At 57.7% G+C, this 281,531-nt stretch overlaps 3 protein-coding genes across 10 annotated transcripts; 2 read left to right on the top strand and 1 right to left on the bottom strand.

The window, feature by feature from the left end:
- Positions 1-39,799: 39,799 nt before the first annotated feature.
- Positions 39,800-83,842, top strand: Aldh1l1 (aldehyde dehydrogenase 1 family member L1). Its single transcript, XM_042679826.1, has 23 exons — positions 39,800-39,876; positions 47,750-47,900; positions 49,902-50,136; positions 50,566-50,731; positions 52,994-53,095; positions 53,701-53,790; positions 54,532-54,669; positions 57,042-57,167; positions 59,968-60,059; positions 60,999-61,146; positions 61,988-62,107; positions 63,934-64,061; positions 65,560-65,710; positions 68,379-68,449; positions 70,072-70,177; positions 71,656-71,743; positions 75,959-76,052; positions 77,994-78,093; positions 79,202-79,300; positions 79,757-79,922; positions 80,493-80,598; positions 81,940-82,139; positions 83,607-83,842. Exons 2-23 carry the CDS (start codon positions 47,774-47,776, stop codon positions 83,660-83,662), a joined length of 2,709 nt encoding a protein of 902 aa, XP_042535760.1. The 5' UTR covers positions 39,800-39,876; positions 47,750-47,773; the 3' UTR covers positions 83,663-83,842.
- A 6,890-nt stretch (positions 83,843-90,732) lies between these two features.
- Positions 90,733-125,106, top strand: Slc41a3 (solute carrier family 41 member 3). Of its 2 annotated transcripts, XM_042679657.1 has the most exons (11): positions 90,733-90,809; positions 94,336-94,624; positions 107,055-107,162; positions 111,320-111,391; positions 112,873-113,017; positions 114,520-114,666; positions 115,548-115,692; positions 118,378-118,457; positions 119,925-120,059; positions 122,351-122,499; positions 124,312-125,106. In XM_042679657.1, exons 2-11 carry the CDS (start codon positions 94,364-94,366, stop codon positions 124,519-124,521), a joined length of 1,452 nt encoding a protein of 483 aa, XP_042535591.1. In that variant the 5' UTR covers positions 90,733-90,809; positions 94,336-94,363; the 3' UTR covers positions 124,522-125,106. The 2 variants fall into 2 exon arrangements, with proteins under 2 accessions (XP_042535591.1, XP_042535592.1); XM_042679658.1 differs by lacking the exons at positions 90,733-90,809; positions 94,336-94,624 and adding an exon at positions 100,323-100,525 and having other exon boundaries at positions 124,312-125,104.
- Positions 125,107-127,740: 2,634 nt separating this feature from the next.
- On the bottom strand, positions 127,741-225,751 carry Iqsec1 (IQ motif and Sec7 domain ArfGEF 1). 7 transcript variants are annotated; one of them, XM_042679656.1, is made up of 14 exons: positions 225,729-225,751; positions 159,117-159,408; positions 155,569-156,815; positions 149,086-149,247; positions 145,270-145,392; positions 144,435-144,601; positions 140,459-140,598; positions 140,070-140,099; positions 139,043-139,168; positions 137,897-137,996; positions 136,091-136,252; positions 135,275-135,451; positions 130,934-130,983; positions 129,029-129,980 (listed from the first exon to the last, which is right to left on the bottom strand). In XM_042679656.1, exons 3-14 carry the CDS (start codon positions 156,807-156,809, stop codon positions 129,480-129,482), a joined length of 2,979 nt encoding a protein of 992 aa, XP_042535590.1. In that variant the 5' UTR covers positions 156,810-156,815; positions 159,117-159,408; positions 225,729-225,751; the 3' UTR covers positions 129,029-129,479. The 7 variants fall into 7 exon arrangements, with proteins under 7 accessions (XP_042535585.1, XP_042535590.1, XP_042535584.1 ...); XM_042679650.1 differs by lacking the exon at positions 225,729-225,751 and adding an exon at positions 208,142-208,342; XM_042679655.1 differs by lacking the exon at positions 225,729-225,751 and adding an exon at positions 203,416-203,486.
- Between the last annotated feature and the right edge of the window lie 55,780 nt (positions 225,752-281,531).

The raw sequence follows: 281,531 nt of genomic DNA, 5'->3' as shown, positions 1-281,531 counted from the left end.
CATAAGCATTGTCCCTGCAAGGTCTGAGCGGTGGAGACTATGTTAGGAGTTGTTGAAATTTGTTCTCAGCCCTAGTATTGAACTGTATATATTCCAACAGAAAACACTTGACCCCTAGAAGAAGGGAAAGGAAAGAGGAAGAAGTGGAAGGAATGGAGGAGGGGGAAAGGAGGAAGGAAAAAGGGAGGGAAAGGAGGGATGGAAGGAATGAAAGGGAGAAGGAAAAGGGGAGGGAAGAAAGGAGGGAGGGAGGGAAGGAGGGGTAGAGGAGAAGGCCAGGTTGCTGAGAACAGAAAGGTTGTTGGTACTGGGCTTTCAACTTAGGGCCTCACACTCGCTCAGCTAGGCTGGTACTCTACCATTTGAGCCATGCTTCCATCTAAAAGCAGAAAGGTTGGGTGACAGGGCAAGAGGTCTCTGCTTATGATGAGACTTTTCTCCCTATTGATGTCCTGACCCTTGCTTGCAACACCGTCTGGGCTGAGCTTCACATCACTTCTAGAGTTAACCTGACAAGGTTTCAACCCTCTTGGTAAAACATATGATGGCAAAGTCCTTCTGGGTTATACAGAAGTTGGGATCCACGTCCCCATGGAAGGATGAGTGTGTGAGTGTGAGTGAGTGTGTGTGTGTGTGTGTGTGTGTGTATGTGTGTGTGTGTGTGTGTGTGTGTGTGTTAGAGAAGCAGGAACTGACCCTTCTGGGCAGGAGAGCTTTTGGGGGAGCAGTAGTGCTGGCTGAAGAAACAAGCCAGTGGTGTGGTTGGGGCTGAGGTGAGCTTCTGTGGCCAGGTAGAGGCTGCAAGTCTGGGAAGGTTATAGGAAAGGGCCTAGCAGAGTTTTTGGATAGACAAAGCTCATGTGGGACTTGAGTCAGTCAAAGGCCCAGAAGAGCAAAGGGTCACTGGAAAGGTCATCAGAAGAGAGTAAGGAAGGGACAGTGGCCTGCAGTGGACAGCAGAGACAGGACCTATAGGGGTGAGGCCTCAGGTGAACAGCTGTGAGCTGACACTCTGCATTGGAATGAACATAGGAGGGGAAGACACTCTGAAATTGGGCATAAAGGCCTGGGTAAGGACAGGACAGCCTCCGGCTTCTCTGCCCCTGCTCTGTAACACCATGGCTTCTTCCCTAGTGGTTCAGTGTGGCCTTGTGCTGCTCCTGAGAGGGTGTGCAGGAATGAAGACCGACATCTGCTGAGCGCCAGTTGTGTGCCACCCACTGTTTGTGTGTTTTGCATCGTGGACTCACGCAATGCTCACGCTGAAGGTATCACAGAGGAGGAAGCTGGGCCCTGTCGTCTACCTTGTGCACCTGGGAAGCCAAGCTGGGAGGACATGGAAGTCTGGCACCCAGCATACCCTAGCCAGGTCCCCACACAAGCCTGGAGGTGTAGATAGGAGGATTGTTGTCTGAAGCCTGCGTAGGCCAGGGTGAGTTCAAACCCCAGAAGAGCCAGAAGGAAGGAAGGAAGGGAGAGAGGCTGGTTTTCATGGTCGATTGGCCTTGTGGCTTTGGGTGAGGAGGCAGGTCCTGGTGGGAGCACAGTGGAGCAAAACTGTTCACCTCATTGCTGGGAGGCGGGAGAAGAGGGGCCGGGCCCCACAGCTCCTGCCAAGGGCTCCTCCTGTTCAGCCTTACCTCTTAGAGGCTGGGTCTCCTTCCAGCAGCACCACGGTGGGGACTAAGCCTTTAAGGCAGGTCTTGGGGAACATTCCAGATCCTGATTGTTAATGCTGGTCTGTTCTGGTTTTCCTTTGGTTCCCATAGTCGCTACATGCATATCCGCTGCCTACATAAAGTCAGCAAGTATGCGTTCCTGGGCTCATGGGAAGTCAGGTAGATCACAGTCAGAACTGTTGGTAAGGGTCCATTTTCAATACAGAGCTAAGTTTGTATTTATCAAAGCCATGTTTTTTTTGGTAGGGGGGAGGGTAATGGAGTTTGAACTCAGGTTACACAAAGAAGTATTAAGATTTTTCCGGCCAGATCCATTCACCTCCACCTTTTTCCTTATTGTTTCAACCTTTGGTTTCATGTTTAATAAGTTCTCCCTTCCACCAAGATTATATAAATATTCACGGAAATATTCTTCTTAATGTTTTTATAGTTTCATGTTACGTTGGAATCCTTAATCCATCTAGAACAAGAATCTTAACTTTTATTTCATTTCCAGGGGCTGGCCATTTGCCCAAACTTAAGTGAAGAAAGCCTTTGCTCCCTGCAGGCTTGAAAGGTCTTCTTTTCATGTCTGAGATGTTTATATGATGGCAGGCATGCTGACCCATTGCATTCTCATGCAGATTTCAGTGTTTAAAAGATTTCAGCTTTAGTATCTCTACGATGAATTCTCTTTATCCACTTGGTTCCCTTTCAGACACTTTGTACTGACAAATGGACATTGTTACCATCTTGTCTTAATGTCTCAGGCCAGGTTTTATCTCTCCCCTCACTAAATAATTTACGTTTTTCAGCTAAGAGTTGGTGTTTCTCACTTTAGGTCTGTGTTTCCTTATCCATTTTATTCCCAGGAATTTCTAATTTCTTGTTGAATCGTGAATAGGATCTTTTTTCTTCAATATATTTTGTTACAGCTATTTTGGGGCATTTGGCAAGCCACGGGGTTTGTGTATTTATTTTGTAACTGGCCACCTTACTGAATTCTCTTTTCCGTTGGAAGAGCTTCTTTCCCCTGGGGCTGTCTTTGGATGTTATACTCTGTACCCTTTTGTGGCAGTAGCATCAGGGTGAGGGTGCCGAGCTCTCCGCGTGGCTCATGTTGCAGCTCACTTCACCCAACAGCAGCGTTCAGGGATCCATCTCCAAGCAAAATATTTTTTTCATGAAGGAGCTTGTTTTACGTCAGTTGGTATTTTGGTCAGGAATTACAGAATGTACTTCGCAACAAGTTAAAAAACACTCTACCTTTTAAAACCAGGCCTTTTCCAACAAGATCAACAACAACGTGTTACTTTTCTCACACCTTGGACATGTAGGAAAATGTGTGCTCAGAGAGCTGGCTCATTGCCCGCCTGGGGAAGGTGCCAGGCTGGATGAATGCTACAGGCAGGAGCCTGGCTTGTCCTTGTTTGCTGAACTTGGAATAGCTGCTAAGAGTCCCTCTAGAGCCTGTGGGCACCGCAAGTCTGTGGAGCACAAGCCATAGCAGCTTGTAGCCTGTGCCCAGGGACAGCTTATCCGGGTTTGGAGAGCTGCATGGATTTGTCTACTGCCCGCGTGTGTTTTGTTTGCATTCACTCACTACGACAGAAAGAGAAGCAGCATCTTAACATTATCGCCTTGAGCACCCCTTGAGAGGATCTTGGATTCCAGGGCACTCTGGGCATCTCCTCTGAATTCTGAGGACTGGGTTGTCCTGAGCGTACATGAGGACAGCTTAGCTGGGTGCTGGGAGGGTGGGTCCGGCTGAGTAGGGATAGGAGGAGGATGACCCTGGGGTTTGTGAGGATTAAAACATTGTTGTAGGAAGGTGTCTGTCCTTCTCTCACACCCCACCTGCAGAGCCACCCCAGAGAGAGAACCCAGGACCATGGTTCCCATCAAGACAGAGAAAGGAAGGAGCTTGCCAAGGTCGTGCTGTTGGTGAATGGCTGTACCAGCTGAGCAGACAGTGACCTGCCTCAATGACTTCTGGTGACATCTTCATCCTTAGCTCAGGAGGGGCCCTTACATGGTGTTTTGGCCCCGTGTTTGACTGACCATGCAAGGTCATTAGGACCCAGTCTGTTCTAGCATCTTCTTCTACCAGTCTGAAAACCTTTGAGGACTTACTCTTTTCTTTAGGCTTATCCTGGAGGTGGTTATTAACTGATGATTAAACAAATATAAAATGCCGGCTAGTGCAAAGTACCACTGTGGGCAGATAAAGATACATGCCTTCTGGCTGTGGAGAGGGTCTTGGAAATTCAGTTATCTGCCTGCTGGGTGACTCAAGTCCAATCAAGTGCCCACCACCTAGCGAGCCTTCTCTTTGCTATTTTCTCTGCTGAGATTGCCCTACTAGTTAGTCTCTGTGATACCCCCTTCTGGCTCTTCTTGGCTGTCCTCAGAGAAAAACAAAAGCCAGCCCTCTCTCTCAGGCCCCACCACGGCTGGGCCCAGTGGGATGTGGACTTAAGTATCTTCTCCCTGCGGTCCCCGCCTGACTCTGGGCTATGGCTGTTCTGGCATCATCTCACACCACTTGCCTCAGAGATCATCCCCGTCAGCAGACCACCTGGCCCAGCCGCCCCCTCCACAGGGCCTTCCTCCAAGCCCCATTTCATGTGGGGCCTTGCTCTTCACTGCCGCATGTCAGAACCTCCACCAGCTAGACTCAGCCTGCCCCACCTCCCATCTCCACAGCATGTGCTAAGTGGATTTAGTTGTCTAACACCAAGGGCTAGGGGCACCCCTCTACCCCCTACCCCCCCCGCCCCCGCACAGACCCTGTCCTGGGGGAAGGCCCAGCACAGTGGAGAGAGGAGATCCTAAGCCAGAGGGGGGGTCATACAAGCAGTGCCGGGAGAAAAGGCCTGGCCCAGGGAGGCTTTGGAGGAGGGTGGACTGGGACTCAGGGAGATGTAGGTGTCATAAGATCCAGAGCCCAAGGTAGACGGGCAGCCAGTGGCTCCCGGGGTGCGGGGCTGGAGAACCCAGCACAGCTGCTGTATCTTCCCCAGCCTGGCCCTTCATTTGCAGATGGAGTAATGGTCTGGCCCAACAGTGGCCCTGAGGGCAAGGACTTTGTCGACTTATGTTACCCAGGGTTGGTCCTGGCTGCCTTGCTCCTCTGGGCTGGTGCACTGTGGCTCTTTACCAGCCACATCCACATTGCTGTTGGGAAGACAGCCTACATCAGCCTTCCTGAGTCCCCAGCTCAGAGCTGCACACCCAGTCCTCGGCAGAGGGCAGATCCAGCCGGCTGCAGGCACCTCTCTGACAGACTCAAGAAGGCACCCCCCCCTCCCCCGGGCTGATCACTAAACAGCTCACGTGCTCCTTGCATTTCAGCTACAGGGCCTGTGCCAGGGCAAGCAGGAGAGCACAGCCCGGAGCTGCAAGAAGCCCTTCTTTCTTCTTCCCTTTTAATCACTAACTCTCTAGTCGTCCCCCCCCCACCTCTTTGCCAGGAATGTTATGAATGGAATGTACAAATTCCAGCCTGTGAACTCAAGGCCAGGAATGCAGGCCCTGATGACCTCCCAGAGCCAGAGCCTGCCCTGCCTGTCTGTGGTGGGGACACAGCTTGATGTCTGTCATGGAGATTTTGCAGGCAGGCATCGCCAGCAGGGAGGAGAGTGAGACCAAGAGTATTTACAGTGTTGACACACACCTGGACCACACTCACACCTGTGTCCAGGGGATTTGTACACATAGGCGCACACACGGCCTTTATGGACATGCGCGGAGACACTGCGGATGGGATGTGCACTGATGCATGCGCACACCATGCTCTTGCAAACACTCGTGTGTGGGTGATGGCACTCACATGCCAGGTAATGTAGTAGTGCACCCACACCTGCAGAGAGCACAGTCACACACAGTGCGTGCAAACAAGAGGTCCCTTCCTACACATCTCCAGTGCACAGATGACGCCCTAGAGGCCTGAAGTCTTGAACACAGAAAGCCACCCTAGCACTAGGCCGGCCCCTGGGAGGGGCCCCACACCCCTTTCCCCACTCAGCCCCGGGGATGGTAGAAACCTGGGAAGAGCTGCGCAGATTGGTGTCGAGGGGTGCGGCTGAGAATTAGTTCCTTAGCTTGTGTTTGTGTACCTGTGTTTGTTTTAAGGACTGGAAGCTGTTGCCTGGAGAAGTGGAGTGCCAGTAGAGCTCCTGGGTCTGACCCAGCAGGACTGGCCCTCTCTACTGCAGATCCTGGCTAAGGATGGCTGCTGGCCAGGCCTGATGTCCGTGCCAGCTCCAGCACCTCCACAGCACGTTCCCTCTGGACACTGTGTTCTCTCATGGGACACAGGGTAAACAGGAGCCTTCTAGATGCGTGAGGGCCAAGACATCCTGCCAAGCCTTTCATTCATTCACTCAGTCATTCATCCATACATTCATTCATTTATCCATTCAGGAATGGTTCCATGAATGCCTCCCACAGGCCAAGCACTGCAGTGGTGGCAAGCAGTCCCTGTGCTCCATCCTGTAGGTGTTCAGTTCACACATGTTTTGTTTGGCCTTGCTATGATTTAAAAACTTGATTCCATAGACACATCCAGGTATATGTCTTATTTTTCCTGTTGTGCTAAGGGGGTTGAACCCAGGGCCTTGCACATGCTAACCGTACATTCTACTATGTCTTTTTTTTAAAAATTGGACAAAATCTTGGCTTTAGGCCTTCCCACCAAGCAGATTCTGCTGTGAGCCCAACCTCTCCCTTCTGACTGACCCTCTGAATCGCTGTCCTGCCCTCTCTATGGTCCTCCTGGTGAGTCTTCTAGTGACTTCTTTGGCACTTTGTGTTAGGTCCCAGGACTCTACAGCAAGCAGCCCACCACACCAGAAAGCTTTTCCATCTGTGTCCCACTCTGCACTGAGCAGAGGAGCTTGAGAGTTCAGGGAAGGACTGGCAAGTCCCGGTGTATTAATTCTCTTGACTTAGGACTCTGGGTGTATGTGTGTGCTTTAATCAAGGGGCACAGAGTATGCCCATTTGGGAAGAAAAGCCAGTTGAAATGGAGATGTGCATAAACCTCATGTTTCTTATAAATGATGCAGCTTGAAATTTTCCTGGCCCAGAACTGATGAGACTCAAAGAAGAAACTTCCTAATCTATTCCTCACACCCTACTGGAGAGATATCCACTGTCAACTTCCTGTGGACTTGTCTGTGAGGTATGAAGTAAGTTCCTTTCCCAGAGAACCAAAACAGGACTGCTTCCCTTAAACACCATCCCTGAGGATATGTACAGACTCCTGAATAGCATTGCAGTGTCCCTTTGGTCTCCCCTTATTGGACATCCAGTTGCAGGCTTAGGCCCTGTGCCAAAGTGAGCCCTAGACACTCTTCACCTCCTCTCGTTCAGGCCATTTCCATCTTGGGTCTGCTAGGTTAGGTTTAGGATAGCATTCTTTCTTGCCGTGTACTTCCATGTTTGTCACTCTCGAGTTCTTTTAAGAAGTGCGAAGCAAATGAGTGTCATTGGGTTGAGTGTACCAAAATGCTGGTTCTGAGACAGTGGAACCCAGCCAGGCTGAGTCTGCACTCTTTCAGAGGTGGGAATTCCTAGGGTTTAGGTTGGCAGAAGAGCTCCAGTGCATCACCTTACGCATCGTGGTGCAGGTCTGGTGGGGCCTGCGTGAGTAGAGACCAATATCCACCTCACCACCATGTCTCCTCCTTTTCCATCTGCTTCCTCCCCTCTGCTTCCTCAAGGCAGCTAGTTCTCAGAGTACATGCCTCATGGCTCACCTTACGAATATAATCAGATCTTAGGGTTCATGGAGTCACCCAACCATGGATTAAATTTTTTTAAGGAAAAAAACCCAAATGCTTATAAGTTTAAGAAATGGTCATTATTCTCTATAAGAAACACAGTATATAGCATTCCTATTTTATGGAGCATTATAAGCTGTCTGGAGCTTATTTAAAATTCATAAGATGAGGGCTGGGAAGTTGGCTCAGTGGTAGAGCGCTTGCCTTGCATGCCTGAGGCGCTGGGTTCGATTCCTCAGCACCACATAAGCAAAAAGAAAAAAGCCGGAAGTGGCACTGTGGCTCAAGTGGTAGAGTGCTAGCCTTGAGCTGAAGAGCCGAGGGACAGCGCCCAGGCCCAGAGTTCAGACCCCACAACCGGACCCCCCCCAAAAAAAAAAAAACCTAAAAAAATAAATAAATAAAATTCATAAGATGGCTGGGCACCGGTGGCTCACAGCTGAGATCTGAGGATTGCCGTTCAAAGCCTGCCCAGGCAGGAAAGTAATCTCCAATTAACCACCAGAAAACCAGAAGTGGCGCTGTGGCTCAAGATGTAGAGCGCTAGCCTTGAGCTGAAGAGCTGAGGGACAATATGCAAGCCCAGTTCAAGTCCCCCGACTGACCCCCCCCCCAAAAAAAAATCATAAGATATATGTAGGATTTTGCTATGCTGTGTAAGATATGCTATGTTGTGTAAAGGGCTTGAGCACCTCTGGATTCCGGTGTTTCCTGTGAATACTGAAGGGTAACTGTGTAATGTGTCATTACTTCTATTTTAGAGATGAAGGAATATAATACCAAAAGGTTTGCCAGGATCAAGTGCAGCAGTGGATTTACTGAAAGTGATGGGGTTAACCAGAGTGAGCAAGAGCCAACTCTTGCCAGGCTGGCCTTGGTTCTTTTCACTGCCTTGTGGCAGGGTTTCAGTCCCAGGGAGAACCCCAGGCTCCCTGTGGCCCCTGCTTGGAGCCAAGAGGATGCATTTGAAGGTGTTTCCTCATTCCAGGAGAGCCCCAGAGCCTCCAGCCATGTGCCTTAAACACCACAGATGGAACTCACTATGAGGTTCTGCTGCCCAGGGAGCTCTTGCCTTCTCTCCTACTACCTGGGAGTCTGGGACCTCATGTGTCCCTGAGAAGAAAGACCTTTCTATGAGTCCAGCATGCCCCATGTCTCTAGCTCACGTGGTGGCCTGTCACCACAACTTCTGCTCTCCTCCTTCCAGAGAGTCCCCAGAATTAGGGACAACTAACTTAAAGTGGATTCTAGTGCTCCTTGATTCTAGAGCAGACTTAGAATGCCCATCCGACATACGCAGAGATGGAGAATGAGGTCATCAGAATGCCTCTTGGGACAACCTTGTATATGTTTGGAAAAAATAACACCTTTGGAGCTAGGGGCTCTCCAGGGCTCACCAAGGTCTTGGAAGTTGGTTGAGGAGGACCTGTCAGTGGAAAAGTTTTCTTACCTTGGTACTAAATGGTAGATTCTAGTGTGTACTTGTGAACACAGGAGTCAGAGTAGACTTGGGTTGCCCTGATGGAGATGTAAAATTTCTGGACTTGAGCAGAAGACATTGTAATGGACTGCTTCCAGTCAGTACTCCAGGCAGTTGGGAAAAATTCCAGAAGCACCCGGGAATTAGGAACACAGAAATGCTTACAGCAGATATGAAATCGAAGCCTGTGGGTTCAATATAACCCAGTTTCCTTTCTCTAGAAATCTTCATTAAACCTCCCATCATGTATAGATGTTGAACTCCACTGGGTCATTCCATGCAGTGGGTAGAGAGGTCTGAGGGGATTGACTTTTCTGTTTTGGTTGGAGTTTGATAAAGCCTGCCATTGTTTCAGGTCGACCCCAGTGTAGTATTGCATGTCACCTTGGCCTTGCTCGCTTTGAAGCATTCAGTCACATATTTGCTTTGTGACATCCGTTAATTTCCCTCCCCTTTCTGAGTCTTAGTTTTCCATCTGTGGAGAGCACATTCGTGTCCTATGGTTATCCTGTAGTTTGGATCTAAAGTATCTTCTAAAGGCCCGTGTGTTGAGGCTTGTCCCCCCAGCCCGTGGCACTCCTAGAGAGGCAGAACCTTTGGGAGGTGGGGACTAATAGGAGGAAGTGAGGGTATGTCCTACAACAGAGTATTGGGACCCAGCCACGATGAGGTGGACATCTTGCTCTATCATGCACTCCCACCATGATGGGCCACCTTGCCACAGGCCCTGAGACACCCTCCGACAGACACTGAGCCAAAGCAAACCTTCCATCCTTGTAATGTTTATCTCGGGGATTTCGTCATAGTGATAGAAAGCTGAATAACAACAGGCCATTATAACAAATTATCGGGCACTCAGTAGCTTAAAACAACATTAATGCACTTCCTTATAGATCTAGAGGTACACAGTGGGTCCTTGGGCTGCAGTCAAGTTGTTAGTAGGCTGGCTGTCTTTCTCCTGGCCTTTACCAGTGTCACACAGCTCCTTCCTCCATCTTCAATGCCAGCAGTGGCCAGTCAAGTTTACTCCCTATCGTTTCTACTGCCTAGCCTGTGTCCCTTTTTCATATGTAAGGCAAAATGGGTCCACCCAGATAGTACAGAATAATACCCCACTGTACCGTCAGCGGATGGACACGCCTTATATTAACGTGTCACAGAACCCATTCACAAGATCGGGCTCAGAGCATGGCAGGGGCCACTGTTCTGACCCCCAGAGGGAACAGAAGCGAATTAACAGTCAAATGTTTCTCTTGCAAGAGAGAGTGGAGCCATAGCTCAGAGAAGGAAGATTTGCTAGGTGGCACCACCTGGAGAGAAAACACAGACAGCATCCACAGCAGAGGAATGATGATGTGGTCCGCAGATGGCATTGGTCAAGTCCCACCTTGATACTAGGGAAGCCTGGGGGACACAGACTAGGGAGAAGATGTGGAGCTCCTAAACTGACTGGGATTTTGGGAAATAGGGGCTGGGAATGTGGCTTAGCGGTAGAGTGCTTACCTAGCATGCATGAAGTCCTGGGTTCAATTTCTCGGTGCCACATAAATGGAGAAAGTGGGAAGTGGCTCAAATGGTAGAGTGTTAGCCTTAAGCAAAAGCAGCTTAGGGACAGTGCCCAGGTCTTGAGTTCAAGCCCCAGGACTGGCAAAGAAAAAAGTAGGAAACAGATTGCAACAAATTGCACTTAAAATTATCTGTGCCTTTATGCCCTAAAATTCACCTCACTGCGTACAGATACTTAGATTTAAAAGAAAATCTCAGCTGGGCACTGGTGGCTTATGCCTATAATCCTAGCTACTCAGGAGGCTGAGATCTGAGAATCATGGTTTGAAGCCAGCCCGGGCAGTATAGTCAAGGAGACTCTTACCTCCAGTTAACTACTCAGAAAAAGCCAGAAGTGATGCTATGGCTTAAGTGGTAGAGTGTTAGCCTTGAGCACACAGTCTCAGGGGCAGTGCCTAGACCCTGAGTTCAAGACAGAGAGAGAGAGGGAGAGGGGAAAACCCCTTAGCTTCTAAACTTTAGTTTTGGCAGCATTGGGGTTTGAACCAGGGCGCTGCACTTGCCAGGCAAATGCTTTTTCCCTTGTGTCAGTCCCTTACATCTTTTTGTCTTCAATTATTTAACTGATAATATCTCAAAGTTTTACCCAGGTCAGATTGGGACCATGATCCTCTTTCTTAAACTTCCTGCATAGCTGGAATTACATACCACCACAGATAGCTTGTTTGTTGAGATCAGTGTTACTTTTTGCTCAGGGTGGCCTTGAACTGTGATCCTCCTGATCTTTGCCTCCCAAGCAGCTAGGATTACAGGTATGTGACACCATGCTTGGCCTACTAAAATTTGATCGTGTTTTCACTGATTTAACCTTACTTTATCCTGCTTCACTTTTTATTTGTGTGTGTGTGTGGGGGGGTCTGGTCGTGGGGCCTGAACTCTGGGCCTGGGCGCTGTCCCTCAGCTCTTCAGCTCAAGGCTAGCACTCTACTACTTGAGCCACAGTGCCACTTCTGGCTTTTTTTCTTTTTGCTGATGTGGTGCTGAGGAATCGGCTTCAGGCATGCAAGGCAAGTGCTCTACCACTGAGCCACCTTCCCAGCCCAATGCTTCACTTCTTGAGTAGGCCTACATGGACTTCGGCTCCATCCCCACCCCCCTCAGTAGCCCAAGGTTGATCTACTCTCACAACTTCTCTAATTGGAGTGTTCAAGTTGGGGAGCCAGAGGGCTCACCCTCCCTAGAGAAACTGAAAGGGTGGTCCTTACACCTTGCCATCAGAGCCTGTGCTTAGGACCCCTTACTCTGAGAAGGAGTGGATCAACTCTTTGCAAAGACCGGTGCCAGATGGGTGCATGAGGAGAATGGGGTCTCTACCCGTTTGCTCTGCTCTGGTGTGCTGAATGTGCACTGGCCAGCCTCTGAGATGGTGCAACCTTGCTTTCCATTGTGTAACAGATGAAAGGGTCCCGGGATGCACACGCAGGGCTTTGCATCACCCCACTTTGAGCTGGACCAGAATCAATTGCACACATTGCAGAACAGTTCGGGGCTTGGAGAGAAAGTGGAAAGTGAGACAGAAAATCTGGTTTTGCCACACAGTGCAGGCTCTGACAGGCCATGGAGCAGAGTGAGGAGGAGATGGAAGAGAAAGCGAACAGCTGGAGGAGCAGGAAGAGGGGGACGGGGAACAAGATGTGCTCTATCCTTGCTAGCAATAGCAATAGCCCTAGGTTAGCAGACCCACACACTGGGGACGGAAACCTGGCACCTGTGCCCTAGTATGTCTCCTTCCAGACCTCTGCTCTCCTCTGGAGGCTCTGGTGTGTATAAATAGGTATGGCTCCAGCAGCAGGTCTTTAAATCCATAGCAGAGCTGAATTAATGATCTCATCCAACGTTGGCTTTATGGGGCCTGTTGCTCTCACTAGGGGGCTCTCTAAGGCCTCTTCCGTGGCACCTTTGACCAGCTGCCATGGCCTCTTGTCCTGATCTTAGAACCTGGGCTGTGGGGTACTGCCAGTGCCACCGCTCCCCTCCTCCCCTGTCTCCTCCCCCCCCCTCCAACCCCCCAGGTTTCCAGAACACCAGGATTTGGGTCCTTTGCAGCTCTGTGCTGCCGCCCGCTGGTCAGATCTATGGATACTTAGCTGGGGACACGGGTGCTTTAGGTGGTGGTTTCCTTTTCACATCTTTGATCTTCCTGTTAGAGCAGTAATATGAACACACAAATGGACTCTCGCTTTCCCTGGTAACCAACAGAAAAGTTTAAAGGTACAGTTTAGTATTTTGTCATCAGATTGGTAAAAATGAAAGAGCCAGTGAATGAGCAGAGATTTTGTTGGAGTTGAACTTAGGGCCTGGACTCTGTCCCTTAGCTTTTCCACTCAGGCCTGGTGCCACAGCTTTTTTTTTTTTTTTTGGTCGGTTGTGGGGCTTGAACTCTGGGGCTGGGCACTGTCCCTGCGCTCTTCAGCTCAAGGCGAGCACTCTACCATCTGATCCACAGCGCCACTTCTGGTTTTCTGGTGGTAAGAGTCTCATGGACTTTCCAGCCTGGGCTGGCTTTGAACTGTGATCCTCAGATCTCAGCCTCCTGAATAGCTAGATCTACAGGTATGAGCCACTGGCACACAGAAAATAAAGGCAGCACTTTTATACTGAGGATGTAAGTATAAAATGGCATACTAACTTTAAAATGAGCATGTGCGTGCCCTGCCCCAGAGTGTTCCCACTGTGGGTCTACCTGGCAGAGTGGCCTGCTCGTGGGGCATTGCATGGGGTCCTGAGTGGCCACCCAGGTGCTCATGGTGGAGGAGTGGAAAGTGAGTAGAGAGAGAGGCTCTGGCTTAAGGTGCAGATGAGGACAGGTGAGTCACACCTGTGTCCGCACCCTCTCTGCTTGGTGACTTTGTGCCTCTGAACATCACATGCAGGAGTTTATTTCTCTGTGCTTAAAGTCAGGCTAGCCTGTGACACATAGGATGTGCCCACATATCCTGTGCAAGTCCCAGAGCCTGGCCTTGAGGGGCTTCTGTCTCTCCTGTGTGAGCCTTGCATCTGTCAAGCTTCATTGGTGGATGGCATTTGGGCTGTTTCACTATTGTGAATGGTGCTGCATTTGTTTTAGTTCTCATGCACATATAACTGGAAGTGATGTTGCTAGTCACAAGTATAGAGTGTAACTTTTTTGGTTGTACTAATCCTGGGGCTTGAACTCGGCCTAAGTGCTGTCACTGAGCTCCTTTGCTCAAGGCTACCACTCTTTTTTTTTTTTTGGATCCGGTCATGGGGCCTGAACTCTGGGCCTGGGCGCTGTCCCTCAGCTCTTCAGCTCAAGGCTAGCGCTCTACCTCTTGAGCCACAGCGCCACTTCCGGCTTTTTTCTTTTTGCTTATGTGGTGCTGAGGAATCGAACCCAGGGCCTCAGGCATGCAAGGCAAGCGCTCTACCACTGAGCCACCTTCCCAGCCCAAGACTACCACTCTTAACAGTCTACTTTAGAAAGTGTGTGTGTGTGTGTGTGTGTGTGTGTGTGTGTGTCTGCATGTGTGAACATGTGTATTTAGGAACAAGTTAAATGAATCCATTTAAGAAAGATCAGCAGAATTACAGAGTATAACATTTTTAAAAAAAAAAATTGGGAGCTTTAGGCTTAAATAGGGGAAGTATTGGAGGCGAAGGGGTAAAGGTACGCATAGCCATTAATAATCCTAGTCAGGGATGAGGTCTGGAGCTCAGATGTATGGTTGGGTTGTTCCTTATTTCTGGAGTGTTACAAGAAGAAAGTCATCTTTGCCTGGCAGGGGCAGCTTTGATTTCCGTCACAGGATGTTTGTTATCCATCAGTCCTATCCTTCCCAGATCTGGCTGACAGGTGCCAGAGAAAATGACTCAGAGCAAAGGACATAGATGCAAAATGGGAACAGAGATGCCACACTCTTAACCTACTTTCAGTTACATTTGCACATTTGCAGGAAGGACAAGCGAAGAGTAGGTACTTTTCAACAAAAGTAGCTTCTGGGTACCATTCTAAGAAGAGTCACAACCTAGTAATGTAGCTCACGAGAAGGGACTGGATGGCTTTTGAAGAGAAAGCTAGAAAAAGCACGCTTAGGATATTTGGGACAACTTAAATAAAGATATGAATATTGGAGGTATGGATTATTGTTAATGCTATTAGTTGTGATAATGGCTTGTAGGTTTTTGTTGTTGTTGTTGTTGTCGGTTGTGGGGCTTGAACTCTGGGCTTGGGTGCTGTCCTTGCGCTCTTCAGTTCAAGGTGAGCGCTCTACTGCTTGAGGCACAGCACCACTTCTGGTTTTCTAGTGTTTTTTTTTTTTTTTATTGGAGATAAGAGTCTCACGGAGTTTCTTGCCTGGGCTGGCTTTGAACCGTGATCCTCAGATCTCAGCCTCCTGTGTAGCTAGCATTACAGGAGTGAGCCACCAGTGCCCAGCTGGCTTTGTGGTTTGTAGTACACAATCTTTAGGTTTGGCTTTATTCTCAGGAGATGCAGATGGACAGATGTATGTGAGAGTGAGTCACTGCCTTCATTGATCACAGATAGAGCCTAGGTAAGTCAAGAAGCTAGATCAATAGAGACATAAGATAACCTTTTAATAGCTGTCACATTGCAGATGAGTTATCCAATATGCATGTGTTCCAAATAGCCTTGACTTTGTTGTGATTAAAAGTTGAGATAAATCTTTAAGTGTGAGTACTTTATGCATCTTGTTAGGCACCTTGATTCTTTTCCTACCAGTATTTTTCCCAGTGGGTACATACTTCAGCCTCTTTATTCTTTGTAGAAATGTCAGCAGAGGGCTTGAATTTCAAAAGTTTCCAATTATTTCTGTGCATCCAACTATTTTGCCCCAAGGTATATGAGAAGAGACTGCGAGACTCAGGTTCTTCAAAATGGTCTTTTACATAGTTGCATTTAAAAGGACAAAAGAAATAAAGCTAGGAAGGGGAAGAGAAGTCTGAGCAACCAGTTTGAGCATCTTCTGTAGCTGGCCCCTTCACAAATCAAGGTGACTTCTGGGAGGAGGTGATCCTTGCAGCTGCACAGCTGGGCCCTCGCCAAGCCATGACTCCTGCAATTACAAGGACTCCCTGAGCCTGTCTGACCGAGCCTGTGCCACACCCTTCCTCCTTACCTACCTGTCTCCTAGCTGCCACCTCCAAAACGGGTCCACTTCCATGTGAAAAAGGATATGTATCTATTTTTTGTAATTCTGCATGATGAGTCATTGCAATCATATCTTACATAATTATTTTCACTTTCTTGATTTTGTTTTGCTGGAGACATCATGGGGTTCAGGCTGCCCTTGAACTCATGTTCTTCCTGCCTAAGCCCACTAGTGTGCTTTCTTTTCTTTTCTTTTTTGTCAGTCATGGGGCTTGAACTCTGGGCCTGGGCGCTGTCCCTCAGCTCTTCAGCTCAAGGTGAGCGCCCTACCACTTGAGCCACAGAGCTACTTCTGGTTTTCTGAGTGGTTTATTGGAGATAAGAGTCTCATGGGCTTTCCTGCCTGGGCTGGCTTTGAACTGAGATCCTCAGATCTCAAGCCTCCTGAATAGCTAGGATTATAGGCGTGAGCCACTGGCGCCCAGCTTAGTGTGCTTTCTTAACTAAAAGCAAACAAACAAAACTTGGTGCCCAAGGTCCCCCTGCTCTGTCTCCTCTCATCCCGTATCATGCATGGTGTACCCCTTCAGGGATCTGTGATAACCCATCACCAAATGTTCGCAGGTATTTTTGTACACACTCAAGTAATAATAAATCAAGCTTAAAGACTTTTCATGTATATGTATATACATGTGTATATATGTATGTTATATACATATATACATGTATATATGTGTATATATACATATGCACATGCATGTACTGTAGCAGCAAGGGAAACTTTACCTCTGCTCTTTGAAGTTTATTGAAAGAAATTGACAAAGAGAGATTGGAGAAAAGACACACCAATTTATTATACGCACAAAAGCAATCACAAAATGCAATCTCCCCTACCTCCAGCCCAACATGTTTTTATATACCCCTTTTCTATAAGGGAGGAGGATAAGAGGGTGTGTGGACAGTTTTAAGGGGTCATAAAAGAGTAGGTGAGTGAATGGTGTAGGAGACAGATACTAGTTTGCAAGATGGTTCTCCTTGGAGTTTCCACAGGCCCAAGGTCAGGCATTATCCTGTGAGGGAAGTCCATCCAGCTGTGGTTCCATTCCCTAGACTTCTCTCTGAGGTAGTAGTGAGACTTTAGGGTAGATGTGGAAGGCATTGTCTTCCTTTACACTGTCAGGATAAGGGGATTCCAGAGAAGACCTTCCTAGCTAGTGGTGGAATGAAGCCAAAGGCCCTTCAACATAGCTGGCTTCTCTTCTGCATGAGCAAGGCAATGTTGCCACAGGCATGCAGAGGAGGCCCTGGGGTGGGAGGAACCCCCTTCTCTGCATTCTTCCACTGGAGTCATGCATGGGATGGGGTACATGGTGAATCTTCCCTCCTGGCATCTTTAGGAACTGGGGCTCTCAGCAAAAAGGTCCACTTCCTTGAGGCAGCTCATTCTGAGTTGCGGACAGACTGCCCTTGGCTGCAGCACTAGGATTCCTGAGCCCCCCAGCAGCAAGCCCAGCAAGGGCTGGTCTCAGGGCTCCCCCTCATCAGAGCCCAGCCCACATTTCCGGGCTCCGAGTCTCCATTTACAGCAGGACAAAACTCCTTGTCCTGCCCTTTCCTGGGAAGGCCGCCTAGCCAGGACAGCAGCCAGGATGTGAATGCCCCCACCATGCAAATTAGGCCCGACCACACAGCCTGGTCTTGCCAGCCTGGAAACCTCAGTCACCCCTGTGTATAAGGAGGTACAGGTGTCAGAGGCAAAGATTTAATGTCTGATAAGGAAAGGCATAGTGCTGTCTCTTTCTCTTTATAATTAACTTACAAGGGTGAGGGGAGGGAATACATTTATGTGCCCCAAAGGAGAAGATAATTTTCTAAAAAAGTTTGCTTTGAAATGCTTTACATTCTTTCTGCCCTGTTCTTCTGCATCCCCTAGAGGAGCTTGTACTTGTTTTATGCAAGTTTCTCCCAAGGTTTTATTTTTTTTCCATTTTGTTTTGTTTTGGTTTTGTTTGGTTGAATTGAGGGCCTGAGTGCTGTCTCTGAGTTTTTTGTTTGTTTTTGTTTTTGTTATTATTTTCTGTTTATGTGGTATTGAGGAATCGAATCCGGGGCTTTGTGCATGCTAGGTAAGCACTCTATCACTGAGCCACATTCCCAGCCCCATCTCTGAGTTTTTTGCTCAAAGCTAGTGCTCTACCACTTTGAGCCACAGCTCTACTTCCCATTTTTATGTGGTTAGTTGGAGATAAGAGTCTCAGGGACTTTCCTGACTGGCTTTGAACCAGGATCCTCAGATCTCAGCCTCCTGAGTAGCTAGGATTAAAGACCTGAGCTGCCACCAATACCTGGCTTGTGAGATTTTTGTTAAATTTTTACAAATTTAGAACAGTACAAATCTATCTGTACAATACCTATTTCAAGGTTACAACAATCGATGCAAATAGTGTATATATTCTCCTCTTTTCCCTTTTCACAAGGAATACAATACCTTGCCTCTTTAAATATAGCAACATGTCCTGGAGATTTTTTTTCCCCTTGCTGGATGTGGGAAGTCTTTGGATGTGTGGTAACCCATGGTGTATGCTTGCCTCTTCAACTAAGACTTTTGGCTTGGGCATGTGCCGTTTTGTACTCCTACTGTAGGGGAGATCTCCCTAGTTTTTGTCATGCAAGCCTTATACCCCATGACTCTTCTGGCATATCATGGCTGCCTGGAGACTTGCTTGGACTGTAGGGTGTATGGCCTAATTTCCTGGATCCTCCACCCTCTAGGTCTGACCCTGAAGGAGACTCTGATCAGATATTAAAGGCCACACCAGATGTCCCTCATGGGCAGTCCTTTAGATGGGGGCCAGTGTGGAATTTTGGCTCACAGTAATTCCTCCAGGCACGTCCTCTACTGGAGTGCTGAGCCCCAACAGTGAGGTCGACAGGTTATGAAGAGAACCCCTGGCCCTGCAACATGACCGTTCAAGGGCCCAAGGATCATGGTCTATGTGGGAGCTGGGCCAAAGGCCAGAGGTCAGGCCAGGTATGGAGAGAGAAACAGGCTGAAGGGGCTCAGGAGGTGGCCACACAGCACCCTGGCCAGCCTCCAGCCCCCGTGGGCCCTGATGTGTGAGGCTTCTGTCTCACCTGAGTGAGAGATTGGCTTCCTGGGTCAATGGACGGGCTCTCCTGCAAATCTGGTGCAAAGCCCATTCTCTTAACTGCATCAGGCTGTCAGGTCCTCAATCAGGAAAGAAGTTACCCATGAGACTATTCATTGTATTAACATTCAGAGCACATTTATATGCCCTGTAGTAGGCTGTGCTGTTCGTTATTTCCGCGTAGATCATGGGAAACAAAGCTAACCTACCCTGTCCGTCAGTCTGCTCTTAAGCAGTGGAATGTGAGTGGCTGAGGAAGCTTTCAGGCTGTCATTAAGTCTTTATTGCTCCTCATTCCTTCCCTCTGGCTGTGAGACTGACATTTTAGGGACCAGTGCTTCAGCCTTGCTTCTAAATGGAGGTGAACAGAGACCAGCCAAGCAGAGAGGCATAAAGTGATAAGTTAGCATTTGTTCCAAGTCCCTTGCATTCAGGGTCCTTTATAACTGTGGTACAGCAGTTTAAACTGACACAAGTATATCCCCCATGCCAGGCACCGTGTAATATTCATAGAAGTACAGCAGTGACCAGGCTGTGCATCATTGTCTCTGAGAACCAAAGAATAAATACTCCCCTGACTGTGAAGAGGGGGAAGAGCAGGGATAGAAACATAGATGGCAAGTTCTGGCTTCAACATGCTGATCTAGAGAAATTGTCAAGTGTGTGGTGTGGTTGGCTGTAGGAGTCTACCGCTCAGAACAAGGTTTAGTGTGCGAAGCTGGAAGAGCCCTGGGAGGAGGCAAGTGGCTTACCGTAACCCTCTTGGATATCCACGGCAGTATTGGAGGGGTAGGTGGAGAGGGCTGAGTCCAGCTGCAGTGTACCAATGGGACTCAGGATGGTTCTTTGTGTAACCCAGGCTAGCTTCAAACTTTTGATCCTCCTGGTCTGCTTCCCCCGTGCTAGGATGGTAAGTGTGTGCCACCATGCTTGGCCTAGGCTATTTGATTAGCTAAAGAAGGACTCCTGATACTAGAAGGACTTGGAGACACCAGGTGGGGGCCGCTGGAGGGTATATGCCGGTCCTCCTGAGCACTGTCATGTGACACTAGTTTTCCTTCATTTTTTTGTGATGATTGCGAATGTTTTAAGAGATTTAAACAATAACAATACTTGACTTCAAGTTTTAGTAATTGTACCTGTAGTACAAATAGATCACAAAATTAGAGAAACAAGTATGAGAAATACTTTTTTTTTTTTTGTCGGTCATGGGGCTTGAACTCTGGGCCTGGGCGCTGTCCCTCAGCTCTTCAGCTCAAGACTAGTGCTCTACCACTTGGGCCACAGTGCCACTTCCAGCTTTTTCTGCTTATGTGGTGCTGAAGAATCAAACCCAGGACCTCATGCATGCAAGGCAAGCGCTCTACCACTGAGCCACTTTCCCAGCCCCAAGAAATACTTCTTAAAAGTAAATCCTCAGCTGGACACTGGTTGCTCATGCTTATAATCCTAGCTAGTCAGGAGGCTGAGATCTGAGGATCATGGTTCAAAGCCAGCTGAGGCAGGAAAGTCTGTGAGACTCTTACGAAGTAAAGCTGTGGCTCTGTGGCTCGAGGAAGAGTGCAGGCCTTGAGCACAAAAGCTCAGGGACAGCGCCCAGCACTGGGTTCCATCCTCAAGATCACACACACACACACACACACACACACACACACACACACACACACACACACACACACACACACACACACACACACGATGGATGGACGATGTGGGACTGCACTGTGAAGTCAAGCAGCCTAGCTAGGGGATTCTGCTCAGAGATGTTGCTCTGAGGCATCCAAAGTCAGGGCTGGGGTGGCTGAAGCCAGCAGGAAAGGGTTGTGGATGAGCCAGCACAAACACAGGTCTAGAACTTGGGCTCTTCAACAGGGCCTGGGTGGTTCCCACTCACCCCACCTCACCTGCAGGGGGCGCCCTCTGCCCCGAGGCAGCATGTCCCTTCCCCACCCCCCTTAGCCAGCTACTTGTTTTCTAATGGAGCAATGAGTACTTTGACCACTTTTGTAAATGTCTCTGGCCTTGCTGATTTTAATAACAAAGGTCTATCTGAGGGCACGCACAAATCAAGCTTCCAAGTGGGAAAATTTATTTGGGGCTGGGAAGGTGGCTCAGTGGTAGAGTACTTGCTTTGCATGCATGAGGCCCTGGGCTCGATTCCTCAGTACCATATAAACCGAAAAAAAGCCGGAAGTGTTGCTGTGGCTCAAGTGGTAGAGTGGTAGCCAGGAGCTGAAGAGCTGAGGGACAGTGCCCAGGCCCCACAACCAACAAAATAATAATAATAATAATTCCATAAATTTTATTTATTTATTTATTAATTTTTGGTTGTGGGGCCTGAACTGTGGGCCAGGGCACTGTCCCTTAGCTTTTCAGATCAAGGATAGCTCTTTACCACTTGAGCCACAGCGCCACTTCTGGCTTTTTCTGCTTATGTGGTGCTGAGGAATCGAACCCAGGGCCTCATGCATGCAAGGCAAGTGCTCTACCACTGAGCCACCTTCCCAGCCCCCAAAAATTTATTTGATGGGAATTTCTGCAGCTTGGAAAAGAACAGAATCAGAATGGGGAAAGTTTTAGAAATTAAACTGTGGCCTCATGTAATTGTAACCCCTCTGTATGGTATTTTCACAATTAAAAAAAAAATTAAACTGTGGCTACCACATTCAAATTGATTTTTTTGGTCCAAATGCTGAATGACAAGATTATTTCAGGGACGAGACCTGGTCAGGGCTTTCTGAGTGGTGAATAGGCTTTCTTTCAGAAGTCTGAGTGAGTTTGGTTCCAAGTCTCTGGATAAAGTGGGTATACAATAAAGAGAGCCATGTGAATATTTTTGTGTCCTACTACATATGGAAGCCGTGTTAATAAATTATCATTTGTTAAGTATGCACTAGCATTTTGTCTAATTTTCCTCATTTTTCTTTCTTATTTTTAGTTGATATAGTAATTGTATAAATTTGGGGTGCTGTGTGATAGTTCAGCACACTTTATACTCTCTTTGTATGTGCCTGGTGCTTCTTCTAATCACAACAGGTGGAAGCGTACCTTTGCCCTTGCTCACCCTTGCATCTGGCCTTGTGATGGCTTGGCCTAGGGAACATCGTGGAAGTACCGTGTTAGCTGTGACTTTTGCGGCTGGTAAGAAGCCTGCAGTGCTCTCTGGATCTCTTGAGGAACAAGCTCACTTTTGGAGCACCCATTCTTGGAATCTCACCATCTTACCATGGGACCCAAGTAGCATGAAGGTGCCACATGTGAGTGCTTACACTCAGTCTACTGAGGGTCCAGGGGACAGTTGGATCCAGCTGCCTGCTCTGTAGCCAAACAGTCCGAGGTATTTGGCCAGCTGAAGTTCAATAGCAGGAATGACTGACTATAATCACCTAAGAAGCTTAAAGACGACAGCTAAGCCTAGTACATCCATAGGGCTTTAGAAACAAACTGTTCTTGAAGCTGCTACCTGTTTGTTTTTAGAGGTTTGAACCCAAGTCTCCATTCTTGCCCCTTGAGCCATGTCCCCCACCCTCAGGGTGGTTTTGAAAGCAGTCACACATAATGTAGAGTTTCTGCTTAGAGAGGACACCTCACTTCCTCTGTCCAGATTCAGTACGGAGTCATCAAATTCACCAGCCAAGAACTGATGCCTACAGAGCACAGAAGTCCAGTTTCCCTTAAAGAGAAGTAGCAAGAGATCCAGAATAATAGTAAGAGAACAAAGTAATTGGCTATAATATGAGAAAGTGCATGTGTACATACTAGCAATAACCCTTTAAAAACAAATGAACAAAGGTATCTTGTACAACCACAATAGCAAAAACAAAGTATCTGGAAGCAGTACTGACTGCTTGGATACATGGAGTTCCCGGTATAATCCCCAGGGAGGCTGTGAGAGGTTTTGTAATGAGCTCACTGGCAGACATCGGCTTCTGGGGTGTTTCCAGCAAGGCTGCAAGAGAGCATACTGCTTCCAAATGGCTGGGCATGCTCTTCGCTCTGTGGAAGGCTCCCTGTGTGTGTGTGCTGACGCTGTGATCACAGAGAAGCAGAGTGAGTGATCTGATGGGACTGTAATCAAGACATTCTCTCCAGTATGTGCCAAAGCAAAAAAAAAAAAAAAAAAAGCTTCAAGTAAGGGAGTTGTCTCAGCTCTCATTTGAGCAGAGGGTAGAGGGCAGCCCTGCCAAGCCTTTTGTGCGTGGGGGGTCCAGCCCGATTAGGTAGATGACCTCTGAGGAAAAGCCGGCAGTCCTCAGGGCAGCATGTCCTCACACAGGAATGGCATGTCTTTGAACACATTCTTTAGTTGACTGTTACATTCGTGGACATTGGCTAAAGCAGTGATTTCTTCACCTTTGGGGCTGAGACTTCATTTCAGCTACAAATTTAGAAGACTCCCTTGTATACAGTACACACACAGCATTGCACATGACTTTGAAAGGTCTGACCCAGTGTCTCTTTGCAGGCCCCAAGATGAAGAGGGTCCTGTATCTAACGGGGGGGGGGGGGGCACGGGAGGATGGTGACACAACAGTATATGGAGGAGACTCACGCGTGCCCTCTTGGTGATGGACAGTTGATGGGGGACAGGGTGAAGAGAGAGCAGTCCCCCAGGCATCTGAGAGTAGGCAGGGAGATGCAGAGGTGAATGAACCCCTCCTCTCTGGAGGGAGAGAAAGAAGAGCAGATAGGTCTGTGCAGTCCTGGCACACCAGCCTCCTGCACATGCCTGTCACCATGTAACACCGCAGGTGGGCTGAGAGCTCCATGCCAGCCCTGCAGGTGTTCATTGCTCATCCAGGTGCACCCAGAGCGTCCAGGAGCTAGGTCCTGCACTCTGTTGTTTATGTAGAGAGTAAAATTACTTTAAGAAACGGGACTCTAGCCGGGTGCCGGTGGCTCACACCTGTCATCCTAGCTACTCAGGAGGCTGAGATCTGAGGATCATGGTTCAAAGCCAGCCCAGGCAGGAAAGTCCGTGAGACTTATCTCCAATAAACCACCGGAAAACCAGAAGTGGCGCTGTGGCTCAAGCAATAGAGCGCTCCCCTTGAGCTGAAGAGCTGAGGGACAGCGCCCAGGCCCAGAGTTCAAGCCCCAGGACAGACAAAAAAGAAAGAAAGAAAAGAAAAAGAAACGGGACTCTTTCAGACACTTCTAGGTGATGGAAGAACTGTATCCGGTGGAAGGCCAAGAGGACAAAGAGGAAGGACTTTAAAGCAGGGTCCAATAAGGCTGTCCTGTGGAGTCCCTGCACGCTTGAGACCTGGCGAGGCGAGGGAGGCAGCTGAGAAGAGACCACAAGCGCAGGAGAGGAGCCCGCAGTGGCTGAGGCCCTGGGGGGCTCTGGGGTGGAGGTCTCTCTCCGTGCAGAAGGTCACTGCCTTCCAAAGTGCAGTGAAGGAATGCAGGAACTGGGCACACGTGCTTCCTGCCCTCTGGGCTTGATTCCCATTCGCTCCGTGCACCCATCCGTTACTTTGCCTCCTTGCTCCTCCTGCGGCTTTCCAGGCGCACCAGCCTCCGAGCCTATGTTCAGTACGTTCTTCTGTGGGTGCGCGCTTCCCCCATGTGCCCTTCTCTATGTGCGTGCTTCCCTGGTGTGACCTTCCCCAGCTGTGCACTTCTCGTGTGCATGTTTGCCCACATGTGCCCTTCTGGGGTGTGGCCTTCCACATGCGTGTGCTTCCCCGTGGGTGCCTTCCTCGGTGTGTATTTCCCATGTGTGCTCTTCTACATGTGTGCCTTTCTCTCACGTGTGCCCTTCCGCTGTGTGTGTTTTCCCAGATGTGCCCTTCTCCCAGATGTGCCTTTCCCCAGGCTTGCCCTTACCCAGGCCCCTTCTTCCTCAGCATGCACTTGGCTTCCTCTCTTTCTTTAGGATTCTCTTAGCTATTGTGAAGCTTCCCTTACCACCTTGTTTAAAACAGCTTCCCACCGGGCGCTGGTGGCTCACACTTGTAATCCTAGCTACTCAAGAGGCTGAAATCTGAGGTTTGCAGTTCAAAGCCAGCCTGAGCAGCAAAGTCTGTGAGACTCTTATCTCCAATAAATCATCAGAAAACCGGAAGAAGCGCTGTGGCTCAAGTGGTAGAGTGGTAGCCTTGAGCTGAAGAACTGAGGGGCAGTGCCCAGGCCCAGAGTTCAAGTCCCATAACCAACAACAACAACAAAATAGCAACAAAAACCCCAGCCTCCCCCTCTCCCCCTGTCCTCCCCTCTGTTTTCCTTCATCTCACACACTTATAATTCCCATGTTCCTGTTGTTTCACTGTCCAGGTCCAGCCGTGTAATTGCACTATAAGGTATATTTCTTTAAATCTGTGTTATTTGCCACATCCCCAAACTTAGGACAGTGCCCAGCACATTATAGGTGCTAAGTGCTTTTTGTCCAAGGAATAGAAGGATCTAGATGAAGCCATCTCATCTCCCTGACATTGAGTTCTGGAGCACAGAGGCCCTGCCTCTTTCACAGTGGGTGTTTGGTTTTAATGCTGGTTGCACTCAGTGACCCATCTGCCATAGTGTGAAAACAATAGTATCAGGAAAGACTCCTCAGTACAAGCACTAGTGGAGAGCTCTGGGCACTCATTGCAAAGCTCCTTACCCTGGGAGAAGCTTCATCAGAGTTTATGCAGTCTGACTTCTGGTGAGATTTCCCCAGTCCACAGCATCGATTCCATGGGGAAGTGGTGAATACTGGAAATCAGGGCAGCCTTCAACCCCTGGCCCAGGAAATAACCCTAGAAATGGACAACCTTCTGTGAGCCTCAGCAGAACTAGGATTCAGGGCAGCTTACTGGAGGACACAGGAAGGCCAGGAACATGCGGTCCGTGTTCTTGATTGCAGAGGACTGCATGTGCAGTAGGGATTGCTTAACATGGGTCATCAGGGCCCCAGCCTGGATTGGGACCCAGACCTGCCGCCCCTGTCTCCTCCCTCTCCTTCCTCAGCTGGGTCCCAGCGGGGCCTGCCAGGGGTCATTGTCCTCCCTTGCGTGGCTGGATCCTGCCCACTGGCCTTTAGGGTCTGGGAGGGTGGTCCCACCTGAATGTAGGTGGTGGCAGTGAATCAGGTTCCAGGATGATGGCTGCTACAATGGACTAGAGGGATACCAGGAGCATGCATCCATCACCTCTTATCTGCTACTCTAGAATGATTTCTGAGCTCTTCCTGCTTCACAGAGTACCAGTGTTGTAGAGGCAAAGATGAGCCAACAGGCAGCCATTGCTGGACCCCATGGCAGTAAGGAAGAAGCATGAATTGAGCAGCTCGTAAATACAGGTCACTGGACACACAAACAGCTCCTGTGTGTTCTCTAATTCCTTCTGTTCTCCCATGAGCTTTCCATGCTCTGAGTAGGAATAGAACTCAGCAAAGCTGCCAGGGTCTTAGATTTTTTGCTTAGAACCTTTTTCCAGGTTTTGACTGTCTGGAGAGGAGACGTGTTACAGTAACATCAACGCTGTGCTTAACACAGAATGTGCAGCAGGAATTGCTTTATTTATAGTGATAGGTGATTTTATTTAGTAGAGATTGCTTTATTTATAGTGATTGGTGATTTTATTTAGTAGAGATTGCTTTATTTATAGTGATTGGTGATTTTATTTAGTAGAGATTGCTTTATTTATAGTGATTGGTGATTTTATTTAGTAGGGGTTGTTTTATTTATAGTGCTTGGTGATTTTATTTAGTAGGGGTTGCTTTATTTCCCACTTTCATAAAATCTGCCCCAGGTCTTGGCTCTTCAGGATCTGGGAGTGAATGACTTGGATGCCTACAGGCCTACATCGGCTTGTGACTTCACCATCCCTCCTGCTGGGAGAGAGGGCCAGAGAGAGAATTCTTAGCATTGCAAGGTCTCAAAGGCTTCAACCTGGAAGTGACATTTCTACTCCTAGCTTCTGGCTATGAGGGATCCAGGGAGAAGTGGTTCCCAGTGGGGATGTAGGGAAGCACAGCGGACATCATGGTCACCACTGCTTCCTGCAAAGTATAAATGATCTAAACATGACAGGGGGCACAAGGAAAAAGAGGAAGCTCACACCCATTGGAGACACTCTAGTGGCTAGAACAATGAGTTCTCAGAATACTTGAGTTATTGGCCCCAGGGGGCTCAGGGAAGAGTCAGGCAGAGGTAAAGTTGGCCTTCTGGCCTCTGCTGTCCATGGCTGGCATGCCATGTAGGCCTTCTAGTTAAGTGCCAGCTCTGTGTGTGGTCAGCCTCCTGCCCCCTCCCCCCAACACACACACACACACACACACACACACACACACACACACACACACACACACACACGTTGGCCAGTGCATTTCAGCATCTTACAAGAAGCTGCAGAAAGTGTGAGGTTGAACCTTGTGTCATTCTAACTTCCTCTCATTTCAGCATCTTACAAGAAGCTGCAGAAAGTGTGAGGTTGAACCTTGTGTCATTCTAACCTCCTCTCAGGGCTGTGGGCCCAGGACCGTCAGACCCTGACTCAGTTAAATCATTATCTGTTATAATTCGGCTCTTCTACATTTGGCAGCCATGTAAATGTCTTCACAGTGACCCATCAGACTTCCGCCAGGTGGGGCGCAAGATGCCTTTTAAGGTGCTTCCTCCAGTGGGAGCGTCTGTCTGTCCCCTGACTGCTCTGCCTGGTTGCTTCAGTCCCCTCAGTGGCTGCTTCTTGTTCAGGCTTGGCCTGTCACCCTGAGACCAACTTTGGCCTGTTTCCTGTGTGGTTCCCCATTTTCTTCACCCAGATCTTGGTTTGTGATGTCATTTTTCTAAGTCATACATTGTGGTGTCCTTTGGGGGAAATTTTCAGTCCTTGTTTGGGTCACCAGTACTCCTCACGCTCACAAGTGTTTATTTTTACTTGGCGAGAAGATACTTGGTGGAGAGTCCTGTTCCCTCATAACTTCGAGTGCAGCGCCCACCCCGGGTATTCCAGAACTCATTCGTGACTTAACATTCCTGTTTCTTCATAGACAACCAGATTGGTTTTCCACATCTTTCATGCTCATGTGAATGTGTGAGTTCTGCTCATTGCAGAAAGCACAGATGAGTCCTTCCCGGCTGGACAACGTGGTGCTCCAGGCTTAGATGGAGCAGGCTGAGCCGCTTTCTTCTGTGGCCTGGGGGAGAAGGTGCAGCATCATGACTACCTGGAGCGACTCATTTCAGTCCTTACTCTCTTACCTGAGTGTCACACAGGACTAGAAGGCCAGCTGGAACATTTGTTTATTAACCTTACAGTGGTATTCAAATATTACCCCCAAAATAGTTAAATATTATCCCAGAATATTGGGATTCTTGGGTTGATTCCTTAAACCTTTTCAGTTCAACTTGTGTGTTTTCTTTCATTTCTTCAGTTTGACTTAGGTTCTGAAGTATATTTGCTATAGTTTGGACGAGTGCCCCACAAAGTCCCACAGTGATGAGTGAGATGCTCTGTCCAAGAGACATAGGTGCTTCTGGGAAATTGTTTCATGGGAAAAATGAGTTGGGTCCCAGTACTGAGTTTTTAGGACATCTGTGGTACGTTTTAGAGGTGTGAAGAGGCGCTGCAGCATAGTAACACACCTCAAATTTTATGAAACAAAACAGTAACATTCAGGGAGGTCCTGAGGGGTGAGTCACTCTATATCTATCTGTGTTGTTTTGCATTTTATGATGAACATACATTAATTCTGTAATTGATCTTTAGCTTTTTATAGTTTTATACACATGTAGTAGTTTCCCAGCTTGGTAATGGATATCTAAACCAATAAATGTAATAAGAGAAGAGGTGTGTTTTGGCTTTAGAGGTTTTGGTCTATAGCAGGTTGGTCCTGATGTTTTTGGCCTGTAGTGGCATCGTGAACCATAGCAGGAGTGTATGAGGGACCTGCTAACATCTCAACAGCAACCAACAGAGACATGGAGGGATGAAGGTGTCACAGTCCCTTTAAGGGTACACCCCAGTGACCTTCTGATTTCCCATTAGACCTGCTTCTTGAAGGTTCCACCACCTCCTGATAATGGAAGTTGGGGACCAAGCCATTAACACATGGGCCTTGGGAAACAGGTCAGGCCCAAGTATAGCACAGGACTTCCGTGTTTACTTTAATGCATTCGTTGATTACTTGATCTGTGCAGTCACTACCCCGGCAGGCTGGCAGTTGTTTTCTTTTTTTTTGGGGGGTCAGGTCATGGGGCCTGAACTCTGGGCCTGGGCGCTGTCCCTCAGCTCTTCAGCTCAAGGCTAGCGCTCTACCACTTGAGCCACAGCGCCACTTACGGCTTTTTTCTTATGTGGTGCTGAGGAATAGAACCCAGGGCCTCAGGCATGCAAGGCAAGCGCTCTACCACTGAGCCACCTTCCCAGCCCCCTGGCAGTTGTTTTCATTAGTGCTGGCACGGCTGTTCTGTCAGCACTGTTGACCTTTATTACCATGGGTCAGCTGTATCTGATCTTGAATGTCCAATAAACAAAGCCATGCAGCATGTGCTATTTTAGTGGTACTGGTTGTTGCCCAGGAATAGAAAAACATCAACTGCAGGAAACAGCACAAAATGGGTGTCCTTTTCATTGACAGTTCAAGGCCTCAAATGGGCCATTGCTTTATGGCCACCTCCTGAACCCTCAAGTCTGTCACCACCTGGGGCTGCTCCACATTCCAGTCTGCTAGTTACCCGCTGACCACTCAGCCTCAGAGAGAACCGTTACTTCCACAGTGTCCTCCACCACCAGGGAGACTCTGAGGCTGCCACAGCCTGTGGATTTACACAGAAGCCTCTTGGGCAAATTGTCAGCTTTGAATAACTCCTCTGATCTGTTTCCTTTTCCTCCAAGCCTGCTCTGTACGTCATCTGAGGCTGCTCACATTTGTCCCATTGCAGACTCGGACTACCGCCTCCAATGATCCTCCAGTATTTACCTGCACCCTTCCTCCTCCGTTCTCCTCTTCCAGACTACCCAGTGCTACTCAAGAGCCTGCCCTCTGCTCCATCCTACCTTGGCTGATGATGCTACATTGTGCTTAGGAAAGGGAAGTCTTGTGGGAAACATCATGGAAATATCCATCCATTGTGTCCACCCTTCCATGTGTGCGTGCATTCCTCCAGCCATCTGTATGCCATCCACCTACCTGATCCTTCTCCCTTCCTCCTTTTTTCTGCCCATCCAGTTTCTCCCTCTCTGCCTTCTTTCTCCTTTACTGCCTTCTGGTTATGATGTCATTGAAGACCACTCTCTCAATCTATTTTTGGGTGCCTTTCTATACACCTTTTGGTGCCTTTCAGGAGCTACAAAGACTACTAACTCTCCCTTTCCCACTCCCCTCCTCTCTCCTTTCCTTTTCCCCTTGCCCTCCCTCCCTCCTTTCCTCTCTCCCTCCTTCCTTCTCTTCCTTCTTCCTTTATTTCTTCCTTTGTTTCACATCAGCTCTTCCTTCTTAAGCCCTTAAATCTCTTTCATTAAACCTGCCATGGTGCCGTCTTGCCTTCCCTTCTGCTCCCCAGCCAAACAAACACCTCAGACTTCACACACAAGCCCTCCACATGGCTCTGCCAGTCACCCAGACACATCACTCTGGCTGAGGGAATGCGTCTCCAAGGACGCACTCGCCCCGTGCTGACCTCTGCACAGGCCACACTTAGCCTGCGGGTTGGTCATGTCTCCCGTGGCTCATACCTCCGTCCTTGCCCCTCCCTCCCTCTGCTCGTTATTTCAGGTGACAGCCCCCAGCAGACCCCATTTCTTGGGCCTGTTATCTAGCAAGGAGCTACTTGTTCATTCAAACATGGAGAATCCCTGGTTGGTGGTAGGAAGAGAGTGAGCAGACAGGAGAAGCTGGGTGTCCCCCAAGCCCCGCCTCCATCCTTGTTCCCCTGGAAGGCCCTAGGGTTGTTGTCTCCTGCTAGGTGATCCCCTTAACTCAGAGGTCTGCCAGGCAGAGGCCAAGCATGAAGCCAACAGCACTGACTGCAGGGTTTTGCTTGCTTTGTTTATTTGTGCCTCTGGGCTAGACCTAGGGCCTTGCACTTGTTTGGAAGCACCTACTGCCGAGCCATCCCTGGGTGTGCTTGTGCTCTGCCTGTACCTCTCCCTCACCATTGAGCCCTCTGGCATGCTGGCTCCCGGCCATTGCTGTGCTCAGTGGCCTCACTGTCTCTTGTTTGCTCTTTGTAACTGCTGTCTCATGTGAAATTCCCTGTTGCACAACACCGGGTGGGCTCCCTCCTGACTAGATGGCACCAGGTCATACACTAGGCCTTGTCCGCTCATGGCCCAGGAGTCAGACCCAGAAGGCCTCTTTCCACGGCCTCTGCCTCTGATGTCCAGCTTGGTTTCTAACAGTTAGAAAGTCCTGGAAGAATATCAGAAGAGAGAGGGAGGGAGGGAGGAAAGGAGGAAGGGAAGAAGCTGTGTTAGTCAGTTTTCTACCACTACAATGAAATCCCCGAGATAGTTAACTGATAAAGAGGAACGGCTTATTTGGGGTCACGGTTTTGGAGATTTCAATTGCATTGTTCTGGATGTGCAGGGAGGCAGCAGTCACATTGTGCAGCAAATTGCCCAGTGGGTAATGGATGAGTATCTCCTTTGAGGATACTACCCAATAACCTAAGGACCTCCTAGTAAGCGCCCTCTTTCAAAGGTGCCACTGTGTCCCCAAGCCTGTAACATTGATGGACTGGACATTCTAGATCCAAACTATCTCAGGACAAGGAGAAGCTGGATTTATCCTGGCTCCTCTTGTGGTTACTGTGCCATGGCAATGTGGTCACTACCCGTGCTTCTCCTTTGGGTCCTGCTAGATGACCTTGTCCCCTCCCCCACGGCCTCAGTGTCGTGGCTCTTGTCCATGGCTCTGGGCTGTGGCGCCATCCTGTGGCCTTTGGCCAGGTCACATTCTGCTCTTGTCTCCTGCTAAGTGATTGCCCCAGATGCAGTCTTGGCTACTTGCAGAGCCAAGAGGAGCTCTAAGTGCCAGGCCCAGGCCACCGTGAGCTGGGACACTTCTGAACAAGGCCCAAAGCTCCTGCACACTTTTTAATGTTAGATTGTACTTCCGGATGAAATTAAAGGGATGACTGTTAGAAATAGACTTTTCTTTTAGCATTTTTGCTGGTCTTGAGACTTGAACTCCAAGCCTGGGCACTGTCCCTGAGTTCTTTTGCCCAATGCTAGCACTCTACCACTTTGACCCACAGTGCCACTCCCAGTTTTCTGGTGGTTAATTGGAGATAAGCATCTCACCGACGTTCTTGTCTAGTCTGGCTTTGAACCATGATCCTTAGATCTCAGTTTCTTGAGTAGCTTGGATTACAGGTGTGAACCACCAGCGCCTGTCTGGAAATTGACTTTTAAAAATTGCTTTTCAATTGTGGTAAAACACAAATTACATAAAATTTCCTATATTGGCCATTTTAAGCATCTAGTCCCATGAAGTAAGTTAAGTACAGCCACAATGTTGACCAACCATCACCACCATTCATCTCCAGAACATTTGTTTGTTTGTTTTTTTAATGAAACTCTGTCCCCAGTAAACATCAACTCCCAGCTGGGTGCTGGTGGTTCACACCTTCGATCCTAGCTACTCAGGAGGCTAAGATCTGAGGATCTTGGTTTGAAACCAGCCTGGGCTTCAAAAGTCTGTGAGAAAGTCTGTGAAAGGAAAGTCTGTGAGACTCATCTCCAGTTAATCATAAGAAAACCCAAAAGTGGCACTGTTGCTCAAGTGGTAGAGTGCTAGCCTTGATCAGAAGAGCTCAAGGACAGCACCAAAGCCCCAAGTTCAAGCCCCATGACTGATAAAACAAGAAGCAGAACAGAAAGGAACCATCAGTTCCCTCCCCGCCCGGCGCCTCCCATCCTCTGCGTTGCTGTGGCTCTGACAGCCCCAAGTGGGACTGCATGGTGCTTGTCTTTTCACAACTGGCTGGCTCATTTAATAGATTTCAGATGGTTTCTCCACTACAATTGATGTAAGATTCACCTGTGGTGTAGCATGACTCAAGTCCGCCCCCAAACATACACCTTTTTTTTTTTTTTTTTTTAGTATTGGGGTTTGAACTCTGGAGTTTGCTATTGCTAGGTAGGCACTCTATCTTTGAGCCACATTTCTAACTTTGTTTTAGCTGATATTTATTATTTATTAGATTATATTACTTTTATAATAAAGTGCGGGGTGTTTCATTATAACATTTCCACATTATTACAATGTGTTCCGGTCCGTCTCTCCCTTCCCTGCTTCCCTCCGTCCCAACAGGTATGATCACTCTGTTTTCATTGTTGCAAATCTTTTTTTTTTTTTAACTGTGTTCATCTCCCTTATCCTCCTTGCTTTTAGTACTTATTTTTGAGACAGGGTCTGAATTTCTAGGTGTGTGTATTTTGTGCTTGTCTTGTGATCCACCTATTTTAGGCTTCCTGTAGTGGCCTGGATGACAGGAACTCATCACCATGTACATTGAGATGGAGTCCCTTGTACTTTTCTGCCTCATGATCTTCCCACCCTCAGCTTCCCAAATAAGCCAGGATTACAGGCGTGAGCCACTGGTACCCAGTTAGATTCTCCTTCTGTTGTAAGGTTGAATGATTTTCCATAAAATTATCTTCAGGGCTGGGAAGGTGGCTCAGTGGTAGAGCGCTTGCCTTGCATGCATGAGGCCCTGGGCTCGATTCCTCAGCACCACATAAGCAGAAAAAGCTGGAAGTGGCGCTGTGGCTCAAGTGGTAGAGTGTTACCCTTGAGCTGAAGAGCTGAGGGACAGCGCCCAGGACCAGAGCTCAGGCCCCACAACCGACAAAAAAAAAAAATTATCTTCAGAAGTCTTTGCAAAAACAAAAATTTGAGAACCTAATGTTAGTTACTGAAATGTTTTTGAAATTATCTTGGCCTACAAAATAATATCTGGTTACCATCAGACTACTGGGTGAACCCTGAGGTCCTGTTCATGTTGAGGCTATCTATGCAGGACCCCTGGCCTCTCCCAACTCCTCTCACACTGCTGCCTGGTAAGTAACCTTTTCCTCATTCCTCACCAAACAACTATGCAACTACACATCCTCTCTTACTTTTCTCCAACTGGGATGTCCTTCTCATTTCTCCTGAGGAAGTACCTCCAGCCTTGCCAGGCCCTATCTCCACGGGGAGGCCCCCTTTCTTAGCATCTCTCCTCAAAGGGTCACAGAACTTTCTGCCTTTGGCTTCACCCCACTATTGTCACATACTTGGTGCTGGGGACACTGTGTGCTTCTCTGGCACTCTGGCTGCACAGAAAAATTGACTTACCATGGGGCAACAGGGTCTACCTGAGACCAGAAAGGCCCTGGGCTGGGAGTGCTGTGGACTGTGACCAAAGCTCAACTTTCCAGAAAGTTTTATTTTATTTCTAGGTCTTCAAATGGGTTCCGGTTCTCAGCCCAGAGATGAAGGAAGGCTGACTCCTATTACCACCTCCTATGTAAAACCCCATTTAGGCCCTTTGAAAGGGGAACATGCTGGGGGCCATCCTGAATTGTAGGTCCTCCCTGGGAAGAAGTTCCAAGGAGAGGGGTGTCTGTAACTCTCAAGGTGGGGCAGGAGTGTCCGAATGGGGGTCTCAGGCTCTGAGACAAAGGACCCACTGGGCCCAAGTTTAAGTAGAAAGTTTGGAGCCTAGCATAGAGGTGCCCACTTCTAATCCTACACCAGGGAGGCAGGAGGAGTTCAAGGCCAACCTGGACTTTCTAGTGAGACTGTCTCAAAATAAAGAAAAAAATGTGAGTGCCAGGCCATAGTCCTATCTAGGTTAATGTTTTGTAGGGTACTCAGAGCGCTCAGTTACCAAACCCTAGAAGAATGGGCTGAATCATGCTTACATAATGTTTACCTACCCAGCCGCTCACTGTCCACGCAGCCCTGAGCACACTCACCCCTGCAGGCCTTCACCTAGGCTGCGTGAGCACTTGCTACCTTTCTAGGGGGTCCAGCCACCAGGGGTCTTGCAGAAAGTTCTAGGGAGCATACCTGCTACAATGCCTCTCTATTCTGGAGAGAGGTTATAAGTTCAGAACAAAACTGGATCCCTCCACCACTGCAGAGGGAGGGAGGGAGGGAGAGGAACAGGGATGGAGGTGGGGGGAAGGGAGAGAGTTTGGCACAGATGGTTACCTTATGGGTGGCTCTGCGGCACCACAGCCAATGCTAAGGCATGTAGGGTTTGGCCACAAGGCATAGCTAGATCCTCTGGCATGGCGTGGTGAAGTGAGCTGGCAAAGGAAGGCCTTGGTGAATCATTCAGAAAGTGTCGTATAGTCCCGAGACACTGGAGTCTCTTCCACTCTCTGGCCTTGAGCCTCGGTTTCTCTAGATGGTCCATGAAGGGGTTCACGATTTCTACGCTCACTTGCAATGACACTACGTCCAATCCACACTCAGGAAAGGAGTGACAGACAGATGCCCCCCCTCAGAAGAAGGAAGGGAATGGCAGATGCCCATCCCCGCCCCCCAGAGGGAGGAATAGCAAAGTTTTGAAACTGCCACGTTCTATCTATAGGTCACAAGTTATTTCCATCTCTCCCCTTCCATAAGAGCCCTCACACTGTCCTTCCTAGTACCCCACTAGAGAACCATCGCAAGTCAGCACCTCCGGCCAGTCAGATCTGGCATGTGAGACTCCTTGCCTCTGTCCTTCTGTGTAGCTCCTGTGGTCCGGGGTCAGTTTGAAGAGTTAGGTGCAGTGGGAGAGGCAGAGCACAGCCACTCCAGACCCTCCTGTTCTGAGAGGCCTGGGCAGGGCAGGCAACCATCACCAGTCAGTGGCAGTTCCTAACCCCTGCTTGCTGGGGACTCAGCCTGACCCTGGCCTGAGTGGTTCTCCATGATCTTGGCCCCTTCCTCTGAATTCACCTGTCTTCCCAGGTGTCCTTTCTCTCCCATGAAATGTTGCCGCACATGTGCAGTTTCTCAGCCCACTTCCTGCCAGTAGAATTTGGGGAGTCCAGAGCTCTTTTCCTTTTGGGTATCTCTGACCCTTAGACCAAGCTGATACTTCTTGCCTTTAAAAACGGTGTCTTCTATGAAGCCCACTGAGATTCACTCCTTTAGACAGCTGACAAGCCCACATTCCCCTGTAGAAAGCCCTTCTTCCCTTCGGGTGCTGTTGAGTCTGCTATTGAAGGCCACGCTAAGCGGTCTGTGTGTTGCTGGGGACAAACCTGGGGCCTCCTGCATGCTGGGCAAGCGCTCTACCACTGAGCCCTCACTCCTCCAGCCAGCTTGATGCCTCTTAAAAGTCCTGCTGTTTGCCTGGGAGAAGATCTTTCTAGCAGATATCAGACAAAGGCCTAATATCTAATATATACAAGGTGCTCAAGAAACCCCTCCCACAACGGATAAACCAATCACTAAATGGGCAAGGGAGCCGAGGAGAGACTTCGCAGAAGAAGAGGTAAGAATGGCAAAGAAACACATGAGGAAATGCTCATCATCCCTGGCCATAAAGGAAATGCAAATCAAAACAACTCTGAGATTCCACCTCACCCCAGTTAGATTGGCCAACATTGCGAATTCAAACAACAAATGTTGTGGGGATGTGGGGAGAGAGGAACCCCACTGCCCTGTTGGTGGGAATGTAAACTGATACAGCTACTCTGGACAGCATTCCGGAGGTTCCTCAAAGAACTCAACAGAGATCTTCCTTACCACCCAGGCATCTACCCTGAGCATCATGAGCCAGGATACGATAGAGACACCTGCACATCCCTGTTCACTGCTGCACTGCTCACAACAGGCAAGATCTGGGAACAGCCCAGATGCCCCACAGCAGATGAGTGGATCCAAGAAAGTGAGGTACCTACACAATGGAATTTTACAGAGCCATTAAAAGAATAAAATGATGTCATTTTCAGGGAAATGGATGGAACTAGAACAAATCATGTCCATGCTAAGTGAAGTAAGCTAAGCTCAGAGAGACAAATGGTGCATTTCTCTGTTAAGCGGAAATTAGATCTAAACATGACCAATTATACAAGATTCCAAATAGATCAAAAGGAGGTTACTCTTAGGGGAGAAACACAAAGGCGCAAGCACATCTATATGCCTCTCCAATTTATATAAAATAATACACATATCAATATGAACTCCAAGATATGGAAACAAGACCTTTTTTTTTTTAAGTTTTTGATGATTCTGTGGTGTGTGTGTGTGTGTGTGTGTGTGTGTGTGTGATCCCTCAGGGCTTGAACTCAGTGCCTGGTTGCTGTCTCTGAGCTTCTTTTGCTCAAGGCTAGCCCTCTACCACTTGAGCCACAGCACCACTTCTGGCTTTTTCTGTGTATGTGGTACTGAGGAATCGACCCCTAGGCAAGCATGAGCGAACGCTAGGCAAGCACTCTAAGCCACATTCCCAGCCTGTCTTTTCCTTATATATGTATTCGCATGTATGCCTCAGGGAGGGTTGAGGGGAGGGTAAAGAACTCAAGGGAGAAAAGGGTGAAAAGGTACAGCAGTGGAGCTCACTGGACACGGATGCAAGTAAACTATACAAGCGATGGGTGGAGATGGGAGGGAGGGACTGGGAGAGAATGAGGGAGGGAACACTGCAGGAAAGGAAATGTGTTCATGACCTGACTCATGTCATTGTAATCCCTCTCCACATCACCTCTATAATAACAACAAAGACAGTTATAATAATATAAACAAGTCCTGCTGTTTAGCTGAGTGCCTTTGGGTCCTTGTGAAAACCTACAGGATTTCACACTCATACCTTTGGCTTTGTCTGTAGACCCTCTTTTCCTGGCAGGGTCTGTCTCCATTTGATCCTTATGTGGAAGCTTACAGTTCCAGTGTCATTTGGCATCTGGTGAGGCTGGGAATGTTCAAAAGGAGCGAGTTCTTATTTGTCTTTCACAGTTTCTTTTGGCTTATGTCTCTGCTCTCACATTTTAGCATAAGCAGCAAAGAGCAGCCAGGAGGCCCCATCACCAGCTGCCTGGAAGTCTCCTTAAGAAGATCACCAGTTCCTTCGGTAAGTTTTCTGCTTAAGCCTCCTTCTGTTCTGTACATCTAAAAGGAATAGCTCACGGATGCCATGTGCTCCCTCTCCTGGGAAACATGGCCCCTCTAATAAGCCTTATAATAATCAAAAAATAAAAATAAAAGGAGGGGCTCCTGTCTGGCGTGCTGTCGTGGTTTGCTGGGATGTCCAGCTCTACACTGTGGTGCCTCAGTCCAGATGTCTGTCCTTCCTCCTCTCAATTTCCGTGTCCAGCACACCACCCCCTTTCTTCTCAGGCTCCTGACCTCATCACACACCTTCTACATGCAGGGCACTACCTCAGTGTTGGGGAATTCCCTGGAAACGAAGGTACATCTTTGCTCTCCCGACCCAGGAGAGGAGCTTGTACATCAAATGATTCTGAAGCAGTGATGAAAACTGCATCCAGGGGGGTCTCTGCAATCACAGAGCAGAGGCATCTCTGCTGAGAGGCTAGGGAAGGTTTCCCCGTAGAGGTAGAGTGTACCGGGAGTTCCCTGTTGGAAGAGTGAGGTAAACGGCACATAGAAGTCAAGGTCTGTGTAGACAACCTGGAGATAGTACTAGGAGAACCAGGACATTATCCAAAAACAGGCAGGGGACTTAACAAGGGCAGGTCCCTCCCACCCTGCCTCTCAGCCCATACACAAAATAAGTGCATTAAACCATTCAGCAAACATTTGTTCAGAAAACACGATGTGTCATCACTGTGTACTAGAGACAGAACAATGATCACATCCTAGATCCCTGCCCTCAAAGAGCTGATAGTCTAGCGGGAGAGACAGGTAGATAAAAGGCACAATGTGTGGGTGCAGAAGTGACACAGGTGGTGTGACAAGCCACCTCCTTAGGCTGTGGGAGCTGCATGGGCCTGGGTGCGACGCCGCAGCACACATCTGAGATTTGGTTGCTGCTTGGAAGCTGCCCGCCAAGGGACGGGCATCTTGCTGGGTCAGTGTCTGAGGTAAAGGCTGTGTGGAGCAAGCTTGGTGGTGGAGGAGAGAGGCAGGGGCCTGGCCCTTGGGGCTTGTGTAGAGAGGCCTCAGAAGACAGGCCAGGAAAGGTGAGTCTGGGAAGGACATTCCAGTAAAAGGAGCCACTGGGGCCACACTTCCTGCAGGCCTTACCAGTCCAGCTATTCTTTCCCCTCACCTCTACCCAGGGAGGGATGGAACATTGCTGACCAAGTTCCCAGGGCCAGCTGCACCTGGACAAGGTGGGCAGGAGGGTGGAGAAGAAAAGTCCAGAAGAGAACAGGCTGGGGAGAGGCAGGGAAGCCCTGGACAGGCCCAGACGCCAGGACTGCTGGGACATGAGGTCAGGGTGGCAAGGCCACTTTCTTCCAGGTAGCCGCGGGCGCAGGCGGGGTGTGCTGGGCATGGCGGCCCTTCCATCTCGTTGGGGTTGTTGCTCGTTTGTGGTTTTGCTTTTCCTGGTACTGGAACTAAACTCGGGCCATAGCACTTGCCTACCATTGGAGTCACACACACACCCCTTTTACATTAGTTATTTTTTGGGCACGTTCTCTCTGGTTTTTTGCTGTGGCCAACCTGCGTCCTCCCACCGGTGCCTTCTGTGCATCCCTGTTGAGGGACACACAGGCCCTGCCGGGAGCAGCCCGGGCCCGGGGTGCCTTGTACCTCTGTGAGTGGAGAAGCCCTGTCCAGACAGGTGCTGCTGCGTGTTTGGGGTGTCCATGCCCTGAGTCCACTGCGGGCTTGGGGTGTCCACGCCCCGAGTCCACTGCGGGCTTGGGGTGTCCACGCCCCGAGTCCACTGCGGGCTTGGGGTGTCCACGCCCCGAGTCCACTGCGGGCTTGGGGTGTCCACGCCCCGAGTCCACTGCGGGCTTGGGGTGTCCATGCCCTGGGTCCATGGCAAGGCTTGGGGGTGTCCACACCCTGAGTCCATGGCGAGGCCTCTCCCCACGTTCAGTCAGCTCAGAGGCCCCAGGGGGCGGCGGGGGTCTCACGGCTGGACGCGGCCCCGCCCCCTCGTCCCCCCCAGCCCCGGCTCTCCTCGCGCCCCGCCCCGCCCCCCCCCCCCGCCCCTCCTCCGGCCCCTCCGGCCTTGGGGGCGGGGCCGGCCGCCCTGGCTACGACCTCTGTCCCGTCCCGGGTCCGCTGGGATCGGATCTCAGAAGCCGCGCTCCCCGCTCCCCGTGCCCGGTGAGTCCTCCGCGGGCCGCCCAGCCCGGCTGGGGCCTCCCCCGAGGCTGCAGGGACTGCGGGGGGCCTCCCGGAGCAGCCCGGCCCGGCCAGCCGGAGCCCAGACCCCTCGCCTCATTCTCAGCAGTGGGAACGGGGCCGTGATTGGCCAGCCCCGGGGGCCCGGCACGAGGCCTCGCGTGATTGGAGGACCCCCCCCTCCTGCGCCAGCCCTGGGGTGCACTCACACCCGCCCCAGGGTTGGGGAGGTCGGACCCCAAACCACCCGGGGAGCCGGGACCTCTGCGGTAGGACAGAGTTTACCAGGCCGTCCTGCTGAGGGGAGGACTGCAGGCCTTCTGTCTCTTGCAGGCTGAATCCTGGTTTCCTGTCTGTAAAGTCAAGGTAATAGGTCCCCCGGACCTACCTCCCCAGCCTGCTGCAGACAGCCCTCAGTCCTTATTCCCAAGGCCCTAATTGTTACTTCTGCATCCACTTTTTGGGACCGTGTGGGAGACAGCACTGTGCAGACCTTTTCAGATAAGAATGGAGGCCAGAGGATGGTGAACTGGAGGCCATAGGTCACCACACCTTGCCCTGCACCGGGATGGTGGACTCTGAGCAGACCATGGGCCCAGGAGGCACAAAGTGCCCTCCCTCCAGGTGCCAGGCAAAGGAGCCCAACTCAGGTGAGAGCTAGGCCTCCCAGGGCCTCTGGAGCTGGAGCCATACCTGTCGGCTCCACGTAGAGCCTCACAGCAAGGCCCTGCCCACTGCCAGGGTTTCATCCCTGCCCAGTGGTCCGGGACCTCAGCTGAGCCGGTGGCCCCAGCTGCTATTTTTGCATCAGAGAAGGTTGTATTATATTTCATCACTATAGACCCATTCACATTATTCCTCCTTGTATGAGAAACTTCTTCCTTTCAAAGATATGTGCCATTTCAACTAGATTATCAAATTTGTGGACATAGAGTTGCTTACAGTAGTACCTTATCTATTAGTAGGGTTCATATGAGTGGATCTTGTTTTTGTCATTAGTAATTGTATCTTTATTTTTCTTCTTAGTTAACCTGGCTAGGGACTTAGCAGTTTTATTCATCTTTTCAGATCACCAGCTCCTGTTTTGTTGTTGTTAATTTCTCTTGTGATTTCTTGTTTTCATTAAATTCTACTCACAATTTTATTATTTACTTTGGATTTAATTTGCCTTTTTCTTTTTTTGGGGGGGGGTCTGGTCGTGGGGCCTGAACTCTTGGCCTGGGAGCTGTCCCTCAGCTCTTCAGCTCAAGGCTAGCACTCTAGCGCTTGAACCACAGCGCCACTTCCGGCTTTTTTCTTTTTGTTTATGTGGTGCTGAGGAATTGAACCCAGGGCCTCAGGCATGCAAGGCAAGCGCTCTACCACTGAGCCACCTTCCCAGCCCCTATTTGCCCTTTTTCTTGTTTCCTAAAGTGGGAGCTTAAATTGTTAGTCTTAGATCTTTCCTCGTTAATAGTGTCTGCATTCAGTGCTGCTTTCTGTGTATCCTCCTTTAGTAAGTTACATTTTCTGCCTACAAGCTGTTTAGAAGTATGGTGTTTAATCACCATGTACTGTGTTTTCTAAATACCTTTCTATTGTGGATTCTAGTGGTTCTATCATGGCCTGAGTGATGGATGTTGTGGAATTGTTGTATGATGTTGTTTTAAATGTGTTAGTGTAGGATGAAAGTGTAGTACATCTTGGTGACTGTGTGGTGTGAGCTCAAGCAGAATATGTACTCTCCATTGTTGAGGTAGTGTGTGAATGTCAGACACAGTTCAGTTGGGGTAGTTGCGTTCAACTTACTGTCAATCTGTGCTGATTTCCAACCTGCTAGGACCATCACTTACTGGGGATTGGGGCCAGGATAGGAGGGGGTGGGTTTGTTCCAAAGCCACCAACTGTGATAGTGAATTCATCTATTTCCCTTTACTTGAAGGCCTGGGCACTTCATGGTTTTAGATGATACATTGTTAGATACCTAGACACTAGGGTTGTTACATCTTTGAAGAATTAACTCTTGGCTATCCTGTAATGGCCAGTGTATCTAATAATTTTCCTTTCTCTGAAGTCTGCTTTGTCTGAAGTTTGTAGTGCTATTCCTTATTTCTTTTTATTAGTGTTAATAGTCTATATCTCTTACCATCCTTTTAATCTACTTTTAAAGTGGGTTTCTTATAGACAATATATAACTAGATCTTGATTTTTTTTATTACTCTGATAGTCTCTGTTTTAGTTGGTCTATGTAGACCATTAATGTTTAAAGTGATAGCTGCATTAGTACTACTCTGTTTAATTAGTATTTTCTTTCCATCATACTTGTTCACTCTTCAAATGCCTTCCCTGGTTTTAGTTGAGCATTTTGTTTGATTCCATTTTCTCTTCTCTTTTATATATCAATTACACTTTTTTGGTGATGCTTTATTTTTAGTGACTGTCCTAGATATAAATTTACAATATGTATTTATAACGCATCCAACTCTGATTTCAAATACTGCTACATTACTCTACATACCGTACAGATACCTTATGCTAATGATTTTCTGATTCCTCCTTCCTGTTCCTCATTCATTACACCTGTGCACAAACCAAAATCAATCTCCAAATACATTGCTGCTATTAATGTTCTGAGAAAACAGTTATTAATCTTCAGATTGACTTTAATTTTCTCTCTGATTCCTTTCTAATATTCTTTTTAATGTAGATCTGAGTTTCTGATATGTTTCCTTTTGTCTGAATAATTCCTTTGAGTATCACATGTGTCAGGATTACTCATGACATTTAGTTGGTTTTTGTTTGAGGAGTCTTTTATTTCTCCTTTCTGCAGAATAGTCTCTATGTGAAGATGGGATTTAGTTCTAGGTTGATGGCCTGTGTGTGTGTGTGTGTGTGTGTGTGTGTGTGTGTGTGTGTGTGTGTGTGCGCGCCCAATCCTAGAGTACTGTCCCTGAGCCGCTTTTGCTTGAAGCTGGTGCATTACCAGTTGGGCCACAGCCACAGCTCTACTTTAGGCTTTTTTAAAAAACAGTTTAATGGAGATAAGAGTTTCACAGACTTTCTTGCTGGGGTTGGTTTTGAACCATGATCTTCAGATCTCAGCCTCCTGAGTAGCTAGGGTTATACGATGTGCCACCAGCATCCTGCTTGATGGGCTCTTTGTTTCAGTTCTTTAAATATCTCATTTTGGAAGTGGTGCTATGGCTCAAGTGGTAGAGTGCTCGCCTTCAGCTGAAGAGCTGAGGGACAGCACCCAGGCCCAGAGTTCAAGCCCCACGACGAACCAAAAAAAAAAAAGTCTCATTTTGTTCTCTTGCTTGCATGTCTTTAGAAGATAAGACAAACATAATTTCTATCCACGTGCTTCTAAAGGGAAGGCATACCTTCCCTGTCCCCCTCAGCTCCTTTCAAGATTTTCTGTAGTTTGAGTATTAGTTAGGTCACCACACATAGACTCTTAATTTTTCTGTTTTTGCCAAGCCCCCTACTTGGTTTTCTCTGAGATACCCTATCTGGTTTTCCATCTGTTCAGCTTTAGAACTTTCTCGTGGTAATCACTTCTTCTATTGCTTTCTCTCTCCCTCTAGTATTTCTACTACAAATTTGCTACATCTGTAGTAATTATCCCAAAGTTCCATATTGTTTGTCTTTTTCCCTCTTCGCATCAGTCTGGGAAGGTCCTATGGCTATGCATCCCAGCTCACTGGCTATTTCTTCCAGTGTGTTTAGTCGTAGATATACCGATCACGGCATTCTTCATATTTTTGTAGGATTTTGCTGTTCCTGGCATTTGTTTTGCATTTTGGGGCGGTGCTGTCCCCTCCCTCTGCAGACCTGGGCACTGCTGTGGAAATGGTGTCCTGCCCCGAGAGCCCTTCTGGTCTTCATCACAGTCCCTTCTGGTTCCTCGTCCTGGCAGCACCCACAGTGTGTCCCCACTCCAGGTCACATGCTGCTTTGCCCCACTACGCTGTGGTGGTGGGTGGTAGATGTGGGTAGTGTGATGCTATGTCTTGTATTTTTTGTTTGTTTTGTAGAAAACCAGACATAATGTATCAGGTAGAAGATTCTGAAGTAGATAGGCCTTCAGTGCCAGGTTCTGTCTTTACCGGTAGAGGGTTAGGCTGTATTTCTGTTTGATTTAATAGTTATAGTTTTATCCACTTGTTTTTGTCTCCTTCATGTGTTTGGTTTCTCCTAGGCACTTCTTAAATAGGGTCTGACTTTCAGGCCTTTTTTTCTCTATTTCCTGTTATACAGGTGCCCTACTCATGTGACTGGGGGGAGGGAAAGAAGTGTTCTGTAGTCCTCTAAAATGAGTCGGCGCCCTTGCCTGTGACCCTGTGACCTTCACAAGTACTCCTCAGTTCCTCCTCCCCACTTGAAGTAATGCAAAAGGCTAGAAGAGGCTGAAGTTGTTTTTCCTTCTTACCAGGCTAGTAAGTCCTTTAAGAATAGAATTGCTGAGTATGTTTACCCCCCCTACCTCCCCACCCCCCCATGGTTCTGGTAATTGAGCTCGGGGTTTGGCACCACTTGGCTTTTTCTGAGTAGTTTATTGGAGATAAGAGTCTCATGGGCTTTCCTGCTTTGAACCATGATCCTCAGATCTCAGCCTCCAGAGTAGCTAGGATGACAGGAGTGAGCGACCAGTGCCCAGCTCTGAGTATGCTTTTAAATGGCTGCCTTCTCTCCTCCTACCAGCAGCACAAGGAGATTTCTCTCCTCTTACTGTTAGAGCCTGTTAGGGATCTTGAAAACAATGTCCACAATGTCTTACTCCCCTAACTATGGCCCTCAACCTTTTTCACATTGAACCTCTAATAACTCATTAACTATACTGTAAGCATTTTTACCCTAGTTCTTAGCTCTGGGTCACTTGCTGGTCTGGTAAGGTTTGGTTGTCTGTGTCCACCTGTTGCTATCTCTGGCTTGTCCTGTGATCTCAATTATCTGATGCATCTAAAGAGAATTGCTGGCTTTATTTGTTTAGCTTTTGCTTTGTGTTGACTAAAACAATAACTTCTGACTTTCTTCTGGCCTGGAAACCAGAAGTTCTATTTTTATTTTTTTTTTGGAAGGTTATCCAGTTTTTAGTGTACTCAATAATCCACCCTTTCCTGCCATTTGAAAGGCTACATTATCATATGAAATGGTCCTTTATTTCACTTTCTTTCCTCCTTTTTATTATGTATGAACATGCACACATTCCTACACTCTGCTTGGGGATTGTTGTAGAAACCTTCACAGACATTAAAATCTCAGTGTCAGTCTCTTACATAAAGGCCTTGCATGTCCTCGAATCTGCGCCCCTCCTTCTGTGTGCCTCATGCCCTCTGGATGACTTGCAGTACTAATGCAGTGTATGCACTGTATGCATGAGACTGTACCACGTTATTGGGGAGCAACAAGAAACCAAGTTTGTATGGATGAGTACAGACGTAATTAAAAAAAAAATTTGGTCTGCAAATGCTTGAATCCACAGATATGCACCAGCAAATACAGAGGGTCAACTGCCTGTGTGATTAGGAATTCTCCAGCCTTTCTTAGGTCCATACATACAAAAGTTCTGAACGAAGGCTTAGCTAATGAAATCGAGCCCTGTGGTAAAGAAGAACTTGTGACTAAATAAGCTGTGTTCATTCTAAGACGGCAAGTATACATAAGCTATCCTTGGAACACAACTAAATTAGCGGTATCTTCCATGGGTGCCAAAAAAAATGCTTGACAAAATTTGGGGGCGGGGAGGGAAAGAATAGCCTTAGAATGGAGTTCTGTGAGAACTGATGACTCGCGTGTATGAGGCCTAGGGTCTCACTGCTCAAACAAACAAACACGTAAGATTCCAAGACAGGGACCCAGAGGTTTTTCTTTTTTTTTTGTTTTTAATGTACCTCATGATTTCTTTCTTTTTTTGGGGGGGGGTCCGGTCGTGGGGTCTGAACTCTGGGCCTGGGCGCTGTCCCTCAGCTCTTCAGCTTAAGGCTAACGCTCTACCACTTGAGCCACAGCGCCACTTCCAGCTTTTTTCTTTTTGCTTATGTGGTGCTGAGAAATTGAACCCAGGGCCTCAGGCATGCAAGGCAAGCGCTTTACCACTGAGCCACCTTCCCAACCCGTGTACCTCATGATTTCTTGTTTCTTTTGTATTTGTCCCTCTATGATTTACCTCCTGTTTTCTCTGTATTTGATTTTGGTACCCTGGTATTGTATATATGTTTATCTGAATTAGGGAAAGGAAAGGGAACAACAAAATGGCGAGACAAAGGACAAAGGGGGAGCCAATGCAGCAGTGATACTCACCAGACACTATGTTGGAAATGATCTGTACAACTTGATGGGTGGGAGGTTGGGAAACTGAAAGTAACATGAGAGACACGGTAACAAGTTTGATGAGAAATGTACTCTCTACCTTACTTATGTAGCTGTAACCCCTCTGTACATCACCTTGACAATAAAATTTAAAAAGAAAAAAAAGCTTGACAAAGCTCATCAATAAGTTCTTAGCAGAAAGAATAGGCCACAGTTTTACTGGTTTAGGTAGATAAGCATGTATTTTAGAACTATTTGTTGACCCACCTTTGGCTGGAATGAAGCCTCCGTGGATGCGTAGGTGGGTGGAGTACACACAACCCATCTTGTGCCGGTTTATGGCCCCGATGGCCACACAGGCTGGCCACCTGTAAGCTGGAAGGCTAATTACAGTGCTTTCTCTCAGAGACCCTGTGACCTTACCCCATCTGAGGTTCACTTTGATTGCCCCTTACTCATGGCTAACTGCTACCTGTTATTCCCCTCTTCAGGGCTTAAGATGCTAAAATATTTTAGAGAATGGGAAGTAGAAATGTCTTTAGCCTCTTCCTACTGGTATGGGGTTTAGGCTCAGCAGCAGTGTCTTAGCCTGGTTCTTTGTAGATGGACCAGCAGCCATCTCCAGTCCCAGCTGACCAGAGGACCTTGGTGACAGGCACAGTCAGTGGTAGGTGCTCTTGAGGAGTAGTTTAGTAGAGTTAGCCATTAAGGTACTATTACTTGTGCTGGGCGCTGGTGGCTCACACCTGTCATCCTAGCTACTCAGGAGGCTGAGATCTGAGGATCATGGTTCAAAGCCAGCCTGGGCAGAAAAGTCTATGAGACTCATCTCCAATTAACCACCAGAAAACCGGAAGTGGAGCTGGAGCTGTGGCTCAAAGTGGTAGAGCGCTAGCCTTGAGCACCAAGGTCCTGGTTTTGGTTTTGGTTTTCTAGGTATGAGCAAATAAATGAACAAATCTAAGGGAAACTTGCATTGTCTAATTAGGCTTGATGTCACTCTCTCTTTCTCTCTCTCTCTTACACACACACACACACACACACACCTTCCTCACTCATCCCAACAGCATCCTTGCCCCTCACCCCTGCTTGGAACCCACCCACTCACCACTGGCCAAGGTGAGCACCCTTTTGAGCCCAGGCTCCCTTTTCCCCTTGGTTGGCGCCCTGGCTCAGGGCAATGAACTTAATTTGTAGACAAGTATCTATCTGAAGAATGTGGCTTCTTTTTCACAGGACTGGTAAGTTGGAGAAATATGTTCTAGTACCGTTCAGAGGACTTGTACCTCAGGTTCGTGCCAATCTGGAGAAATTCAGGGTTACACTTCCTGCCTGCCTCCTCCGCTGTGGTGATGGTATACTGCTGCCCGTGACTCTGGGTTACGTGTGCACACTTTCTGTGGCCCCTTGCACAGGGACAGTTACCCTGTAGGGTCTGATGCCTGTAGAGCACTAGAGGTGGCCAAGAGCAGGCAGGCCAGGTGCTGTGAGCTGCACCACTTGAACGGGCCCAGCCTTCCCCAGGGAAACAAGCATATCTAACCTGCAGCTTTTTCTCCCCCAGTTCTCTTTGGCTCCTTCCACTGCCATGAAGATCGCAGTGATTGGGCAGAGCCTGTTTGGCCAGGAGGTCTACTGCCACCTGAGGAAGGAGGGCCACGAGGTGGTGGGCGTGTTCACCATCCCAGACAAAGATGGGAAGGCAGACCCCCTGGGTGAGTGAATAGCCCAGGCCAGGCCAGGATGCAGGGCCTGACTGTCTGGGCAGGTGGGCAGCAGTGGGAAGTGGCCTTGCGATGGGGCTCTGGCTGGAAGGCAGCCATCTATCTACCTTTATCCTGAGTCTGCCCCAGTGCCAGCTGCTGCTGGATCTTTTCTACAATAAAGTGGCAATCCCCTCCCCTTCTGACTTCGGGGTGAAGTCTGTGTCCTCACAAAAGTATTCAGGCTCTGGAACGGTCTCGGGGTCAGAATTCTCAAAGGTAGATATACCCTATACTATTATTCCCAGTGTCTGTTGAAACCCAGAGTGCTGAGCCCTGCAGTGCAGTAGAAGGGGTCGGCACTGGGAGGCTTTAGTTCTAATGAGCTCCTAGGTGGGGCTGGTGCCCTGTGCTAGGAGGAACAGTGTTAGTTTTGAGTGGGAGCCTGCGTGGAGGAACAGACCCTCCAGGCACACTTGCTACTCTTTAACTTGTGGGGCAGGACTTGAGGAGGGACCTTTGATGTAGGGAGTGGGGCTTATAGGTGTGACCATGTACAGAGCCGGGGCTTACAATGAAAAGCGAGACTCCCACGACTCCTCTACTCTACTCCAGCACCACCAGTGCCATTCAGGGCCCTGGTCCTGCACTTGACCAGTGTGACCCCTCATAGGCCCTGCTCACCATATTCCGAGCCCTGCGGGCTGACCCCAGAGAACCACCAGCTGTCCCTCCCAGACCCAGACCCAGCTTGGTGAGACTTGTACTTGACTGTGGCTCTAATGTCCTGCAGAAGTATTTCATTGGCTACGGTGGTACCACTCTTTAAAGTACCCTCCCTCCCAGCCATCGGACATCACAGCACAGTTCCATAGAAAGGGCTCAGGCCAGTCAGGGCAGATGGCATGTCAGATGCTGACTGAGCATTGAAATCCAAGAAGCATTCATTAGGTAGTGAAGAGGGCCCAGTGGTGTCAAGGTAGTAGCTGCTGCACTGGAGGTATGACTGCAGATGCGGCCACGTTTGAGAATAGGTAGTGGACTGCAGACTGAGGCCCAGGCTGGGAACGGGAGGCGGGAATGCAGAGAGCTCCAGGGCTGGGAATGGGAGGCGGAGTGCAGGCCTGTGAGAGGTGTGACGCTGTCCCCAACAGGATGAGTCCTGCAGCCTGGGACTGGGCCTCAGGCACAGCAGGGGAGGTGCATTGAGACGAGCTGCAGAGGTGGGGAGAGACGTCCGTTGCAGCTCTGGAAAGGAATGGCACCCAGGGTGAAGCATCATAGTTGGGGTGATGGTCAGAGGACTGGACCCATTGAAAGGACCAAGCCCCTTCTTCTCTTTCCCCATCCTCCCTTCATGCTCCCTCTGGTCAGGGAAGGGCTGACAAAGCAGGAGTGGAATTCACACAGCTGCAGGCCTCTACCACAGAGAGCTGGGGCTGGGCAGACAGCCGTTTAGTGCTGGCCATGGCAAGGCCTCAGGACAGGGTAGGTGAAGAGGGGTCCAGGTGGGACCTGAAAGAGCGGGGGCACCTAGAGGTCTTTGTGCCCAGCCTAAGACATGTCCAGGTGAGGAGACCCTGAAGACTCACCTGTGGCCAGTTCCAGCCCCGCTGCGCTGCCTGCCTGGTCCTGGCTGGGCGGTAAGAGAGGGGAGGGAAAGGCGTAGAGAGAGGGTTCAGGAGCTACTTAGCTGGGCAGTGGATGTGGCAGTATGTGAATGGCTGGTAAAAAAAGGGGGGGGCTGGTTTTTTATTTTTGTCGGTTGTGGGGCTTGAGCTCTGGGCCTGGGTGCTGTCCCTCAGCTCTTCAGCTCAAGGCGAGTGCTCTACCGCTTGAGCCACATTGCCACTTCTGATTTTCTAGTGGTTTTTGGAGATAAGAGTCTCACGGACTTTCTTGCCCAGGCTGGCTTTGAGCTGCAAGCCTCAGATCTGTCTCTGAGTGGCTAGGATTACAGGTGTGAGCCACTGGCACCTGGCAAGGGCTGGTTTCTTAACTGCTCTCCCCCAGGTCTGGAGGCTGAGAAGGATGGAGTGCCGGTGTTCAAGTTCCCCCGCTGGCGGGCACGAGGACAGGCTCTTCCTGATGTAGTGGCCAAGTACCAGGCTTTGGGTGCTGAGCTCAACGTCCTGCCCTTCTGCAGCCAGTTCATCCCCATGGAGGTGATCAACGCCCCCCGTCATGGCTCCATCATCTACCACCCATCTCTACTGCCCAGGCACAGAGGGGCTTCTGCCATCAACTGGTGAGTTGGGACAAACACTGGGGATCTACCCTCAAATACTTCCTGCCCCTGCATCTGCCAAGTTACGATCCCCGCTTATCCCAGAGCACCTCTTGGGGGCTATAAAGGGCTACCCAGGATCCCAGGTCTTGGTGTTTACCACTTCATGTATGAGCCTCAGTTTCCTAATCTACAAAATAGACATACCATACTTATTGGTGACCTTACGGGGATTAAGTTACATAAAGCACCTAGAGCTTTTAGCACAAAATCTGGCACATTGTTGGTTACTAATAAACGTTCTTCTTTCCCCTTCCCGTGGACGCAGCTGTCGCTCCTCTTTGGGGACGGAGGGGACTGTTAGAGAGTGAAGAAGTCACAGAGTGGCACCAGAGCATCTTTCTTGGTGCCCCTTCCTTTGGACTCAGGACTTCACTCTTGTGCTTCTAGGACCCTCATTCATGGAGATAAGAAAGGGGGCTTTACCATCTTCTGGGCCGATGATGGTTTGGACACGGGGGATCTTCTACTCCAGAAGGAGTGTGAGGTGCTCCCGGATGACACCGTGAGCACCTTGTACAACCGCTTCCTCTTCCCCGAAGGCGTCAAAGGGATGGTAAGGCTGAGACCTGGCCATAGCTGCTTCTTCTTCTGTTGCACAGTACCACAGGCCTCCATCCCAGGCCTTCTCTCAGCTCTGCCTGCCTTCCCTAGAGAAGGCACTTGTCTTGATCTGGCCAGGAACCTGTTCCCAAATTCCAGGATTCTGGAAAGAAAGGAGCTATCACTTTAGGGTGTCAAAGAGATGGGATTAGGTCTAGATTAGAGAGTCTTGTTCACAACTGATAGAACCCAACTCAAAGCATTTTAGCCAGTGGGAGAGGCACATTCAGTGACACTAAAGGCAAGATGAGGTTAAACGTGAATGAGTCCAAAACTTAAGGTGCACTGCCAGAAGTCTGTTTCCCTATTTCTTTAGTCTTTGATTCTGCTTTTTTCTATTTGATTAGTTTCATCTTCAGATTGAGTGCCTGGAATAAGAGGATAATGACTAGTAGCTTAAACCTTTTAAACCTGTTAAAACAGTTTTTTTTAATGTTTTTTATTTATTGTCCTTTATTTTAAATTTCAAAGTATTATAATATGTTATTATCTTTAAGTAGTTGTACAGAGGAGTTGCCATTCAATAAAGCAGTTGCGAATACAATGCACTTTGATCAGTGTCACCCCTTTCAACATTCTCACCTGAAACTTGTAATTTAAAACTTCTAGTTCTTCATTTCTGTGGGAAGACAAACCCTCTTTCTCCTAGAATCTAGTGAAATATCAAGGAAAGCTGATTGATCAATTTTGGATCATGTGATTATCCTCACTCAACCTCTGCCAAGGGCAATGAAGTCCTTTGATTGGCTCTCTTGTGGCATGCTTGCCTATTATGGCCAAATTGGGGAACAATGGCCAGCACAGTTGGAGTGAGGGGTTTGAGTCTCTATGGGAGAATCTGCCCCAAAAGGCAGAGGGCAGAGCTTCAGAAAAACGGAAAATAGATGTTGGGATAGTTTACACTTGATGAATGGACAGGCCCCAAGGACCTGACTGCAGTGGCTGGGCAGGTCTAGGACTTGAGTGTGTGTCAGGCTACTGTCGCTCTAGCGGGAAAGATAGACTGGGGAGGACCAAAAAACAGGGTGATATGCCCACCAGGAGTTGGATAGGTTTCCAGGAGAGATTTGCACAGGTGCTGACTGCAGCACAGATGTCAACAGTCGCCTGCCCTTGGCCCTGTTGCCATTGACTGTCTTTATTTTTCAATTGTGTTTAACTAGATCCCTCTTTGTATTTCCCCATGGGATTATTTGCTCACAAAAGTAATGAGAAAAATCAGCTGGGCACCAGTGGCAAATGCCTGTAATCCTAGCTACTCAGGAGGCTGAGATCTGAGGATCACAGTTAAGCCAGCCCAGGCAGGAAACGCCATGAACCTCTTATCTCCAATAAACCACCAGTAAACCGGAAGTGGTGCTGTGGCTCACGTGGTAGAGCTCTAGCCTTGAGCTGAAGAGCTGAGGGATAGCACCCAGGCCCAGAGTTCAAGTCCTACAACCGACCAAAAAGAAAGAAAAAAAGTAATGAGCAAAATCACCTTGCTGGAGCTTCACACAAAACACAGATAAAGCAAACAACTCAAATATCCATTCAACATAATGGCCACTGGTCATACCCATGTGTCTATTTAAAGTAATTACAATTCACAGTAATTTAAAAATTCAGGTGTGGAATTGTGACTCAGAGATAAACACTTTCCTAGTATGCAGGAAGTCCTAGGTTCCAGCCCTGGCACCACCACTACCACTACATTCAACACATCAGTTTCATTAGCTGTGTTTGAAGTCCTTGGTAATTCCACATGGTTCCTGGCCACTCTGTTGGACCATGCAAACACAGAACGCATCTGTGACTGCGGAGCATCCCATCAGTAAGCAGTTCCTGGTGTCAACCACTTGGGCATACTCTCATTTCAGCCTTTCCCAACCACCTTCCTCTTTCCTTCTACAAAGAAACTGCATCGTGCCCGACCTTCAAACTTAATGCCTCTAAATCCACCTCAGGGTCAGGGTCCATCCTCCTTACAAGGTGGAGAGGATTTAGAATGAAATGTGTGGCTCTGCTCCCTGTGCAGGCCTTTATAGCCTGTCTAATCTAGAGATCTCAGGAACAGAGAGATCCATGTGGAGCTAGCGAGGTTGTGCCCACTGCTCAGAGTGAAGTTAGTCAGGTTCCTTCCATGTGCTTGTGGATATGACCCATGTCTTGGCAGGGCTGGGCATGAGGGCGGGCCCTGCAGCTGGGTGTACTGACTGGCGGGTTTCCTGTCCAGGTGCAGGCTGTGAGGCTGATTGCCGAGGGCAAAGCCCCCCGATTCCCTCAGCCTGAGGAAGGAGCTACCTATGAAGGAATTCAGAAGAAGGAAACAGCCAAGGTGAGTGCACAGCCCTGCCCACCTGAGCATGTCTGTATGTGGCTGAGGGTGCAGGCAGTGTTTGGGGCCCAGGCCAGTACTACAGGAGCAGGACCAGAACAGGGTCCTTCCTGGTCCCTGGTTCTTCCCAAGGCAGGCAGTGCCCCCAGGGAGGGAGGAGAGCTGGGGCAGGGGTAAGTATCGGTCCAGTGTCTCCAAGATAAAGTAGGAGAGATAGTAGTTTCTTAGAGCTGTAGTGAGTAGGGGAGATTTGGGGGCCAGAAGGCTGTTTCTTCTTGGGGGTTGTCATATGCTGTATGTGGATCTCCATAGCCAAGGAAACATGGTTGTGAGGTCCTGTAAGGTGGACCTGAGAACTTTATTGTGGGACTTTGTGGGGCACTGGGCAGCTCAACAAGAATAGGTTGAGCTCTTACCAAATGCTGTCTGCAGACTACCCAGCTTGTGAGAGACTAAAGGTCAGGGAGAACCAGGGCGCCAACCAGGGAGTCAGGCCAGGGTCCAAGAGGAAGCCCAGCAGGGGTGGGCCCACTGTCCAGGGGCAGTGGGGGTGTGGGGGGAGGGGCTGGGGAGAGTGGTGAGGACATGCATCCTGCTCTCCACAGATCGACTGGGCGCAGCCAGCAGAGGCCATTCACAACTGGATCCGAGGGAATGACAAGGTGCCGGGTGCCTGGACGGAGGCCTGTGGACAGGTGTGTTCACACATGGCTGGCCTTCAGCTTGATGTGCCGGTGTGGCCTGCCATCCGTAAACTTGTTAGATGTGTTTGAAATGTTTAGTGAATAGCCACTTCATGACTCAAATGCCCCCTCACCCCTTGGCCCCTCCTCAGGATACAGGGATTCTGGCTATCATCCAGTGACTGAAGGGCAGGCGTCTGGCAACACAAGCACCCACCACAATTCTGGGATCTAGATATACTGATTTGAGTCTCACCCTAAGTTCTCAGATGTCCTAGGCCCAGTTCTAACCCTTACATAGGCCTAGGCAGGGAAGGGGCATAATACCCAGGACCAGGCTGGGCAGGGGTGGGCCAGGTGTTGAAAATCAGGAGCTCTGGGGTCAGAGGGCCTATAAGGCATCAAAGGGTGGAGGATCATGTGGGGGTCTAGGCCCATACCTTGAGGACAGTCCATCCTCTGCATAGCCTCAGACTGCCCAAAGCCCTGGCCCCTACTGACTGCCCAGCCTGTGTCCAGAAGTGTCCACAGGCGCTGCACTGAAGCACTCCTTTTTGTATGGACAAGCGCATCTCCTCTCAGTGACTAGGACATACGGCTGAATTAGCGCCCCAAGTCTGTCTCGTCCTCTAGGCCTCACTTGTGCCCCCAGAGGCAGGGTCTCAGGGGCCACTTAGCCTCGTATAACTCTCCTGGGACCTGCACAGCTGTGGCGGTACAGGGCCACCATCTCCCGTTTCCTCCTCTCCACAGAAGCTGACATTTTTCAACTCAACATTGAACACGGCAGGCCTGGTGCCTGAGGGAGAAGCCTTGCCCATCCCGGGAGCCCATCGGCCAGGCGTGGTCACTAAAGCAGGACTCATTCTGTTTGGGAATGATGACAGAATGGTAATGGGATCACTATAGTCACTCGATTGTAGCGTGGGTTCAGGGTCACCCCTCTTCAGGAACGGGGACTTTCGGGCCCCACAGGGAGGCCCCGGGCTTCTCTGGGAAAAAAATGGGAACCAGTAGGGGTAACCTGGTGCCAGCCTCTGACCACGGGGTCAGCCCTGAGCACAGGCCATTCAGAGTGGGGCCTGTGCTCTTTGACCAGTGCCCCACTCAGGAAAGAGCACCTGTGTGGGTCCTCTTGGGGAGCTCTGACTTCGGGCCTTATTTCAGTCTTCCAGAATGTGATTGCTAAGCCCCAGGGCCTCAGTGTGCTTCTCCTTGAACAGGGAGCTCTAGTGACGTGCACAGGGTGGGTCTTTTGAGCCAACTGAGCACACGCTGTGTTCCGATCAGTATTAGCAGACTTTATCATCAATACAGCTACTAATTCTATAAAGCACCAAGCAATGTTTTAGAACAATTTATGTGTGTTTAGTCTTCCAAAAACTCCAGGAGACATGTATTAACATTGTAATAATTTTACAGAGAAGAAAAAGGAAGTGCAGAGATTTGAGTAACTTGCTCCAGGTCAGAGCTAGTTGGGGGCAACGCTGAGATTCAGACCCTGAAATATTGGCTATGGGTCCCCCTGTGTGGCTGTGATAGCCAGTCTTGGTACTGTGGACCCCTCACAGGAAACACTGGGGGTGGACAGATGGAGGACAGGCAGAGATTCCCTCGCTTTAGAGTTGGACAAACCCAGATGTGATCTTGACCATGTTGGCATTGTACAGGCCCAACAAGGGTGTGGAGGACAAAGCTCGGGACGATGCTGGATCCCTCCTAGTTTTCACTGGGCCATACTCTCCCCTCAGAGAGTCGGCGGCTGCCACTGGTATCTGTCACGTGGAGTGGTTGGGTGTGTTAAGTCTTCATGGTCGGTAAATGTAGTCTACAGAGAGTTCTGTGTAAAGTCAGGCTTCCTGGGAACAGGAAGGTGGGAATTCTCACACCAGTGATTTATTGAGGGAACATTCCTAGAGCATAGACAGGGCATCAAGGGCAGCAGGCCAGGCAGAGGGGAAGGCTACGCAAAGCTGTGCCCGGGGATATCTGGGCTCTTTGGACTGAGATGTTTTGCTGGTTATACACCCTAGCAGCCTGCCCTTGGTCTCCTTGACCCTGGAGCCGTGGGCTGGGACAGTTAGATATGTCCTCAGCCTTCAGCTCAGTGCTTATTGTCAGTAGCAGGTGAGGAGGAGGGTGTAGGACGGACTAGTCCTGTCCAGCCCTGGTGGCAGCTAAGGCCATGGGGCTGAGAGATGGGAGCTACAGCTACCACGAGGCCCACAAGATGGCTGAACAAAGAAACAGCCTTGGTGGAGAGCCTTGGGCGTAGCTCAGTCTTGCTGGGTCTGGCTGGCCTTCCACCCAATAGAAATATCTTCAGTGGCAGGTGTGTGGGGCTGGGCAGAGAACCTGGCTCTGTTCTGAGTGCTTGACATGCGCGTGCTATTTCTGCAGAGCCACTCGTATCGAATGTTGCACGAGTCTGCCAAGAGTTCATCTGATATGCTTTCCTGATCTCTTGGTTTTTCTCCCATCTCCTAACAAAGGCTTAAACAACTGTTTAAGAACAAACAGGCACCAAAGAAAGCATGTGATGTATTACTAAGCTCAGTAAGTCTGAGACAGATACAAGAGTATTCCAGTATTCCATTACGGCCCATATTGGACAACCAGGATCAATCACCTTAACTCTAGGGCTGGACATGGGGCCTATCTGGGGCCAGCCTGAAGTGTGGTCCCCCAGGGTGCAGTGTAGGGCTTGCTGGATTCCTCTTATCCTCTCTACTGTCCATCTCTGTGTCCAGGCAGGTATCTCTTACCTAGATATTTCTGTAGGGTTTCTGGGAGATTGTGGGATCGGATGTATTTTCGATTGACATTCCGAGTAGTTCTGGAATTATTTTTTCCTGATGAGCAGGCATCCTTTTTATTAGAGTATAGAAATAATGAAGTCATTACACAAGGAGAGGAAACAAGAACATGAAGTGTAACTCAGTGGTAGAGCTCTTGCCTCGCGTGCTCAAAGCCCTGAGTTCCACGCCTAGCAATGCATAAACAACAACACTGGAAAGCAAGTGTGGTGGGAAAGTGAGGATTGAGGAAAGGTACAGGCTGTGTTCTGTGTCTATGGATAGTGGCCTCCCACCTCTGAACGCCCCTCGTGCTTATGCGGGGCTCCTCGTAGTTGATGTGGCACTCTGCTTCCTCCTAGCTATAAGGGTTGGAGACAGAGCACGGGTGCCCAGCCCGCACTCGTGCCAGCATGCTCACCCTGCCTCAGTCTGGCCGCAGGAACAGCGCAGTCCTTCCTCTTGCAGCTGCTGGTGAAGAATATCCAGCTGGAAGACGGTGGGATGATCCCAGCCTCGCACTTCTTCAAGGGAGCAGCCAGCAGTGCCCTTGAACTGACGGAGGCAGAGCTGCTCACGGCAGAGGCTGTGCGGGTAAGAAGTCTCCAGAGGGGCTGTCCAGTGGGATAGGGTGTATACCGAGTGTGTTTGGTGAGTCACATTCCCTTGGGTTTGGCATATGTATTAGCTCCGGTCTTAAAACTTTCTGGTAACCCTGGGCCACTCCTTTCTTTGCAACTGGAGCCCTGGATCTGACTCACCGGACTCATTGTCAACAGTAAACAAACCAGATGGCCATGGGATAGTTGAAAGAATCAGGGCCTACCTAGCCATGGCCTGTGATGGGAGCAGGTGCTCTGGCATTTACCCAAGAGACTGTCCACAGCCGGGAGGCCAGGCTGACCAGTACAAGCTTTGTACTGAGAGCTTTGCCTCCATCCACACCTGAGGACCTCAGTCTTCCAGCCTGAAGTTCAGTCAGTGGTCACTCACAGGGTTGGCTCTGACCCATTTTGGATTGGAATGTTGAATGGGTTTTCAGCCACTCATCCACTCAATCATGTAGAACAGGTCCTCCTTTGCTTACAATGGGCTACATCCTGATGAACCCATTCTATTTTTTTTTTTTTTTGCCAGTCACCGGGCCTGAACTCTGGGTCTGGGCGCTGTCCCTCAGCTCTTCAGCTCAAGGCTAGAGCTCTACCACTGGAGCCACAGCGCCACTTCCGGCTTTTTCTGTTTATGTGGTGCTGAGGAATCGAACCCAGGGCCTCATGCTTGCAAGGCATGCACTCTACCACTGAGCTACCTTCCCAGCCCCTGATGAACCCATTCTATGTGGGCATTGCATGAGCTGCTGCAAGCCCGCCCCACTAAGTGCCTCATTCAGCAGCTCAGTGTCTATGAGCTCCTTGGGATCTCAGGGCTGGCTGGGAGCTCCGGCTCATTGCTGCTGCCCAGCATTGAGAAAGATATATACTGCATATCCCAGGTGATCGAAATGTACAGCTCCATGTATGGTCTCTACCAGATGAATAGCACTTCACATTGTTGAACATTGTAAGCCAAAGCCCTGTATGTTGGGGTCCACCTTACTCGCTTTAGAAATACTTATGAGGGCTGGGAAGGTGGCTCAGTGGTAGAGTGCTTGTCTAGGATGCATAAAGCCCTGGGTTCAATTCTTCAGTACCACATAAACAGGAAAAGCTGGAAGTGGCACTGTGGTTCAAGTGGTAGAGTACCAGCCTTGAGCTGAAGAGCTCAGGGACAGCGCCTAGGCCCAGAGTTCAAGCCCCATAACTGGCAAAAAAAAACAAAAGAAAAAGAAAAAATACTTGTGAAGGTCCTGTCAAGCACATTGAGAATGGCAGCAGGACACTTACTTTCTCTTGGGGAAGAGACCTCACGCCAGCCATGCAGAGGATAACTTCATTTCACGAAGTGCTAGGCAGGGCTGAGAAGGTGGCTCAGTGGTAGAGCGCTTGCCTTGCATGCCTGAGGCCCTGGGTTCGATTCCTCAGCACCACATAAGCAAAAAGAAAAAAGCCAGAAGTGGCGCTGTGGCTCAAGTGGTAGAGCGCTAGCCTTGAGCTGAAGAGCTGAGGGACAGCGCCCAGGCCCAGAGTTCAGGCCCCATGACTAGACCCCCCCCCCAAAAAAAGAAAAGAAGTGCTAGGAGTAAGGCCGGTGGGAAGGAGGACCCTCAAGGCCAGGGCTCAACATTAGAAGGAGGGTCGGGGGAGGCCTCCCCAGGCAGGACCTGGCTTCAGGGTGCATGTGGTGGCCCTCTGCCCTGCTCTCAGGTATCACTTGCATCTGCTGAGGCCCGTTGGGCACTGTCCAGCACCATGCCATAGGCCAACAAACGGCTGGTACTCCCGCCTTGAAAGCCTGCAGAGAGAAGCCCCTGACCGCAGAGTGCCCATTGAAGGTTGAGGAAGAGGTAACAGAGTAGTTGTCCTTGAAGGAGGCCCAGGATTCACAAGGAGCTCAAAGCTTAGGGACATTGCTGACAGAAAACCTGGGCTGAGGCCCAGAAGGCTGGGCAGCATAGGGACGGACATCTTGGAGGGCTGGGGTGTAGCATGGTGCTCATAGTCCTCCCAGAGCTGCAGCAGGTTTGTGACACTCTTTCCTGAAAGAAGGAGGAGAGCCAGGGAGAGGCCGGGGTCAGGGAGGTGTGCTGGGCAGTCTCCCATCGCTGTGACAAAAGGCCTGCATGATCACCTGCAGGTTAGAAGTCTTTGCTTTGCCTCACGCTGGCTTCAGTCTCTGGTTCCATGAGGCAGGAGCACAGCAAAGAACAAAGCTGCTCCCCACCGTGAGAAGAGGGGAGGGGCCAAGGTCCAGCTGCCCATCTCCCCCAAGGGCACGCCCCCAGAGACCTCACTTCCCATGAGACCCACCTTCCAAAGGTTCCACCACCTTCCAGTGGCACTAGGGAGAGGAAACTGGCCTTCAGGGCATGGGCATTTGGTTAGCATTCCAGCTTGTAGGGGTCTCGAGGACTGGGCCTGGACTAACACCTGGTCCTCTCAGCTGGCTGCACCTCCCTCTGGCTGGTAACTGACATTTAGCCAGAATGTGAGCCCCTGCCTAGCCTGTTCTGTCTGTCTGGCTGGGGGTCTGCCCAGAAAACAGTTGTCCTACCTTGAACCACTGGATGGCCTCTTGGGCAAGCGGCTGAGTCCTGGTCACTGAGCTTTCTCTGGCCTGCCTCCTCACTGGTCTGCGAGCTAGCTGAACACTGCTTCCTTCCACAGGTGGCAGAACAGAGCGCTGTCCAGACAGTCTCAGTGCGGACCAGGACCAGGGCCCTGTCCGGGGCTGCAGTCCCACAGCGGTGCCCGCCGGTGCCCCTGGTGCCGTGCTCTCACAGAGCTTTGTTTTGCAGAGTGCTTGGAAGAGGATCCTCTCCAACGTGCCAGAAATCGAAGACACCACAGATTTCTTTAAGTCGGGGGCTGCATCTGTGGACATTGTGAGGTACCGTAGAGGCAGAGGGTTCCCGTCCAGGGTATCTGTGTTGGGGCCACAAATCACAGCCCAAGTAGGCAGTAGGAAGCAACTAGTGTTTGATATTCCTGGTCCTGCAGGCCAGGGCCCCTGAGACTCAATGGGCAGACCTCAGCAGCTGCAAGTGTTAGTACCGACAGGCAGGAATAACCATTCCCGGTTGGCCTCTGTCTGCCTCCAACAGCTGCCCAGTACTCCAAGCCAGTGAAAATCCACCCTGATGCTCCGGTTGGTGGCTTGAGGCTGATAGTGAGGACTGGCACCTAACCTAAGCCTAGGGGTGGAGGGGGTCCTCCGTGGTCATATGAGTCCCAGGCTGAGGAAGGGTGGAGAGTGGGGGGGATAGCTGGACCCCCAACAAAAGGGTCAATGAGTGCAACTCCAGTAACCCCAGGTATGCCCAAGCTGATGAGTCTAACTCCTGGGGGCCTCCAGCTGGGGCAGCAGGATCATAAAGCCTGAGTGCAGTGTATGCATAGCAGGCACTGTGAGCTTTGCTCTGACTGTGAGAGCTTCTGCTTAATGAAGACAAAGGCATCAGCAACACCTGCCTCTTTCAAGTCATGCCCCGACTCCTGTAATCACCTGCCCTTCCCCTTCCTAGGATCTGTCCAGTCTCAACATGGTCAAGTTCTTATTTGTGTAAAGGGAAGGGCTCATCCAGATGCATTACTATACCCCTCCTTGGCCCAGAAGAGTCATTTAATTCAAACTGGCTTAAGCCAAATACAAAAGATAAACGTCCATAGTTAGCTGTTTTTAGTGTAGCTGATGACTCCAAAGGCTCACTGTGTCACTAACAATTGCTTAATTTTCAGGCAGCATTTGCCTTTATGGTGACGAGGTGGGTGCCACTTGGTGTGGCCGGGCCCTTTCCTTTCTTTCTCTCATCCCATGTTCTCCCCGCAGGCTGGTGGAGGAAGTGAAGGAGCTGTGTGACGGCCTGGAGTTGGAAAATGAAGATGTTTACATGGCCACTACCTTTGGGGCCTTCATCCAGCTCCTGGTCAGGAAGCTGCGGGGGGAGGATGAGGAGAGCGAGTGCGTCATCGACTATGTGAGTCCAGGGCCTCTGGATGTGTGTGGCCTCAGGCCCTGCTCTGTGGCCCTGTGGTGACCCTGGCGTGCCTGGCTGTTAGGAATCCAGGACTTCCAAGAGCCAATCCTTCGGTTTCTCCAGCTCTCCTCTGGGCAGTGTCGGGGTGGGAGGGGGCGGGGCAGGATAGTAGGCAAAGTCTGCAGGGGCTAATGCTGTCCAGCGCTCATTGCATAGGTAAATTCTATACCTCAAGACCCGAGACCAAGCTAGTCACAGGGGCTTGGTGTATTTCCTAGTGAGATAAACAGGCAACCCCGTGTACCTGGCTTATACAGAAGGAAGTGTGATAAATAACTGCAAATCTATTTATATAAAGAAACTGGAGCTTTGGTAAACTACTGATTGACAGAGGAAGGAGTTTTGGAGTAGTTTGCATGGTGGCTTGCACAGTGGCCAGAGTGGACCCCCAAGTTGCCCTAAGGCAGTGGACAAATGACCAATGAGTGTATTTCAGGTGGGACTGGCATCCAGAGACTCCACAGAGTGGCTGCAGGCAACTTGTCCAGTACTTGGAAGGCCTCAGCACCCAGCACTTCCTGTGGGCTCACTGTGAGGGGCTGCACAGCCATCCTGAGGCTACAGTGAGCCAGGATTCCAGCCAGCCATTCCGCATTAGTCTGTGCTCCTTATCTGTCCATGTTACTTAGCTGCCACCACTGCCTTCAGGATAGCTCCTGAAGTCCCAGCCCTGTGGTGTGCATAGCCGTGTGGTGCGTGCCCCCTCACATCCCTGTGTGGATGCTTGTCATCCAGGCCCACACATGACGGAGCCTGCTCAGCTGAGCCTTCCCCTTCGCAGGTAGAGTGTGCTGTGAACAAGCTGACTCTCCAAATGCCCCACCAGCTCTTCATCGGGGGCATGTTTGTGGATGCCGAGGGCAACAAGACCTATGATACCATCAACCCGACTGACGGAAGTGTGAGTGTCCGCCCCTCTCCCCCATCTGGCCTAAGGGGGCACTGCCCAGGGCTGTGCTGGGACATGCGTCTTTCAAGACATGACAGAGTCCCCGGAAAGATCTCAGCCCAGGCCTCAGGAATGGGGTTGAGTGGGGAGGAGTGGAGAGAGGACAGAGGGCTCCAAAGGGGCTTGAGCCTGCTTCTGAGATGGATAACAGGATTCACTGCCCAAGGACAGGGCTGTCACCTCCCCTCTACTACAGCAGTTAGTGGACATGAGCACCACCTTCGCTGATACATGCACACTCACACGGGCGCATTCTTCCCTCAGTGGATTTGCCACGCGTGCTTGGCAGTCAGCACTCATGCTGTGGCGCAGCACCAGATGCATGCACAGTGCACGTGGCACAGCCCTGCTCCTGTGCCTGCACGCAGCCTCTCTTCTCCCTGGTGTCACTGGATCCCTGGCAGAACAATGCACACGCTCACATTGGTCATTGGAGAGTGTTTAAAGAATGATTTCCAAAGGGACAGGCACGGTGCGGGGTACAGGGACAGAACAGATGGTGTGATACTCCTGGGACTCTAACATCAGGTATGGTTCAGACATGGGCTGTCTGGCGGGCACTCGGGCCTTGAGTGGGGAGGGCAAAGCTGACCATGGTGGCTGATGCTCTACTCTTGCCATGCAGCCCCCTGGCTGCTCTCAGCCGCATCTAGCCAGAGCTACAGCTTCTCTGTAGTGCAGGTAAGAATGGCCAGGGAGGAGCAGGGGATACGTGTGAGCATGGATCCTGACACTAGCTCAAGATCAGCAGCCTCTAATGTCTAGTCTGCTTCTCTTCAGAAATCTTTCTGAGCTGGGTGCCATTGACTAACACCTACTTAAGAGGCTGAAGTCTGAGGATTGCTGTTCAAATTCAGCCTGGGCAGGAAAGTCCACGAGACTCTAATCTCCAATTAACCACCAAGAAGCTGGAAGTAGAACTGTGATTACCAGCCTTGTGCACACTAGCTCAGGGATAGTGCCCAGGCTCCTCTGATAATCCTAGCTACTTGGGAGGCTGAGGTTTGAGAATTGCAGTTCAGAGCCATCCTAGGCAGACAAATCTGAGAGACTGTCCAATACATAGCAAAAAGCCAGAACTTGAGGCATGGCTAAAGTGGTAGAATATCTGCTATGAGCAAAAAGGCTGAGCTGAGAATGTGAAACTCTGAGTTTGAGCCCCATTGCTTGCAAAAAACAAACAAAAACAAAACAAAACAAAAAAAACTTTCCGGAGCCGGGTGCCGGTGGCTCATGCCTGTAATCCTAGCTACTCAGGAGGCTGAGATCTGAGGATCTCGGTTCAAAGCCAGCCTGGGTAGGAAAGTCCATGAGACTTTGATCTCCAATAAACTACTCAGAGAACCGGAAGTGGTGCAGTGGCTCAAGTGGTAGAGCACTAGCCTTGAGCTGAAGAGCTGAGGGACTGTGTTCAGGCCCAAAAGTCAAGCCCCATGACTGACAAAAACCAACAACAAAATAAAAACACAAAAAAACTTTCCGGCTGGACTTAATAAATTAATGGTCTCTTGGCTCTTGGTGTGAATGGCTGGCCCATAGCCTCAAAGCTGATGCATGGATCTCTTGCCCATTTGGGCTCTGTGGGACTGTGAAGAAGTGGCCAACTCCACGGCTTCACCTTTCCTTCCTTCATGAACTCTCCCTTGCCTCTGCCCCTGTTGGCCCAGCTTTCCCTACACCCTGCCCATGTGGCCAGGGATCCTCCCTAAGTGGGGCCTTGCAAGGAGTAGTGAGCCATGTCCCCAGGGAGAGCTGTCATGTCCTTGCTCCTGCCACAGGTCATCTGCCAGGTGTCCCTGGCTCAGGTCAGCGATGTTGACAAGGCAGTGGCTGCAGCGAAGGAGGCCTTTGAGAATGGACTGTGGGGGAAGATCAACGCCAGGGACCGGGGCCGGCTCCTATACAGGTGAGAGCCAGGACCCTCCTGCACCTGAGGTAAGGTGGGCCTCTTTTCTTGAGGGTCATGCAACCGAAGCTGCATTTTCCAGAGAAGGGAGGATGCCGGCAGAGAAGCCAAGTAGTCCAAGAATGCAGCCAAGGGTCTGGGTTTGTCCCCCAGCGTTGTGAGAGGAGACCAGGCCGGGCCAGCCCCGCTCTGCCGCTGTCCGCTGCAGGCTGGAGAGCCCCTCCTGCTTTTGCAGCCTGAATGGCTTTTGTGCCTATTCCTGGGGCCAGAAATTCCAGGGCAGCCTAGCAGCAGGGAACCGGAGAGAGGGGCCCACATGGCTCACACATCAACAGACTGTGGGGTTGGGGCAGTTGAAGGCGAAGGACGTGCTCAGCCTGCTGAAGTTTCCAGCCTCCTTGGAGAAGGCATGGCTGCTAGAGAGACTTGAGGCTTGTGGCTTGTGACAGACACCTCCCAGAATTAGAGATCTTGTCCTGTGAGCCTGCGCATCTCTCCCGACATGCTCTTCTGCCATCTGGTGGCTTGTGTCCTCATTACACCTACAAACCACAACAATAGTGCTCCCAACCTCTTCAGTGGAAACCCCAACTTGGGGTATATAACTTCTCATGGGCCTGGGAGCTCCCTAGTAGACCAGGTCCTGGCTCTGCAAACTCCGAGCACCCCAGAACAGGTGCCCTGGACTGGCTGTCCCACAGCTCCCAAAGGTCCCGAGGCAGGAAGCCTGACAAACCAGAGCACCTGGCAAGGTCTGCATGAGGAGGAGGGAGGAGGAGACATGCAGCAGGACCTCGGGATGGGCCAGCCAGGCATGGAGCGGGTGGCTGTTAGAAGTGCTGGCAGCTCTGCTCAGGGGCAGACCTGGGTGGGGACTGGCCATGCCACTCTGGAGGCATACTTGCCTCGGACATGACTGAGGCTGTTCCAGACCCCTCCCACCTCCTTAGTAGCTGGGTCCCCTCTGAAGGATACCATCCTGAGTTTCAGCTGCCACAGCAGCATGTCTGCCAAGGCCATGGGGTGACAGCACTGGAAAGCTCAGGCTCATGATGGCAGAAGGCACACTTGGCGTCTTCCCCCCCCCCCCGCCCCCCATCCTCCTCCTCACCCTTGCTATGGTGCTGGGCTGCCCCTCCACCTCTGTGATGCCGGCTCAGAAGCAAGCCCCCTCCCTACCCCAGACTGCCCTGTCAGTCCATCTGTGCTGACGTTGTTCAAGGACAGGAAGGGTGCTTCCTGCAGCCAGTGGAACCAGTGAGCACTCGGAGTGTAAATCTCTGAGCAGTGGACTATCCACAGGTTTTTCAGGAAAGAAGACCAGAAGGGTTTCATTCTGATGACAGCTGGCAAGCTAAGCCTTCTTGTCCCCTCTTATGGGTGTGAGCCTGAGGTGGTACATCTGAGTGTGGCAGAGCGGGGAGTGGAGGGCAGGGGCTGAGAGGCGAGACTGTTGCAGGCCTGAGCCAATCTCCTGCTCCTCCTCACCCTTGGTCAGGTTGGCAGATCTCATGGAGCAGCACCAGGAAGAGTTGGCCACCATCGAGGCCCTGGATGCAGGTGCTGTCTACACACTGGCCCTGAAGACCCACGTGGGCATGTCCATCCAAACCTTCCGCTACTTTGCCGGCTGGTGCGACAAGATCCAGGTGGGTGTGGGCTGCCACATGAATGTAAACACACGTACGGAGAGTTCCAAGCATGGCACAGGCCTGTGTGCAGAAAACCAAACCACAGAAGCTGAGAGCGTAAGGGCCATGCCCTGCACCTCCCACCACCTGGGGTTTTACGGTTGGGAATTCCAGGCAGGCTTCACAAAGTTCTTTTTGTGTGTGTGTGTGTCCAGTCGTGGGGCCTGAACTCTGGGCCTAGGCGCTGTCCCTCAGCTCTTCAGCTCAAGGCTAGCGCTCTACCACTTGAGCCACAGCGCCACTTCCGGCTTTTTTCTTCTTATATGGTGCTGAGGAATCGAACCCAGGGCCTCAGGCATGCAAGGCAAGCGTTCTACCACTGAGCCAACTTCCCAGCCCGCTTCACAAAGTTCTATGCCAGAGTCTCTCAGGTGTATCAGATAACTAGCTATTAAAAATGTACTTGTGCCATTAGTCAGGTGCCAGTAGCTCACGCCTGTAATCCCAGCTACCTAGGAGGCTGAGATCAGAGGATTGTAGTTCAAGGCCAGCCCGGGCAGAAAAGTCCCCCAGAGACTTATCTCCAATTAACCACTCAAAAACCAGAAGTGGTTCCCTGGCTCAAGTGGTAGAGTGCTAGCCTTGAGCACACAGAGGCTCAGTGACAGCACCCAGGCCCTGAGTTCAAGCCCTACAACTGGCCAAAAAATAAAATCATACTTGTCCTGGACACCAGTGGCTCTGTAATCCTAGCTACTCAGGAGGCTGAGATATGAGAATCATAGTTCAAAGCCAGCCAGGAAAAGTCTTTGAGACTCAAGAAAGTCCTTGAGACTCTGATCTCCAATTAACCAGCAAAAGCTGAAAGCGGAGCAGTGGCTCAAGTGGTAGAGTGCCAGCCTTGAGCACAGAAGTTCAAGGAGCACACTCAGACCCTGAGTTCCAGTCACAAGACCACATAAAGAAGAAAGAAGAAAAAGAATATACTTGCTTTGGGCATGATGGCTTATGCCTGTAACCACCTACTGAGGAGGCAGAGGTTGAAGAATTAGTTTGTGGAGGTTTGGAGCCAATCCAAGCAAGAAAGGCAATGAGACTTTTATCTCTAACCAGCAAAAAGCCAATTAAACGTGGTAGATTGCTAGCCTTAAAGCAAAAAAGCTAAGTGACAGATCCCAGGCCCTGAGTGTAAGCACTAGTATGGGGGGGGGGGGGGGAGGTTAACAAGTAACACATGCCTGTGTTCCCAGTTACTGAGGAGCAGCGCCAGGAGGATTGCTGGCCAAGCCTGACCCCAAGCAAAAGCAGAAAGCCCTATCTGAATAACAAAAAGCAAAAAGGGCCGGGGATATGCCTGTAAGGGACCCTGAGTATAAACCCTCATACCATTTTAAAAAACCTGAGACAACTTATAATATAGAAAAAAGATGTGCTTTGGTTCACAGATTTGGAGGCTCCAGTGTAAGATCTGTTGGTTCCACTGTAGCTCATCACACTGGAATGCAGGACAGAGCAAAGCTTATTCTAGCAGCTGAGAAGCAAAGAGAAAGGAGGGATGAGGTCCCACTGCCCCCTTTAAGTATGAACCCCCAGTAACAACACCTCCTACCAGGCCTACCTATTAAGGGTCTTACCACCTCTTGTAGCTCTACCTGGAGACTAAGCCTGGAACACATGGGCCTTTGTAGGACCTTCAAGATTCAAATCGTAGCAAGGAATTAAGCTGAAGGCTGGACTGGGCCTCACCTTGAGGCTCTGAGAGAATTTGTTTTCAGTCCATTCAGGTGTTGGCTGTGTCAGATCTCTGTGGTTTTGGGTTCGGGCCTTGATAGCTGCAGGGCCTGGGCTGCAATCTCTCTAGGGTTGTAGGTCTCCATGCTACTGTCTGTGGCCCTTACCCAGCGCCCTCATCTCCTGGTGGTAGTAGTCACTATGAGCTTTGAAGCTCAGTCCTGTTCTTCCTCCACAAACTGTCTAAAGCATTCTGCTCCTGTAGCTATTCTAGGCCCATATATATCTTGTCCCCATCCGAAGGACCCAGGGGGCACATCATTGAAGGAGAGAGAGCTCACCATATTTCCAGGTCCCAGAGATCAAGCATGGGACCTTGGAAGGTGTCTGGGCAGGCCCATGACCGCACTGTGGCTCTCCTTTCCATCAGGAGCTGAGTGGCTCAGGTTAGGAGGATCATGAGGGTGGTTGTCTGGTGCCTGCTCCCCATGCTGATGCTGACTACTTTCCAATGGAGCCACCTCCTTCTGACCTCCTAGGGCGCCTGGACCCACTCAGCACTGTTTCCAGGGGCAGTCTGGCCTCCCAACCACGTTGGCGCTCTCTGGGGCAAGATATCAAAGCCAGAGGCCTTGTCCTAAAAGGACCAGCCTTCAGGCCACGTTGCCTGCCAGGCCCAGAGTGGAGCCAGCACATAGCTCCTCTTGGCTTTCCACCTTCCCTCTCTGAATTGTCAGATGGCCCTGTCATGCTCAAGCTGGCAGTTTTGGCCTCCTACCTGGTTGCACTCTGTGTGTGTGTGTTTGTGTGTGTGTGTGCGCGTGTGCATGTATGTGTGGCGGGGGTGTGTGTGTCCATGTTCAAACAAAGCCTTACTTCTGAGCCCCCAGTAGGAGCTGGCTGCCTAGAGCAGGCAGAGTAAGAGCTCTCCAGCGATGCTCACTGCTTCTTCTAGGGCTCCACCATCCCCATTAACCAGGCCAGACCCAACCGCAACCTGACCTTGACCAGGAAGGAGCCTATCGGGTGAGTCACTGCCAGCATGAGGCATAGCCATGTTGGCACTTTGCAGGTGATATGCCAGGTGACCCCCACACCAGCCTGCAGCTATCACATCCCCATGATACATATTTATGGGACAGCTATCCTGTTGCTTCTCAGGTACCTGGCCTGTGCCAACATGGTTGTAATGACTTCATACATACCTCGTTTCATGAAGCCTGCAGTAACACTGTGTCAGTCGGGGTCACAGACACACCAGGAGCCCACACATCTCGCAATCAGTCAAGTTGACAACCACAATTTGCCATCACAACTGTGAAGGGACAGCAGCAGAGTACAAATGCAGTCTAGTCAGCCATAAATCTGGCCATCAGGCACTTCATCTCACCACCAGAGGGCGCAGGGCGGCAGTACAGAGAAGGCCGCACACCCCACCCGCAGAAGGGGCTGTGGGTCCCCTTGGCTGTGAGCTCTCTGAAGCCACTGACTGCTGAAGCAAAGCCGCACAGGTGGGAGGTCACAGAGCCGGGCTTCAGCAGGGCCGCTTCCTTCTGAGCGCTGCCAGGGCGATTCTGGCGCAGGCTTCTCCTGGCCTGTGGCATGCATTAGTTTTCTATCACCGTGACCAAATACCACAGATAATTTCATAGTAGAAGCTGTTTCTTTTGGCTCGTAGTTTCAGAGGCCCGGTTGCTGTGGGCCTGTGTTGGTGCAGCACACCCTGCGGGGTCCACATGGACTGCCATGGCAGCTGGACACCTAGAGAAACCGGGCCCAGGTTCTAGTACCCGCATCAAGGAGTGCCCTTCCCCCATGAGGCTCCACCTCCCAGTGGCACCAGGCTAGCAACCAGGCCTTCCGCACATGGGCTTTGGAGGCCACGCCAGAGCCTTGTGGCCCCTGGTAGTTGGCTGGTGGCCTTCTTGGGCTTTGGAAGCCTCCTCTGATGCCTGTCTTCATGTCCCCTGGGCCTTGCTCCCGTGAGTGCCCCGTCACATGACTTTCCTTCTCTAACAACAGTATCCATGTTGGGTCAGGGGCCCACCCTATCCCAGTGTGTCTCCAGCCTGGCTTGTTCAGTCGTTAACAGCTGCAAAGCGGTCAACATAGGGGTTTGAGAGAAGGGACACAATTCACCCATAGCTGGGGGGCTCTCCTAACATGTCCCCCAATCCCTCCCACTGTCCCCACTGACAACACCTCACTTCCCTGAGGACATGTGCTATCCCCATACTCTGCTTCCTGCTGCCCACCTTGTCCCTGGGGCCTGCTCTCAGGTGATGTGCAGGCTCCCCACCAGCCCTGTGCCTTGCAGGCCCAGGCACATGCTTTCCGTACCAGCCTCCGCCGGGCCCTTGTTCCTCCATGGGACTGACCCCTTCCTGGAAGACCCTCTGCCAGGCCTCCGTGGCCCACGCTGTGGCCCTGAGCCTCTCATGTCCTCCTGGGCCATGTTCTCCCCTGTGTCTGCTACCATGCACACCTTACCACTGCCTGTGTGCTGGGCAGACCCATCCATTGTGTAGTGTCTAGGATAGAAAAGGCAGGCATGAACAGGTGAGGCCCTGGGAGGGTAGGTGGGAATCGGCAGGTCCACTCTGGGTACCAGGGCCCAGAAGGACCAGGCCCCGCCGCTTTGCTGACAGGGTCTGTGGCATTGTCATCCCGTGGAACTACCCCCTCATGATGCTGTCCTGGAAGACAGCGGCCTGCCTGGCAGCAGGGAACACGGTGGTGATCAAGCCAGCCCAGGTGAGCAGGGCCTGGAGAGCACTGGGACTAGAAGGCGGAAGCAGGGGTAGCGGTGGGACCTGGCCTCCGTGGCTACGGGCACGTGTGGGTTTGAGCTGGCCAAGCTCTCTGTCCTGCAGCAGGCGGTGGGAAGTGGCTGGCTGTGCTGGCACACGCAGGGGCTGCTGGGCAGAGGCGGGCTTCCTGCATACATACCAGCACTGGGCAGTCTTCTGCTCAGCTCCCTGTGGTCCACCTTGTCCCTTGGGGCCTGCTGGGTGTGTGGTGAGGGAGGGGGGTTGTGTGTGGGGTGAGGTGCAGAACAGCAGAAACTTGCTCCATGTCCCTTGACTGGTGCCACACTCCAGCAGTGGTCTGTTAATAAAACAGCCTTGTCCCTTGTTTGGCTTCAGAGATTGTAAGTCCGGGAGGGAAGGGCTCTGCTTCACAGAGAGCAGGAGAGGCGGGGCTCCAGGGACCAGGAGCGTGCTTGCAGGGGTGGTGACACCCAGGCTGCGTCTTCATGTGTACACGGATGGTCACTGCCCCTTGGCTGCCTGCCCCCAGAGCACTGGACAGATCTGGAGGCCACCCACGCTTCAGTTTCTTTTGATGCCCAAGGAATTAACTAGATCACAAAAAGCAATGATGATAGCCGACATTTGTAGTATTCACCCTGAGTCAAACAGTCCCTGGCATTTCTAACACGTAGAACCCACTGTCCAGTAATCTATACACATTGGCTAGTTTGGGCTTTGCAACAACCCGCCCTGCAGCATGGGGCTGCGGCCTCTGGGGGGGGTCCTCCCTCCCTCAGCCTCACAGCTCCCCCCACACTCAGCCAGCAGTGGCCTTGTGGGGTGGGAATAACCTAACCTTGACTGGGAAAGATGCCTAAGCCAGACATTTACAGACGCTAGAACGGGAAGATTGCCTGAGACCCCGAAGGGCTGGGAGAATGGCCTCGCTTCTGATGTCCAGAAGCGGAGCAGTAATCTTTTGGGGAGCTGAGTCATCTGGCATTCCCATGGGCAGCGGCCACTCAGGCTGCACCTCCTCCAGGCAGCCTATGTCAGCGTAATGCTGGCAGCTTCCAGAGCAAGGGAGATGCTACTGAGGAGCTCGGAGAGGCGCTGCCTGGCATGGGAGCCAAGCTCTGCACGTGGGTCTGTTAGCTAGCCTTGGCTCTGTTCCTTGGAGCTCAGCATAAGCAAACCAAAAAGAAAAGAGTGCAGGAAGGAGGCCAGGCCTGGCCAAGGGGGTGCTGCACCCATGGCAGAAGGTAGAGTCAGAGGTTCTCAGGCCCTTGTTCCCACCGGGGACTGTGAAGAAGCTGGCTGGGCTGGCAGTGCCCCCAAACCATGGTGGGCCAGGCATACAGCCTCCCTGGGGTCTTCTGGTGCCTGACCCACTGCTGTGTGGGTTGCTGGGAAAGGAAGGCAGGGGGAAGGCAGCATCCTGTGTCTAACCTCTTCTTGCTCACTTCTCCTCCCTGCCAGATGACCCCACTCACAGCCTTGAAGTTTGCAGAACTGACATTGAAGGCTGGCATTCCTAAGGGCGTGATCAACATCCTTCCTGGATCTGGTAAGGGTTGTGGGGTAAGGCAGGTCTGGGACTTTGGGCAGTGGGAGACATACTTGGCCAGAGCAGGGCCTTCTGGGTAAGAGCAGCCTAGTAAGAGCCAGAGCGGATGGCCAGCCTGGGGTAGGGAGAAATTTGCACCTGGATATATCTCAGCTTTCAGATACCTTCCAAATATTCTGGAATACATTCAGGCCATTGAAAGTAAGAGAGTTTATCTGGAAATTCTAGGCGTAAGGCATCGGAAGGTGGTAGAGTATTTACTGCCATTTAGTTTCTTCTGTGGTGGTGTCTAGTTTATAGGCATAGCCATCTTTGGTAGATTTTAAATCTGTCGACACAGTAAATTTTTATTTGTGACTAACTTGAAGTTTAGTCAGCTCATTTTGTGCTGAATTTCAGAAAGTCATACAAGGGAGTTACAAAATTTACTGTGTCCATCTAAGTGGCCAGTGTTTCTTAGTTGTGGTCACCCTTTCTATCATTCCCCCATCCTAGCTGCTCTTCCCTTCAGCTCACTGCCCACTTCCTTGATCATATATGGACATTAAGAATTCAGGTTGTATATATCCCTCTTCCCTTTATTTTCTGTGCTTTCAGTAAAGAAAGCACAGATTCATTCTCCTCCTTTTTGTGCTATTACCACGTTTCATATGTATATAACATTTCTGTGTTTTAAAACATTGTACATAGCTACAGATGTTACTTTGCTATGTAGATCCATTGAACAAGTTAGGGGGGAAAAAGAGCAAATATCTACCAAAGACTTACACGAGCCTGTGATGTCATTCTGCTGCCTTCCTCTGGCCTGTGAGTTGGAGTTTCTGCCTTTCCCTCGTTTGAAGCGGAGAATCCCTCACGTGGGGAACGGGAGAGTGGACCGTGCCTGAGGACAAGCCCTCGGGGCTCTGGCTGAAATTTACTAGATTCTCTTGAGCACCTGTTTCTTCACTGGCTGTATGCCTGGAGGGAATTTTCTAGACTTGCCAGTTTTTAAATCATTGTAATGAGTGTGGGTGCTTCCCTGGGAAGCTGTTCACAGGGCTCCTCGGGCTAGCCTCCCAGAGGTACACCTGGTCCTACCCTGGAATATGTCATCTATGTTTTTATTTTTCCTAAGATATGATTGTAGTTTTGAGCATCTCTTTGACTTGGTACATGCCAAGTACATTTTTGAATTTCCCAAGAGTTTTTTTCAAAGCAGCACCTTGTGTTGTTTATGTATTCATTTGCTAAATTATCAGAAGTAGCCTGGTGCTGATGGGTCATGCCTACAGTCCTGTCCATGTGGAAGGCTGAGAATGGGAGGATTCAAGGCCAGCCTGGTCAGAAAAGTTCACAAGACCACATCTGAGCCCATAGCTAGACACAGTGTGTCCCCAAGCTATGTGGGAAACTGAGATTGGAGGATGGTAGTTCCAGGTGACCTGGACAGAAAAAAATCATGAGACTCTGTTTTTCTTGAGGGAAGATGGACTTGGTGGCAATCTATGAATCTAGTGACAACAGAAAGCCTAAAAGTAGACAGATTGGGCCTTAGGCATGCACACGGGCAGGAAGCAGAACTTGTCCTAAAAGAGCCAATGAAAACATGGCAGCACGGCTCGGAGGGATCCCATCAGCCTAGCAAGTAGGCTGCTGCGTTCCACCCCTCCATACCCCCAAAACCAAACCAAACCAACCAACCAACAAAAATCCAAAGAGCCAAAACTAGTGTCATAAACCACAGAAATGTGTTGCTTCAGTCTGGAGATGAGAAGTCCAAACATAAGGCAGTGGCAGGACCATGTTCCCTTTGGTGGTTCTAGGAAAGAGTGCTTCCTGCCTGTGGACGCGAGGGCTATGTGTGGTGTCCTCGGTGCCTCGCATGTCTGTGTCTCTGGTCCTCTTTCAGATCTAAATTCTCCCTCATATGAGGCCCCCAATGACTTTGGACTAGGGCCTGCTCCACAGGCCTCATCTCAGCTAATTGTATCCAAGTTCATTCTTTCCTCAGATAAGGCCACGTCTGGTACTTGGGGTTAGAATGAATGCATGGATTTGAGTGGGAATATACCAACCCATAGTATACTATTTTTTTTAATCGTTCTTTCTTGGAAGAGGTGGTGTGGCTCAAGTGGTAGGGTACTATCCTTGAGTGAAAAAGCCAGGCAAGAACACGAGACTCAGAGTTTAATCCCCAGTACTGGCACACGCAGAAAAATAAAAATCTTCCTAGAATGAGAGATTTCTCATCTCTCAATATGATACCTTTAATACGTATTTCTTAGACAGCTTTAAACAATGCTATGGTTGTTGAATATACTTTATTATTTAAAGCAGTTTAGATCAACAGAAAACTTGAGCAGAAAGTTGAGTCCCCAGGACCTCCCATTCTACGCCAGCGTGGTGCAGTTGTTACGTGGGTACCCACCCGCACCACCTGAACAGGCAGCGACCCCAGCTGGCACTAGGGTCATCCCTGACTGGTGTTACACATGCTGCAGCTTGCACAGACACGTAGCAACATGCATCCTCCGTTATAGTCCATACAGTCTACTCTCACTGCCCTCCTCCCTCCTCCACTGCAGCTTACACTGTCTAGTCTTACCGCTCTAGGGCAGCCCCCACCCCCATCCTTGTGCTTCTAAGTTAGCCTTCCTTCCTCACGGTTGCTTTGCTGCCTCCAGATGTCAGGCTGCATGGTGCCTTTCAAACTTGCTTCTTGCATTTATCAGTGTGCATTTATGCTTTCTCCATGGTTTTTTTTTTTTTTTTTTTGTCGATCGTGGGGCTTGAACTCTGGGCCTGGGCGTTGTCCCTCAGCTCTTCAGCTCAAGGCTAGCGCTCTACCACTTGAGCTACAGCGCCACTTCCGGTTTTCTGGTGGTTTATTGGAGATAGGAGTCTCACGGTCTCTCCTGCCCGGGCTGGCTTTGAACCGCGATCCTCAGATCTCAGCCTCCTGAGTAGCTAGGATTATAGGCGTGAGCCACCAGCGCCCGGCTCTCCATGGTTTTTGTGCCCACCTAGCTCAACTCTTCTTAGTGCTGAATATTTTGTACCCCTTCACCCAGTGAAGGATGTCTGATTTTTTTTTTTTTATGAATACAGCTATTGTAAGCAACTTCCTGGTTTCTGTATGGATGTCAAGTGCTATGTTGTATATAGGAATATTTACTTTTAAAAGAAATGGCCAGGTTGTCTCCCAGAGTGTCTGAACCCACCAAGTGGAGATCTTCACAGGTGCTCCTGAGCGCTGGCTTTGCCAGCCTGCAGTCAGGGACACAGTGGAGGCCACCAGGCAGGGGAGGAGGGCAGGACCATCAGGATGACTTCTCCACTTGAGCAGATGGGCTGCAAGCAGGGTTCCCGGCATTGGAAGCTTAGCCAGGGAGCAGGGCTGGGGGAGGTTGAGAGCTGTTTCAAATATATTGAATTTGACCTCCAGGCACACATGTCAAGTAGGCAGGATGATACATGGATCTGGGCTGCAGAGGAGCTTGGCTGGAGACACAGGTTGGGCCATGACCTACCTGCAGCCTGGCTGAGATCAGCTGAGGCGGCTCCGGGCAGCCAGGGGCACTGGGTACTTTAAGGTTGAGCAAGGAAGGCCATGGAAAAAGAGCCAAGAGAGAAACAAGAGGCTGACAAGGAGAGCAGGAGTCAGAGGCCAAGTCAGGAAAGAGCCTTTAAGCAGGCAGAGGGTGTAGGAGCTGAGGCGGCCACAGCGGGGAAGGCCACCCGAGGTCTTACGGGAGTAGAGAATCGGTCAGATCCCAGACGCATGCCATGGTGTGGGTGAGGCCCCGGGTCAGAGCTTCCCTACCACTGTGCAGGGCTGGTCCTTCCCGAGGCCTCTCCCCTGCCTGGTAGAGGCTATCTCCTCCCTGCTCCGCCTGCTCCCTGCCCCTCTGTGTATGTCTGTCCATGTCCCCGTCTCCTCTTGCATGTGGACACTACTCACTTGGGTAGGGCCCACTTAATTTAATCTGATTATTCCTTTAAGGACAGTGCCTCCAAATTCAGTCAGGTTCTGGGGGGTCAGGACCAATATTTAAGTGTTAGGGGACACAGTTCAGCCTGTAACAGGAGGCAAGGCTGGTGTGTCCAGGCCCTAGGGGCAGTAACCCTGCAGGGAGCGTGGCACAGTTCTGGCCTTGGGGGGGGGGGAGCGGCTAGGCTGTGCCTTCCCCAACACCACAGGGCTGCCCTGATCTCCCTGCTAAAACCCCCCAGGCTCGCTCACTGGCCAGAGACTCTCAGATCACCCCGATGTGAGGAAAATTGGGTTCACAGGCTCCACCGAGGTGGGAAAGCACATCATGAAAAGGTAGGTGGCTGGGGTGAGGGAGAGGACTCCTAGCTGTGGTGTTGGCAGGTGGGCGGTGCTGGCCTGTCAGCTCAGTCCTGTTCTTGGGCCTCAGTGGGCACCTCCAGTGTCTGTGGGCAGTGGTGCCCACTGACTTCGCTTGCCTGTGCAGGATTGGGAAGCTTGGGGGCACCATGTTGCCTGGCATGGCTTCCCAGCCCCTCCACCCCACTGCGTAAAAATGGAGCTGATACAAATTACAATGTGCTCTGTCAAAAACTCAGTACACGTGAGCCTGGCACAGTGGTGCACACTTGTTACTCCAGCACCTTGGAAGCTGAGGCAGGAGGACCCTGAGTTCCCCTGAGTTCGAGGTCAGCCTGGGCTACATAGTGAGACCATCTCAAAACAAACAACCCTCCACACAAGAGTACTCAGCTGGGGCTGGGGGTTTAGCCCAGCGGAAGGGCGCCCGCCTGGCGCGCCCAAGGCCCTGGGTTCGGTCCTCAGCCCTGGGGGGAAAAAAAAGAGTACTTAGCTATCATTTGCATCTTGATTACAATTTGAAATGATATTTTTGATTAGATGCATAAAAAGTTGAAGTCTTATTACACTTGCCCTCCCTCATCTCCATGGGTTCTGTATCTGCAGATTTAAGCAATTGCATATGAAATATTTGGGAGAAGTTTGTTGGGCTCAGTGTGCGGCCCCAGTGGTAAAGTGCTTGCCTAGAGTGTTCAGGCTCTAGGGCAATCTCCCGTATGAAAAACAAACTGTCCTGAAAGTGGACAGGCTTCCCCCCCCCCCCCCATGATTCTTCCTTCAATAGAGTGCAGCAACTATGTGTGCTTGCACTGTATTGGGGCAGGCACCCTGGGGGTGGTGTGAGGTACAGGAGCACACTCTGCTATGTGCAAGTACTAAGCGGGCTGTATCCACAGGAGCGCGGGAAGCCATCCCCAGATAGACCGAGGGACCACAGTCTAGGGTTCCACTCACCTGGTTCTTTGCAGTTTTCTTTTTCATGCAGCTACCGCAAACATCTCCCTCATTTACATGGCCAGTATTTGAGGCTTTTACTCTGAACATGACCCTAGAGAGCCTTCACTCATGTCTTAGCCTTAGTCCTCCGCCTCAAATGGACTTTGTTCTGTTCCTGGCCTGTCACTAACCCATGGCAGGACATAGGCCCAGCCCAGCCTCCCTCCCCAGCTCGATGAGGTCAGGCTCTGGCCTGTGTCTCCCACCTGTGTGGGCAGGTAAAGGGGCTCCCCACAGGCTGCTGGAGCACTGGCCAGTGCTGCCTGCCCTTCCCCATCCCCACCTTACCTTTGCGGAGGCTGGATCTCAGGCTGGGGTTTGGCCTCTTGGTTCTGGGTGATGGTGCAAGCAGAGCTCAGCCAGGTACTCTGGCTTGTGGCACTCCTCCCATTGTGGCTGTTAACTGAGCGAATTTGAGAACAGTATCACTGCACCTCGTGTCTTGTCCATGAGCACAATGATCTGTGATCCCCAGCTCCTCTGATTGTACTGTCACTACAACACAGAGACGCTGAAGTGTCTGCCCACCGCAGCCACGCCAGCTGTCGGGGTGGTTTTGTATGTGCTTGTTTGACATTGAGCACCAGGTGCACCCCAGGCATAGTGTTAGGCACTGTGGATGTCCTATGGTAGGGCTATGTCCTGGCAGTGGAGCTAAGAGCAGCAGACAGGAGTACAGGGCTGGTGGCTTTTTATGGGCTGGCAGGCAGCTGTGAGCAGGGAACGCACCGCAGGGGCCTGTGGGGAGCCGTGGAGGGTGTGGCTTCTGAATAGAAGGCAGCCACTGTGGATGCACGAGGGGCACGGGCCAGCTCTTACCCTTTGGAGAACAGTGTGCTTCGGACCTGCCCCTGGGCCCCCAGGAGGGAGTCCGCTGTGCGTGGGGCTCTCCAACCTTGGCCCTAACTCTGGTGCTTTCAGCTGCGCCCTGAGCAATGTGAAGAAGGTCTCCCTGGAGCTGGGCGGGAAGTCACCCCTCATCATCTTTGCGGATTGTGACCTAGGCAAGGCTGTGCAGATGGTAAGGGCTGAGCAAGGGGTAGGGTGGGCACGGGGAGGCGCGGGGGACAGGAGTCTAAGCGTTACCAAAGCAGCACAATGGGAGATGGCACAGGTCTTCTAAAACGTGTTCTGAAGAAGTCTCGTGGCTGTCAGGACCGCTGGATCAGCTGCCTGAGTTGGGAACGCGAGCCAGGCCCCATCTGTCCTGAAGCAGCGCACAGTGTTTTCCTTCAGGAAGCAAGCCAGCTCTGGAGCCTGCTGGCAGCTGCCAGCACCTCCAGCTCTGCTGGAGGCCCTGCATAGTGCCCACCCACCTGGCAGGGCCTGCATGCCCGGACCTAAGGAATGCTTCCCTCCTGGGGGTTGCCGGTGCCCTCTGGAGGACTTGGAGCAGTGCTGTGAGTGGCCCATGCCACCACAGTGGGGACAGTTCTTCCCATGACTATCACCGCTGATGCCTGGCTCCCGCTCCACTCCTGGGGAGCAGACAAGTAGGGCAACTGCCCACCAGGTCCCTGAATAGTCCCCAAACTCCTACCCAAGCCCCACTCAGCCCTAGAGGAGGAAGTGATATCCCGGCCTCCTGACATGGGGCAACTGTGACCGACACAGGACTTGGTTCACAGTCTCCTTGTAGATATCCATCCCAGGACCCCAGCCCTGGTCAGTGGCAAGGCCATTGCCGGGCTCTAGGCTGTGACATCCTGGGAGAGGCTGGTTTCCAGGGGAGCCGGGCCGGACTCGGCCCTCCTGCCTCAGGCCCACAGAGGGCTCCCAGGTTTCTACGGGGCCCTGTTCTGAATGCCGGCGTGGAGTTGCCACCAGCTGTGGCCCTCTGTGTCCTGACCCAGCCCCTGCTCTGTGCTCACACTGCCTGGGTGCCTCAGGGCCCAGCAGAGCCACACTGGCTCCTCACTCTCCACTCTGCGCTGGTGGTGCGCAGCGGGGACGCGGACGCCATTCCTCCTCCCTCTCATATCCTGCTTTGGAGGATTGTGGGGGACGCTGGGTCCACAGCAGGTGGCCTCACTACCCCGCCTCCCACCAGGAGGGGCAGTGGCCCTGGCAGAGAGCCAGGGCAAGACCTAGCCGGACTGGTAACCCGCACCCTTGCCCACTCTCTGAAGGGGATGAGCTCCGTGTTCTTCAACAAAGGGGAGAACTGCATTGCGGCTGGGCGGCTCTTCGTGGAGGACTCCATCCATGACGAGTTTGTGCGGAAGGTGGTGAGTTCTGCCCCCGTCCGCAGCCCGCAGGCAGGGATGGCCCCTCCACGTGTGTTCACCATCATCTAGCCTGTCACGGCACCTGACTGAACCTCCCCAGCCATCCCACATTCGGGAGTCACCGAGAGTCAGTTCCATGAGAGCAGATGCAGGGTCAGCGTGGGCCACCGTGCTGTGCCAGTGCCCCTGCTGGTCACACACCTTCCTCTCCCTCCCCCTTACCTTCCTCCCGCCACACCTCCACTCCCTTCCCTGCCCACCACTGGAGGCTGGGTGCCCTGCCCATTCAGGATGCTTGAGGCCTCCTGTGGGGAGGGAGGGTTGGAACCAGAATGGGGTAGACTTTCTCCAGGACCATTGGTGAGCACAAAAACTGCAATCACAAGATGGGGCAAGGTTGACCTTTGTTGGGAACAGCGGTGTGCAAAGCAGAGGTGACCGGAGGACCTTGTGCAGGTGGAGGAGGTTGGAAAGATGAAGATCGGCAATCCCCTGGACAGGGACACCAACCACGGGCCACAGAACCACCAGGCCCACCTGAGGAAGCTGGTGGAATACTGCCAGCGTGGCGTGGAGGAAGGGGCCACGCTGGTCTGCGGAGGGAAACAAGTCCCTCGCCCAGGTCAGTCAGAGTACACCAGCCTACTTGGGTAAACAGAGGCAGCCAGTTCCAGCTGGAGGTAACTGACGGCCAAATTAGGTGAAGACCCAGCTCGCAGACTCCATCTGGAACCTTGTACGGTGGGCCTTGCTATCTGGACACCTGCCAGGTCAGGTGTGGACTGACAAGTAGAGGAGGCCAGGAGGGCTGCGTTCCCCAGCTCTGTGTCTGCCTGTGATGCACTGGATGTTGGCAGTTTCTCGCCCACGGCTGCAGTGGGGACAGGCCCAGGGGCTGCACACCAGGGCGCCCACCTGTTCTCAGATCGGTGTCCCTAGATCAGGTCTGTGTGGTGTGCTTTGTCTGGATGCAGAGATGCTCTCTCATCTCAGCTCCATCACTACCAGCTCTGTGGACTGTGGCCTTGGGCCCTGTGCAGCACTTTGTGGAAATGGCTGTGAGGATCCTGGAACCCTCCCAGGGAAGAGAGCTGTCCACACAGTGCCAGCCAGCGCTACCAGGCCTGGAGGGAAGGAGGGATCTAGAGGGACCGCATCGCCTGTGTCCCACAGGCCTCTGTCTCACCTGCAGGCTTCTTCTTTGAGCCAACTGTGTTCACGGATGTGGGGGACCACATGTTCATTGCCAAGGAGGAGTCCTTTGGGCCCATCATGATCATCTCTCGGTTCGCTGACGGGTAGGCATCTGGCCAGGCCCCAGGCCCGCTCTTCCCTGTGTGGCGGGGCCCTTTGCGTGAGCCTCAGAAGGTGGTCCGTGGCAGCCCGGGGACTCAGGAGGAAGCCTGACACCCCCTTGGGGGTCCTGCAGGGCACCTCTGTCCTAGCCACCAGGGATCTGACTCCTGGGAGGAGCCGTGGCCAGGAAAGCTTCCAGGGCCACTGTGTGAAAGGCAGCTTCCTCCTGCCCTGCCCCTCCCCAGGCTGTCTCTCCTACTGCCTTGTATAGCATGCCAGGTTCTGTTCTGAGGATATGGTGTCACGTGCTAAGCCACATAGCCTGGGTGGCCACCGTGCCGGCTCTCTCTCAGGAGCCCCCCTGTGCTGGGCTGCGTGATGACCCCAGCTTGGCTTCTGCTGGGGCCTCCAGGGTGCCTCCAGGGGCCTCCAGTGCTACCTGGGCTCATGGCCTTCTTCCAGGCTCCACAGGGAAGCATGGGGCCCTACACTGGCACCTGGGCTTTCCACACACCCGCTGGAGGGTACAGGGCTCCTCAGGACTCCCAACACATTCTGCCTGCCGTAGTCTCTGTCCAGCAACCCCCAAGGCTGGCAGGTGAAAGGGGAGAGCTAGGTTCCACTCGCTGCAGAGCGGGAACGGCTCTTTGAGTGCATTCATCTTCCGAGCTGCCTTGTCCTGGCTCTCGCTTTTCCCGCTCTCCTCTGGACTGTGCAGTACCTTTATGCAAATTGTAAAGCAGTACTTCAGCCGCTGACCCCAAAATACCAACTGTCCAAAGCCAGTGACCTTCTCAGCATGTGCTTATTTTATTAGCACAGAGACTTTCCTGCCATATACCAAGCAGATTTTGTAATAGGCCAGAGCTGGGTCTGGTGGAGGCATGCCCAAGTGTCATATGATCTTCCAGCCCTGCTGGCCTCCTTTCCCTGTCCAAACACCAAGGGCTTCCGATGTTCTTGAGGGTCCTGGTTCACTGTGAATCTGCCTCTTCTCATCTTCCACAGCTCATTTCTTCTTGAGATGGGGTTCTCTGTTGCCTAGCATGGCCCCAACCTTCTGAGCTCAAGGATCCTCCCACTTCCTTAAGTGCTAGATTACAAGTGTGCCCACTGCCTGTGTGTTCTTCCTCACCTTCGCTCTTTGGTCTCCCATGCCCTGTCTCCTGCACACTGGCTTTGATTCCTGGACATTTTTCTCCTTTTCTAGGTCAGTGCTTGTGACAGGGAGCACGGGCCGGCTGGGCCCCCTGGATGGAGCGCAGACTGCACTTTCCTGGCCCAGTGTCCAGGGCCAGGGCCCCTCCCGGCCTCCCTCAGGCAGGTCTTGGTTTTCCCCACAGGGACATGGACACTGTGCTGTCACGGGCCAACGCCACAGAGTTCGGCCTGGCCTCTGGCGTTTTCACCCGGGACATCAACAAGGCCCTCTATGTCAGCGACAGGCTCCAGGCAGGCACTGTGTTTGTCAACACCTACAACAAGACCGATGTGGCTGCTCCCTTTGGAGGATTCAAGCAGTCTGGATTTGGCAAAGACCTAGGTAGCCTTCATGTTGCTTTCCTTTATTCATTCAACGAACAGCTGTTGAACTGCCTAATCTGGGTCTATTCCCAGGACTGATTGCTGCATGGAGCAGGGTGGCTGCTGGGAGATCTGTGCTTCCCAGGAGGGGGTGGAGATTCTTAAATCAATGAACAAAGACCCTACAAACAGCAGGAGCGCAGGGAGAAAGCATGTGAGCGAGGCGACTCTCCAGGGACAGAGGGTCCCCTTTGAGGGGTGGCACTGCCCTGAGAGCACAAGGGAGGCAGACTTGGTCATGTTCAAAGCAGAGGGAGCAGCCATGGTCTTGGAGCTGCAGAAAGGCAGAGGTGGCCGGTGGGGTGGAGGCACAGAGAGGTGGGGAGGACTGAGAGGCTGGCAGGGCCAGATCTCCTGGCCTCGGGCATTAGATCTGTAGATGACCCCCGGCAGGTGCTCGGCCTGCAGGGTGTGGGGTGCCTGGCTTGCTCTCCTTGTTCTGCCATGTCTCCCTTCTCAGACCTCATCCCAATCTGCTGCCTTGGAGGCCAACAGTTGGGGGCAGGCCTGACAGGCAATCTCAGCAAGGTCTAGCAAAGCAACGTGCTGTCCCAGAGGTCTGGCCAGCTCGGGGACTGCAGGGAGGTTGATCACCTTCCCTGTCCTTCAGATCCCACGGGCACCCACAGGGGCTTATGGAGGGCTACAACACTGCACGGTCCTGACACTACATATCCTCTGTGCAGTTACCTGCATCCAAGAGGTGGTGCGCACATGTGTGTGCATACACGCACCCACACGTGTATGCACACACAGCCAGGTATTCCTCCTCCCACCGTCCTTGCTGCTACCTCTCCCAGGAGCCTTCCTAGTGTCCACCATGGAATCCATGAGGCGCTCTGTTACTGGAAATATCCATGGCTTCCAGTGTCCAGGATAGGATCTCAGCTCCCTCTCCATGATGGTCGCTGTACCCCACAGAGGTGATGGGAGCCACGCATCATCCATTTGCTCACCATGGACACACACAGGGAGGCAGCAGCACTTGGGCCGAGGCTGGTGTGGGGCTGTCAGGCCACCAGGGACCACACACATCTGCTGTGGGGCGGAGGCTGCAGCCACAAATCCCCGCCAAGCGCCAGGCCTCGGGACCTGCCTGCTCCCCATCAGCCCCAGCTTGTCTGTCAGCCAGGACAGGAGAGCGAAAAGAGAAAGTCTGCAAGGCAGCCAGGCCCCACTGTCCCACCCGGTCTCCCTCATGACCACGGGAAGCTGGGGAAGGTTCTAGAATAACTGTCTCTGATTGGCCCTGTATTCTCATGCCTGCACTGGAGCCCTAGCCTACCGCTCACTGCAGGATCACTCTCTGGTCTCAAGTGGGGCTGGGCTGGGCAGGCGGTGCCCAGGATCCCGTCAGGTACCACATGTGTGCACCAGAACCCAAGGCACAGCTCGCACCTGTCCCACAGCCTGTGCTGTCTTGCAGGTGAGGCCGCCCTGAATGAGTATCTCCGCATCAAGACGGTGACTATTGAATACTAGTGCCAGGACTCCGTGAGAGGAAAGGCCGCAGCCACGCACCCTCTCCACGCCTGCTACCTTCACACCCCAACCCAGTGTGCACCGCCACTGCGTGGGCACGGGAGGCTTCTGCCAGCACTGTGTTGGGACAGACGGGCCGAATGAGGAGTGGTCCCAGAGCAAATAAAGACTTGGAGCAGAGCCAGCCTGCACATGTCTCTGCTGTCTGGGGCGTCCCTGCATACTCTGAGGTCATGTGGTACCCCCAAGTCCTGGTGACATTGCTTGGCCTTAGGTGAGTCAGAGAAATGCCTGTGATTTGCTGAGGCCTCCCAAAGGCTGGACCTGGGGGGGAATTCTGGGTGCCGAGGCTTGAGAACAGTCAGGCCCTGGGAAACACAGGAGATGGGATTGGCAAGCACACACTCAGTCCCCCAGCAAGGACCCAAACCCTCTCCACCTGTGGCTGGACTCTGACTGGCCTGCCAGGCCTGGGCTGGAGTCCCTGTCCTTACCCTGTCTTGTCCCTCCAGTGCTCCTTACGCTCCTTGGCCCACTGCCAGTGTTTCTTCCTGTGCCCTCACCCCATAGGAGCCGGGTGCCCTCTCCTTGACCCCTACCCTGTAAGTCCCACATAATATGCTAGCAGATCACTGTTGCCTCAGTTTCCCCCACACACACTCATGCTCTCCTTGGCATCCCAGCCCCCTCCAGCACCTGGCTTTGCCCTTCTTGGCCCAGAGGTGTCCCCCAAAGGCCCTCTGTCCTTCCTCTGCTGCCCTGGCCAGGCCAGAAGCGTCCTGGGCTGGCCTGGGCTCAGGTGGGGGTCCCACCCTCCAGGTGTAGCTCACTGTCCTCCCCTGTCCTGTGACACCCTCCCTCTCCGTCACTAGCTGCAGTTGTGTGCCCCACAATGACACTTGGTCAGGATGGGGAGCTCTTCCAATCTGTCTTCTTGATTCCTGTTACCCCCAGAGGGGACCCACGTGCTTTTGCTTCTGTGTGCTCTTTGGGGCTCCTCTGTGACCTCAGCGTGGTCTCTATGGAAGACTGGCGGTGGGCGTGGCCGCTGGGCTTTGAGGGAGCCTGACCATAGCCTTGCCCAGCACAGGGCACCGACACTGCCACTGGCCTTGCCCCTGATTCCAGCCCTTGCATCTCAAACGTCCACAGGGCTGAGTCCAAGTGAGTGCCCAGGAGGGCTTCCTGACCACGGCCCCTCCGGGGCCAGCCTTGTGTCCCTTCATGCAGACAGCAGCAAGTGCTTCTCAGACAGACCCGCCACCAGGTGTCCACGGCAGCCACATGTGGGCCCTCTGGATTAAATGTGTGTCCCTCACTCCCTGTCCCCCTTCAAGAATTCTCCACAAAGTAAGGGACATAGTAGATCACTAGTCACACCCTGAATTACTTTCCTCTGTACCCTTCTTAAGTCATGGAACCTCCTGTCTCCTGGGCACATGGCTGTTCCATGGGCAGACCAACTTCCTTCTGGTGACAGTCACGGGCTGAGTCCCTGTGAGCCAGTTGTAAGGGACTGTGACCAGTGCCGCTTCACGCACATGCTCTGCCCCAGGGTCAAGCTGTTGGCCTGCTTTCCTTGTGAGCTGGCTGGAAGCAGACCTGGTGGGCACACCCACATGCAGAAGTGGGCAGCCTGCTGGTGGGGGAGCCTGGGTCCCCAGCACCACAGACGCATATCTCATCAGAGGGGACCTATCCTCACTAGCATATCAAGTGGCCTGTCTTTCTGTGGTTTCAAATACATTTAGGTTCCACCATGTTAATAGAAAACTTTAAGGGTGGGGGATTAGAAATAGAATACGCAGCTAGTGTGGTGGCTCAAGCCTGTATTCCTAGCTACCTAGAAGAGGCAGGGATCAGGAGACAGAGGTTAGAGGTCAGCATAAGCGTAAAGTCACAAGACTCCATCTCAGCCCACGGCTGAATACATCAGTGATTGCCTGTCATTCCAGCGACAATGGGAAGCATAAACAAGCTCATGGTCCAGGTCTGTCTGGGCATAAAGTTAAGTAACCAACTCAAAAAAGGATTAGAGGAATGGCCCAAGTAGGAGAAGGCCAGCTTAGCAAGTGTGAGGCAAGTGTTCAAATCCTAGATCGATTGATCTATCTGTCTGTCTGTCTAAGTTATTTTTTAAGCAAAGCAAAGTACATGCAAGCTGGGTGCAGTGGTGCTTGTATAGTCCTAGCTCCTCTGGAGACTGGGGCAGGAGGATTGCTGGAGTCCAGGAGGTAAAAGCCAGCCTAGACAAGACCTCCATCTATTAGGGAACACACACACACACAAGATAAAATTGGGTTTTAGAGCAGCATCAGAACCTAGGCTGTGGCCTGGGAGTGATGCTCAGTGGCAAGCCACTAACCTAGTAGGTGCGAGGCCATGGATTCAATCCATAACACTGGAAAATAAAAAACTTCAAAAAATGTCAAAATATACCTAGCATTGGGCTGGATGTAGCTCAGTGGCAAAGGCTTGCCTAGCAAGTGCAATGTCCTGGGTTCGATCCCCAGTACCAAAAAAAAGGCAAAAACAAAAATATATACCTAGCACATACTAGAGGGACAAAGCGTGAACAAATGTAGCAGTGGTACTCACTGGACACTATATTGAAAATGAACTATACAGCTTGTGGATGGGGATGGGAGGGAAAAATGGGGAGAGTGAGGGAAGGGGTGACATTGTCCCAAAAGAAATATACTCTTAGTGGGGTGCCAGTGGCTCATGCCTGTAATCCTAGCTAGTCAGGAGGCTGAGATCTGAGGATCATGCAAAGCCAGACTGGGCAGGAAAGTCCATGAGACTCTTATCTCCAATTAACCACCAGAAAACCAAAAGTGGCACTGTGGTTCAAGTGGTAGAGTCATAAGCCTTGAGCTGAAGAGCTCAGGGACAGTACCCAGGCTCAGAGTTCAAGTCCCATGACTGACCAAAAAAAAAAAAGAAAGAAAAGAAAAGAAATGTACTTTTTACCTAACTTATGAAACAGTAACCCCTTGGTACATCACCCTTATAAAAACAATAAACAATTAAAACATACACACATACACACACACACCCCCCTAACACAAATTGTGCCATTTTAAGTGTCCTGATCAGTGTCATTGAACACTGCGACATTTTTCCCACTACTCCCATGGTCTACTCCAGGACTGGTCATCCTGTGGACCTTGCATTGTCTGGGGCACAGGGCAAGTTGTGGGCAAATGAGATTAATTCAGAGCTCACTTTCACAGTGGGCTCAGACAACAATAAAAAAAAACATTTTTCAGCTTCAAATCTGTGCCTATATAGCCCACAATTATTCAGATGTTTTCAAAGGGCTGGGGGAAGGCACTTGACAAGCATGTGAGCCCCCTGGGTTTGATTCCCAGCACCACCGGCCCACCGTTTGTGTGTGTGTGTGTGTGTGTGTGTGTGTGTGTGTGTTTTGGGTTTTTTTGTTTTTTGTTTTTTTTTTAGTAAATCCTGAAATCACCTAATACAAGGAATGAAAGCATCAACATGCTGGGTGTGAGCATTTAAAATACACACAAAATTTTAGCTTCCTACTGGCTTTTGTCTTTTTCATCAACTGCCAGCCTTCAAATACAAATGGAACCTGGGCCTCTGGGCCTTTCCATGGCTCTGGAAGAAAGAAGCACATCCCATGGGGGAACTAGCTGCACTGAGGCTTGGCCCTGAAGTGGCTGACTTCAAGTCCTTCCCTGCCAGCTCCTCCCAATGTAGTCAGCTAAACCTATCTTTAGCCTCATGCCCGTAGGTCAGCCCCAGAGGGGTTGGGAGGGGGCTGCCTTTGAGGAGTCTTGCCAGACAGGCCTGCTGGGTAGCATGGAGGGGGAGCTGTCCCTCCTACAGCCCAGGTGGGGTCATATCAAATCCTGGAGGGAGCCGGCTGCTCCTGACTTGCCTACTGACAGAACTACAACATGGCTGAGGCCACTACACAGGCCACGTCGAAAGGCTGTGAGTCCTGTGGGAGCTTTAAGAGGGTTGTAGCCTGTTGCTGGTGTTCGCCTTTAGGTGGTGTGAGGGTAGACTTGTGGGTTTCTAACAGAGGCAGGAGCATCTCCAGGCTTGGCAATCAGCCACTGCTGGCCCCACTGCCTGGTAGATGGAGCCTCAGGTTCGTGTGTGTGTGTGTGTGTGTGTGTGTGTGTGTGTTGGTACTGGGGATCGAACTCAGGACCTGGGCAGCACTTAACTTTTGTTCTTTAACAATGTTCTGCTGCTTGAGCCATAGCTCCACTTCTGGCTTTGATTCACTGAAGATAAGAGTGCCACAGACTTTCCTGCCCTTGCAGACTTTTAACCATAATGCTCAGCTATCAGCCTCCTGAGCAGCTATAGTTATAGGAGTGAGCCACTGGTAGCCAGCTTCAGGCCCCCTCTCAGAACATCTGGAGAATGCCCGTTCTGCAGCTGTCTAGGTCTGTCAGGGTCACTAGGTCTGGTCACTGGTATCACGATGTGAGTGTTGTAAAGCCCAAGCAAATTGCAAGTCACTATTACAAGCGAGGCGTGAAATTTTTGCTCATGCTTATGGTTTTGGAAGTTGCTGTGAGGTTCCTAATGGTAGCCTTGCCTTCCTTCAGAATGCAGAGGGCAGGGTGGGTAGCCTGTGATTGGGGTGGGGGTGGGGCTGTGAAATGCAGTAGGCCTGGCCCTGATCTGGACTCAGGCAGTGTCCTCCTGCTATGGCTGGTCTCACTTATTCAGAGACCCTGGGCAGGTCCATGGATCTGCAAGACAAACAGTAAAGATGGGTCACTTCCTGCATGTCAGGGTGAAGGCCAGGGGTAGCTTTTGGTCTTGTGTGCTGGACTAGACCGATGAGCTATGGGTGAGCCCTAAGTCTACTGCAGCTACTGAGTAGGAAACACTTGAAGCATGTCCAAAGCATCTTTGGACTCATGAGAGACCAAATAACATTCCTTGGAATTCCTCTGTTCTGTCTGTAAATTTGATATTATACGTATGGAAAAGAAGATCATCCATGAGTACTCATACAGGATTTTTTTTGTTTGGTTTTGGTTTTGCAGTTTGGAGATGGAACCCAAGACCTGTATAAGATAGCAGGTGCTCAGCCACTGAGTCATGCCCTAGCCATCAAACGGGAGAGCTAGCCAGGAGAGCCAGAGCAGCCCCTCCTCAAGTGAGCGTTCATCACATCCCCTCACTTCCCAGCTCTCTGTTAAGCAGAGGCAGCCCGATGCCACAAAAAGCGATGTCTTAGACTTAGGCCAGACTTTGAAGCCTCGCTCTGCCACTTAAGCATGGTGGCAGTGGGCACGTGTATCTGCTCCCTCAGCCCCTCCCCACAAAGGGACCCGCCCTGCTAGGTTCCTCCCTGCAGACAGGACTAGCCATGCTTCCCAGTCAGTGCAGCAGCTCTCTTATACACTCACCCTTTCATTTATTCCCGTCATCAGCAAGTGTCCTAAAGCGTCCTGTTGTCACTCCTAACTGCCCAGCAGCAGGCCTCAGACTGACTCCTGCTGGCTCTGCTTGCAGTGATTCTCTGGAGGGCTTCTCTGAAAGAGCTGGCACTCATATCCCCTTTCCTAGACACTGGAGGAAGCTCACATTCAAACACTCTGCTCTCTGCTCCTTCAGGGACATCTATGAGGCTCCCAGAGGCTCCAGGGATGGCTCTGGTGCTAGCCTTGAGTGAAAAGCTGAGAGTTCCCTGGTCCTGAGTTCATGCCTTGGTTAAAAAATAAGGCTACAGCCGGGTGCCAGTGGCTCACACCTGTAATCCTAGCTACTCAGGAGGCTGAGATTTGAGTATTGCAGTTCAAAGCCAGCCCAGGCAGGAAAGTGCATGAGACTCATCTCCAATAAACCACTAGAAAACTGGAAGTGGTGCTGTGGCTCACGTGGTAGAGCGCTTCCCTTGAGCTGAAGAACTCAAGGACAGCGCCCAGGCCCAGATTTCAAGCCCTATAACTGGCAAAAGAAAAAAAAAAAAGGCTATGAATGCAGAAAAACAGAATTTACTTATGTGAGTATGCGTGTGTGCATGTGTGTGTGTGTGTGTGTGTGTGTGTGTGTGTGTGGACCTGGAGAGTATCTCTTCTCTGTGTTTAACCTGCAGACTAGTCTGTCTTTTCTTTTCTTTCTTTCCATTATGGGGCTTGACCTCAGGGCCTGGGTGCTGTCACTGAGATCTTTTGTTCAAGGCTAATGCTCCACTACCTTGCTCCATACCACTTTGGTTTTCTGGTGGTTAATTGGAATTAAGAGTCTCATGGACTTTCCTGCCTGGTATGGCTTTAAACTTCGATCCTCAGATCTCAGCCTCCTGAGTAGCTAGGATGACAGGTGTGAGCCACCAGTGCCCTGCTAGTCTTGTCTTGTGTGGACATGATGACAAGATCTAGGTCTTGTCTTGTGAAATGGCTGGGCTCCACCGCCTGGATTTTACCATTCCTGCTTGGTCTCCCCGGGCTATGCAGAGCCCTGAAGGTAGGCCCCCTCCCTCTAACAGGTTCCTTCCTCTCTTGATTCCTATTTGGGACCCCTCAACTGTGCAAAGGCGTTGCTCGGTCAATCAGGGAAAACGAATTAGCCCGAGATCGGTCAGGTATAATAGTGGCCATGTTTTTAAAAAACAGACCTGATCAGTTAAACATGCCCAAGTTTGTAAGGTGAAATATGTCTGCGAGGATGCTTCAGAATCACTGCAGAAAAAAACTGATTGAAGGATGTGTGTAAGGCAAAGGACAGCATTTTTTAATGTTAAAAAAAAATTACTCAAAATGCTGGGTCCCAGAAGGAACGGGAGTGGGACGGGCGAGGGTGGGAGGCGTGGGAAGGCCTCTCCCCACGGACACGGAGCCATGCCCGCGCCAGTCTGGGCCGCAGTGAGGGCCGCAGTCCCGCCCTGGCCCCGCCCCCTGCCTGGCCCGCCCAGTGCCGGCCTGGCCCCGCCTCATGGCCGCAGTCCCGCTCTTGACCCCGCCCCCTGTCGCGCACCCGCCCAATCCCGCCATGGCCCCGCCCCCCAGGGCCGCAGTCCCGCCCTAGTCCCGCCCAGGCTCCCGGCCCGGCAGAGGGGCGGCAACCGCTGCTTCCCGAGCCCGCCCTTCCCACTTCCTCCGGGCGCCGCGCCCTCGGAGGCCGCTTTTCCACCGCTCCAAGCTCGGTAAGCGCAGCTCCGAGCCCGGAGGAGCGGGAGGGGCCCGTGGAGATCCGGGCCGAGCGCGCCCGCAGGGCCCTGGGGGCGTCCGGGAGGATGGGAGGGGGCGGCACCCCTGGGGGCCGCGGGGCGCGAGGGAGGCGGGGCGGGGCGGGGCGGGGCGGGGCGGGGCGGGCAGCCTGGCTGCTCACCTGAGGCGCGCCTGCGTCCGGACGCGGCTCCCTCAGTCCCCGCCCGGCCCCTCGTCCCGACGCGGCTCCCTCAGTCCCCGCCCGGCCCCTCGTCCAGGCCCTCGGCTCCCTCAGTCCCCGCCCGGCCCCTCGTCCAGGCCCTCGGCTCCCTCAGTCCCCGCCCGGCCCCGGCCCCGGCCCCTCGTCCAGGCTCTCGGCTCCCTCAGTCCCCGCCCGAGTGCTCGGGCCTGGCCCCGGCCCGGCCCTCCGTCAAGCGTTGGCTTCCCCAGTACCCCAGGAAGCTTTTACCGCTCTATCCTGGGCCCCTGCAGACCCCCTAGGCCCGCCCCCACCCCCCGGGGTCCCCGCAGACATCCCTCCAGGCCCGGACAGTCGGTTTCCATTCAGACTCCAGCCCGACCTCCCCTGGAGCAGCCTGGAGAGTCTCACTGGGAGTGGACAAGCCGGGTTCCCGGTGGATAAGTACCCGGACCTCCACAGTGTGTCCTGTGTCCTCGTACAGACATACTAGGAGGAACTTCGGATTTGTGACCTAGACACAGGTCGACAGCTAATAAGAGAGCAGTTAAAGCACTATACCCGAAGAAACTCAGCATCACCATTCTCATCCTTTGAGACCATTGTTTACTAAAGTAAGGGTTATTGACCCATGATACCCTGATTTGTTGAGATGGCTCCCAGGTGACACCCAGGTGAGGAATATAGACAGGGTGATCACGCTGAACCAAACATGGTCAGCAGTCTTTGTGGGGTGGAGCTGGACGGTGAGAATTTCACCAGGCTGTTCAGTAACTTAAAACACATGAATTATTTACTCATGGGATCTTCTTTTAGTATTTGTGGATCACAGATGGTGGCAGGTATCTACAATCTTGGAAAGTGAAGTTGGGTAAAGAGGTCTCCCATGTCCCCATTTAATTTCCCCAGCTCTGTGGCAGTAGTACCCTCATTTGACAGATGAAACAGTGAGGAGACAACTTACTCTTTCTAGACAAGGGGAAAGCTGGGATTCTGAGGGGTCTTTTTTAGTGTTGAGCTGACGATTGAACCTTGGGCCTTGATAAAGCTAAGTAGGTGCTGCTCTACCTCAGAGCTACATCCCCAGCCATAAGATCTGGGATTCTACTCTAAAGCTTGGTCTCCAGTACATTTCTACTGCAGTGGCAGTCACTTGTGAAATTTAGATGAAGCCCAGAGACCCTGTGGTCTCATTGTCCATGGCAGCCAGCAGCAGGCAGCTGAACAGAGACCACAGGCCTGGGCCCACCCAGTTCATGGCCAGGAATGTCTGCCTAGCAGGAGTTTGTATGAGGTACAGAGCCAGGCCCCAGAGGGGAAAGTGTTACTACTGGGGGGTCCACAGGCCATACCTGGAGATGGGACACTTCTGGGTGGCAGTGGCTGTTTGCTACTCATTCTGATGGGGACAGCCACCCCCTGGTGGCAGCAGGGAGGGTCGTTGGCTTTACATCAACCTATGTGGCTCTCATCAGTCAGTGGCCTGCTGGAGTAGGGAGGGACTTAGTCTCTGCCTTCCAATGCCAGGAAAGAGGGGGAGGGTGTGTCTCTCAGCCTCCACACTGTTGACATGGGGGGAGGGCAGGTGCAGCACCCTCCCTTGTGTGACAAACATTACCTCATGTCGTTGGGGGTTAGCTGAACCTGGATGGGATCCCTATCTAGAGTTGGTGCCCATGGTCAGCTCACTCTACTGGGCTAAAGGACAAGAGGGCTTCCTAGATCCACAGCCTACTCCCCATGAGAGCCCACTCTTTACAAGTGCTTCCTGCATCCTGGCCTTTGGGGCTGGTTTTTGTTCATTATCTGTATGCATTTTTTTTTTTTTGTCCTGGGGCCTGAACTCAGGCCTTGGCACTGTCCCTGAGCTTCTTTTGCTCAAGTCTAGCACTCTGCCACTTGAGCCACAGCACCACTTCCAGTTTTCTGGTGGTTAATTGGAGATAAGAGTCTCATGGACTTTCCTGCCTGGGCTGGCTTTGAACTGTGAGCCTTGGATCTCAGACTCCTGACTAGCTAGGATTGCAGACGTGAGCCACTGGTACCTGGCTCCAGTGGAATCTTGATGGTACAAGTCTTTGAGAGAAACCAGTGCATTCCTAGCCTCCAGGCTATGATTTACTCTGTTTGTGTGGGCTGTTCATTTTAAGGCTATAAGCAAGGGGGGGGGGAGCAGAGATTAATTATTTTCACCAACACCACAGGTGTCACAACACCAACATGAATGTTATACCAACACCTGACACCAACACCATGAACATTACACCAACACATGACACCAGCACCATGAATGTTACATCAGCACCACAAATATTATACTAACATGTTACACCAACACCATGAACATCACACCAATACCATGAATGTTACACTAGCACCAAGGACATACACCAACACATCACACCAACACCACAAATGTTACACTGGCACCATATTATTCCAGTACTACAAACATACCAGCATGTTACACCAACACCATGAATGTTATACCAGCACCATGGACATTACACCAATATGTTATACCAATCTCATAAATGTCACACATGTTACACCAACATGTCACACCATGAACATCATACCACAAACATAACACCAGCACCACAAATGTTACACCAACACCATAAACATTACAGTGTTTCCATTCTTATTGAGGGAGACTCAGTTTAGAAATGGCTACTCTCCAGTCTTAACAAGCCTGGGACTAATTTTCAGAGTTGGGGCTGGGAAGGTGGCTCAGTGGTAGAGTGCTTGCCTTGCATGCATGAGGCCTTGGGTTTGATTCCACATAAGCAGAAAAAGCTGGAAGTGGCGCTGTGGCTCAAGGTGTACAGTGCTAGCCTTGAGCTGAAGAGCTGAGGGGCAGCGCCCAGGCCCAGAGTTCAGGCCCCATGACCGACAAAAACAAAACAACAACAAAAAACAAACAGGTATTTTGCCACTTTTCTTATTTGCTGAACTTATTATGCTTTTGCTGTGCTGGGGAGAACCCAGGCCTGAGCGAGCTCCACACATACTCTGTGTGAACTGCACCCTGGTGCAGGTTTTCTGGTCACTCCGAGGACAGAGGTGCTTTCGGAGGTCATCTCTGCACAGGTGTGGATTGCAGTCCATACGCATTGGCACCCGCTGTGTGTGTGCCTTGTCCTCACACCTGTGCTGTGAATAATAAACCGTGGGTGCAGGTAGGCTGGCCCCATGGTGGGGGGGCTGCAGGAGGATTGCTGGCCAGCCTCTGATGGGACCCAGACCCAGGGCCCTGGGAAGTTGATAGCCCCTGGAGTCAAGTGTTCTACCCTTCTACTCTATTGCTTTGTGTCTCCCAGATTAAGGCTGTGGGTCCACTGTGGGCAGATGGAAGGGACGGAGACCCGACATCGGAGGCTGGAAGGTTGTGCCAGGCCAGAGGAGCCAGGACTGCCATCCTCTGTCAGCACAGGAAGACTTGCTGAGGAATCAGAAGATGTGCAAGTGGTGGCCCCTGTGGCTCCTCAACCACTGGAGGTTGAGCCCAGCCAGGAGACTGCCTTGGCCGTTGGCATGCAGGTGATAGTGCCCTTCCTGTTTGCAGGCCTGGGGCTGTCATGGGCTGGCATGCTCCTGAACTACTTCCAGGTAAGGGGTACTGGGTAACAAGGTGCTGGGCAGCACTAGGAAGCCGCCTCACTACTGCCTTTCCTGGATATTGGGCAAAATTCTTCTAGTCACTGGTGATAGAGATGAACTTAATCTGACTTTCTTTTTTTTTTAAATTATTGTTATTATAATGGTGATATATGAGGGGTGACTTTTTTATTATTGATGTCACAATGGTGTGAGCCCATTGTGTGGTATATAAAATTTTGTCTCCTTCTGATGACTGTTACGTTCAGCAACTCTGTGTCTACTTGGTTGCCCTCACATGGCCCCACTGGCATCTGCTCAACCAGCAGTGCTACTCACCCGGGCATCAGCAACGGGAACAGGGCCAGAGGGACCAAGGCTGAGCTGCAGCTGCAAGTGCATTCCAGTCATGTGAGAGCAATGGTATCAGCATGGCTGTCCACACCAAAACTCCAAATACAATGATGTTCAAAGGTGGTGGAGCTTTTAAAAGGCATTTGGGGCCATGAGAGATTCCCCCTCCTGAAGAAAGCAATGTAGTTCCCCTAAGAGTCGGTTTAGTTGTCCTGAGACCATTATCTCCAATGAACAAAAACAGGAAGTGCTACTGTGGCTTAAAGTGATAGAGCACTAGCCTTGAGCTGAAAAGGCTCAGGAACAGTACCCCTCCACCCCCACCCCAGTTCTGAGTTAAAACTCCACAACCAACCAAAAAAAAAAAAATCAGGTTTGGTAGCACTGGGTCTGTGTTTTCTATTGCTGTGTCACAAATTGCCATAAACATGGCGTGGCACCCACTCACAGTGCTGTGAGCAGAGGGTAGGGGAGGTAACTCTGCTCAGGGAGTTAAAGACTGGAAGCCAGGTGCTGGCCAGACTGAGCTCTGTTCTCAAAGCTCTGGCGATCTGCGTCTAGGCCCATACCTGGCAGTCACAGTCCTATTAACTACAGGATCATGGCCCCAGACCCTGCTAGCTGTCAATCAGGGGCTGCTCTTACCTTGTTGAGGCCATTCCCCCATCCCACTTTTTTCTGTAATTTTAACATTTTGAACTGATTTACAAAAAGCATAAAAATTGGATGTGAGGCTGTTCCTATTGTTAGCCTGTGTCCTTCTGGTTTCATAGCCAGCAGGGAGAAATCTCCCTGGTTAGGAGCGGCTGTTTCCTTTGCAGACTCACCTGATTCGGGGAGGCCCACCCCAGCTCACTTTTTTCTTTTCTTTCTTTCTTTTTTTTTTTTTTTTGGTCTGTCGTAGGGTCTGAACCCTGGGCCTGGGCACTGTCCCTCAGCTCTTCAGCTCAAGGCTAGCATTTTCCACTTGAGCCACAGTGTCACTTCCGGCTTTTTCTGCTTATGTGGTGCCGAGGAATCGAACCCAGGGCCTCATGCATGCAAGGCAAGCGCTCTACCAATGAGCCACCTTTCCAGCCCCTCAACTTTTTCTTAAAGCCCAGCAGAACTACTCACTGGAATGCATGGAGCAGGTAGAAATGCCCCAAAGTCTCCAGAAAACGAGAAACATGGGGAGCAGTGCTGGAGCATGCAGAGCCCTGGGGTGGGGGTGGGGTTTGAGGCAGATATTATATACACATGCTTAGGAGGGCAGGGACTGCGGCCTTACAAAGATACGGAGCAGCCTGGCAAGGCTGGAGGACTGGCTGGAGGGTTAGTGTTGGTGCTCCCTCACCCCCTCAGTGGGAGAAGGATCTACCCTAGGGTTATGGAGGTGAACTTGACTCCTGGCACTGGGCAGATGTCAGAAGTTTATCAGTGCCCTGTGCGCTCAGCCTGGGGACGGTGGCCACATAACGCTCAGGGGGCTCATGGAGGCCACATTCTGTTAAGATGCAGAGGAGTTGCTCAGGAGGATTGGCGTGTGGGAGCACCTGGCATGACCTGTTTCTCAGTCCAGCAGGGCCTGCAGCCTGCCGCTCAGGGACAAGCAGGCATGGTGCAGGGGCCCTCACACAGGAAGGTTGTTTGGCTATGACCTTGTCCCCAACCTGAAGCCCTTTCGGTTTTCCCAGATGTTGAGCCGGCTCCTTAACTCTCTTACATCACAAAGCCCGCGAATTTATTTTTTCCTTTATCCTTACCCCTGGCTGGGTTTCTTTTTCTTGTCATGTCTATAGTTCCTTTTATTTGTTCCTTCTCTCATTCAGGCAGCTTACACTGTGAGTGTGTGCCATGAGCCAGAGTGCCTTGTGTACAGTGGGCCTGCTCCTGGTCGCTCATGTCATGAGGAGAGGCAGACAGCAGGTGCCTGAGCCAGTGCTGGCAGAAACCAAACAGTATGAGTGGCAAAGGGGGCGGCATGAGCAGCCATGGAGAGGAGGGCTGGGGCCTTTCTGGAGGTGAAGGCTTTGGAAAGATGCTCACCAACCATAGGGGCAGTGGGCCAGGCCTTCATTTGCACCTAGGGGTAAGCAGACCAGAAGGTAAAGGAGACCACCCCTCCCACTTAATTAAGTCTAATCAGGCTGACCTCCAAGAGCATTCAGAATGGCCACCTGATTCAGGGTGACTCAGAAGTGGGGATCTGGAAACTGCTCCTGGGAAATGCAGTTCTCCTCTGCAATGGACATACCAAATACACATCCAAGAACACAATCCCTGCACACCAGAGGATGGAGTTTATCAGGGGTCCTGGTGCCTAGGTGAGCCATAGGGTTCTGAGTCTTTGCTCTGTAGTGTAAGACCAGGCAGTTCTCTCTGTGGGCCTTGCAAATGCTCAGCAGGTGCTCCATCATGGATCTGATGTGCCACCACTCTGACTGGGGACTGTGGGGTGGATGGAAGCCCAGGAGGGGCCATGCATGTGCAGGGTTACCCAGGAGGCCACCTGATACCTGACCCAGATTTTGCCTGCTGCCTGCCTCCTTCCAGCTCAGGCTCTCTGATATTTTCCACTGAGCTGCTGAACTATTTTTAAAACCACATTCCTGGGTTCTGCAGTTTGACCCAGTAAGCTGTGCACGTGCTGTTCTGAACTGTCAGGGGAAATGATGTTTCTCGTATGGTTACAATTTATCTGATGATTCAGAAAGCAAATAATTACAACAGTCAGAACACAAAAGAAGCTACTTTAAAAAAAGATTACTTATAATCCTACCAACTAAAGGTAACCAGTTTTTTGGTATTTGGGTTTATATATTCTTCTGAACTTATGCAGTGTATGTCTTTATCACTCAATTTCATTAATTTATTTAGTGTGCTAGTACCAGCACTTGAACTTGGGGCCTGTCCCTTAGCTATTTCACTCAAAACTGATCCTCTACCACTTGAGCCACAGCTCTATTTCTGGCTTCTTGGTGTTTTATTGACATTAGAGTCTTATGGACTTTCCTGCTTGGGCTGGCTTCACACCATGTTTCTCAGATCTCAGCCTCCTGAGTAGCTGAGATTACAGATGTGAGCCACTGGCTCAGTCAATTTTAAAAGCAAGTATGAAGAGCATTTTGCAATGAACAGACACCTTGTTCTGGGGATTACATGTTCGTTGCTTATTTCCATGTGTCTGGCATGGTGGGAGGGCTCCAGGCACCTGCTTCATGTATGATGTTAGATTATATGGTGGCCATATCCTGAAGGGTAGTTGTCTTGTAGCAGTGCCATGGCAGAGGAAGCCAGGGCTTCCTTGTGCCTTGGTGATGACATCTCAGCATTGGTGTCTCATCGCCATGGAGATGTTGGCCTGCAGGTCATGTCTTAATCCAGCCTGTGTCCACACTCAAGTCCTCTTCTTGGCATTTTTCTCAGAAACACAGTTTCTCTGTTTTCTGCAGCTTTGAATTTGTGTTTTAACAAACTGGTACAAACTATGGCTTCCAGGTGGGGGCAGGGGAGGAGGGTGGAGGGTGACCAGGGCAGAGGCAGGGTGGGGAGGCCTTGCAGGAGGCAGGTCATAGCCTGATTGCTGCTGACTTGCTGTGTTGGGCAGACACTCTTGGAGCCTTCATCTTATCATTTGCAGAAATCCAGCGCTGCTCCTGTGAGCCCCTGTGAGACTGTTTCAAGAGTCTAGGGAAAGTCCTGTCCCCTGCCCAGGCAGGGTTCTGGTAGGGATAGTGGGCCGGGAGAGGCAAGGGCAGACAAGCGATGGCTGAGTGGTGCAGGGCTGAGGCTTGGTCTGGGTGGTCAGGCTTGGGCTGGTGTTTCTGGCTGGAGGCTTGTGAAGTGTTTGGGAGAAGCATGGGCACCCAGGTTCTTGACCCTCACCATGGATGCGAGAAGGTCTGAGGGAGGGGAGTGGGCTGGGCGGGGTTTGGGAATTGTTAGGCGCAAGGAGTATGAGATTAGAAAAATCAAGGGTGGAGATGTGGTTCCCACTTATCTGCTGCTGTGCGGCAGAGCACCCCAAACCTTGGCAGCTTGTTGACTGCGTCGCTCAGTTTGATCACCAGTGTACAGTCTGGGTGAGGCTCTGTGTCGGTGTCTGTCTGCCCCATGCAGGGCGCAGGTGGCGGTTGGCTGGGACCTCAGCTGTGGCCCATGGCCATGTTACCCACATGTGGGCTCCTCACATGACTTCTGGTTGTCACCTGCATGTGGGCTTTTCATGTGACTTCTGGCCTTTCTCTCGGCCTGGAGCTGGCTTTCAAGGGTGAGTCTCCCCTGAGATAGAAGGGGCAGCTGCAATTCCCCACATCCAGTCCAGTAGTGCCCAGAGTAGCAGTGGCTTTTCCACTGAGCCCTGTTGGCTGTGGGTGGATACAATATGAAGGCTTGGATGGAGACACCAACTCCCAAAGGCCAAAGGCATTTAGGGTGTGCTGTGTCTGGCTCCTGGGATATCTGCAGGATGGGAAGCTAGGAGGAGAAATGGAGGCACTGGTGGGAGGAGCACTGGAGCCGGCGGGGAGATAAGAGTGGAGAGATTTGACAGGGGACTGACATGGGGGCTGGTGAGGGCTCAGCTGAGGGCACTCAGTGGAGGAGATTGAGTCAAGATGCCCAATAAGACAGTGGGCACCGAAACACAAGGAGGCCCTGACCCTGTAGTGCCCCCACAAAGCCTGGCCCTGGGCTTTGGAGTCTATAGGGGATGTCCAGTGTAGACACCCCTGAAGTCCAGTGTGGCCTCCCACTGCCCTCCCCCCTCATTTCTGGTTCAGGGTTGGTAATGGGGTAGGGTGTGACCCACTTAGCTAGAAAAAGGCCCTGGCATGAATCAAGGTGACCATGGCTGTGATTTCCTTTGAGGGACCTGTGGCTCCCTGAGCTTGAGGGGAACCTCCTGTAGGTAGCCTGGGAAGGTGGTTCCACTGAGCCCTCTCCAGGCCTTTCTCCGCCAAGGCAGTGCCAGTCAGGGTGCATGTGTAGAGGGAGGCAGCCAAGCTCCACGTGAAAGCTTGCCAGGGCCGGCTCATGTGGGCTCAGCCCCACCAGGCGTGGGCCAGGCTGCTGGATGCTGTCAAGGTCGTGTGGAGGGGCAGTAGAGGGAGGGCCCGGCTGACACCAAGCCAGTCTCTGAGGAGAACCTACCCGAGGGGCGTGGACAGCAGAGCCTGCGGATTCAGAGTGAGACTCTTGAGTCACTTTGGCCTTTGTTCCTCACTGATTTGCTCTGGCCCTCGGCCGAGGGGTCGTTGGGATCCTTTACAGGTGCAGGACACCTGGAAGCTTCCTGGGATCCCTCCATCGGCGTGTCATTGTGGGCAAGGACCAGAGAGGACAGGACCTTCTTGCCCCTGGGATGCAGCTGCTGGCCTGACCATGGTGGTCACTCAGCTGAACCTGGAGTTCCGCTTTCAGGGCAAGAAGCTGCGGGGATTCAGCTGTGAGCTTACCCGGTCCCCCTTTGGCATCCTCCCAGAGACCTTCTCTGCCACAGCGTGCCAGGTTACCGTGCCCATCCTGCTGTCGGGCCTGGGTGTGATGACCGCCGGTCTGGTCATGAACACAGTCCAAGTGCGTAACAGGGCCCAAGAGGGTGGCGGGTGGTCATCAACATGGTCTGAGTGCGTGCTGGAGCCTGAAGGGGGTACCAGGTGGTCATCAACTTGTCTAAGTAGGTATTGAGGCCCAAGAGGTGGTGGCTGGTGGTTATCAACTTGTCTAAGTAATATGAAGGCCTGAGAGGGGGCAGCAGGTGGTCAAGGTGATCATCAACTTGTCTAAGTGGTACTGAGGCCCAAGAAGGGGCAGCAGGTGGTTATCAACTTAATGGATACTGAGGTCTGAGAGGGGGCGGCTGGTGGTTATCAACTTGTCTAAGTGGGTACTGAGGCCTGAGAGGGGGTGGCAGGTGGCAGGAGAGCTGGGTCAGGGCTTCCGGTACCACTGCGGGGGTCATACCAAGAACATAAGCATCCCCTACCATAGGGAAGCAGCTCTGAGATAGAATCTGGGTGTCAATGGGGATGGTAGAAGGATCCACCTGGCATCTCCATGTCTGAGCCATGAGCAGGCTGTGATGAGCCTGCTTGAGGCAGTCTACGCAGCTGCCAGCCCAGGAGAGTGCCAGCTTGCTGGTCAAAGTCTGCCATTCTGTAGAGCAGGTCTTTTTTTTTTTTTTTTCTGCTCCTTGGGCTTGAACTCAGGGCCTAGGTGCTGTCCCTGACCTTTTTTACTCAAGGCTAGTGCTCTACCACTTGAGCCACAGCACCATTTTCGGCTTTTTCTGAATAGTTTATTGGAGATAAAAGTCTCACGGACTTTGCTGCCCAGGCTGGTTTCAAACTATGATCCTCAGATATCAGCCTTCTGAGTAGTTAGGATTTCAGGTGTGAGCCACCAGCACCTGGCTTAGAGCAGGTCTTTAGTCACTGTCTGCCTTGGCTTCCTTTTCTGTAGATCATGGATAGTGCAAGCCCTCACACCTCAGGACTGGGAGAAGCAGGTGACTGCAGGCATTCTGGTCCTATGGGACCTGGGGCAGGTCTGTTCCTCTTGAGTCCTGTGGTTCTTTGGGGGAGGACAAGGCCCAGAGCCCAGCTTGGGGCCCCAGTGGGCAGGAATGTGGCCTCCCCAGCTGGTGAGGTGTTGGCCAAGAGCCAGTCTTTGTCCAGAGCTTGGTGTTGCTCCTCCTTGAATGGAGCGTTTAGGCCGTGGAGGAGTGCATGTGATGGCGCGGGCATCAGCTGTCAGCACTGACTATTCTCTAGTACATACAAATGGGAACATATGTGAGTGTGCCCTACAATACTGCTTTTGCTCATTTAAAAAATTTTTTTTGTTGTTGGTTCTGGGGCTTGAACTCAAGGCCTGTGTACTCTCCCTGAGCTCTTTTTGATGAAGGCTAGTGCTCTACCACTTTGATCCACAACCCCACTTCCAGTTTTCTGGTGGTTAATTGGAGATAAGAGTCTCACAGACTTCCCTACCCTGGTTGGCTTTGAACTGTGGCCCTCAGATCTCAGCTTTTTGAGTAGCTACAGGCGTGAGCCACCAGTGTCCGGCTCTTGCTCCCTTTTAAATTTCTGTATGTGGTTCTGGGTTCAATCTGAGGATCATAGTTTGAAACCAGCCTGGGCAGCAAAGTCCGTGAGACTTTTATCTCCAATAAACTATTCAGAAAAAGCCGAAAATGGTGCTGTGGCTCAAGTGGTAGAGCACTAGCCTTGAGTAAAAAAGGTCAGGGACAGCACCTAGGCCCTGAGTTCAAGCCCCAGGAGCAGAAAAAAAAAAAAAGACCTGCTCTACTGAATGGCAGACCTTGACCAGCAAGCTGGCACTCTCCTGGGCTGGCAGCTGCATAGACTGCCTCAAGCAGGCTCATCACAGCCTGCTCATGGCTCAGACATGGAGATGCCAGGTGGATCCTTCTACCATCCTGGGGATTGAACCCAGAACCTCATGTATGCTAGCACACAATGTACCACTGCCTTTTAATCTGTAAAATTAAATACCCATTTATTATTGGGGCACTTCATGACCCTATACGCACACGGCCTCCCTACATGGACTTGGCCTCTCCTTTGTGCATGCAACCTCTCCTTGGTTGGCCTCTCCTGGGTATCTATCCTGCAGCTGGGAAGGTGGTTGCTGAAGGATTGGCCCCCACTCTATTATCCTAGACACATTCAGATGACAGGCAAAACCCCAGGTGTGTGTGTGGAGGTGCTTGGCATGCAGGCAGGGCGATCCACCTAAACGTCCCCTTGTGGGCCCAGCTGTAAAGCTCCCGTCTCCCTAGACCCAGTGGCTTTTTCATTAACCCCTGCTCCTTGCTCAGACACCATATAAGCCTGACCCTAAGTCCACCTCCTTGTACAACCTCTGATCCCATGGGAATGTTGCTGCCCCTTGCTGCTATATCTCAATAAACAGTTCTAACTGCCCTAATATACCTGACCTTGAAATGCCAGCTCAGGATGCCTCCCAGGTAGCTCAGCTTGCACCCCTAGGCAATGCCAGGATCCTTCCACAGTCTTGGTGCTGGGCCAGCTTGTTGAATAGAACACACCCTTCTCTCCCTGAACCTCAGCCCTGTGTCTCCCCAAAAGCTTGCCAGCCCCTTCCTGAGACTACCTGTCCATCTGGGGAGAAGCTGCCCAGTCTTCCCTTGGTGAACTTTTCCATTCCTAACCTACAACCCCTCCTTCTTCTCAGTGCCTCAGCCCCTGGAGCCCAGAAGGCACCTGTCAGTCAGCAGGGGGCTGGGCAGGGCTTGGGCAGCTTCTGCCCCTCCCCTGGAGAGGAAGGGCTCAGAGTCAGTGTGGGGCATGAGACAAATTGAAGGAGATCTTAAGGGGCGTGGGAGACTGTTGTAAGAGGATTGGGACAGCAGAAGTAGATGTCCTTCAAGTATTGACTGAGAAGCCAGTGGCAGAATGTAAAAGTTTTGACATCCTGAATGTTTGGTTGGGGACAAGATGGGGGAAATCCTGGAAAGCAGGAGAGGGGTAGGGCCTGGCCAGAGGGCCTGGTGCTGGAGAGGAGTCTGGAGATCTCAAGGTGTCATGTGGTATCCGGTGTGTGGTTGGTTATGTGGTGAGGCAGGATGCTGGAGGCTGTGAATCCCCACAGGAGCCTAGGGCAGCCATCAGTGGATTTGGTCCTGGCTGTGAATGATTCAAAATCCTACCAAATAGCCCTGAGAACAAGGACATTGTCATCTGAAAGGAGCCTGGGAAGAGGGTGGCAGTGGAGAGGGGCTGGGTGTAGGGAGAGACAACCATGGGGAGGAGGTGGCTCCGAGCCCTGGCAATGCCTTAGAGGAACAGGGCTGCCTTGGGCTGGACCATAGCTTGGTCTATAGGAAACAGCATAGAGGCACAGCATTTGTCCCAAGGCTGTTGTGTGGGCAAATGCTGTCTTCTCCCCTTTTTCCCATATCACCTCCTGCTCCATGTCCTAACTGCCTCCTCTTACATCAAACCTATACACACTATCAACTCAACCCCCTCTTTAAAGACCCCATCTGAGCTGGCCCCAAGACTCATGCCTGTCATTCCCAGCTACTTGGGAGGCCAAGAATGAGAGAATCCTGGTTCCAGCCTGGCCCTGGCAGAAAAGTCTTTGAGTCTATAAATGCAGTTACATCTTGAGGTACTGGGAGTTAGAGCTTCAATGTAAGCATGGGGGCACCATTCATCTGTGTCTAGAATAGCCCCCCTCCTGGTAGTGTGATGCCTGCGTGTCTTTTTATTATCTCATGGCCAGAGTCATGTTGCAGCCACCACCAGCCAGGAGAGGGGACCACTCAGATCAAGGGAGACCAGAGCAGCCTTGACAGGCATGGCCCTGTGGGGCAGACATACTGCGGGGTTAAGCCACTGTACTGAGGTAGGTAACTGAGGCAATGGAAAGGCTGTGGATAAGGGAATGGGAGGTGAAGAAGGAGCCCACAGTGGAGGCCCAGACAGAGTGGTGAGAGACCCGCACAGAACCCAGAGGGCCAGGACCCGAGGCATTTTCCCTTCATTTAGAGGGGAAAGGAGATTAGAAGGGCATTTGGGCTTACTGCCCGGGGGTGGGGGGGTGGGGGGAGGTGGACTATGGGCCTCAAACAGACCAGAATTGAGCTGGAGGGCAAGGACAGAGCCTGGAGCAAGTTCCTGTCCCTGGGAGAGGGGGAGGCATAAAATGCAGAAAAGGAGTTTGTTCCCACATTGACTGGTGCCTAATTGGCCTTGAGCATGAGGCCAGTCAGGGCCCAGGAGGGGGACACTGCAGGGAAGAGGAGGTACAGGCCGAGCCAGCTGACTGCAGGTCAGCAGAGTGCACGTACAATGGTGTCACAGCCTGTTCCGAGCAGGCTGTGCGCTGGGCTGATAGGGCAGCTCAGGCGGGACCAGGCAGATGCTGAGGGAAGACAGGGAGGTGGGAGCTGGGCTGATAAGGGTGGGCCCCTGACTCTGACATCGCTTTCTTTTGAAGTTCCTAGAGGGAGAAGCTAGGATCAGACTTGTTAGAACTGGGTCTGTGCTCTGAATTTAACCGACCTGTGGGTGAGGGAGGCCACAAGCACTGGGCAAACTCTTCTTGCTAAACTCTTTTTGGAGTTTTTAAAATCATTTTTAATTTTAATTTTTATTGTTATTATGAAAGTGGTATACAGAGGGGTTACAGTTACATAAATCAGGTAATAAGTACATTTCTTTTTTTGCCAGTCGTGGGGCTTTAACTCTGGGCCTGTGGGCTGTCTCTGAGCTCCTCAGCTCAAGAGCAGTGCTCTGCCACTTGAGTCACAGCACCACTTCTGGTTTTCTGGCAGTTTATTGGAGATAAGAGTCTCACACACTTACCTGCCTGGGCTGGCTTTGAACCATGATCCTCAGATCTCAGTCTCCTGAGTAGCTAGGATTACAGGCATGAGTCACTGGCGCCCAGCATGAATACATTTCTTTTTGGACAATGTCACCCTTCCCTCACTCTCTCCCAGTTTTTCCCTCCTGTCCCCACTTATACAGTTCACTTTTAATTTTGGGTCTAGTGAGTGGCACTGCTGCATTTGTTCACTCTTTGTCTCTTCATTTCTGTGCACCCCTTACCCTCCCTTTTTTATTTCTAAGGGCTAATGCCTTTATTGGAAAATATTCAAACAACTCAGTGGATTAAGCCAAAAGTTAAAATATAATTTCCAGAGCTGGGAAGGTGGCTCAGTGGTAGAGCGCTTGCCTTGCATGCTCGAGGCCCTGGGTTCAATTCCTCAGCACCACATAAGCAAAAGGAAAAAAGCCGGAAGTGGCGCTGTGGCTCAAGTGGTAGAGCGCTAGCCTTGAGCTGAAGAGCTGAGGGACAGCGCCCAGGCCCAGAGTTCAAGGCCCCACGACCGGACCCAAAAAAACCAACCAAACAAACAAACAAACATAATTTCCAAGAGGGAATACAATTGATAAGTATGGAGAAAATGTTTAAAATCAAGAGTAATGCTAGTTAAGACCATACTTTTACACAATCAGCCAAACAAAGGAATATTACCTTCCTGCAGGCCTTTGGCTTAACCCTTTCTTTTTTTTTATTTTTATTTTTTATTGTGAAAATACCGTACAGAGGAGTTACAATTACATGGGCAAGATAACAAGTACATTTCTTATCAAGCATTGTTGCCTCCTCTTTGTTTCCCCTTCCCATCTCTTCCCATACTCGCCCCCGCCCCCCGTCTTCCCCCACCCAATCCTCCCCCCCACCACCAAAGTTGTAAAGTTCGTTTTTCGACATAACGACTTGTACATCTCATTGTTGCAATGGGTCCACCTGTATCCCAAGTTAAACAATTTGTTTTTGCCCTTCCCCTCCACAAATTATACCAACATCAAATACAGTGAAAGTAGGGGTTATACCATGGGGGAGGGACATACAAAGCAACATAGAAATCGTCTTATAAATATGTTAGAAACAATTGCATGAAAAACAAAAAACATTTAACCCTTTCTTTATCTCTCTCCTCCATGCCTCAAGTCAGCCTGGCTGTTAGAGGTGGTTCCTCTGCACCCGCTAGGGGCCTCATGGATTTGCGTACTTCTGAACAGCTCCATCCTGTGGATGGAGGTGAAACTAATGCCCAGGTCTCCTGTCCTCTCCCTGGCAAAATCTGCCTATAGGCCCCAAATTCAGATCTGATGGGGTACTCAAAACTGATTGTGAATAACAGTTTAATTGCATGTTAAACAAATTGTTTTTACCCCCACAAACAAGATTTTCTCTACCACTTTTTTAAAAACATACATCCCATCCAGTGTGTATGATTTGTCTGTTTCTTTTTGTTTGTTGTTATATTTGATAGAATTTCTTCTCTGTTGTGGAAACTCCAGGGACAGGTGAGACAATAAAGGCACTGCCACTGTAGCCCCGGCTGACCCGGGCCTCACAGTTTATGACAAAAACCTCAACTTTGATGATTCCCTTCCCACCTCCACATTGTACAGACAGACTCCATTTGCAGACTTGGCTAGCTAGACCACCAGCCTCAGCCAGGCCCAGCCCCTGATTTTCCCTGCTCCCATGGGCCAGAGACAGAAAGGGGCTCTGCCAATTATGCCTTCTCTTCCAGCACTGGCCAGTGTTCACAGAAGTTAAAGACCTTTTGACGTTGGTGCCGCCACTGGTGGGCCTGAAGGGGAACCTGGAAATGACCCTGGCCTCACGACTCTCCACTGCGGTAAGTAAATGGATGCCCCAGGCCACCCACGGTCTGGGGACGCAGTTCCCTGTGGCCTCTCCTCAGTGATGCACACTCTCCAGTGGGTATGCAGCTTTGTTTTGTTATGATGCTTTCCTGGTCACCTGAATCCTACTTACCACAGCCAAACGAGACTTCAGGTGAGGAGCCAGCTCAGTGCTCCTGGCCTCCCATTCCCCTTTAGTCAGACAGTTGGTTCTGCATGTCGGCATGCTGCTACTCCCCCCACAACCTCCTAGACCCTGCTGTTCCTTCACACTTGCACAACCAAGGCCCAGCAGCCAGTGTGGGCCCAGGTAAGATCCTGTAGTGGGGACAGGAAGGGTCTTAATCACCCAGAGTAGCAGGGTTTCCCAGAATGCTCTGTTCTCCGGACTGGTTTTTCCTGGTGCCCAAGAACCAGAGATTCCTGGCTGTGCCCTCTTCCCATCTCTTCCACAGGGCTGAGTCCCCTCCTGTTAACAGATAGTGGTTCTTTCTTTCTGATGCCCACTTCATACCCTGCTTGGACAGAAGACTGGCAGCTGTATTCAGGGACCCGAGAGAACAGCTAATACACAGAGGGCTGGGAAGGGGACCTGCTGGAGAGAGAGAGGGATGGGCTGTGGGCAGCTGAATGGCAGGCCTCAAAGACAGCCAGAATGTGACTCCTGAGACATTCTGTATCCCCTTATTGGTTATGTGATCCACAAATGCTTTCTCCCATCCTGTAAGTTAACTTTCACTCTGTTGAACAGTTGCATTTTCAGATCATTCAGTTTATTTTTACTTTTTTTTTGCATTACATTTTTAGGTTGCTTTGAGAAGTTCTAACATCTATCTGTTCAGTTTGCTGTATCTTCTGTAACTTCTATCCAGCATTGCAAATTTTCTGTGTGTACATCTCTTGCTTCCTACAGTTACCTCCTAAATGTGACTTATCTTTTTTATGCCATTAATATGGAATTTCCTTAATTCCCTTTGAATTGCCCATTGTTAATGGACAGTCATCATGCCAATCAACAGAAACACAATTGATTTTGTATTTTGCAACTGAATTCATTAATTCAAATGGGATGTGTGTGATATGTAAAGTTTTCATCTTATAAGATGCAGGTAATTCTATTTTCTCCTGTTCAATGTGAATAGTCTTCCTTCTTTTCAAGCCAGGGCTTCTGGTGCCTTGTTGAATAGGAGTGTTGAGAACAGATGTATGTGTCCCACGCTGACCTTCCAGTCTGTCTTACTGTGTCTTCCTAGGTGGAGATAGCTGCCGTCTGTTCCTAGTTGTGGGTGTCATCTTGAAAGGGATGGAGTTTTTTTTTTTTTTTTTGTCGGTCGTGGGGCTTGAACTCTGGGCCTGGGCGCTGTCCCTCAGCTCTTCAGCTCAAGGCGAGCACTCTACCACTTGAGCTTCAGCGCCACTTCTGGTTTTCTGGTGGTTTATTGGAGATAGGAGTCTCACGGTCTCTCCTGCCCAGGCTGGCTTTGAACCGCGATCCTCAGATCTCAGCCTCCTGAGTAGCTAGGATTATAGGCGTGCACCACCAGCGCCCAGCTGAAAGGGATGGAGTTTTGTCACATGCTTTTCATGCATTAGTGGAGATGGTCACTTGGTTTAGATTATTCTAAGAAGACATGTTATTTCTTGTGTGTTGCCCTTGTACCCCAAGAATAAGTTCTGAGAGGTCGAGGGGTGTAGTGTTTTCCATATACTGTTATGTCAGTCTGTTAGTATTTTGTAGAAGACTTGTTTTTCATAATGTTCATTAGTGATACTGGGTCTATGATTTTGTTTTCTTATAGTATCTTCTTGGAATGACTTGGAGCTGTTCCTTGCTCTTCAGTTTTTCAGAGGAGTTAGAGAAGATTGGTGTTAATTCCTTTGTAAAATCTAGTACAGTTCACCAGTTATGCCATCTTAATCCTAAATTTTCTCTATTGGGAAGCTTTTGATTATTGATTCAGTTTCTTGACAGTTACTGATAGGTCTGCATTTCCTATTTCTTTGTGATTCAGTCCTGGATATGGGTTTCAAGGCATTTTTTCTTTTCCTTTTCCTTTTTTTTTTTTTTTTTTTTTTTTGCCAGTCCTGGAGCTTGAGCTCAGGACCTGGGCACTGTCCTTGAGCCTCTCTGTGCTCAAGGCTAGCACTCTACCACTTGAGCCACAGTACCACTTCTCTTTATGTGGTACTGAGGAATCAAACTCAGGGCTTGATGCATGCTAGGCAAGCACTCAACGGCTAAGCCACATTCCCAGATCCTCAAGGTGTATATTCTGAGTTAGGTTATTTAGTGCTTTCACATATAGTTTTGACATATATCTTCTATCTGTAGATTTGGTAGCAATGTCCACATTTTGAATTTCTAATTACGGTTTTTGTGAGTCTGTGTGTGTGCGTGTGTGTATGTGTGTGTGTGTGTGTGTGTGTGTGTGTGTTAGTTTAGCTAAAGGTTTTGAATTGCTTTGATCTTTTTGAAGAACCAACTCTTGGCTTCATTGATTTTTCTCTAGTATCTCCTCTATACATCTTTATTACTTACTTTTCTTAGCCTTGTGTTAATTTGGTGTTAATTTGTTCTTTTCTCTGCTTTCTGAAGGTATAACTTTTACTTGGTTGATTTCAGGTTCTACTTCTTTCCTATTCTTTTTTTTTCTTTTTGCTGGTCCTGGGCCTTGAACTGTGGGCCCAGGCACTGTCCCTAAGCTCCTTTTGTTCAAGGCTAGCATTACTACTTGAGCTACAGCACCACTTCTGATTTATTCTGTGATAAGAGTCTTACTTTCCTGCCTGGGCTGACTTCAAACCATGATCCTCAGATCTCAGCCTCCTGAGTAGTTAGGGTTATAGGCGTGAGCTACTAATGTATATATAAATATATATGTATATGTATATATATACATATATATGTATATATATACACATATATGTATATATATGATGTATATATATGATGTATATATATGATATATATATATATATATATATATATATATATATATATATATAATTGCATTGCATCCAGGTGCTGGTGGCTCACACCTGTAATCTTAGCTACTCAGGAGGCTGAGGTCTGAGCATTGCAGTTCAAAGCCAGCCCAGGCAGGAAAGTTCATGAGACTCTTTTTTTTTTTTTTTTTTCATGAGACTCTTATCTCCAATTAACCAGAAAACCAGAAGTGGCACTGTGGCTCAAGTGGTAGAGTGCTAGCCTTGAGTTGAAGAGCTGAATAGCAGTGCCCAGGCCGTGTTCAAGACCCACAACTGACTATATATATCTTAATCCTGAATCCTGCTTTTCCTGAGTCTTGTAAGTTTTTAATAGATTGTGTTTCATTTGCCTGAGATATTTTCTAATTTCCCTGGGATTTCTTCATTGGTTCTTCAAGGATACAGTTGTCTAATTTCTATATGTTTGAAGACTTTCTCTTTTGACCTTTTGCTATTGGTTTCTAATTTCATTCTCTTGTAATTGGGAATGATATGTTTTACCATAAGTATATTAACACCTCTTTGTGGCCTAGCCTCGCTCTTCTGTGGAGGACACATATGTTCTTCTTTTCTTCTGTTTATGTCCACCAGGTCCCCACATTCCTCAAGCCTCTTCTGTCTTCTTGTGTCCGCTACTGATTGTGGGCGCTCAAGTCCCCAGCTGTAATTGTAAACTTGTTTGTTCTGCCCTCAGTTCGCTCAGTGTCTGCCCCATGTGGTTACATCAACTGATGTACATTCAGTAGGTGTGTATATAATTGTTGCATCTTGTTGATTTGACCCTGGTATTTTTAGAGAATGTCCTTTGTCTCATAATAGCTTTTCAGTCTTTATTTGGTGCTCATAAGCCACCATTGCCCTCTCTCTACAACTGTGTGTGGATGTCTCCTGTATCTGTCCACTCTCACTCTATGTGTGTCATTAAACAGGATGTGAGCATCTCACAGACAGCCTGGAGGGATGTCCCATGATGCCTACCTAGATCTCCAGGGCCTGTGTCCTCTCCTCCATCCCCACCCACAGAGGAAGCTTTGTGCTGGCCACTGACAAGCAGGGTGATTTGTCCTGATGTTGGTGGAATGGTATTTCTTTATCTCTCTTATGTGACTGCCCATTGCTTTGGGTCCAGCCAGACATACTATGTCCCTTTTCTGTACCCTAGGCCAACACCGGGCAAATTGATGACCCCCAGGAAAAACGCAGAGTTATCAGCAGCAACCTCGCCCTTGTGCAGGTCAGTCTCTGTTTTCCTGTTTTGTCAGACTGACACTTCTCCTTCTTGGACCTGGAGCAGGCAAAGTCTGGGTGGGAGAAGGCAACACAAACCTTGTCCTGCACTCCAAACTGAGCTTTGAGGACAGGGGTCCACTGGCCATCTGTCTACCAGACTGCATTCCTACAGCAGCTCAGAGGCTTGCCCTCCTCCGGACACCACCACAGCCTCCTGCATCCTGGGATCCACATTCCCATCCCCAGCCCCTTATGGCTTCACCCCAAGTCAGGTCCTTGAAGGACTCTCCTTATGAGTAGCCTTGCTGTTAGTACCTTCAAGGTAAAGACACAGCTCACCTAGTCCTCTAGCTGATAGACTTGGACTTTGCCTTTTGTAAGGGGCCTTAATTTTTCTGAGGGTCTAGGGTCCTTCCTTCCTGGACCTAGGACCTGTCTCTGCTGCTGTGTGTCCCTTCTCAGTCTTTGGGGCATCTGTATAGAATGCTGCCTGCCTGCAGTATCCTCTAAAGGGCCATGCAGTAGAAAGTGGGTCCCTGTTGGGACTACTGGAAATGGTAAGGCCCTTAGAAACTAACCTGGCACGTGGCACACACCTGTAATCCTAACACTGGGGAGGCTGGATTGCAAGATTGAGGTTGCATAATATGACCCCGTCTCAAAAATCAAATGAAAAAAATACAAGCAGAGCTTAATTGGGGCCTTAGGTCGCTGGTCCTGTCCTTGATGGGTGCTGTGGGGCTCAGTCACTTCTTCCTCTGGCCACAGGGGTGTGGGCTCGCTCTGACATGCACAAGCCCAAAAGCAATGAGGCCAACCTACCATGGACCAACACCTCCAAAATCCTGAGTGCTTGTCTAAGTTGCTTAGCTCAAGCACGTGGTTCTAGTTTAGAACTTTGCCTCACACACTGCCATCCCCTGGTCACATTGGCTGGGACACATCCTCCCCATTTTCCAATCAAGAAATTGAATCTCCCCAGCTGCTCCCCTCCCTCACCCTCACCCCAGGCACTCAGGGCTCCTCCTCCTCCAGCTGCTCCCAGCACATCTGTCGCTATCCTCTGTCCCTTTGCTGCCTGCCCAGGGCTCACTCTGGGGCCCCCAGGGGCTGAGCCCCAGCCCTGCCAGGAGCAGCCGCTTCTGCATGCTCCTCTCTGCTGTCTGTGTGCACGGAAGTGGGCCTGTGGCTAGTGCGGCTCTGCCTCTGCACCAGGCCTGAAGCCGTGGCTGACAGTGTGGGCAGTGATGCTGCGGGCATAGATTTTACTTAAGTGTACTCCAGTTCTTGCCCAGGTGTGTGTTTCCATGTAACTGAGTAACTGAGCCTTAGCACTGTTGATGAAGCTGTGGGCAGACTGTAGGGTGAAGGACAGAGGCAGTGGTGAGGGACGAGTGCATCCCTCTAGGTAAGCGAGGAGGTGGGAGAAAGGCAGTGGCAGGTGGGGGGCTAAAGGGTCTCATGTGTCTGATTGGTGCCCTGCAGGTGCAAGCCACCGTCGTGGGGCTCCTGGCTGCCATGGCTGCCCTGCTGCTGGGCACCGTGTCTCGGGAGGAGCTGGACTTGGCCAAGGTGGCCTTGCTGTGCGCCAGCAGTGCCATCACCGCCTTCCTTGCCGCCTTTGCCTTAGGTGAGCCTGTGTGTTCCAGTACCTGGAGGCGTCCTCAGTATGTGGGTAGACTGCTGGGACCCCAGCACTGCCCTGGGCTGTGGCCGCGGCAGACCCCTCCCCGCTGTCTGTGTAAGAGCCTCAGCCTTTGCACACCTTCTCACACACTTCAAAAGAAGATGCCGGTCTGGCCACAGATGGGGCACAAATTGGCTCCTGACAGTGGCTTTGGACCATATTGAGGGAGTGATTATAATTGTCCTAATGTGTTTCTTTGTGTATTTTTGTTCCCGTCTAGAAGAACTTGAGCTCAGGGCTTAAACATCACCCTTGAGCTTTTTCACTCAAGGCTGGTGTTCTATCACTTGAGCCACAGCTCTCTGCTTCTGATTTTTTGATGGTTAGTTGGAGAAGAGAGTCTCACAGACTTTCCTGCCCAGGCTGGCTTCAAACTGTAATCTTCAGATCTCAGGCTCCTGAGTAGGTAGGATTACAGGCCTGAGCCACCACCACTGAATGACTTGTTTATGTATGTATGCATTCATGCAATGCATGCCAGTCCTGGGGCTTGAAGTCTGGGCCTGGGCGTTGTCCCAGAGCTTCTTTTGCTCAAAGCTGACATTCTACCACTTGAGCTATAGTGCCACTTTCAGCTTTTTTTGAGTAGTTGATTGGAGTTAAGAGTCTGTCCCATAGACTTTCCTGCCCAGGCTGACTTCAAACTATGATCTTCAGATCTCAGCCTCCTGAGTTGCTGGAATTATAGGCACCATCCACCACTACCTGGTGACTCGTTTATTTTTTATGCGTGGTGTTGGGGAGTGAAGCCAGGCCCTTGCTATAATTATTTCTAGAGTCACAGTATTCCTAGTGATGTGTTAAGCCTCCAATAACCATGATGCAGAGTATTTTCTTAAAGAACCAAGTGAGTTTCTGCATCCAGTCCGAGCAGTGGATGGGATGGATGGAGTCTGTACCATCAGGGGTTCTTGGACAGGCAGGGGCCTTAGGGTCCTGGCATCCATAGGGGTTCCTGTCAGATCTCTGAGCCACACTCTGTCACCTGCCTGTCACTTCCCGACCTGGGAAGACATGAATTGATAATCACTGTCCACTGAAAGCACGCAGGCCCCTGAGATAAGGGACCTCAGAGGGCCAAGCTGAGCTCCCAGCACCAGGGTGGCATCTAGACTCCAGCCACCTCTGTCTCTTCCTCCCATCCGTGGGGCCCACCCCCTCATCTGTGACTGTGAGCTCCACATCCTCATGGTTCCAGGTCACCTGACCTGATCTGGGATATTTTTGGGCCATTCTGACATCATGTGCACAGATCACAAAGCCAAATCTGACTCCAGATGCCTCAGGCCTCCAGGGTGGCTGAGAAACTGTGAGTGGGACAGTCCACTATGCCTCTGGGGAGGTAGACAGAGCCAGTTGATAAGCAGCTCTTCCATGCCAAGGCCCCTGGGGGCTCCAGCCCTCCTGGGGCCACTGCCCCTGAGCCTCGTCCCTTTTCTTTGCAGGACTGCTCATGGTCTGCATAGTGATCGGTGCTCGAAAACTGGGGGTCAACCCAGACAACATTGCCACACCCATTGCGGCCAGCCTGGGAGACCTCATCACACTGTCCATTCTGGCCTTGGTTAGCAGCTTCCTGTACCAACACAGAGGTAGGAGGGGCACCCATCATGGGCATTTCAATTGGGTGGCACCGTGTACCAGTCCAGTCCTGCAGTGCCAAAGCTTGGGGTCACTGTGCAGAAACCAGGTTAGAAAGAAAAGCACAACTCCAGCTGTGGACATGGATGCCAGTCTCTGCTTGTGGGACAGAGGTGGGCAGGGAGGCTGTTGAGGACCTGAGGCTGCTCCGGCCATTTGGTTGTGTCTTGAAGGGATGAGGCCAGCAGGAGCAGAGGCCACTGGCCTAGACAAAGGGAATAGCCTCAAAGCTCTGATTCCCCCACCGTGCCCCATGGGAATCCAGACCCAGCCAGGTACCTGGGCTATTCCTGACCCAGCTGTAGACCAGCTCCCTGGTAATTCATCATCTGAGAGAGACTCAAGGTTTGTATAAGTGACAGGGACGATTCATAAGAATCAGAACCAATAACCTAACTTTGAACTTCCACCAAACTGAATCAAAATGAGCAGATTTGCATAGGACTTAACTATTTGTATTTGATTGTAAAAGGAATAAGAATTCTCAGACCCTCTCTCTGTCCTCCACTGGCCCCAGCTTATTCCAGCATATGACCTAGGATTCAGTCTGTCCACCACTGTCTGGTCTGTCTCTCCCATGAGTCTATGAAGGTTTCTGGTACACTCAGGAGTCAGGGGTCTTGACCTGATAAGTCCTTACAGCTGAGGGGAGAGTTGGCTGCCCACTCGATCCCTGAGCATAGGGTTTACGTACACATCACTGTGCTAGAACAAATACGAGATGGGGGTCTCCGGCCCTGTGAGCAATAGCTTCTCACCTATAGTGTGCAGGCACTGAGGCCAGGCTGCATGCCATCCATGCCCCATGAGCTGTGTGTGCTTTCTGTTCTAGATACCTGGTACCTGACACCACTGGCCTGCGCGGGTCTTATGGCTCTGATCCCGCTCTGGGTGGTCATTGCCAAGCAGAACCCGCCAATCATGAAGATCCTGAAGTTTGGGTGGTTCCCCATTGTGCTGGCCATGGTCATCAGCAGGTGAGTGCCCCAAGTGCTGCCTGGCCTGCTGGAGTCCGTGGGCCGCGAGTGAGGTGACACCAGTGCCCCGGGAGGCTGCAGTGGTGTGCGGTCATGGTGATGTGTGGCAATAGCTCCTGGACTCCTTTATCTCTGCTTTCATTGTCTCTTTCACCAAAAATCTAAGGCCTCATTCTCTGTCTGAGCTGTACCCTGCTTACAGAGCACCAGGGGGCCAAGGCAGAGCCGTGGGCAGGGCAGGGGAGGGTGGATCTGATGGGCACCCTGGAGCCTAGAAATTCTCCCCAACATGGTGCTGTGGCTTTTACAAAGGCCAGTGCTGGACCAGGACTCAAGCAGGCTGCTGTTGCTCCCTACAGCCTCGGGACCTCCATGTAGGCCACAGTCCCTCTCCCTGGCCTTGAGGTCCTGCTGACTCTGTGGCCGCTGTCTGCAGCGTGGCTGCTGCAGCACTTCAGAGGCCTGTCTCTGGTGGGGTTGTCTCTGCCCACCAGGCTGTCTTCCTCCACCCCTTCCTGCTGGACACCGGACGGGGCCTCTCTAGTCCACTGTAACATGTTCTACCCTAAACCTCAGGCAAAAGAGGTTGAGTGAAGTCCAAAAATTGTTGCTTCTAGAAGGTTCCAGGAACCTTACATCATTGGATCTACTTTCTCCAAATCTCTTAAGTTATCCAAGAGGTGGGCAAGCCTTTGCTGAACTCCAGGAGGAGCATGAATGATGTGGCAACATTATCATCTTGGCCACAGTGAGGGTACTGTGTCCGCCCAGCAGCAACAGAGCTGAGACTCGTCCTTGTGTAAAAGGTTGCTGTTAGCACCAAGACTCAGGATGGAGATGGAGACAGAAACCAGGGGTGCAAAGGCCCTGGGATCTACTGGAACTGCAGGAGACATTGTGGATAGGAGGGGCAATTTGCTGAATCTGGGGGTGGGTGGCAGACAGGTGGTGGCAGGGCTAGGGGCAGCAAGTTGGGGGGTTCTGCTCTGTGGTGCAGGGCTGCTGGGGGTCTGCTCTGTGGTGCAGGGCTGGGGGGGTCTGCTGTGTGGTGCAGGGCTGCTGGGGGTCCGCTCTGTGGTGCAGGGCTGCTGGGGGTCCGCTCTGTGGTACAGGGCTGGGGGGTGGCGGTGGGTGGTGCAGGGCTGCTGGGGGTCCGCTCTGTGGTACAGGGCTGGGGGGTGGCAGTGGGTGGTGCAGGGCTGCTGGGGGTCCGCTCTGTGGTACAGGGCTGGGGGTGGCAGTGGGTGGTGCAGGGCTGCTGGGGGTCCGCTCTGTGGTGCAGGGCTGCTGGGGGTCCGCTCTGTGGTACAGGGCTGGGGGGTGGCGGTGGGTGGTGCAGGGCTGCTGGGGGTCCGCTCTGTGGTACAGGGCTGGGGGGTGGCGGTGGGTGGTGCAGGGCTGCTGGGGGTCCGCTCTGTGGTACAGGGCTGGGGGGTGGCGGTGGGTGGTGCAGGGCTGCTGGGGGTCCGCTCTGTGGTGCAGGGCTGGGGGGTGGCGGTGGGTGGTGCAGGGCTGCTGGGGGTCCGCTCTGTGGTGCAGGGCTGCTGGGGGTCCGCTCTGTGGTGCAGGGCTGCTGGGGGTCCGCTCTGTGGTACAGGGCTGGGGGGTGGCGGTGGGTGGTGCAGGGCTGCTGGGGGTCTGCTCTGTGGTGCAGGGCTGGGGGGGGTCTGCTGTGTGGTGCAGGGCTGCTGGGGGTCCGCTCTGTGGTGCAGGGCTGCTGGGGGTCCGCTCTGTGGTGCAGGGCTGGGGGGTGGCGGTGGGTGGTGCAGGGCTGCTGGGGGTCCGCTCTGTGGTACAGGGCTGGGGGGGTGGCGGTGGGTGGTGCAGGGCTGCTGGGGGTCCGCTCTGTGGTACAGGGCTGGGGGGGTGGCGGTGGGTGGTGCAGGGCTGCTGGGGGTCCGCTCTGTGGTACAGGGCTGGGGGGGTGGCGGTGGGTGGTGCAGGGCTGCTGGGGGTCTGCTCTGTGGTGCAGGGCTGGGGGGGGGTCCGCTCTGTGGTGCAGGGCTGCTGGGGGTCCGCTCTGTGGTGCAGGGCTGCTGGGGGTCCGCTCTGTGGTACAGGGCTGGGGGGTGGCGGTGGGTGGTGCAGGGCTGCTGGGGGTCCGCTCTGTGGTGCAGGGCTGGGGGGGGTCCGCTCTGTGGTGCAGGGCTGGGGGGTGGCGGTGGGTGGTGCAGGGCTGCTGGGGGTCCGCTCTGTGGTGCAGGGCTGCTGGGGGTCTGCTCTGTGGTACAGGGCTGGGGGGGTGGCGGTGGGTGGTGCAGGGCTGCTGGGGGTCTGCTCTGTGGTACAGGGCTGGGGGGTGGCGGTGGGTGGTGCAGGGCTGCTGGGGGTCCGCTCTGTGGTACAGGGCTGGGGGGTGGCGGTGGGTGGTGCAGGGCTGCTGGGGGTCCGCTCTGTGGTACAGGGCTGGGGGGTGGCGGTGGGTGGTGCAGGGCTGCTGGGGGTCCGCTCTGTGGTGCAGGGCTGCTGGGGGTCCGCTCTGTGGTGCAGGGCTGCTGGGGGTCCGCTCTGTGGTGCAGGGCTGCTGGGGGTCCGCTCTGTGGTGCAGGGCTGCTGGGGGTCCGCTCTGTGGTGCAGGGCTGCTGGGGGTCCGCTCTGTGGTGCAGGGCTGGGGGGTGGCGGTGGGTGGTGCAGGGCTGCTGAGGGCCTGCTCTGACAGCTTGGTGCCACCTGTTGTCTCCACAGTGTTGGAGGGCTCATCCTGAGCATGACCGCATCGAAGCAGCAGTACAAAGGCATGGCCATATTTACGCCTGTCATGTGTGGTGAGTGTTTCAAGGCTCCCTATGGCCCGTGGATGGGAGATCCCCATGGATGGTTGGGCCTGAACACCAGTCCCAGGTTGGACCCAGGCTCTTGAAGGCCGCTGAGCAGCCAAGTTGTGAACAGGTGGCGGCCTGGGCTGTGGGGTAGGTTTTCCTAAGATGAAAGGAGACCTGGGAACAAAGCTAGCTCCGCCCTCACAGGAACTGCCAGGACCTGAGCTTTGCCCACAGCTGAGCACAGAGTCCACTCTGGCTTCCCATGTGCACTCTGATGTGGCCCTCAGAGATGGGTGCCAGGCCCTGCTGGTTTGTTTTCTGTGAGAGTCATTGGTGACAGTAATACTCAGACATTTACACCTAAAAATCTGAGTTCTGTCTTCTTAAAAACTAAGACTGAAAGCTGGGCGCCTGGCTCACACCTGTAATCCTAGCTACTCAGGAGGCTGAGATCTGAGGATCGAGGTTCAAAGCCAGCCAGGGTAGAAAAGTCCATGAGACTTTTTTTTTTTTTTTTTAGTGGGGGGTGGGATCCGGTCGCGGGGCCTGAGCGCTGTCTCTCAGCTCTTCAGCTCAAGGCTAGCACTCTACCACTTGAGCCGCAGCTCTACTTCCAGCTTTTTTCTTTTTGCTTATGGGGTGCTGAGGAATCGAACCCAGGGCCTCAGACATGTAAGGCAAGCGCTCTACCACTGAGCCACCTTCCCAGCCTCAAGTCCATGAGACTTATCTCCAATAAACCACCAGAAAACTGAAGTGATGCTGTAGTTCAAGTGGTAGAGCTCTCACCTTGAGCTGAGCTGAGGGACAGTGCTCGGGACCAGAGTTCAAGCCCCACGACCCACAAAAACAAAACAAAACAACAAACAAAGACTGAGATAGCAGTGGGTTTCCCTAGCAGCCACGGCTGGGGCTGGCCTGGTCACTTCTCCTGGGGCTGGACTGGTCATTGTCCCCCTGTTTATGCCTCCTGTCCAACTGGAATAACAGGTCTGCACCATCAGATCCCTGACCTATTGGTTGAGATAGAGTTTTGTGAACTTTTTGCCCAGGCTGGTTTGAACCACAATCCTCCCAATCTTTGATCCCCAGGTAACTAGGATTTGCTGGAGCTAGTCACTGTGCCCAGGCTTCAAGCCTTTGTTAAACCATCCACTCTCCATTCCTCTTCCCTCAGACTCACTCCTTCCCTAGGTCTGATCACCACCAGCCACCAGCACATACTTTCTGAGAACCTGCTTTGCCTGTCCCACTTCCCTCCCTTAAAGGACCAGCTGGCCAGACAGGACCTCATTCTAGGTCTGCGCCACACTACCTGGGAGTCATGCAAGATTGAGGGAGAGAGAAGTAAAGCACACCACATCCTGAATCAGTCAAAGAAGACTTCCTGGAGGAAGTGACCTTGAAAGAGGAGATAGAACCCCGGAGCCTGGGATAGAGGAGGGAAACTCTATTGTTTTTTCCTTGCAGGAGTTGGTGGCAACCTGGTGGCCATCCAGACCAGCCGGGTCTCCACCTTTCTACACATTTGGAGCACCCCTGGTGTTCTCCCTCTCCAGATGAAAAAGTTCTGTCCGAACCCCTGCTCTACTTTCTGTACCTCAGGTGGGTCTCATGTCTTCTGGAGGCCACAGGGCCATTTCTGTTAGCAGATGAGAATCTGATGTTTGAGACCAATGCTGACCTCAGCATGGGGCACCTTCAGGGTCCCAGCCCCTCCTCTGAACAGCTGACTAACAGCCTTGCCTTCCTTCCTTCCTTCCTTCCTTCCTTCCTTCCTTCCTCCCTCCCTCCCTTCCTTCTTTCTGTCCATCCATTATCCATCCACTTATCCATCATTCATCGTTTATCCATCCACTCATTCGTGCATTTATTTCATTCATGGACACAAATACATACTGAATGTCTGTCAGGCACTAGGCGGTCAGGTTGTGGGTTACAGTGGGAAACATAAGCCCACCTCTTCCCTCACAGGTAGATGTGCAGGAGAGAGAACCACAAAAGAAACAAGCCCATGATTATAAACTGACGTTTTCTAGGGCAGCAGCAAAGGTGCAGTGAGAGAGAATGGGAGGAGCCGGGCACTGGTGGCTCACACCTGTCATGCTGGCTACTCATGAGGCTGAGACCTGAGGCTCTTGGTTCAAAGCCAGACCGGGCAGGCAAGTCCATGAGACTCTTATCTCCAATTAAGCATCAGAGAACCAGAAGTAGCCCTGTGGCTCAAGTGGTAGAGCACTAGCCTTGAGCTTAAAGAGCTGAGGGACAGCGCCCAGGCCCAGAGTTCAAGCCCCATGACAAGCATGAGAGATGTGGCCATAGGGTTGGAAGTGCTTCTCTGATGAGCAGAGGGGCACTGGGCAAAGGGCCCTGCCTGGGTGAAGTTCTCAGAACCACTGCAGTCATCGGAGGGGCTTTAACAAAGATGTCTTTTGTCGTGTTTTCTCCCCTTGGGTCATCTCCTCTTGGTTTAAAAAACTGCTGTTAATCATCACTTAGGGTAGGTGTGCTGGCACATTCCTGAGGGTGTTTTCACTGGTGCACTACTATGGGTTTACTGTTGTTTTTGACCCCTGAAAACTGGGCCACTCCCACCCCCTGCCAGGCCGTGTTCCCTGTGCAAACTCAGAGGTCCCGTCTTGCTATCTCACAACTTTGTAGAAGCTGGATGATAATGTGGATTTTTTAGGGTGTGTTTTGGGTTTGTTAGGCTCCTTGGATCTGTAGATTTATCTTTTCCAGATATGATTTCAAGTTTACTGATTTATTTATTTTGTGCTAGTCCTGGGCTGGCTGTTGTTCCTGAAGTGTTGTTGTTTTTTTCTCTCTCTCTCAAGGCTAGCATTCTACTACTTGAACCATTGCTCCACTTCCAGCCTTTTGGTGGTTAATTGGAGATAAGAGTCTGGACTGTCCTGCCCAGACCGGCTTTGGACCGTGATTCTCAGATCTCAGCCTCCTGAGTAGCTAGGATTGCAGGTGTGAGCCACTGGTGCCTGACCCCTTTATTTTTGTTTTGTCCTCTCCATCCTGCCATTCAGTCAGCTGATTGAGTTATTGGGAAGTTCTGGATATTGTAATTCTCCCTTGGTTCTGCTTGGAATCTTCTGGTTCTTTTGTTACCTGCTGCTTGGTTTTAAGTTCATTTCCAGTGTTTCTGTGGTAACTGCTCATGCTTCAGGGAACAAGCTCATCATGGTCCTTAAAGTTGTTTTAGGACAGTCTGACATGCATCCTCTCCGTTCGGATCTGCAGTTATTTTTCTAAAGTGGGGCTCCTCTTGCTGTTGGTGTGGGAAGTTGTTTTAGGCTGGATCTGGAACTGTGGTGTTGTGTAACAAGGTTCCAGGTCTTATTAAATCTCTCTCTGGCCCTACACCACAAGAGGAGGAGCACCCAGTTCTCTCAGCCAGGTGGGTGGACGTGCAAAGGGACCCTTGTTCCCAAGGGCGTCCCTCATGGAGTGCAGCTCCTCACGACAGCACCCTGGTGGGGGTGGGGCACTGCCAGGCTGCCCCCATGGTCTCAGTGGTCCCCAGTGCCACGGTGTAGGGGAGCCCTCTGTGCCCCACAGAGGCAGCACTGACCCCAGCGAGGGGAGGTGTCACGGCCGCCTTGCACCTGTGCTATCTCTGATTGGCTCGGCTCCTTTCTTAGATTTCTGGATAAAGCAGACCTGCACTGAGGCTGTCACCCGTCTTTGTATTATGGGTTGCAGACAGTCTGAGATACCCAAGGCAAAACAACCTAAGCCACCCAGGGAGCTCACCACAGTGCTGCTTGTTGGGTTTCAAAGCCTCACCCCAATTGTCTTTCTCTCCACCTCAGGCCTGCCCCCTGCAAGGTGGAGCCTGCTGCCAGGCAGGCCACATGTACTCTTGGTTCTGTTTCCTCCAGAAACCAATTCCATGTCCGCCCGAGTCCTGCTCTTCCTGGTGGTCCCTGGTCATCTGATTTTCTTCTACATCATCTACCTGGTAGAAGGCCATTCATTGATAAACAGCAAGACCTTTGTGGCGCTGTACCTGCTGGCAGGCCTGGTCCAGGTGAGGCCCTTTGTGGTGCTGTACCTGCTGGCGGGCCTGGGCCAGGTGGGGATGGCTGGGCTGGAGAAGTGGCTTCCCAGCGGGCAGGCTCACTCCCTGTCCCAGTGGAGCTTCTGAGCAGGGTGGAGTGGAGTAGAGGTTCCTGGACATGTAGTACACAGTCCCCATCTTCCAAGAGTCAATGCAGTTTATTCAACTTGTTCAAGCCTGAAAGCAAGGTCCAGACATAGAGACCACTGCACCCCTCAAACTAGGAGCTGTACACTGCACCTCCACACTGCACCTCACACTGCACCCCTCACACGGCACCCCTCACACTGCACCTCCACACTGCACCTCCACACTGCACCCCTCACACTGCGCCTCACACTGCACCCCTCACACTGCACCTCACACTACACCTCACACTGCACCCCACACTGCGCCCCTCACACTGCACCTCTCACTGCGCCTCACACTGCGCCTCACACTGCACCACACACTGCAGCCCTCACACTGCAGCCCTCACACTGCAGCCCTCACACTGCGCCTCACACTGCGCCTCACACTGCGCCCCTCACACGGCACCTCACACTGCGCCTCACACTGTGCCTCACACTGCACCTCACACTGCACCTCACACCGCACCCCTCACACTGCACCTCACACTGCACCTCACACTGCACCCCTCACACGGCACCTCACACTGCGCCTCACACTGCGCCTCACACCGCACCTCACACCGCGCCTCACACCGTGCCTCACACTGCGCCTCACACTGCACCCCTCACACTGCACCTCACACTGCACCCCTCACACTGCACCTCACACTGCACCCCTCACACTGCACCTCACACTGCACCCCTCACACTGCACCTCACACTGCGCCTCACACTTCACCACACACACTGCATCCCTCACACTGTCTCACACTGCACCCCTCACACGGCACCTCACACTGCACCTCACACTGCATCCCTCACACCGCCTCACACTGCACCTCACACTGCACCCCTCACACTGCGCCTCACACTGCACCTCACACTGCACACCTCACACTGCACCCCTCACACTGCACCTCACACTGCACCTCACACTGCACACTGCACCCCTCACACTGCGCCTCACACTGCACACCTCACACTGCACCCCTCACACTGCACCTCACACTGCACCCCTCACTGTACCCCTCACACTGCACCCCTCACTGTACCCCTCACACTGCACCACACTGCACCCCTCACACTGCACCCCTCACACTACACCTCACACTGCACCTCACACTGCGGCCCTCACACTGCACCCTTCACACTACACCTCACACTGCACTCCTCACTGTACCCCTCTCACTGGGAACTGTGCACTGCACATGAACTCTACACACTCATATTCACATTGCACACTGGGAGCTGCACACTGCATGTGATCACCTCATACATCACCCACCTATCTTTCACACTGCATACTTTATATCCACACTGCATGCGATCACTGTACACCACACACTGTACATGTCACTACTCACTGCATACATCACACTACTCAGTGCACTCTGTGCTGCACACTTAGCAGCCTGAGATCATCTCTAGGGTGAAGGAGGTTGAGGCAGAGCCTGCCTGGGCGCAGTTCAGCAGGCCTGAGCAGTGAGTCAGTTCTGGGTCATGACTGTTCTGTGTTGCTCATGGCTGATAGAGCAGGGGTCTGCCTCACTTAGTTCTGGCCCTAGGCTGGGCTTGACATCTATCTTGGCTCCTTCCCATGAACACCAGCTGGTGTTTCTTGGCTGTTTGCAGACTCTAACTTGGTTTTGATGTGTGCTTGCTGTTCTGACAGGTGACTATCCTGCTGTACCTGGCAGAGGTGATGGTTCGGCTGGCCTGGCACCAGGCCCTGGACCCTGACAACCACTGCATCCCCTACCTCACGGGACTGGGGGACCTGCTGGGCACTGGCCTTCTGGCTCTCTGCTTCTTTCTGGACTGGCTACTGAGAAGCGAAGTAGAGCTGAGTGGCCTCTCAGAACTGGCCTCTGGGCCACCCTGATGAGGCTGGTCACCTCCATGTGCGCAGTGGCCATTTCCCTTACACCAATGGGGCCAGCGGCCTGGTCTCCCCTGCGGGATGGGCCTGGCCCTGCAGTGGCCTCTGGTCAGCCGTGAAGGAGGCTCGCTCGCTCGCTTGCACGGTGGCACTGCAGCTCTAGCTGAGCTGAGGTAGAACCCTGGGCCAGGAGCCTGGCCCACAAGGCTGGTGTGAGGGCCACGTGTGTGCAGCGCAGGCAGGTCTGGCTGGAGGCGCAGCCTGTGCTCTGGGGTGTTTATTCTGGCATGCACCACGCTGGGGTAGGACAAGAGGAGGGAGCACCCTGGCGCTGCCCTGCACCCCACTGACCCCACAGCAGTGTCCCTGTGAGCGCGGCTCCTCCCGCGGCTCCCAGCATTCCGCTTGGCCTCTGCTTGCTTTTGTTTTCCTTTTTCTTTCTTCTTTGTTGTTTTTTAAAAAAGTAAAACCTCTGCTTAGAGTTCCATTTCCAGAGAAGTATAAAATAAAATATAGGTGATATTGTATGTGACTCCTCAGATCCTTTAAAGGTAGTTAATGTGACCTCCAGACTTGGAGTCTCTGAGAAAAGTCTTTGGCAGCGTGTGTGGAGGTGTACTCCATTATTCCAGTTCTCAGGAGGCTGAGGCTGGAGAATTGTGGGTTTGAGGCCAGCTAAGACAACACAGCAAATAAATAAGAAAGAGAAGAATAAATAGCGTCTGGCTCTCCTTTAGAGTAGTGTCCTCTCAGGTCCCCAGCCTAGGTGCACTCAAGCCCCCAGGGGTCTTGTTAGGGCCCATGGGTGGCTCTCAGAGGGGAATCTCTACCTGACACACAGTATTGACATGTTTATGAAGTACAGCATGCTGTTTGAATGCATGTCATGCTCCTTCTTTGCTTCCTGTTTCTTATTAACACAGCTAACAACGTTAGCTGAGTAACTTCCTCTGAGAGGATGGCACCGTGTGGCAGTGTCCTTGGGGGGGGTCCAAGTGTGCTGGAGCCCCTGGGCAGGCCTAGGGTACCACTCCACCTGGACAACAGTTGGTATTGGGGTTGCCACCAGCAAATGCAGCCACTCTGCCTGGGCCTGTCCAAAGCAGCCACAACTCTAGCCTTTGCCCATTGGCACTTTCTGCCAGCGTCTTGCTTGGGCCAAACCTCCTCCACACAGAGCCAGTACAGTTGGGAGTGGCAAATGTCCAGTACAACTGTGCTGGACCCCAGGCTGGCTCCTGGATGCACTGGCTCTGCACTCTCCCTGCCTACAAGCTGTGCTGGGGAGTCAGCAGCCGCTGGCACACAGGACCACACGCTCTGTTGTGCTCAGACCTGCAGCAGACGAGCAATGGGGCTTCTCCCCGACAGTGAGAAGCACTAGGCCACGCGAGCCGTTTCCAGGGGCCTCTCCACAGCCTTAATCACAGTACTGCCCTGGTGTTTGGATGTGGAGCTTCACCTGTGGTTAGTGAGGGGTGGAGACCTGAGCAGTCTGGCTCACACTCAGTGGCCCATGAAGTGAAGGTGTGGCTGAGATCCAGGAGAGAATTTTCATCAGGAAATGGCACCGAAGCTGGCCCAAGGCTGAATGGGACGTAACCAGATTCACTTTTCTGGGCCGAGGGAGAGGGAGTGACTCAGATGGTCCTGGTTATCAGTCAGGCCAGAGTGGACACAGCCCCTCCGGAGAACTACCTTCCCTTCCTCCTTGACCAGCCGCCGCCCAGAGGCGAGGAGCCTGGAGGCTCTGGGGTCTTCTCCCTGGGAAGTCCCACCCCTTTCATATGCCGTCAGCCCACTCTGGCTGGAAATGTGACTCCCCGGTGGGAGCGTCGCCACCCATGACCACCTGGGAGCAGCCCTGACCTCCTTCCGCCTTTGGAGGCTCTCACGCTGGGTACGGCCTGGCGGCAGCACAGTAGACCATGGTCTACTGCGTAACTTGGGACTTTTGCCTGGGTAGAGTGGGCTGAGCTGCTCATGGTGGAAGGTAAGCCTTGGAGGGAGAGTGGCCACAGCTAAGTGTCCTGGACAATGTGGCTGTGGACAGCTGAGGTCCAGGGCTGCAGAGAGCAGCTATCTCCTACCACATAGTCCTTCAGGGCACCAGTGCAGGCCTGGGAGCCCAGCAATGTCTGGGCTTTCCCTCTTTCCATGTGAACCAGAGGGGCTGCAGCGGATGTGGCATGAGCTCAGGTGAGCTGCTCCTGTGGCGGGGGGAGCAGGAAGCAGGCTGTGGGCTTGAACTTGGTGTTCCAGAGCCTCCAGATGGGAGGGGCGTGGGAGCCTGCGGGGCTGAGCAGTCTCCTGAGACGTGTGAGCACCCCCTCGCAGAGGCCCCTACTGTCCTTCTGCCATCCCTTTCCTCGTCTACTCTTCATTCCCTCTGCCCTTCATTCCTCCCTCCTTCCCCCCCCCCCCTGCCAGTCCCCCCTTCCCGCCCTCCTGCACCTTCACTCAGCCCCACGTGCCCAGCCGTCTTCATCTCCACCACTGTGGTGGAATGCGTTCAGTTGTCCTGGGGCCTTCAGGCGGAAGGGTGATGGTGCTTCACATACTGACGAGGGACGCCTTCCTGCCACCTTGTGCTGGAAAGGGTCTCGAGCTACGGCTGGAGCACTGAGGCAACTCATGTGGAAACTTGAAAAATACAAATCTATGATTTCCCTATTGTTCCAGGAAAGACCTATGATGTTGGCAGCTGCCTTCCCGAGGGCGCCGGCCATCACCGGCTCTCCCTCTGGGTGGCCAGGGTGGCTCATGGCTCATGCATGGGGCACGGGGTAGGCGGCAGACGCTCGGCCCTCAGCCCTCTCCCTGCACAGGCTGGGTGACAGCAGCCATGCTTGCCAAGCTCCACAACTTCAATCAGCAGCAGCCCTGCTGGACACTTCTCCGCTTGCCGAGGGAGGGCCTACTGTCCCAGCCTCCCCACCCTGCGGGGCTTCTCGGAGCCTGTTCCTGGCCCCTGCCACCACCTGCGATGCAGCCCAGCTTAGTGCAGGGCAGCGCTGGGGGCGGAGCTCCGGGTGGCTGCAGGGCTGGCGGGATCCTGACCTGGGACGCACGGGTCCCGCCTGGCCCTGGCATGAGTGCATTGGGAGCGATGCTGCCATTTCAGAAAGAGCAACCCTGAAACCGACAGCTGTGCTTCCTGGAACTACCGCTGATTACAGGTTGACCCGACCCTTGTACAGAGAGGGTGAAGAGAAGCCGACATACTTAATATGTTACCACTTTACTTCAACTATTTGTCAACAGTAACACTGGTATTTTTGCAAATGTACAATACAGAGCACAGGCTCGTGGCTGGTGCTGACGGCATGCACAAGGCCTCCCGTCTGCGAGGGACACACCAGGCGGACTGCGTGCACCCACGCCGCCGCCCGCTCTCAGCGGGTGCCAGAGAGGACTGGAGCGAGGGTGGGTGGGACAACGCCTCCAGCCGCTGGGCTTGCGCTCTGTGCTAACAAAGTGCTGAGCTTGCAGATCTGCTGGTTCGTGACCTCGATGGCATGAGAGGAAGGAGGGAAGCTGGCGACCCCAGCCGGGGGACAAGGCCAGAGCGGGCTTCGGGGTCAGGCGGCGGCGGCGGCGGCGGCCTTTCTGAAGGAGCGGCCCCCGCCTGGGCAGGGCTGTGGGTAGTCCTCGGGTCCCAGGCTTAGGAGCACGGCACGGGAGGCTGCAGTGGCTGGAAAGGCTGAAACTGCAAAGTACGGCCATGGGTGACTGGAGCGGACGCGGGCAGCGGGCAGCCCCGGGGAGCGCATGGCGTCACACACAGAAGCGACAAGACACGCAGGGGCATGGGGCCCGGCAGCTCGGGGGCCGTGAGGGGTGGCGGAGGCTCCGCCTGGCCAGGGTCGCCAGGGTGGCCGCGGTGATGACGGGGTCGCGAGCACACGGCTGCCACTCAGCGCACAACACGGGGGACACACAGCCCTGGGCTGGCCAGCGTGCACACCACCCTGCAGGGGCAGAGCCCCCGCGGGACACTCGGCTCCTGCCTGTGTGGCTGGGGACGGGATGACAGGGTTATGGGGTCGAGGATGAGAGCCCTCAGAGGGCTGGGGCTTGGTTCTCCATGTGCATAGAAGAGGAATGTGGAACATGGAATTCACAGTTGTGTCTAAGGATCTGTGGGACCAATGTCCCAAGTGGCGATGGCAGAGGTGACCGACCCAGCTGTTCACCTGCAGTTACAACACCGGTCACCTAGCATCACACTGTTAATAAGGATTCACACGAAGCGGTGTGGCGTCTTTAGACCTGCAGGGGGCGCTACGTTCCTTGGCACGGTAATGGTTGGTCGTGCGGGGTTCAGCTGGCCCTGGAGGGGCGCTGCTTCTATGGAGATATGGACGACCTGAACTTGTTCTAGCAGGGGAGTGTGGTCTCCTTTCTCACCCTCGTCTACGTCTGTCTTCCTGGGAGAGGTGGAGGTCTATGTGGCTAACGGGACTGAATGCACGTCTCTCACACACAAACACTACCTATACAGTATAGATATTTATATATTTATATATTTATATATTTATATTATATAAAGTTTACTTACGTATTTTCATCAACCATATCAGGTCTACTTAATTTTTTTGCCCATTGTCAAGAACAGAGCAATAATGCAGCAAGTTTTGGGGTAAGTTCTGTGTTGTCTGCTTTTTTAGATCTCATGTCTTCTCTCTCTAAGTTGGGGGTCAGATGTGTGTCGGGAGCGGGCAGAGCGCTGGGGGGCAGGCCTGTGTCTACTGGGGCTGCGTCGAGACCCCTCCTGCGGGGTGAAGGGACGCGCCCGCGGCCGGCGCCAAGGCTAGGTCCAGTGAGGAGCTCCGCTCCACAGAAGGCGAGCGGGGGGCTCGAGGCCCCTCAGGCCGAGGGGAATGTGGAGCAGCGGTGTGGCGCCCTGGCCGGTCTGCGGCCCTCGGCTGGGAAGGCTCGGGCGGCGGCACCCAGGCCGCCTACACGATTGTGCTGATGCCGCTGGGTTTGGCCTTGCTGCTGGTGGGGGGGGGCGGGGCGGGGGGCTGCCCATGGTGGTGCGCGGGGTGCCCCCCGTGGCCGGCGTGGGTGGGGGGCAGCGGGGGGTGGCCGTGGGCGTGGGCCCCGTAGTGGCCGCCGTGGGGCCCGTGGTGATGCTGGTGGGCGTGCTGCAGGTGGGAGGGCGGGTGGTAGTGGTGGTGGTGGTGGTAGGGGGGTGGATTCTGCATGTGGCAGTACTGGGCGTGGTGCCCGTGTGCCGGGGCCTGAGGCAGGCCCTCTGTGGGCCCGGGGAGGTGGCCGGCTGAGTGTGCGGGGTGGGGGGGTGGCGGGGGGCCCTGCGGAGGGGGCTTCCCTCTCCTACTCCCGAACAGGGAGCCCAGGAGGGAGGACGAGTTGGGCATGGCCTGGGGGGGGCGAGATGGACACTCTCGTGTTGATGTTGCTCTCCGGCGCATGTGAGGACTGCTAATGATGGACCCCTAAAAAGGAAATTCATAGAAATCAAAATTAAAAGATCTCAGAGCGCATGTCAGAACCGTCTTTTTCCATGTTGAAGTCTCCCACTGTGCTAAGCCCTCCGTCCACTGCCTGGCCGGAGGGGGCAGGCGCGGGGCCGGCCTCCTGACTGTGGAGGAGCCAGGCTCTGGGGCCTGTGGTCTCGGGACACAGTGGGGTGGGGTGTCTGTGCGCTAGGAGGGCGATGCGTGATAGGTGTAAAGCTGAACCCTAAGCTCTCAGGCCCTTCTCAACTGGTTCAGAGCTTTGGCCCTGCCCCGGCGGGGGTCCACAGGAGGAGGCGACAGGACCCTGTGGCCTTGGAGCCCGTCCTGGGCCAGGCCCAGCTCCCTACTGCGAACCAGGCAAGAGGGGGAATCGGAGGAAGATCTGCCGGCCGAGGCGGCGGCGTGGACGGCGCTGGAGAGATGGAGGATGAATGAAATCTCATGAAACCCGCCCTGACTTCCTCTGGCACGCTCCTCCCGCACCCTAGCTGGGCAATTCCATGGTGTCCTGACCGCAGACACAGCCAGCGAACTCGGGAGGAAGCCATGGGACGGCAGAGCGCGGGGAAGCCGAGGGAGCAGCACGTCCGGCAGTGAGGGTGAGCGAGGGGCAGGCCCGGAACGGGGGGGGGGGGGGGGGGGGGGGGGCGGAAAGCCAGGGCGGTTAACCATGCTCGGGGCCGGGGGCTAGGCTCGGTGGAAATGAACGCACAATCCAGAGCAGCCCCGCCGCTGGGCAGGGGTGAAGCGGTGAGAGGCACGGATGCTTCTAGAGGAGAAGCCGCATGCATGGGCAGCAGGCAGGGCGGGAGGGCCGAGGCTGTGTCTCTGGGGAAGGGGAAGGAAGAGCAACACAATAGAAAACAAAAAGGCCACAGATATAACCAGGGACGGCACAGGACAGCCAGCGACGAGGGCCTCCTACTTACTTCCACATTGCTCTCTAGCGATCCCGCACTGCTCCGACGCCCTCGCTTCCCTGCCCAGAACATGCAATACCAGAGGTTAGACACGCACGCCGCCGCCGCTGCCTCCGGCCTGCCTGCCGCCCTAGCCGCCTGCCCGCCGGTGCCAGGCGGGGGCGGGGCTGGGGGAGCTGGCAGCGGGGCCGTAGGGAGCAGGCTCTGGGTGGAGGGGAAAAAAATGTCTCAACCCAGCCCCGACCTCCTCCTCCTCCTCACGGTGCTCTGCAGAGGGGCCTGGGGGCTGAGGTCTGCGCACGGGCCCCGCCACCCCACTCCTGTCTGCTCTCCCCCGACGCGGGGCAGGGTGCGGCAGGCTGGGCTGGGGCAGTTTTTGCAGGAGCACAAACACCCACCACTGCTCCCAGGCCTTGCGCCACAGGAGCTCACACACACACACACGTGTGCACATACACACACGCGTGCACACACACACACATATATATATGTACGTGTCATGTCCACGCTCATGCTCATATATATATCCCCACTGCCTTTGGGAAACAGCAGGTAGTGGGCAGGAGAGGGGACTGGTGGCCCGTCTCCTGTCTCTGGGCTGAGTTTTAGTTTGTGCAGTGCCCTGGTTGGGAGCAGATCATCCTCCCAGAATGCTTTGCAGCATTCCATAAGCCCAGCCAGCTGGCTCTATCGCAGGAAGGCTCAAGACCCGAGGCCCACTCTGGCCTGCAGTCCCTGGCGAGGGCTTCTCCTCGGCTTTCTGCAGAGCTTCAGGCCCCAGGGCTGCTTCAGCCTGCAGCGTGGTTCCCTTCTGGATCCCACATGAGCGTCCGTCCATAAAGCACGCACACCCGGACAGCAGGGTGTAGCGTGACGCATAGCCAACTTGTTTGTGTCCTTTCTAGGCTGGACAGCCCAGACGGAAAAGAGGCTGCTGTGTGTTCACTGGCCCGGGGCTGCACCTTCAAGACAGGCCAGGCGGTTGGAAATAGCGTCTGGTTCCTTGAGTCTTGCTAGAGCACACAGAGGACATTGAGTCCCTTCACCTGGTTGTCTGGCCCAAGCCCAGTTCCGGGTGGGAGTTGGTAATGGAAGGCCCCAGCACCGGGGCAGTGCAGGAGTGTCTACTGAAGCTGTGGACACCCAGGGAGGCCGGCCCTTGCTTGGGCGGGAGGGCCCCTTCCCTCGGCGCTGTGCGGGGCCCGGCTTGTCCGGTTCTGTTGCACCTCCCCGAGAGCAAGGGCTTGATCTCAGCGCAGGCCTCCTGTCTGCAGGAGCCATGTCCCCAGCTGTTTTCACTACTGTCGTTGTTGTTGTTTTGTATGTATGAGAGCGCATGCGTGCATGCTAGTAATGGGGCTTGATCTCAGGGCCTTAAGCTCTTGCTTAGCTTTTTCACTCAAGACTGGCACTCTACCACTTGAGTCATGGCTCCATTTCTAGCATTTTGCTGGTTAATAGGAGATAACAGTCTCTCCGATTTGTCTGCCTGGGCTAGCTCTGAATATCAATTCTCAGAGCTCCATTTCCTGAGTAGCTAGGATTGTCAGAGCCACCGGTGCCCGGCTCTAGCGGCTACTGAATGGACTCTCACATTCCTGCTTGGGTGGCCTGGACAGCAATCCTCCCATATGGCTAGGTGACACGCCACCATGTCCGCTTTTACCGAGGGGGGTGATTTTGTGAATGGCGGGCTAGCCTGGAGCCACAGCCCTCCGGATCCACCTTCCAGATGTGTGCCGCCACACCCGGCCTTGCGCAGTCTCAGTACCTTTACCTCACGGTGCTCCCCAGCTCCTTCCCAGCAGTTGGGGCTCTGGTGTGCTCCACGCGCCGGCGGCTGCTCAGGCTCGACTGGCTCCCAGCGTATACCACGGATGCTCCAGTTTCCCCTGCTCCGGTGAGTGCTCAAGATGGCACTGAGGGCTGGTGCCACTGGGACATGCCCAGAGTCTGCGGTGTCAGCAACACTGGCCTGGGGGCCTTCCAGGCTAAGGGGGACCCCGGCCACCATCCAGGCCGGGGCATGTAGCGGGCCTGATGCCCGTGTCCCTAACTGTGGCTGCCACGGTGTGGCCTGCAGCTGAGAGCCGCTCCCACTCACAGGCCGGGCCGGGGCCTGCAGCTTGCTCCCGTCCACTCCTCAGCCAGGTGCACTGCTCTGGTGCTTTCCACGTGTCCTGGGTGGCGTGCTCACAGGCCTCCCTGGGTCTGTCCTGGCCCGCGGGGTCAGCACACAGCCGTGGCACACGCTGTCTCTGCTCGGTGTGGACAGGGCTCAGGCTACTCACGATGACTCCCGCGTCCTCCGGTGCTGCCCGCTGTCCGGAGCCGTGGTGGCGCTCATCTAGAGCAGCTCAGCTGCGGAGGCCCCGGCTCGCCCGCCCTGTGCCTCCACCGCAGGCTCTCCTCCCCCCCTTGCCCGCAGCAGGCAGATGACGCCAGGCAGCTCTAAGCTTTTCCCATCTCCTTAGTGCAGCTGGGGAAACTGAGGCTCACGGTGTACCGTGGCCAGGTCCAACAGCTAAGAATGGCAGGCAGAGCGGCACGCAGTTCCTGTGGTCTGCGCATGGGCGGCAGGGGACCCTGGGGTTCCGGGGGAGTGTGCTCTCCCTGGGGACAAGGTGCCATCCGCTCAGGCCTCGGCAGTGCCCATCTCGGAGAGGAGCTGGGGCTGGGCCAGGCCTGACCGCCCGGGCGTGGTGTATCTGCAGAAGGGGCGGCTCCCGGGCCCTCAGACTGCGGCCACTGCCAGCGTCCCAGGTGTCTGCAGCCGGCTGTCTCCTGGGCAGGTGACACGGACCTCAGGCGGCTGTTCACAGGTCTGCAGTGGCAACAGGCCAGCCCCGGGCTGTCCCTTCTGAGAGCCACCTCAGGCTTGGCGTGTGACCGCCTTCAGCGGGGCAGGCCCAGGTGCCCGTGCACACTTTCCTCCTCTCCTGCCGCCCTGCTGGCATCTTCTGGGTAGGCTGCTGGCCTTCTCTGGTGGCCTGGGATCAGACATCACGCCCCTTCGCTCGTAGCTTTCGGAGGGCTCTGCTGCTTGTTTCTTATTGCAGGCCCAGAGAGCACTGCCCCGTGGAACTCTATGGGACCTCAGAGCCGGGTCCGGTGGGCACCTGCCCAAGGGCCTCAGGCACAGGCACTGCTACCGGAGGGACCTGTGGGTAGGGTGTGCTGGGGAGACGGGGCCTGCCACACTGCACAAACTCAAACAGTCCCTGGCCCACAGCCTGCAGAGGCCCTGGCAGCTGGTGACGTGTGGCTGGGCTGAACAGCCACTGGGAAACCAGTGGTTCTCAACCAGGGCCAAGGTGCTCACAGGAGTACCCAACATTGTTAGATGCGGGGACCAGACAGGCATCGTGGCCTGGGGGCGGGGGGCGGGGGGCAGAGGCCAGCACAGCTCCTGTGGAAAGGAATTGTGTGGCCCCGTGTCCAGGTTGAGAAGCTCTGGCTTGAACCTTCATGCTGGTGATGGATTTTACATTTTACTATGGAAAAAGATGACAAAAGCAAAGAAAAAAAAAAAACTACACAAGGAAACAAAAAGGAGTCTGAGGAATGAGCAAGCCACATGAGGCGGTGTTGCATGGGGCGGGATGGGGTGCGGCGAGGGGCAGGCTTTGCCGGGCCGGTCTCGGCCATGGGGTCCTCTAGACAAACCAGGGCCACACCAGCTGCAGGCGCACGCTTGCTGCTCCGGGAACCGCGCCACAGCGATGCCTCGTCCCCAACGCTGCCCTGACAGTGCTGCTGCTCCCAGAGGCTGCAGAGAGGCTCTAGAAGCTCCCTCGCTTCACATACCCTCGCTCCCGGGCACCCGGGAGGCCCAAGGGCTGCTGCTTGCTGGCATTAAGTGGCTGGCAGCAACTTAAGACACACGGACAAGGGGACAGCACCACAGCCACAGTGCCACTGGCTACCCGGCACCCTAGAACCAGCCACACTCACGGGGGCCACAGCCTGAGCACTGGATAGAGGCCTGGGGTTCCCAGGAAAGAGGTCCTGTAGGGAAGCAAGACCAGGACAGGGGGTCCCCAGGGCCAGGACAGCAGGACGGGGGTCCCCAGGCAACTCTGAGGGCTTCAGCAATTTCATTCATCAGCAAAAAAACACCAGGACGCAGCGGCACAGAGAACATGGATGGGCCGACCAGGCTTAGAGTGGTGTGCACAGGTCAGTAAAGCGGTAAATAAACCCTTGGAAGAGAAAGGAACGTGGGCCTTCCCGGCTGCGTCACGCCGCCCGTACCCCGAGACCAGGCCTCTGCCTACCTTCCTGGGTTGCCCTGTCTGTGGGGGAAAGCTGGAGCTGGCGCGCCTGCGTGCGTGGGCCGGCGGCTCTTACCTGCGTCCGAGAGGTCGCGCAGGGAGCTGCTGAGGGCGCTGCGCTTGAGGCCCTCGCCGCTGGCGTAGCTGTCGTCCAGGCAGGCCCGGCTCAGCGTCCCGGCGCCCGGCTCCTTCTTCAGACTGGAGCACTGGGACATGCTGGGCCGGACGACGCCCTTCTGCTTTTCCAGCTCCGCTGCAACGGGGGAGGGGGAGGAGGTGAGGCCACAGGCTGGGGCAGCTCCGCCCGCTGCCGGGAGAGGGGCTTGGCGAGGGGCACATCGGACGCCCTGCTGCCTTTAGTCCACCACAAAGATGGCAGCACCTTCTCCTTGCTGGTAGACGGGCAGAGCCGGCCAAGCCGCTCCGACGGGGGAGGCTCTGCAGCCACTGTCCAGAGGGGCAGAGGGTGACCCCGGTGTGGCTGCAGTGAGGTAGGAGCCGAAGGGCCGTCCCGCCTGTGACCTGCTGACACCGGACCTGGCAGGAGCTCTGGGTAACATCATGAGAGGAGGCGCTCAGCCCGGGGCCAGGGTTTCCTAGGATGGTGGCGTGCTCCCAGAGAGGGAAGGATTGGGACCACAGGCCTAGAGGCTCGGGGCTGTCGCAGGACGGGGATGCGGAGAGCAGAGACAGACGCGAGACCCCAATTCTCTGTGCTCAGGCGGTCCCAGCATTGCTGCCTCCAGCCACAGTCACTGCCCAGGCCTCTATCCGGGGCTCCTCCCCTCCACACTCCGCCAGGACCCCCTCTATCCGGGGCTCCTCCCCTCCACACTCCGCCAGGACCCCCTCTATCCGGGGCTCCTCCCCTCCACACTCCGCCAGGACTCACCCTCTATCCGGTGTTTCTCCATCTCCTGCACTTCCGCCACCGACTCCCGGAGGTCATCAGTGAACTTCTTCCGGTCCTGAGGATTGGGTGCGTTGAAGTTTATCAACACCTTGACGTCTGCTCCGGGGACAGCGGACGTGAGGCGGATGCCGTGAGGGTAGTCTGCAGGTGGAGGAGCCGGAGGGCCTGGGTTCAGTGGGCTCTGCCGGAGCCCACCACGCCCAAAAATGAGCAAGATGTGTGCGCTGCCAGAGGCTGGGGGGGGGGGGGGTAGAATGGCCTCCTCCCACCCCACCATGGCCACACCGTGTCAGGACTGCACAGGGCCTGGCTGGCTCCCGGCCCTGAGGTGGTGGAAATGCCCCTGGCCATGCCAGATGCCAGCCCCACAGTGGGGCAGGTGGCTCTGGGATGGGGGTGGCAGCCTGTCCCCTTGGGCTGTCCTCCTGACGGGCTGTGTGGTGAGCCTCGGACCCAACCCCAGCGATGTGCAGCTCCAGCCCCTGCTGCCACGGGCGTGTTTTAGAGGCTCTGGGCTCTGGGCTCCAGTCTCCCCAGCGTGGCTCCTGGTTTAAGGTTCTCAGCGCTAACACCGTGCCCAGACCAGGCAGAGGGCGGAGCAGGCCTCGGGAATGGAGTGAGGACAGGCCACTGAGGAACAGAGGCCACAATATCTACATTTTGACATGAAGATGTAAATATCGACTCCACAAATCTCTGCGAATGTTCAGGGCACGAGCAGCACGCTCAGACTATGACTGAGCCCACGGCGCAGGCCCCCAGGCCCGAGGATGTAGGGCCGCAGGGCTCACGGCCCGCCCTGGCCAGGCTGCTCTAGGCGTGCCGGGAGGCGGGCAGCAAGGCCACCTTTGCACTGCGGGGAGGGGCAGAGCCCACGGAGGGCAGGAGGAGGCACAGGGATCCTCAGAGGTGAGCTTGCTGCGGTCCCGCCTCTGAATCCGCGGATGGAAGGCTGACAGATGGAAACCCAAGATGGAGAAGCACCCACCGCCTGAGACACAGACACCCTGTCAGCACCTTCGCCTCAGTCTCTACCAATCAGGAAGCTGCCTGGCCCCTACCCCAGGACAACGGGCTCCCAGCTCAGGAACCTCGGGTGGGACAAAAGCAGTTGGGAGAGCTGGGCGCTGGTGGCTCATGCTACTTAGAAAGCGGAGCTCTAAGGACTGTGGTTTGAAACCAGCCGGGCAGGAAGGTCTGTGAGCCTCTTAGCTCCAAAAGGCCAGAAGCAGAGCTGAGGCAGAGCAGCAGCCTTGAGCTCAGGGCTGCACCTGGCTCGGGGCTCAGTCTATAGCACTGACAAGGGACGGAAGTGAGGGAAAGTGGGAGGGGCTGGGGAAGGGCCGCTGACAGGAAGGCAGCTGTAGGAGGGAGCTGGCTTCCTGCAGTCCCAAGTCCCCTCAGCGGATACAACTCTCTGGGGGCTTGAGAACCAGCCTCCACCACATTCACGGTGCTATGAAGAGACGGACTGCACATTCATGTAGAGGGGTCCCCACCCCCCAACGTGGGGAGCAGTGATACACCCCAAGAAGAGGCTGGGGATCAGAAACAAGCCTTGCAGCAGGGATGGCCCTGAGCTGGAAGTCAGACCCCAGCAGCTGGGGCACAGCACACGGCGCCCAGAGCCTTCGCTGCCAGGCCTGCGGTACTTCCCGCCCTTCTCGGACATTTCTGCCTCCTGTCTGGGGCAGGGCATTCCCCAGGCTGTGCTGTGGGTCCTCTTGGCCCCCAGCCCTCACACACAGGTGGCCGGCAGGCACTGCTGCAGGCCAGGGCACTCACACTGGTTCTCGAAGAGCAGGACCTGCATACCACACAGAGAGAAGGATTGCCGGAAGCTGTACGTCACTGAGTTTTTCTTCTTCTGGAAGATCTTGGTGACCTTGGGGAACAGAGACACGGCTGAGGGCCGTGGAAGGGATGCCCTTCCACACCGCGCCGTGGTGTAAGTTCCTGCGATGCCAGCCTGGGTGGCACCACTGTCCCTGTGACACAGCCGAGATGGCTGCAGGGCAGTGCGCTTTGGAGCCCAGGGCCTGGCAGGAGGGCTGGGCGGCTCAGAGCGCAGTGGGAGGAGCCACTCCTGAGGCCGAAGGCTGGCTCACAGACAGAACTTCCAGCCTGGCTGTGCAGACTGGGTACAAGGCCAGGAGCCTCACTGCCCAGAGCTGCCACACACAAACGAGAGCCACACGTTGCCCAGATCTGCCACGTACAAGTAAGAGCCGCAGGTAAGGGTCCTGAGATTTAGCTCACAGGAGGAAGCTGAGGTCAGGGATTCATGGAAGATTCGAAGATGTCTATCTGGACCCCAGCCTTAGCAGTGGGGATGGAGGCCTTTAAGAGCGCCCAAGCCCGCCGCGGACATGAACCTAAAGGCGGGATGTGCTCTCAGCCATGGGGCGGACGGTGCCAGCCACCTTGGGCTGGCAACCCTGCGCCTTCTTCCTGTAAGAAGTTCTCCATTTCCTTCTGGAAACCTGGCTTCGGTTGCTTTGTTCCGTAGGTCCTGGTAGACAGGACCCTGCCCAGCTCCAAAGCCGAGCCAATCGGAAAGGCCCGTGCCTGTGTGATTGTGGGCACCTGCAGGCTGGGACCCATTCTGAGACATTCTGGAAGGAGGAGGGCATGCCACTGCTTCCCTGGCCACGCCTCCCTCTGCGATGGGAAGGTGCCTGGCAAGGAGCCCACCCAGGGTCAGCCCACCCAGCCCACACCCGGCCCCGGCTGAGTGCAGGCAAGGAGGAGCCTGGCTGCGGGTCGGCCCCTCTGTGCTCATCGGAGCCGGGGAGCATTCTCCCAGCCCTGCGTGTGCAGCAGCCTGTACGGGCCTCAGGTTCTCCTGGGAACCCCGCACCAGCCCCGGTGTGTGCATCCATGGCAGACAGCAGCACAGGACGCTGCGTCCCAAGCTGAGCCATCACCTACCACCAAGAGGTCGTTGAAGAGGAAGATTTCTCGCTGGTGCAGCCCAAGTTTCTGGGGTTTATTGGGGTCTGGAACCTCGAAGAGCCGGCAGTAGCAGACCAGCCGCCGATGGGGCAGGGACAGCACCTGGGAGAAGAAATGGGCCATGGGCGCCGGCCCTCACGGAGGGTGGAGAGGGCCCCGCACCTCACTGAGCCCGCACGCCGCTGCCGCTGGGCCTCCCAGCGGGTGGCAGCCGCAGCATGGTGCACAGGAGCGTGTCCTGAAGCTGTGCAGGGCCGAAGGAGACTTGGCTGGCACAGCCGTCCCCATGCGCCCCACAGGAGCCTCTGTGAAGGCCCATTGCCCAACTGTGCCACAGCCAAGCTGCCCGAAGCCAGGCCCAAGCCTGTGGAGCATGCTGCACATGCAGGACGCAGGCATGGAGCTACAGGGTGCATGCACTTGCGGGCAGGAAGCACGACCGGCCAAGCACCCTGACTGCGGCTGCCGAGCGCAGCGCCTCGGCGCCTGATGAGGAGAAGTGTGGCCCAGTCCAGCACACGTGGGGAACGAAGGGAGAGTGGGCAGGGGCGTGGTGGGCTGTGGGCAGCAAGGGTGAGTGGTGGAGGGAGGCTCCCCAGAGAGCGGGGAGGACCGTGCGTGCGCACACATCCGAGACTGGCAGGGGCTGTGGCGAACCCTGGTGGTGGTGGCAGGGAGCAGGGTGGTGGCGGTGAGGGGCAGGGCAGGGGCAGGTGGGCAGAGCAGAGCGAGCAGGGTGTGGAGGAGCGGGCAGAGGCCATGGGGAGGATTTTCTCCCAGGTCCGGCTCTGACCTGGCCTCACAGCCCTCCCCCCCTTCCCCCTCCCCCCGTCCACCCCAATGTAGCTACAGCCTCGGGACCCGCAGAGGTATGAGGGTGTGTTGGTGCGTCTGATCACCCTGAATGAACCTGCCCACCAACAAGGCAGAGGGACGCAGGGCATGCGGGGTCCTCAGGGTGGGCAATGGGCGAGTGGTGTGGCAAAGCAGAGAAAATACTCACACAGCCAAGTCCATGATGAAGAGACCCAATCTGCGGGGAGACAAAGAACCCACAAAGGTGTTACTACTCTAAGGCTGCATCCGGGCTCCAAGAAACCCAGGCAAAGGGCAGGGGCCCGTTCCCTCTTCTGGGGCGCCCAGAGCCCCGCCCACCAAGGGAGGCCTGGGTCACCAAGAAAGGCACCAGTGTCGAGCGGCCATTCCCTGAGAGCCCCATGCTCTAACACACGGCCCGGGGCAGACAGCCGCAGTTCCCCAACACCACGGGGCCAAGGCCATCCCCCAGCTCCCCTGGGGGAATCAGAGCTGTGAGCCGTGGCTGGCAGGGCGCTGCGGGGCCGCCCCGTCGGGCGGCCGGACGCGGCCGGGGACGCTGGGCCCAGCACGTACCGGCTTCTTGCCCACAATGAGCTTCTCCACCTTCTGCACCTGCGACACATGGTCCTCGTTGGTCTTCAGCTCCCGCTTCCGGATCCGCTCGTAGATCCCGATCAGCATCTCCCGGGGAATGTCCTCACCGTCATCCACGCCTGGCGGGGACAGTGGCAGGGATGAGTGGCCGGAGCGGCAGGCTCCGTCCAGCCCCAGGGCCCGGGCCCACTCTGGGTGCGCCGGTGCTTCCAGTCAATTCAACCCAGAACATGGCCCAGCCAGAGGGGACTGACACCCCGTCTGCAGCCCCGCCGTGCTCCAGCCAGACTGTGACGGGGCGAGCAGGCTCCCACCCACAGGGAGAAACGGAGGCTGGGTCTGGGGCTATGCCCTGAGGCCCAAGTTCAGGCTGGCAGCTGAGAACCGAGTCCCTCTGAGCTTGCTGCCCTTTGCCAGCAGGCCGTGATGCTGCAGGCTGACCACGGCACCGAGGCCACCTCCTGCCACAGTGGAAGGTGCTGAGCCTGCCCAGCAGGGAAGTCCCACTCACCTGCAGCCAGCCTGGCCCTCAGCCCCTCACAGGCCTGCGGGGGGGTGGGGGGAGTGGAGGGGGCCTCTCCAGGCCACGGGTGGGGGGCTGAGGCGCTGCTGCTTCCCAGGCCTGTCAGAAGGGCCTGATGCCCTCTGGCTAAAGGACCTTTGTGGTATACCAGCTGCTGAAAATGAGACACACGCCAGGCTGGTGATGCACAAATGGCTGCCGACCAGGTGACTGGGCCACACCCCATGCCGGGACCTTAGACTTCCTACTGCGCATGTGTCCCGGGTGCGGAGGGCTGTGGAGGAGCCGGGTGAGTAAGCCGGCTCGGGTAAGTAGGCCGCAGACAGATGGAGAAGGACAAGTGTGGTAGCAGCGCAGCGGACGGACCGGCAGGGGTGGAGGCTCCGCGGCGGAACCCTGACTTTTCTGTATTATTACATAGACTTATTTGCTTCTTTAGTTTTAGCTATATTTTTAAGTACAGGCTTCGAGCAGTCTAGGGAAGCGCTCTACCACTGGGCCATGTTCTCTGCTCCCATGCTTTAGACTGGCTGCAGGCTTACAGAAAACTCACAAGCAGGTTTTTCTCCACCCACAGGTGGGCTCCCCTGGGCGTGTCTGGCACGGGTGAGCGGTGATCCCAGCACCGACACGTCACCAGCGCCCCAGGCCCAGGTGGCTCTCATGGTCCGAGCCCAGGCCCAGGTGGCTCTTGTGGTCCAGGCCCAGGCCCAGGTGGCTCTCGTGGTCCGGGCCCAGGCGCAGGCAGCTCTTGTGGTCCGGGCCCAGGCCCAGGCGGCTCCCGTGGTCCGGGCCCAGGCCCAGGTGGCTCTTGTGGTCCGGGCCCAGGCGGCTCTCGTGGTCCAGGCCCAGGTGGCTCATGTGCCAGGCCCAGGTGGCTCATGTGGTCCGGGCCCAGGCCCAGGCGGCTCTCGTGGTCCAGGCCCAGGCCCAGTTGGCTCTCGTGGTCCGGGCCCAGGCCCAGGCGGCTCTCATGGTCCAGGCCCAGGCCCAGGTGGCTCATGTGCCAGGCCCAGGTGGCTCATGTGGTCCGGGCCCAGGCCCAGGTGGCTCTCGTGGTCCGGGCCCAGGCGCAGGCAGCTCTTGTGGTCCGGGCCCAGGCCCAGGCGGCTCCCGTGGTCCGGGCCCAGGCCCAGGTGGCTCTCGTGGTCCGGGCCCAGGCGCAGGCGGCTCTCGTGGTCCAGGCCCAGGCCCAGGTGGCTCATGTGCCAGGCCCAGGTGGCTCATGTGGTCTGGGCCCAGGCGCAGGTGGCTCACGTGGTGCCGGGCCCAGGCCCAGGCGGCTCACATGCCGGGCACCACATCATGCCACCAAGAAGAAGTCTCTTGCCTTCCCTTGAGCCCGGGCACAGTCCCCCCCATCCCCAGGTTCTGGCTTTCCTGGAGTGTGGTGGCTGGAGTTGGACAGTGTGCAGCCTTTTGAGACTGGTGAGGTGTCTGCTTAGACTCTTGGCCAAGCGTCTTTTACGGGTCATGGTTCCGCTTTTAGTGGTGAAAAATGACCCTCTGGGTGTCCTTACAACTGTGGAAGGACATCTTGGCTTCTTCTATGATTTGACAACTGTGGTAAAGTCGCTATAAACACTAGGCATCGGTTTTTGCATGGCCTGATTTCCAGTTCATGTGGGAAACACCAAGAAGTAACTAGCTGTGGGCGATGTGAAGGTAACACCACTTAAAAACTGCAGAGGGCGCCAGGCGCCGGTGGCTCATGGCTGTCATCCTAGCTACTCAGGAGGCTGAGATCTGAGGATCGCGGTTCAAAGCCAGCCCGGGCAGGAAACTCCTCTTATCTCCAATAGACCACTAGAAAACCGGAAGTGGCGCTGTGGCTCAAGTGGTAGAGCACTAGTCTTGTGCTGAAGAGCTGAGGGACAGCGCCCAGGCCCAGAGTTTAAGCCCCACAACCAACAAAAAACAAAAACCCAAAAATCTGCAGAGGGCTGGGAAGGTGGCCCAGTGTTAGAGTGCTTGCCTAGCATGCATGAAGCCCTGGGTTCGATTCCTCAGCACCACAAACACAGAAAAGGCCGGAAGTGGCACTGTAGCTCAAGTGGTAGAGTGCTAGCCTTGAATTAAAAAACTCAGGGACAGTGCCCAGGCCCTGAGTTCAAGCCCCAGGACCGGTACACGCACACACGCACGCACGTACGCACGCACACAAAGTGGTGACTGGTGGAAAGCCTGGGCTTGGGACAGAACCAGTGACTTCCCCATTGGACTGGGTGCTCAGGCCTGCCCTGCTGGCCAGGCTGGGGTGACAGATGCAAACCCCAACATCTCTGCCATGTGAGCGGCAGACTTCAAACACACAACCCAGCGGCCATCATGCCCTCAGCCCTCATTGGGGCTGGCCATTCTCTGCCTCCACCGATGTGGGGCAGTGTGAGACTCGGTGGCCACCAGAGTCAGTCCAGCCCCAGGAGCGAGGCTGAGGGCGGGAGCAGGCCAGGGCAGCCACGAGGCCGTCCTGGCCTTGGGCCTACGCACTGCTCCTGGCACCAGCACGGTCAAAGGTCTCCTGACCACCTGCATACTCTCCTGGCCAGAAGACTTCCTAGGGATGATACCGCTGACCTTTCTGGGGCCTGTGACGCCCCTCGGGGCTGTGTGTAGTAGCAGCACGTCCTCTGATAGGACCGTGGACCAAGCGAGGGCCTTGTCAAATCCTCCGGGAAACACTGGTCTGGTGGACTTGCTGTAACAGAGGCTCTGTCAGCAATGGGTGGGTAAGGCCACCCCCAAACCCTGGGGGAGCGAGGGGGCAAGGCTACCCCCAAACATTGTGAAACGGAGGGGGGCACCCTCAAACGCCACGGGAACTGGAGGGAAACTGAGGTCCTGCGCAGAGGCACTCTCCTGCCCAGAAAGGGGGGGAAGGGGGGGAAGGGACGGAGTTCAGACAGAGGAGCAGAGCGACTAGCCGACAGCTTCACCGCCAAGGAGCGGCCCAAGCCAGGCGGCCCGAGATGAAGGCACGGCGGTTGTCTCTCCAGCTCCACCCTCAGCTCTGTGGCTCCCCAGGAGCAGGGCAGGGCCCCCCTTCTCCCTTCCAGAGCACACAGAGCTGCGCAGCTGGCCTCTCTCTAGCACAGCTGCCTCCCACAGGTGAGCAGTGCAAGCGCAGGGCACCGTGTCCCGGACACGGGATTCATAATTCACTAGTGGGTTTCTGTGCAGGGAAGGCACTCGCATGCATTAAGAAACCCCCAAAGGCCAGCCCACGTCACTGACAAGCTCCTGCAGTGCGGGCACCGACACCGCTGTGCCCCGCCCCACACACGGTGAGCAGCGATCTTCCTGACACACTGCCCGCTCCCTGAAGCCGCCTGGCCGAGCCAGCGGGAGCCCAGCCCTCCCGAGCCTGGCCGGGCCAGCGGGAGCCCAGCCCTCCCGAGCCTGGCCGGGCCAGCGCCAGTGCCTGGTCCTCACCTCGCAGGTTCTTGACAAAGTCCTCCAGCTTCATTTTCCGCTCGGGCTTGACGTTGGGGCTGTACATGTCGGTGTTGAGCAGGATGATGGCGAAGGCCAGAATGAAGATGGTGTCTGGGTTCCGGAACTGCCTCACCACCCCGGGGTTGCAGATGCAGTAGCGCTGGCTGAAGGGAGACAGCTGGCCAGGGCCCTTGGGTGTCACCCTGTCCCCGGCCCAGGAGGGGGCTCACCCACGGACTGCGAGCAGACTTGAGGGGAGCACCCCGAAGCTCTGCCCGTCCCCCCATGCGGAGGCACGGAGCCAGGCATGGAGCTGTGCCCCAGCCCACGGGGGACGCACTGCTGCTTCATCACAATAGCGGACCTCCTCCCTGCCCAACCCCCCCCCTACCTCCGGGACCTCCGGGAAGCACCCTGGGGGGCCGACCCCCTCCCCACCCCCTGCCCTTCCTCCGGGGCCTCCTGTACCCCAGGGTCCTCCGGGAAGCACCCTGGGCCGTGAGCAGACCCCATCCTAGGCTTCCCGTGCCCTCACTCCCGGCCGCCCGGTGCCGACTCGGTCTGGAAGGGACACTGCACAGTCACAGCGCAGCTGGACCCTGCCCACACCGCCGTGCCAGCTGCCCGGCTCAGCCGGTCCCCAGACCCTAGGCCACTTCTTCCTTCCGCGCTCCCGTAGGGCCGTGCTATTGCCCTCCCCTCCTCACGGTGAGGAGTGAGGCCCGAGAGCCTTCTGGACCGCGAGCACGCTGACATGAAGGGAGCCAAGGGTCTGCATCCACGCGCGGGCCAAGCCGACCACGCGGAACCTGCCGGGGCTCACGGGGCTGACCTGAACGCCTCGATGAGCCGCTCCACCTTCTGGGCCTCCCCTTGGACGCGGATGTGTGCCTGGAACCTTCTGAGGGCCTCGTCCAGCTCCATGGCAGAGAAGTCCATCTCGTCCACCACGCAGCTGGAACAGAGGCAGGTGGCCAGCGTGAGAACCCTGCGCCCTTCCTCCAGCAGCGCGGGGCCCGGGCCCTCCCGTCAGCGAGCAACACCTCAGAATCTTCCAAAAAGCTCTCATGCTTCCAAGGAGCCCTTGCACCCCAAGCCCACGGGAGACGTCAGCGCCACGCGTGTGATTTTCTGCACTGTGGTGGCGCCGCCCCTGGCTGCCAGGTGGGCGCCGGGCAGCACCGCAGGGTGCAAGCTCTGCCCTCACCTGGACGGGACCAGCTGACACTCCAGGGACACTTGAATTAACCACACCGGCCGGTGGAGTGGAACTGGAGCTTCTGACTGCCCCTACCCCAGAGGCGGCTCGCAGTGCCTCCCGAGCGAGCCGAGAGCCGAGAGGTGCGTGCGGCAGGCCGGTCTCGAGCGGCAGGCCTGTCTCGAGCGGCAGGCCTGTCTCAGGCGCTGGTGCCTGTTCTCCTCGGATCACAGCCACGGCCACCATCGGCACAGTGGGGTACGAGAGCTTTGCTGGGGCTGGAGCTGGGGCCCCAGGGCCACAGCCTGGGGCTGCTGTTGGGCAGCTCTCCAGGAGGGCAGGAGCAGGTGGACAGCTTGCTGGGCTGGTGAGCACACTGGGGAATGGGCTGGGGGCCTTGCTGCTTCCTTGGGCCATTGCTATTTTCTGAGGGAGAACAATGCGCGGATTTCCTGTGGCCAGGAACCGCGCACGGAGGGGCCGGGCAGGATGGCTGCAGAGCCGGGCCTGGGCTGCGCTGCCACCGTGTCGCCAAGAGCGAGTCTGGCTCTCCCTACACATGTGAATTCAGAGAGGAGAGAAAGGCGGCCACGGCCACCCTAGGGCGGGCCGGGAAGGGGCACAAAGTAGGAGCATGGGACGAGCCCCACTGGGTGTCTGATCAGAGACACACCAGCGCTGCTGAGGCCTGCCGCGCACTCAGCCCCCCAACTCCCATGAGTCTGGGTTCATGTGCAGCACGTGCTGCGGCTGCATGAGCACATGCATGCTGGGGGCCCTGGCTCGACCGTGGTGTCCAGCCTGTGGAACAAAGAGGGACGGCACTGGCCACCGGCTCCCGGACACTAGGGATGCTTGCGGAGCCCAGACCACTCACCAGATGCCCTCCCCAGCTGGTCCCCTTCTCTACGAGGGCAAGGGGTGGCCCATGGAAGAAGAGACCACACTGGATGCTTGTGCGTGACTTCTAGCCCTGGTCTGTTGGACCCTAGTCTTTCTCTATTGGGTTCCAATATTCCTCAGACCAAGGGCTGGGGTTCCTGCTCCCCAGAGGGCGTGCACGCTGCCTCCTGCTACTACTGACAGTCCAGGGCCCTTCTGCTCGGCACTGTGCGCAGGAGAGGGGAGAGCTGCAAGGCAGACACCTGATGGAACTTGTCAAACGGGAAGCGAGGCTTCCGGAAGGAGCCACGTGCTCACTTCTCTACAAGGTTTCCATGTCACATCCGTGCTCAGGGCTCCGGGGGTGCAGACCAGGAGCACAAGGCAGGGGCGAAGCTGGAGCTGGCTGTCCACCGGGGACAGGCCCCTTTGGCCCGTGCTAGGGGGTGGCGGCCAGGCCTCCAGCTGGGGGCCACTGCCCCGTCCTGACCCAACGGCCACACGGCTGGCCTCAGGGTGGGGGTCGAACTAACCATGCATGGAGGGGGTGGGAATCGATGAGAGACAGCTGGTCCGGGGTGGGTGTGGATGTACCAAACAGCACGTGTGTGCAAGCACTGTGCACACGCACATCTACATGCGTCCATGGGGGTACGCCCCTCAGGACAGATGGCCCTCTGCTCCTCCACTCCACTCCTCTGGATCCAGCCATGACCCAACAGGCCACACAGACAAACCGTTTCCTGGTCCTACTCCCTAATCCGCAGCATGCCAGCACCGGGTTCCCACAGGTATGTGTCTAAGTGTGATGTTACAGGCAGCATTCAGGGCTTGTGTGAACTAGAGGGGCGTGAGCACCGGAGGCCTCTGGGGGGAGGGGGTGGTGGTCTGGGCGCTCTCTGGGAGTATGAGGGACTGCTGATGCGTGCCCGACCATGTGTGTGCGTGTGACAGCTGAAGTGTACTAAGTCCTGTGAGTATGACAGCTGTGTGCGTGCCCAGCCTTGTGTGTGAGTGTGAGCAGCTGGTATGGCCTGGTCCCATGTGTGAGTGTAACAGCTGTGTGTGCCCGGCCCGTGTGTGAGCTCAGCAGCCGCATGTAAGGCCTGGTCCCATGTGTGAGCGCAGCAGCCGCGTGTGAGGCCTGGCCCGTGTGTGAGCTCAGCAGCCGTGTGCATGGCCTGGCCCGTGTGTGAGCGCGGCAGCCGCGTGAGGCCTGGCCCGTGTGAGCGCGGCAGCCGCGTGAGGCCTGGCCCGTGTGTGAGCGCGGCAGCCGCGTGCGTGGCCTGGCCCGTGTGTGAGCGTGGCAGCCATGTGTGAGGCCTGGCCCGTGTGTGAGCGCGGCAGCCACGTGAGGCCTGGCCCGTGTGTGAGGGTGACAGGCGCGTGCATGGCCTGGCCTGTGTGTGAGCACGGCAGCCGCGTGAGGACTGGCCCGTGTGAGCGCGGCAGCCGCGTGCGTGGCCTGGCCCGTGTGTGAGCTCAGCGGCAGCCGCGTGCGTGGCCTGGCCCGTGTGTGAGCTCAGAGGCAGCCGCGTGCGTGGCCTGGCCCGTGTGTGAGCTCAGCGGCAGCCGTGTGTGTGGCCTGGCCCGTGTGTGAGCTCAGCAGCCGTGTGTGTGGCCCGGCCTGAGCTCAGCAGCCGCATGTGAGACCTGGCCTGTGTGTGAGCGCGGCAGCCGTGTGTGAGGCCTGGCCCGTGTGTGAGGGTGACAGCCGCGTGTGGTCTGGCCTGTGTGTGAGGGTGACAGCCGCGTGTGCACGGCCCGGCCTGTGTGCAGCGTGCCAGGCCCCATGTGTGTACGAGTGCAGGGCACACATCCCCAGGCCCGCGTCTGTCCCCAGGCCCAGGGCCCCAGGCCCGCGTCTGTCCCCAGGCCCAGGGCCCCAGGCCCGCGTCTGTCCCCAGGCCCGCGTCCGTCCCCAGGCCCAGGGCCCCAGGCCCAGGTCCCCAGGCCCGCGTCTGTCCCCAGGCCCAGGTCCCCAGGCCCGCGTCCGTCCCCAGGCCCGCGTCCGTCCCCAGGCCCGCGTCCGTCCCCAGGCCCGCGTCCGTCCCCAGGCCCGCGTCTGTCCCCAGGCCCGCGTCCGTCCCCGGGCCCAGGTCCCTAGGCCCGCGTCCGTCCCCAGGCCCAGGTCCCCAGGCCCAGGTCCCCAGGCCCGCGTCTGTCCCCAGGCCCAGGTCCCCAGGCCCGCGTCCATCCCCAGGCCCGCGTCCGTCCCCAGGCCCAGGTCCCCGGGCCCAGGTCCCCAGGCCCGCGTCCGTCCCCAGGCCCAGGTCCCCAGGCCCAGGTCCCCAGGCCCGCGTCTGTCCCCAGGCCCAGGTCCCCAGGCCCGCGTCCATCCCCAGGCCCGCGTCTGTCCCCAGGCCCAGGTCCCCAGGCCCAGGTCCCCAGGCCCGCGTCCGTCCCCAGGCCCAGGTCCCCAGGCCCAGGTCCCCAGGCCCGCGTCCGTCCCCAGGCCCAGGTCCCCAGGCCCAGGTCCCCAGGCCCGCGTCTGTCCCCAGGCCCGCGTCTGTCCCCAGGCCCGCGTCTGTCCCCAGGCCCGGCCCCCAGGCCCGGCCCGGGACTCACTCCAGCACGTCGCGGTTGAACTGCTTCTGTCGGTTGCCCAGGAACTCGCCGATCATCTGGCGGCTGAGGCCCTTGCGCTGCAGCAGGAAGTGGGCCACACCCACGGGCGTGTCAGGCACGAAGCCGCGTTCGATGAGGTACTGGACGCCCTTCTCGGGCTTCCTGTGGGAGATGAGAAGCATTGTCAGCCCAGACCGCCGCCCCAGGGACGGGCCCAACGCTGCTCCCACAGCCTGCTCTAGCCGTCTCTGGGCTACTCATGAATGCCCGGATGACCTCCAGGCCTCTTGTCCTGTCAACTCCCCAGCCCAAACCTTCATCCAGAACATGCCCAGGCAGGTCGGACCGGGCTGGCGCTGGGACCCTTGGCCCCATCTCCATGGCCCAGCCCCAGACCTTAGCGGTCCCCCATGCCTGGCCCGCCCCCGCCTGTGGCCAGGACTGCAGACTACGGCAGTGAAGAACTCGATTCCACAATACGGAGCATCCTCTGCCAGGCAGAGGGCAGCCAGTGGGGGCTCTGCCAGCACCCAGGACAGGGCACCCAGGACAGGACACCGTGAGGAAAGAAGGGGCTGGCTTCGGACTTGCTCTGAGGGTGAGGGAACGGGACCAGCTGGGTGTGCTGGCCGCAGAGACCGGGATGAGGAGGAGAGAGTTCAGGGCGGCTCCAGTCTCAGCCCACGCCCAGCAGAGAGGGACCACGCCCACGTGGACATAGCAGGGGAGACGACCCAAAGCCCACGGGCTGAGGAGCAGGGGCAGACCCAGGAGAGCGCGGCGAGGACAGGGGGCTCAGGGGCTGCATGCGGCCCTGGGCAGGGGAGGGGCGACCTCACCCCTGCACCACACCCCAGGCTCTCTTCCTGCCTCGCACGCGTGGCTCGGACCAGCCCTGGGAGAGCTGACTGGCACACTGCCATCCACAGCCGCCCACTTCTGCGTTCTGGGCCGGCCTCTGAGGCGCACAGGTGGGTCGGCGGGGCCACAGCGCCACCCCTCGCCTGCGGCCCACAGCGCCACCCCTCGCCTGCGGCCCACAGCGCCACCCCTCGCCTGCGGCCGGCCCACAGCGCCACCCCTCGCCTGCGGCCGGCCCACAGCGCTACCCGCCTGCGGCCGCACAGCGCCACCCCTCCCCTGCGGCCCACAGCGCCACCCCTCCCCTGCGTCCCACAGCGCCACCCCTCGCCTGCGGGGCCACAGCGCCACCCCTCGCCTGCGGCCGGCCCACAGCGCTACCCCACACCTGCGCTACCCCACACCTGCACTACCCCACACCTGCGGCCGGGCCCACAGTGCCACCCCTCCCCTGCGGCTGGGCCTACAGCGCCACCCCTCGCCTGCGGCCCACAGCGCCACCCCTCGCCTGCGGGGCCACAGCGCCACCCCTCGCCTGCGGCCGGCCCACAGCGCCACCCCTCGCCTGCGGCCGGCCCACAGCGCCACCCCTCGCCTGCGGCCGGCCCACAGCGCCACCCCTCCCCTGCGGCCGGGCCTACAGCGCCACCCCTCGCCTGCGGCCCACAGCGCCACCCCTCGCCTGCGGCCGGCCCACAGCGCCACCCCTCCCCTGTGGCCGGTCGGCCTGGGCCAGCTCTGGGGGGTGTGGGGGGAGGCAGATTCCGGCTCCAGGGGGACAGGGACGCCCAGAAGGAGCCGGCCCCTCCCTCTGGGTCTCTGTCACGTCGTGACTTGGCTGCGTGCTCCTGGGTGAGGGCAAGGCAGCGCAGGGCCCTGAAGCCGCCTGCTGGCTGGGGCGCTGCCAGCCGCCCCCCCCCCCGCCCCCAACGGCTCCTGGCCCCACCCCTGAGAGCCGCCAGAGGGGAGGCGGCGGCTGCCGGCCCCACGCCCGCCCATTGGCCGTGTTCCCGTGGCCCTGTGCGGCGGCACCCCACCCCTCTGCCACCCTCCCGCCCCACCCACAGGCCGCGCCAGCACCCAGAGCCCACTGTCTTGCGCACTGCCACAGGCTGTGTCCCCGCAGCCCAGAGCTGACCTCCGCCCTGACTCAGGGCCTCTCCTGCTGGGAGACTCGGGCAGAAGCTGGAGAGACTGGAGGCCACAGGAGCGCAAGCACCAAGCTCACCTCCTCCCAGAGCCACCCTGAGGCCCCGTGCCAGGGCTGCAAGTGGCCCCCAGCCCAGCTACTGGCCAATGCCAGGGAGGACACTGGGGGTTTTCCAGGTCTCGACCTGGAAAAGCCATGCACCATACAGACCTCAGAGGCCACACAGGGTCTGTAGGCACCTAGGAACTCCTCAGGGAGAAGGCTGAGCCCGGCAGCTCCCACACGCAATGCCGGCAGAAGGGCTGCGGCAAGGCGCAGGGCCCGGCAGCGTCCTTCCAGCCCGGCCGACCAGGCCATCTCCGGTCCTGCAGGGCTGCGGTCACCTTCCATCTCTCGTGCACTTCTAGGCTGTAGCTCCCGGCTCCCTGAGGTGCCTGCTCTATCAAGCTCCGATTGTGGGATCTCAAGGGCAACGTGGCTGCTAGGGTCTTCTCACACTTATCCCAAGTTGGGCCACCCTCTGGGGTGCGACTGGCAGGCCCTGCAGACCCCTCGGAGGCCTCAGCCGTCCCCGTCCACACAGGGGTGAAGACCCAGGGTGCGGGCAGCACAGGGCTCGCAGGGCAGAGCGGCGCCATACGGGAAGCAGGATCCCAACACACAGAAACCTGGGTCTAAGCATTCCTGAATGCGGCTTTCCTTAAGCTGTGGGCTCCACAGCCATCAGATGCGCTCCGGGCACTCGGGGCAGGCCCTGAGGCCTGGAGCACCGGCCTCGCCCCTGGAGACAGGATCCCTGCCTTTCACGGCCACCTCACGCCCAAGGTCTGCTCTGAGCATGGAAGCTTTTGGGCCTGGCACTGGACACACAGTGCTCACTGCTGCTGCTGAAGGCTGGCCAGTCCAGCTGTTGCCGGCCTCCTTATGGCAGGTCTGCCTCTGAGCATGGGCTCCCGCACGCTGTCCCTGGACAAGACTCGGAGCTGCAGTTAATGGTGTCATTGGAGTTGGATGTGCTGTGGCTGTCATGTGCAGGCACGTGCAGGTGTGTGCAGGAGCATGCAGGTGTGTGCAGGAGTGTGCAGGCGTGTGCAGGAGCGTGCAGACGTGTGCAGGAGCGTGCAGGCGTGTGCAGGAGCGTGCAGACGTGTGCAGGAGCGTGCAGGCATGTGCAGGAGCGTGCAGGAGTGTGCAGGTGCATGCAGGCGTGTGCAGGAGTGCAGGAGTGTGCAGGCACGTGCAGGTGTGTGCAGGTGCGTGCAGGAGCATTCTGTGCAGTCGCATGCACGCGTGTGCAGAAGTGTAGGTGTGTGCAGATGTGTGCAGGCATGTGCAGGCGCATGCAGGCGCGTGCAGGTGTGTGCAGGTGCGTGCAGGTGTTTGCAGATGTGTGCAGGTGCGTGCAGGTGTGTGCAGGCGCATGCAGGAGCGTGCAGGTGTGTGGAGGCGCGTGCAGGTGTGTGAAGGCGCATGCAGGCGCATGCAGGAGCGTGCAGGTGTGTGCAGGCGCATGCAGGCGTGTACAGGTGTTTGCAGATGTGTGCATGCGCGTGCAGGTGTGTGCAGGCACATGCAGGAGCATGCAGGGGTGTGCAGGCGCGTGCAGGTGTGTGCAGGAGCATGCAAGTGCATGCAGGTGCGTACAGGTGTGTGCAGGCACATGCAGGGGTGTGCAGGTGTGTGCAGGAGCATGCAGGTGCACGCAGGCGCGTACAGGTGTTTGCAGATGTGTGTAGGCGCGTGCAGGCACGTGCAGGCGTGTGCAGGTGCATGCAAGAGTGTGCAGGTGTGTGCAGACATGTGCAGGAGTGTGCAGGTGTGTGCAGGGACATACAGGAGCGTGCAGCATGTGCAGAGTGTGCAGGGCGTGAAGGAGCGTGCAGGCGCGCACAGCAGCTGGCACTGATGGGCAGCGGTGGGGGGAGGGGGACTCAGCTCCTTGTGAACACTAACCCGTCACCCTCACTGTGAGGACACATCTGCCCGGGGCGCTCAGTTCCACTCCCAGCTGTGGTCTCCAGCCCCTCCCAGCCTCCCATGGCAAACTGCGGTGATGGCCACCGCGGCCAGCACCCGCCAGCTCCCAGCCTCAGCCAAGGCAGCCCGCATCACAGGATGGCAGCAAATACTGGACCCTGGCGGTCCAGCCTTTCACAGGCTCCAGGCCGGTGCCCCTGGCATCAGCCCCGCTCACAGGTGTGAAGCCAGAGGTGGGCTGCTCCAGAGAACAGACCGGAAGCGGGGTGAGGGTCTAAAGCCAGGTAGATTGCCCTTAACTGTGACCACTACTGTTCCTAATGGCTGGGTGCACACACAGACAGAAAGATCTGGAAGGAGACTACATGTCACAGAGGTGCCGCCGAGCCGCCTCATCTCCACTCCAGCCTCTCCCTGTGCACTCTACTGGACCCCAGCTACCCCTGGCTCGCTCCCAGGACACTGGCCCGGGCCACGGGGTGGCCTGGCTTAGGCAGGGCCCAGGAGCAGCAGGGGCTGACTTAGGACATGCCCTTTCACCCCCTCTGCTCTGGGGTGGGGTGCGGAGGTCCTGTGTGCAGCAGGCCACACGCAAAGGGGTCACAGGAGCCACAGCCCTAGCAGGAGTGAGGGGTCCAAGATTCCTAGCTCCTGGCAAGACTAGGAGACCCAGCAGTGAACCACAGCCCTCCGCTGCCCCTCCACCTAGGGCTGGGGGCCCAGGCCAGCCGCTGACACCCCCATCCAAGGCTTCGCCTGAACCAGTGCCATGTCACCATCCTGTGGCCCTTCTGGGACACTTCCAGGTGCGGGCCTCGTGCTCTGTCAGCCCCGGGCCGGAATGGCATGGAAGCCCAGGGCTGCTGAGAGCAGGCCTCAAGGCCTCTGAGGGCACTCCTCCCTCCTCCCCTTCCACTCTGAGGGCACTCCTCCCTCCTCCCCTTCCACTCTGAGGGCACTCCTCCCTCCTCCCCTTCCACTCTGAGGGCACTCCTCCCTCCCCTTCCAGTCTGAGGATGCTCCTCCCTCCCCTTCCACTCTGAGGGTGCTCCTCCCTCCCCTTCCACTCTGAGGGTGCTCTGTCCTCCCCTTCCACTCTGAGGGTGCTCCTCCCTCCCCTTCCACTGAGGGTGCTCCTCCCTCCCCTTCCACTTTGAGGGTGCTCCTCCCTCCCCTTCCACTCTGAGGGTGCTCCTCCCTCCCCTTCCACTCTGAGGGTGCTCCTCCCTCCCCTTCCACTCTGAGGGTGCTCCTCCCTCCCCTTCCACTCTGAGGGTGCTCCGTCCTCCCCTTCCACTCTGAGGGTGCTCCTCCCTCCCCTTCCACTCTGAGGGCACTCCTCCCTCCCCTTCCAGTCTGAGGGCACTCCTCCCTCCCCTTCCACTCTGAGGGTGCTCCTCCCTCCCCTTCCACTCTGAGGGTGCTCCTCCCTCCCCTTCCACTCTGAGGGTGCGCCGTCCTCCCCTTCCACTCTGAGGGTGCTCCATCCTCCCCTTCCACTCTGAGGATGCTCCTCCCTCCCCTTCCACTCTGAGGGTGCTCCTCCCTCCCCTTCCACTCTGAGGGTGCTCCTCCCTCCCCTTCCACTCTGAGGGTGCTCCTCCCTCCTCCCCTTCCACTCTGAGGGTGCTCCTCCCTCCTCCCCTTCCACTCTGAGGGTGCTCCTCCCTCCTCCCCTTCCACTCTGAGGGTGCTCCTCCCTCCCCTTCCACTCTGAGGGTGCTCCTCCCTCCCCTTCCACTCTGAGGGTGCTCCTCCCTCCCCTTCCACTCTGAGGGTGCTCCTCCCTCCCCTTCCAGTCTGAGGGTGCTCCTCCCTCCCCTTCCACTCTGAGGGTGCTCCTCCCTCCCCTTCCAGTCTGAGGGTGCTCCTCCCTCCCCTTCCACTCTGAGGGTGCTCCTCCCTCCCCTTCCACTGGCTATTCTGGGCCCTGCTAAGAATAGTTTGCTGTAAATATCCACCGCCCTCCCCAGGGCCGCAACCAGAGCTGAGCGGCTGCCCTCTGTGAACCCCGGAGGAGCAGACTCCATGACCCAGTTCCCGCGGCTCTCCCAGACCTGTCCGCACCCTCACACACGGTGAGGACCCGCCTGTTTCTACCCCTGGGCCTTGTGTGTGCCCTGCCCAGCGCACTCTAAGCCTGCCTGCCCTTGCCACCCAGACCTGCCACACACCCGCTCCAAGGGCCCAAGCCTGACGGCTGAGCCCGGCCTGGCCCGGCCCCGCCTCTTGGCGTCCTGTGGGGAACACTGGAGAGGGAGCAATGGACAGGACCCGTGACCCACAGCTACATCCCTTCCCAAAAGGTTTCACAGAAAAGCTCCCATCTGCCCAGCTGTCCAGCAGTGGACACCGTGGGGAGCTGTGTCTCAGCACCCAGGCCCTGCAGGCCTTCTCCCCACAGACAGAGCAGGTCCCGCTCGGCCCCACGGCTCACTGCGCAGATGGCCCGGGCCTGCCCCGCCCCTCCGCCTGGCTCAGCCCCCAGGACTCACTTGTTGAAGAGGTTCAGCCCGATGCGGTAGTGGCGCTTGCGGATGACGTCATTGCTGAAGGCCGGTGAGTCCCAGCTGTTGCGGGCCTCCTTGTGGTAGGTCTGCTTGCTAAGCGTGGGCTCCCGCACGCTGTCCCTGGACGAGGACTCGGAGCTGCAGTTGATGGTGTCGTTGGAGTTGGACGTGCTGTTGATGCTGTCATTGTCCCCGTCGGAGTAGTCCGACTCAGACTTGCTTTGCCGATTGGCGGAGCCATTGATGGCCAGGTGGCTCTCCAGGGGCCGGGGGGGCCGGGGCCGCAGCTCGGGGTCCTCCCGGGTCAGGCCCTTGGGTGCGCCACCGTGGGAGCCGTGCTTGGGGCTGGCCGGCTGGCCTCCCAGGCTGCGCTCATAGGCGCTCTGCCTCTTGAGTGAGCCGCGGTCCGAGCGGTCACTGAGGTCCACCGAGCTGTCGCTGGGGGGCTCAATGGTGAGCAGGGGCAGGTGCTCCACCCGCAGCCGGGGCTCCTGCCGCTCCAGCGACGGAGTGCTCCGGCAGCTCGTGTCTGTGTCGGCCTTGTCATCCTTGTGGGCCAGGGCCCAATAGTCCTGGGCGGCACCCCCGACCCGCAGGCGCAGGTCCGACTCGGTGCTGGGAGGCCTCTCCCCGGCGGGCGCGAGCGGCAGTGGCGGCGACAGCTCCTCCTCGTCGATGTACAAGGTGACGTCGCTGTAGGAAGCGGTCATCTCGTCCAGCTTGTGGTGGTCCATGCTGTGCATGGCGGCCTTGGGCTCCGCGTCCCGCGCCCTCGCCGCCTCCGGGGTCGGCACCTCCTCGGCATGGAGGCTCCGGCAGTTCAGGGCGTCATCGATGGACTCGGCCAGAGACTTCACCTGCCGGGAGAAGGCGTCCTCCAGCTCTGTGATGGCGTCGGCGAAGTCACTGGAGGGGGCCGGAGACTTGAGAGCGGGCTCCCCGAGGTCTCCGCACTCGGAGGGCACCAGGGCGCCCAGCTGCGCGCCATCGTTGGTCAGGGAGACCTGCTTGCCCTCAAAGTAGGAGCTGTGCACTTTCTCGGGCCCCTCAAAGGAGAACTGCATCCTCATGTTGGACAGCACAATCCGGCGGGACATACGGTTCTCCGACATGGAGCTTCGGAGGCGCTCGAAGTTCTTGTTCATCTGGTATTGGCGGAACGCCGTTTGGATGGTGCGGGCTGCATGGCGGGTCACAAGGCGGCCCCCATACTTGCGTTCTAGCATCTCCACCTGGCGGGGGAAGGAACAGGAAGTGAGGCCAAGCCTGAGTGCTGGCCTGGCGAGCCTACCCAGTGCAGGGGCCCGGCCTGAGAGGACCTGCCACAGGCCACAGTTGGCTGGTGTACATTCCAAGACAAGATGGAGAAACCCCATGTTTGCCAGGCAGCCCCGTGGCTCACAATTATAATCCTACTCAGGAAGCTGAAATCTGAGGATCCTGGTTTGAAGCCAGTCTGGGCAGGAAGAGACTCTTATCTCCAATTAACCACCCCAAAGCCAGCAGCTGACCTGTGGCTTGAGTAGCAATAGCACCAGCATTGAGCAAAAAAAAAAAATCTCAGGTCCTGGGCGGGCAGGAGGGCTGCGTAGGCCGCCAGGGGGCAGGCCTCTGCCTCGCCCCGCTGCAGTGGCCACACCTCACCCCGCTCTTCTGCTCCTCTGCCTGAGAACGCTTCGGTGACATCCTTCCAGGGCATCTCAGGCCCAGGGCCACCAGCTTGGGCCCAGGCTCGCTTTAGGGCCTCTTCTCCTGCTGTCCCTGGACCTTGAGGACCAGAGCCACCTGCTACCTGAGCCCTGCCCAAGTCTGTGCGTGCGTGTTGGGGTCAGGACTGCAGGGAGGCAAACGAGAGCTCTGGGAGAATCACAGGGCCTCTCCCCACCTCTCCCCAGCACACACCACCCCAGGCGCCCCTAACCCATCCCAACTCACCACTCACTCCTCTCTCTATCTCTCTCTCTTTCCCTCTTCTTTTTCTTTTTGTTAGTTGTGGGGCTTGAACTCAGGGCCTGGGCACTGTCCCTGTGCTCGTTTTGCTCAAGGCTAGTCCTCTACCACTTTAAGCCACAGTACCATTTCCAGTTCTTTTGATAGTTAATTGGAGATAAGAGGCTCATGGACTCTCCTGTCTGGGCTGGCTGGCTTTGAACTGCAATCCTCAGATCTCAGACTCTTGAGTAGCAAGGATTATAGGTGGGAACCACCAGTACCCGGCCAATCACTATTTTCCTAGCCAGAACTGATATGAGGCCCCATCTACTACAGCACTGGGACCAGGGAAAGCTTAGCTACAGGCTGAGCCAGGGGACATGACCCTCCTGAGACCTCACCCACAGCGCCCGGCCCAAAGGGGTCCCTGGGGGGAGGCATGTGGTCCAGGGCCCCCGGGCAGCGGTGGTGGCCAGCCAGGGCTAGACCCCCCCCCCCCCCAGGCCCTCTCATACAAGGGACAGTGAACAGAGTGAACGAGAATAAGTCTGCCCTCCCGCAGGGCAGAGCTGTTGGCACTTAGTGACGGGGGCCATCCTTGATGTCCACCGGGCCCCTGCTCTCAGGGACAGGAGAACCCCGACACCCACGTGGCTCCTTTGCTGACGGGACTCTGCGCCACTACACCCCATGCGGGTCTCACGAGTCCCGTGCCACCTGCCCCCTTCCGCCTTGCCTGGCCCGCTGGGACGCTCCACAGGCAGGAAGTGCTACGCGACCGCCAGCTCCTCCCTGTCATCTACTGTCCCCAACACGCGCGACGCTCATTCCTGCCTCAGGGCCTTTGTACCTGCCATCCCTTCTTCCCACAACTCAGCCGCCCTTCATCCACTCCGGTCCGCTCCCCAGCACACAGTCCGTGTCGGGTACCCACAGACACTTGGCTACTACAGGTGGAATGAAAACCAGCAGCTGCAGCACACGAGCCCTGAACTTGGGCCCCTGTGAAGCCTCAACCTCTCGTTTCTATTTTAAGGGTGCCACGGAGACGTCTTTGGTTTTAAACACGCAGCAGGGCTGCCTGGGCACCCTGCACCGCAGCCTCTGTTCACTCCTAGTCCTTCTCGGGGGCCAGCTGTGCGCACGCTGGGGGCCCCCTGGGGGCCACGTGGCAGGGTTGCTTTGCACACAGGCATTCCACACACCCCCAATGTGAGCCTCTCCCTTGGCCAAGGCCCCTGGAGACCTGCTGGCATGGTGAGCACCTCCACTCAGGCAGCTGGAGGAGGACGAAGGTGCCCAGTGCTGTCCCCCGTCTGGGCCTGTCCCCTGGGCCCTAAGGATGCGTGTCCTATGACGCTGGCTGTGGACTGAGACCCACACTCTCCAATCTCTGCCACACAAACACGGACACCACAGAAGAGGCTCTGGAGCCGTGCCCAGCCACTGCCTCCACACTACACGCCTCCCACATCTTGGGGCCAGGCTGGCGGAAGGTTCTGGGTCACCTGGAGGAATGAAGCAGGCCACGGTCTCGGTGGCACACCTCGGCTGGAGTTCTGCCAACCAGAGGGACCCTGCGCTGGCCCCGGGCCACCTACCTGCTTGTCCTGCAGGTCAGAGGAGAGCTCATAGCTCTCGGACAGAGACCGCGAGCGCTTGATGGCCTCCTCTTCCGCCTGCTTGCGCAGGATGGAGGTAGAGTGCTGCAGCTTGGGCCTCCGCGTGCGCTGCTGCCCCGGCGGGCCCGGGTACAGCCCGTAGGCTCCCACCGACGCGTGCTCGTAGTGGTCCGGGCTCAGGCTTGAACCAGGCACCAAAGGGCCCTGGTGGTAGGCGGAGGGGCTGTCCAGGGATGTGCCGGCCTCGCTGCTGGGCACCTCGCCCTCGACGCTGCAGAGGAGAGAGAGGCTCCGTGAGCAGAGCAGAGCCCAGGTCTCGGCAGGCACAGCCGCCCACGCTCCTCCTTCCCTCCCGCCTCCTTCCTCACACAGGTCAGCCTGGCGTCTTGTGGGCTTCCTGCAGGCAGGCGCTCGGCAGACACCCCACGAGCAGGACCTGATCCCCGAGCCACCTGCCAGTAGCCCAGCAGGGAGGATGGACCGGCCCTTCCCAGTTCACCATGCTGCCCCTGCCTAGAGCCCGGGGAGCTGAGCAAACACGCCTCTGTCCACGGCGAGCAACTCAGCCCTCTGTGCCTGAACACAGCTGCCGGTCCCCGGGCAGCCTACAACCGGGGAGTCACAGCGACTCCCAGAGGAACGCTGCTTGGGGCAGGGCTACAGAGAAGCTGGTGCCACTGCCAGGCTGGGCCGGGCCCTGCTCTGCGGCACGCAGGGCTACAGCAGGGCCCAGGCAACAAGCATGATGTCAGAATGGGCATCATCCACCTGGAGGGGGGCTCTGGACTTAGGGAAGGGGCACGAAGGAATGTTCTGAGCGGTGCCAGCTCAGATTTCCCACCGTGAGCAGCTTTGGGCCAGCAGGCTCTGGAGGGAGGGAGGAGGGAGGGAGAGCAGTCCTCCAGTGCACCCTCCCCAGGAAGGGAAGGGCTGGGGTCACCACAGCCAGCACTTCCACCCCCGGGCCCAGGACCTCAGTCCTTCCTCCCAAAGCAACTCCAGCTGTGTACAACGGTCACCACCGGATGCCAAGTCCTTGTGAATGGCCCTCAGGTTGCAGCAGCCTTTCCAAACTCCACAGCAGACCCAACTCAGACCACCCTGATAAGAAAGGAAATAGCGAGGTGGTCCCTGGCACAAGGCCGCCTCCCAGGGGCTCTCGGGCAGGCCTAGGGACAGCAGCCGCACGCAGGCCTCTCCCCACCTAGCTAAGTCCTATCGGGACCTAGGAACAGTGCCACTCAGAAGCCACACAGTAGTAGATACCAAGAAGCTGTTCTTAATAGAGCTTATCATACTGATAAACAAAAAGATGCCATGTTTCTACTTCATGATAGGTTCACTGGGTATGGTGGCTGGCAGGTGGCTCCGATGTGGACACATTTCAAGTCTCTGTGCACAAGTCTCTAGCTGAGACCTGTGGGTAAGGGGCGACCAGGCTGGCCCCCGCCATCACTGCCTCTGCATCTCAACACCCCAGCCAGCAGATGGCACCCAACAGCACCCTGAATTCACCTCTCCCAGATGCCCAGCCACATGCAGAGCAAGGAATGAGGTAGGACGCCCTGCAGCTCAGCTTCTGGATGTTCTCTCAGGAGATGCTCGTGGGCCAGCAGCCCTCTTCCAGACGCTTAGCTAAGACATCAGCACCTCTGTGACCCCAGCTCTGCAAAGGCTCGGGTAGGAAGACTGCAGCAGAGATTGCCCTATCCAAAACTACCTAAAAGCAACAGAGCTGGGGGCCTAGATCAAGTGGTAGGGTACCTGCCTAGCAAGTACTGCCAAAAGATAAGAACAATACGCAAAGGGGTAAATACAAGGATTTCCACAGCAGTGAGATTTTTCTAAGTACAGAAGATCGGAGATAATGTAAACACTCATCACCAAAGGACTTAATTTAATTCTAAGTCGGCATCACGAAACTAATGTCGAGACGGGTAAAGATCTGGTCTGACAGCTGTTCTTCTAGAAGAGACTTGGAGATGGTTTGGGTGACTCTAAGATTAATGGGAACTGATCCGCCACATAGCTGAGCCAGAAACAAAAATAGCTCTGCTATAGTTGTCAGATCACACAAAAGACGAGTCCAGAGCCAGGGTGGGTGTGCTCACCTGCCCAGCAGGCATGGCGAAGTGGTCACAGACTCCTGAAGACCACGGGTGGAACCCCAGTCCCCTGCCTGAGCAGCAACGCACACAACAGATCCTCGCTGGCACAGGGATGGACTCCAGTTGCCAAGCCCACTTCACAGAGCTTGAGGTTTCCTACCAGGTGCTGGGACTGCAGGGCTAGAAAGAGCAGCCAGCGGGAGGCGGTGGGCCGTTCACCAAGCCTGGGCAGAATGACAAGCTGAGGCTGGAGTGACTTTCTCCAGGGGATGAACTACATCTGGTCTATACTGCCGAGCACAGGACACTCCGGAGGGAGAGCTTTCTGCCTGTGGAGGTGCATGCCTGGCAGGCTCTAACTCCACCAGGAGCATGGTGCCAAGGCCTCTTGGCCCAAAGGGAAGCCCCAGCACCACAAAGGCCATTTCGTGTTGTTACCTTTGCTGTGTTTTGTGGGCTCAGCTTAACTCCACTCTCCTGCACGCTGGCGTGTGTGCGCGCTCTGCCCAGCTACCACGAGGCCCAACACTCTCAGACCTCAGCAGACAGAAACTGGGGAGGGGAGAGGAGGGGAGGGGGATGAACTGTCCTCTGCACATTGCATTCCAGAGCCCCTAAGAGCCCCCGTCCCGGCCAGCCCTCCCCCACCTGGGGCTCCACGCCCTGGCTCACTGAGGGCCACATGTGGGCCCCGGAGGGGGCTGAGCACTGCGGGGGCCACCCCTGCCCCTCAGGAGGGCAGCTCCCTCCCTACCCTGCCTCTCTCCCTCATTTGGTTCCACTGCTCTCCCTGTGTGGCTGGGAGAAGGAAGCCCGTGCCTCAATGTCTACTCCTGTACAGAGCGGGTAGTCAGCGGAGCGACTTTACCTGTGCTCTGCAGAGCTGACGCGGGAGGCCCCTCCCAGAGAGTGCTCTGCTCACAGGAGGAACGCGCTCTCCAACCCGCACAATGCAAGTGCATATACTCACACGCACACATGTTCACGCGGACACATACCTGTGCATGTGTGCACATGAATGCCTATGTGCCCACATCAGCACCCACGGGCTCACCTGCTTCTCTGTTCACTCTGCTCCTACCCCTCCCTTCAGGTTTTCTGCCCAGGTCATGATCACTCCTACCCACCCACCAAACACCATGAGAGGCCTGGCTCAGAGGTGCCACCTCTTGACCACGTGCCATCAGACCCGGGAGGAGGGGATGAGGTGCCTTGCCCAGGAGGCCTTCAGCTCACCCGCCTGGCTGGCACATCCACACCACCCTGCTCCTGCTGACCCCACGTCCACCCCGTCCTCACAGCCCTCAGGCTCAGCCTGGGGAACAGCAGCATGCGGGGGCGCAGGTCTGCGCAGGACGCAGACTCTGCCTCCTGGTGCTCTCAGAACACTGTAGCCAGGGCCGACCATGGAGCCCCCTGGAGCCCCGGCAGCAGAGCCGTGAGCTGCTCCTGAGCGGGTGCCCGGCTCTTGGTGCAGTGACCTCCCCGCAGGGCACAGCTGTCCACATGAGCAACTGCCGGGGCTCCCTGGGGCTCCCCTTCTATACTCACGGACCCCGTTTCCTCGGCCCTAGACAGCTCACCGAGACTGGTGGGCTGCCCCTCTCTAGCTATGCCGCACAGGCCTTAGGAGTCCCTTCTCTTTCCCTCCCCAGGCCGTGCCTGGGTGTGCACACAGACCCTAGCCCAGTAAGAGCAGTGCGGTCTCCCGCTTTTTCTGCACAGTCCGCCTAAATTCTCACAGCCCGGCAGCAGGAGTCTCACAAGGGAGCCGGTGAGGGTTGAGTGAACAGGCCCCTGCCTTGCCTGGCATCCTGAAGGGCAGGACCAGAGCGGGAGGTTACACTTTAGAAAGCTGTGCTGCCCTGAAAGCACAGACGGCAGGGAATCTGGCTGGATGTTAACCTACATGGCGTCTAGCTGTGGACTGGCTCTTGGCACCCCTACCCAAAGAGGGTGCCCCCATATGATGTGGCCTCCCAGGCCACGGGCAGCCAGACTCATTAATCCCAAGACCCCAGGGACACCTGCCCCTGGAGGCCAGCAGCACCCAGTGGTCAGGTGGCGGAGATACCTCCGAGGCCACAGCCCTGCAGTGGTGACCCTGACGCAGGCTCCAGCTCCACAGAACCCCAGTGCTTCGTCTGTAGAAGACAGCGGCCCCCCAGTTTCTCCCCAGGTCCCAGCTGTGGCTAGGGTGTAGGCCACATACTGCAGATGCCCAGCCCGGGGTCCCTGACACAATGGGATAAACAAGAAGAGAGCCGAGCATGCCACACCCAAGCGTGTGTGCATACACCCCTATGTACACACGTGTCAGTGTAGTCATGCACACCTGTGAGCATGACACGCATGGGACTGTGCACATACAACTGCACGTTTACATGTGTGTGCACTCCTATTTGTGTGGACATTTGTGCAATCTGTCTTGCACATGTATACACCTGGGTATGTATGCAGGCATGCAGACACAGTCTTGTCTACATGTGTAGATATACATCGGTGTGTGCGTGCACGTTACAGTTACGTTTGTGTGTATGGCTGGCCCTCCTGACTTGTGGCTCCCACAGCATGGGTTTTCAACCGTCTGCTTGACTGAAAATGCCCGGGTAACAGTGTGAACACACACACATTTAGTCTAACAAGTACTTGCTCAGCTCTGTTCCCAGGGAGTGTGCTCCTCGCTGGGCTCGGGAAGAGAGGACTGGAGCAGCAGCTTGTGAACCCTAGAGCACTCGACTGCGGGGCCCGAGCGGCTCCCGGTAGCACCATACCCATCATGGACTCTGCTGAGTCCTTGTCCTCGACCGGAGCCCCTACGGGCTGTGATTAGAGACTTCCGTGGCCAAAAGTCCAAGGTCCCCTTCCCTCACTGACCCACTCACGGCTGCAGCAGGACAACATGACACGGTGGCATCTACCAGCGGGGCCTGGGCTGGGGTCAAGTCCCATCATCCGGCTCCCCGGAGTGGGAAAGGCGGTGGATCAGGTCCCAGGGGCCTTGGCTCGGGGAAAGGACCAACAGGCAGGCAGAGGTGACCGTGTGGGCATTACACTGCACAGGGCGAGCTCCTCCCCTGCCCTCTTCCCGGGCCTCAGGGGCCCCTCCAGCCTGGCACAGCCCCACAGGGCTCTGTTCCTCTAGGGTCCTCCCTGCTCCTCCCCAGGACCTCGGCCAGGCCCAGCTGGGCCAAAACCCCTCTTCGGCGCCTCACTCTCCTCCCTAGCAGGCTAGGGTTCAGGTGGGCCCAGCTCAGGAGCCTGCCACCAGGGTGAGGGGAAAGGGGACCCTTGCACCCCATGCTTGGTTGTGGGGGCCAGCTTCAGCCGCTCTAGCCTCATGGCCACAGACCTGTTGGGTGGCTCTGTGCGAGCACCCTGGGGCCTACTTGTGCAGCCTCCTCGCCCCTCTGGCCTGCCTGGGGTGTGGTGCTGGCCAGCCTCTGCTGCCCAACGCCTCCAGGCCAGAGGCTGGCCCAGCTCGGCCGAGCAGGAGCTCAACTCCCCAACTTCCCGCACTCAGACTCCAGAGGTGGCTTTTATATATGGAGAAAAATATAGGACTGAAAACAATGGGCTTCTCAGAGCAGCAGCTATTTTTAGAGCTTCGCTTACTGAGCCAGCACTCAGCGTTTCCCGATGGTCAGCTGCTGCCAGCGTGATGGGCGGGGGGCGGCGGGAGAACCTGGGGGCCGAGGCCTTCTGGAACCATTGGTGTAGAAGGGGAGGATGCCGTGCGGGGCGCCCGAGGCTGAGAGGCACCGGGACGGCCAACGAGGGGCCTGTGAGGCTTTTGCCCTCCTGCCCTCTGGTATGTTCCTCTTGGGGGGGGGAGTTGAGGCTGGAACCCCAACCCCATTCTCCCCCCCAGAAGGAAGAAAGGTCTGTGTCCCAGGCACCCGGCCCCAGGGCCACGCAGCCAGGCCCTTGTCCTGTCTAGTCAACACATTTTCCTGGCACGGGAGGAGGGGCCCTCCCTGCAGGCCACCGGCGTTCAAATCCATGAGGAGGGCTTTGGAGTCAGGTGAGGCAGCGAGAACCGGATCCTGCCCCTAGCTGCCCGTCACTGGAGGAGCAGGAGGTCTTGCTATGCTCCAGCTGGGCACGCAGCTCTGGGGGCCAGACAAGATGGCATCTTGGTGTCTAGGCAGATATCCTGGGAGGCTGGCCCCATGTACCCCATAAGCATGGCACCAAGGGAAAGAGGCACCCCAAAGAGAAAGGAACGAATGTTTGGACCTGCAGGTGCCGCCTCTGGGCGCACTGTCGGGCGCAGGGGGCTGCAGTGTGCTTCCTTCTGCGCTGCACATCCATGCCCGTGAGACACAGCTGGGAAGGCAGTGCTGTCCACTTCCTTCCCAAGGTGACCCCCGCACCCAGCAGGCTGGACACAAACTGAATGAAAGACACTGGCAACGACGAACCTGGACACAAAAGCTGAGGTCTGAGCCACACTTCTCACCCTCCCTTAACATTTCTGCTGCTTGCTTTTGGGAGCACCGGGTCTGCAGAGGAGGGAGACGCAGGGGCCAAGCTCGGGGCCACGCAGAGACCCCGCCCTGCGACACACTCCTCCGCTCTGTGCTGTTCTGTGGCTGCCAGCTCCTCCAACACAAAGATGCAAGCTTGAGGCTCCCAGAACCCCACCACTCAGGCCTTTAGAAACTGAGGAACAACGGGGGGCCCAAAGGCAGCCCATCCCCTGGGGCCATGGGCTTGTTCCAAGGACACCTTCTGCCTGCTGTCCGCCTCCCAGTCCTGAGAGGCCCACCAGGCTCAGCTGGGCCTTGGTGGGCCTGAGACAGGAGGTCGGAGTAGAGCTCTCCACAGGCTGGCAAGCACAGCCAGCAACACAGGCTGCAAGCCAGCTGGCAGAGAGGCTGGAGGCTCCGGGTGGGGGCTGACACAAACGCCCTGCCAGTGAGCCCAGCCCAGGCTGTCTGGTGAGGTGCCGCCCGTCAGTCCTTCAGAAGGCCCCAGCTGCCTGGGGAACAGCCCCACAGCCTGGGGACCCCACCGCCAGTCAGGGCAGCAGGCCTCACTCGCAGGGAAGCAAGCTAGCCTCTAGCACCCAAAGCCGCGGTGGCAGCCTCTGCTGTGACGCTGGAGACAGCCCTCTCTCCTCCCAGCGCCACCTCGGGCAGGGTGGGCCAGGAGCCTCGTGGCTGTCGGGATGACGGACTCCATGCGTGGACTGGCGGCCTGGCCTGGCCCAGGGGGCTCTGCACGGCATGCTACATGACCAGAATAAAACTCGAATGAGCCAGCATGGTAGCGAGGCTCGAACCAGGAGGCTGAGGCAGGAGGGTCTATAGTTTCAGGCCAGCCTAGGCTATCCCGAGACCCTGTTTGTAACAGACAATACAAAAACAGGAATAAATTACCAACATCTCAACATCCAGAGGTTAAATGGAAAATCTGGATTCTAGCTTTTCTAGAGGGGGGATGTGTGAGTGTGGGCACGGCGGGGCCGGCGCCACACACCGGGCCGCGCCACGGCCCCCATCACCTGCCCACCGTGGCCTGCCTCTGCGCATCACCTTCCCGCCTGGCCTCTGTGGGCATCGCGAGCAAGACGGTCATTTCCAAGAACCTAATCAAAACACTACATCCCAAGAGACAGGACTTAAGAGGTGGAGGTGTCTGCGGGGCTGTGGGAAGCTCAGGCTTCCTCACAGTTGGATCCTCGGTTTGATCCGTATGACACGCCACCAAAACAGACTCATCCCTTGGACCATATCCACCACCGCGGACTGTGAGCACCACACCTCACGCCAGCATCTGCAGGGCCAGGATACGATTTAAAAGCCCTTGGAGAGCTGCTGTTTATTCCAAGCTAGACTCTCTGGGGGAGCATGGGGGTGAAACCCCAGCCTCTCCCACCCCCGAAGGCCAGCCTGTGTGGGGAAAGATGGCTCCAGAGGTGCCAGCGAGCGGACGGGGGAGCACAGGGCACCCACTCGAGTGTCCCCACTTCCAGGCTGAGGACAGGGCAGGTGACCTGACCTCTCCAGGCGCCACGGTCTCATCAGACACTGGCTGCTGCCCCACCCCTCACCCACTGGTGCTGTGGAGTCCAGCAAAGACCCGCCTGCCGCTGGACAGCAATGCGGGAGGGGTGCAGCCCAGAGCTCCATGGCGGGGGGGGGGGGGGGACACAACAAGAAGAACCGCAGGGCACGCCCCCCACCCCCTGCCCATTCCCAGGCTCTCTCCTTCCACTCTGCCTGCAGGGTCTAGAGACCAAAGTTGACACATCTGCTCCCAGCCAAACCTCGCCCAGGATAGCTTGGCCTCTTCCCCTCTTCCTTTCTTGCTTTCACTCACCATTTCCTGGAGCCCATCCTCCACCCCACCCCGGCTGGCTAAGCAGGGCAGCTCTTGTTGGCTTTGACTGCACAAAGATGACCAGAGCTTCCGACCCCAGGCCTCCCTCAGAAAGACTTTTCAGAATACACACACATACACACACACACAGCCAAAAATGCTCCCAGCGAAGCCAAATTAAATACAGAGGCCTCTAGTTATTTCCATACGCACAAAATGGGCTTGCATAAAGCAGCTCTCTGTGGCAGGCTCCGGCAGACAGGGCTGGGACGGGCCCCTGGGACTCCCCGGGAGGCAGGCGGGAGGCGCGGGCTGGGGAGACAGCCCTGGGGAGCGTGGGCATTGGTGGGGAGAAACAAGCCTGCCGCACAGCCTGGCTGCCACACGGCCCAGCCTACAGGCCAGGGGTGCGGTGCCCAGCCCAGGATAATCGGCCTTTTCAAAGCACACAGCCATACTGAACAGGAAGAACTGAGCGGCCACCCCTGCTTCGACACACGCAGCCCCCACTCTACACCCCAACCTGGGCAGTCTGTGCGTGGCAATCAGAGGCCCCACAGTGTCACACTGTGACCCCCAGCACCCAGTGTCCACGCAGTCACTCTGGATGTAGCCTATGGAGAACTTGTAAGGTTGTGCTAGACCATCTTTTTGATGTAGAGGAAGGAACAGAGGCAGACAGGTGTCAGAAGGCCTGGGAAGCAACTCCATCTGAGGTGCAGGCCACACTCCTGGCCTGTCATGCACGCTCCCCACCCTGTCTGCCCACGAGGCTCCTACGCATCAGCAGTTACCAGCGCCCATCTGCCCGCGCCGTCACACGCAGCAGGGGCCTGAGGCACACAAAGGCTCGGGCAGGCAGTGCTGCCCCAGCTTCCCACAGCTCCCACGCTGCGTCCAGGGCCCCGGCATCCTATGTGATGGGCCTCTCCATGCCTCAGCCTCCCAGTCATAAAGTGGAAGCAGCAGCTACCTCACAGGATGGCCTGAAGGGCCTACGAGTCAACACCACACAGATTCCCAGCCTTGAGCGGTGCGGTCACCATGTCCGGGTCACGTGGGACAGGAGCCACAGCGGGCTGCGGGTGGTGAGCTTGCTAGTGGGAAAGGGCCTTGGCGAGCATGCTGGCCTCGAGCATGCTGGCCTCCGTGGGAAGCACCAGGACGCCCAGCCCAGCAGCAGCACTGGGGCTGAGGAGGGGGTGACCAGCTGTGCTCAGGCTGGGCCCAGGCAGAACTGGGGCGACCTCTGCTTGCTTCTGATGAAACTTGGTTGAGAGCCCCGTGCGCTGAACCTTGTTGGCACCAGGCAGGTACACACTGCACACAGGGTCCAAGCCCAGCGCCACGGGAGGCCAGGAGGGCGGCAACAGAGCTTGGAGGGAGGTACAAGGCCCCTGCGGGACCCGGACTGGAGGTGCTGTGAGGATCCAAAGCTGAGGTGATATGGAAACTGGGGGGGGGGGGGGCAGGGGCTGGCCCCACTGCCAAAGCCACCCACAGCCCAACCAAGGGGAAGGCGGCAGGGGAGGGGTAAGGGCGGCAGGCTGGCTCAGGGGTCCCTGACCTGACAGAGGTCTGGGAGCCCACCTCCAAGGCCTCCACAGTCCTGCTCGCCAGTAGCGAGTTCCAGGCCTGGCTTCCCCGGTGGGTCACACACCACTCAGGCTGCGAGCAGCGCAAGCCGAGGACTCCTGGAGTCGAGCTAATGCAGGCTGTTCATGGCGCGCTGCAGCGTCAGTGACAGGCAGAATGATGCTGGTGGGATGGGGCCTTGACAAAAACCAAAGATAAGCCGGGCGCCGGCGGCTCACGCCTGTCATCCTAGCTGCTCAGGAGGAAGAGATCTGAGGATCGCCCGGGCAGGAAAGTCTGTGAAACTCTTAGCTCCAATAAACCACCAGAAAACCGGAAGTGGCGCTGTAGCTCAAGTGGTAGAGCGCTCGCCTTGAGCTGAAGAGCTGAGGGACAGCGCCCAGGCCCAGAGTTCAAGCCTCACGACCGACAGAAAAAAAAAAAAAAAAAGAGAAAACCAAAGATAACGTGGGGGCCAGGAGGCCACTATATCACCTGCTCTACCTCTGCATGTGCTTGAAAATTTCCATCACAAAAATTTACAGAAAACAGAGCTACAGCTTGCTCTCCACACACCAAGGTCCACTATCTGAGCACCCCACCATATTCACTAAGTGGGAAAAACAAAAGTAGTCCAAGTCCTGCACATCACACACTCGGGTCCTGGATGGTTGGTAAAGCATGTTGCCTGAGCCATGTCACACACGCATGCACGCACACGCATACCCGCACAGGCTGATGCCCTCTTGGAGGTGGGGGAGGGGTCACAGCAGCCCCAGGCACAGCTGCACCCGCGGCCCCCAGCCTCTTGGGGCTCCCATCCCACAGGACCTCCTCTCTTCCTCCCCCCAGCATTCCACAAAGCTCCAGTCCTTCACATGCAATTTCTAGCCTCAGTTCACCCTGTCTGTACGATGCTTCCCAGGGCTCTTGGGAGATTCCAATAAGGTAACCATGTCACACTCAAAGGTCACACGAGTGCTACTTACTACGGTATTTATTCTGTAGCCTATTCTCACCCTAGGCTCAAACCTCAGCCAACTTCAGGCCTACTGAAAACAGCTGTTGCTCCAACCCTTCAAAACCCGCGTCCCCTCCTGCTGGCATGTGCTGGCACCTGTTATGTGAGATATCTTGTCGCGCTCCTTCTGCAGTCCCCCTCTGACAGATAAGGCAGTGGCTTGTGGAGGGGGCCTTCCACATCCCAGCCACACATCCAGAAAGGGGTGGACCTGGGACCAGGGCTCTCCGGCCCTGCCTGTCCCCTCCCCTCCACTGCAGCTGCCCTCCCTGGCAACAAGGCTGTCTGGAGAATGGGTACAGCAACAGACCCGGGGACCCCAGGCTGTGACGGAGGTCAGGTCCTGAGCTCTGAGCCGGGTTAGGTGCCAGCAGCAGCACATCCTGGGCAGCAGGAGCTCAGCACAGCCACAACTCAAGAGTCCTAGAGACTCCGCTGCACCGCTCCCCGGCGTGGGGCACCGGTCCCGTGCGGGGCTGGGCACTGCGCGCTCCGCCCCCAGCCCCACGGGCTCCTCACACACCTGGGTCTTCCTCCTGGGCCCCATAGCCCTTGCTGTGCCACTTTTTGATGCCCAGCAGAGTGACGGCTTCTCTGTGGGTTGTTTGGATGGTGGTGGTGTGGCACACTCAAGTCTGCGTCCGTCAGGTGGCTCCCACACACTGGCCCAGCACTTTATGTGGATTAGTGCCTGGGACTCTCCCCAGCTCCAACGAGTACCTGTGACAAACGGGGAAACGGAGGCACGGGAAGCCTAAGGGAAGGCCCAGACCCCCAAGTCGATGAGGAACAGGGTTTGGAGCTGCATGTGTAAACCCGCTCTAGCACCTGAAAGTAGTCCATGTTTAGCCTCATCCAAACAAGGGTTACTGCTTTGTCTTCAGACAAGGGCATTTCTCTTTGTGCCCTATGGGAGAAGCGCTTGAATAACTATGGAAAACCAGAATAAATAAGAACAATTATAACTAACCTCTACTCAGTGCTTACTGTGCTTTTAAAGACATCATTTACACGAGTCAGGCAGTAATGCATTTGATGCTAACACTACCTAGCCGTCCAGCCAGAGACAAAAGCAAACACTTGGCTTCTATGTTTAAAGCAGGCCCTGGAGAGAATGAGGCAGACTCCAACCCGCCCGGGCCCTTCCATGGGTGAGCGTGAGGCGGCCCTGCCCTGATGAGGACTCTCCCACACTTCCTAGTTTAGTGAGATCCTCTTTCCTCCCATGGGAGCAAGTCTAGGCCCCACACCCATTTGTCTGTAATGACATCACAGGCCTTGGGTTTCCACTCGAGGCTTGTCCTCTAAGCCAGTCAAGGGGTAGCTAGCTTCTGCCCTCAAGTCCCTCCTCACACAGCGCCTGAGCTGCAAACAGAAAGGAAGTATGCTACCCACAATGCCCCAAGAGCTTGGGGCCGAGGACAGGTGCCAGAGTCCCTGCAACTCTTGGGGCCTGGGGAAGGAGGCCAGACACCAGGAGAGCCGGCATGGGGGGTGAACACGCGAGCATTCTGGCCTCAGGATAACAGGCCCATTCACGATGGTGACATATTCTGCCAAAGATGATCTGACACAGAGGAAGTGGAGGCTGGCGATGAGCAAAGAGCCTGCGGCCGGGCAGCGGGAGCGTGGATCCCAGCTCCAGATCCTCCTGTTGGGGACCCTGGGCACTTCCCACCCACCATGAAACCTAGGGAGCACAGAGCCCGTCCTCATGAACTGCCTTGAGAGCACAGCCATTCACACAGGCGTCGGTCAGGGGCAGCTGAGCTGTTATTACCTTTATTACCATTACCGCTACTATTATGCTAACCTTTGAGTAAAGAGGAAAAAACAAACAGTCGCTGCTTCCTATCTCTACAAGTGGGGTTCCACCTGGGCCTGAAGTTCAAACTGGTGGTTCAGTTCAAGCAGGAAGCCGCAGTCCAAAGAAATAAAATGGAAGAAATGGTTCCTTCCAGGAAGGGGCAGAAAAGCCATAGCCATGTACAAACAAGGTCGAAAAAACACTCAAGCGGGACCAAGAGGACTCAGGACAGAGCTCCCTTGTGCATGCTGGAAATCAACCCTCAGCTCCAGGAACCAGCCAAAAGCAAACCACGAGGCACCGGGGAGCCGCTTAGCACAGCGGATCTGTCACCAAAGGGAAACGGTGGCGACGGCGGAAAGGTGACAACAGCTACCACTCAGTGCCCAGCCGAGCTGCACAGCACCTCTGGGCTCCTTCTGGCTCCATTTCAAAGATGAGAAAACAAAGGTTCAGAGGGAGCTATTCATCAGCTGGGAGAGGCGGGGCCAGGGGTCAGTGTGGCCCCAAGCCTAGACTCTAGTGACCGTATAGTTTCACAATACTAAGCTTTGGCTCTCATGCTAGCCCAGGGCCTGCACAAAGTAGGTGTGCTTCGGCAAGTGTTTATGGTGTGAGCAGAGGAAATGCAAGTCTGGGTGCCCTGGGACCACTCTCATCTCCCCAGAAAACGAAGGGCTCCTCTAGGCCCAGAGGTTGGTGAGTGGGTTCTCACCCGCACACGTGACCGGGTGCAGCGCTAGGCAGGCTTGGGGCACAGGCCACAGACCCAGGCCTTGGAGGAACACTCCCCCAAGAAGGGAAGAGAGCAGTGGCAGGTCCAGATGGCACTGTGCCATATCTTCCACCATAATTGCCATCAATTTTCTCTCTGCAGCAGCTCACACAGTGGGAAGAGTCAGGTCCTCCAAGGCCACACCAATTAATTCTTCAAGAGCCTCAAGGGCCTTTAAACTCATCATGATTTGCTTTTGAGGATCAATGATAAATCACACTCAACAGCCTTTATCCTCTCCACCAAACACACACTGGCGAGGGGGGGAAGAGGGGGCATATCTCCAAGGCCTACAGCTGGGGCCCAACCCACTGAAGCTGTGTTGCTGCCCTGCCTCTCTGCTTACTGGGCGGATATTCCAAACAGCATAGGAAGTCAAAGGAAATTTACAAAAGAGGAAGGAAGAAAACGCAGTGGTCGCTGGCAGTCGGGAAAAGCAGAGCGCTGACTGGAACAAAGGCAGCCCGGAGCTGGAGGCCACACGGCTGACCAGCCTGGCAAGACCACCACGTTCTGAGACCCCTTGCCATTCTCTACCACTGACGGGGAAACAGACCCAAAGGGACGTGGTAACTTGTATAAACTCACAAAACTGAGCTGAGATTTGAAAAACAAAACATCTGTTTGCCTCCCCCAAGCCCTACTTTCCTGCTGCCCTGAATGAAGGGATTCTCCTGCAAACCACAACCCTCGGGTTCAGAGCTCTTCCTGCAGCCAGATAAAACCTCTCACACACACCCATGCGCATGCACGCACACAGACACTGAGCTCCCAAAGCTCTTCCAGAAACACCCATCTGCCCAGTCATCACATTATTCAACTGTGCAGCTGTCAGTCCAACCCATGTGTTTGAATCGAGGCTGTGTAAATATTAGCACAACTAGTTCATAGTCCGACTTCCTGGGGCAAAAGCTTGAAATCCTGGTGGGGGCCTCCGGAGGTCCACTCTGCCCCACAACAGCCGGGGCAGAACTCCCCCTTGGGGAGTTCTGGTCCAGTCCTGGCCCCTGACTGGCTGAGCAGGGACGAGGGGAGGTCCTGTACTGCCGCCAGGCTCACACACAGTGCAGCATCAGGGCACAGGACGCCAGCAGCCCACCTGCTGTTCCAGAAGCCTGTGGGGTGGTGAGGCTGGCTGGACGCTACCATAGATCCCTTACAGGCTGGGGTCAGGAGCATTTAGGAAGCAGGGGATAGCCGGGTAGAAGGGCTTTAGGTGGGGCAGATGGGGAGCAAGCAGGCTCCTGAAGGTTCTGTGATCCAGGGAGCAGCCAGGCCCACCCCTGACACCCAGGGACGCTAGATTCTGTCCAGCTTTCCAGGCTTCCCACAAAGCCATGTACCAGGGGCTCTTGAGCAGCTAAGCCCCACCTACTCTGAGGCTGATGGGTAAACAGCGGCTGAACCTGAGTGGACAGCTGGCGCAGCTGTGACTGGGGCAGCAGCTGCTCAGCAGTAGCTCAGACCCCGCAGGACTCCCTGCAGCTGGAAGACCTACATCAGATACGGAGGGCCTGCCACGTCCCAGGCTGCCAGATGAGACACGTGCAAAGGAGGCACCACAGCCACGCTCCCTGGAGCTGGGTCCCGGGGAAGGTCCTGATGGAGGAGCAGAAGAGCCCTCATCCTTTCCAGCTCAGAGGGCCAGTAGTACGGCCAGGACCTGCTGGCGGTCGCCAGGCCAACTACACACACACGAGATAAAGGCTGTGTTGAGCTCCCTGCTGCACCACAGGTTCTCTGTACACCCCTCAGTTTTAGTCCTGAGTAGACTCTTTGCCCACCTGTTTGCTCTCCTGCAACAGCAGGATGCGGGTACCACACAAACAGAATGCAGATGCGAACTGCACGGGGTGGGAGCATGTGTGGGATATAAACACTGTGACCCCCTTCCATCCCAGGCAGATGGTCCTGCAGCTGCAGCTCCTCCAGCCTCCACACACATGCCAGGAGCACTTGGGTCCTTGGGAGCCCCCTCCCCCCCAAGAGCCTGAGGCCCAGAGCCCTGGGCTTGGAGTGGGGAGGGGCGGAGCACAGCTGCCTGTAGCCCCCGGAAGGGACTGGACACGGCCAAGTCGGCTTGTCCACCAAGGCCCTCGGCCCCACGCCCTGCTCCCCCAGAGGGGCCTGCAAAGAGGGGATCGGTATTCCTGGCACACACTCGCGCCCTCCCTTCCCCATAAACACGGGCGGCCTGGGCTGGCCTCCTCCCGCACCCCCCCTCCCCGCGGGGTTGCCCTCCCGCCCCCCTCCCCGCGGGGCTGCTCCCGCACCCCCTGTCCCCCTCCCCGCGGGGCTGTTCCCGCACCCCCTGTCCCCCTCCCCGCGGGGCTGTTCCCGCACCCCCTGTCCCCCTCCCCGCGGGGTTGCCCTCCCGTCCCCCTCCCCGCGGGGCTGCTCCCGCACCCCCTGTCCCCCTCCCCGCGGGGCTGCCCCCCCCTGTCCCCCTCCCCGCGGGGCTGCCCCCCCCCGTCCCCCTCCCCGCGGGGTTGCCCTCCCGTCCCCCTCCCCGCGGGGCTGCTCCCGCACCCCCTGTCCCCCTCCCCGCGGGGCTGCTCCCGCACCCCCTCCCCAGGACCGCGAAGGAGGCGCCGGCCCCGAGGCCTCCCGGGCCAACTTCCGTGCACTTGCCCGCCGCCGCCGCCGCCGGGGGCTCGGTCCCCGGGCGCCGCACTCCCGCCCGCCCCGGCCCGGCCCGGCCCCGGCCTCACCCGCTGTCCAGCTCCAGCTCCAGCAGGGACTGGGTCCGCTCCGAGTGGCAGTGCAGACACCACATGGCGGCGCGGCGCCCGGGACCCGGGCCGTTCGCCACGCGACCCCTCGCTCGGGCTCTCCGGGCCCGGCGCCCGCACGTTCCCGGCCCTAGGGAGCCCGGAGCCCGGGACGGCCGCGCCCGCCCCGCCGCCGCCGCCCGCCTGGCGCAGCGCGAGCCCGGCCGAGGAATGTGGCCCGGAGGGGGCGGGGCCCGGGGGCGGGGCCGGGGCGCCGGAGGGGCGGGGCCGGGGCGGGGCCGCGCAGGCGCCGCCGGGGCGGGCCGGCCGGGCCTCCGGCCCGGCACGTAGGCTCGGCTCCCACGGCCAGGGCCTACCATCAAGTGCAAGGGCAAGTTCAGCCGCCCCGCCGCCGCGCAGGCGCACGCACCCCGGGCCGCCCTCTCCGCGAGGAGCGCCGCGCGGGGCAGCTGCCGTCCCGGAGCCTCACCCGGAGGGAACCGGTCCGTCCGCCCGTTTTCTGGTCCTGGTGGAACACTGGGTGTGGTGGCGGGGCCACGCGATCAAACCCCACCTGCAAGGCCCCAGGGTTCCTCTGCTGTGCTACAAGTGCGCGAGCAGGGCTGGGGAGGTGGCTCAGCGGTAGAGCGCTGGCCTCGCATGCAGGAGGTCCTGGGTTCGAGTCCTCAGCACCACATAAGAAAAAAGCCGGAAGTGGCACTGTGGCTCAAATGGTTGAGTGCTAGCCTTGAGCTGAAGAGCTGAAGAACAGCACCCAGGCCCAGAGTTCAAGCCCCATGACCGACCAAAAAAAAAAATCATAAATTCAAATAAGAAAAAAGCCGGAAGTGGCGCTGTGGCTCAAGTGGTAGAGCGCTAGCCTTGAGCAGAGTTCAGGCCCCACAACTGGACCCCAAAAAAACAAAACAAAAACAAGTAGAGGGGGGGAGAGCCAGCAATATAAGTAGAACTGAGAGGATCCCCCAGCTCAGCCCTGGACCCACAGAGCCCTGCAGTCCCCATTCTCCAGGAGGTACAGGGCCTAGGCCCTGTCTTGGCCACAGAGTCCCTTGCCCAGATTTGAAAAGCACCGGGTTTCTCTGTTAGCCTGTGGAATGCTCTTATTTTCTCGGAGGAGAGAGGGCCAGCAGGGGCGCAGAGAAGGACCATTTCCTGCCCAGTGACAAGATGGAGCAGAATCGTTCCATGTTCCATTTGGGCGAATTACTTCACCTTGTGAAACTCCATTTCCTCAAGGTATGGCTCAGCATTCACTCTATCTAGCTGATTCACCCTGCTATGTAATTTAGCAAGCACTAATGAGCACTTACCTGTCCCTGTCTTCTGAGGCCTCAATTGACAGAGAGAATTTCTAAGTGTCCCCCCCAGTCTGAGGCTATGACAGGGGGAGAAAGACCCTGTAGTTCCAGTAATGAGTTGGGCTTTGAGGAATGAATAGGAGCTTATGTAAAAGAGGGACTGAAGGATACCAAAAAAAAAAAGCCATAGAAATAAACGGTTAGTTCCACTGTGGTGTCCTGTGTTGTACGTTTTGGCCAATTTTATATGCAACAACTCAGTCATGCCCTCATCCCTGTTTTCCAAGAGTTTTCAGTCTTTCTAGAGCCCTCTACTGTCCTTAGCCAGCTACGTGCCATCAGGGTGAAGTCTGGTTCCTCCCTGAAGCTGGCCTCGAGGTGGGCATGGCCTGGCCTGGCTTTGGGCCACGCCTCCAGCTCTTATCTCTACTTCCTCCCTGACAGCCATGCTGTGCCACACCACCCCATGCCACACGGTGTCCCGCACTGTGCCATGACATGCCGTACCACAACACACCACGCAGGACTTCAAGCAGTGTGAAACTTCTTTTTTTTTTTGGGTCCGTTCGTGGAACCTGAACTCTGGGCCTGGGCGCTGTCCCTCAGCTCTTCAGCTCAAGGCTAGTGCTCTACCACTTGAGCCACAGAGCCACTTCCGGCTTTTTTCTTTTTGCTTATGTGGTGCTGAGGAATCAAACCCAGAGCCTCATGCATGCAAGGCAAGCGCTCTACCACTGAGCCATCTTCCCAGCCCAGTGTGAAGCTTAAGACCCAAGACTTCCTCGGTCCGCAGACTCCCTGCTGTTCCAGTGCACAGCCGAGACTTGGAGGGAGGTTCAGGTTCAAGTCCATCTTTTGCCAGGAAGCTACCATACAGATCCCTAGTCCGAGTCAGAAACTCCCTGCACGCTCGTGGTGGCTGCCGGTGTCCTCCCCATTCCAATGGGCTGTGTTATTGTGCTGGGCAGAGCTGGGCCTGGGTCCTACCCAGCAGCGCTGAGACCGGTGGGCCTGGTCTGCCCTGGTGCCTGGCCTCTGGCTGAGAGCCAGACACGGCCCGATGGCTGCCACCATCTTTGTTTTGCTGTTTCACTGGAAAGGAAGCACCACGTTTGCGTGTGTATTACCAAGGGCTGCTTCTGCGCCACAGTGGTGGGGGCGCAGAGCAGTGTCAGTGTCAGGTCCCAGACGAGGGTGAGTGACGCCCCCTAGGGGAAATCTCCACCCCTGCAGCCAGACCCCCCAGGGCCCTCAGCGCAGAATGCAGTGATTCAATTGGGCACCAAGTGGCCAGGGGAGAGAGGGACTGAGGAGGGGCGGGGGAAGACTCCTCCAACACTGTGTGTGGGTGCCCGCGGAGACTTACCCCCGGGGTAAGTGTGTTTGAAACAGCAGGACAGAGTCAGGAAACACACTCTGGTGCGGGAGCCAGGGTGCTCAGCCGTGGAGTCCCGGGCAGAACACTCGGCGCGGCTGGGAAAGGCAGAGCAAAGCAAGGGCCCGTGCTCGGCTGTTCAGGAGGCTCGCACCACCCCCGTGGGGGCAGCCAGGGCCTGAACTACAGGCAGGTGCTGTGTGTGCCCTCCCGGCCCCACCCTCAGCCCCTCACAGACACCTGACGAAGGCACGTGAGCAAGACTGGCTCAGGACAGGACACGGGTCCAGAAGGCCCCCAGGTCTGAAGGCAGGGGCGGAGCTCTCACGCAGACAGCAGTCACCTGGCCACTCTCAGGCAGGGCTGCGGGGCTGAGGACGGGGGTGGGGGCGGGGGGGGCAAGCGATGGGGTCTGTGTGCTGGCTCTTCCCTGAAGCCGCCCCTCTGCACACTTCCAGGGTGGCGTCCCGGCCCCGCCCCTGCCCACATCAACCCCCGCCAGCGGCCAGAGGGCGCCATGGCAACTCCGGGCAGGACAGAGGACTTTGGCCAGCTGGTCGGGTTTTCTGACTCCCTCCTCTCCAGCGGGAGCTGTCACCGCCATACCCAGCCTGCAGGAGGCACTCAGCACAGCGATGGAACTTAATCCTTAACAACCCTCCACTTCCCGGGTAAACTGAGACACAGGCCACACACCAAGCACCCAGCCCATCAGAAATCTGAGCCACCAAACCGTGAACTTAATTAACCATGATGCTAGTAACCCCATGAACTTAATTAACCATGGGGGTGGACTACCCCGCCCGTGTTCGTCGGCACAGGCCCCGCACTAAGCACTGCATAGGCATCATCTCATTGAAGGTGCCCATGCTCTGGAGGGTGGGGAAAGATGCTGTCCTCACAAGCAGGAGTGGGTGCAGCTCACGAGGCTGAGGGGCTGAAGCACAAGCAGTTAGCTGCATGAAGAACTGAACCTGGGGCTGCCACGTCCCACGCCAGACTTACCCCTCCCTCCAGGTGGCGCTGAGCAGGCCGGGCAGCAGCTCCTCCAGGAGTGGCACAGCACACCACGCACCTCCACCAGCCCAGTGCCCGCTCAAGCTCCCCTCCCCCTCCTCCTTCTCACACCTCTCTGTGCACCACTGAGTCTAGAAAAGTGAGGAGAGCACCAACCCTAAACCTGTGCGCCTGGAGGCCAGGGCTCGGCCTCAGCTGGAGGCTTTCTAAACAAGAGACTGGCCATCAGAGGCAACAGGGTCACAGGTGTTTTGTTTCCTCCTCACTTTACTCACTGGGGTCTGTCAGCATGGCAGAGTGGATGGAGAGGTTTGAAGGTCAGCTGGACGCCCATGGCTCATGCCTGTCATCCTAGCTACTCAGGAAGCTGAGATCTGAGGATCGCAGTTCAAAGCCAACCCAGGCAGGAAAGGCCGTGAGACTCTAATCTCCAATAAACCACCAGAAAACGGAAAGTGGTGCTATGGCTCAAGTGGTAGAGCGCTCACCTTGGGTTGAAGAGCTCAGGGACAGCTCCCAGGCCCAGAGTTCGAGCCCCATGACCGTCAAAAGCAACAACAAAAAAAGAAGTTGAGAGGCCTAGAAACGGGAAGCTTCAAGGGCTGCTGTCCTGTGGCATTACCGACCCAGGGAGCACCCTGAGCATGCTCCCAGTGCTAAGTAGCCTTTAGGGAACTGCCTAGATACCAAGCTCACAGCCAAGAACCGGCGCTGCGCAGTGCCAGGCCCAGGCCCGCGGCCTCCACGGTAATGAACAGATGCGTTATTTACAACACCCACCAGGGAGGCCTCCTTTGCCCATAATAGAAGCTATCATGAGTCCCTGCAATGCCAGCTACACTTAAGTCGGTTAACATCCATTCTGCCATCTTCTTGTTATTGATTTAAACACCACCTTTGCTGCAAACCTGGCTCTGGGCCTGGACTGGGGGGAGGGGTCCGGGGAGTGGAGTCAGCACCCAACTCTGGGCCTGGGGGAGGGGGCAGGGGAGTGGAGGCAGCATCCCGATTCTGGGCCTGGGGGGGCAGGGGAGTGGAGGCAGCACCCCAACTCTGGGCCTGGGGGGGCAGGGGAGTGGAGGCAGCACCCCAACTCTGGGCCTGGGGGGCAGGGGAGTGGAGGCAGCACCCCAACTCTGGGCCTGGGGGGGCAGGGGAGTGGAGGCAGTGCCTGACTCTGGGCCATCCCTTGCACAAGCTCCCAGAATCCTCACAGCAATTCTACCACTGGGGGCTGGTTTTCCTGCCCGAGGGCAGATAACTTGCCCTCATGTGCAAGGATGGGTGCAGCCAGAAGCTCTTCTCTGCGCCTCACCAGCGGTTTTTCGAGCGAGGTCCAGAGGACAGCGGCAGCCCTGGCTGGCGATGGTCGGAGTCAAGTCTGCTCCCCTGGGGTAACCCAGTGCTGCCCGTCTGAGCTGGTCCCTGTGCTGTCGGGCTACTTGGCAGAGCCCAGGGAAGGGGGGGTCCCGACAGGGCAGAGGGTGCCCTGCTCAGGATCTAGGTGAGGCCCATGGGAGAAGGGCCGTCCAGGCAGGAGGGTGGGGGGGGGAAGGGGGCGGGTGTACTGGGGAGTTTCCCTGGCTGTTCCCATGTTTGTCTCAGACAGACTTTACAGCTATGCCATAGAGGCTCAGCCATGCTCAGCCCGGAGGGAACGAAGTCAACAAAACCACAGGCTGCAGAGGCGCCTGCTGTCTGTAGCAGGCGGCTGCGTAGACGCCAGCTCCGCCTTGGGTATGTCAGAAAGCCCCGGTAAAACGGAGGGGTGCTCTTCACACGGGCAGGGAAGAGGCAGTGGGAGAGCAGCGGGGCTGGGGTGGAGAGAGGGCCTGACTGGATCAGCGCAGGGACTGGCTCGGAAGCCACGAGGCCCAGCCTTGCAAAACAAAGAGAGGAAAGAGCAGAGCACACACTCAGATGCAAACCAGCTGTGGATGCGGGCTGCCGGGCCAGGGGCAGGGGACAGTGGGGGGCGTGGTGCCCGTGTATGCCCTTTGCAAGATGATGATGTGCTGTGCTGCATAATAAACCAACGTAACGAGGAGACGGGAAGATGCATCCGCCCTGGCCACGTGGATCTGGAAGGGAGAAGGCTCACCGGGAGGGATGGGCCCCATTCCCGCCACGCGCCATCATCGAGTGTGGAGCAGGCCAGCTGAGCCCTTTCACACCCCACCTCTGACCTGGGCTTCACATCCGAAACACTTCCCGTAAACGGCAGACATCTGAGAACACTCGGTGCAGTAAGAAACACAATCAGGCCAAATGTGGTCGCTGACATGGTGAACACCAGCTACTTGGGATGTGGAGATCGAAAAGATCACAATTTGAGGCCACCTGGGCAAACAGTTAGCAGACAAGCTGAGCCTGGAGGTACAAGCCTATAAACTCAGCAACACAGGAAGCAACAGTTAGGAGGATCATGGTCCAAGGCTGATTTGGGCAAAAAGTTCAAGGCCCTTTCTGAAAAACAACTAAAAGTAAGGCTGAGGGCGTGGCTCAAGTGGTAGAACATCTGCCTAGCAAGCTCAAGGTCCTGAGTTCAAACCCCAGTACCAGAAAGACAGTGAGAGTGAGAGGAACGTCGGGAATGCGTAGTGACTCGGTCTGCCTGAAGCAGAGCTGGGGCCCAGGGCCCAGGCTACCTCTTCACTCCCTGGAAACAGCCTAGCCTAGCTGCTGCCTTCTCTCAGTCCAGGAGAAACTGAGGCACAGAGGCTACCACCTGCCTCAAGACCACGGAGCCGGAATCCACAGAAGAGCATGCACGCAGCCGAGCACGGCGGGCCTCGTGCCGGCCCCTGCGGGGAGGCCCCGCCAGCACCGCCTCACCACACCACTCACAGGCAGCACCGGGCTCTCCTGCGACTTCCAGAAACGACAGTGCTGTGTGCGTTTAGCAGCAGTGCACACAATAACGTGATCCCCACAGCCCGGCCTGTGCCTGCACTGCAATTACGAGCCTGGTTAAGGGTGATTTGCATTTGCACGTCCCCTCCACCACCCTGCCCCACGCTCCGTGCCATTCCTTGCCCTTGTCCTGGGCATTCAGTTTGCCCGGCCTGCCCACACAGATTACAGGGACACCACTGACAACTGTGACCACCGGGGCCGTCCCGCAGACCCTCTCTTGGGTAGGCCGAGGTGAAGCAGCCCTCTGGAGAATTCCCCTTGCTCTGGGGGCCGGCTCTCGGCACGCTGCAGCCTGCCCTCAGCCTGATGCCCGGCCATCACTTGATTCCAGCCATGCATGGGACCACACTGCTACAGGGAGTGGGCACACATATGACCCTCCCAACACACAGACCCACAGACAACTAATCAGGCAGGAGACCAGCACTGTTTTGCCCCAAGACCCACCATTCCCCAGCACTCCGATAGGAGCGAGATCGGGGACTTCCAACCACATGCCCTGTGTCTCTGGGTGGTAACCTATGCAAATAAACACACGAGTTAGAAATACAAACTGAGTTAGAATAAAAAGTGATACTAGGAGTTAAGTGCCTGTTTCCATGTTACATGCCATTCATCTAGAACCAGCTATGAACTCCACGACTGTTTCCATATATGGGCGTTACAGGCAGAGGTAGCTCATGGGAAGGGGGAGGGGGGGTGCTGGGGAGAGGAGCCTCCAGACAGCCATCTCTGCAGCCAGAGCCTTAGCTGACAACACGGGGGGGGGGGGGGGGGGGCGGCACTGGGGTCAGGGGTCAGTTAGCTAAGTCACAAACAGGCGGAGTAGTTTTGCCACAATCCCCCTCTCCCTCCACTGTTGAAACCGTTGTTAGTTGTCCTTTTACACCAACAGTTCTTTTTCTCTCTCTCGCTCACTCACAGACAGACACACACACACCCATGCTTTTGGTCCCAAGCTCTCTTTACATACTTTATTGTTTCCAGGGGCTCTATCTACTCATGATTACCCTATTGAAAAGTTACAATGGTGCTATCTCTTCTCTTTTTTTTTGCTGGTGCTGGGGCTTGAACTCAAAGCCTGGGCACTGTCCCTGAGCCTCTTTGTGCTCCAGGCTAGTACTCTACCACTTGAGCCACGGCGCAACTTCCAGCTAATTTTTTCTTAGTAGTTTATTGGAGATAAGTTTCTCCTGGACTTTCCTGGCCGGGCTGGCTTTGAACCGGGATCCTCAGATCTCAGCCTCCCGAGTAGCTGGGATGATAGGTGTGAGCCACCGGTGCCTGGCTTACTGACCCTCTCTCTTAACGCAAGAATACACAAGTGCTGGGGCTGGGAAGGTGGCTCAGTGGTAGAGTGCTTGCCTTGCATGCCTGAGGCCCTGGGTTCGATTCCTCAGCACCAATAAGAAAAAAGAAAAAAGCTGGAAGTGGCGCTGTGGCTCAAGTGGTAGAGCGCTAGCCTCAAGCTGAAGAGCTGAGGGACAGCGCCCAGGCCCAGAGTTCAGGCCCCACGACCGGACCCAAAAAAAAAAAAATTCTTCCTAACAGTGCCCTATCTAATGTCATAGGAAAGCCATGTAAAAGTAAATTGAATCCATTGATTTAATTGAGCTGAAACTCTAGGCCCACAACAAAGGCCATTCCCTTGATTCAATTATTTAAAAAAAAAAAAAGAATACACAAGTGCCCTCCTATCAACAGGCCAGCCACCTCTAGAAAGTTCCACAGAACACCCTGAAAAGGGCAGACAAAGTCTGAACACAGGTGCTCAGGGTCCACTGAGAATCCTCCAGAACCTTCTCAAGTCTCTCCCAAGCCCACACAGCTGGGCCTCGGCGCCGTGCCTGACACGGAGGATCGAGAGAAGGCAGAGCGCCTCCCCGGCCCCGCCAGCTCGGCTGAGTGCCGCCGTGTGCCAGCCGCCTCAGGAGGCTCAGCCGCAGCCCAGGTGTTCAGACAGGGTGCCAGGCCCCAGTGCTGAGGCGGCCGCGCCTCACCCAGCTGTCCCCAGAACTGGCTTGCTGGCTTAAGCAGCTCAGGGCACAGCTGCTGCAGCAGGCCCCAGACGGGCACGGACAGCCACATTCCAGGGAAGCCTGGGGCCCTTGCTGGCTGGGGGGCACCGGGAAAGGCAGGCCCCACTCCCGCTCTGGGCTGCTCCGTGCTGGTGGGTCAGCCACTGTGAGGGGCTGGTGCAGGGGCCCGGCCAGGCCTGGGCACGCACACACGCTCATGCACATGCTTATGCACGCATGCGCGGGCGCGCACACTGCTCCTCCCCGCCCTGGAGACACCTAGGGGAGGGGGAGGCTCCTCTTCTCCCCATGGAGCAGCCTCCACAGCCCACACAGGGCCTGGCATATCCAAGAGCCCGAGGAGCTGTGGGGGCCTGAGTCACACGCAGCTCATCAGCAGAGTGGCGGGAATCCCACACCGCTCCCCTGGGCGGGAGCCGGAAGGCTGCCACGAGTCTGTGCAGGAGGCGGTCGGGGAGAGCTGAGCGGATGCCCAGGTCTGCTCCAGGCAGGCCAGTCTGCAGCCCCCACAAACAGGCACAAGACTAAATTCCCTCTAGGGTCTTCAGTGCTACACCTACCTAGATGCTAGACCCAGCTCGCATGGATTACTCCAGAAGAGTCAGGAGTTTCCTTCCCCAGGGGCTTCTAGAAGAGCTCCTGGAAGAACGTTCTAGAAAACTAAGCACAGCAAGCCCAGGAGCCTGGAATTCTGTTTATCAGCAGATGCTGCTATGGGCGTGCTGGCCCTTGTACAAGAGTAAGCAGCGCCCTCTTCTGGCGGAGATGGCCCACAGGCCCTGCGCTTGGGCTGACTGCTCTTGTCCAAACCACCACATACAGCTCTGTGCCACCAATAACCCTGGGTCCCGGCCACCTCCCCAGGCCAATCCTGCTCTCTCTGTAGAGGCTGGTGGTCCCCGTGAGCACTCGGAGGCCCGTGTGCAGGACCCATGGCAACCACCCTTCCCAGACCCTGGGGACAGCTGACGCCTCACTCTCCCCTCTGGGAGATGTGGACATAAGACAGACAGGACACTTGCAGGCCCACAAGTCACAGGCCTGACCTGGCTGTCAGCGGCTTCAGAGAGTGACAAAGGTCTAAAGGCACAGGGAGCACATTCCCACATGGTGGGCTTTGGCCAGGTAGGTTGGGGTGTGGCTTGCTTGAATCCTAAATCCTCCCCCCACCCCCCCTGCCCCAACGACTGAGTCAAGAGTCCAGAAGAGGCCAGGACTGGCTCAAGGTCACACAGTGGCCAACTAGCAGCCAAGCTGGGTATGAGCCAGGTCCCCAGACCTGCTGGGGTTGGGGCTGAGGCTGGGTGTGGAGAGCTGGCCTCTGGCCTGGGCCTCCGCTGGGCACAGAGAGCCTGTTCTGTGTTCTTCCTGCTCTCAACTCCTTGTGTTTGCCTGGTGCCAGGCTACAGCTCCCCCCATTCCTGCTGACGAGGGAAATCTGTTGCCAGAACCTAGAAATATGTGTGCCTTCAGAAGGAATGTGGCAGCCTGGGTCCCGGGCGGCCCAGGGTGGAGGTCCAGCGCGGGGACACAGCGATCAGGGGTGGGTGCTTCACCGAGGGTGAGGGGGGCGGGCGCAGTATGAGCAATGCATACCAATGGCCTGCACTTCTAGCAAGTATTAAATCCATGGGTGTGAACACACACCTAGGCCCAGGAAAGGACAGGACTGGACCTTCAGACAAAGGGACCTGGAGACCAACCCTCCCGGTGAAGACAGGTTGGGAGCAAGTACGAAGCCGGCCAGGTCTCACCGGGTTTCCTCCATCATCGAGTCTGAAGCTCACAAGGGCGGAAGGGCAGGGCAGCTGCTGTCTGCCCAGAATGCACGCTGCCCGGGCACAAAGCTGGGGGCCACTGCCAGGGCCGCTCTTTGTACTCCGACATCTCTCCAGAGGCCGGGCACAGCAGCCCTGCTCCCCAGAGAACACGGCTTCCGGAAGCCGGCAGAGGACCGGGGCGGGCCTTTCTCAGAGCCTCAGCCTCCTCCTATGTGAAATGGGTGAATCGCCCTCACTGCAAGGTCCCCGGGGAGGGGCTCCACGAGGAGCGCCTCCTTCCCCTCTTCTGGGCTGGGACCACGGAGGTGTCCTGCCAGCCGCGCCGGCTAAGCACTGGACACTGCCACTGGGAGGGTCTCGGTCTGGGCCAGCCTCCCCACTCAGCAGGCAGGCTCTGAACACTGGGGGGGGGGGGGGTTCCCTGCGGCTGTGTGGGCACTGTGAGCTCCTTCAGGCACATGCCAGCAGCCAGCGGCTCCTCCAGTTTCCCCAGACACAGACGGAGCCTGCCGGGGGACTCGCGTTCCAGCCCTGCCCCAGAGCTTGGCTGGGGACAGGATGCCTGGCCTTACCTGGCTCCAGAGCTTGGGTGGGGGCCACAGCCTGCTGGTCTGAGTCACCTCTGCTCCCTCTCCCTCCCGGGGCTCCGGGCTTGGGGCTCCCAGAGCAGCCGTGTGGGTCACAAACCCTGAGCCCTGCTTAATCCCACACAGCCCTGCCTACAGCCAGCCGGACACGTGACCTGCAGCCCCAGGACCTGTTTGGCAGGAGTGGCAGCTGGTGTGGCTGGATGGGGGAGGTCCTTCCACTGACCCTGTCCACTTACCCCTGCAGGAGGGTCCCTGGGCCCACTGCTGACCCTGTCCACTCACCCCTGCAGGAGGTCCGAGGCCCACAGCTGACCCTGTCCACTCACCCCTGCAGGAGGGTCCCAGGCCCACAGCTGACCCTGGTCACTCACCCCTGCAGGAGGGTCCTGGGCCCACAGCCTGTGGTCCTGGATCCAGGTGCTGGAAGAGGGGTGCAGCCAGGGGAAATATGCTCTTGTTGACAAGCAGTGCCAGGCCACCTCCCAGGGGAAGGAGGGAGAAAGGGACCCTCCCTCAGGTTACATAAAAGCCAAGTCAGGTGGATTAACATCCTACGCCAGCAAACAACAGCCTTGCCAACCTGCAAGTGCAAACCCCGGTCCAACAGAAAATGTCAGGAGTAAAGCGGAAGTCAGCTTTGACTACTTCAATTAAGAACTTTCTGGGGGTTAAAGTGGTGGAGGGGCCTGCCTACCAAGTCAAAGGCCCGGAGCTCAATCCCGGGGCAGAGACCGCCGCAAGCTGGTTGGGGGCGGGGCGGGGTGGGTGAGGCAGCATCTACCTCAGGGTAAGGACTGCAAACAGAGCCAGAAACATCCCAAGAATCTGCCGCACCGACAGGCGGAGGGCTGGTGAAGCACAGAGAGGTTCCACCCCTCCTCCAAGAACCAACGCCATCACACCAGCAACAGCACCATCCAGAGCGGGCACAGTGGGTACAACTGCCAGGCGAGCAGGGTGACAGAGCTGGGGTGGAAGGCGGGGCTGGAGGGACCTGCAGCCGCAGTCCGGGGGGGGGGGGGGGGGGCTGCTTGCAACAGCAGCTGGAACCAGACACAGGCACAGCCAGAGCCTGGTCTGTCCGTGGAGCCCTGGGTCGGAGCAGGAAATCCGACCTCCGAGACTAGGTCCCACAGGAGGGAACAGGAGACGGGCATCTCCTCTAGTGGCAGGACGGCGGGGCGGGGGCTCCAGGACAGAGGCGCTCGTGGGGACTTCGGGCCCTGTCCATGTCCTGACCGCAGTGGGGTGGCACACACGAGCCTACACTCGGCTCTAACTGTGCCGTGGGACAGACCAAAAGGGCGGCTGAGCGCTCACCGACCTTCCTGGCTCCCTTCACACCAAACTTTAGACGGCCAGGTCCCACAGCGGCGCCTGGCAGAGCAGCAGCACCCACGCTGAATGGAAGGTCCCTCCAGGCACCAAAGCCAAGAGCTGAGCTCAGTCCTAAGCAGTGGTACTGGGCATTTCCCGGGCGCTCACCAAGCAGCCCTCAGGTAATGACAGAGTCGTCACTGGTCTCTGGGGAGTGAGTCCCAGCCCCACCCTGAAGCCAGCCCCCTGGAGGGGGGCTTGTTTCACATTTCCTGTCTGGGTGCAGAGAAGTTCCACCAACTCCGGCACTGGGGACAGGTCAGTGCCACTCTGCCACCACTGCACCTCCTGGAAGCTCAGTGTGGAGGCCATGTGATGCCAACCGGGGTGCCCAGCCCCCCCCCAGCCCTGGGCAGGAGGCACGGCCCAGCAGCAAGCATGGAGCACACCCGCTCCCACTCTGCGCCACCATCGCACGAGGGTAAGGGGTGGCAGGAACTCACGGGTCAGCCTGGACGCCCTGACCCGCATGACACCGGCTGGAGGAGTTGGGACACAGACCAGACCAAGGGCCGGGGAGGCTCTGGGTGACAGGCTGGCGGTGGTGGCCAGAGGGGGGCTAAAGGCTGCAGCGGGTGTCAGGTAAAGCTTCAGGAACTACTTGACTGCGCGGAAGGGCGGGGAATGGATGCCTTCTGTGGGAGTCCGGCAACCAGGCTGGTAGAAAATGTTTGCTAGGTTTGAACTGGCTCTGAGCGACTCACAATGCTTGAAGTCAGAGAGCTAGGACAGCCTGAGGGGATGGGGGAGGGACTGAGCAGCCCCCCTCCTGCCTGCTAGCTGACATTCGTGCCCCAGGGCCTTGGACTGCCCAGCCAGCGGCAGAAGGACAACTGGATTTCCAGGCAGCAGGCTGGGCCTGGGCTCCACAGAAGCCAGGACCAGCAGCACAGGTCTAGAGGGGGAGGTCTGAGCGAGGGTGGCCTGTGGGCCCTGTCCAGGCCTCCACGGGGGACCCCTCGAGAGCAAAGTCCTGAGACATGGGTCAGCAGCAAGCACTCGCGGCCTCCGCAGCCCATCCACTCACCGGCGACAAGCTGTCGGGGAGCCAATCCCAGCTAGGGGTGCTCACGGCTTGGGAGCACCCCATGCCAGGAGTTAGATGGTTGGTTTGGAAGTGAGCCAAGGACATGAGGGTTCCAGCTTTGTGGACCAGGCCTCGGACCCCCTATGGACGTGGGGGAGCGGGCAGAGGACACAGTGCAGGCTGGGCCTCGGGCCCTTTAAGCAGGCTGAGAGGAGCTAACTCCAGTCATGAGACGGAGATTACTTGGCGTTTGCAAACTGCTGGAGACCCGGCCCCCTCAGTTGTCACTGCAGGCTGGGCTTCGCAGCAGCCCCTCAAAGATGACCAAGGGTGCCGCAGAGCTGGGGAGGGGGACCCAGCCCTGACCATGTCTGGTGACCTTGGAGGGGTCCCTGCCTGGCGGGCGGGGATCCGGGCTCCAGGGCCCAATGGCGCTGGGCCCAGCCTGTCCCCACGGAGGGTGGCAGTGAGGGTCCGGACTCTCAAACTCCACTTCTGGGCTCTGACGGTGTGCCGGGGCCGCAGGGCCGCCGGGCCGGGGTGGGGTGACCGGAGGCCCTGTCTGTCTGCACCTCCATTCCATGCGGCTGGGGCTGCGGGGGCTCGTGCGGCCCCTGCTTCCAGCCCAGGGCAAGGCCCCCACAGCCAGCAGAAGGCGGGCACGCGCAGAGCCCCGCGGCCCGCGGCCGTCCCTGGGGCGGACGCCCGCGGCCTTTCTGCTCCCATTGCTCCAGGAACAGATTAGCGCTGACAGCGGACAGCTGGCCGCTCCCCGCGCGGTCGGACCACGGGGGGACGGGGTTCCCGGGCTCACCCCTGCTAACCGGGGCGCCCGCCCGCTCCCAGCCCGCGCACGTGCGGCTGGCGGCCCACTCCCCGGGAGTCCCCGCCCCCAGCGCCCGGAACCCGCGGGCGCGCCCGCTGGAGCCCCCGGGGTCAGAGCCCGGCCCGGGCCGGGCCCGGCCTCACCCGCAGGCTCCCGGCGAATTCCTGGGATGCTTCCACGCCGCCCGCGCGGCCGAGCAGCCCGGGGCCGGCGGGGAGGCGGCGCGGAGGACGCGGGCCCGGCCGGCGGCAGCTGCAATGCGCGGCGGGCGCCCTGCCCCCACCCCGCACCGCGCCCGGCTCCGGAGAGGCCGCGCGCCCCGCGCGGAGGCCCGGCCGGCGCCCCGAGCCGCGCCGCGGACCCCCGGGGCCCCCGGCGCCCGCCCGCGCCCCGACCCCAACCCGCCCGCGCCCCGCCCGCGCGGCCCCGGCCACTGCGGCGCGGCCCGCAGCCCGCCCCGCGCCCCGCTCCCCGGTCCCGGGGCCGGGGGGGTGGCGCGGACGGCCCTGCCCCGGGGGGGGCCCCGCTGCGGCCCCGCGCCGCCCCCCGCCCGCGCTCCTACCTGGCGGGTCCCTGCCGCCGCCGAGCGCGCGCCGTCCCCGCGCCGGGCGCGGCCCCGGTGCCCAGGGCCGGCGGGGCGCGGGGCCCCGGGGCGCTGGGGAGCCGCGTCGGCCTCCCGCGCGCCCGCGGGCCGTGACCTTGGCGCCCGCCGCTCCGCAGCCCGCCTCAGTTTCCCCACCGGAACGTGTGAGCGCGCGCGGCGGAGGGCGGAGGACGGGTGCCGCCCCGGCCGCCGACGTCACCCGGGCCGAGCTGAGCCGTCCGCAGCGTCCGGGCGCCGAGCACCCGGCACGGCGGCGCCCGCGCGCCCCGGAGGCCGAGCCTCGGGCCGGGGCCGCCCGCCCCCCGCCCCGCGGGGCCGCGCCGGGGAGCGGGGCCCAGGCCGGCCGCCCCCGCTCGGGAGGGCGGCGGAGGGCGCCGGGGTGGGCGGGGCGGCCGGGCCGGGAGCGCGGGGGAACGGCCGGGCGCGCGGCCCCGGAGCCCGGAGCCCGGCGCCCCGAGCCCGCGCGGCGGCCGCCCGGCGCCCCCTGGCGCCCGGCCGCGGCGGGACAGGGGCCGGCGGGCCGCGGTGATGTCACCGCCGCGGGCCCGTGACCTTGCCCGGGCGCGGCCCCTCCGGAGGAGCCCGCGGGGCCGGCCCGCGCCCCCAGCGGCTCAGCGCCCACGCCGGGAGCTGCACGCAGCCTGGCGGCCTCTCCCCGCCCCGGCCGCCCGGGAGCCCCGACGGGTGCCCGGGGTCACCCGGGCCGTAAGCTGCTCCCTCAGAGGACAGCCTTGTGCCAGGCTGGGAAGGGGGCTCAGGGGTAGAGTGCTCGCCCAGCACGCATGGAGCCCTGGGTTCCGTTCCTCAGGACCACACAACACAGAGAAGGCCAGATGTGGCGCTGTGGCCCAAGGGGTAGGGCGCTTGCCTTGCGCAAAAGCGGCTCAGGGACGGCGCCTAGGCCCTGAGTTCAAACCCCAGGTCTGGCAAAAAAAAGAAAACAAAAAAAGCCCCCATGCCTGGGCTGTGCTCCCGGTGTTACCGCGCCATACTTTTTTCTTTTGGCAGTCCTGGGGGTGAACTCAGGGCCGGGTCCTTGCTGCTGAGCCATACCGCCAGTGCAGCTTTGGGCTGGTTGAGATGGGGTCTTGCTTTTTTGCCGGGTTCACACTTCGTGCAGCAGTCATGATGACGGATGTGTGTCATCATGCCCAGCCTTTCCTCATGGTCTTGTTAACGTTTTTTTGACCATTGCTGGACTGGATCAGCCCTCCTCCCAAATCACCTTCAGAGCGGCTGGGCAAACATGGCTGAGCCACAGGCCTGGCACAGAGGCCTACTTCTTAAGAGCTACAATGCCTGCGTGAGCTCTGATTGCAAGCCTCGGTATCAGCAAAAAGACAGAGAAAAAACACCGTATAAATTACTTTTATAATTTAAAAACGCAAAAAAAAAAAAAAAACAGCACTTAAAAGAGGAAAAGATGTTTCTTAGCCAGGCACAGGAGGCGCACGCCTGGCATCCCAGCCACTCAGGAGGCTGAGATCTGAGGATGGTGGTTCAAAGTCAGCCCTGGCAGGAGAGTCCATTAGACTTATATCTATAATTAATCACCAAAAAACTAGAAGTGGCGCTGTGGCTCAAAGTGGTAGAGTACTAGCCTTGAGCAAAAAAGCTTAGGGACAGTGCCCAGGCCCTGAGTTCAAGCCCTACAATTTCCCCCCTCCCCCCAAAAAAACAAAAAACAAACGGCTGGCTTAGGGAAGCCAGAGTAAATGGGATGGAGGAAGATCAGCAAGTTCGGTGGACGCTGTGTAACCAGGTCAGGCCGAGCCCTCTTGGAACTCATCTGTCCAGAGCATCCAAGGCTGCCTGAAAAGCAGCCAGGATAATGCGAGGAAAGACATGGGAAATGCACTGCAGAAATAACCCCTTCCTCAAAGTCTCAGAGGCAAATATGGACACACACAGTGTATTGCGTGCTAAAGTGGGCACATGGTGTATCACGTGCAAGGGCACACGGTGTATCACGTGCAAATGTGGGCTCCCAGTGTGTTCTGTGTGATCATCAGAACTACATGGAATGGAAATGCCATACACAAGGTGGAAAGACAAGTGGCACATGGGCAGAAAAATCTCTGCTGCACATGACAGAAGCTAATTGAGGAAACAAAGATGAAAGCTAACTTCTCTGATACATGAAGAGCTCTTTCAAATCGATCGGAGGATGACTAACCCATTAGAAAGCAGAGCAAGGGATCCCAACAAGCCATTCATGAAAAGATATTCAATCTCGCCTATAATTAAATGCACATTACAGAAATACAATCAAAACACTATTTGCTTGCCATGTTGTTGGTTTTTTTAACTCACCACATTGGCAAAAGTCAGTATGCTTGATTATATTTCATCTGAGGGTCAGAGGGAAAGGTGCCAGACACAGCACTGGCCCAGTGCCCATGAGATGTGGCTGGGCTCCATCCCCAGTGCTGGAAATGATAATAATGATAAGAAGAGGAAGAAGAAAAGTGGAAGGGAGGAATTGGGGGCGGGGCCTGATGGAAGTGAGGCATTGGGGTGGGGCCTGATGGGAGGAAGTGAGGCCTTTGGGGGCAGGCCTGGTGGGAGGCTGTTGAAGGGAGGATGGGGATCCACCTGTTCTTCCCTCACCCTTCCCCCTTCCTCCTCTAGGTGTTCCTGATAGGATGTCCTCTGCCTGCACAGGCCCCCGGCAACCGGTGGAAACACCACAGGCCAAATCCTCCACAACTCAGGGTGGAAAGGCCCTCTCTTCCGGGTAAGCTGCCCTCTGGGCCTGGAAGCCATACATTGAGCCTCCAGGGTGAGGAGCCGCTGTGGCTGTCTCCTAGGGGGGTAAAAATGACTGGAGAAGGCACCCAGCAGCCGGGACCTTGTCAGACGTACCCTCAGGCAGCCCTCAGGGACCAGGGCGCCCACGGCGGACTGCGGCTGCACCACAACCTGGGAAGTAATGGGGGGGGCAGGTAGGGGATGCCTGCTCGGTGGGGAGGAAGCCGGGCCTGCACCTACTCCCAGTCTGAATCTGGTGTCCCTGTGCCTCTGGGCAAGGTGAGAGAATGGGGAAGACAGTGGGAGGGGCTGGCTTTTCACAGAAATGTTCACTGCATCATAGTGTTTGCACTGTATGCTTATATTAGCTTTTCTTTTAAAAAAATAAAGATTGTATTTGAGGGTTGCCTGTGGTAACTAAATCCTGTAATCCCAGAAATGTGGCTGGAGGCTAGTCTGGGCAAAACCTCAGCAAGATTCCATTCCAACCAATACGCTAGGTGTGGCTCATGCCTATAATCCTAGCTACTCTGGAGGCTGAGATCTGAGGATGGTGGTTCAAAGCCAACTGGGGCAGGAAAGTTGATCAGACTCTTATCTCCAGTTGACCACCAGAAAACTGGAAGTGGTGCTGTGGCTCAAGTAGTAGAGTGCTAACCTTGAGCAAAAGAAACTCAGGGACAGTGCCTGGGCCCAAAGTTCAAGCCCAGGACCAGCCAAAACAAAGTGTAAGCAGTGGGATCACAGTCTGTAACTGCCAGCCCTACTTGTAAAACAATGAAAGCCAAAAGGGCTGGGGGTGTGGCTTCACACCTGAGTTCACACTCCAGTACCACACCAGGGGAACCGGCTGGGGGGTGTGGCTTCTCACCTGAGTTCACACTCCAGTACCACGCCACGGGAACCCCCCCCCTCAAAAAAAAAAAGAAATTCTGTTAGGAAATAGTTTCTGATTCAGGAGGGGAGTTGGGAGGCCGGGCTTGAAGCCTGATCTGACAGGGCCTGGGCCTGACTCCCAGTGACCCCAAGGCTGAGGGCGTTCCTTCTGACCTCCCATTCCCCTCCACAAAGCAAACAGGAAGCTGAGAGGAGCATCCAGCCTTCCTCAGCTCAGCAGCCCAGCAGCCGGTGACACACAGCCTGCCCTCCATCCCGGCGTGCCCCCCCAGCCCCCTCCAGCTCCCTGCTGGAAACTCTGGGCTCATGTTTCCTCCCTTCATTCCTTGGTGCCCCTAGCAGTGGCCTGGCTGTCTGGGTTGGAGGTCAGTCCTGTGGTCAGGGCACAGATGACACAGCACAGGAGTCCCTCCCGGTGCTGAGGGTGGGGCCTCATGTTGGGAAACTGAGCCACACACCACACCCCAGAGCTGCAGGCCTCCCCCCCCCCAAGCATTGCAGGGAAGCCCAGGTCCAAGCGCTCTGTGACAGGAAATGACCCAGGGCTCAGCGGGGCAGCTTCCTCCCACCCCTCCCCCCCGGTTCACCATCTTCATCCGAACCTGCGGCTCCCAACTGCCCATCAAACCAAGGAGACTCCAGCCAGACACTCAAGGCCAGCACGCTCCACTTCCAGTTACCCTTCCAGCTCTTCCTCTCTTATATACAGTCTGTCGTCCAAAACAATCTTTGAATATGCAGAGTTAAGAACATCCTTCCCCCACTCAACTCTCCTTCATAAAGCACAGGCCGCTCAGCCCGGCACTCAGAGGTGTCTTCTGCCTCCCTGTCCAGCTCCATTTTCAGCTTCTCTCCCCAAAATCAGGCCACACTTAATCCCTTTGAGCTACCTGATGCCACCATATCTACTGTGCCCTTGGTTTCCTCCAGTTATAGAGTTCTTCCAAACCAACAAGATAAATCACCATTTTTAGTGAAACAATGCTGCCAGGCATGGCAGTAACCATTTGTAGTCACAGCTTCTCAGAAGGCGGAAGTCAGGAGGATCGTGATTCTAGACTAGACTAGGCGAACGTTTAGTAAGACCGCACGTCAACCAGCAAACTAGGAGAGTGATGCATGCTTGTAATCCCAGCAGGGCAGTGAGAAGCCTTAGCCAAAGTACAGCCATTCTGGACTTAGACTCCATTGTGAAGACTTTTACTGAAAGCAAAACTCAGGTTCCTGGAAAAACTGCGAAATGTCCCAATAACGTCCTGCCCGTAACTCCCCTAGCAATAGCCATCAGCAGATGACAGGAAGGTATCTAAAGCTCCAGATATTTCTTAAGACAGCATAGCTAACACAGTTTGCTGTTTAACCGCTTAGCCCGCACACGCTAGCCAGTAAGACTGTTACAAGGTTCACTCACTAAACGTTAACCAATCATGTAACCGCTATATTGGAAACCCCCTACCCTTGCTGCCACCACAATAAAAACCCCGTTAAACTGGAAGTCGGGGCTCTCAACTCTGACCTGCCGCGTCGGTGACGGTGTTGAGTCCAGGCTCGAGCTTGCAATAAACGACTCTCATGTGCTTGCATCGGAATCGGCCCCCTGGTGGTCTTTGGGGATCCTTATCTGGGCATAACGGCAGGAGGACTAAGTACAAGAATTGTGGTACAATGTCAGTCTGGGCAAAAAGAGTTTAGACTGTATCTGAAAAATAACTGAGGCAAAAGAGCTGGGGGCACTGCCCAAGTGGTAGAGCCCTGGGCAGCAAGGCAAAGCCATCTCAGGTAGCTGAGAGAACAGCAGCACTTAGAGCTGGAAGCACAAGACACGCAGCTCCTAATGGAGAAGACCAGCCGCTGCCGTCCACCTCGCTGCAGAAATGCCCAGAGCCGCCGCGCGAACCCGCCCTTCCAGCCCAGCTCCAACACTGTCGCCTCCTGCTGCACCATCCTCTCCCCTCTTGGTCCACACCGGCCTGAGACAGTCCCAGAGCAGGGCCACACCCGGAGCAAGGCAAGTGTCAGCTAGTAACCCGAGTCTCGGCCCTGCGCTGAGCCTGCCACGGAGCCGGCACGAACAGCTAAGCGTGGGACCAGCAGGTGCATGAGGAAGGGATGCCTGGAGCCCAGCTGTGTGAGGCAGACACTGCCGTCCTCTACCACGCTCCCTTCCAGGGAGCCCTCCACACCCCACCCCTGCCCCGGTACAGGTGACACCACAGGCTCCGGGCAGTGAGGACCTGCAGGCGGCCTCTGTGCTGGCCAGGGCCCTCGAGGGTGTGGACCTGGGACCCGCCCTCTCCCCACTGGGCCTCTGCCTTCCCCTGGGACAAGCAGCTCCGGATTACAGGATTCTTAATAGCAGGAAGTAATGGTCCCCGAGGATTCCTGGTGGTCCACCCGTTCTGGACAGCGGGCCAGGCGGCAGGACTCAGTTTTGTTCCGAGGTGCACTCTGCCCCCGGCCACCCCCGGGCCCTGTTAATAGAGGAAGCGCACTAACAAAGCTCTGTCCAGGCCAGGGCACACGTCATCACGGTGCTTGTATGACATGCACGAAGCTCTGTGTTTCATCCTAGCGCAATGAAGTAAAGTAAACAAGCTCTGTGTTTCATCCCAGCACAAATGAAGTAAAGTAAACATTGTCAGATGATTTGTGGTTTGTTTTTTTTCTTTCCAATCTTGGGACTTGAACTCAGGGCCTGGGCGCTGTCCCTCAGCTCTTCAGCTCAAGGCGAGCGCTCTACCACTTGAGCCACAGTGCAACTTCCAGATTTCTAGTGGTTTATTGGAGATAAGCATCTCACAGACTTTCCAGACCGGGCTGGCTTTGAACCATGATCCTTAGACATCAGCTTCCAGAGTAGCTAGGCATGAACCACCGGCGCCCAGCCTGACCCTGAGTTTCTTTTGCTCAAGGCCAGTGCTCTACCACTTGATCCACAGTACCACTTCCCACTTTTTTTGTTTATGTGGTACTGAGGAATCGAACCCAGGGCTTCATGCATGTGAGGCAAGCACTCTACCACTGAGCCACATTACCACCCCTGATTTGTGATTTTTGACAAAGGTGCCGAGATAGTTCTCTCAGAAGGCTTAGCTTCTCAGCAGGCACCACGCAGGCTGGCCGGCCATGTGGACCCTCACGGCCTCTGCCCCCTCCTGCACTGGTCACTCACCATGGCCACAGAGCAGAGCACAAGTGTTAACACCAAAACACCACCACAACAGTATAGCACAGAACCCACCAGGACTCCTGGACTTAGATTTCTTAGCCACACCACCAGAACACAAGCAATTTAAAAAAAGAGATGATTGGACTCATCAAAACGAACAATGCAGTGCTTCAAAAGATGTCTTGGAGCCAAGGGAAGGGATGCGGGCACCGTAAGGCCTGCAGAGCACAAAAGCCACGCAGAGGCCCCTGCTTGTGGTCCAGGAGGAGCAGGGGTAGCAAGGCACCCCCCCACACAACAGGGCTGGGGGAGGGGGCTGGGGCAGTGAGGGGCAGGAGGAAGGAGGGTGACCCCACGGGACCCGGCTCCCCTCCCAGCCCAGCCGTGGGCGGCCACGCGGGGCCCCGGGCCCCCACTGCCAAGCCGCAGCTCCTCCTGAGACTGCTTGGGAGCTGCGGGAATTCCCAGGCTGAATTATTTTAGGGGCTCGTGCATCCCATATGTACACCAACACTGCCGGTAGACCACACAAACGCTGCTTTTCACACACTGACATCTTCCAGACCCAAACAGCGGCTGCCGCCATGAGTACGCGGTGCCAACTTGCAGTTCATTCTGACGTGCTTTCTCGGCGGCCGCCAGCACCTGTGGAGTTTCAATCTCGGATACAAGCTGTGTGCGTGCGTGCGTGCGTGCGTGCGTGCGTCTGCTTGGTGAGGAAGGGATACAGTACACACTGGCTCCCTCAAGCAGGAGGAGTGTGTGACCCTCAGCCTCCGCCTCCCCCTCTGCGAGGCCCCAGCGGCCTCTGTCCTCAGGCTGAGTCCCCTCCAGGGGCCCTCCAAGCCGTCCCCACACGGCAGGGGTTCCTTGCTTCTTACACCGTTTCCCTGAAGGGACTCACCAGAGACCGCACAGCCGCTGGAGCAGAGGGGGCCTTGATCCCAGCTTTTTGTACAGGCGTCCCGGAGTGGCCTGCTGATCTGCCCCGGACGGCGGAGCCAGGCACTGAGCCCTGACTGCCAGGCCTCTGTGGGTGGTGGCAGTGAGATCACGGGAGACTGTACCCCGTTTCCATTTCCTCTTGGGCCACTAGGGGGTGGGCAGGATGACCTCTGACCTGGCGTGATGTCTTGGGGCGGGGCTGTCACCTAGGACTTGCTGGGCAGAAAGGGGAAGTAAGGGTAACCGGTTCTCCTTTCCACCCAGCCCTCACCCCGGCCCCAAGCGGGGGCCACCACCCCCCTCAGACCACTTCCCCCGGAAATGCTCCAGGTGTCCAGTAACCAGCCAGCTCCAAGGCTGAGCGCCTCAGCCCTCCCAGCCATGGGCAGGCTGTAGCAGGCCACAGCCCATGCACGCAAGGCCCAGGCCATATGCACACTTCTATCTGCTCAAGGAAATAACCAAGGGAGGCTGGCAGTGGCCCCCTCCACCCCAGGCCCCACCTCCACCCTTGGTCCTCAGCTCTCTTTCCTGCCTCTGCAGGGCTACAGGCACCCTGGTGACACCCACGTCTGGGCACTGGGGCCCATGGAGATAGGAGGTGGGCAGCAGATTTGGGCGGAGCACTGGATAAGCCCAGGGCGGGCGGGGGCGGGGCTTCAGCCAGGGTCATCTCCCTAAGCCCAAGCCCTGCCACCTGCAACACAGCCATACCAGACCCCACCCCTGGCAGCCCGGGGGCTGTGGATACCTGAGCATTTCCTGAGCCGGAGATGTGAGGCTCCGGGAAGGGGCACGGGGAGCCCCCTTTCCCACTTGGCTCAAATCCCATCTACAAAATGGCAATGTTAAAAGTGTTGAAGGGAAAACCGGGGCCCTCGGCTCGCGCCCATCCTCCCAGCTGCTCAGGAGGCTGAGGCTGAGGATCGCAGTTCAGAGCCAGCCCGGACAGGAGATCATGCCCGTCATCCCAGCTGCTCAGGAGGCTGAGGCTGAGGATTCAAGGCAGGAAAGTCCATGACACTCTTATCTCCAGTTAACCACACAACGTCAGAAGTGGAGGTGTGGCTCATGAGGTAGAGCCTGGAGAGATAAAGCTAAGGGAGAATGCCCAGGCCCTGAGTTCAAGCCCCAGGACCAGCCTGGAGGAGGAAAATAAAGTGAAGTTCAAACAGCACTTCTGGTCTTAGGAGGGGCGGTGAAGCCACCTCCGGGGCCACTGCTGTGCGCTGCCCGGGGTGTCCAGCTCAGGGAACCGGTTCCTACCTCTAGAAGGTGCCACCCTGGCTTACAGCGGGGACACCAAGGCTCCAAGGGTAAAGGGAGCTGCACGGGGACCACAGACACTCCAAGCCGAGCAAGTCCTGGCCCTGCACGCCCCGCCCCCCCCCCTTCTTCCTCCAGTCTCCCCTGCGGGGGTGGGGTGGCCTCACTGGAGCCTGAGCTGGCCAGCCAGTGCTGGTACAGCGTTTCACACTCTGCCCTCGGATCAGGAGCGTGGCCACTTCCCACAGGGCTGCCAGGCTGGGCGGCAGGGATGCGCCCGGCGGCAGTCAGAGGTCAGCTCTACAGAAACAGCAGCTCCTTCCCCGCTGGGGAGCCCAGCGCCTCCCGGCCGCATGGACGGAGGCAAAAGGAAGCGTGCCTGGCACGGAGCTTGTGCTGGCCAGTGCCACCTGTCCCTGAAGGGGCTCCCCATGCTGCCCAGGCCCTGGCCCGGCCTCTGCGCTCAGCCAGGAGCTCCGGGAACAGAGCCTGGGCTGCCCGGCCCCCCTCTCCCTCTCCCTCCCCATCCCTGCCAGCCCCCCAGACTTCAGCGATACTCCTCTTCCCAGCTCACCCCTTTTCCTAGTGGGGTGACCCGTGTGGCCATTTCCCCTTTGCTTGTCCCAACGCCTGCCATGGACTGAGAACATGGATGAGACAGAACCGCGGCTGCTGACCCTCTGACCTGCGCAGGGCTGGCACCCAGATCAAAGTAGATGGCGACTGCCTGAGTTCTCACTGCGTGCCAGGCCCACAGCCAGGAGGCCCACACGCACAGACCTGCCTCGGGGCAAAGCCCACATGCACACCCACAGACGGAGGCTCCCCTGGATCCAGCCATTCCTGAAGCCCATTTCAGTTCCACCAGCGCAAGAAGCCCGTTTCCTCATTAAGAGGTCTACTTTGAAAGGTCTCTTACTTGCAACTAAAAACTCCTTGTAAGAGCAGGGCGCCGGTGGCTCACGCCTGTCATCCTAGCTACTCAGGAGGCTGAGATCTGAGAATCGCGGTTCAAAGCCAGCCCGGGCAGGAAAGACCGTGAGACTCCTATCTCCAATAAACCACTAGAAAACCGGAAGTGGCACTGTAGCTCAAGTGGTAGAGCGCTTGCCTTGAGCTGAAGAGCTGAGGGACAGCGCCCAGGCCCAGAGTTCAGGCCCCACGACCAAAAAAAATAAAAAAATAAAAACTCCTTGTAAGTCAACAGCGCCAGGCAGAGAGCAGAGGTGACACTCGGCGCGCGTCTGTGCTCTTCACCTGGAGCCTGACCACAGCTCCCTCAGTGCGTCTGCACGTGGGTACAGATGCGTGCGGGCGCCATCGGACCCCTCCACGCCTCCATGGTGGACGCATGGATTGCTGGGGCTGGTCTGTGCTTCCCTCCAGGGCCAAGGGCATTGGCCAGTGCCCTGGCTCCCAAGGGCCCATTGTGGAGGCCACCTGGGGACCTTACGCTCACCCCGATGACGGCAGCACAGAGCTGAAGAGCAATGCCTAGCCGGCCACCGGCCCCTCCCCAGCCATCTGCCCCCTTGTCCTCCGTCTCTGTCTCCACAGTCACACCCCTGACACCGGGGCACGTGCTGCATCAGTAGACAGTCGGTGCCCAGTAAATGCCCGCCAAGGGACCGGACGCATAGACGAATGCAGAGGGTGGACCAGCACACAGAGCAGCCACCGGGAGCCGAAGGTGTCCGGCCCCACCTGCCACCTCACACCTCACAGCCAGGACTCACACCTGCCACCTCACACCTCACAGCCAGGACTCACACCTGCCACCTCACACCTCACAGCTGGGACTCACACCTGCCACCTCACAGCCAGGACTCACACCTGCCACCTCACACCTCACAGCCAGGACTCACACCTGCCACCTCACACCTCACAGCCAGGACTCACACCTGCCACCTCACACCTCACAGCCAGGACTCACACCTGCCACCTCACACCTCACAGCCAGGACTCACACCTGCCACCTCACACCTCACAGCCACCTGACCACCTCACACCTCACAGCCGGGACTCACACCTGCCACCTCACACCTCACAGCCACCTGACCACCTCACACCTCACAGCCGGGACTCATACCTGCCACCTCACACCTCACAGCCAGGACTCACACCTGCCACCTCACACCTCACAGCCAGGACTCACACCTGCCACCTCACACCTCACAGCCAGGACTCACACCTGCCACCTCACACCTCACAGCCAGGACTCACACCTGCCACCTCACACCTCACAGCCACCTGACCACCTCACTCAAACCTCACAGCCAGGACTCACACCTGCCACCTCACACCTCACAGCCAGGACTCACACCTGCCACCTCACACCTCACAGCCACCTGACCACCTCACTCAAACCTCACAGCCAGGACTCACACCTGCCACCTCACACCTCACAGCCACCTGACCACCTCACACCTCACAGCCGGGACTCACACCTGCCACCTCACACCTCACAGCTGGGACTTACACCTGTGACCTCACACTTCACAGCCAGGGCTCACACCTGCGATCTCACACCTCACAATGGGGACTCACACCTGCCACCTCACACCTCACAGCCGGGACTCACACTCGACCACCTCACACCTCACAGTCCAGACTCACACCTGGGACCTCACACCTCACAGCCACCTGACCACCTCACACCTCACAGCTGGGGCTCACACCTGCGACCTCATACCTCACAGCCGGGGCTCACACCTGCGATCTCACACCTCACAGCCAGGACTCACACCTGCCACCTCACAGCCCAGACTCACACTCGACCACCTCACACCCGACCACCTCACAGCCAGGACTTACACCCGACCACCTCACACCTCACAGCCCAGACTCACACTCGACCACCTCACAGCCGACCACCTCACAGCCAGGACTCACACCCGACCATCTCACACCTCACAGCTGGGACTCACACCTGACCAACTCACACCTCACAGCCCAGACTCACACTCGACCACCTCACACCTCACAGCCGGGGCTCACACTCGACCACCTCACACCTCACAGCCGGGACTCACACCTGACCACCTCACACCTCACAGCCGGGACTCCCACCTGCCACTTCACACCTCACAGCCGGGACTCCCACCCGACCACCTCACACCTCACAGCCAGGACTCACACCTGCCACCTCACACCTCACAGCTGGGACTCCCATCCCAGCCCGGACAGTGGGATCTGAGGTTCAAGCCCAACTTTCCATGGATACAAACACGGAGGCCCGGTAAAATGCCACCTGGTCCCCAGTTCCATGGAGCAGTATGCTCCCGTTCTCAACAGATACAGGCTCTGTGATTCTGGACAGTTGTCCTAACATCTCTGGTCTGGACTTGGGTTTCCTTGACACCAGCAGTGAAGTGTTCTCATCCAGGCTTGTCCTGAGACTTGGAGCAGAAGTAAGGCTCAGTGGAGATTTCCCCAGGGATGCAGGTGACCCTCAGGCCCCTTCTTACCAAGGGGGGTTTCCTAGAGGGCACAGAAACCCTTAAGAAGGACCCTCGGGTTCCCCGGGGTCTGAGCGCCCCAGGCTCTGCTTGAGGTGCTTCAGCAAGAAGTGAGAGCAGCCCAGGGGTCCTGGCAGAGCGGGGGGGGGGGGGGGCGCGGGGAGCACACACCCTGGGAAAGTTCCAGATGGCGCTGCCCAATGTGAGGCAGAACCTTCCCAGCCAAGTCTTCTCGCGTCTGGGAATCCCGGCCCCGTCTGCTCTGACCCCACGCTTCACGCTCCAAGCCGCTGAGGAGAACCGTGCCGGGGTGCCCAGCTGTTACACAGTGCTGTTAAGAGTCCCTCTCTAGTGGGACAGGCAGCCTGGCAGGCCGAGGGCAGTGCCCACCCCGAGGGCCGGGCCCACGGCTGTCCTTGCAGAGAGCCACGGGAGGCCCCGGGCCGGCCCCGCGTGACGCACGCCAAGCACACAGCAGCCAGTCACGGAGACAGGTTAGAGAAGCAACCAGCACCCCTGCGAGCACCCCAGGCGCTGCCGTGCCCCGACACCCGGCCCCAGCCCCTCCCAGCTTCCCGCCAGCTAGGTGCTACTCACAGTGTCCAGCGGCAGGGGGCTGAGGTCTCCCGGGAGCCCAGCACCTGGCCCGGGCAGCCCCTGGGGACAAAGAACCAGGGCGACAGCCCCACCTCCCGGCCCTGGCCTCCGACTTCCTCCCTGCCAGCGCATCCAGGAAGCCCCGCCCTGCGGCCGGGCCGGGCCTGTCACCCTCCCGAGGCTCCACCACCGCCCAGGGGGCTCTTCGAGGTCCGGCCTGCCCAAATGGCTGCCGGACAGCCCCGCCAATAAATTATACAGCTCTGCCCTGGCCAGTCTCTTGCGGCTGATCACATTTCGGGGCCACTCGAGTTTCGGCAAGGCATCTTTGTTCAGAGCGCCAGGCCTGGGCTGCGCACTCGGTCTCACTCCAGACAACTGGACAGCGGGGCAAAGGCAGTGCGGGGCAGGCGGCCTACTTACTGTGAGTGCTGCTCAGGTGCAGAGGGACTCAGGGCGGCCAGCTTTACCTCCCAGGGCCTGGCAGGTCCTCCCAGGCCACCTGTCCCCACTGCCCCTGCCCAGCTCCTGGGAGTCGCGTTCACAGCCCTTGCCGTGCAAGCTTCCCCTCCCTCCCTCCCTGCCGTCTCTGCTCTACCAGCTGGTCGGACTGTGCCTTTGAGTACCTCTCGGGGTCTCTCAGCCAGCCCACTACCACTGTCCCCCGGGAAGTACCTCATGTCCTCATCCTGGGACCGACCCTGCCCTGTGTCCCCACCCCGGTGAATCAGCACCCAAGAATCTGCATCCTGTGGCTTCCTTCCCCCGCTGCTGTCCAACCGCTTTGACCTCCATCTGCAGACACACAAGGCACAGCGCTACCCCAGGGCCTTTGCCTGTGCTGTGCCCTCTGCCGGCAGCATTCTGCCCCCAGGTCTCCACCAGCTCACGCCTTCCTCTCACACGTCACTCTCAACCCAAGGTCACCTGCTTACATTCTCTCCTTTGCTCTTTAAAGAGACAGTTTTAAGCTGGGCTCTGCCCTGTACTCTTCTTGAGAATCATAGTTCAAAGCCAGCCAGGGCAGGAAAGTCTGGAAGACTATTATTTCTAATTAAGCACCAAAAGTATCTGACGTGGAGCTGTGGCTCGAGAGCCCGCGCGCCGGCCGTGAGCGCCCAGGCACCGCTGTTTCCTGTGTTATTCACGCAGCGCAGGCTGGGCTGGCAGAATCTTCAGATGCGGCGCCCTTCACCACGCCACGCCCAGGCTCAGAGCTCTGCTGGTTTCCAGATCAAGCCCTGAGTGGTCACTCCACTGTCCACGGCCCTGGGGGCACCGTTACCCGCACGTCACTGCACGGAGCCAGGACCTCGCCTCACCCACGGCCACGCCCCACGTGCTGGGCTCTGCCATAGCGCACGGCAGCTGCCCTGACAGCTGTCTGGACAGATGGACGAAGGTCTTCCCCGCTGCCCCTGGGCACACCTCCGCGATCTCTGAGAGCAGGCGACCCAGCTGAAGCTCAGCCAGGCCTGCAGGTGAGCATCGGCGCCACGCCGGGCCAGCTCGGAGCGGATGGCACACCCATACCTACTCAATGGAGCTGGGTACAGCGTGCACTCCTGTAACCCCCGAGCTGCAGCAGGAGGACTGAGTGGGGCCAGCCGGGGCTACAGTGAGACCCCACCTTGAAAACAGCTTTTTAAAACGTACGCGGGGGAGGTGGTGCGGATGCACGTAAGAAAACAGGACAGTGGGACGGGCTGGGAGCTGGCAGGCGTGATCGGGGACACCGCGCCTGGTGGTGTGTCCCAACAAAGGAGCCCTCCTCCCACAACTGGCCGATGTGGATTAAGCCAAAAGTAGAGGCAACACAGCCTGAGTGGGGCGCAGGCTGCGGAGGGGTGGGGGCTGCAGGGGGGACCCCAGGTAAAGGAAGAGTGGCCCCCGGGGAAGGCGTGTGCCCGCGGGGCGGTGCCCGAGGAGGGAGGCACGTCTGGCTCTGCTCCGGAGTCTGAGGCCGGGGCTCGGGTGCGGAGGGGAGGGGCGGGTCTGCAGGCTTGCTGGGAACGGGGTGCTCGCTCTGGGAGCTAGGGCTTCCTTCCAGGGCAGGCGCCGGCGGGGCTGACGGGCTGGGGGCCTCTCCAGGGGGCACCAGGTGGCTAAGTGTCAGCGGTTGCCCCGACGCTCTCTGAGCCTCACTGCCAGCTGCTGGCCCCTGCGGCTGCGGCTGCCGCCCGGCTGGAAGGGGGGGTCTTCAGCTGAGCCGGCAGCACCCCTAGCCTGAGTGGCCTGGGACTGCCCGTCCACCAAGACAACGACACAGCACACCAGGCCCAGGGCCTGGCTGCGGAGCGCTTCTCTCCGGCCTGGCTGGCAGAAGGCTGCGGAGGCCCCGGGGAAGGAGGCTGGGAGCCTGGGCAGGTGAGCGAGCGCTCAGCGCAGGGACGGCCCTGCCTGGCGTTTGCTGGGGTCTAGTCAGCTCTGAGGACGAGTGTGTCACAGGGAGGAAAGAGACCTGGGGACGGCCTGACTTGAAAACAGCCACACACCTCTTCCGCCAGGCAGCCAGGCTTCCAGAACCTTCTCACCAGGCTTCCAGAGCCCTTCGCACGAAGCGGGTTGGACCTCGGGTCAGCCCTCCTCCGAGCCCCAGTTCTTCCCTCTTCCTCGCTCTGCCTCTGCCGCCCCCTGGCCCAGGGCAGGGCGCGCCGCTCCGCGATCCCTGAGGTCTAGCTGCGTGCCCAGGGCGTGCTGCTCACAGCCCCCGCTGCTCCGTCCACACGGCCTGGAGCCAGTGAGGCCCCCCTGCGAGACCCCAGCCGGGCTCCGGAGCCTCACCCGGCTCAGGCGGGCCTCGTGAGCCTCCTGGCCCAGAGCCAGGGCTGGCGGCGACGGCACAGACACTCTACTTTACCAGACGCTGCGCCGGGCCGGGGGCTGTGTGCTCTGGGGATGGCGGGAAGACGCAAGAGGAAAAGTATGTGCTGTCCCGCAGAAGCCCTCGCTCACCCGTCCCAGGCCGCCCGCCCCGCCCGCCTGCCGATCTGCTGATTCAGGCCTCGGGCAGAGCGGCCCATGCTGACTCGGCCAGCCACCCGCCCCTCTCTCTGGCTCAGGGAGGGGGTGCTCATTTGTTCTGGGGCCCCACAAGAAGGGGCGGGCGCGGGGAGAGTGACAGCAGGCCCGCCCAGCCCACCCCGCAGGGGCCACCTGGCCCTCAGCGTGCCGAGGGTGGGCAGACCCGGGGCCCAGGACGGTGCCGGCTCCCACCCAGCTGCTCTGCCCCTGGCAGTAGGGGCCTGGACCTGCCAGGCAGCTGTGCACCCACCCTGTGCCCAGGGAAACAGAGGCCTGACAGAGAGGCCTGTGGACTCTGAGGATCCGTGCTGTTCCTCTCTAGGGCGGCCCGAAGACTGCAGAAGGCCACAGCAGGTCCTCCGGGAACACTCCGCATCCTGTAAACAGCTGCGCTTTCCCAGTGCCCATCCCCGGAAACCTCGGGAGCAGCCCAGAGCCCAGCTGCGGGCGGGAGAAACGACCGCAGGCATTCGCTGCAGCCCTGCCTGGGGCCCGGCCCGCCGAGCCGCAGCCTCTGCCTCCCTCCAGGGCACCTCAGCCTCTCTGTCCCCACAGCAGATGGCACCCCCAGAGAACCTGGGTCCCACGGCTGCAGGCTGCCCAAACCTGTCCAGCCCAAGCCACCATCCTGGGACCCCACACACTGTTGCTGACAGACACCAGTGGCTGCTGTCACCGCTGCGCTAATTAAAGTGGGATGGCCTGGGTTGGCTCTCTCTCCCTTTCCCTTGGGCAGTGGGGAAGCTCGGGGGGCTTCAGTGCACCTCTGTTCTATCTTCACCTCCTCCTCCTCCTCCCCCTCTTCCTCCTCCTCCTCTGTCATGGCATCCTATTCTGAATATGGTCCTGGTGGTTTTTATTTGACTGTAGGTTTTTCCTATAGGCTACCACAAATACTATGAGGAGAAAAGATGGAAAAAAGGAAAGAATGAGGAAATCTAGAGGGGGAGGAGAGGGAGAGAGGAAGGCGGGGGAAGTGGGAGGAAAAAAGGGAAGGAGGAGGGCAGGGAGGGGAGCGTATACAGTTTGGGGAGTGGGGAGTGGAAGGAAAGCAGACTGTTGTAAAAATCCCCTCCAAGTACAACACTGGGAGCTCCAAAGCCCCGCCCCGCCCAGGACGCCCCCTCTCTAGACACCCCCTCCCCAGGCCCGGCCCAGGTAGGCATCCCCCCCCCCCCCCCGCGAAAGAAGCAGATGAGGGGGTCACGGCTGACACTTATTGGGTGTCGGTGGGCTGGGCCTCACATCTGCCACCACACTCAATCTCCACGCGAATGCCGTGGTCCCTGGCACAGGCACTCAGCCCAAAGCATCACCACACGGGCCGAACCCGGCTGGTCCGGCGCCCGATTCCAGGCACGCCACACACCTCCAGAGCAATCACCACGGGGGACGAACCTGGTGGGCTGGTGCACCCTGGGGTCGCTGGTGGCCATGTCCACAGGCACACGGAGGCTCACTCCGCTGTGCCCCAGGAGTGGCGTGAGCACCCCACAGGCTTAGAGAGGTCAAGGGCAGGGCTGAGATCTCACGCTTTGCCTGCTGCCCGGCCCAGCCCGGGCTGTCTGGGGAGGGGAGCCTCCCACCCCGGTGGGCCTGGCGACCACCAGCACACCCCTGCCACGCTCCTTCCCCCTCCAGCTTCCCCCGAGGGTGCAAGGGCCGGCCTGCTCACCCCTGCCCGGCCTCCACACATGGGTACCTGAGCGTCCGCACGGAGACACAGTACTTCCACATGAGGCTCCACACGGCCCCGTCGCCCTTCATGCCTGGCGGGGAGTGACTGCTCCCGCAGGTCAGGGGCTGGCTCTGTTCTCCAGCAATCAGGTGACTTCTTTCTCCATGGCGAGGCCACAGGAAAGGTCCCCAAGCGGTGGAGACAACGCTGGCCACCCAGGACCCGACTGAGCAAGCGAGCGAGCAAGCGCCCCAAGCAGCCAGTGGCTACAGCACAACCTGCGGCTGCCGCCGTCTGCTAAGAGGCAGCGGTGGCCCAGGCCCGGGAGCTGTGAGTCATGGGGCGGGCGGGCTGGCCACGGGGGGGCGGCCTCCTGTGATGGAAAGCTGGCTCAGGGGCCCAGGGTCTGCCCTGGCTCGGGGCTGGGTGGGACGAGGGAGGCCAGGGCCAGCCCACATCCTCCCCCAGCTCCCCAGAGAACTGAACCCGACACCGCCCCGCAGCCACAGCCCAGCCGGGGCCTGCCCACCGCCCTAGAGGAGCCGCGGAGCAGCAGACAGGACAGAGCTCCAGGACAGAGCTTGGATGGGAAACAAATTAAAGATAAGTCAGCAGCACTCCTGGGGGGGAGCCCAGGTTCTGAAGGCCTCGTGTGGGCCGGGAGACAAAACACCCGGCCTCGCTCCACTGCCGCTGGCTCCGCTCCGCCCTCTCTGAGCTCAGAAGGCGCCAAGAGTCCCGGGCCAGGGGACAGGCGGGCCACAGTCCCACCCAGTGATTCCAGCAGCCCCACAACACAGCGCACGGCGGCTTCACAACCCACAGGTGGAATTGGAGGCACTAAAGCTCACTCAGCCCGGGCACTAGACCTAGGACCGGAGAGAACGGCCTGGTCCTAAGGACCAGTGTTGAAGGGGAGCACCTGCCCGCCCTTCCAGACCAGCTCGCACAGCCTCCGGCCAGGCTGCCGGGGGCCCAGCTGGAGCCCCGCCCACAGCACAGCTGCGCCCAGGCCCAGCCCAGGGCCGGCAGCTGGGGCTTCCCCCGCAGGGTCTCCAGGGACAGTGACTCAGGGGGCAGGTCAGTGCTCCCCCTCATGGCCCTCGAAGGCCAGGTGCCTGAGCCCGGCATCCGGCTGGGCCCCCGGGCACCGTGCCGGCCCGGTGGCCCCAGAGAACACCTGTGCCGCCGGAAACCTGGCTCACCCAGAGTGTCACCTGCATATTGTCACACCTCATTTGGTCCCCAGGTCCCAGTTCCGCCTGTGCTAATGGGATCCACCGCAGATCCCAGACTGGTCCCCACTGCTCTGCCAGACGTGGGGACAGGACTTGGCCCTCCACACAGGATGGCTCTCTACAAAGGCCCCGCCCGCTGAGGACATGCGGGGCCCCCAGGAACCCACCGGCCAGCCCGGGGGCTCCTCCGCACGTGTGCCTGCCTGGCCTCCCCACTGCCCCCCCTCCCCGCTACCCCCCCTCCCCGCTGCCCCCCCCCGCAGCACCTCCTGGCCTCCCTGTCAGCGTTGGTGTCCAGCTTGCTGCCCTGTGCTGCCCATGCCGGGCATCAGGCTGGCATCCCCACGTCTCCCGGGCCTCGCCTCTGCAGCGGACACTCCTCCTCAGGCCGGCACCACTCAGGGCAAGCACGGGTAGAGAGGGCAAGTGGCTCTTTGACCCCAAAGGTGTCTCAGACAGGGGACAGCCTCTCCAGGTAAGGCTGGACAGAAACCTCCCTGGTCCGAGACTGGGGACCCTTGTCACCAGAGGCTCCTGAGGCCCGGGGCTCCCTTTGCCCCTCCTTGCGGTTTTTTCGACTTTCCAATAGCATCCCGTTGGCCCCACTTCACAGATGGGAAACGGAGTCCCGGGCAAGCCGTGGCCTCCCGGGTTCCCCTGGCCTCATGAGGTTCTCAGGCGGAAGTGGTGGGGACGGCCCGGGGGGAGGGGGACACAGAGGACTCAGGGGTGCCACAGAACGGTGGGTCCATCCCCCATCTCCCAGGCCTGCCGGCCAGCGGGGCAGGACCCCGACCCCCCCCGCCCCTGCCGGGGCTGTCACAGCACAACGCCCCGGGGTGGCCCCAAGGGGGAGGGTAGCATTCTCCCCAGGTTCTCCCAATGCTGGGATGCAGATTCTCAGGCAAACACAAGTTCTCTGCGGCCGAGCTGCGTGTGTCCCCAACCTGTGGGCGTGAACTCCGGGCCTGTGGCCCCCACCGCAGCCTTTGCCACCTCACAGTAGCCTGTCCTGGGCGACAGGCCGGCTCCCATCTGCCTCAGACCCCTCTCTACACAGAGCCTGCAGGGCTATCCTGAGCCTCTGTGCGCCCCTCTGAAAAGTGGCAGCACGAAGCCCCACCATCTTGGCGGGAGAGTACAGAGCTGGCCTGCGGATGCGGGCGGCCTCTGTCATCAACCCTGGGCAGCTGGGATGGAGGGTGGGCTCGACTGACCGGCTGTGGCCTAAAGAGGGGCTCGGCCAGGGCTATCCCTACCCCAGGACACGGGGGCCACAGTGCAAGGTGAGGAGCAGGTGGTGGGCGGTGTGTGTGTGTGGTGTGCGGTGTACGGGTGGTGTGTGGTGTGCGGGTGGTGTGCAGTGTGCAGTGTGTGGTGTGCGGGTGGTGTGTGGTGCGCGGGTGGTGCGTGGTGTGTGGTGTGCGGGTGGTGTGTGGTGTGCGGGTGGTGTGTGGTGCGCGGGTGGTGCGTGGTGTGTGGTGTGCGGGTGGTGTGTGGTGTGCAGGTGGTGTGTGGTGTGTGGTGTGCGGGTGGTGCGTGGTGTGTGGTGTGTGGGTGGTGTGTGGTGTGTGGGTGGTGTGTGGTGTGCAGGTGGTGCGTGGTGTGTGGTGTGCGGGTGGTGCGTGGTGTGTGGTGTGTGGGTGGTGTGTGGTGTGCGGGTGGTATGTGGTGTGCGGGTGGTGTGCGGTGTGTGGGTGGTGTGGTGTGTGGTGTGAGGCGGTATGTGGGCCGTGTGAGGTGGGCAGGTGTGCGGGTGGTGTGGTGTGTGGGCCGTGTGAGGCGGTGTATGGTGTGTGGTATGCGGGTGGTGTGGTATATGGTGTAAAGGTAGTGTGTGGTGTGCGGGTGGTGTGGTGTGCGGTGTGCGGGTGGTGTGGTGTTTGGTGTGCGGGTGGTGTGCGGGTGGTGTGGTGTGTGATGTGTGGGTGGTGTGCGGTGTGCGGGTGGTGTGGCGTGTGGTGTGTGGTGTGTGGGCCGTGTGAGGCGGTGTATGGTGTGTGGTGTGCGGGTGGTGTGGTGTGCAGGTGGTGTGTGGGTGGTGTGCGGTGTGCGGGTGGTGTGGTGTGCGGGTGGTGTGGTGTGCGGGTGGTGTGGTGTGCGGGTGGTGTGGTGTGCGGTGTGCGGGTGGTGTGGGGTGTGGTGTGCGGGTGGTGTGGTGTGCGGGTGGTGTGGTGTGCGGTGTGCGGGTGGTGTGGGGTGTGGTGTGCAGGTGGTGTGGTGTGCAGTGTGCGGGTGGTGTGGTGTGTGGTGTGTGGGTGGTGTGCGGGTGGTGTGGTATGTGGTGTAAAGGTAGTGTGTGGTGTGCGGGTGGTGTGATGTGCGGTGTGCGGGTGGTGTGCAGTGTGCGGGTGGTGTGCGGTGTGCGAGTGGTGTGGTGTGTGGTGTGCGGGTGGTGTGATGTGCGGTGTGCGGGTGGTGTGGTGTGTGGGTGGTGTGCAGTGTGCGGGTGGTGTGCAGTGTGCGGGTGGTGTGATGTGCGGTGTGCGGGTGGTGTGGTGTGTGGGTGGTGTGTGGTGTGCGGGTGGTGTGGTGTGTGGTGTGCGGGTGGTGTGGTGTGCAGGTGGTGTGGTGTGCGGGTGGTGTGGTGTGTGGTATGTGGGTGGTGTGTGGTGTGCGGGTGGTGTGGTGTGTGGTGTGTGGGTGGTGTGTGGTGTGCGGGTGGTGTGGTGTGCGGTGTGCGGGTGGTGTGGTATGTGGTGTGCGGTGTGCGGGTGGTGTGGTGTGTGGTGTAAGGGTGGTGTGCGGTGTGCGGGTGGTGTGGTGTGCGGGTGGTGTGGTGTGTGGGTGGTGTGCGGTGTGCGGGTGGTGTGGGGTGTGGTATGTGGGTGGTGTGTGGTGTGCGGGTGGTGTGGTGTGTGGTGGGTGGGTGGTGTGTGGTGTGCGGGTGGTGTGGTATGCGGTGTGCGGGTGGTGTGGTATGTGGTGTGCGGTGTGCGGGTGGTGTGGTGTGTGGTGTAAGGGTGGTGTGCGGTGTGCGGGTGGTGTGGTGTGTGGGTGGTGTGGTGTGTGGGTGGTGTGCGGTGTGCGGGTGGTGTGGGGTGTGGTGTAAGGGTGGTGTGTGGTGTGCGGGTGGTGTGGTGTGTGGGTGGTGTGTGGTGTGCGGGTGGTGTGGTGTGTGGTATGTGGGTGGTGTGTGGTGTGCGGGTGGTGTGGTGTGTGGTGTGCGGGTGGTGTGCGGTGTGCGGGTGGTGTGGTATGTGGTGTGCGGTGTGCGGGTGGTGTGGTGTGTGGTGTAAGGGTGGTGTGCGGTGTGCGGGTGGTGTGGTGTGTGGGTGGTGTGGTGTGTGGGTGGTGTGCGGTGTGCGGGTGGTGTGGGGTGTGGTGTAAGGGTGGTGTGTGGTGTGCGGGTGGTGTGGTGTGCGGGTGGTGTGGTGTGCGGTGTGCGGTGTGCGGGTGGTGTGGTGGGTGGTGTGTGGGTGGTGTGCCGTGTGCGGGTGGTGTGGTGGGTGGTGTAAGGGTGGTGTGCGGTGTGCGGGCTGTGTGAGGCGGGCAGGTGTGTGGCGTGCACTGTGCTCGGAATGCTGGCCCCCCACCTCAGCGCTCTGACTGACATGGCCTTGGGGGACGAGGTCACCGCCGGCGGCCAGGAAGAGGCTCCATCCATGCGGTGCCCTTGGCCTCCGGGAAGCACACAGCCGGAGACTGCGTACTCGAGGGGGCGGAGGCCCAGCCGGGACGGCGGTCAGCACCTGCAGCCTTCGTCCGGCCTCCGGGCCTGCCCGGCACAGCCCTCCCGCCTGCTCCCGTGCTCCCCTCTGCCTCTACCACACCCACCATCCACACTGCGCACACTCGAGGACTACCTCCAGAGCCCTGGGAGCAGCAGGCTGGCTGGGACCCCGTGGCCCCAACTGTTCTAAGCCGATTCCTCCGTGCAGCCCGGGGGCGGCCTCCCTCCCACCCTCCCCACAGGGAAGCCAGGCGGGTGGACACGCTCTCTCACTAGCTCCCTCTGCCTCCTGCTTTGCCGGCAGGGGACACTGAGGCCCCAAGCGGGAATGGGCCCTGGCGGGTAGACGTGGGCGTAGGGGGAGGGTGGACGTGGGAGGGGGGAGGGTGGCTAGGGGCCAGAGTCTGCCTGCCATCCCGGCCCTGCCCCGTCAGCCGGCCTCAGGCAGATCTGCTGGGACCCGAGGGCAGCAGCCCCTGAGCATCTTTCTCAGGCGGCAGCCCTGCGCAGACTCCAGCACTGAGAGCCCGCGGTGGGCGGCCTGGCTCAGCCGGAGGAGGTGGGAACAGACATCCACGGTTAGCCGGCGGGACAGCAGGCCGTCCTGGGACCCCTGTGTGCGGAGAGCACCACTGACCCTCGGGTTCAAGTCCAGACCTTGCACCCAGGGAAGCTACACAACACAGCACTGAGACCCCACCCTAAGAGATGCAGAAATGGAGGCTCAGAGAGACCAAGTGACTTAGCCTCCGTTCAGAGGACAGAGCAGCCTCGGACCAGGGGTCTGGGCTCGGGCCCACAGCCTTCCTGCACTGCCAAGGTGCACAGGCCAGGGAGGGCCCACGCCGCTCTCTGCCTCTCCTAGGGGTTGTCAACACTAGAAGAACCAAAGGGGCGGGGAGCTGGCGGGGCTGAGCGTGTGGCCACCCAGCCGCGGGTCTGGGTTTTCTGGGTGTGGCAGTTTTTGCAGCCCCCAGGCCGGGGTGACCATCAGCCTGAGGACACAGCCGGGGTGCTGGGCACTCTAGGTGTGATGGACCATCGTCCTGAGGCCGCCACCCTCTGTCTCCTGAAGCCACGAAGGTGAAGGGAGGTCGGCAGACAGGCCAAGGTGATGCGGACCAGAGAAGGCGGAGCCAGGCACTGAGCCTGAGTGATTCTGCTCCAAAAAACTTTGCTCACACCACCATGCAACATGGTTTTCCAGCCTAGCAGGGAAGTCCTTCTCAGCATCTAACCTAACCTGACCTCTGTGGCCACAGATCAGCCACTCCCCAGCTTCCTCTTGGGCAAAGGGGAGAAGCTGTTCTCCATGCTGAGAGGCCTAAAGGTTTTGACCCTGGATCCAGACTCCCGGGGCCCTGTGCAGTCAGGGAGCTCAGATGGGACCCCGCTCCTTGATCTGTGTGTCTGTGTGTCCATGGTGTGCACAAGGCCCCTTCTGCGAGGACTGGTGAGGACCCAAGTCCTCCACCTCGCCAGCCTCCCTGCCCACAGGGCCCAGGCCGCCCGGTCCACACCGCACCCTCCACAGGGGCTCCCGCAGCGCCAGCGCCAGCGCCGGCTCCAGCTCCCTCTCAGCTGACCACTCCCTTCACACTTCCCCAAAGCCACCCAGCTCAGACAGCTGGCCCGGAGACTGACGGGCAGCGGGAGGCAGAAGGCTCGCTAAGGGCCGCCCCGTTGGTCACAACCAGCCAGATACCCCCTGCGCACCAGCTGAAGGCCGGGGGCAGCACACACACGGCAGGGAAAGGTACGAGAGCCCTGCGAGGAGACGCCGGAGCCCACAGGGACACACGCCGGGCAGCGCGGGCAGGCGGGCAGCGTCCAGCATGCACGCGATCCAGGGAGCAGGTGGGGCCCGCGGCCCGCTGGGAGCCTCCTTTCTAGCCATGCCCACCAAGGGCCTCACATTCCCAACAATGAAGTTAAGAGCAAGGCACAAAAAGCAAGCCCTCAGGCTGGTACATTTACTTTAAAAAGAAACGTTATTTCCCCCTCTCTTCCCCCCAGTGGAAAACGTGTATGCTAGCCGTGAGTAGAAGGTTACCATGAAAACAAGACAATGCTTCTCAGTTACACGAAGATACTGTTTCCTGCCAAAGGCACTTCTGGCCTGCCTCGGCCTCGGTGACAAAGAAGCCTGGGAGAGGAGCTCGATGGAGGTCCCCGAGGGCACCTGCGTGTGGCACCGCCCACAGGGCAGGCCGGGCACCTTGCTTGCCGCCTGTGCGTGGCTTTGTGCGCAGTGGGTGCGGGACAGGCCCGGCAGGGTGGCAGGGAGGGCTGGGAAGGCGGCTCACCGTGCCAGCCCCACACAAGCGGGCAGCTGTATTGCTCAGTGCAAGGGAGAAACAGAGGCTCCCAGGAGGGCAGGGAGCCGTCCCCGGGATGAACAAGACCCTGGGCTTGGGACCTGAGACTAACGCAGTACCATTGCACAGCCACCGTGAGCTTGGGACGGGGGCGGGGCAGGAGAGACAGAGACGGATGAAGGCTCACTGAGCTGGTGTTTGCAAACCGGGGTGCAGACGGGACCCACCCAAACGCTCTGGGTGGGAAAAAGAACACAAAAGGGGGTGGTGTGAGGGGTGGGACGGTGGTAGGACCCGCAGGGTAAGGAGGCCGAGGGAGCAGGTCAGGGAGGGGCAGAGGGCCCTACAGGGCCCTGAGCAGGCGTGGGGCTGACTTCTGCTCATCTGTAAACGGGGCTCAGTGCAGACCACGGGAGGGGGAGGGGCAGAGGACAGTGTGCGTCCAGTCTCGCTGGAGCCCCCGGCTCCGTCACACCGCACGCACGCACACACGCATGCACGCACATCGCCTACACACATACTCTTCGTTTGAGAGTGTCAAGAGTATCCGTTCTCTGATGCCTTCGAGAGGGCTTCAAATCAGGACTTTAACACCAGCTCCCTAAAACTGCTTCTCCCATCTCATTCACAGTGCCGGCCGAGCCCAGGACATCAGATATCCAGATGGACAGTGTCCCCAGGTGGCCTCCAGAGCAGAGCACCTTGCAGTGAGAGGGAGGGGACAGTGCTGACCTGCAGGGTGTGGACAGGCAGCTGGGACAGCAGCATGGGGCCAAAATGGAGCCTGCCATACAAGGACAAACGCACCCCTCCCCAGGATCGCTCACCAACATGTCTTGTGGATGATGTGACCTGACCACTGGCCACCTCAGGCCCTGTCCTGAGGACATGCACAGCCACATCACAGCACATTCCCACGCCTGCGTTCTAACATCAGCTCACGGAGCTGAGTTTGAGTCTACCTTAATGGCTTCCAAAGATCCAGTTTCTACACTAAGTCCGTTCCAAGGAGCAGGGGCTATGAATCCGACATAGGACGTTGGGGGAGATGCCAGGCCGGCCCACAGCAGCCAACAGGAGGGAATGGCCTCGCTCTCCCTCCTCTGCACCAGCGAGGTCTCTGGAGCCCTAGTGGGGCAGAGCCCTCCCGCAGAGTCGCACTCCACGGATGGCCGCCTGGCCCTCTCACCCGCTCGGCGGGCAAAGCCCACAAGCAGTGAGCATGCGGTGCTGGGAATCTAGTGATGCCCCGTGTGCACTGCAGATCTGCACGAACTGAGCCCAGCTCCCGCCCTCTGCCGCCAGGGGAAGGAGGGCACTGGGGAGGAAGGGCGCGCTGCAGGCCTGGCCCCACTCCCCCCCCCCCCCCATCATGCTCTCTGGACACTGCTGGAGGCCAGGTTGTCCCTGCCCCACAAAGGGACACCAGTTCCTCTTCCTAAATCTGGGCTGGGCTTGGTTCAAGATGGGTTTGGTCCACTGCAGACCGACTTCTCCAAGACCCTGACCCCCTCCTGCCACTCACGACTGCCAACCATCCCAGGTGCCTCGCAGCTGTCCGGTGCCTCCCGGGCCCCTCTCTGCTCAGGCCTGGGGTCAGACAGAGGGCAGACCCCGGTCAGTAGGCAGACTATTTCCAAGACCATCGCTGCCACTCCTGGGTAGGAGGTGGAGACCCCAGTCCCCTCCCCTGGGACTGGGGCGGGACATCCTGACTGCCTCCTGCCTAAGAATTAAAGTGAGAACGAAAACTTAAAACACAACAAAGCACGTCCCATTCCACAGAGCTATTCTCACGCCTACATTTGTTATAGTATTAGTCACAATACCCAGGAGGAGGGAAAACCCAGGTCTGTTCACAGCTGAGCAGATAAGCAAGCATGCAGGGCATGAAAGAGGGAATATGATTTAGCTATAACAAAAACAAAAACAGAAGGAAATTCTCACCCAGACTACAATGCAGGTGAGCCTGAGAGACATTACGCACTAAGCTAATGTCAGAGCAGGGAGACACGGACGGTGGAAAGCAGCGAGATTTCATAGTGACAGGCGGCCGTGCTGGCGGTGGTGTGCATGTGTGTGTGTGTGTGTATGCACGCATGTGTGCATGTGTACATGCTCACGTGTCCAACACTGGCCGGGGCCAGAGGAAGAGCTGGACAGTATTTCAGCCAGGACAAGGGAGGAAGCGTCACAAACCCTGAGACACAGCGGCCTGGTGGGTGCCCGGGTGGGGGCTGGGCGGTACCATGGGCTCTGGTGGTGGCTGTGTAACAACATGGGCATGTTTAATGCCACCCAGCTGCTCACTTTCACACGGGTCACCTGGCGGACTAGGCTGGGCTCTGTGGCACCTGTGTGTAGCCACAGCAGGTCCAGGACTGAGGCAGGAGCTCGCAGGCAGCCTGGGCACGTGCTGATGCTCCAGCTCAAAACAAAAGCCGAATTTCACAATGAAACACGTTCTACACCCGGAGTGCCAGTGCTGCACACCTGCCAGCCGACTCCGAGGGGGCAGCCCGAGGGGGCCGGGCTGGGCCGCGGCTCCGCTTTCACCCTCTATCCTACAAGAAATGACCGAGCCAATCAATGAATGGATGAGATAAACCACCCGACCTGTGTGAGCAAAGTTACAGAAACGTGCCTGGAAAGAGAGAACAGGAGGTCTGTGGAGGGTCAGCCTGGGAAGAGGGTGGGATAGGAGCGTGGGGCCCCGGGAACGGGGCTGGGGGTCGGGGGGACAGGGCTGCAGGGAACAGGGCTGCGGGCAGGTGGAACACTCCATTTCTGGAGCTGAGCCCCGCGTGTACCCCACGCTGCCTCTGCACCTGCTCTACTGCACTAGGGAAGACACCTGAGGCCCAGGACTTGGGGGGAGGCTTGCTGTTCCCCAGAACATCGCTCTCAAGGCAGAGGCTCTGCAACACTTTTTCCCTTTTCTCCTCCCCGGTCTTGATTGCTGGCATAGCCCCAGGATTATTTGACATTAATTTAAGATCACTAATGAAGAATAATTAACAGCTTCCAGAGAGCTTGGCACACCCTGTGTTTAGAAGAGCTTAATTACGCATTGTCTACAAAACACCCTTCCCACACTCCTGAAGTTTGGGGAGCACGGCGACACGGCCCCGTCCGCGGCTCGGGGGGCAGCGGCCGTGCCCGCTGAGGAGGTGTCCCCAGCTGTCCCGTCCCGTCCGCGGCTCGGGGGGCAGTGGCCATGCCCGCTGAGCGAGGTGTCCCCAGCTGTCCCGTCCTGTCTGCGGTTCCCACCGGCGGTGGGGGGCTCAGTGTCCCCTCTCCACTTCCCAGGGCCGGCACAGAGGCTGGGGGGAGTGCTCTGGTCGGGGGGGGGGCGTTGCTGATTGTATTCACCACCTAGCAACCATCCCACCGTTACAAAGGAGGAGGAGGCGGGGTGCGCCTGGGCATCCTTGGCCAGCGCGGACCATCCACCATTGCCCTCGCAGCCTCCACCCCCTCCCTGTGCCGTGACCCGCTCATTCTGATAGGTTGATGCTGCCCTGCGTGGCGTGCAACTTGGCTAAGTTATTGCTCCCATCCCTCCCATCTGTCACCTAAAAGTGGGGTGTTCACAGCACCAGCACTGCAGGGGGCACAGGGTCAGCACCTGGAGACAGCACCTGCTCCTCACTGACCCCCCCCCACCCCCGCCCGACACTCAGCCACACCGTGGACTGTCCTAAACCCTGTCAGGCAGGTCCTCCCTCCCTCCCAGCTCTTGCAGCGATGGTGCCTGCAATCTCTGCCCTTCTGGAAAAATCCAACACTTCAGTTGGACACAGCTCTGATGTCCTCTCTGGCAGGAAGCCTTCCCGGACTTTTCCCAGATAGCCTCCTCCACCTCCCAGCACCTCTACCGCGGCCTGACCTCTCCCGGCTGCTGGGTGGGGGGTCCTCGTGGGGGGGTGGAGCCCTTATGGGTAGAGGGCCCCTCCTGGATGGAGGCTCCCTGAGGAACAGGCCGCTCTCTGGGCTTGAGAAAGGATTGTGTGGTCAGATAAGCACTTGCCTGGGCAGCTGGGCAGAGGCCCGGGTGTGGGCATGGCTTCTTGCCTTCGGACCTCAGGAGCTGGCCTGGCATCTGCTGGCCCAGGAGGCTCCCACACTGACCATGGACTGAACCGTGCGCGCTACCTGGCGGCTCCCGACCCCTACCCGCCCAGGCTTAGCTCTTTCCCACATGGCTGCCGCCCCTTCTGTCTACAGCCTGCCTCATCTCAACCCAGCACCCCCGCCCCGCCCTGCTAGGGCTCCAACCATTAACACGCCTGTCCAGCTGAGCCCACGCCAGTGCCCCAGGACCCTGGCATGGGCATGGCTTAAAGCTGTGGACATGAGAGTCTATCTTGGAGCTGGGGAGATCTGAGTTCAAATCCCAGGGCCACACAGCCTGGACTCAGGGCCCATCCCACTTGCTGCTGGAGGCCTCAAGGATGATTCCACCTGGGGCCCGATGGTGGGGCGTGTAGCGCTCACCTACGCCAGCCGAGGCAGCGTCTGGGGCTCCACACAGCCCTGGGGCCAGGGCTCCCCGCGGGGCTCTGTGCACACCCCGCACTGCTGCGACAGGCCTCACCGCACACAGCGTGGCTTCGCTCCCTGGCGCTCGCCCATGCGAGGGGACTCCTACACTGCGGTGCCACCTCCATGCCCTCCAGAGCGTCTGGAGGAGGAAAGAACGGCTCCGGCTTCCCCAGGGCTGCTCTCGGCTAAGGGCGGCAACTCCACCGCGTGGAATCAGGGAAAGCCGATTCCCAGGCCAGGGGACGTGTCCTCGCAGGTCCCACCGACCCGCCTGCTCCGAGCCACAGCGAGCAGCCCACGTTCTCCGACATGCGGGCCTGCACGCGTGTGCACGGTGCCCAGTGTCTTCACCCTGCAGTCCCTGTCACTGGGGGGAGCAGCCCACAGTCCCACTCCATGCCCTCGGGACCAAAGATGAGGAAGCTGGGCGCTCAGCAAGAGAACGTGGGCGGCCCAGGGCCCCACAGCGGGTAAGTGGCTGACCGTTGGTCCTCCGATCCTGACCTCCAGCCCCGGAGCCCCTGCCCGCCTTGCCAGTCCCGCAGCCAAACGCATGTTCTATGCACAAAACCTATCCAGTGTGGGCTGGCGGGAGGGGCACACCGAGTGGAGTTACAAAACCAGCCAAAGCAGACTTCTAGAAAACACTTGCAGCAGCGGCCAGAGGCAGAGAGCCACATGGAGACCGGAAGACTGCAGTTGGGCAGACTTTGGGTGAACTTTCACTCCAGGTCCCGTCACGCGAGCCCAGCATCCGCTTACCTTTTATAGGTCCCATGCAGGGGCTGCAGACATAGGAACTGCCAGTAATCCAGGCAAAAGGCCTTGAACTTGAGCATTTTCACCTTCCTGTCTCCAGTGGCCAGAGGAGCACCTGGGAGGCGGAGGCCCGGCCACTCAAGCCGCGCAGTCCGGTCCCCGCCACGTCGCCCTGCTCACATGGCCCAGCTCTGGCCGGCGCCGCTCCCCAGTGCACGCCTCCAATACAAAGAGCAGCAGCACAAAAGCCCGGCGTTCACACGCCGCGCTCCTCGCTCGCCGCCCAGGCCGGCTCACACCGCTGCTCTCTCTGGTGGCTGGTGCTCCGGGGGGCTCCCCGGGGCGGCCCCATAGCAAACAGAAGTGTGTCTGCCTGTGCTGGGCTGCGTGGGCCCCCCGTCCGGCATCCTGGGGCCGGGGGCTCCTGATGCAGAGAGCTCTTCGAGTCTGCTTGTCTAAACAGACCCTGAGTCCCCGTGACCCGGCCGGCACCTGTGCGAGATGCCCCCGCCGGCCTGGACGGAGGGGCCTACAGCTCGGAGAGTCCCGGGAGCAGCAGGGAAGAGGGGGGTACAAGGCAGACAAACGCCGTCCTTGCCAGAGAAATTACGTGTGGTGGAATCCCCCACCCCTGGCCCGCAAGCAAGGAAACTTGCCACGTAGCCACACAGGGAGCCTGCGGTGGGGGCAGCACGGCTCTGAAAGGCGGGCAAGAGAGACTGACAGAGCCGCCAGCACAGTTGCCCGGGCAACAGGGACACATCGATAAAATCTAAAATGGAACCTCCATGACAGCTGCTCATTGGCTGCCGGGAGGGGACTCCCGTGGCTAGGAGGGAGGGGAGAGGGAGGAGGCTGGGCTGCAGGGGATGGCAACCAAGGGCATTGTCCCCTGGCAGAGCGGGGGAGGGGAGCAGAGGGGCCCCCGGGCCATGCCTACAGCAGCCACAAGGGAGGAGGGAAGCACGGCACTGTCCCCCATCTCCTGGACGGGGAGCTTAACACCACCTCAGCGCCATGCCTTCCACGACTGCTCTCAGTCAAAGCCAACTCCTGCCTGGCACTCCCAGATGACCGCAGCCTCTGACCCCAGCCACCCGTGCCCTCAGGACCCTGTGTGGGTTTCAAGAGACCCAACCCTGCAGTCACCCCTCAGGGCTTCCCTGGGCCCCAGCTGGAGAGGCCCAGCCTCTCCCCGGCATGTGCGTGCCTGGGAAGGCCCTGCCTGTGCCGGGCTGTCTGCCGGCCTCCCTGACCCCTGGGAGCACCCCAGGGGAGGACCAGCCCCGCTCGCTCCAGGGCGGCCCATGGCCACTGCTGTCCTGTGTGGTGGAGGCTGGAGGGTCTCTAGGCACCCCTGCTCTCCTGTCTGGTGACTCCCTTAGGCACCCACGCTCTCCTGTCTGGTGACTCCAGACCTTGTGTGCACGAGTGCTCGCTTCTGTGCAGAGGTGTGCTCCTCCTGTGTGGCATGGTGGTCATACCCCACTTTCCCCGGGGGCCTCCCCTCCCCTCTACACCCCAGAGCTCAGAGCCCCAGGACCCGGTATCAGGTCCTCAGATGAGACCCAACACTACAGCAGAGCCTGGACCCTGTACGTCCTGGGCTGGGCTGGCAAGGGGCAAGGAGGGGAGCCCAAGCCTGGCCCCGGCCACGGCCCGGCGAAGGGAGCCAGAAATGAGACTGCAAAGGAAAAGTCCCCGCCTCGGGAGGTTCCCCACGTCTCAGGGGGACAGTGCTTCTAAAGCAGGGCCTCCGGGCCCAGGGAGCGCGGCGACACCGATGGGCACGTCTGGATGGCACAGCGGGGCGCTGTGAGCACTGAGGGTGGCACACATGCAGGGATCACAGCCCGAGCACATGACAAAGACCCGGCCGGCCGGCAGCGGTGCCAGCCCGGGGCCGGGAAGGGCGCTCCGGCCGTGCTGGCTGGCTGGCTGGCCGGCAAGGACTCCAGGCATGTGGGGTAGGGGACGCCCATATCATTAATGAGGCCTGGCTTCCTAGTGAGGCTGATGGAAGTGGGGGTGGCGGCCCAGGGAAATGACTGTGGGCTGGAGGAACGAGGACATTAGCTTCCCCCTCACGGCGGTGGCCGGGAAGCTGGCTGTGCCTTTGAAAAGCAGCCAGTACTGGCTGGGACCTTTGTCTCTGTGTTCCCAGGCTTCTGGGAGAGGGCGGGGCTGGCCAGGCCCCTCCTCCAGGGCCCCTCAAAGGGCAGGTGGGGGTGCGAGGGGGGCAGCAGCAGACGGCGGGGGGCGGGGGGGGGCGGGGGGAGGCTGGGTCCTCTGGGGGCTAGTGCAAAGTTCCTTCAGTGTCTGGTTTTCCACTGTCTTCACCCATGAAATGGGAGTGCTGAGCGTGCCAGCCCTGTGCGGGCTGGGGGGAGCTCACGCGAGTGAGGTGCCCAGCATCCTCCACCTCAGGACCTTTGTACTGGGTGCTCCCAGAAGGGAGGTGGATGCTTGGACCCTCCTCTTCCAGGCTCCGTTAAATAGTGTGGCCTCAGAGGGTGCTCCCCGCTCTCTTCCCATGCCTCTCCATTCCTTCCGAGCCCTTGTTACCACCCGGCACACTGTACTAAACAGGGCTGTGGTGCATCCTCTACCTGGCCCCTGCTCACAGCGCCGGCAGAGCGGCAGGCCTGGCCACAGCGCCCACGGTGCCCGCCTGGACGCAGAGAGAGGCTGGGGTGGGGCCGGGATGCGAGGCACCCACAGCTCCGCTCCCACCCCACTACCCCTACGGGGAGCGAAGGGCACGGCCTCCGGCTGCCACCCTGTGCTCCCTGCCCAGTTCCGGAGCCAGCCCTGCTGACCGAACTGGGCGGGCACACTGCGGTGAGTGGGGTACTTGGCCCAGCCCCCCCGCCCCCACACGCCCAGAACAGAGGGCCCCTTTGTTCCACTGCCCCCCGTTCCAGAGCTTTCCGGGCCTGTCCCGGAGCAGGTCCAGCTGGCAGCGTGGATGGGCCAGGCTGCCCATGGCTCAGCGGCCCCCGGGGTTTCTTCAAGCCCACTCCCTGGTCCAGCTCCCCACCAGGGAAGCCCAAGGCCGGCCAGTGAGTGTGATCATGCGTGTGTCCCGAGGGAGTGCGAACATGGGTGTGCTGGGGTGGGGCCCGGGGCCCATGTGGGAGGAAGGCCGGGCGGGGGTGCGCTGCAGAGCTGGTTGTGATGTGTGGGGCGTGGGAGCTCTGATCCTGGGGGTGGGGGTCAGCCAGAGCTCGGGTCGGGGCTCCAGAGGGCTCTGGCAGCCAGTGGCAGGAAGGACGCAGGGCCTGGGACTGAGGCTGGTATGGGCCTGGCCGGCTGGGCCAGGGCGAGGACAGTAGTTTTCATCGGTAAGCCTGCCGAGAGCATTACGCCGTCATTACACAGTCACGCCAGGATGTGGGCCGTGTGCACAGGGCGGAAGGCACAGGCTCCCGCCGGCTCTCTGTCCCCACCCCGGAGCGTGCCCAGTGCCACGCTGGCTCGGAGACGCAGGCCCATGGGGGTGCGGCTCGCTCCCTCCCCGAGAGTGGCCCACATGCCCTCCAGGAGGAAGGTGGCCCATGTCCGCTCACCTGGGTTGGCCGTGCAGATGCCCCGCCTGCCTCGTGCACACTCTGCAGCTACGCAGGGACCAGCACCAGCCACGCAGACGACCACCACGCAGACGCCTGCCACGCAGGGACCAGCACCAGCCACGCAGGGGACCACGGCACCCGCCACGCAGGGACCACGGCACCTGCCACACAGGGACCCCTGGCACCTGCCACGCAAACGCCCGCCATGCAGACACCCGCCACGCAGACGCCTGCCACGCAGGGACCACGGCACCCACCACACAGGTGCCCACCACGCAGATGCCTGCCACACAAGGACCACGGCACCTGCCACACAAGGACCACGGCACCTGCCACGCAGGGACCACGGCACCCGCCACGCAAACGCCCGCCATGCAGACACCCGCCACGCAGACGCCTGCCACGCAGGGACCACAGCACCCACCACGCAGGGACCACGGCACCCACCACGCAGATGCCCACCACGCAGATGCCTGCCACACAAGGACCATGGCACCTGCCACGCAGGGACCACGGCACCCGCCACGCAAACGCCCGCCATGCAGACACCCGCTACGCAGGGACCCCCGGGGAACCGCCACGCAGACGCCGCCACGCAGACGCCCGCCACGCAGGGACCCCCGGGAACCGCCACGCAGACGCCCGCCACGCAGGGACCCCCGGGAACCGCCACGCAGACGCCCGCCACGCAGGGACCCCCGGGAACCGCCACGCAGACGCCCGCCACGCAGGGACCCCCAGGAACCGCCACGCAGACACCCGCCACACAGACACCCGCCACGCAGGGACCCCCGGGAACCGCCACGCAGACACTGCCACACAGACACCCGCCACGCAGGGACCCCCGGGAACTGCCATGCAGACACCCGCCACACAGGGACCCCCAGGAACCGCCACGCAGACACCCGCCACACAGACACCCGCCACGCAGACACCCGCCACACAGACACCCGCCACGCAGGGACCCCAGCACCCGCCACGCAAGGATCACGGCACCTGCCACACAGCCACCCCACACCGGAAGCCACCCAGCTCCCAGGACTTGCCTGATGAGAGCAAAGGTCTGCTGACTCCCCCTCCCCCCAAGATGCCCTGATACAGTCCAGTCCTTTTAGGTAAAGGCAGGGAACCCAAGACAGACACGGGGCGGGGCCTCACTGCCCAGGTACAGGCTCACGGCCAGCCCCCAGCCCCCAGCATCTCCCTGCACCTCGGCCTTGGTTGTCATGGGAACCAAGGGCCACAGCCTGCCCCCCGGGACCCCAGCTCTGCATCCTGCAGCAACTATCTGCACAGCCTGGCCCTCAGCAGCAGCCCGGCACTGCCTGGGCTAGGCCTCGTGTCTGCGGACTACACCTGCTCAGGGGTCATGTCCATGGTATGTTTGGGCTTTGGAGGGGCGGGGGGCTCAGATTTGTCCCCATAGTGCCTGCTGCCCCAACCCAGCATAGACAGAAAGCCCTGCACAGTGGCCCGGGGCTAGGGAGGGCGGAGGAGAGACAGTACCTGTAACAGTCGGTGGAAAGGCTGCTTCCGGTCTCCAGGGAGCTCCTGGGTGGCAAAAGCGAGACAGGGTTACAGGACAGCCCACACAAGGAACCCTTGGTGCCACCAGCTCCGGCCCGGAATGGGTCCGGGCATCTGAACAGCTCTGGGAACGACCCCTCCCCCGGCAAGAAACCATGTGCTTTACCTCCCTGTGAGTCCTGACGGTCCCCAGGTGGGGCCGGCCGACAGTCATAAGGGGCCCTTGGCCACAGATGGGGAAACTGAGGCTCGGGAGATGAGGCACCTAGGAAGGCTCAAACAGCACTCGTGCTAGGATGTTTGGGGGTTGGGGAACAGGGAATGGAGTCCTGAGCCTCACGTACACAGAAACACGTCCCACAGCTGAGCCACCCCCCATCCCAGAGCATGTGACCAGGGATGGCCACGCCCACAGGCTCCACCCACCCACCTCCCTCAGGAGCCAGAGCCCCGCCCTTACCCAAGACCACCATGTGCAGCCCTGGACCCTGACAGCTGGGTCCAGATCTGTTCCTTTGGTCACGTTTTGGCTGTTGTAAGGGGGTGTGGCCTGGCCTGGATTACACCCCAGCTTTCCGGCAGCGGTCATGGGGTCAGGGGCACATTCTTCCTGGCTCAGTGCCTCAGTTTCCCCATTTGTAAGAAGGGAGCAGACACAATGAACATCACCTCTCACCAGGGCAGGCAGTGACCTGGCAGAATTGGACATGAGCTCCCCCCACATCCCAGCTGGGCTGGCTGGGGCCTGCCCGCTGGCTGGGGGCTGGCTCCCCAAAACAGTCTGTCCCTGCCCACCTGGGAGCCCCTGCTGGGCACAGACACTGACCAGAGGGCGTCCCGGGCTCTCAGCACAGAAGCAGCAGGAAATGGCAGCATGGTGTGATGCCACGGACGCCACGTTCCGTGCTGGCTTCCCTGGCCACGCTGTGCGGCGCAGGGCCCTGCTCTGCCATGGCACAAATGTGGCAACCTCCTCGCCAGAGGCAGGGAGCCATCCCACGCCAGGTGCTGTGCCAACCATTTCCTCAAACCTGTGAGCCTTATGACGCACAGGGCCTCACGACCACCTTCACAGGGCCATCCTTGGCACACATGCCACCCTCATCTCTTTATCTAGAAACAAACTCCTGTTCACCCCACTTACAGCTGGGTGCCGGTGGCTCACACCTGTCATTCTAGCTACTCAGGAGGCTGAGATCTGAGGATCGTGGTTCAAAGCCAGTCAGGGCAGGAAAAGTCCATGAGAGTCTTATCTCCAATAAACCACTTAGAAAACTGGAAGTAGTGCTATGGCTCTAGTGGTAGAGCACTAGCCTTGAGCTGAAGAGCTGAGGGACAGCGGCCAGGACCAGAGTTCAAGCCCCACGACTGACAAAAACAACAACAAAAAACCCTACTTACATACCACATTTCAATTTCTTTCTTTCTGTCTTTCTGTGTGTGGGTTGGTTGTGGGCCTGAACTCTGAGCCTGGGCGCTGTCCCTCAGCTCTTCAGCTCAAGGATAGCGCTCTACCACTTGAGCCACAGCGCCACTTCCGGTTTTTTCTGCTTATGTGGTGCTAAGGAATCAAACCCAGGGCCTCATGCATACGAGGCAAGCGCTCTACCACGGAGCCACCTTCCCAGCTCCTTCAATCTCTTTCTCTCAACCCCAGCAGAGTCCTTCCTCCTTCCCTTCCTCTCTCCCTCCTCTCCTTCCTTTTCTCCTGACGGCGGTAGCTTTCTGTGTGGTCCCTAAGTGGTAAGCACTTGGTGGGCCTTAGCGCTCTGCCACCTGTCCCTCAGGGGCCCCTGGTCTGCAGAGGCTTGCCTCATGAGCAATAGTTTCCAACCAAGGAACACAGCATGAACAGGGACTGTCTGGGGGCACAGGCAGGGGACACATAGGCCAGCTCTGCCCTGCCACACGCCCAGCTCCACACCTCGTGCTGGCCTCCTCACCTCCCCCCACCTACAGCTCTGCTCCCCTGAAGGCTCGGTGGCCTGAGCTGCTGGGCAGCAGCCTCTGTGAGCAGAGCTCAGCCCGGCCCCTGACTGGTCCTGGCCCTGCGCCTCCCGCACAGGCACAGCAAGGCCTGGCAGGAAAGGCAGAGAGGGCACGCAGAGCCCCCGGCCAGCAATTCTGCACATGCAGCCAGTGCCAGCCCTACAGGGGTCCCGAGCAGTGAACCTCCCATCCTCAGAGGCCACCACGAGGAAAACCCCACAAATGCTGTCCTGTGCACGCAGACTCACGTGCCCCCTAAAGCCTGCAGCACTAAGCGTGAACCAGAGCTCCAAAGCCCACGGCCACACTTCCGCTCCAGCGGTGCCACCATAGCCCTGCCACGGGAGCAGCTGGTGGGCCCTCTTGGTGCCACACGGGTTCCACGTATTTGGGAGAAAGAACGAAGAGCGTGATACATTACAGGACGAGAGCAGGGCCAGGACCTGGACTCCGGAAGTGTGTGCGCCGCACAGCGCAGCCTGGGTTACATGGGGCGTATACAATGAGCACGCAACCCCACCGTCCACAAAAAAAGCAAAAACGTGACGGCGTGTCCCACCAACACGTCGGCTCTACATCCACGCACGAGCTCATGGGCTGGCTATGGGAGGCGAAGGCCGGGGGACGCAGCACCTGCCTGGCAGCCCCCAGTCTTACTGAAGGCTCCCAGCCCGTGCCCATGGCTACGGCACTTCTTCCTCCTAGGTGCCCAGGCCTGGGCAGAGCTGGCCAGCAGGGCAGGAACCTAGCAGGGAGACAAACTGCCCATGCTGCCGTTCTGGCCATCTTCTCTGTGGCTTGGGGAGGCAGCTTCCTTGGAGCGCAAGCCTCTGCTAAGAAGGCCGGAGCTGGGGAGGGCATGGCTGGGGGGAGGGCATGGCGGAGGAGGGGAGGGCATGGCGGGGGTGGGGGAGGGCATGGCGGGGGTGGGGGGCATGGCGGGGGCGGGGGGGAGGGCATGGCGGGGGCGGGGGGGGATTGGGGGACGAGGCACAGCGTACTGGGGTCTGGGTGCTGGTAGTGTGGGTAGTGATTCCGCATGCACTGTACGTGGTGGCACGCCTTTTGTTGAGTGGACATGAACACAGCGTGACATTCTCCTACAGAACAGCACAGACCTCAGGCCCGGCCTGAGCAGCAGGAAGGGCCCCAGCCCCAGGCTCTGATGGAGCCGGCCATCCTCATCTTCCTTGGGAACATGTCCCTTCCCCTCTCTGGCCTCAGTTTCCCCCTGCCAAGTGTGGACACTGGGACTCTGACCGGATCCAGTGCAGTCGGGGTTCCAGGAGGTGCTCCCAGGCCTTGACATGTTGCATCAGATTTTCAGCCTCTCTGAAATGACCCCAGATTCCCAGGTATCTCCCACAAAGCATGCGGGGGGCTACCCCACCTGGTAAGACTGCCACAGCTATGGTGCCACCCACACCAGGACAAGGATGCACCCACCTAGGGCGCACACTCAGACCTCTGAGTGTGACCTGTCACGCCAGCAGCTTCACGTGACCCCACCACAGCCAGTCCACACAGAGCACCCTCCTGAGCCTCCGTGCCACCCCAGTCCCGGCCCACCCCAACATGGCTTCCAGAGAGAGCTGCACCAGGGCAGGCAGCGTGTGACTTGGCTTTGTTCACTACCCCAATTCCCTCAAGATTTACTCAGCTCACCCCTGGCCATACGTACTCCTGCTGATTGCTGAGTAGTGTTCCGGGGGAAGGGCGCACGGCAGTGTGTTTGAGCACTCACTCCCAAAGGGGCATGGATAGTTTGGAGGGTGAACTCCCCCGCAGAGCCTTGGGGAGAAGAATTGATTAAGAGGTGGTAGGACCTGGGGGGGCAGGGTGAGTAGAAGGCTGTAGGTCACTGACCATCCTTGAAGGGGGCTGTGGGTCCTTGCTTCCTGGCAGTGAGGGGAGTGGTTTACTCTGCCACGAGCACCGCCTCGATGCCCTGTCCTGCCTCCTACCCAAATCTCAACACTCTGAGCATCAACCTTCCTCTCAGCATGCTTAACCTAGCGCAGGGCATCCAGGCCGGGTCGGACCTGCAGGCCGGGTGGAGGGAGCGGGAATGTACTCAATGCTCCGTGCACGGGCTTGGTGTGAACACGCTCTGCAGGCCGGGTGGAGGGAGCGGGAATGACGCTCAATGCTGTGTCACAGGCTTGGTGTGAACACACTCTGCAGGCCAGGTGGAGGGAGCGGGAATGACGCTCAATGCTGTGTCACGGGCTTGGTGTGAACACACTCTGCAGGCCAGGTGGAGGGAGCGGGAATGCACTCAATGCTCCATGCATGGGCTTGGTGTGAACACACTCTGCAGGCCGGGTGGAGGGAGCGGGAACGACGCTCAATGCTCCTTGCACGGGCTTGGTGTGAACACACTGCAGGCCAGGTAGAGGGAGCGGGAATGACGCTCAATGCTGTGTCACGGGCTTGGTGTGAACACACTCTGCAGGCCAGGTGGAGGGAGCGGGAATGACGCTCAATGCTGTGTCACGGGCTTGGTGTGAACACACTCTGCAGGCCAGGTAGAGGGAGCGGGAATGACGCTCAATGCTGTGTCACGGGCTTGGTGTGAACACACTCTGCAGGCCAGGTAGAGGGAGCGGGAATGACGCTCAATGCTGTGTCACGGGCTTGGTGTGAACACACTCTGCAGGCCGGGTGGAGGGAGCGGGAACGACGCTCAATGCTCCGTGCACGGGCTTGGTGTGAACACGCTCTGCGTTTCCTTGTATACTGGGAGGTATACTGGGTCTGGGGGAGGCATACTGGGTTTTCACAAAGTTCCCGGAAGGCAATGCGCCTGTGTTTTGGTGGCCAGGCCTTCTGACCTGTGGGTCTGGAATTTGCCTCTGTTTTCCAAAGGGGCAGGATGACGCAGAGCCACACAGCTCGTCCCCTCCCTCTGGTTAAACATCAAATGCCACACAGAGCATCAACTGAGAAGCCACAGCAGGACCCTGGGAGACAGAAAGGGCACGCACCCCCACCCTCCGTCCCTGCCCATGAGCTGGGGTCACGTGTGGAGCCCTCCCGCGGGCCCTCTGCCGGCGAAGGAGCCCCGGGGGGCAGTGTTGGGCTTGCCTGGGTTGCCCCCAGTCCCCAGGTCAGCCGGGCTGAGGCTGCAGCTCAGCTCAATGGGGCTCTGTGCAGCGGCTTCTCCTTTAGGAGGTGTTCCTGGCAGTGCGGCGCTAGGTGGAGGTATGTTCCCGGCTCTGGGTGTGCACGGACAGACGCCGCCTGACAGCTGGACTGACCCCTCCCAGCCAGGGTTCGCCTTTTCTCAGGGTTCCGGCAGTTTCTCTGGGGTAGAAGGGAGGAAATGGGGGGGGGCCAAGGTTCTGACTGGCACTCCTCGCTGCTCCCCCCGCCATGTCTGTGCCAGCTGCAAAGCCCGGAGGCCAGGCCTCCCTGCTCCGCCTCGCTCCGGGGCTCCCTGGCACGGTGGCTGCTGCCCCCATCACGAGGGGTCCCAAGCTGGGGCTCCGGCGCTGACAGGTAGCGCCCACCCCACACCCGCCAGGGCACCCAAGCCCATTTCCGCAGCTGTACCGTGGGGCTCACCTTCCCATCTCAGAGGATGGGCGTGGGGCACCTCGCCCTTGGTCCTGCCCAGAGCCCCTTCCCCCCACCCTAGGCCTGCCCGGGAGAAGCCCGTAGGGGCTGTCCCCACTGTGGGTCACGGACAGCCCGGGCCTCCTGCTGCCCCCGCTGTGGGTCACGGACAGCCCGGGCCTCCTACCCAGGCACAGGAGGCGACTCTCCTGGCTGATCTCCACGCCCTCCACCCTGCGGAGTCTGGAAAAGCCCATTCGCCTCTGGGAGGGTCCCTGGACAGAGGAGTTTGGGAGAGCCGGGCCCCGCAGTGAGACTGCGGGCATCCAGACCCTGCTTGGCCTCAGTTTCCCACCTGCACCACAGGAAGTCTGTCCCCCATCCACGCGGCGGCCGTGCAGTGCCCGCTCACACCCGGCCCTCCAGGGCCAGGGCGAGGCCCCCACGGAGGCTCAGAACCACAGTGGCACTGGGCCCGGGCCTGCCTGCTCCACCTACACAGACCGCTTTCCCGCGTGCTTAACGGGGCAACTGGGGGCGCTAAGGGAGCAGCCGCCACACACTACAGCCATCACAACGACACACCGTTGCAGTTACTTACAACCTGCAAACCAGCTACTTCTGGATCTTTCCATGTAGTATTTTGGAGCAGTGGTTGACCACGGGTGAGGGTGGGACTGCCATGCCCACGTGCGCACACAATGCGTCCCGTGAGGGCCGGCACCCCGCGCGGCTGCGCACGCACCACGCGTCCCGTGAGGGCCGGCACCCCGTGCGGCTGCGCACGCGCCACGCGTCCCGTGAGGGCCGGCACCCCGCGCGGCTGCGCGCCACGCGTCCCGTGAGGGCCGGCACCCCGCGCGGCTGCGCACGCGCCACGCGTCCCGTGAGGGCCGGCACCCCGCGCGGCTGCGCACGCACCACGCGTCCCGTGAGGGCCGGCACCCCGCGCGGCTGCGCACCACGCATCCCGTGAGGGCCGGCACCACGCGCAGCTGCGCACCACGCGTCCCGTGAGGGCCGGCACCCCGCGCGGCTGCGCGCGCGCCACGCGTCCCGTGAGGGCCGGCACCCCGCGCGGCTGCGCGCGCGCCACGCGTCCCGTGAGGGCCGGCACCCCGCGCGGCTGCGCACCACGCGTCCCGTGAGGGCCGGCACCCCGCGCGGCTGCGCACCACGCATCCCGTGAGGGCCGGCACCACGCGCAGCTGCGCGCGCGCCACGCGTCCCGTGAGGGCCGGCACCCCGCGCGGCTGCGCACCACGCGTCCCGTGAGGGCCGGCACCCCGCGCGGCTGCGCACCACGCGTCCCGTGAGGGCCGGCACCCCGCGCGGCTGCGCACCACGCGTCCCGTGAGGGCCGGCACCCCGCGCGGCTGCGCACCACGCGTCCCGTGAGGGCCGGCACCCCGCGCGGCTGCGCACGCGCACGTGGGAAGGGCTCAGCACACACACTAGCCCCCGGGCGAGGTGGGCGCATCAGCGCAGGGCTCCCGGCTGGCACAGGAAGCAAGGCCACTTGGGAATGGAAAGCCCAGCAGGAGCTCAGGAGAGCGCCACACATGGAACCTGGCAAAAGCCGACACCCCGGAAGCAGCAGCCCCAGAACGGCGCGGGGCGAGGCAAGGGCGGGCCGAGCCTTCGGGACGGGCACGCGTGGACGCAGCCCGGCCGCCGGAAGCACCACCGAGACCCCGACCCCTTCTCACCCGGCCGGGACCCGCATGAAGCAGCTGGGAACGCAGAGTTCAAAGCCTGCGTGGCCCCTTCTGGGCTGGTGACACCGCGTGTGGCCATGTGTCCTGTGCCCGGGCTGCAGTGTTATTCCAGCCCAACCCCCCGAGGACAGATGCCACGGTCCCTCAGGCACAGCCAGGCTGGGAGGGGCAGGGCCTGCGGGCAGGGAACTCCACGCACAGCTCCACGCAGAACCCCCACGGCTCTACGCACAGCTCCACGCAGAACCCCCCACGGCTCTGCGCACAGCTCCACGCAGAACCCCCCACGCACAGCTCCACGCAGAACCCCCCACGCACAGCTCCACGCAGAACCCCCCACGCACAGCTCCACTCAGAACCCCCCACGCACAGCTCCACTCAGAACCCCCCACGGCTCTACGCACAGCTCCACTCAGAACCCCCCACGGCTCTACACACAGCTCCACGCAGAACCCCCCACGGCTCTACGCACAGCTCCATGCAGAACCCCCCACAGCTCTATGTACAGTTCCACGCAGAACCCCCCACGGCTCCATGCACAGCTCCACGCAGAACCCCCCACGCACAGCTCCACACAGAACCCCCCACGGCTCTACGCACAGCTCCATGCAGAACCCCCCACGCACAGCTCCACGCAGAACCCCCCACGCACAGCTCCACGCAGAACCCCCCACGCACAGCTCCACGCAGAACCCCCCACGGCTCTACGCACAGCTCCACGCAGAACCCCCCACGCACAGCTCCACGCAGAACCCCCCACGCACAGCTCCACGCAGAACCCCCCACGGCTCTACGCACAGCTCCACGCAGAACCCCCCACGCACAGCTCCACGCAGAACCCCCCACGCACAGCTCCACGCAGAACCCCCCACGCACAGCTCCACGCAGAACCCCTCCACAGCTCTACACACAGCTCCACGCAGAACCCCCCACGCACAGCTCCACGCAGAACCCCCCACGGCTCTACGCACAGCTCCACGCAGAACCCCCCACAGCTCTACACACAGCTCCACGCAGAACCCCCCACGCACAGCTCCACGCAGAACCCCCCACGCACAGCTCCACGCAGAACCCCTCCACAGCTCTATGCACAGCTCCACGCAGAACTCCCCATGCACAGCTCCACACACAGCTCCACGCAGAACCCCCCACGGCTCTATGCACAGCTCCACGCAGAACCCCCCACGGCTCTATGCACAGCTCCACGCAGAGCCCTCCACAGCTCTATGCACAGCTCCACGCAGAACCCCCCATGCACAGCTCCACACACAGCTCCACGCAGAACCCCCCACAGCTTTATGCACAGCTCCACGCAGAACCCCCCACGGCTCCATGCACAGCTCCACGCAGAACCCCCCACGCACAGCTCCACACAGAACCCCCCACGGCTCTACGCACAGCTCCATGCAGAACCCCCCACGCACAGCTCCACGCAGAACCCCCCACGCACAGCTCCACGCAGAACCCCCCACGCACAGCTCCACGCAGAACCCCCCACGGCTCTACGCACAGCTCCACGCAGAACCCCCCACGCACAGCTCCACGCAGAACCCCCCACGCACAGCTCCACGCAGAACCCCCCACGGCTCTACGCACAGCTCCACGCAGAACCCCCCACGCACAGCTCCACGCAGAACCCCCCACGCACAGCTCCACGCAGAACCCCCCACGCACAGCTCCACGCAGAACCCCTCCACAGCTCTACACACAGCTCCACGCAGAACCCCCCACGCACAGCTCCACGCAGAACCCCCCACGGCTCTACGCACAGCTCCACGCAGAACCCCCCACGGCTCTACACACAGCTCCACGCAGAACCCCCCACGCACAGCTCCATGCAGAACCCCCCACGCACAGCTCCACGCAGAACCCCTCCACAGCTCTATGCACAGCTCCACGCAGAACTCCCCATGCACAGCTCCACACACAGCTCCACGCAGAACCCCCCACGGCTCTATGCACAGCTCCACGCAGAACCCCCCACGGCTCTATGCACAGCTCCACGCAGAGCCCTCCACAGCTCTATGCACAGCTCCACGCAGAACCCCCCATGCACAGCTCCACACACAGCTCCACGCAGAACCCCCCACAGCTTTATGCACAGCTCCACGCAGAACCCCCCACGGCTCTATGCACAGCTCCACGCAGAGCCCTCCACAGCTCTATGCACAGCTCCATGCAGAACCCCCCATGCACAGCTCCACGCAGAACCCCCCACGCACAGCTCCACGCAGAACCCCCCACGCACAGCTCCACGCAGAACCCCCCATGGCTCTACGCACAGCTCCACGCAGAACCCCCCACGGCTCTATGCACAGTTCCACGCAGAACCCCCCCCCACAGCTCTACGCACAGCTCCACGCAGAACCCCCCACGCACAGCTCCACGCAGAACCCCCCCACGCACAGCTCCACGCAGAACCCCCCCACGGCTCTATGCACAGTTCCACACAGAGCCCTCCACGCACAGCTCCACACACAGCTCCACGCAGAACCCCCCCACGGCTCTACGCACAGTTCCACGCAGAACCCCCCACGGCTCTACGCACAGCTCCACGCAGAACCCCCCACGCACAGCTCCACGCAGAACCCCCCACGGCTCTATGCACAGCTCCACGCAGAGCCCTCCACAGCTCTATGGACAGCTCCACGCAGAACCCCCCCCCCCACGGCTCTATGCACAGTTCCACGCAGAGCCCTCCACGCACAGCTCCACACATAGCTCCACGCAGAACCCCCCACGGCTCTATGCACAGCTCCACGCAGAACCCCCCACGCACAGCTCCACACACAGCTCCACGCAGAACCCTCCACAGCTTTATGCACAGCTCCACGCAGAACCCTCCACAGCTTTATGCACAGCTCCACGCAGAACCCCCCACGGCTCTATGCACAGCTCCACGCAGAGCCCTCCACAGCTCTATGGACAGCTCCACGCAGAACCCCCCCCACGGCTCTATGCACAGTTCCACGCAGAGCCCTCCACGCACAGCTCCACACATAGCTCCACGCAGAGCCCTCCACAGCTCTATGCACAGCTCCACGCAGAACCCCCCATGCACAGCTCCACACACAGCTCCACGCAGAACCCCCCACAGCTTTATGCACAGCTCCACGCAGAACCCCCCACGGCTCTATGCACAGTTCCACACAGAGCCCTCCACGCACAGCTCCACACACAGCTCCATGCAGAATCCCCCACGGCTCTATGCACAGCTCCACACAGAACCCTCCACGGACAACTCCATGCAGAGCCCTCCACGCACGGTTCCACGCATGGCTCCACGCAGAGCCCTCCATGCACAGCTCCATGCAGAGCCCTTCACGCACGGCTCCACGCATGGCTCCACACAGAGCCCTCCATGCACAGCTCCATGCAGAACCCCCCACAGCTCTATGCACAGCTCCACGCAGAGCCCTTCACGCACGGCTCCACGCATGGCTCCACGCAGAGCCCTCCATGCACAGCTCCACGCAGAACCCCTCACAGCTCTATGCACAGCTCCACGCAGAGCCCTCCACGCACGGTTCCACGCATGGCTCCACGCAGAGCCCTCCACGCACAGCTCCACACAGAACCCTCCACAGACAACTCCATGCAGAGCCCTCCACGCATGGCTCCACGCATGGCTCCACGCAGAGCCCCCCACGCACAGCTCCACACAGAACCCTCCACACACAACTCTATGCACAGCTCCACGCAGAGCCCTATGCACAGCTCCACGCAGAACCCCTCACAGCTCTATGCACAGCTCCACGCAAAGCCCTCCACGCACGGCTCCACGCATGGCTCCACACAGAGCCCTCCATGCACAGCTCCATGCAGAACCCCCCACAGCTCTATGCACAGCTCCACGCAGAGCCCTCCACGCACGGCTCCACGCATGGCTCCACGCAGAGCCCTCCACGCACAGCTCCACACAGAACCCTCCACAGACAACTCCATGCAGAGCCCTACACGCATGGCTCCACGCATGGCTCCACGCAGAGCCCCCCACGCACAGCTCCACACAGAACCCTCCACACACAACTCTATGCAGAGCCCTCCACGCACAGCCCTATGCACAGCTCTACGCAGAGCACCCCACGCACAGCTCTATGCACAGCTCCACACAGAGCTCTACGCAGAGCCCTCCACGCATGGCTCTATGCACAGCTCCACACAGAGTCCTCTACGCACAGCTCCATGCAGAGCCCTCCACACACGGCTCCATGCATGGCTCCACACAGGGCCCTCCATGCAGAGCCCTCCACGCACAGCCCTCACGCAGAGCCCTCCACGCACAGCTGCAGGCTGGTGCTGCAAGCTCACAGGGCCTGCCAGGCCTTCAGCCTCCCCAGCATCAGGCATCAGACCTTTGCCACAGAATGGCCCAGATTCTCAAGACGTCAGGAAGCTTGGGCTTCTGAGTCCCATCTGACGGACAAGGAAACACGCTCAGAGGCCGAGACCTCCCAAGGCCTCTCCTCAGGTAAGAAGGCTGCCCTGCCCAGCCGCGGGCCTGTTCCTGGGCTCTGTCCCTGCCCTCTGCCCAGGTCAATCTCCAGCCAGTCTGGTACTGATCCAAACCCAGAGGCACTCACCCAGATGAGCACCCTTCCTGGGGTCCCCCCGAACGCAGACAGACACATTCCCCAACTTAATCCTAATTTTCTTAGAAGATTCAGCGAGGATTTACTTTAGTATAGCAGGATAAAGTAGGGAGAAATAGAGAAGGGAGAAACAGGAACCTAACTCCTGAATTCATCCTTAGCGTTCAGAAGGAATGAGAGGGTGGGCAGCGCGTCCAGCGTGCAGGCCCGCGGCGGCGTGGGAGGCCGGCTGCACGGTCCACAGAGGGACGTGCCAGGTGGAGGAGCCGGGCACCGGGCGCTCCGAGTCCTCAGGCCCCGGTGCCCGGGCATACTTGTCTCTGGATAAACAGAACATTATCACTTAAGCCCAGACCAGGCAAGAGAAGGAGGAGAGGAGAGGGAGGAGGAGAAGGAGGGATCCAGTCCAAGGCTGCCAGCTAGCAGGGGGCTTCTATTTTGGGGTGCAAGATGGCACGGCAGCAGGCTTTGTCCCCCACACATCTGCTCATGGCTTGGAAGGCAAAGCCTTCTCCCGGCAGATGGCAGTGGCCCTGGCAGGCGCTGGGTGGCTCCGGCCCCCACCAGGCTGGTGGCTGTGGGCAGCAGCCAGGGCATCTGTCCTCACCGGGGGATGGAGGGCGCACCCTCCCCAGGGCTCAAGAGTCCCAGCCCCGACGCATTCTTCCCAAACTCCCTTCACCCCGGGACCCCCAGGGCACTGCCCTGCCTTAGAGACAGCAAGGCCCCTCCCGGGCCCCAAGACCCCTGGGCACCAGGTATGCGGCGTTGTGTGTCCCAGGTGGCGGCTGGGTGCGCAGCGCTGGGGCGTCAGGTGCTGAGCCGGCCTGGAGGGGGAGGGGGGGGCGTCCCGAGGCTTCGGCCTCTCAGTGGACACCAGGCCCTTTGGAGGGGCGGGGCTGCTGGAGCCGAGCAAACATGACGTGACTCGTGACGTGCTCAGGCCCCAGGCCCAGGCTCTGGGGCTGCTTCTCTGCCCTCCGATGGCCAGCGTGGGGGACAAGGGCACAAGGCACCTTCAGCCCAGCCCAGCACCAAGGGCACCTTCAAGGCAAGAGAGGAGGGAAGGCTGAGGACTCAGGCTACCGTGTGCCCACGAAACCGGGGCCAACACCACGCCCATCCTGGCTCTGGAGCCTCCATCAGCCAAGCCTCCACCTGCCCAGCCTCCGCCCTGCTCAGCCTCCGTCCTGCTGAGCCTCCATCCTGCTCAGCCTCAGCCCTGCCCAGCCTCTATCCTGCTGAGCCTCCATCCTGCTGAGCCTCTATCCTGCTCAGCCTCCGTCCTGCCCAGCCTCAGTCCTGCCCAACCTCAGTCCTGCCCAGCCTCTATCCTGCTCAGCCTCCGTCCTGCCCAGCCCAGCCTCCATCCTGCCCAGCCTCTATCCGGCTGAGCCTCCGTCCTGCCCAGCCTCAGCCCTGCCCAGCCTCTATCCTGCCCAGCCTCCACCCTGCTGAGCCTCCACCCTACCCAGCCTCTATCCTGCCCAGCCTCCACCCTGCTGAGCCTCCATCCTGCCCAGCCTCAGCCCTGCCCAGCCTCCACCCTGCTGAGCCTCCATCCTGCCGAGCCTCCATCCTGCCCAGCCTCAGCCCTGCCCAGCCTCTATCCTGCCCAGCCTCAGCCCTGCCCAGCCTCTATCCTGCCCAGCCTCAGCCCTGCCCCAGCCTCCATCCTGCCAAGCCTCCACCCTGCCCAGCCTCCATCCTGCCAAGCCTCCATCTTGCTGAGCCTCCGTCCTGCTCAGCCTCAGCCCTGCCCAGCCTCCATCCTGCTGATCCTCAGCCCTGCCCAGCCTCCATCCTGCTGAGCCTCTATCCTGCTCAGCCTCCTGCTCAGCCTCCATCCTGCTCAGCCTCAGCCCTGCCCAGCCTCAGTCCTGCCCAGCCTCAGTCCTGCCCAGCTTCCGTCCTGCTCAGCCTTAACCCTGCCCAGCCTCAGTCCTGCCCAGCCTCTATCCTGCCCAGCCTCAGTCCTGCCCAGCCTCAGCCCTGCCCAGCCTCCGTCCTGCTGAGCCTCAGCCCTGCCCAGCCTCAGTCCTGCCCAGCCTCTGTCCTGCCCAGCCTCAGTCCTGCCCAGCCTCCGTCCTGCTGAGCCTCAGCCCTCCCCAGCCTCAGTCCTGCCCAGCCTCTGTCCTGCTCAGCCTTAGCCCTGCCCAGCCTCCATCCTGCTGAGCCTCTATCCTGCTGAGCCTCCGTCCTGCTCAGCCTCTGTCCTGCCCAGCCTCCGTCCTGCCCAGCCTTAGCCCTGCCCCGACTCACAGGCCTGGCCCTGCCTCTTTCTGTCTGTACCGAGCCAATCTGCCAAATGCCAATTCACAGAAAAAGCAATTTGCACAAGGACGTCACCAGAAGCCCTGGCTCCTCGGGTTGGAGCCTTGTTTCCATTTCTGTCTTCAAAATGCATCGCAGGAATGCTCAGTTTGTCTCTGCCCTGCTGCCTGCTGGCGGTGACTGGGGCGGGGGGGGGGGGGGGGGGGGGACAGGCGAGGGCATGGGGCTGCATCCTCACTATGTTAAGTGGCAACCGAGGCCACCTGCTGGGCCTGGGGGGAGGCGACCTCCGGGGGACTGGGCCTCCTTCTGGAAGGGGGCTAACAGACCCTGTCTGGCAGCCAGGGCAGCCATGGCCACCGGCAGAGCAGGCCTTCCAGACAGCCAGGGATCAGTCCACCACCGGTCCTTGGGGGAGGCTGGGTCCCAGTGGGGGTCAGCCCTAGATGGAAGTCAAGACTGTCTCGGCTGTCAGGAAGGAAAGGGGTACACGTCATGACCAGAGGCCCAGCTGGAGGGAGGGGCTGAGACGGGAAGTTCATCGGCGGTCCTGTCTCAGTCATCAGGACCCAGCAACTTGTAACTGAGTGTGTGTGTGTGTGCGCGCGCGTACGCATACCAAAACTGGGACTTGAACTCAGGGCCTGAGCGCCGTCCTTTGGCTTTTTTGTTCAAGGCAGATATTCTACTATTTTGAGCTACCCTACCATTTGAGTCATGGCTTTTTGGTGGTTTAATTAGAGATAAAAGCCTGCCCAGCTGGCTTTGAAGGATGATCCTCAGATCTCAGCTTCCTGAGTAGCTGGGATGAAGGTGCGAGACACCGGTGGCGGGTGAAGCCCTGCTTTATGCCCCAGACATCACGTGGCGCCATTTCTGCTCTGCAGTGAGGGTATTAGTGGTCTCACCTGTCTCCACCCACACAGTGAAGTCAGCGGTTTGTCCTCCACCACAGAGAAAAGCTGAACAACAGAACGAGCCAGTGGCTCACGCCTGTCATCCTAGCTACTCAGGAGGCTGAGACCTGAGGATCACAGTTCAAAGCCAGCCTGGGCAGGAAAGTCCAAGAGACTCTTATCTCCAATGAACCACTAGAAAACTGGAAGTGGCTCTGTGGCTCAAGTGGTAGAGTGCTCGCCTTGAGCTGAAGAGCTGAGGGACAGCGCCCAGGCCCAGAGTTCAAGCCCCATGACTGACAAAAACAAAAAACAGCAAGTGTGTGAATGGTGAGCAGGCCCATCCCGCAGGGCTCAGGTGTGTGAATGGTGAGCAGGCCCATCCTGCAGGGCTCAGGTGTGTGAATGGTGAGCAGGCCCATCCTGCAGGGCTCAGGTGTGTGAATGGTGAGCAGGCCCATCCCGCAGGGCTCAGGTGTGTGAATGGTGAGCAGGCCCATCCCGCAGGGCTCAGGTGTGTGAATGGTGACAGGCCCATCCCGCAGGGCGCAGGGCACAGGGCGCAGGGCGCAGGGCACAAGGCCGGCAGCTCCGGTCCCAGGGGAGCCCTGCCCCTGGTGACATGCCGCTCTGGATAGTAACAGCTCTTGGAAGAACGCAGATGTCCCTATGTGTGATTCCTGACCACCAGTGTAGTTGCAGTCCTGGAAAACTCAGCATGCACCCAAGTGACACAGAACGTGGGGGGGGGGGGGGGGGGGGGAGGGGGGGGGAGGGGAGGGGCTCGAACTCCTGAGCACAAGTGATCCTCCAGCCTCAGCCTCCTAAATAGCCGGGATTGTAGACTGAGGCTTAAAATTTGCATTTTGACCTTTCTTCTTCCTCCTCCTCCCCTCCCTCCCTCCCTCCCCCTTTCCCGGTGGTCTCCAGGCTTGCACTCTACCACCAAACCACACCACAGCCCATTCTTCTGTGGCTTAGATGTCAAGGGGTGTGAGGTCCCAGGCTGGGGGCCAGAGTCGCCACACACATTTTTTTCCTCTGCAGAGGCACCGGAACTATAGCTGCGGGCCGCCCTGCCCGCCGTGTCCGCCCTGCCCGCCGTGGCCGCCCTGCCCGCCGTGGCCGCCCTGCCCGCCGCAGGCCTCCCTGCCCGCCGCAGGCCGCCCTGCCCGCCATGGCCTCCCTGCCCGCCGCAGGCCGCCCTGCCCGCCGCAGGCCGCCCTGCCCGCCGCAGGCCGCCCTGCCCGCCGCAGGCCGCCCTGCCCGCCGCAGGCCGCCCTGCCCGCCGCAGGCCGCCCTGCCCGCCGCAGGCCTCCCTGCCCGCCGCAGGCCGCCCTGCCCGCCGTGGCCGCCCTGCCCGCCGTGGCCGCCCTGCCGGCCGCAGGCCGCCCTGCCCGCCGTGGCCGCCCTGCCTGCCGTGGCCGCCCTGCCCGCCCTGCCCTCCGCAGGCTGCTTGCTTCCTGCAGCTGCTGCCACTCAGGCCCTCTGCCCTGGGCCCACAGTTCCGCCGTGCCGTCTCCCAGAGGCAGTGACCCAGCCCCAGCCAAGCTCTGCGGCCGGCTGTGGATGGCTGTGTCGGCAGAACTGCTCTGGAAGGAGCACCAGCCAGGGTGCTGGCGGCAAGCTGTGCCACACAGGCTTGGGGCTGGCCTGACCCTCACAAGCTGGAGCGGCACCCCCGCCCCCCACCGTAAGACCACTGCCTCTCTTGGGGCTCACTAATCACCACGTCCCCCAAATCGAGCCTTCTGCAGGGTCCAGACTGGGTGCACAAGGCAGGGAGTGGAAAGCCACGCTGCATGAGGCAACGTGAAAAGCAGGTAAGTTCTAGAAAGACCAGGCAAACCGCTCACCACTGTGGCCTCTGGGACGGGGAGGGGCCAGAGTCACAGTGTACGGATCTTTTTGTGCCATATGGATGCATTATCTCTACGATGCATGGGTAAAGGGAAAGAAAAACTGGAAACGTGGTTCTGTGTACACTAAACTTGGTCACTCACACCTTCATGCAAGAAAGCACAGGCGTCCTGAAACACACTTTCCCCTCCCACCACCAGGGCGGCGCGGCTAGCTGGCTAGCTGGCCAGGACACAGACTGAACGCTCCCACGTGGCGGTACGGGACCCCGTGAACACGGCAAGGCGGTGCTTCATGACGTGTGACCATGGGGGTCTGGCAGATGCACAAGGGCTGAAAGTGGGGCCTGTGGGGAGAGGGAGGGGGACACCCTGGCTTCATGGCAGGGTTACTCGCATTCTTGGGTGTATGAGTAAACTGTGGCCTGGGCAAATAACGGAGTATTGTGCAGCCATCACAAGGAAGGAAAGGCAGACGCAGGCTACCACTGAGAGCATGGTGCTGAGGGACATCAGCCAGGTACAAGAGGACAAAGACAGCGTGGTTCCACTCGCGAGACCTGGGAGCAGTTGGCTCTCTCAGGCAGCAAGTGGGGTGTGGCGTGGGGAAGGGTGGGGAGCTGGCGTTTCCTGGGGACAGAGTTTGGAGTTGGGAAGACGGAGAAGTTCTGGACTCGGGTAATGGCGGTGGCCGTGTTCACTGCTGCAGCGCTGTGGCTACGATGGCTGGTGCTCCCTGGGTTGTGTCTCAGCTGCGAATGGTTACTGGTGCAGGGCCGGCCAGCCATGCAGGGGTGCTGGGGGCAGGGGCAGCAGGAAGGAGAGTGATGGAGGAGGCTGGGGACTGGAGGAAGAGGCATGGGCTGGCCGGGAGGGTGGCCGTGCCAGGCAGGGGGCTACAGGGCAATCTCACGGTGGTTGAGAGATGACGTGGCAGGACGGGGCAGACGGACGCAGGGCCCGGGAGAGGGCTGAGGTACAGGGTCCCAGCGTGCTGGGAGGGGCGGGGAGGCCAGTTCTGCCTCAGATCTGTCCACATGTCTATCCACTCCCCACTGCCTCCCGCCCTCTCCGGGGCCAGCTGGGCCTTGCTCCCTTCCCAGGTGGTTAGTGCCCCCAGGCCGGGTGCAGAGACTGGATGAGCAATGAGCAAGCAACCTTGACTCCCCCCGGCCCAGGACAGCAGCGCTGGGAATGAGCCCCGGCGCTGGCGCGGCTCTGGGGACAGCACGTGTGTCCCTGCAGCTCCAGCTCCAGGTCAGCGGTGGGCCGGGGGAAGGCAGGGAAGGCAGGGTCTGCCCAAGGTCACGCAGCGGGCGGGAGCCAGAGTGCACCCCCTTCCCCCCACTCCCCCAACGCAGACGCTTGCAGAACCTGGGGTCAAGGACGTCATCCCCTTTGACCAACAGGAATCTTTGGGGCGGGGGGGGGGGGGGACACAGGCACAGCGGGAGCACGGCAGGGAGGCAGCAGGCGAGGCTTGAGGGACAGGCACACCGGTGGCCCGGACATCCTGTCCACCCTGCCAGCCCACAGCCTGCCCTGCTGCTCTTCTGCGCTCGTGTCAGGGGCCCAGGAAGCCCCGGGGCCTCACGGGACTCGGCTGGACCCTGCCCGGCCCTTCCAGCCCCCGCCCGCTCCGCGATCGCCCCCCTCGGCCGTCCTCGGGCACTCAGGCGGTCCCTGCTTGCTTCCCGCCCTGACCCCCAGTCTGTCTTACTGCGTCTCCCTCACACGCAGGATCCCGGCGGGCAAAAGCTTCCGTGTGGCCGGGCACAGTGCTCTGGTCTGCAATCCCAGCTGCTTGGGAAGCAGAGAGCACGAGACCACGGTTCAAGGCCAGCCGTGGCATGAAAGGCTTTGTGATACCATCTCCATCCAAGGCTGGCTGGGTGGCGCACGCCTGTCACCACCCCCCAGTGACAGAGGGACCCCTGACTCACAAACAGCGCAGGGCAGCCCAGCCCAGCCTCACCGCCCCCCCCCCCCCCCCGAGGTGGTCTGGGCTCCACTGTGCTGTCTTATCAGTGGGGGTGGGATGGCAACAGCGCCATCTTCTGGGTCACCCAAGAGTTAAGGGCTGAGGCCTGGAAAACGCCTGGCCTGGGTCCTGACACCTGCCTGCCCCCAGAGCTCCCTGCCCACCCCCACACTGCAGCCACCCCAGCCAGAATGACCACTGTTCCCTGGATCTGGGCTCTCTTTCCGAGCCGGCCCTCGGCCCTCCGTACTGACGTTGCCGGTCCACACCTGTTCCTCCCAGCGGCCTGCCAGCTCCCAGGAGCGGAAACGACTGCTCATAGTGCAGTGCCCGGCCCCATCAGAACTCCCTCACTGGACACAGTTCCTGAGCGCAGACGGCGGGCCCACACCTCCCCAATGCTGGAAGGGGCTGCCGGGCCTCGGCCGGCACAAGTGGAGTCCTGCAGCAAAGCAAGCACAGCGCCAACAGCCAACACACCAGCAGCAGGGCAGGTCGGGCACGGGGAGGGTCACGGTGGAACCTGCCACACCTCCCCACTGGGTGGGGAGGAAACGGGGCAGTTCCAGCGAGGGGCGCGCGGTGTGGAAGGAGGAAGGGCCCTGCCCTGCCCCTGCCCAGGAGCCTGCACCTCAGACACCAGCCAGCCCCACCGCAGCACCCCCTGGGGCCACACCCAGCATGTGACACAGCTCCCCGCGCCGTCACGGCGTGTGGCGGTGGCGGTCTGGTGGGGGCTCACCTGCACGTACTCGTGAACAGCACCACTGAGACGTGATGAATCAAGCTGGTAGCAAGTTGGACGAGGAAGCAGATTCCTGGAGGTCTTGTGGTTGCTCCTTGTGTGGTTAGTAAATCCCCATCCGCTAGGCCACCTTCAAGGGTGCCCATGCCCCAGCCCAGGCCCTCATCCCGTCTGATGGAGCAGAGCCTCCACGGCACCCCCTGCGGCCTGCAACGGGGCTGGGCGGCGGGGGAGAGGAGGCCCGGGGAGTGAGGCTGGCTGAGTCTGTCCAGGCCTGGGGTATGGCCAGCTGGGGGAGGGGCCACACTGCCTACGTACAGCAGGAAACAGTTGTGTGATCCTCTCTGTGCCTCAGTTTCCCACTCTGTAAAATGGGATCCGTGATCTGTACCTGCGGTAGCAGTCCATGGGGAGGTTCGGGAGCCTCCTGGAGGCCCAGGTACTGGCTAGATGCCGTGCTGGCTACTTCCCCCTGCGCTGCGGGGCTGGGCAGCAGGAAGGCTGAAGGAGCCTGCACCAGCCACCTGGGCCCGGGCCCGGCCTGGGCCTGTCCTGGCTCTGATACTGGGGGCTAAAATGCTGAGCAAACACAGGCTGCCAAGTGCCTGGTGGGTAGCCGGGCCTAAGCAGGGCCTCCCCACGCCTCCATGCCCTTCAGAAAGGACAGGGCAGCACAGAGTCCCAATGCCCTGCCAGGCTGTTTGGGAATCTCTGGTGCCCACAGCTTTGGTGGCAGCAGTAGGAGGTGGGGGTGGAGTAGCACGGATGGTCAGGTGGCCAGGAGCTGGGGACACAGGCCTCAGCAGCAGGCTGGGCTGCTGGCCCTGACAGACTGGATCAGACTCATCAAAGGGACGGAAATCTGAACAGAACCGGCAAGCCCGGCAGACGGGCCACTGTCCGCACAGGCACGGCTCAGGCCCGCCCCTCGGCCCCGCAGACACTGACAGTCCAGCCACCTGTGTCCTGACCCCAGGTCCCAGCAATGAAGCCGAGGGAAGGTTTCTCGTGTTGCTCTAGGGATCCTACAAAATCTCCACCCCAGGGCTGGAATATGCCCAAGTTCCAGGAAGACTTGTGGGGCCTCAGTTTTCCCTTCTGACAGTGGAGTCTCCAGGCCTGTCCAGAAATGGCTGTGGTGAGAATCACAGGCCTGGGGCCAGAGGCAGGCCGGAGGGCTGCTGCTCTCCACGCAGAGCCTCACAGCTCACCCCAATGCTGTCCCCGTCCCAGCCTCCACGCACCTCAAAGCTGAGAATGTCTCCCAGTTGGCACCTTGGCCTAAGCACAGGTGCAGCTGGTGGAGACAGCCACCTGCCTGGAGGCCCTGTCCCCGGAGGCTGGGAGGCTGGGAGGCTGGGAGGCTGAGACGGAGTCTCTGCTGGGGAAGATGGACTGTTGGTTTCCAAAACTACAGCCCGGGCCTGGCCACAGGGAGTGAGAGCTCGCGTGCATTCGCTCACACCAAAAGCCAAAAGCCGAAAGCCAACGGTGGGCTTTTCCACTCAAACGGCAGTGTGCACGCAGCCCCGTGCACGCACAGCGGAGGCCTCAGCCACGCCGGGCTCCGCCCAGCCTGATGGCGGTGTTTACTTCCCTTCAGCTCATTAGCATGAGAACAGCCTGGGGAAGCAGGGAGAAGGCGGTGCAGCACTTGGCTGACCTTTGCTACCTTGCTACCTGGGGGACTTGGGGTGCTCCCAGCTGCTCCCCCCCCCCCGTTCCTCTCTCCCCTTCCCCTCTACTCCCCCTCCCCCCCCCCCCCCCCCCCCCCCCGCTCCAGAGCTCCAGACTGCCCTCTTCTCGCTGAGAGCTTTGCCTCACTCTGACCTCAAGTGGTCTGAGGTCAGTCAACAACCCCGCAGCCCCCGGTGCTGGGCCCAGACCCGCAAGCATGCAGAGAAGGTGGGCCTCAGCCCCCAGGGCCTGGGGCTCCTAAGCGCAGAAGATCCCCAGCCCCAGCAGCACAGCACACAGCCCCAGAGAGCCAAGGAGGAAGCTGGCATTTGAAATGCTCTGCCCCCTGGGAAGCCCGGCTGAACCAAACATGTTCCTTCATTTCCATAAATACCCCGGCCCGTGATGTCACTGCGTCCCTGGCAGCGGCCGCAGACAAGCTCCCTGCCGCCCGCCCACACAACACCTGGCCGCTACAGCTGGACAGGGCGGCTTCCTAGCGCGGACCCTCACCTGTCCATGGAGGACGTGGCTTCCTGCCCCAGCCTCGCGCTGCTGCCAGCCTCCCATGCGGCGGGAGCGCTGGGCACAGGCCTGTGGGCTGGGCCAGAGCCACAGCGCCCGCTGAGGTCTGGGGACCCTGTTTTCAGATGGGGTGGGGGTGCCAGCCCGGGAGCCAAAGAAGCTCACCGCCTGGCGCAGACTGCTGACTAATAGCAGTTCCCTCATCACCAGCATCTCCAGCGCGGGGAAGGGCGCGCGCCGGCCTGCTGCCGCACAGTACCGGGCTCCCACCGCGAGCCCCCAGCCCCCGCCCCGCACAGCCAGGCCTCCCTCCCGAGAGCCCCTCGCGCCAGCTCCCAGCTCAGACACGAACCATCACACATACTCACAAATAGCGTCTTCTGCACGCCATCCTGTCTGACTCGGTCTCCCCTCTCTCCCTCTCTCTCTGGCTGGAGATGCGCAACGTGTTTAAGAGGAGGAGCAGGCAGCTCGGCAGGATGTGGAAGGGAACAGAATGGGGTAGAAGAGCAGTCACATTCCAAGGTCCTAGGAGGCAGGGGGGGCAGCCGCGGACTCCGGAGGGGTCCCTGGCACACGGGGCTCACACGGACCCCAAGAGCGGGGAGTCACCACGGTGGCCAGGCTGAGTAGGGGTGTCCAACTGCCAGGGCCTTCCTCAGGACTTTTCTCTCCTGCGCAACGGGGGTGGCGGGTGGGCAGAGGGATGAGCCGGGAGGGCCGGGGGGTTGTCGGCGCCGGGCTTGTGCTCACAGCATCGGGAGAAGGGGAGGGAGCACAGGATCCCCCCCCCCCCCCCCCCCCCCGCCCAGCAACGTAGTGCGGCCGCGCTGGACCAATCGCGGAGGAGGCGCTCATTACCATGGCAACCGCAGCATCCCGCGCGGCCACCCCGCGGCGCTCTAGAGCTGCCTCTGGCAGCCGAGTCCTGGCTGGGCTGCGGGCTCAGGCACTGAGGCTGCACTGCCGCTTCCTGGCCCAATCTGGAAACCTGGAAATCTGTTGCTGAAATGCGCACATGGCCCGGGGTGTGCGGCGATGACACTGCTTTCCAGGGCAGCACGGCCTCTGGCACAGGATTCAGATGCCGGGAGAGCACACGGAGAGTGCACCCCGAGTCAGCCCGAGAGAGCATGCGGGGAGCACACCCGGAGTCAGCCCGAGGCCAGCCCGGGCTCAGCAACTAAGGGCTGTGCACCTTGGCAAGTGTCGTATCTTCCAAGAGCCCTGATCGTTCCATGCACGCAAAAGGGGCCACGAGGGCTGCGCGACAGGGTCCCGGGAAGAGGACCACACACACACAGGGCGCTGCAGACGCACGGCAGTTACCAGGCGCGCCGATCAGGACCCGGGGGGCTAGGGACCACTTCTTGCGTGTCTGTGGTGCTGTTTCTTCCGTGCCTCCCCCTCCCCCCACCCCAGCACCGGCAGGGACCAAGCCTGCCCGTGGGCCTGCCACACAGAGGTGGGCGGCCTTCATCCCTACACACGTGAGGAGGAGGAGGGCGGTGCAAAGCCGCAGCCAAACAGACTGCTCGGCCGGCACCAGATCAGGATGCACAGAGCAGGTAAGACAGAGGGGGGGCGGGAGGCCGGCCCCACCGCTGCTGGTGGGGTGGGGAGGCCTCTGCTCCCTCCATCACAGCCTCTGGGGCTGCTTTTGCTCAAAAGCGTTCCTTCCTGGGCCATGCGCTGAGGAAGAGCTGGAGAGCCGGCCCCCACGCCCCGCCGTACGCACGTCGGGCCCAGCCTCCCTCTCTTGCTACGGTTCTGGGGGCACAGGACTGCCCCGGACATCTTGGTGACGGGACCAGAATGGCCCTAAGGAACAACAGAGCCTCGGGGCAGACCACGCCCAGGCAGGCATGGTGACTGGGAGGACAGGCGCGTCATTTCAAGGGACAACAGGGCTGACCCATCCTGGGAGAGCAGGACAGAGGTAGTGGCCAGCCAGGCCCATCCTGAGACTGGCATGGTGGCCCGTGCCACACCAGCCCTCCATGACAGCTTCTGTGTCTGGTATAGGGCGAGCGCCCCTCACCACTGGAATCCCAGGAAAGTGGGTCTGGACCCCCAAACTCTGGGTGAATAACCGAAGACAGAAGCAGGGGGTAGGGGCACGCCAGGCAGAGGGAAGAGTAAGTACCAAGGCCCTGAGGCAGAAAGAGAGGCTGGGCGGTCGGGGGATTGGACTGGCGGGGGAGGGGGAGGGAGGGGCTCAGGCACCCGGCCGGTCTCCCCCATCCCAGCCGCTTGCCTGTTGCTCACTGTGAATCAGAAATGTCAACCACCACCCCAAGTGTGAGCAAGGTTCTTCCCTGCCTTACAATCCTGGACAGGCTCAGTGGGGCCTGGCCTTGTCCTCAGCTCGACGGCCGCCCAGATCCCACGGGACACACACACACACACACACACACACACACACACACGCACACAGAGCACATTCTCTTCTGACTCTCCAGACTCTCAGACCCCCATGACATTAGGGAAAGAACGCTGCTGCCTCCTTGAGTTCCATTCCATCCTTACAACAGCAGAAATGGGCCTCAGAGAGCGTAAGCAACTTGCCTGAAGCTGCACAGCAAAGGACAGGGTGGGTGTGGGGTCAGCCTGGCCTCACTCTCCTGGCTCTGTGTGCTCACATGGGGACAATAATCCTGGCTGGAGCCACTGGTAGCTAGGGAGCAGCGTCAGACACCAACGCAGAAGGCTCCATTTGGATAGCCAGTGCCTACAGCAGACTAACCCACACCCAGCCCCCCTCACTGCGCTTCTACAAGGGTTTTTGTTTTGTTTTAGCTGGTCATGGGGCTTGAACTCAGGGCCTGGGTGCTGTCCCTCAGCTCTTCAGATCAAGGTGAATGCTCTACACTTGAGCCACAGCGCCACTTCCGGTTTTCTGGTGATTTATTGGAGATAAGAGTCTCATGGACTTCCTGCCTGGGCTGGCTTTGAACCGCGATCCTCAGATCTCAGCCTCCTGAGTGGTTGGCATGACAGACATGAGCCACCGGTGCCCGGCTGGTTATGCAAGGTTTTGATCACCACACTGGACCTCAGTACTGGGAGCCGGTCCGGCGTTGCAGGCCCCGCAACTCAGTGATCCAAGTCATCTGGAGGCCACGGAAGCTGGTCTGATTGACTACCAACCTGCTGGGGGAGGCTCAACCGGTCACCCGTCTCCCAAGGCTGTGTCTCAGCAATACTCCCTGGAGGGGGCCAGGGCCAGGCTCCGGCAGCTCCAGCCGGTAATCCTAGTCAGGAAGAATGCTGGAAGGGTTAAGGCTCAGAGTCTGCCTGACCAAGAGTTAGCGAGGCCCTATCTCAGTCAACAGTGCAGATCGGGTGGCACACACCTGGAGCTCCGGCTGCTTGGGAGGCACTGGGAGGAGTACCAATCTGAGCTGGTCCTAGGCAGACACTAAAGACAACATCTCCCCGAGATCCTATTGGAAACAGCCCAGGCCAACGCAGGGGCAGGGGTGTGGCCCTAGGAGGCGGCTGCTCAGGCAAACGTCAGACTGCCCCCAGGGAGGCCGCGGCCTCACCGAGGAGGAATCCCCCACAGCCTCCACAGCCGGGGCTGGGCGGGTGCCTCGGGGGGCGCGCTTGGTGCTTGGTGGGATCACCATTGCTGGAGAAGGATGGAGGACGGCGAGGGCCGGCCACGGTGCCTGGCTTTCTGCCAAGTGGACCGGGCTGGCCTGGTGGTGTGCTGGGAGGGAGGGGTCCCCAGAGTCCCCTCCATGCAGTCAGGAGAGAGGCCACTACCCCCGGGCGCCCCACGCCGGGGCAGGGCCAGCCTGGGAAGCCCGGAGTGACGGGGTCAGCGGTCAGGGCAGAGCCGAGGGCGGGAGAGCCGGCAAGGCCGGCCAGGCGGTGTGGGGGAGCCGCCCCCGGGCCAGCCTCCCGGGCCTTCTTGTGGGCTGGCTGGCTTGAGCTCACCCGTCCTGTACCCGGACACGGGCGCCCGGACACCCCGCCTGCAGGGCCGGCCAGCGCCTGCACTGGGTCTGCGGGGCTGGGCGGCGTGCATCCCCCCCCCCCCCCCCGCCAGTGCCAAGGCCCGGAGCTCGCCAGCCTGAAGCCCTGGCTAGCTGTTCACGAAGCCTGTTCGAAGCCGCTTCCTTGCCCCCCCCCCGCCCCCCCCCGGAGATCACGCACGGACACCCACGCTTCTCCCGTGTCTACGTCAGCTTTAAGCTACGTTTACATATGAAAATAGGACAAGGAAAATGCTGGAACTCTTTTAAGAAGCAGGGTGGGGGGGAGGATAGGGAAGGGGGACTGAGGGGCTAAGTGGGATTAGGTCCATCGCACGCATGTGTGGAAACAGCCCGGAGACACACACAGACACGTGCACGTGCGCACACACACACACACACACACAGCCATGTACACACACACAGCTATACACACACACAGCCATACACACACACACACACACAGAGAACCATGTACACACACACACACAGCCACACACACATACACACAGAGCCATACACACACACACATACACACAGCCATACACACACACACAGCCATACACACACACACACACACATACACACAGGCACACACACACAGAGCCATGTACACACACACAGACAGCCATACACACACACACATACAGCCATACACACACACACAGCCATACACACACACATACACACAGGCACACACACACACACACAGAGCCATACACACACACACATACACACAGCCATACACACACACACACACACACACACAGCCACACACACACACACAGAGCCATACACACACACACACACACATACACACAGCCATACACACACACACACACACAGCCACACACACAGAGCCATGTACACACACACACAGCCATACACACACACACACAGCCATACACACATACACACAGCCATACACACACACAGCCACACACAGCCACACACACATACACACACACACAGTCATGTACACACACACAGCCATACACACACACACACAGCCACACACACACACACAGAGCCATACACACACACACACATACACACAGCCACACACACACACACAGCCACACACACAGAGCCATGTACACACAGGCACACACACAGCCATACACATACACACAGCCATACACACGAGCCATACACACACACACACACACAGCCATACACACGAGCCATATACACACACATACACACAGCCATACACACACACACAGCCATACACACACAGCCATACACACACACACACATACACACACACACACACACAGAGCCATGTACACACACAGCCATGTACACACACACAGGCACACACAGCCATACACACACACACAGCCATACACACAGCCATACACACACACACACACACACACACAGCCACACACACACACACACAGAGCCATGTACACACACACAGAGCCATACACACACACACACACAGGCACACACAGAGCCATACACACACACACACACACACACACACACACACAGCCATACACACACACACAGGCACACACAGGCACACAAACACACAGGCACACACACACAGCCATATGCACACACAGCCATACACACACACAAACACAGCCATATACACACACAGCCATACACACACACAAGACACACACACAGGCACACGTAGAGGTACACACGCACAGGCACACACACACACACAGCCATACACACACTCAGGCACATACACACACACAACTGATTCGTTCCAGTAAAGAAAGCTTAAATACATAAAATGCAAAAGAGCGAGTGAAATGAGAAACACTCACAAATTAGGCACAGGAAGAGATTAGCAACAGTAGCTAATAAAATAAGCAAGAACAAGAAGACAACAAGATGAAAACCATTATCACACTGTTCGCAGCACGCAATTGAGGAAGTATGAACTGCTTCCACAATCAACTTTCATTTAATACTTTCAGACCAGGGGTGGGGGTGGGGGACAGGAGGGGCTGACCCCACCCCACCTAGCACTGCCCAGCTGGTCTTCACGCTAGGCCCATCCCTGCTCTGTGGTCCTTGGCTCCTCTCGCTGCCAAGTTCTCCTGACCTCAGGGCCTTTGCACGTGATTACCTCCCAGACAGGGTCCTCCCAGCACGGCTGCTCCTGTGGTTCCACCCTGGACAGCTCCTTCACGGTCATTGGCTGGAGCAGGACTGCAGGTTTATTTACTAATCTGCTGCTGTCTCCCCACGGCAAGCCCTTTAGTGACCATGCCCAACAGCCTGCACCTGAGGGTTCCCAGTGGGCACAGGGGTGATTCCAGGCCTCGTGGGGAGGAGAGAGGCCCGGCCAGTGTTCCCGCTGGGGGGAGGCACGTCGGGGAGGTGGAGGTCTGGCCCAGGTGCAGCCTGGGTGAGGGGGTCTGGGAAGCATTCCCCGAGGCCAGGAGGCCAGGCCGAGCCTGGGCCCTCCACGCCGTGGTCAGGGCGCAGGCCCGCGGGCAGCGCCAGCGTGCTATGTGTGTCCGGGGCTGGGGCCAGGCAGGGCGGGGGAGCAGAAGTGTGTCCCCCCCCCCCGCTCGCCCCCCCCGCGCCGGCGGCAGCCTCGAGCTGGAAGGAAGGTGTATGCTGAGCTGCTGCGTCCGGACGTGGAACCCCCGCGGCGGGGAAGGGAGCCGGCTGCCGGGAGGGGAGGGCCGGGAAGGGTGACCGGGGAATTAGGAAGCGCATGGGCCGGGAGCAGGGGCGCCTGCCGCGGTCAGGAGGGGGACACCGGGCCGCACGCCGTAGAGCGCCGCGTGCGACCACGACCGCGAGCGCTCCATCACACGCGGGATATCTGTCTGGTCACGTGATGGAGGTGAGCAGCAGCCTGAGCCGGGACCCGCCAAGGACGCGTGCTCTGCAGCCAGCAGCCAGCAGCCAGCAGCCAGGGACAGGGTGGGGCAGACGGGAGCAGCTGGAGCACTGTGGTCTCTGGAGTCATGGGGGTCCTGGGCGCCCCTTCTCCCCCCGCAGATAACGAGGGGTGACTCTTCCCTGTCTCCTGCCCCTCCTCCTCCTCCTCCTCCTCTCCCCCTTTGCTGGCCTCCTGTGCCCCTGGCCACAGCAGCCCCATGGGGGGGGTGGCGCGGGCTGCTCCCACTGTACTGCAGCCAGGACCCGCCCTCACCGCGGCCACGGCCCCGCCCAGGCCCACCAGACCAGCCACACAGATACTCGGCAGGCAGGAGACCAGCCAGCCCTGGGGGCATTGCAGGGGTTTCCCAGGACGGCCGGGACTCTGGGAGAGCCTGAGCAGCCAGGATGGGCAGGGCCCGGGGAGCCCGAGTGGTGGGCATCCCCAGGAATCCAGAGACGCAGAGGCACAGCAGAGATTGGCCACAGCCAAGTGCCGCTCTGAGGTTAACCCGCAGGAGGGGGCAGGGTGGGCACAGGCTGCACCCAAAGGGAGGCAGACCCCGCCCCTGGGCTCCCCAGCAAGCCCAGGCTGAGCAGCATGGAGAAGCGGCCAGGCAGCGGTGGGTGCAAGGCCCAGATGCTCCAGCAGAGGGCAGGGCCTCGCTGCACCCACAGCTTGCAAAGTCAAAAGACCCGGGGCCAGGGCCCACAGGACGAGCTGTACGGCCAGCAGCTCCACCCGCAGGCCCAGGCAGGCCTTGCCCTTGGCCACCACACCTGCCCCTCTGATAGCCAAGCGCTCCCCATCTCTAAAGGAGTCTCAGTGGGCACGCTCCTTCTCGCCCCCTGCTTAGAACAGGTGAAACCTCCCCTCCAGGCCGGCCTACCCTTGGACACCCTGGTCCCACCACCCATCACTCCACGGCTCTGCCCTGGCTCTGCCCCGCTCTCCATCCCCAAGCCCTGGGGCCTCTGCCCCTGCTGTCCCCACTGCCCAGGAGCCTTGTCCCATCCCATTGCTGCCTTCTTCCCAAAGGGCGTCTGGGGAGACAGCCCTCCCTGGCACCCGGCACCCCAAAGCGTCTGGGGAGACAGCCCTCCCTGGCACCCGGCGCCCAGCATGCAGGCCTCTGGACCCGTTTCGCATCCTCCTTGCTTGGCGTCAGCTCAGCCTCAAGGATCACTGGAGCAAAACCCGGTAATGGGCGGTAACCGATTACGCTGTCCCGTGGCCAGTGGCTCAGCCCCACGCCTCACGAGCCTCTCTGGGCTTGGGGCAGCGGGGCCGGGGCTGATCCCGGCCGCACCGGTGGCCCTCGCGCCTCCGGTGATGTGGCAGCAGTCCGGAGGAGGCCAGAGGGACCTCACGCCCGCTCGGGGGCCGCCTGTCTCCCGCAGGCTGCCGCTCCTGACAGGGCTCCGTCCACTTACACCCTGGATCCCCAGGGCAGCGGAAGGCAGGCCGCCGGGTCCTCCAGCTTGGGCTGCCACGGGAGGGTGTTCTGAGGTACCATGCCCACCTCGGCCTCCTCCCCAGCAGGTGGGTGCTGGGTGAGTCCTGGAGGGCCCAAGGGGGTTCGGAGATGCCAGCTGGGGCCTCAGCAGGCTGGCGGTGTGGGTTACAGCGCCCACGTGGTTGGCTCCGCCTGGAGATGGCACGCCAAGCCCTTCCCCTTGCTCTACCCAGGGGACCACGCCAGGGCCCCTCCCCTCCACCCAGCCCTCTGGGCAGGCCAGGAATGTGCGAATGACCTCTCCCAGCCAATCAGAGCTTCAGTTCCCTCCCCCGCACAGGGATTGGCTCAGCCAGGCCCATGAGAGGCAGCCCCGGGGTTTTTGTTGGGTCTGCAGTAGGGGAGACGCCTGCCTGCCCTCCCGTCAGCTGGGGGCACAGCAGGATGGAGACAGAGGGAAACAGTGCTGCTGGGTGAAAGGGGAGATGGCGGCGGCTTCCTACTGGCCTCCACCCAGCCGAGCCTGAGGACACAGGACCCCCGTGCCTCCCGTGCGCCTTGGCGTAACCGGCTGAGGCGGCTACCCTTTAACCAGGAGCCGCCGCGCCCATGCCCGCTGTCAGGCCACACTTGATGCTGCAGCCATGCGGGGAGACCAGGGAGGGCTTCACGGAGCCCCCGAGGGAGGAAGGAGGGGCCCCCAAACAGGAGGCGCTGTGCCAGCAGAGCCTGGGAGGGCGCTGGCTCTGCCGGGGGAATTTTCTCTCCTCTGAGCCCCCACGCCCCCCACAGCCACACCCCTGCTCGAGATGCTGTCCCACAACACACACAGACCCAAAAGACCAGAGGCGCATTACACGCGGGGGGGGGGGGGGACTGTGCCCCGTTAGCTCTGTTCCTGTTTATGAGGATGGGGAAGAACGTGTCTGACTCTACTCCCACAGGGAAGGCCTGCGCTACACGTTGCCTGGAGGTGACCCTGCCACACGGCCAGAGCACAGCTGGGGATCTGAGGGAGAGCTTGGGGGCCCGGCCACGCCATGCGGGGCAGGTGGACAGGCAGGTCTAGGGGCTCCAGCCACTAGAAGCCATGAGGCCGTTGCCCAGGGAGCCCTGGGCCTGTGGAGCAGGCCGGCCGCAGTCTGCGGGGCTCTGCGTCCCCTGGTGGGTGGGGGTGAGCCGGTTCCACAGCACATCCACTCAGGGGACCGCGGGCCCTGGGACGGGGAGTTCGGGCCCAGGCAGAGTCATCTCTCTGATCTGCCTCCTGCTCAGACCTGAGTTAAACGCTCCAGAACAAACCGCAGAAGCTGCCCAACCCAGCCGAGCCAGGCGGGGTCCCCGTCCTCGGGGGCGGGGATAAACGCCGGGGCTCCCTCGCCCAGGCTCATGACCACGGGATGGGCTGGGGGCACAGACACCTTCTAGCAACTCCTCCGAGCCTCCTGCTTGGTGGCACCGCCAGTCCCCTCCTCCCGGCCATCTGTGGCCCCTGCTGGTTCGGGTGGGCCCCCAGGGGACTGGGGACGTACGTGGGGACCGGGGTGCAATCACCAGCCTTTTAGGAGCAGAGGCTGGTGAAGGAAGCCCTGTGTCCTCGCCGGGCTGAGGGACGACCCCAGATGCGCAGTGGCCCCAGCAGCGGGGATGATGGGGGTCTGGCTGGCGACGGGGAGGTGCAGGGGGCTGGGGACAGAGCGGAGGGCCGGGCCAGGGAGGGGACAGGCCGGGACGTGGGGCATGGGCAGGGAGGGCAGCCCGGGACCCAGCGCCCCCTCCACTCCCAAGGGCCAGCGGCATGGAGATGGGGAGCGCGGCCCCAGAGACGGCCGGCCCTCCCCCACCCCAGTCCCCGGGGTCCACGTCGGCTGCAGGGTCCGCGTCTGCTGCAGGGTCCACGGCGGCCGCAGGGTCCAGGCTGTGGCAAGGCACAGCAAGACTGCAGGGTTGCCACGCGTGGGCCCTCAATCCCAGACACGACGGAGCACAGAGACATGCGTGGGCCCTCACTCCCACACAGACACGACGGAGCAGAGACACGCGTGGGCCCTCACTCCCACACAGACACGACGGAGCAGAGACACGCGTGGGCCCTCAATCCCAGACACGACAGAGCAGAGACACGCGTGGGCCCTCACTCCCACACAGACAGACACGACGGAGCAGAGACACGCGTGGGCCCTCACTCCCAGACAGACAGACATGACGGAGCAGAGACACGCGTGGGCCCTCACTCCCAGACACGACGGAGCACAGAGACACGCGTGGGCCCTCACTCCCACACAGACAGACATGACGGAGCAGAGACACGCGTGGGTCCTCACTCCCACACAGACACGACGGAGCAGAGACACGCGTGGGCCCTCACTCCCACACAGACAGACACGACGGAGCAGAGACACGCGTGGGCCCTCACTCCCACACAGACACGACGGAGCAGAGACACGCGTGGGCCCTCACTCCCACACAGACAGATACGACGGAGCACAGAGACACGCGTGGGCCCTCACTCCCACACAGACAGACATGACGGAGCAGAGACACGCGTGGGCCCTCACTCCCAGACACGACGGAGCACAGAGACACGCGTGGGCCCTCACTCCCACACAGACAGACATGACGGAGCAGAGACACGCGTGGGTCCTCACTCCCACACAGACACGACGGAGCAGAGACACGCGTGGGCCCTCACTCCCACACAGACAGACACGACGGAGCAGAGACACGCGTGGGCCCTCACTCCCACACAGACAGACATGACGGAGCAGAGACACGCGTGGGCCCTCACTCCCACACAGACAGACACGACGGAGCACAGAGACACGCGTGGGCCCTCACTCCCACACACACAGACACGACGGAGCAGAGACACGCGTGGGCCCTCACTCCCACACAGACATGACGGAGCAGAGACACGCGTGGGCCCTCACTCCCACACAGACACGACGGAGCAGAGACACGCGTGGGCCCTCACTCCCACACAGACACGACGGAGCAGAGACACGCGTGGGCCCTCACTCCCACACAGACAGACATGACAGAGCAGAGACACGCGTGGGCCCTCACTCCCACACAGACAGACACGACGGAGCAGAGACACGCGTGGGCCCTCACTCCCACACAGACAGACACGACGGAGCAGAGACACGCGTGGGCCCTCACTCCCACACACACAGACACGACGGAGCAGAGACACGCGTGGGCCCTCACTCCCACACAGACACGACGGAGCAGAGACACGCGTGGGCCCTCACTCCCACACAGACAGACACGACGGAGCAGAGACACGCGTGGGCCCTCACTCCCACACACACAGACACGACGGAGCGGGGAGACACGCGTGGGCCCTCACTCCCACACAGACAGACACGACGGAGCGGGGAGACACGCGTGGGCCCTCACTCCCACACACACAGACACGACGGAGCAGAGACACGTGTGGGCCCTCACTCCCACACAGACACGACGGAGCAGAGACACGCGTGGGTCCTCACTCCCACACAGACAGACACGACGGAGCAGAGACACGCGTGGGCCCTCACTCCCACACAGACAGACACGACGGAGCAGAGACACGCGTGGGCCCTCACTCCCACACAGACACGACGGAGCAGAGACACGCGTGGGCCCTCACTCCCACACAGACACGACGGAGCAGAGACACGCGTGGGCCCTCACTCCCACACAGACAGACATGACGGAGCAGAGACACGCGTGGGCCCTCACTCCCACACAGACAGACATGACGGAGCGGGGAGACACGCGTGGGCCCTCACTCCCAGACACACAGACACGATGGAGCGGGGAGACAGGCCCTACGCACGCTGGGTCCTGAGTCCTTGGAGAGCGGACATGGGAGGGCAGGCGGCTAGCCTCAGCAAAGGGTTTGTGAGACTCGGTCAGGCAGTGCGTGCTGTGTGCTGGGCACGCCTCCAGCCTCGGCTTGTGTCCTGCCTGACCCGGCCCAGCAAGGGGGAGAGCGCGGCTGCCTTCGGAGCCCAGGCCCTCAGCCAGAGCCCGGCTCTGTCTGGCCTCCCACCGCGTGCCCCTCAACCCCGGCCCGAGGACTGCCCCTGTCCCCCTCCCCGGGGCCTGGCCGGGCATCAGTGCCTGCGTGTTGCACCCCTGCCCGGGCCAGGTGGCCGAGCCGCCCAGCCCCCACCCGGCTCCGGCTCTCCATCCTGACGAGCCGCCCGCAGAACTGGTGCTGGACGAGCGTGGGCAAGCGCAGACGCGCGAGGAGGGTGGGCTGAGCACTTTCTCCTGAGTCGCTGCTGGCTGCGCATTCAACTTTGAATTGATTAATAACGTGCAGACCCAACATTCATTACCAGCCATTTGTCACTGGGGAGCTGGGCCGGAGCCGTCCTTCAGGCCCAGCTCCGGCGCTGACGGAGACAGGCGCCGGCCCCCGCGGGTCCGGGCTCAGCCCAGCCGGCCAAGACCACGCCCGCCTCCCAGCACCAACCTCGGATGAGCCCCAATGTCCGCCCTGCCCGGGGACGGCCACCGGCCTCGGCACACCCAGGACAAGCTGAACAGGAAGGAGGAGGACCCCAGCTCCCGCCTTTCCATTCATCAACCACCATTGTTGCACAGCTCTCGTGGCCGCGTTGCTAATGCAGAGCGCAAAGGAGAGGAAAGGAGGAGACGCGCCCCGGGCAGAGCGCCGCCCAGCACCCGATGAAGAGCAAAGTGCTCTGCAGCACAGAGGCAAGAAACTGATCTAGCACTGGAAAGACACGCTGAAAGAAATATCATGTGAGGGGGTTTTGGAGGATGCGGAGGAGTTTATTAGGAGTTGGAAGAAACATGAAGATGGCTCCACCAGGGAGCAGAGTATAGAGTAGAACAAAGTCATCGGGCAGCAAGGGGGCTGGGGGTGGGCTGTGCGGAACGGCGGGGAGGGGGCGAGCTGAGATGGCAGGAGCCCTGGAGGGGGAGGGCTGCCGAGGGGTGTGTGTGTGTGTGTGTGTGTGTGTGTGTGTGTGTGTAGGGAATGGCAGAGCCAAGGCCCCGCACCGGGGACGGCAGACAGGTGAGCTTACATCACGTGACATGTACAAAGCCGGTCACAAAGGCCGAGTGGGCGGCTCCATCTCTAGGGATCACCCAGAACAGGCAAATGCACAGAGGAAGAAGATCCCCCCTCCCGCTCCCCCCCATCAGCAGCTGGGGGAGGGGGTCTGCCGGCGCCCAGGGCTTTGTCCCCAGACCCGGCCATAGCACGACGTTTGCTGAAGCCCCAGCCATACCTATGTCACGCCAACTATGGCTCAGAGCGGGCTTCCCACCGTCAGGCAGGGTGAAGGACCGGGAAGAGAGGGGGCGGGGTCTGCAGAGTGTCCCAAGGAGGGACGGGGCGGGGGAATGGCAGAGAGCGGGGCAGAAGCCAGACCTGCCTGTCCACCCACCATGGGTCCCCCGTCGGCATCCAGGGCCCTGGCTGCAGAGGCAGCCTTGGGGAGGCCCAGCAGGGGGGACCCAAGGGAGGAGGGAAGCCCGGGAGGGCCCGGCTTTGTGCAGGAACCAAGAGCAGGCCACAAGGGCGAGAGCAGGGCTGGGCTGAGGCGGGAGGCTTCTCTGTGGTCTTTTGATGAGAGAGGGTCTCGCTGACTTTTCACTGGAGCTAGCCTCGAACCACAGTCCCCCGATCTCCACCTCCTGAGCAGCTAGGGCTAGAGGCCTGAGCTGCTGCCCCAGAGGCGCCCCACCCAGAGCAGGCCAGGGCACCTCCAGCCGAATTCCGCACGTCTAGTTCATTGGTTCACTCTACAGATGTTTACTGGTCGGGTCTCAGCTCCGGGGATGGGATGAAGTGGAGCAGCAGCTGCTGCGTGGCCGGGGAGGGGCTGGCAGGGGCGGCGTCCACAGAGGCGCCAGCTGGACGCTCAGACAGAGTCTGCAGTGGCAGACGGCCGCTTTCCAGGTGAGTCTGTTGGATGCCAGGAGATGGCACCCCGCTCCCTCCTCGAACCTCCATGAGCATGGGTATGAGGGCCGGATTCCAGGCCGCCTGCATGGGCTCTGAAGGAGGCAGTGGAGAGCGGGGCCTCCACGAGGCCCGGGAACCAAGGCTGGCCAGGGTCTCCTCCCAGGCCTCGCTGCCCGAGGACATCCCCAGCCCCAGGACCGTGCCGTCCCGCCACCAGGGAGCACACTCTGACACCATCCCCCACCCTCGAGGCTCAGGAGCACCTGGAGACTCAATCACCACCCCAAGCCAGCCTGGGACAGGGGTCGAGGGGCAGCAACGGGGGACACCAGGGGCCGCAGCGCCCGCCGACGTAAACACCCCCCCCCCCCCGGCAGAGCACCCGCCAGACAGCGGGCTGGCTGGACACTCACTCTGTCTACACCTCCATCCACCACAAGGAGAAACTGAGGCTCAGAGAGGTTAAGTCACTTGCCCAGGACCACACAGTTGGTACACTACAGCCAAGGCTCAGAACCTGACCGGCAGGACGGGTCCAGGACCTCGGCGTCCTCCCTCCCTCCCCACGGTACCCAGGGAGGCCGCCCGTGCTGCAGGGCACGCCCAGCCCCGTCCTGAGCGGAGCCCCACAGGCCCCCGGGGCAGCCCCAGAGGACGGTGATGTGGAAAAACCACACACCAGGCAGCGGGGCAGCATGGTAGTTGTCATAACCAACAGCAGCGGCGCTGCCGCCTCCCTCGGCTCCACTCCTCGGTCCTCCCAGGTCTCCGGGCAGACCGGCGGGGGCACTGGCGGGGCCCGGCTGCTGCCCGCAAAGGCTGGTTTTGGCTGTGTGATACATTTCATGAAAGGCAGTCCTTGGCAAGGGCCGGCCAGAGGGGCTGGGCACACACGGGCCTCCGTGGGCCAGGCCTCCACGGGCCAGGGCCTCCATGGGCCAGGCCACCCTAGACCAGGGCTCCTACGGGCCAGGGCCTCCCACAGGCCAGGCCCCCCTGGACCAGGGCTCCCACGGGCAAGGACCTCCGCGGGCCAGAGCTCCCACAGGCCAGGGCCTCCGTGGGCCAGGGCTCCACGGACCAGGCCTCCATGGGGCAGGCCTCCCACAGGCCAGGCCTCTGTGGGCCAGGCCTCCACAGGCCAGGGCCTCCCACAGGCCAGGGCCTCCATGGACCAGGCCTCCATGGGCCAGGCCTCCACAGGCCAGGGCTCCCACAGGCCAGGGCCTCCACAGGCCAGGCCTCCATGGGCTAGGGCTCCCATGGGGGGGGGGGGAGCTGGGGGACCTGGCCGCAGCAGCCAGCTGTGGGGCCTGTAGCAAACATCACCCTGGACCCCAGTGCCACCCCCTCCTCCCCCTCCCCCTCCTCAGAACCATGCTTTACCCTGATGTCCGGGTACAGATGGGGACACTGAGGCCTGACAGGAGGGGGGCACACTCAGCCCAGGTCTCCCTGCCTGCTGAGCCCAAAGTCCTCACCTGCCTCTCTCCCAAGAGGGGCAGAGTCCCAGACTGCTCTGCTGCCTGAGCCTTTGCCCTCGCGCAGGCAAGTAACCTGTCCGGACTCCTTGTACTCTTCCTGAGGGAGATGTGTACACACACACACACACACACACACACACACACACACACACAGATTAATCCTTCCTTTCTCCTTTGCACAGGAGGAAGCCACATGCAGTTGAGAAACCCGAACTCTGTCCTGCTCTGCCAGTGCCGAAGGTCACCTCGCCTCTCCTCCAGAGGCGAGGTGACCTTCGGCACTGGCAGAGCAGGACAGAGTTCGGAACGCCCACCACCAGTGGGCTTCAGAGTTTGGAATGCCCACCACCAGTGGGCTTGGGGCGGAGCTCCGGTTGGGCAAGCCCCACCCACTCATTTGCATACCACGAAGCTGACCCAGCCACAGGGCTGTCTGGGCTCCGCCAGGAAGCCTGAAACAGAGGCAGAAACAGAGACTGCGGCAGCCCTGGCAGAAAAGGCTTTCCCGCTCCTGACTGCAGACACAGCGGTGTTAGGGCTCTGGGTGCACAGACAGGAACCGAGTCAGGAGAGACCAAGCGGCTCCGTGGCCGCTGGACCCGGCGGGAGAGCATCTGGAGCTCCGAGACAGCTCCTCCGTTCACACGGAGGCCAGGTGCCTCTGCACACGGCTGTGCACAGAGCCGCTGGACCACCAGGCTACGGGGACCGCGGAGCTGAGGGGACCCCTCGGCTCCTGAGGCTGGGATAAGTCACACCGCCAGGGCAGAGGGAGGACCAGCCGCCTGTGTGGAGCTCATCGCTCTGTGTCAACCGCGGTGTTAACTGCAGAGGAAGAGCCCGAGATACAGTACGTGCAGGCAGAGCAGGAGAGGCCTTCAGGACAAAAGCTGTGCACAGACCTGCTGCAGAAGATGATGGAGCCAAGCAGATGTCCAGGGGACAGCAGGTGCAAAGGCCCTGGGGCAGAATAGCCGTGGCCTGAAAGGCCAGGACAGAGGTCTGAGCCCATGAGGAGTGGCAGCAGCCCCACCCTCTCCCAGCACCACAGCTGCCCTAAGTCCACCTGATGAAGCAGGGCCTGGACAAGCCCAGGCGGCGGCTCGCTGTCCAGGCCGTTAGGCCTCCCTTGAGAGGGAGCAGAGTGCTCTCAGGCCCCGGGGGCAGGGCTGGAATTTACTGCTCTCATTTTAATAAGGACCATTCAAAGCCTTGGAAATTAATTTCCCCTAGGAAGACAATTACACGTTAAATAATACACCCGCTGAGCAAATAATTAAGATAAAAATCCAGCCTGCAAGGCTTCGTGTGGGCTGATTCCAAGCAAGGCCTTGGAAGGCCCCGCCGGGTGGTAATGGGCTCAGTGTCTGGCAGCGGGGAAGGGGGAGCGGCGGGGGAGGGGGGGCACGGGTCCCTAGCACGTGTGCCCATGACACCGGCAGGAGGCCGGGCTCCTCCGTCCTCCCTGGGAGCCACTGCTTCAGTGGCCAGGTGGGAGCCGCGCAGGCCCCACCGGCAGGGCTGCCCCGAGCCAGGGGTCTCCACGCACCCAGGAGACTGTGCCCCACAGTCTCCCCGGGGCTCCTGACATTTTGGAAGCTCTGGCAGTGTCAGCACCAGAAATAACGGAGTCCGCCAGTGACCAGCCCCAGGCCCGGCCACGCCCCTGCGGCCCCCAGGCTGGCAGCCCCTGCGCCAAAGCAGCCCCGATGCTGCAGGACACCACCGGACACACACCCAAGCGTGCGGCCTCCTCGTGGGGCCTTGGCGCTACTGCTCTGGACCCTGGGATCTCAGAGGTTTCACAGGTGCAGATCAGCATCTGAAAACAGAGCTCCAGTCGCCTCTGGCCCCTGGCCTGCTCTTGTCAATAAAGTTTAATTGGCACAGGCCCAGGCCCGGGCAATTCTCCAAGCACAGCAGCGGCTCTGAGAGCCGAGAGTGCAGCGGAGCCCAGCCCCGGCAGACCTGCCCGCGCAGGGAGAGATTCACACCCGCAGAGGGGCCGGTCGTGAGTGGGGAGGGGGAGGGGGCCCCCAGGGGGCCTCCGACTGCTTCAGGAAGAGGGCCTGGGGGCCTGGGGCTTGTCCCCAGACCAGGCTAACAGGACTTCCAGACGTCGGCCCACGCACCCTCAGCCTCAGTTGCTTCACCTCGAAGAGGTCACACCTTCCCTGTTCCACCAGCAACACCTGTGTCTCTGTGGCCTTTCTTTGATAGGAGAGTGGCCATAAGTGTGAGCGCTGCGTGTGAGTGCTGTGTGAGTGTTATGTGAGTGTGAGCGCTGAGTGTGAGTGCTGCGTGTGAGTGTGAGCGCTGCATGTGAGTGCTATGTGAGTGTGAGCACTGAGTGTGAGCGCTGAGTGTCAGTGTGAGCGCTGCGTGTGTGCTATGTGAGTGTGAGCGCTGAGTGTGAGTGCTGCGTGTGAGTGTGAGCGCTGCATGTGAGTGCTATATGAGTGTGAGCACTGAGTGTGAGCGCTGAGTGTCAGTGTGAGCGCTGTGTGTGAGTGCTATGTGAGTGTGAGCACTGCATGTGAGTGTTGTGTGAGTGTGAGCGCTGCATGTGAGTACTATGTGAGTGTGAGCGCTGAGTGTGAGCTCTGCGTATGAGTGCTATGTGAATGTGAGCACTGCGTGTGAGTGTTGTGTGTGAGCACTGCGTGTGAGTGTTGTGTGAGTGTGAGCGCTGCATGTGAGTACTATGAGTGTGAGCGCTGAGTGTGAGCACTGAGTGTGAGTGCTGCGTGTGAGTGTGAGTGCTGCGTGTGAGTGTGAGCGCTGCGTGTGAGTGATATGTGTGAGCACTGCGTGTGAGTGTTGTGTGAGCACTGCGTTTGAGTGTTGTGTGTGAGCGCTGCGTGTGAGTGCTGTGTGTGTGAGCGCTGCATGTGAGTGCTATGTGAGTGTGAGCGCTGCGTGAGTGCTGTGAGTGTGAGCACTGCGTGTGAGTGTTGTGTGAGTGTGAGCGCTGCATGTGAGTGTGAGTGCTGCGCATGAGCACTGTGTGAGTGTGAGCGCTGCGTGTGAGTGTGAGCGCTGCGTGTGAGCACTGTGAGTGTGAGCGCTATGTGAGTGCTGTGTGTGAGTGCTGTGAATGTGAGCTCTGTGTGTGAGCATGAGCGCTGCGTGTGAGCACTGTGTGAGCGCTGTGAGTGTGAGCGCTGTGTGAGTGAACACTGCATGTGAGTACTGTGTGAGTGCTGTGTGTGAGCGCTGTGAGTGCTGTGTGAGCACTGCGTGAGTGTGAGTGCTGTGTGAGTGCTGCATGAGTGTGATTGCTGCATGTGAGCACTGTGTGTGATTGCTGCGTTAGTGTGAGCGCTGCATGTGAATGCTGCGTTAGTGTGAGTGCTGCGTGTGAGCGCTGCGTGGAGCGCTGTCTGTGAGTGCTGCATGAGTGTGACTGTTGCATGAGTGTGAGCACTGCATGCGATTGCTGTGTGCGTGTGAGCGCTGCGTGGAGCGCTGTGTGAGTGTGAGTGCTGCATGAGTGATTGCTGTGTGAGTGTGAGCACTGCATGTGATTGCTGTGTGCGTGTGAGCGCTGCATGTGATTGCTGCGTGAGTGAGCGCTGCATGAGTGCCGCACAAGTGTGAGCACTGCATGCGATTGCTGCGTGGGTGTGAGCACTGCATGAGTGCTGCATGAGTGTGAGCGCTGCATGTGATTGCTGCATGAGTGTGAGCGCTGCGTGTGATTGCTGCGTGAGTGTGAGCGCTGCGTGTGAGCGCTGAGTGTGAGCGCTGTGTGAGTGTGAGCGCTTGTGGTGGGGCAGGGAGACAGAGACGGCCCCACCGGCCTGGGGCAGATATGGCCTTCCCCACACTGCCACTGGAGTCCCGCGGTGTCTCCCACACAGGCTGCTGGGGTCCCGTGGCCAGTGCCCACACAGGCCAGGCTCTGTCTGTCCAGCCTCGATGGACAGCTGGGCTGCCCACCGTCAGTTATACAACGGGCACCTTAGAGAAGTCACATGGGGCCAGCAAACTAGTTCCAGGTAATTTGTGACTGGGGATGCTTGAGTTTCTAAACACAACAGACAGCTACCAAGTGCAAACGCTTTAAACTCCCTCCCCCAGGGGAGTCGCCTGGGCTGGGCGGTGCTGGAGGCCAGGCAGGGAGGTTGGGTGCACAGAGCAGGCCTGCCCCCTCCCCCGGGCCCAGTGGTCACCTTTGAGTCTCCCGATGCCCCCGTCTCTGACTCTGGTGCTCGGGGAGGTGATGCCGGCCTTCCCGTCACTCTATGCACACTGCAGCCCTGAGGCTGCAACTTCCAGGTGTCCTGTAGCTTTTCAGTGGCCAGTGATCTTGGCCATGGGCAGCTCAGACTCCAACAGCTGGAAAGGACAGGAGGACGTGTCCACGGCGGAGCCCCACCCGACGGAGGGCCACGGCCACGCCTGCCCTGGGCTTCTCCAAACTCTCTCTGCTGCTCCGTATCCCAGGCCCCTCTCGGCAGCCCTTCTACCACCAGCGCCTGGCACACGGCCTTCTCCTTCCAGTGGAGCCAACACAGACCGGACACAGAGGCCGGGACCCAACGTAGCTGCTGTCCGGGCACCAGAAGAGGCCAGGGGGAGGTGTGGGCCTGCGGGTCTCTTCAGACAGGGGGAGGCAGGGGCGCGGACCAGGAGGAGCGGAGTGGATGTCTTTGGCCTCCGACTGGAGCCCTGTCCCAGGTCCTCTCCAGGATGACCGGTTGCGGGGACAGGCCTGGGGCAGGCCTGGGGCACCGTGAGGAGGGAGAGAGGGTCGCCTTTCTCTGTCCCCCAGGGCTGTGTGCAGCGCTGGCAGAGGAGACTCCTGCGTATCTGTCCTCTGCTCACTTGGAAAGTGAGTGAGCACATGGTGACAGCTCAGTCTGGAAGCAGGAGAACCGTGAGAATCCCACTCCTGGGCCCCCGCCAGCCCACCGGCCCAGGGCCACCACCAGGGGGACAGTCTCACCCATCTGCCACAGACTGGCAGACACAAAATTCCGGATAGAGGTGACCTCCCAGGCCAGCACAGCATGCAAATTCCTGGGGATGGGCAGTTCTGGAGCTGAGCGGTGGGTCCCCAGATGCCCATTCTTTCATTATACTTTGTGCAAATATAATCTGCAGAACACACTAAATGTTTATACAGCTAGCTCGCACAGGGTGTAGATGCTGATTCTGACGGTGGCTCCCCAGTCCTGGGATGTGCCTTCTCATTATGCATCTTTGGGGGGGAGGCACTGTGGATGGCCCAGCAGTGGACAGAGGGCCTGAGGCTGGTTGAGCCCCTTCCCCCACCAAGGCTTCAGTGTTTTCTTCATACGCAGAATGACAGGATGTGCCACAGTGGGGATGGAAAGTGGTGGACAGACCTCACATGGGCCTCCTTCCTCACCACTGCAGACATTGCTAATGCATCACAGAGCTCTTTCATGCCAGTGACCTCACACAGGCCTCTTTCCTCACCAGTGCAGACATTGCTAATGCCTCACAGAGCTCCTTCATGCCAGTGACCCCACACAGGCTTCCTTCCTCACCACTGCAGACATTACTAATGCATCACAGAGCTCCTTCATGCTAGGGGCCCCACACAGGCCTCCTTCCTCACCACTGCAGACATCACTAATGCACCACCGAGCTCCTTCATGCTAGGGGCCCCACACAGGCCTCCTTCCTCACCACTGCAGACATCACTAATGCACCACCGAGTTCCTTCATGCTAGGGGCCCCACACAGGCCTCCTTCCTCACCACTGCAGACATCACTAATGCATCACAGATGCATTATCCTTCGTGCCTGATGCATGTACACATACACAGCTCTGGAGTCCTCAGCTTGGCACTGCAGGCTTGAAGGGGCAGCCGATCCCACAGAGCACACTAAACTGCATCTACTGGTCCACTGCTACTGTTTGAATGTGTCCTCCAACCTCTGCAATCCCCCATTGGGAAGAGACAATGGGTAGGCCTTCGTGAAGGATTAAGTCTCTACCTCAAGAGGAGGTCAGATTTCCATACAAGTGAGCCTGGCCAGGCTTTCTTCTACAATCCCCTCCCTTATCCTACCATGGATGCCAGTGTGAAGGCCCTTATCTGATGCTGGTGCTAGTTCTTGGACTTCCCAGCCTTTGGACCATAAGCAAAATAAAATTTTATCATCTTAAATCACCTTGTCTCAGGTATTTCATTAGAGCATCAGAAAGCAAACTAAGCCACAGCCCTGACACCCCTTAGGTTGGAGACCAGGATTTGGGGTCCAGCAAGCGGGCGGTGCCTCCAGGAGACTAGGAGCCTTGCATCCGTCCCTGGCCAGGAAGCCTGGCGTATGCCTTGTGGGCCTCAGCGACCTCTGCACCCACACCCCAAGCCTCTGGTCTCCCACAGCTGGCCAGCCCCATTCTCACCTGTGGGCAGGCGGCTCCTGTTGCCCAGGAGAAGCTCTCTATCAGCCTGCAGACCAAATGGGGCTTGGCCAGGCTCTAACCCAGAAGACACCCGGAACCCCGCCCCACTGTGCCATGTGTCCACGCATGGAGGGCCTGCACCCTCCACAGAGCAGGCAGGAAGGACAGTCCCAGGCCAGGCCTCCCACTGTGGCTGCCCTGCCCGCCTGGCCACCCACCCTCCTCGCCTCCCGCCCCTGCCTGCTGCCATCCCTCTGGGGACGTGGCCCCTGCTCTGCATCTACCCAGCTTTGCCTCTCCCACGTGTGCAGACAGAATAACGGAGTCCAGGCTGCAGCGGCCCACAGGCGGGCGTCCCTGCTGCTCCCCAGCAGCAGCCCCCCCTCGTCCTCACCCTGGACGGGGCTGCCCAGAAACTTCTCTGGGGGCAGCACCCTCCTCAGGGCGGAGGGCCAAAAGGAAGTACATCTGTGGTCAGCACGCATCTATGATCCATTTGTCACCAGCAGGACCTGTGCAGGGTCTGACAGTCGCTGGGCAGGAGCCGCACGCGCCTCCTAGGAAAGGGCCTGGGACCGGGGCCGGGCCCCACACCATGTCTGCATTCGGATGTCACCCCTGAGAGCGCGAGGAAACTGCACACAATTCCCCGTGTTTACATACCACGGGCCCCAGCAGCGAGAACGACGGGAGGGACGGGGCAGGAGTGGATTTGGGGGAGCCATGTTAGAGGCCTTTGTGGAGATCCTGTCGGCGAGGGCCGGGCAACAGCTGCAGAAGCCGGGGCCGGAGGACGGCAGGACAGTGACGCCTCACAGGGCAGATGAGGCGGCGGGACAGACAGCCAGGGAAGCAGGGCCACGTCCAAAACCATAATGGAAACCCTGCCTGACTCACCTCTACAATAATAACCAAGTAACTTCAAAAGGGAGCGCAGGAGGGCGCAAGTGGCCAGAGTGGCAGGAGACATGAAGTAGATTTGGCTCCCGGTGCCATGCTGGCACTGGTTTCAGGTTTCCAGGAAGTCTGGCTACATTTTGGTGTATTCCTGGGTTTCCCCATTTCCCTTCTAAATACCCTGACTGCTAAAAGACAAAGTACAAAAAGCACTGAGTAAAGGGAAGCAAATGAATCAAGAAGACCAGCAGCTGAATACGCAGAAAAAAATGGGTGAAGAGTGAGCAGGGGAATTCACTTGGCCCTCAAAGACTGACAAGAAAGATGCTCCCCAGTGGGCAGAGAGCCCCCCCCCCCCGTGCCTCACAGGGACCCCTCCTCACCCCCAACCCCCTCGGCACCGCAGCCTCCCAGCTTCCCAGAGCTGCACCCACTTCAGCTGGGATGGAAGGGGGGAGGGGGAGGGGTGGGGAGGCGGGGCGGACGTCTGGGACCCTCCCAGCACCATCCCTGTCCTGTTCATGGCTTCCTCGCTGCTCCGAGGGAGAGCTTCGCGCGTCCACAGCCAAGGGGACTTTTGTAGGAGCTGTGGCACTCAGCAACCCACGGGAGATGGGACTCTCACAGACACAAAAAGGTCGGGGAGGCACCAGATTCAGGGCGGTTCCCTGATGGGGCCTCAGGAAGCACCAAGCAAGGGACAGGCCCGGCTGCTGTCCGTGGTGCTGAAAGCCGGCAATGGAGGAAGGAGGCGGGGGTAAGGCTGAGAGTGTTCCGGGGCGGCCCACATCCCCGAGAGGAAGGGATGGAGGGGGGCAGCCAGGGTCTGAGTGGAACTGGAAGCAGCTTCCAGGTGCTCAGGCAGACACTGCTGGTGCCAGGAGCCTCCCAGGGTGACGGTGATGCCACAACCCCGAACCCCAGGACTCCAAGTGCAGCAGTTATTCCCCCAGAGTGTGGAGAGGCCCAGCCCCAGGGTGGGCCCAGCCCCAGGGCAGGAGCCCGGCCCCGTCTCCTCTGCTCCGCTCCCCGCCTGCCATCTGCCACCCATCTGCAGATGAGCCACACCAGGCCTGCTTATGGGGCCAGCGGACCGAGAGGTGTTCACTCGTGCGAGTGGTAGAAAGAAGTGGAACTGTACTTCACAACACGTGGAACTGATATGGAAGTCTTACTTCCGTATCCACCAAGTATTCACGCAGCTGCCTGTGAGAGTCAGGGGCGACTGTGCAGGACAGACGGCCAGGCAGCGGTGGCACAGCGCTCGGGGCCCTCAAAGCCCGGGGCTGTGCTGTCTGGACCTCTCCCCACACCACCTCAGGAGCTTGGCCCCGTCGGGGACACGTGCTCTGGCAGCCACATGCCCTGTCCCTGACTTCCTCCCACACCTGACACACGGCTACCTCCTCACAGGGCCCCCACTCACCTCGGGCTTCAGTGGACCTCAGATCCATTACCTGTTGGGCTTCTTCCATGATGACTTCAGCTGCGTTCGTCCTGAACTCTGCTAGAGTCAGCTCCATGAGAACAAAAGGTCATCAGTCCTGATGACTCTCAGACCCCACCCCAACCCAGTGAGGGCCTGGCACAGAGCAGGTACTTGACTGTTGACTGAGTAAATGATGCATTGTGGAATAAGCACCAGGCCTGGAAGCCGGGTGCAAATTCCAAATCTGGTTCTCATACAGGAAGTCACTGCTTTGGGGAAAGGGAGAAATGAGGCCTGGGAAGGGAAGAACTTCCTCCAAAACCTCTCCTTCTGGGTTGGAAGGTGAGCCTGAGCAGGCACGTGTAGAAGACATACCTCCCAGCACCACGGGATCCCCCGGATGCAGCTCCCAAGGCACACGGCAGACAGAGGTCACCAGACTGCAACCAGACCACCAGGGTCAGGTTTGACTTGTCCTCTACAGGGCAAAGAGTGATCATGTGGGGGCCCGGCCTGCCCATTCAACTCACTCGCCACCCAGGAGTCACCTAGCTTCACATCCCTCCCTCCCTCCCTCCCTCCCTCCCACGTTACTGGGATTTCACTCAGGAACTCAGCCTTGCTGGACAGGCAGTCTTACTTCTGACACACACCTGCTCTTTCACAGTTGGGTTTTGTTTTGTTTTGTTTTGTCAGCTGTGGGGCATGAACCCTGGGCCTAGGTGCTATCCCTCAGCTCTTTAGCTCAAGGCTAGAGCACCACTTCTGGTTTTCTGGTGGTTTCTTGGAGATAAGAGTTTCATGGACTTTCCTACCCGGTCTGGCTTTGAACCACGATCCTCAGATTTTAGCTTCCTGAGTAGCTAGGATTACAGGCGTGAGCTACTGACACCCAGCTTATTATTATTTTTAATTATATTTAAGTATTTGTACAAAGGTGTTTCAGTTCAACATGTTAATTTATGAGTACAATATCTGTGTGTGTATGTGTGTGCGCGTGCATGTGTGTTGGTCCTGGGGCTTGAACTCGGCCTGGGCACTGTCCCTGAACTCATGCTCAAATCTAGCGCTCAAATACTTTGAGCCACAGCTCATAGACTTTCCTGTGCAGGCTGGCTTTGAACTGTGGTTTTGAGATCTCAGCTTCCTGAGCAGCTAGGATTACAGATGTGACCACTAGTGCGCGGCTCTGAGTACACTGTATCCTGATCAAGATGCACTGGCTGTTTCTGAGGCAGGGTCTCATTTCCTGCCCGGGACCAGGCCTGAACTGCAATCTGCCTAATTCAGGCTTCCCACTTTACCTGGGAGCACCGGTATGCTGACCACACCCGGCTTCCTTCTGTCGAGGTGGAATCTTGAGGACTGCTTTGCTTGATTGGCACTGAACTCTGCTCCTCCCTACCTCAGCTTTCCAAGTAGCTACGATCTGTTACAGCCTAAGCTATCAGGGCCCAACTTGCTTGCTTGCTTGCTTTCAAAAACATAATCGAGGCTGGGAAGAGTGGCTGACAACTATAATCTGTTATGAAGGAGCTGGAGGTAGGAGGATTTTGTCTGAAGCCAACCTGGGAAAAGCTCAACACTATCTGAAAAACAAACTAAAACAAAGGACTGGAGCACGCTCAGGAGAGAGAACGCTTGCCCGGTGAGCTTGAGGCCCTCCGCTTCATCCTCAGTGCCCCAAAAGAGGAAAACAAACCACTCTGTCTGCTGCCCACCCAATGTCCTCCTGCATCCTAGTCACACTGGGCCACCCTGCCCTCGCTGGTCCCCCAGCCCTCCCGCCGCTGCTCCCCTGGCACACCCTGCCGCTACTGGGCGGCATGCAGCCCCAGCAGTGATGAGAAGCCAGTGAGGTAGGCCTCACCGCCAGCCGCACACAGTGCCTGACACCAGCTCGACCGTCAAGGCTCCCTGGAGATCCTGAGCAAGGGACAAAGGAGGAGCCAGGAAACCCCGCTCCTCATTTCCAGTCCCCAGCCGGATTCATCCTGCAGGGCCATTACGTGGCAGCGGAGAGCCCCGTCCTCACGTTGCGGCGGCTCACACACTGAGGGGCAGATGGGACCCTGCGGGGACAGGGCTGGACACTGGGAAGTCCTGGGCGCAGTCCCCTCAGAGAGCACGCTCAGACCTGGCCCGGCCCAGCCCTCGCTCTTCCTCCATCCTCCGGTGCCTTCATTCTCTGGCTACGGAATGCAGTGGGCTTTTCTAATTAAGCATCTGAGCACATCCGCTTACAAGGAACTCGGCAGTTCCAAAGTCATTTTTCTGGCAATAATTAAGTTATGTCACTTGTGCAACACCTGTTCCTGGGGTTACATAATTAGAACCTGCAGGTGTTAGCAAGGCAAGAGGCAACCACACTGCAAAGCAATCTCCACCTCTGGGACAGCCCAGGTCCCCAGGGCAGGAGCAAGCTCCGGGTAGAGAGGTGGCACCTTCAGCATGCAAGAGGCTCCCAGGGGTGCCTGACAGTAGGGCGGGCCGGGCCTGCGCCCCCTTATCACCGCAGCAAGCAAAGGCTGACAATGTCAGACGGGGGAGTCTTTCACACAGAGCGAGGCAGGGGCTGTGCACTGGCTTGGATGCTCAACTGCTAACGTTATCAGAATGACCCGTGACACACAACAGAGCCTTGCTCACCCAAACCCCTGCAGCTCCCCGCAAGTAACATCCCTGATCTGACCACCCAAAGCTAAGAACCCCCTACTCTCCAACATGAGGTAGAAGTTGATGACATAGAGCCCAGTTTTCCAGGTCTGACCCCCCCAACCCCACACCCCCTGCCCCGTCTGCAGACCCCGTGAAAGCCTGGGGTCACGGAAGCCCAGTGCAGGACTCCTTCCCGAGTCTCCTCTGGGTCCCTCCTGAGGTCCTTTCTCCAACAAAGACCAACAATTCTCTGGTCCCAAAACTCAATGATCCACATCCAGTAATCGATTTTGGCCCGCCAAGCCGGGAGACTCGGGAGCAGGTGGCATTATCTTCCTTATCAATACAAGGGTGGGGGGTGTTTTATTCTCATTCCGAACAAAACAGTGATTTATTCCTCTTCTCTTCTCTGTCTAGAAAGACCAAATAGCAGCCCACCAAGTTGCCTGCTGTATCCTAGCCTGTCATTATGGGGTTAGCATTCAACGTTTCCGGCTCTTGGTGTAATTTTTCTCTTTCTGCCTTCTTGCTTGTACTGAATTTCGCTGTTCAAGGTCTTTGGAACTTTTGTGATTTTTAGCAAGCCCTATCTAGAATGAAACATTTTGTAACTTTTAAACTCACGTGAAACCAATGGAAAAAAACGTGTAAAAAATCCAAGCAGCAGCTACAGTTATCTGAAGCCATGTGTGGACATGTGGCCTTTGTCATTGTCATAAATATAGTTAAGGTTAAAAAAAATAGAAGGCAGATGATACAGAAAGAAGAACAGTTTGAAGAAGGAAAGATTTCATATATAAATAAGCATTTGTCTGAAAATGATGGTTCCGAAATGGTAACAAATAAAGGCAAACCCAGAAGCAAGCATGTCACAGAAGGATCGTGGCAGTGTTTATAGTAAGATATGATTGGGTTTTTATAAAACCTCCAATTATAGAGGAAAAAAATCAATAAAACCTTATACTGTCTTGATGAATTTCTAAAAGGCTCTCCAAACACTGAAACGCTAATAAGCCAGGCACACAAAACACTGTGTCCATCTCCTCTCTGACAGCACATCACCTTCTCTTAATGCATTTGTTGTTTTGTATCTGGTTTGAAATCTCTGTGGGAACAAAACCCAAGGACTCACCATCCCTCGAGCGGCAGAGGCCCCAGAGCCCACGGAGGCCCGGGAGCCCAGAGGAGCCCAGCCGAGGCCTGAAGCCCAGCGGAGGCCCCAGAGCTCACCAGAGCCCAGCTGAGGCCCCTTAGCCCAGCGGAGGCCCAGAGCTCACAGAGGCCCAGGAGCCCAGTGGAGCCCAGCGGAGGCCCCAGAGCCCAGTGGAGGCCCTGAAGCCCAGCGGAGCCCATGGAGGCCCCATAGCCCAGTGGAGGCCCAGAGCCCACGGAGGCCCCGCAGGCCCTGGAGCCCAGCGGAGGCCCAGAGCCCATGGAGGCCCTGAGCCCATGGAGGCCCAGAGCCCATAGAGGCCAGCGGTGTCCAGCGGAGGCCCAGAGTCCAGCAGAGGCCCTGGAGCCCACAGAGGCCCAGAACCCACAAGGCCCTGGAGCCCACAAGGCCTGGAGTCCAGCGGAGGCCTGGAGCCTACGAGGCCCGGAGCCCAGTGGAAGCCTGGAGCCCACGAAGCCTGGAGCCCAGTGGAGGCCCGGAGCCCATGAGGCCTGGAGCCCAGCAGAGTCCTGCCTGGAGCCCAGCGGAGGCCCGGAGCGCACAAGGCCCGGAGCCCACAAGGCCTGCCTGGAGCCCAGTGGAGGCCCCGGAGCCTAGAAGAGGCCCGGAGCCCAGCGGAGGCCCAGAGTCCATGGAGGCCCTGGAGCCCACGAGGCCCCAGAGCCCAGCAGAGGCCCGGAGCCCAGCAGAGGCTCGGAGCCCACGAGGCCCGGAGCCCAGTGGAAGCCCAGAGCCCACAAGGCCTACCTGGAGCCCAGCAGAGGCCCCAGAGCCTAGAAGAGGCCCGGAGCCCAGCAGAGGCCCGAACCTACGAAGCCCGGAGCCCACGGAGACCCCAGTGCCTACAGGGTTGTGGCCGAGGCTCTGCTGCTGCTCCTCCCTGGCCTCCCAGTGACAGCCGACCCCCACAGAGCTCACAGGGAGGACAGCCTTCAGCCCCTTCCCGCACCACCCTCTGCTCCATGGAGTGAGGGAAATCTAACCCGCTGCTGTGGGACCCGCTGACAATGGCGGGTGGGGCACTGCTCACAGGTCACTGACACAGATCTGGAATCCATCCCATTCCCAAGCGGCAGGAGGAGCAGGGCAAAGTGCAAGACAGGCCAGGGAGGGCCGCGGGGCTCCGCCGCAGAGCCTGCCGACCTGCGCCCAGCCAAGGTGACGAGTGTGGGAAAGCATATGCACAGTCATGAGCCACACAGAACCCCTGGAGGGAACTGCACCCTGTTCCTCACCAGGGAGCCCCCAAATCCATTTCCTTCCTCCCGGCCAGCCAGGATTCAGGCCAGTGGCGGGGACACAGCAGGACCGGCTTGGCCACATGTCTAGCGGTCCTGCCTTTTTGAAGCACCTTAGATATTCAGAACCAAAAGCCCCGACGCCACCTCTGGACACCATGCAGAAATCAGTGTTCACAGCATTGGTGTTGGTCTCAAGTCACAACCCGACCACTCCTCAAAGGAAAAGTTAGAAGCCCATGGAAACTGCAGGGTGGGTTTCTTGCACCACACATTCGCTGCCCCAGCCAGCAGCTCACACAGGACTTGGGCCACTACAACCACTTCCACCCAGGGCAGAGGGGAAGCTCAAAGACCCCCAAACGCAACTCCGTGGGGATGGCTGTGACCGGTGACAAGGGCTGTTCCATGACTGTACCAACGCGGACATCACCCCTCGTGCGTACAGCGGGAGCACGGTGATTGGTGCAGACACCCTCCTCCCTCCCGCCTCCAGCTACCTACGCCAGCCTCACACCCATCTGTGAGCACAGGGGGACACCTCTCCGCTGCTGTACCCCAGAGGCTGCCACACCAGCTCCCAAGGAAGAGTTGGCTCTTCAGTGCTCATGTCCACCTTTGCCGAGCTGGTCACAGGATGGAAAAGAAGAGGAGGAGCAGCAGCAGAGTAAACTTCTATCTGCAGGGTAAGTAAAAGCGACAGCGCCACTGTGAGCTCCCAGCGCAGCTCGCCGCTGCAGGTGTGAACGAGGGGCCTCGGGCGAGCCCCGCATGGCCGGCCTAGCTGTCAGAGATCGCGCTGACAGCGCTGCCCACTGACACCCACTCTGCTGCCTGCCAGTATCTGCCAAGGGTCCCGAACAACTGGAGGAGCGTCTCACACCCACGGTTTCTGTCTGGGTAGAGCAGAAGGCCCAGCTGGCTGGCTCATGACACTGCCATCCTGGAAGCTTCGTGAGCAGGGCAGTCGAGCCCTGCTGGGATCCCACAGGGGATCAGAGGGTCAGGCATGGGGGAGCAGGGATATGAGGGCCCATGCTCTCCCCTAGTGTGTGGCATACACCCCCTCAGGATGGGGAAACCCCTATGCTGACACTAGACGCAAACCCAAGGGCCAGACACGCACCACCGCTGGGCACCCACTGGAGTGGGTGCTGGGAGAGTGCTTTATTTTCAGTGGGTTGAGCAGGTGATAGAGAACACAGTTCAAATCCCGCAGGCATGTTACTAGGCATACCGCCAGGCCCTCCTCCACCTGCAGAAGGAGTTGTTTGCATTGCTCCCCACATCTCCTTCCACTGTTCTTTCATAAGAACGTAAGTCTTACACCTGTTCTTTCTTACCAACAAGAAGCATAAGGCATGCGTGCTCCTGACCAGCTTGCTTCTCGGCGGTGGTTTTGGGGTTCTCTCCCGTGACACCCCAAGGGCTTCTTCCCCTGGCCCTTCAGGGCTGCACGCTAAGAGGTGGCTTGTGCCCCAGGCGCTCTGCTCCCCCATCAGCCTGACCCAGGGAGTCCAGACGGCCCCTCCTGGCCAGTCCCACTGCCTGGGACGTTTCCTCACTCCGCTCATGACAGCTCCTAATGCCGCCAGCCCGTGTGTTGTGACATCTGCCCCCAGCGGGGGCCATCACCCCTGCAAGCAGGCGTTTTGTGTCCCCCTTTGCTTTCCCCTTTCCCATGGGTCTCTGCTGGGCTCAGAAGAGCGAGCTGCAGCCCCTCACTCAGACTCAGACTGGCTGTCTTCTTGGGTCCTGCCTGCCTGGCCTGCCGGCTGCCCCAGCACAAAGCTGAGCCTCCTCCATCCAGACTCTATCTGATATTCTGAATCCTTCGGGTCTGCCTCTCCCTCTGCAGGCTGCCTGGCAGAGCCCCCAACTGGGGGGGTCCCCCAGCCCCAGCCCAGACAGGCATGGCCTTTCCTAGCCTGGTCATGGAGACATACACCAACAGCTTAAGCCACCACTTCGAGACACAGAAGTCATCTGCCGTGCCCTCTCCTCCCGGCCCCACCGCCGGCTTCCTGGTCCCCCGCCCCCCCCAGCCCCTCAGCCGAGGCACTGACAGGAGACCCAGGTCTCCTACACAGCCGTCTACCTCCTCCGGGCTAGTCACTGGCCCATTGCAAGCTTGGCGCCACGTCCAGCCCCACCCTCCCCCACAGGAACAGGAGGGACAGGAGTCTCAGGCCCACACTAAGCATCTCAAAGACACCCACATGGAAGCTTCTGGTCCTAGTACATCAGGGCTTAGGCCCGTAGGGCACCAATGGCCCTCAACAAGAAAGAGCCACCACCAAGGTAGCACCCTCCCAAGTCACTGGGCCCCAGGAAGGCCTGCAGGCGAGCCCGCTCTCCAGCAGAAGCACCGTAGGAGGACACACCAAGGCCCTGGAGGCCGTGGACAAGGGCAGAGCTGGGCAGGGAGACTCACCGGGCGGGTTAAAGCACATGGTTTCAGACAGGATGCTCCCAGGATGCACACACAGACAGAGGGGGAACACATACCTGATGCTCCTCGAGCCTTCTCCTTCAGACCTGCAATGAGAAGAAGCAACGCTGAGACACTGGCACACTGGGACGCTCGGGGGACCCCTGATGTCCCAGCCCCCCCCCCCCCCCCCCCCCCCCCCCCCCCCCCGCTCAGGACACCTTCGCCTTGTGATGGGTTTCCCAGCATGAGACTCTGGTGGCTCAGGAAGGAAGGACTGAGGGGCTATGCATGAGTAACGGCGCCCTGCAGGCCTGCCTGGCATTTTGAAAGGATTTCCCCACGACCAGATCTACTTTCAAGTACCAGAAATCAATTACAACTGCTTTTCAAAGGAGACAAGGATGAATGTCAAGAAGCAGACAATGAGAGCCCATCGCTGACTTGAACTTCCACAGCGACTGCAGAGTACCACGCCCCACAATGCCACCCTCCTCCTCTGTGTACTACTCTGGGGGCTGAAGCCTTCTTGGGCATCCTGGGGCTTAAGGAGCAAAGGCTGTGAGTTCACGAGTACAGGAATTTCACCCCCGGATGCCCCAGAGAGTCGGAGGAAATAGAAACAGTCAGATGGCCGTCCTTCTACACGTGGCCCTTCCAGTGCCGTTCCCGCTGGAGGGCAGAGTCGGGGTGGGACCATCCGTGCACAGCACACGGGGAGCGCTTCCCCACTGCGGCCCTGCCCTGCTTCCTCTACTGCTCCCCACTGGCCAGAGAGAGGAAATGTGGGGACTATGGAGGCTGGTGGGTGCCTGAAACCACAGCACGTCCCAGAGCTCACGTGGTGGCTGGTCTTGCCGGCCAAGGCGACCGCACTGAGCAGTGCCCGGGTCAGTGAAGGACACCTCTGCGTGTCTGCGAGGGGGGGGGGGGGGCAGCCCCACCTCATCAATGGCGTAACCACATGACCTCAAAGTCGGAATGGGCTCTTGGGGATGGTGGGAGAAGGCGGCCTGTCAGGAGCTGTCTGACGGGCACCACCATGCTCAGCCTCCTCGGCCCACGGCCAACAGCGTCGGACGACTGGGGCTGGGCAGAAACCTCGGAAACCAGGAGCCAAAGGAGTCTGTGCCCCTGTAAACCATTTTTCTCCGGTATTTTTCATAGAGACAAAAAAATCTAGCACACCGCATAATTTAATGCCTTTTTGACCTTAACGGAACACGCGTCAACGTGCTATGGCTGCAAATCTTGCACTTTCAAGGTTCAAGAGCAGAACTCACACCTCTTCTCTTTTCCCTTCTTCACAACTGCACCGACAGAAGATCCGGCCTTACCCTAGAGCAACTTCAGCAAACAACTTCCATTTTCCTTACTTAGGAAGCCAAGAACTTTCATCTTTGCACTCAGAGGACGCACAGTACAGCTCGCCTCTGCATGAATTCCAAGCATCAGCACCCGTGCGGCAAAGCCATTATGAACGTGAATGAGGGCCTCCGGGCTATGGGACTGCAATGCTGCCACTGCCAACACAATAGTGAGATAAATAAGCCTTTAATCCGAGGGTGGCGCACACGGTTTGGATATACTGGACGACAGGCAGCCTGTGTCCTTGTGAAGCCGGAGAAGAATTGCACAAAATGTAATCTCACTATTCAGCACTTTACTGGAATTTTGGCCAGACGCCAGTGGCTCACACCTGTCATCCTAGCTACTCAGGAGGCTGAGATCCGAGGATCGCAATTCAAAGCCAGCTGGGCAGGAAAGTCTGTGAAACTCTTATCTCCAATAAACCACCAGAAAAAACAGAAGTGGTGCTGTGGTTCAAGTGGTAGAGCAATAGCCTTGAGCTAAAGAGCTGAGGGACAGGGCTCAGGCCCAGAGATCAAGCCCCATGATCCACAACCACAATGAAAGAAAGAAAGGAAGAAAGAAAGAAAGAAACCCCATTTGTACAGAGAGAAACACAGTGAATTGAATATGGAAGGCCTATCCACATGGGTGTGATTACGGAGACTAAGATTCTCTAAGTTAA

This window comes from Dipodomys spectabilis, unplaced genomic scaffold (assembly GCF_019054845.1).
Source record: "Dipodomys spectabilis isolate Male_0828 unplaced genomic scaffold, ASM1905484v1 ptg000054l, whole genome shotgun sequence".
In the NCBI taxonomy this organism is placed as follows: Eukaryota; Metazoa; Chordata; class Mammalia; order Rodentia; family Heteromyidae; genus Dipodomys; species Dipodomys spectabilis.
The sequence above is the reverse complement of the archived record's forward strand: the minus strand, read 5'-3'. Positions and strand labels throughout refer to the sequence as shown.

Bases quoted from the DNA above. Each gene is read 5' to 3' on its own strand.
- Iqsec1 (XM_042679650.1), bottom strand. From the start codon at position 208,206: ATGAAGGGCGACGGGGCCGTGTGGAGCCTCATGTGGAAGTACTGTGTC. The intron at 144,602-145,269 runs GTCAGCCCCGTG...GTCTCCCTTCAG, and splicing joins CGGCTCATCGAGGCGTTCAG to CCAGCGCTACTGCATCTGCA. The intron at 136,253-137,896 runs GTGAGTGCCCTG...CTCCACCTGCAG, and splicing joins CCTGCTCTTCGAGAACCAGT to ACTACCCTCACGGCATCCGC.
- Slc41a3 (XM_042679657.1), top strand. From the start codon at position 94,364: ATGGAAGGGACGGAGACCCGACATCGGAGGCTGGAAGGTTGTGCCAGG. The intron at 111,392-112,872 runs GTCAGTCTCTGT...GGTGCCCTGCAG, and splicing joins GCAACCTCGCCCTTGTGCAG to GTGCAAGCCACCGTCGTGGG. The intron at 113,018-114,519 runs GTGAGCCTGTGT...TTTTCTTTGCAG, and splicing joins CCTTGCCGCCTTTGCCTTAG to GACTGCTCATGGTCTGCATA.
- Aldh1l1 (XM_042679826.1), top strand. From the start codon at position 47,774: ATGAAGATCGCAGTGATTGGGCAGAGCCTGTTTGGCCAGGAGGTCTAC. The intron at 50,732-52,993 runs GTAAGGCTGAGA...TTTCCTGTCCAG, and splicing joins CCGAAGGCGTCAAAGGGATG to GTGCAGGCTGTGAGGCTGAT. The intron at 79,301-79,756 runs GTGAGTTCTGCC...GACCTTGTGCAG, and splicing joins ACGAGTTTGTGCGGAAGGTG to GTGGAGGAGGTTGGAAAGAT.